General features: G+C 43.8%; 2 protein-coding genes and 1 pseudogene across 10 annotated transcripts; 2 read left to right on the top strand and 1 right to left on the bottom strand.

Moving 5' to 3' along the window:
- Positions 1-6,800: 6,800 nt before the first annotated feature.
- TFB2M (transcription factor B2, mitochondrial) lies at positions 6,801-34,355 on the bottom strand. Of its 3 annotated transcripts, XM_001088795.5 has the most exons (8): positions 33,920-34,355; positions 32,430-32,518; positions 26,374-26,527; positions 25,574-25,722; positions 19,906-19,995; positions 16,798-16,860; positions 12,480-12,640; positions 6,801-7,434 (listed from the first exon to the last, which is right to left on the bottom strand). In XM_001088795.5, the coding sequence occupies exons 1-8, from the start codon at positions 34,230-34,232 to the stop codon at positions 7,263-7,265; spliced, it is 1,191 nt and encodes a 396-aa protein (XP_001088795.4). In that variant the 5' UTR covers positions 34,233-34,355; the 3' UTR covers positions 6,801-7,262. The 3 variants fall into 3 exon arrangements, with proteins under 3 accessions (XP_001088795.4, XP_028704957.2, XP_077854145.1); XM_028849124.2 differs by lacking the exon at positions 19,906-19,995; XM_077998019.1 differs by lacking the exons at positions 25,574-25,722; positions 26,374-26,527.
- A 178-nt stretch (positions 34,356-34,533) lies between these two features.
- Positions 34,534-150,685, top strand: CNST (consortin, connexin sorting protein). 7 transcript variants are annotated; one of them, XR_013415896.1, is made up of 12 exons: positions 34,534-34,756; positions 72,323-72,752; positions 101,244-101,449; positions 111,431-111,461; positions 113,537-113,623; positions 114,386-114,500; positions 123,010-123,031; positions 123,202-123,298; positions 128,007-128,905; positions 138,723-138,904; positions 141,532-141,667; positions 147,788-150,685. XR_013415896.1 is itself a non-coding variant. In XM_077998007.1 (12 exons), the coding sequence occupies exons 3-12, from the start codon at positions 72,374-72,376 to the stop codon at positions 147,991-147,993; spliced, it is 2,178 nt and encodes a 725-aa protein (XP_077854133.1). In that variant the 5' UTR covers positions 34,534-34,756; positions 48,789-48,933; positions 72,323-72,373; the 3' UTR covers positions 147,994-150,685. The 7 variants fall into 7 exon arrangements, 5 of the variants coding, with proteins under 5 accessions (XP_077854133.1, XP_014983228.2, XP_077854125.1 ...); XM_077998007.1 differs by lacking the exon at positions 138,723-138,904 and adding an exon at positions 48,789-48,933; XM_015127742.3 differs by lacking the exon at positions 138,723-138,904 and adding an exon at positions 48,786-48,933.
- A 32,256-nt stretch (positions 150,686-182,941) lies between these two features.
- LOC703049 (molybdopterin synthase sulfur carrier subunit-like) lies at positions 182,942-184,130 on the top strand (annotated as a pseudogene).
- The last annotated feature ends 24,440 nt before the right edge of the window (positions 184,131-208,570 follow it).

The raw sequence follows: 208,570 nt of genomic DNA, 5'->3' as shown, positions 1-208,570 counted from the left end.
GAAGATGTTAAGCTGAAAATCATAAAAGATAAGTAAATGAGTGATGGTTTCTCTTCCTACTCAGTCACACCCCTAACTTACCATATACCTTCAGTCATTTCACTTTTTCTCTCGAGATTTGCCATCAAATATTGAAACTTCTTTTTGACGTGTACTTTCAGAGAGATTTTGATTATCCATGGGATTACATTTGTAACTTCATAGACCCCCAAAGGGAAATTCTGTATCTTGGTGAGTAAAATTTTAGATGGAAATTATCTACTACACCACCCTTGCGGAAATTGTTATACTCACTCTATTTTCAGTAGGACTGTATGCTGTCACACCCCCAGAATGGAGTATCGGATGAAGAATCTCAATCACTGTCGTATTTTGCTTAATTATTCTCCTGATAGCAGGGATAACAGTTACTGACAACAGGTAAACATGAAGGTTTTACTATCACTGAGTCAGCTAGGACTTTTTCTTTTTCTTTCTTTCTTTCTTTCTTTTTTTTTTTGAGATGGAGTCACACTCTGTCACCAGGCTGGAGTGCAGTGGTACGATCTCAGCTCACTGCAACCTCCACCTCCCGGGTTCAAGCAATTCTCCTGCCTCGGCCTCCCAAGTAGCTAGGACTACAGGCATACACCACCACACCTGGCTAATTTTTGTTTTTTTTGTTTTTTGTTTTTTTTTGAGACGGAGTCTCGCTCTGTCACCGGGGCTGGAGCGCAGTGGCCGGATCTCAGCTCACTGCAAGCTCCGCCTCCCAGGTTTACGCCATTCTCCTGCCTCAGCCTCCTGTGTAGCTGGGACTACAGGCGCCCGCCACCTCGCCCGGCTAGTTTTTTGTATTTTTTTAGTAGAGACGGGGTTTCACCGTGTTAGCCAGGATGGTCTCGATCTCCTGACCTCGTGAGCCGCCCGTCTCGGCCTCCCAAAGTGCTGGGATTACAGGCTTGAGCCACCGCGCCCGGCCAATTTTTGTATTTTTAGTAGATACGGGGTTTCACCATGTTGGCCAGGATGAGTCTCGATCTCTTGACCTCGTGATCTGCCCACTTCGGCCTCCCAAAGTGCTGGGATTATGGGTGTGAGCCACCGCGCCTGGCCTCAGCTAGGACTTTTATTGGATTTAGTAATACATCACACCCTCTTGCTTCTACAATATCAGTCATAGGCCCATTTGTACAAAACTAATTGCTGGGTCTGTCCTGAGTGGTGTGTTGAGTTCAGCAACATGGAGGAATCGCTCAATGACCCAGAACTTACAGTCTTAGGATTCCCTTTGTTAGCTTTATCTTTAACCCTTGAAGACTTAGCAGGCATAAATGCACATGGTATGGGAGCACCTTCAACTGGGTAACTAACTCTTCCCAGGAAAACATTCCCCCTGGCGCAGTGCCAGGAAACACTCCCCCCAAAGATAGGCTTCATACCCTCAATTAGGAAAAGATGACTGGGTAATAGCAAATGCCTCCCTCTGCTTTAAAAGCAGGGGAAGGGGCCATATCTGGGAGATGTCAAACATTGTAACACCACACTTGTGACTGCCGAAAGCTCAGAGGTTTGGAAAAGAAAGAGCTACAGAGCTGATCTAAGAAAATTAGCAGCCCTATGCAGGGGTGGCTTTTAGAATCTGGCCTCGGCGGGGCGCGGTGGCTCAAGCCTGTAATCCCAGCACTTTGGGAGGCCGAGACGGGCGGATCACGAGGTCAGGAGATCGAAACCATCCTGGCTAACATGGTGAAACCCCGTCTCTACTAAAAATACAAAAAATTAGCCGGGCGTGGTGGCGGGCACCTGTAGTCCCAGCTACTCGGGAGGCTGAGGCCGGAGAATGGCGTGAACCTGGGAGGCGGAGCTTGCAGTGAGCTGAGATCCCGCCACTGCACTCCAGCCTGGGTGACAGAGCGAGACTCCGTCTCAAAAAAAAAAAAAAAAAAAAAAAAGAATCTGGCCTCTCCCTCTGGTTGGAAGTTCTGATGGGAACAGCAGGCTCTAGGTAACCGCCTTGCCACACGGTACTATGATGTGAAAAACAACAGGGGGCATTCCCAGACAGGCCTCCTCATGGAATTCCAGACCCCCGTATGAGGCTGGCTAACAGGGGTGGCCTGCAAATCTGTGGGTGAACAGGGGTTGTCTGGACCGACAGCCCCTGCCATAAGTATTGTCTAAGATATTGGCCAGGACACACTGTGTCCCTGACCTTTTGAAACTCCAATTGTCAGGTGGACCCTTCTCATTTAGCACGTAAAATTCCAAACGGCATCGTGAATGACTATCCTGAGTATGAATATCCCTATCCCAAAGATGCTCCTATTATAGGTAAAAAGGGAAAGCTTCTAAGATATGAGAAAGATCTTCTTGTGTCTCTCTCACAAGCGACAACTTAGAACCATCCCTTCGAGGGACAGGACTATATTTCCTTGGTGGCTCCTGGACACAGGTAATCCTCCCTAGGCATCAGAAGGCATCCTGCACTATAGCAGCGATGGTCCCTGACCTGTTATTTTAAAATTTCCCTGACACGGCAGCATCATCTGTGGACATCCCTAACCTAGGCTCTTTTCTAGAGAGTGCACTATCTCAGATACGCCGAACGAAGAGATCTATCATCTCCATGCCCTCCTATGGAGACTTAACCAAAAGAGAAGATTGGGGAGGACATGCACATGACAATCCCATCTTAAAAACTCCACGGATGGGGGATTCTACAGTCGAGGCATATTCTGGTTTGCGGGTACTCCTCTTCTTGAAAGATCAGTGTTTAATATTTCCATTATGATGCAATGAGGATGGAAGGCAACAGTAGGGGCCATAGAGGCACAACAACAATCCATAGAGTCTTTAGCCCCAGGAATAGCACAAAATACACAGGACTTAGATGTCCTTATGGCTGAAGTAGGGGGTACCTGTGCACTTTTTTTTTTTTTTTTTTTTTTGAGTTGGAGTCTCGCTTTGTCGCCAGGCTGGAGTGCAGTGGCACGATCTTGGCTCACTGCAAGCTCTGCCTCTCGGATTCAAGCGATTCTTGTACCTCAGCCTCCTGAGTAGCTGGGACTACATGTGCCCGCCACCACGCTCAGCTAATTTTTGTATTTTTAGTAGAGACGGGGTTTCACCGTGTTAGCCAGGCTGGCCTCAAACTCCTGACCTTGTGATCCGCCCGCTTCCCAAAGTGCTGGGATTACAGGTGTGAGCCACCATGCCCGGCCTACCCATGCACTTTTAAATGAAACATGCTTCTGGATCGGCATCTCTAGTCAAGTAGAAGCGAACCTACAGGTGCTTAAAGATCAAGTGAGAGTCATTGACGAGTTCAGAGAAAACGTGGATTCCAGTCTTCTTTCCGGAATCGATTAGTTCCTTTCTTAAGCCCCCTTGCTCGTGGGTTTTGTACTAATATTTGGACCTTGTATACGCAATATGGTAACTTGAATTATTTCCTCTCCCCTAGAAGCTATTAAACCCCAAATGGCACTGCAGATGGAACCTCACATGGACATGCCACTCTTCCGAGGACTCTTAGATCGACTCCAGGAGGAGCTCTAGCTGCTGTCCCCCACTCAATGCCCCGCTCTTCGGAAGGAAGTAACCAGGAAGGGTCATCGCCCAATACCCCTCACCAGCAGTGAGGGTTACCACTCCTGAGAGGGGAAATGTGATACAGGAGCCAGAAGACTTATTTGGCAGATAGTGAGGGTGAAGGAGTCCTCAGCAAAGCTTCCCTTTTAAGAAAAAGCAGCCCCCACATCATTTCTTTTCTAACCAACAGCAGCCTGAAAAATTGAGCTGCAGACATAGGTAAGCCAGTTGGAAGCTTGCACGGGGATGCCGGCACCTGCGCCAACAGAAAAAAGCTACTGAGGGCCAGATATGTTCAACATGGAGCCTCCATCCTCCCTTTTGTCACCACGTGTACAGTAAAAAAGCAGGCAACACGGCACCGGCCAGGTAGAGAATCCATCTGCGTCATAAAAGATTAGGGTGTGGCGGCCAGCTTCTTTGTGCACGAACAGCACACCTAGTCCTAACCAGTTCTTTGCATGCTATGCAAATAGCACACCTGGTCCAACCAATCTTTCGCTCCGTATGCAAATCAGACAACACCTCCTCAAGCTCATCTATCAAACCTCCTGCACTCCACTGCAGACCAGAAGACCCGCTCGGGACCTCCTCTCCCTTCAGGAGAGAGCTTTTTCTTTCACCTAGTAAACCTCCATTTTTAACCTCACTCCTTGTGTGTCTCTGTCCTTGATTTCCTTGGCGTGGGACAAGGAACCTTGGGTTTTACCCCCAGTAGATGGTGCCACTTCACCACTATGTTGCCCAGGCTGGTCTCCAACTCTTGGGCTCAAGCAATGCTCCCACCTCGGCCTCCTCAAGTGTTGGGATTACAGGCCTGAACCGCTGTACCCAGTCTGAAAACTTTTCTTTGGAGATAACAGGCTTTGTCCGTGGTCTACTTGAACAATACACTAAATTCGTCAGGTTTGTGGATTCAAAGGAACTCTCCATTATCCTCAGCCATCAGCAAAAACAAAAGACCTTTTGGTAAATTATTTTTGTGCCCTTAGGTAAATTATTTTGTAAGTGCTTAATCTTCAATTACTTGTTGCTGGGCCTTGTAATCACCAGGAATCATTCCCCGCCTGGTGTCCTTAATGCCAGCATTCACGATTTAAACCTTAGCTTTCTAGCACTTGCTTCATTGTTTCAACCACTCTCTTCCTGGGACTTTCAAATTCTTTGACCCCTGTTTTAGTTCAAGTCTACAGAGAAGCAGATGTCAAGGGCTGCATGTGAAAGAGGTTTATTAGAGAAGGGAACAGAAGGCAAGACAAACCTTCAGACTGATTGCAGGTCTGACTATGGAAGGAGAGAGGGAAGGAAGGAGGATTGGGTAGGACTGGACTGTAGCAAAATTCAGCCAGGCCACAGGGAGTCTTTGAGCCAAAACTGCCTGTTGGAGGTCTGTATGTCAACACAATGGGCCTGCGTTAGTGCCTCTACCATGCTGAGTCGCTGGCTCAGGGCTCCACGCAGGAAGCAGAGCCTTTGCAGAAGCGTGGTGGTGGATTCAGAGGGGCAGTAGCTGCAGACATCTGTCAACGACGCTCCTCAAAACTGGAGATCTGGCAACACCTCCACTGTTCTTAGGCTGTGTCTATCCCCTGTGAAAGACACCGAATGTCAGATTAACTTCTCACTCTACAATTAGTGGAGATCATTCAAATGCAGGCAAAGGCATCCCTTTAACACACTGCTTTATTAGTCTAATCATCCGTGGCCCACATTGTTCTAGTCCTACTGTTGAAAATCAAACGATAGTAGAGAAGAAGCCACCGTTAGAAGGCCCTCCATAGTATCCCTTCTTAATTTCCTGATTGCCCACAGCAGTTACTACAACTCTTTGTCCTTCTCAGCTTCTCTTCTCTTCTGTCTGAAGTAACACTGCTTGCGTTTGCTCAGAGACTATGGCACCTGTAGGTCATTAATGTATCTAACAAGAACACTTGTAGTCAATTTCTTTTATCTAAGCTAAGAGCAAAATGTGCTTTACCAGTCTTAGGACCCCATCCCTTTTCCTAAAACCATGTTGATCCCTCGGAGCTTTATTTAAAATACTCCTCAGCTTACTTCATTCTTACGCTCTAGTTCCTTTTTTTTTTTTTTTTTTTTTGAGACAGTTTCACTCTGTTGCCCAGACTGGAGTGTAGTGGCACGATCACTGCTCACTGCAACCTCCAGCTCCTGGCTTCAAGAGACCCTCCTGCCTCAACCTTCCGAGTAGCTGGGATTACAGGCACGCACCACTGTGCCTGGGTACTTTTCTGTATTTTTAGTTGAGATGGGGTTTAGCCACGTTGGCCAGGCTGGTCTCGAACTTCTGACCTCAGGTGATCTGCCGGTCTCGGCCTCCCAGAATGCTGGGGTTACAGGTGTCAGCCACCATGCCTGGCCCACCCTATTAACTGTTTTTTGTTTAAGTGATGAGTCTTGCTACGTTACCCAGGCTGCAATGCAGGGGTTCTTCACAGGTACAATAAATAATAGCTCACTGCAGCCTCGAACTCTTGGGCTGAAGTGATCCTCTCACCTCAGCCTCCCAAGTTGCTGGGACTACAGGAACCTGCCACCATGCCCAGCTGTTTAAAGTATTTTTAGAAATGGGGGTTTCACCATGTTGCCCCCAGACTAGACCCGTGGGCTCAGATGTCCTCCCTCCTCCACCTCCTGAGTAGCTGGGACTATTAGGTGCATACCACCATTCCTGGCAAGAAAACATTTTTTTTCCCCCCCACCGAGAGTCTTGCTCTGTCACCCAGGCTGGAGTGCAGTGGTACAATCTTGGCTGACTGCAACCTCTGCCTCCCAGGTCCAAGTGATTCTCCTGCCTCAGCCTCCTGAGTAGCTGGGATTACAGGCACCCGCCACCATGCTGGGCTAATTTTTGTACTTTTAGTAGAGACGGGGTTTCACCATGTTGGCCAGGCTGGTCTTGAACTCCTGACCTCGTGATCCACCCGCCTTGGCCTCCCAGTGCTGGGATTACAGGCGTGAGCCTCTGCACCCGGCCAAGAAAACATTCTTAATTCCATTTACGTTCACATAAATTCCATTTAGGTTCACATAATCAACTTCAGATGAATTTTCTTGATAGAACAAATGTGCAGAAGACTTTTTTTAATACACACTGAATTATTCACCAAAACTATAAACTCTACATGACAGAACTAAAATGCAGTAAATTAAGGTCAGTTTAATGTTTCATTAAGTATTTAGAGACCAAAAGAAACCACAAAATCTTATTTAAAATATTTTAATTTCTAAAAAAGTTTAAATCATATTACAATTTAAACAATTTCATTGTACAGTATTTGACAATACATTTCAACAAACTGAAAGGCAAATCAGTGTATCAGTTTTGTTTACTTTCTAAGCTTAATAATGTACAGACTCTTGCTCTTCAAGAAGATGCAAACATCAGCAACAGTAAAAGTGAAATATTTAAAGAGGAATCTGAAAGAAAATGAATTCAATCTGATCAAATCCATAATTAATTGAAGTTTTCATTTTATTCAATTGTGAATAAAATAGCAGCCACTGTTTCATCCAATATGCCAATGGTAACTTAGGAGAAATGATCTGCCTGGCTTGTGCAAAACAAGAACAGTTATCTTCTGCTGAAAGCATGGGAGTTTTCAAGTTTGGTTTTCATGTCATAGTTTCCAAGTAAATAAACTGCTCCACCAAAAATGACAGTCCAGGTGCTACATATCTTCCAGGGTGTCATCATACAGCCATTTATAAGTACAATCTTCGGAAGACTCTATAGTTTCAAAAAGTCTTTTGAAGTCTTCAGGGTACATGTTAACTACTTTCTCATCTTCCTTTTTTCCTATTTGCATCAATATATCCGCTGCATCAAGTGGAGTCAATGAACTGCAAAATAAATATAAAGTAAATGTGCTTAATTCTTTTTCATGCATCTATCCCTTAATGGTGACAGAAATGGCTTCTAAGTCGAAATTAAAATGTCAAACTTAGGCATACAGAGTGCTGTAATGGACACGGGAGAATCAGCAGGGAAGAGGAGAGGAGGAGGGTGAGGGATAAAGCACAACCTACTGCGTACAATGTACACCATTTGGGTGACGGGTACACTAAAAGCCCAGACTTCAACAATCCATCCATGAAACAAAAAAATCACTTGTATTCCTAAGGCTACTGAAATAAGAAGAAAAAAAAAAAGAACCATAACTTACATATGAGCAATCTTATTTAGTTTAAGAACTTCCAATAACTTTATGTTTATTTCTAAAGTTTCATAGCTAACCTATAATGAAAATATTAATAGCAGGTTTAGGCTTTCACATACTCTAATCAATTTTTACACAAAATTCTAGTTTAATCATTACCCTTTCAAAAATTATTATGCCTACCTCTTTCATCCTTTTCCTTTCTGCAAAAAATACTCTTAACTTCTTTTGGTTCATGTCAAAGCTCAGTACTACGAACAGCAGAAGTTGCTGTTTGGCAGTTTACCAAGAGGGAGTCGTTTTTCACATTTTGATGTAACCATCACTGGTAAATAAATTATAAAGCAGCGAACTTCCTTATACAGTCATGCATTGCTTAATGATGGAGGAATGTCCTGAGAAATGCCCTGTTAGGTGACTTCTTTGTTGCTTGAACATCTTACAGAGTACTTAACCCAAACCTATGTGATACAGCCCATTACATACTTAGGATATATGGCATAGCCTAGTTGCTCCAAGGTTACAAACCTGCACAGCATGTTACTGTACTGAACACTGTAGGCAACTGTAACACAATGATGAGTGATAGAAAAGATACAGTAAAAGATACAGCATCATTATAACCTTATGGGACCACTATTGTACATTTGGTCTGCCACTGACTGAAACCAGGTGTGAGGAATCTACCTCATTACGAGGTATTATATATATGAGGTATATTATATAATATATATACAATATAGAATCAATGAGGTGTATCATATACCATAATATGAGGTATATAACTGTATATCAGCTTAGCAAGAAACCATCGATAAGCCTCTCACAGCAACAACTGTAAAAAAATATTTTGGGCTGGGTGTGGTGGCTCATACCTGTTATTCCAGCACTTTGGGAGGCGAGGTGGGAGGATCATTTGAGCCCAAGAGTTCAAGACTCTCCTGAGCAACAGAGAGAGACCCCATCTCTACAAAAAATGTAGAAGGTTAGCTGGGCATAGTGGTGGGCGTAACAGGCCCAGCTACTCAGGGAAGAGGCTGAGGCAGGATCACTTGAGCCCAGAGGTTTGTGGTTGCAGTGAGCTATGATTGTGCCATTGTACTCCAGACTGGGCAACAGAGTGAGACTTTTTTTTTTTTTTTTTTTTTTTTGAGACGGAGTCTCGCTCTGTCGCCCAGGCTGGAGTGCAGTGGCGCGATCTCGGCTCACTGCAAGCTCCGCCTCCCGGGTTCACGCCATTCTCCTGCCTCAGCCTCCGGAGTAGCTGGGACCACAGGCGCCCGCCACCTCGCCCGGCTAGTTTTTTGTATTTTTTAGTAGAGACGGGGTTTCACCGTGGTCTCGATCTCCTGACCTTGTGATCCGCCCGCCTCGGCCTCCCAAAGCGCTGGGATTACAGGCGTGAGCCACCGCGCCCGGCCCAGAGTGAGACTCTTGTCTGTTCAATTCCAAATTTTGATATTGAATAGAATCTCAGTAACATGTTTCTAGTCCATTGAGATTACCAGGAGCATTTTTAATATTTTGCACCATGATTTACAACATTTATTCCTTATTTCCCTATTTTCTTGGTATTTTTATTGAAAATAGCTACCACAAGGTGGCAAGATGAAAAAATAAGAGATTGCCTTTTATTAGTCTATTGCCTTTTACTAGTCTATTACCCCGCCCCCCCACCCTTTTTTTTTTAGAGATAGAGTCTTGTTCTGTCACCCAGGCTCGTCTCAAACTCTTGTTGGCGCTCTCTGCCTCCAATTTTCTTTCTTTCTTTTTTTAAAGGGACAAGGTCAACTTCCTCTGTGTCCACACTGGAGTGCAGCGGTGAGTTTATGGCTCACTACAGCCTCCAACTACCGGCCTCCTCAAGTGATCCTTCCACCTTGGCCTCACAAAAAGTGCTCGGATTACAGGCATGAGCCACTGCACCCAGGCTATTGCCACTTTTAACATTTATTTTTAGATAAATATTGTCTGGTCAACAGCTCAAGAGTTATATGTTAAATGATCAAATTAGTTAAAATAATTATTTTAACATTTTACCCATCCTCTGGCAAGACTGGATGACCATGGGCTGCTGCTGACGAGGCACAAAGCACAACCTACAGGGACGCATGCATCAGCCCTACATACAAATTCCATGGATCTACATACAAATCCCATGGATCCACATACAAATCACACAGATGGCTGGGCACGGTGGCTCCCGCCTGTGACCCCAGCACAACCTACAGGGACGCATGCGTCAGCCCTACATACAAATTCCATGGATCCACATACAAATTCCATGGATCTACATACAAATCACACAGATGGCTGGGCACGGTGGCTCCCGCCTGTGACCCCAGCACAACTTCCAGGGACGTATGCATCAGCCCTACATACAAATTCCATGGATCTACATACAAATCACACAGATGGCTGGGCACGGTGGCTCCCGCCTGTGACCCCAGCACAACTTCCAGGGACGTATGCATCAGCCCTACATACAAATTCCATGGATCTACATACAAATCACACAGATGGCTGGGCACGGTGGCTCCCGCCTGTGACCCCAGCACAACTTCCAGGGACGCATGCATCAGCCCTACATACAAATTCCATGGATCTACGTACAAATTACACAGATGGCTGGGCACGGTGGCTCCCGCCTGTGACCCCAGCACAACTTCCAGGGACGTATGCATCAGCCCTACATACAAATTCCATGGATCTACGTACAAATTACACAGATGGCTGGGCACGGTGGCTCCCGCCTGTGACCCCAGCACAACTTCCAGGGACGTATGCATCAGCCCTACATACAAATTCCATGGATCTACGTACAAATTACACAGATGGCTGGGCACGGTGGCTCCCGCCTGTGACCCCAGCACAACTTCCAGGGACGTATGCATCAGCCCTACATACAAATTCCATGGATCTACGTACAAATTACACAGATGGCTGGGCACGGTGGCTCCCGCCTGTGACCCCAGCACAACTTCCAGGGACGTATGCATCAGCCCTACATACAAATTCCATGGATCTACGTACAAATTACACAGATGGCTGGGCACGGTGGCTCCCGCCTGTGACCCCAGCACAACTTCCAGGGACGTATGCATCAGCCCTACATACAAATTCCATGGATCTACGTACAAATTACACAGATGGCTGGGCACGGTGGCTCCCGCCTGTGACCCCAGCACAACTTCCAGGGACGTATGCATCAGCCCTACATACAAATTCCATGGATCTACGTACAAATTACACAGATGGCTGGGCACGGTGGCTCCCGCCTGTGACCCCAGCACAACTTCCAGGGACGTATGCATCAGCCCTACATACAAATTCCATGGATCTACGTACAAATTACACAGATGGCTGGGCACGGTGGCTCCCGCCTGTGACCCCAGCACAACTTCCAGGGACGCATGCATCAGCCCTACATACAAATTCCATGGATCTACGTACAAATTACACAGATGGCTGGGCACGGTGGCTCCCGCCTGTGACCCCAGCACAACTTCCAGGGACGTATGCATCAGCCCTACATACAAATTCCATGGATCCACATACAAATCACACAGATGGCTGGGCACGGTGGCTCCCGCCTGTGACCCCAGCACTACTGACAGAGATGTGTGCGTCAGCCCTACATGCAAATTACACGGATGGCCAGGCACGGTGGCTCATGCCTGTGACCCCAGCACTTTGGGAGGCCAAGCCAGGTGGATTGCTTGAGGCCAGGATTTTGAGACCAGCCTGGGCAACATGGCAAAACCGGCATCTCTACAAAAAATGGCATACAATTTTTTTTTTTTTTGAGACGGAGTCTTGCTCTGTCGCCGGGGCTGGAGTGCAGTGGCCGGATCTTGGCTCACTGCAAGCTCCGCCTTCCGGGTTCACGCCATTCTCCTGCCTCAGCCTCCCGAGTAGCTGGGACTACAGGCGCCCGCCACCTCGCCCAGCTAGTTTTTTTTTTTGTATTTTTTAGTAGAGACGGGGTTTCACCGTGTTAGCCAGGATGGTCTCGATCTCCTGACCTCGTGATCCGCCCGTCTCGGCCTCCCAAAGTGCTGGGATTACAGGCTGGAGCCACCGCGCCCGGCCAAAAAATGGCATACAATTTATAAACACAAAATATAAATAAAAAATGTTATATTTTTACAAATATAAAAATTAGCCAGGCGTGGTGGTGCATGCTCGTAGTCCCAGCTACTCAGGAGTCTGAGGTGGGAGGATCACTTGAGCCTGGGAAGACAAGGCCTCAGTGAGCTGAGACTGTGCCACTGCACTTCGGCCTGGACAACACAGCGAGACCCTGTCTCTAACAACAACAGCAAACATGTTTTTCACTTTTACACCACTGAAGACAGGCAATGAGGGGTGACCGTGGGCATGCCTCCAGCAACGCTGATTTTTCTCCACCCCACTAGTGGTAAGCTGCTAGTGCTTCCCGTAAGATAAAGCTAGGCCTATACTCTCCAAAAGACAAAACAGCCTGTAGGCATCCCTGGGCATTTTTTCAAAGAAGGAAAAATAAATGAAACTCACTGAGAGATTATGGGAAAAATATATTTTCCTCAAAATGTACACTAGGGAGAACAAATTATCTTGAAGAAATATGAGGGAAAACATGGTACCTCACTCTGTCAATCAAGATATAAAAAATAGACCTCTAAGATGAAAGAAGAATACGTACATCAAATTGCTACTTTCATACTTACTTTTATTCTTTTCACTTACCGTAAGTGATCTATCACAGTAGCACTGCGCTTCCCAAAACAGTGCTTTAACAAGTGAAAAAATATATTATAGTTCATAGGTGTTAAGCTATTGGCAAATAAATTTCGACGAGGAGTCATTTGAATAAGATACAGATTTTGTTGTAATAGTTCTAATACTTCCTGGAGAGAAGAAAAAATGAATTGCATTAGTCACAAAATATTGCCAGAGTAAGACATCGCTCGCTTCTTCCTTCAAGCTACCTGCTGAAAGACACAATCACCACAGGCCGAGTGTCTTCACATTCTCTTTTTTTTTTCCTTTTTTTTTTTGAGATGAAGTCTCACTCTGTCGCCCAGGCTGCAGTACAGTGGCCGGATCTCAGCTCACCGCAAGCTCCGCCTCCTGGGTTTACACCATCCTCCTGCCTCAGCCTCCCGAGTAGCTGGGACTACAGGCGCCCGCCACCGCGCCCGGCTAGTTTTTTGTACTTTTTTTTAGTAAAGACGGGGTTTCACCGTGTTAGCCAGGATGGTCTCGATCTCTTGACCTCGTGATCCGCCCGTCTCGGCCTCCCAAAGTGCTGGGATTACAGGCTTGAGCCACTGCCTTTTTTTTTCTTTTTTGAGACGGAGTCTTGCTCTGTCACCCAGGCTGGAGTGCAGTGGCGTGATCTCAGCTCACTGAAAGCTCTGCGTCCCGGGTTCACGCCATTCTCCTGCCTCAACCTCCCGAGTAGCTGGAACTATAGGCGCCCACCACCCTGCCTGGCTAATTTTTTTTTATTTTTTATTTTTTAGTAGAGATGGGGTTTCACCGTGTTAGCCAGGATGGTCTTGATCTCCTAACCTCATGATCTGCCCACCTCGGCCTCCCAAAGTGCTGGGATTACAGGCGTGAGCCACCGCACCTGGCCCACATTTTCTAACTGTGTACACCAAGCACACAAAGCCCTAATTGGTCTTTACCTGGGCCATTTCTCAGAGTTGTTTGCAATGAGTAACCTTGAGGGAGGAGATAGTGTCTCTCTCCAGGACAAAGAGCAGGCTTATGGCTGGGCGCAGGGCTCATGCCCATAATCCCAGCACTTTGGGAGTCCAAGGCATGGATCACTTCAGGTCAGGAGTTCAAGATCAGCCTGGGCAACATGGCAAAACCCCATCTCTATAAAAAATAAAAAATTAGGTGGGTGTGGCAGTGTGTGCCTGTAGTCCCAGCTACTTGGAAGGCTGAGGTGGGAGGATGGCTTGAACCCAGGAGGTGGAGGCTGAGAGCATGCTACTGCACTCAAGGCTGGTCGACAGAGCCAGGCTCTATCTTAAAAAAACAAAAGGGCAGGTTTGCTTAATGTTTGCTATGAAAGACGGATTCATTGGGAGGCTGAGGTGGGCAGATAGCTTGAGCCCAGGAGTTCAAGACCAGCCTGGGCAACATGGTAAAACCCTATCTCTACAAACAGTACAAAAATTGGCATGGCATGGTGTTGCATGCCCGTAGCCCCAGCTACTTAGGAGGCTCAGAGGGGAGGATGCTTGAGACCGCCAAGTGGAGTTTACAGTGAGCCGAGATTACACCACTGCACTCCAGCCTAGGTGACAGAGCCAGACCCTAACTCAAAAAAAAAAAAAAGACCTGGATCCCCCAGCTCTGTACTTCTCAGCTGTAAAGCAAATCCACTAAATGCAAGTCATCCAACTGAGCCATATCAAATCACTCCACAGGAAGAGACGCACAGAACATCCTTTGTCTGATCCAGGAGTCTTAGGCCAACGTCCGAGAAACAGTAACATCTACTAACATCTAAGTAGGGTAAAATCAAATCCCAGACACGAGGCCGGGTTGCTCACGCCTGCAATCCAATGCTTTGGGAGGCTGAGGCAGGAGGATTGCTGGAGCCCAAGAGTTAGCGACCAGCCTGGGCAACATAGGGAGACACCTTCTTTACAAACAAACAAACAAACAACTAGCTGGGCGAGGTGGTGCATGCCTGTGGTCCCAGCTATTTGGGAGGTTGAAGTGGGAGGATCACTTGAGTGCCGGGAGTTTGAGGCTGCAGTAAGCCATGATCGCGCCACTGCACTCCAGTCTGGGAGAAGAGTGAGTCACTGTCTTTAACAACAACAACAAAAGGCTAGGTGTGGTGGCTCATGCCTGTAATCCCAGCACTTTGGGAGGCCCAGGCAGGCGGATCACCTGAGGTCAGGAGTTCGAAACCAGCCTGGCCAACATGGTTGAAACCCCATCTTTACTAAAAATACAAAAATTAGCCCCACGTGGTGAAGCATGCCTGTAATCCCAGCATTCGGGAGGGTGAGGCAGGAGAAACTCTTGAACTCGGGAGGTGGAGGTGCAGTGAGCCAAGATTGTGCCATCACACTCCAACCTGGGCGACAGAATGAGACTTTGCCTCGAAAAAATAAAAAAATTTAAAAAAATAAAAATAAAAATTAATAGTAAAAAAAAATTCCCAAACATGGCATTAACATATATTGAGTCTTTGCTATATTCGAGATAAAACATCACCATTGGATGCAAAGGATAAAAAAAAGTTATTGACTAACATTTTTAATTTGATATTTAAAAAGTAGAAGTCTCAAACAAAACTTGGATAGAAATGATAGGCTCTAAAAACCCGTTAAATGTCTCAAACTGCTTTTATAACAATATGAGCACCATGACATCAAAGATAGATGTGAAATATCTAAAATAAATTCCGTCATAAAATATGACATTTGCTTATTTCATCTTCAACCCTAAAAGTTTATATATGTATATATATACACAAACACATTTTTTTTTTTTTTTGAGACAGAGTCTTACTCTGTCACCCAGGCTGGAGTGCGATGGCATGGTCTCAGCTCACTGCAAACTCTGCCTCCCAGGTTTAAGTGATTCTCCCACCTCAGCCTCCTGAGTAGCTGGGACTACAGGTGCACGCCACCACACCCAGCTAATTTTTGTATTTTCAGTAGAGACAGCGTTTCAGTATGTTGGCCAGGCTGGTCTCAAACTCTTGACCTTGTGATCCACCCGCCTTGGCCTCCCAAAGTGCTGGGATTACAGGAGTGAGCCACCACGCCAGGCCAAGTTTGTATTTTTAAGCTTGGCCAAAAAACTTAAGCTTTTCATCTTCTTGCTGAAAAACTGAGAAACTTTGTTATACACAGGATTGCGCATTTGTGGAATATTTGGATAAGTCCCCAATAGCATACAAATGTACTGTATTAGACAAAAATGTATTATTCCTATTGTGTTTTTTGAGACCACATAAATATGCTGTATAAATAGTCAAACAGAACTAAAAGCACAATGATGACTGAGCACTCTGAAATCACATCAGTGAAAGAAAACTGATAACTTTCTTTTTCCTTTAGTGGCAAGTGTGAGAAAAAAACATAAGCAAGCAAGCCAACAGGGTCTTCAGACTAAGCTGTTACGCTGAGATTAGGCCATCGTTAGCATTTAATTCTTTTTTTTTTTTACGCTCCAAACCTTAAAGACAGGTATCTAATTCTAAAGTAAAACTTCTGAATTGAGTCAAAAAATTTTGTGAAACTTTAGCTATTTTATTAGAATTTCAAAACTAGCACTGAGATAAACTAAATGGAGAACTATAACGTTGTCCCTTTGGTTCTTACATACAAAGATTTAAAAATGAACAAAAATAAAGGCCTAACTCCTGGGTAAAAATCAAGAAGTACCTATCAGTGAATTCAACCATGTAATAAAAGTAGTAATATCACAATTTTTTTTTTTTTTAAGAGGGAGTCTCACTCTGTCGTCAGGCTAGAGTGCAGTGGCACGATCTTGGCTCACTGCAACCTCTGTCTGCCAGGTTCAAGTGATTCTCCTGCTTCAGCCGCCTGAGTAGCTGGGACTACAGGCGTGCGCCACCACACCAGGCTAATTTTTGTATTTTTAATAGAGGTGGGGTTTCACTATGTTGGCGAGGATGGTCTCGATCTCTTGACCTCGAATATCACAAATTTCTAATCGATTAATAAGTCATAAAATTTTGATTCTAATTAATCAAATTAGATGAATATTAAAATGATTTTATTTTCCAAATTTGAGATGTACCTTCATTTCAAAAGAGATAAGAAGAGAACTTAAATTCTGTTTTTAAGCCTACTACTATGCTAGCATCCATTGTATAACAGCTGATAAAACTCCTCTAAAACACTTCCGATTCATTAAAAGTAGTAAGATATGTTTAAAGAATGTTTCTAGATATTTCAAAATTAGAAAGTTAAATACAGACTACCAAATAGTCCTAAAAAATAAAATAAAAAATATGTCGCGTAGGGAGAAAAAGGAAAAGGCATTATTTTCTTCTTACCTTACGCTTTGTGTTTTCCAGACGCCCACTTCGGGTGTATACATCAAATGATGACCAAGGCTCCTAGGGAAGAAAACCAAAGCAAAACAACATCTTTTATTTCTCCTTGGTCAAAGTGCCCCAAATTATTTCTTCCTTAAAAAACACCTTGCCTAAATAAGAGAATAGTCAGTTTAATTGGATTTAAGAAAAACATGTTATAGTTAAATAATACACATATCTCTCCTTAATTTTTTGAAGGAGGAGGAGGATCAAAAGTCTACCCAAATACTAGTACTTCTTTTCCTTATTAAACATGACTCGCCCTTTATGCAATTATGCAAATAAGTGTTTGTTACAATTTTTACCACTGAACATTTCCATATCATAGTCAGAATCAGCAGTTTAAGGCATATTAGATTAATGCTGAGGATTTCTTTTTGCCCTATTTTAGTGGAAAAGCCTATTAATCAAACTATTTGAATATGTTAGGACATACATGGAAATACACAAATAAAGACGCTAGTGTTGACCGGGTGCTATGGTTCATGCCTATAATCCCAGCCCTTTGGGAGGCCAAAGTGCTTGAGCCTGGGAGCTCGAGTTTGCAGTAAGCCAAGAGTGCACCACTGTACTCCAGCCTGGCAACAGAGTGAGACCCTATCCAAAAACAACAACAAAAACCTAGTGTCAATTTTAAAATGGATCACTATTTTTCGGTATCTATCTTTTGTAATAGAATGTTGTGCATAAGGCAATTAATTTTATTTTATTTTATTTTATTTTTTTTGAGACTGAGTCTGGCTCTGTCACCCAGGCTGGAGTGCAGTGGCCGGATCTCAGCTCACTGCAAGCTCCGCCTCCCGGGTTTACGCCATTCTCCTGCCTCAGCCTCCGGAGTAGCTGGGACCACAGGCGCCCGCCACCTCGCCCGGCTAGTTTTTTTGTATTTTTTAGTAGAGACGGGGTTTCACCGTGTTAGCCAGGATGGTCTCGATCTCCTGACCTTGTGATCCGCCCGTCTCAGCCTCCCAAAGTGCTGGGATTACAGGCTTGAGCCACCGCGCCTGGCTAAGGCAATTAATTTTAAAAGATGATCTGGTTAGGCACAGTGGCTCATGCCTATAATCCCAGCACTTTAGGAGGCTGAGGTAGGAGAACCGCTTGAGCTCGGGAGTTTGAGACCAGCCTGGGCAACAAGGTGAAACCCTGTCTCTTCAAAAAATACAAAAATTAGCCGGGTGTGGTGGCGCATGCCTGTAGATCCAGCCATTTGGGAGGCTGAGGCGGGAGGATTGCTTAAGCCTGGGAGGCAGAGGTTGCCGTGAGCTGGGATTGTGCCGGTGCACTCCAGCCTGGGTTGACAGAATGAGATCATGTCTCAAAATAAAAAACCGATCCACCCGAAAAAGTATTCTCTGTTAAAAAAAACTATACATACCCATAGCCATATTAAATTCCAAATAAGAGTGGGTTAAAATAGATCTGACATAGGCTTAAAAAACTAAACAATATTGAACACAAGGTCTGAAAGGCTACTGTCGAAACAGTAATTTATTATTAACTATAGGGGCAATGAGAGTGGAATAAAACATATAATTGGGGCCAAACTGTGAAATTCCTAGCAGTTCCGGGAACGTCACTTTAAGTGGGGGAAGAAAAGCACCATCAGCCGTGCACAATGGGTATGGCCACTTCCCACACGCCGGGTCGAGCCTCAGCAGCTTTCCCCTCGTCCAGGACGGTGGAAGAAAACCCGCAAGACACTGGGAATGGACTTCAATGACCTCCTCTACAGCTGCAGATACGCAGTGGAGCAAGCGCTGAGAAATGTCAGGGCCAGAGCTGCAGATACGCAGTGGAGCAAGCGCTGAGAAATGTCAGGGCCAGAGCTGCAGATACGCAGTGGAGCAAGCGCTGAGAAATGTTAGGGCCAGAAAGACCTTTCCTCGCTGGAGTTTAGCAAATGGCGAAACCTAACACAGGACCTTTGAAAACAGTATTAAGTATTAAGTATTAAGGGAACAAAAAGACAAAAACATTATTCTGCAAGCTAAAGTCCTCAGAGGGCCTCTCTGAAGAAACCAGCTGAAAGCTACCAGGACAGAAGGCTTGAGATGAAAGTCAACAGAATGAGACAAGATCAGTGGGTGAGGAAGAATTTTAGAGAAACCAAGAACTATAGTACTGAGAGTACAATATACAGTGCGGGCAGAAAGCGGAATCAGTGACGTGAAGACTAAGTGTGAAGAGATTCTGGGAATGGAGAAAAATGACGAGAGCGTCACAGACACTACAGACAAGGATCAGAGATCCCACCCAAGAACCTCCAGTGTTTTTGAGGGAAAAAAAAAGAATCGGAACAAAAGCTAAAAATCAAATGAGGTAACATTCCTGAGCTTAAAAAAAAACAGCAAGGAGCACGGACTGAAGACCTCGGAATATTCTCAGGCAAAAGCAGTGAAGAGAATACGCTAAGATCCACATTGCAACAATCTAAAAATTAGAGCCATGGCCAGACACAGTGGCTCATGCCTGTAATCCCAGCGCTTTAGGAGGTCAAGGTGGGTAGAGCACCTGAGGTCAGGAGTTCAAGGCCAGCCTGGCCAATGTGGTGAAACCCGTCTCTACCAAAAATACAAAAAATTAGGCAGGTATGGTGGCACACGCCTGTAGTCTCAGCTACTCGGGAGGCCGAGGCAGGGGAATCGCTTAAACACAGGATGTAGAGCTTGCAGTGAGCCGAGATCGAACCACTGCACCCCAGCCTGGGTGACTGAGACTCATCTCAAAAAAATAAAAAATTATAAAAAAATAAAAATTAGAGCTACGTGCAGTGGGTCATGCTATAATCCCAGTGATCTGGGAGGCTAAGGCAGAAGGATCACTTGAGGCCAGGAGTTCAAGACCAGGCTGGGCAATATTTAAAACAATTTTAAAACTTAGCCAGGCATGGTGGCGCATGGCTGTAGTCCCAGCTACTCCAGAGGCTAAGGTGAGAGGATCACTTGAGGCCAGTAGTTCAAGGCTGCAGCAAGCTATGATTGCACCACTGCACTCCAATCTGAGCAACAGAATGAGACCCTGTCTCTAAAGAAAAATGTTTTTAAATAGAAAGATTTTACTCACCATGTGCAGAACTTTAATCTCACAAGCTACCTGCCAGACAACACTTAATACATAATACAAGCCTCGATTTCGGGGATCTGCCATTAGTTTCTAGTAAAAGGAAAATAAAAATTGCATGTTATATACATCTTTAATCAATCAAAAACAAACGTTGAATCTTAATAGGACTATCTTGGCCGGGCGCGGTGGCTCACGCCTGTTATCCAGCACTTTGGGAGGCCGAGGTGGGCGGATCATGAGGTCAAGAGATGGAGACCATTGTGGCTAATAAGGTGAAACCCCATCCCTACTAAAAATACAAAAAAAAGTTTAGCCAGGCGTGGTGGCGGGCGCCTGTAGTCCTAGCTACTTGGGAGACTGAGGCAGGAGAATGGCGTGAACCCAGGAGGCGGAGCTTGCAGTGAGCCGAGATCGCACCACTGCACTCCAGCCTGGATGACACAGTGAGACTCTGTCTCAAAAAAAAAAAAAAAAAAAATAGGACTATCTTAATGGCATCTAGACATTTAAGAAAATAAAACTAGAATTAGATGCAAAAAACCGGGTACAGCTACTGGAAAGGCTGAGCCAAGGGGACTGGTTGAGCCCAGGAGTTTGGGCGTTCGGTGTGCGGTGACTGTGCCTGTGAGAGCCACAGCACTCCAGCAGGGGCAACAGTAGGGCATAAGGGGTCTCACTCGTAATTCCAGCACTTTGGGAGGCCAAGGCAGGAGGCCTGCTTGAGCCTAGAAGTTCAAGACCAGCCTGGGCAACACAGTGAGACCCCATCTCTTAAAAAACAACACGAGTGTTAAGGCTGATCCGAAAGGACGAGGTTACCTCAATGAATGGGAAGGCACTCCGGAGAGAAGAAACCACGTGTGAAAAGGTCCATGGCAGAAGAAGCATGGGCCACTGGAATATAATCCTAGCAGCAGGAATCTAACAAAGTAGTTCCTATTTTTCTCCTTGCCATTCCTTTGTTTAATATTGTATGCTATGCACAGCCTCAAGGTCCTGAGGCCCCCGCTGTCTTTCCATGGCTAGTAAATATGTATTTACTAAATGGGTCTGGGGGAGCCAATCGTCCCTTCATTTTTTGCCCCACTATCTTAATCCATAGCAATACAAATATGCATTATACAAATCTTACTGTTATCAGATCTTAATAGTACTATCTTAATAGCATCTAGAAATTTAAGCAGAGAAAACTAGAATTAGATACAAAAAGCTGGGTGCAGTGGTGTGCACCTGTAGTCCCAGCTACTCAAAAGGCCGAGGCAAGGGGACTGCTTGAGTCTAGGAGTTCGGGGGTTCGGTGTGAGAAGACTGTGCCTGTGAAAGCCATCGACAGCACACTCCAGCATGGGCAACAAGAGAGACAAATAAGCATTTCCGTTAAACCGGATTAACAGATTAATAACATGAAACATTCTGGGCACAAAAGAAAGATGACACTCAGCAATATCAAGGTTGTCAGGAAGACCTTCCATGACAGAGAATTAAAACCAGAGTCTCAAATCTGAGGTTTGGTGTGATGGCTCACAACTGGAATCCTAGCACTTGCCTCCCCTAGGCAGCAGAATCACGTGAAGACAGGAGTTCAAGACCACCCTGAACAACACAGCATGACCCTATCACTACAAGAACCAACAACTACCTGGGTGTGGTGGTGCGCACAGGTGGTCGCAGCTACAGGGGAGGCTGAGGCAGGAGGACCACTTGAGCCCAGAAGTTTGAGGCTGCAGTGAGCTATGAACATACCGCTACATTCAAGCCTGGGCAACAGAGCAAGACCCTGTCTCTAAAAAAATTTTTTTTAATGTTTTAAAGTTAAAAAAATTAATTTAAAAAGCCCTTAAATATTAAAAAAATCCTGTTAAAACTAATAAATTCAGCTGAGTGTGACAGCTCACACCTGCAATCCCAGCATTTTGGGAAGCCGAGGCAGGAGGATCACTTGAGCCCAGGAGTTCGAGACCAGCCTGGGCAACAAAGTGAGACACTGTCTCTTTAAAAACAAAGGAAAAAAAAAAAAACCTGGCCAGGTGCTGTGGCTCACACCTGTAATCCCAGCACTTTGGGAGGCCACAGCAGGCGGATCATGAGGTCAGGAGTTTGAGACTAGCCTGACCAACATGGTGAAACCCCATCGCTACTAAAAATATAAAAAAAGTAGCTGGGCATGGTGGTGCGTGCCTGTAATCCCAGCTATTCAGGAGGCTGAGGCAGGAGAAACACTTGAACTGTGAGGCAGAGGTTGCAGTCAGCCGGGATTGTGCCACTGCACTCCAGCCTGGGCCACAGAGCGAGATTCAGTCTAAAACAAACAAACAAACAAAAAAACCTAACAGATTCAGCAAAGCTACAGGATACAAAAACACACAAAAGTCAGTTGCATTTTTATGCACTAGCAACGGACAATTAGAAAAACACTTCCATTTACAATAGCACCAAAAGTAACTTAAAAGCTAGTAATTAAAAACACAAATAAATGGAGGCCAGGCACAGTGGCTCACACCTGCAATCCTAGCACCTCGGGAGACCGAGGCTGAAGGACCACTTGAACCCATAAGTTCAAGACCAGCCTGAGCAACGTGGTAAAACCATCTCTACAAAAACCACAATAATCAGGCAGGCACGGGGGTCCATGCCTGTAGTCCCACCTGCTGGGGAGGTTGAGGTGGGAGCATCACCTGAGCCTGGGAGGTCAAGGCTTCAGTGAGCTGTGATCCTACCACTGCACTCCAGCCCAGGCGACAGAGTGAGACCTTGTGTCAAACAAAAACGAAAACAACAACAACAACAACAAAAGCCACAAATAAACGGAAAGACATTTCATGTTTGCGGATTGGAAGATTTAATATTGAATACTGTTAAGATGCCATTACCACACAAAGCAATCTCAAGATTCAATGCAATCCCTATGAAAATCCTAACATGTTTTGGAGAAACAGAAAAATCCATCCTAAAATCCATATAGAATCTCAAGGAAACTCAAATAGCCTAAACAATCATTAAAAATAATAAATTTGGATGAATCACCCTCTGATTTCAAAACTTACCAAGGCAACAGTGGTAAGACAGTGTTGTACTGGCCTAAGGACAAATATTGAGATCAATGGAATACAATAGAGCCCAGAAATAAACTCTTACACATATGGTCAAATCACTTCTGACACCAACGCCAAAACCATTTGATGGGGGTAAAGAATAGTCTTTTCAACAAATGGCACTGGGAAAACTAGATCAAAGAATGAAGCTGGACGCCGAAACCATAAACAAAATTAACTCAAAATGGATCAAAGACCTAAACAAGAGCCAAAACTGTAAAACTCTCAGAAGGAAACGCAAGGAAACCTTCACAACACAGGATTTGGCAATGATCTACTAGCTACGACACAGGTCCCCAGTCCCTGGGCCACGAACTGATACCAGTCCACATCCTGTTAGAAACTGGGCCACACAGCAGGAAGTGAGCGGCAGGTGACCAGGCGAGGTGTCATCCGTATTTACAGCCGCTCCCTACTGTTCACATCACCGCCTGAGCTCCACCTCCTGTCAGATTAGCAGCCGCCTTAGATTCTCAGGAACGCAATCCCTATTGCGCATGTGAGGGATCTGGGTTGCGAAGGCCTTATGAGAATCTAATGCCTGATGATCTGTCACTATCTCCTATCAGCCCCAAGAAGCACCATCTAGTTTCAGGAAAACTAGCCCAGTGTTCCCACTGATTCTACATTATGGTGTGTTGTATAATTATTTCATTACATATTAGAATGTAATAATAATAGAAATAAAGTGCACAATAAATGTGATGCACTTGAATCATCCCGAAACCATCCCCACCACCGTCCATGCAAAAACCGTCTTCCACAAAACCGGTCCCTGGTGCCAAAGATGTTGGGGACCGCTGAGCTACGTATGACACCAAAGGCACAGGCAACAAAAGAAGAAAGAGACAAAGTTGACTTCATCAAAATTAAAAACTTTCGGCATCAAAGGACACAATTAACAGGGTTAAAAGGCAACCCATAGAACGGGAGAAAATATTTGCAAATCAGGTATGATAAGAGATTAATATCCAGAATATATAAAGGACTCTTAAAACTCAGCAACAAACAAAATAACCCATTAAAAATGGGCAAACGTCTTGAACAGACATTTCTTAAAAGACATACAGTCAGTAAGTACATAAAAATATATTCAACATCACTAATCATTAGGAAAATGCAAATCAAAAGCACAATGAAATACCACTTCACACCATTAGGAGAGGTACTACCAAGGACCCAGAAAACGACTCTCAGTAATGCTGTGGAGAAATCGGAACCCTTGCACACTGCTGGTAGCAATGTCAAATGGTGCATCCACGATGGATAACAAACAGTATGATGGTTCCTCAAAAAACTAAAAACAGACTGGGCACAGTAGCTCGTGCCTGTAGTCTCAACACTTTGGAAGGCTGAGGCAGGAGGACTGCTTGAGTCCCTGAGTTGGAGGCCAGCCTGAGCAACATGGCAAGACCCTATTGCTACAAAAAGCCAGGCCTGGTGGTATGTGGCTGCAGTCACAGCTCGGGGGCTGAGGTGGGAAGATCGCTTGAACCCAGAAGGTCCAGGCTGCAGAGAGCTGTGATCATGTCACTGCACTCCAGCCTGGGCAATAGGGAAAGACTCTATCTCAAACAAACAAACAAACAAACAAACAAACAAAAAACCACAAAAAACTAAAAATAGAATTACTATCTGATCCAGCAATTCTACTTCTAGCTGTACACTCAAAGGACTTGAAGAGATATTTGTAAACTCATGTTCATTGCAGCATTATTCCCAACAGCCAAAAGGTAAAAGCAATTAAACATCATTGATACATGAACACACAAACTGTGGTATACACATACAATGGATTTTTTTTTTTTTCTGAGACAAAGTCTTGCTCTGTTGCCCAGGCTGGAGTGCAGCGGCATAATCTCGGCTTATTGCAACCTCGTCCTCCCAGGTTCAAGTGATTCTCTTGCTTTAGCCTCCCAAGTAGCTGGGATTACAAGCATGCACTACCACGCCTGGCTAATTTTCGTATTTTTAGTAAAGATGGGGTTTTGCCATGTTGGCCAACCTGGTCTCGAACTCCTGACCTCAAATGATCAGCATGCCTCGGCCTCCAAAGTGCTGGGATTACAGGAGTGAGCCACCGTGCCTGGCCAGAATGGAATATTATTCAGCCTTAAAGAGGAATGAAATTCTGACACATGCTGTAACATGGATGAACCCTGAAAACATTATGCTAAGTGAAATATGCCAGACACAAAGAAATATTGTAAACTTACATGAGGTAAAGAGAACAGTTAAATTCACAGAGATAGGAAGTAGAATAACGATAACTAGTGGATGCAGGAAGAGGGAAGCACAGAGTTTGTGTTTAATGAGTACAGAGTTTTGGTATGGGATGATGAAAAGTTTTGGAGACAGATGATGGTATTGGTTGTACAATGGGAATGCACTTAAAACCACTCAACTGTACACTGAAAAAGTAACCTGAGTCTAAAGACTACTCTGCAGAATTTAAAAACAATCTTAGACCCTCAAATGTCATGACCCCTAAATTAAAATTGCACAGATTAAGAATACTCAGAGAAAAATCACAGAACTCTTTCAAAACAAAAAACAGGTGTTTGTTAATAACATACCTGGAATTCTTTTTCACCAATAAACATATTTATTTCTATTCGTCCAAATTTATAGATAGAAGAACAGGAATACAAGTCATATGCGAGTTTCCAAAGTGCCCTTTTTTCACCTCTACTTGGGAACATTCCAAATACTTTTAAAGGGACGCCTGTTAGAAATATAAGCAAAAAGATCTGAATAAAGTTCTTAGCATTTTGTCCTATGCCCATATTTTATTGAGACAAACTAAGTTAACAAACTATATCAATTTCAAGTTTATTTCAATAAAAACTAAGCCTCAATATCTTTCCTTGGCATGGAACTTGACTTTTGGGGAAATAAACTGGTTGTCTGTGTCCAGGTGAGGTAAATGCCATATTCAGAGTTAGAGCATCTGCTCATAAATTATATTAATACAATATAAATTATACACAAATTTGGCCAGGCACAGTGGCTCACACCTGTAATCCCAGCACTTCGGGAAGTCGAGGCAGGGAGATCACTTGAGAGCAGGAGTTGACCAGCCTGGCCAACATGGTGAAACCCCATCTCTACCAAAAATACAAAAAGTTAACAAGGTGTGGTGACACACACTTGTAATCCCAGCTACTCGGGAGGCCGAGGCAGGAGAATCGCATGAACCAGGAGGCAGAGGGTCAGTGAACCAGGATCGCACCAATGCACTCCAGCCTGGGTGACAGAGCGAGACTCCATCTCAGAAAATAAACAAGTAAAACACAAATTTCATCAACAAATCAGCTATACTGCACAGAAACATGGCAAACTCCAGGTATTTGCTTTAGTAGATTCCAAAAATGACCTGCTGTCCAAGGAACTTCTTCTACTCCCAAATTCTTAAAGAGCCCTTCAGAAGACATAGCGGGTGGCTTTATTGCTCCACCACTTCTAGGATCTATTCTAAAGAAGTCACAGTGAATCACTCGTAGTTTTCCATCCAGATTTTTTCCTAAGGACTAAAGAGAGACAAAGATAACATGTTAAAAAATTTCAGCATTAAGCATACTTTGCAACAACTCAAAAAACTCTACTTCAAAAACCCAATGATAAAATGTAAAGATAAAAATAAATCAATTACCTTTTTTTTTTTTTTGGGGGAGACAGAGTCTCGCTCTGTTGCCAGGCTGGAGTGCTGTGGCACCATCTCGGCTCTCTGCAACCTCTGCCTCCCGGGTTCAAGTGATCCTGTGTCAGCCTCCTGACTAGCTGGGACTACAGGTGCACACCACCACACCCAGCCAATTTTTTGTATTTTTAGTAGAGACAGGTTTCACCATGTTGGCCAGGATGGTCTCAATCTCTTGATCTCATGACATGCCTGCCTTGGCCCCACAAAGTGCTGGGATTACAACCACCACACCCAGCTGAATTATCTTTTTACAAAAAATATTTCTACCTCCATGAAGATGTAAAGAAAATATTACTAACACACCCAAAATTTAACAGAGGAAGTAAAAATCAATTAATACCTGAAAAGTGGCAAAAGTACAATAATATTAGCAAGATAAAGCCCCCCAAACAGAAATAACCTATCACAAATTTTTATTTATCCGTTCACTTTTTTTTTTCTTTGAGACAAGCTGTCAACCAGGCAGGAGTGCAGTGGCGCAATCTCAGCTGACTGCAGCCTTGATCTCCTGGGCTTAAGTGATCCTTCCACCTCAGTCCCACAGGTAGCTAGGACTACAGGTGTATACCATCACGCCCACCAATTTTTGGATTTTTTGTAGCAACAGGGTTTCGCCATGTTGCCCAGGTTGGTCTCAAACTACTGAGCTCGAGAGATCTCCTCACCTTGACCTCCCAAAGTGCTGGGATTACAGGTATGAGCCACTGCACCTGGCCCCACTTACTTTATCATAATGGCTTCAGCTATTCAAAAGCTTTTCATGCCACTCTCTGACTGCTTAGTAGTGGCTACCTGAAGCACTGGGCAAAGATTCTGACAGCATGGTTGGCCTCATATAGAGAACTGTGAGCCATCTGCTTTGGTCATGGGAAGAAAAAATGAAAGATGTTTCACAGTAAAGAAAAACAATTAAAATATGAAAGTGAAAGGCAGATGGATTCAAGAGAATATCTTTCTTCTAAGGGAATCTAGTCAGCTATCCACCAAACAAGTGAACTTAGCTCATCTCCATAATTTTCATTTACTTTTTCTAAAGACAGAAGCAACTATATACCTTGTTTGCTAGAAGAGGTCTAATATACCTCAGTCTTCTCACTGCTGTGATTTGCTCACCTTGCAGTAGTACTAGAGACCTTCGTAGTTAGGGCAAGAATCAGTTATAGACTCCATAAACTTAAATTGAAGTTACAAAAAAACAAAACAAAACAAAACAATAAGGCATTATGTTTTTAATGCGTACATTGATGTTTCTGTGCACAGAAAATTCTATTAATATTTATTAAGGTTTAAAATGATGTAACTTAAAGTTATTAATTCAAACACCTAGTTTTTCTTAAGCATTTGCATACAACCTATGAATATTATCCTATTTCTAAATCTAGTAAAATATTTTTTCCTCTTATTTTTTATTGAGATGAGTCTCACTATGTCCGCAGGCTGGTCTCAAACTCGTGGCCTTAAGTGATACTCCTGTCTCAGCCTCCTAAGTGTCTGGGATTACAGGCGTGTGATACCATGCCCAGCTCAAAATCTGGTAAATTTTGGCCAGGTGCGGTGGCTCACATCTGTAATCCCAGCACTTTGGGAGGCCAGAGGGCGGATCACCCAAGGTCAAGAGTTTGAGATGAGCATGACCAACATGGTGAAACCCTGTCTCTACTAAAAATAAAAAAGTAAGCCGGGGTGGTGGCGCACCCCTGTAATTCCAGCTACTGGGAAGGCTGAAGTGGGAGAAATCGCTTGAACCCAGGAGGCAGAGGTTGCAGTGAGCTGAGATTGCGCCACTGCACTCTAGCCAGGGTGACAGAGTGAGACTCCATCTCCAAAGTAAATAAACAAATAAAATAAAAAAAATTTTTAAATCTAGTAAATTTTAACAATCCCTTTCAAGGGGAAGTTTTAAAAAGTCTAGAGGAAGGGAAAGACTGGGGGTGGAAATCATATATATTTGGTCCCAATAATTTCGAGATGCCTACTATGTGATCCAGGTAGAGGTGTCAGGTAGGAAGCTGCAGCCCTGAATAAGCTGTCAGTGGAGTGGTCCAGGCTGACGATATAAATGTGTGGGAATTTGGCTTGTTGAAGGTAATTTAAGTCAGGGGTCCACACTAGGGAGAAACAGAGGACCAGCCCTGAAGGTAGACTATGTCCAAAGTCTAATGACAAGACACTGAGAATACGAGTAAGGAGGAAACCCAGAAGAGGGCGGTGTCATGGAAGCTAAAAGAAAGAGTACCCATCCAATGCATATGATTATCAGTCGACATGCACAGCAAGGCTGTCCAACCTGTGGCCTGCGGGCCGCGTACAGCCCATGACGGCTTTGAATGCGCCCAACACAAATTCGTCATCTTTCTTAAAACATTATGAGATGTATGCATGGACCTTCTGGGTGATAGGAGTGAGACCCTGTCTCAAAAGAGAAAACGAAAATGTATAAACGATGAACACTTTATGGCTTCAACACACTTGTATGTTCTGAGAGGACACCATACATTCTTACTTCAGTACCCGTCAGTTAACACTCAACAATTCAAACATGGTAACAATCAAAGCTCCAGGATAAATAGTTCAATTCATACAACAGAGAGATCACATCTGAAAATTCAACTGGATTGCACTAGGTTTCAAAAACAGGACCGGAAAATAACAGAAAAGGCAAGTAACCCTTGAGGTTCTACTAGTCATTAAGTTAGGTACGTCCCATTAAGTTTGTCTCATTTACCAGGCGCGGTGGGTCAAGCCTGTAATCCTAGCACTTTGGAGGCTGAGGTGGGCGGATCACCTGACGTCAGGAGTTGCAGACTAATCTGGCCAACATGGTGAAACCGTGTCTCTACTAAAAATACAAAGAAATCAGTCGGTCATGGTGGCGGGTGCCTGTAATCCCAGCTATCACCACTGAAACTCCTTTCAGTTTTCAGGAACAAACTTTAGGTGGCCAGAAGCATTATCCTATCTGCTAAGAGCACGACTTTAAGCCCCTGACTTAGAGCCACAAGAGTTCCGTTTACCTATTGTTACTTCTCTTTTCATTCCGGCAAACAGATTCATTCCACAAAATTTTATTTGAATAGCTTTTCAATTTATCATAACAACAGTTACTAAAAAGTGAGAGAATATGTACTAAGGGTTGAGTACAAGTTAGTGCTAGTAGAAAATAAAAGCCTTAAAAGAGAAAAAACTAGTTCTAATCAAAGACTGGATTTAAGCAATGATGTTTATATCTTGAGCTTACATTTATAGCTTCAGAAACATTTTGTTATTGATATTCCTACCACAATTATTGTTTCAAAAATTCTCCTTTTTTCAGTAAAACAACTGTTTTAAAATTAAACTCTTATCTTGAAGACATTTTTTTTCTTTTGAGACTGAGTTTTGTTCTTGTAGCCCAGACTGGAGTGCAATGGCACGATCTCAGCTCATTGCAACCTCCACCTCCCGGGTTCAAGTGATTCTCCTGCCTCAGCCTCCCAAGTAACTAGGATTACAGGCATGAACCACCACGCCCAGCTAATTTTTTGTATTTTTAGTAGAGGTGGGGTATCACCACATTGGCCAGGCTGGTCTTGAACTCCTGACCTCAAGTGATCTGCCCACCTCAGCCTCCCAAAATGCTGGGATTACAGGCATGAGCCTCCGTTGCTCAGTCTTGAGGATCTTACAGAAAACAGCAACTACTGTGTTACAGAATAACAAACTTTAAATAGAAACAAAGACATTTTAATACAATCTTAATTACTTTGTGAACATGTAGATTAACCTTTCAATATAGGCTTTTTTTTTTTTCCTCAAAACAGGATAAAAGTTATCTTCTTGTTTTTATTTTTTTATTTTTATTTTTATTTTTTTTTTTGAGACGGAGTCTCGCTCTGTCGCCCAAGCTGGAGTGCAGTGGCCCGATCTCAGCTCACTGCAAGCTCCGCCGCCCGGGTTCACGCCATTCTCCTGCCTCAGCCTCCCGAGTAGCTGGGACTACAGGCGCCCGCCACCTCGCCCGGCTAGTTTTTTGTATTTTTTAGTAGAGACGGGGTTTCACCGTGTTAGCCAGGATGGTCTTGATCTCCTGACCTCGTGATCCGCCCGTCTCGGCCTCCCAAAGTGCTGGGATTACAGGCTTGAGCCACCGCGCCCGGCCTTATCTTCTTGTTTTTAATTTCCAAGTTGAAACTACAGATGACTGTTTACTGAATCACATTTCAGGATGTTAAATCTTTGGACAATTATGTGTTCTTTTTTTCTTCACATTTTTGGAACTCCTTCAGATTTAAATCAATTAAATAACATAGCTAAAACTTGAACTCTTTTCAAAACAGTAAGTTGTAGAATAACAATAATACTCATAGTTTTAAAAGAATTAAACAACTGGATCTGACAGACATTTTCACAATTTTTTGTTGTCATGCAATTTTGGATACAGGCATTCTGCATGGTTTCACAAAGTTGGCATAGAGAAGTACAAGTTTCGTAAATTGAAGCTGAAGATTATAAAAGAGGGAATGAGAATAAGAGGCTGGCTAAAGATGCAAAGGATTTCCACTTCTTCATTGTTATGTAAATGTGTCTGCTTTTTAAGAAGCACAATCACTGAAAAATCTATTTGGAAAATGCCTTCACTCTATGTAACTGTATCTGATGACAGCATCCATAATTCAAAAATTCTGAAATACTCCAAAATGTGAAACTTTTTGAGTGCCAACATGATGCCAAAAGTGGAAAATTCCACACCCGACCTGTGACAGGTTTGCGGTGAAATCCCGTCTCTACTAAAAATACAAAAATCAGCTGGGCATAGTGGCAGGCGCCTGTAATCCCAGCTACTTGGGAGGCTGAAGCAGGAGAATCGCTTAAACCTGGAAGGCAGTGGTTGCAGTGAGCGCCGAGATCACACCATTGCACTCCAGCCCTGGGTGACAAGAGGGAAACTCTATCTTAAAAAAAAGAAAAAAAAGTTAGGGATGATGACGATGTCAAACAACCAGATTGTTCACATGGGTGGCTGACACAGTGACACCTTTGCTTTCTGATGGCCCAATGTATACAAATTTTGTTTAATGCACAAAATTATTTAAAATATTATACAGAATTGCCTTTAGGCCTTATGAATAAGATGTGTAAGAAACAAAAAAGGAATTTTTAGACTCAGGTCCCATCCCCAAGATATCTCATTAGGTATATGCAAATATTGCAAAATATGAAAAAATTTGAAATCCAAAACACTTGTGTTCCCAAGCATTTCAGATAAAAGATACTTAATTTGCATGCCAACCTTTCTGGCCTTTGAAACCCTAAATCTAGAGGTTACATAGACCCATTAACCTAACATTAGCACTTACTCCAGTTAGATTCCAAGCTCACAGAAGAAAGGAGCACAGCGCAGCTTAGCAGAAATGGGGAAACAAACCTAGGGATGCCAGTTATACACTTTGTTCAAAGTCAGCCAACCAGGCAAACCTAGGGATGCCAGTTATACACTTTGTTCAAAGTCAGCCAACCAGGCTGTAGCCGACCTAGAACTAGCAAACAAGTCTCAGAACCCCTCATGTTTCAGCCACTCAACAGCACCGAATATTAACTGTGTTCTAGTCACTGGGAATAAACAAGATATTTCAGAGACGGCTCCCTAAAAGATATTCTACTTAAAAACCTGTGTGCTTAATTTTATTTCCTTAAACCACTTACAGGTAGTTAACCAAACAATAACATATGTTTAGAAACTAAAAATATACCTCCAAATGTGGAATAAAAGTTTTGTCACTTTCGAGGGCAACCACTGTGGCACCAGCTTCAAGTAATGCCTCAGTCAGGATTCCAGGACCTGGCGCATTAACAGAATGAAAAGTTTATTTGCACAAGAAACAACATAATCTCTTTCAATACCCAACTTTAGATGTTCCACGTTATTATCTGATTTTAAATCTGACAGCATCCCCCAAGTAGATGTCACTCTCCTTTTTACATTTCAGGAAACAGGAGATTATATACAGTTATTTGACTCCAGCATCACAAGCGCTGCAGCTTGGCTTCAACATCATTGTCAGTGACTGCAAAACTTTTTTTTTTTTTGAGACGAAGTCTCACTCTGTCGTCAGGCTGGAGTGCAGTGGGACTATCTCAGCTCACTGCAACCTCTGCCTGCTGGGTTCAAGCGATTCTCTTGTCTCAGCCTCCCGAGTAGCTGAGATTACAGGCGCCCGCCACCACGCCCGGCTAATTTTGTATTTTAAGCAGAGATGGGCTTTCACCATGTTGGCTCCAGGCTGGTCTGGAACTCCTGACCTCAAGGGATCCACTCGCCTCGGCCTCTGAAAGAGCTGGATTACAGGCGTGAGCCACCGCACCCGGCCAAAACTTGCACACTTCATCACTATGATTCACTACCTCTTAGAAGAAGCATACCACAATAAAATAGATTGCCTCTAGCCTCTCACTTACTCATGGACTACACGGATGCTTTAACTATCAGAGATTGTCAAGCCTAAACAGAACTCCCTGTGATACGAAATGGTGCTTTAAAATATTATTATTCAAAAAGCCTATAAATCTTGTGTTCTTAGCATCCTGCTACTGTCTATAGGGAATGCGCGGAAAAATAAGATAACATCATTTTTTCAGCTGGCAGAGGTTTGCAACTCTTTTGGAGAGATGATAAGATCCAAGAGCATGTTTTATCAAAACATTGTGTAAAGTGCAAACTGCTACAGAAATATTTTGTGGTGTCATTAATGATATAGACTCTACGCTTATGTTGTGGGAAATCTCTCCAACTAAGGAACTTCAAAAAAAAGACCCGTATCTGGCCAGGCGCGGTGGCTCACGCCTGTAATTCCAGCACTTTGGGAGGCCTAGGCGGGCGGATCACAAGGTCAAGAGATTACCAGGTCAAGAGATCACAAGGTCACAAGGTCAAGAGACCATCCTGGCCAACATGGCGAAACCCCGTCTCTAATAAAAATAAGAAAATTAGCTGCGCGTGGTGGCGGGCGCCTGTACTTCTTGCTACTCGGGAGGCTGAGGCAGGAGAATCGCTTGAACCCGGGACGCGGAAGTTGCAGTGAGCCGAGATCGCCCCATTGCACTCCAGCCTGGCGACACAGTGAGACTCCGTCTCAAAACAAAACAACAAAAAAACCTAGTATCTTAAATAGCACCCCGACGAGGGTCAATACGTTTGAATAAATGATGAACATCCAAGAAAATGCAATCCAGCTGGACTCACCTGGATTGCACTCCAGCAGTAAGTGTGGAGGTCTATTTGGTTTTCCGCATACGATTTGCGCCAGGGTCGTAGCCAATCTCCGATCGGTTACGTAACGCTTAAAGTCTAAGCTGGACCTAGACGCCTTCCTTGGCGGATTCCTGAAATCCGGTTCGGGCAACAGCTGCGGAGAGGAGTCAGCCAGGCCACGGCGGTTCCTCGCCGGCAAGTGCTTTCGCATCGCCGCTCCAGACCCTAAAATGCAAAAGCGACCAGCGCCCGCCAAGGCGGAGAGCCTCAGCCGCAGAGGAAGCCCGGCTACTGGGATCCACATGTCCTTGTCTCTCAGGCCCGCTCCAAAGACTACCAAGTGTCGCTACTTCAGTGAACCCCAGGCACGGTATCCCACGTGGAACGTTTCCTGGCGTCCGGGCCAGGTCAAGCGGAAGTAAACACTACAGCCCGCGCATGCGAACAGCGGAGCCCTCGGCTTTTCTCCCTCACTTCCGCTTCCGCCTCGGCTCAGCCGCCCAAGGATTGTGAGTGGACCGTTGAGGAGAGCGACAGACCATCCGGTTGGTGTCCGGACTCGCACTCTATGGTTGTCCGCGCTCTGCGCTTCCTCTCTAGCCGCCAGTGCTCTATGCTCCGCGGTCGCGGGCGGCCAGCCTCCAGCCGGCCAGCCGCGAGGGGTGCGCAGAGGGAGGCGGGGCGGAAAGGCGAGAGGTGTCTCCTCCACCGGAGCCACGGGAGACCCGAGCAAGCTCCGTGACAGCACGTCGGCCGCCATGTCGCCGAGTGGGGCTGGAAACAGACCCGGCGCCCAGCGGTAGCCCTCCTTGCGCCTCCGATTCCCAGGTGAGGAGAGGAGGAGCGGGATGCAGGGGCACCCGCCGGCTCCTGGCCGGGATGGAGAGGCTTTCGGAAGCCCCTCGCTGCTCCCCCTGCGCTGTCCTCCTCCAGCCGCGCTGCCTCTGCCCTCCCGGTGAGGTGTAGCCCGGTCCCCTCACCTCCTCCGCCTCTCAGGTCGCCTGTTTTCGTCTCCTTTCTCAGCTGCTGTGGGTCTCCTATTGCTGCGCGTCGCGCCAATTTCTCTCTCCCTGGGGGACTAGCGCCAGAAGTCGTTCCTCGCCCGGCTCCTGGAGGAGCCTGCGGCTTCCACGGTCTCCATTCCTGTCTGTTCCGTGGCCCACAGCCCGCTCTCCCCACCCTGGTGGATGGTTTTCATTCCCTCCCCACACCTGGTCCCCCCATCACCACCACTTTGGTTGTCGAGAACCGCCTGGTGTCTCCCTTCCTTTCCTCTCTCTGGGCCAATATTTTCCTTAGTTTTTTCAGTTTGTGTGTTTGAAAGACTTAAGATTAAAAATGAAGAATTAAAAGCTTACAGTTCCTTTCTCAGCTTAACAAGATTAACACTTTAGGATGCTTATTTTATTCCTTATGTAAACTTAGTCAAACACATCCTACTGTGGAATGCGATTTAAAAGACCCAATTTTGAAGACTAAAAATAGCATGCTGTAATGGAAATTTTGGCAGTCTTTTTTTTTTTTTTTTTTTAACCTATTGGGCAATGTTAGAAGACACGGTTCTTTGAGAGTGTTTTCGGTGTTTCAGGATCAAACTTAGAAAGAGCTTTTACCCATTATCCTTACCACCAAGGCAAGAAACGGCAGCCAATCAACTCCGTGTCTCAAAATACGTACAATCCTTTCTGCTTACTCTACTGAGAGCGTAATTGAGTTTGGCATTTAACTGCACAAGGAAAAGGTTCCTAAGGAATGTATCACCTAGCAAATAGTCTGAAGATTATACTCATGAAGCTCAAACGGATAAGGAATTGACAACCAAGTATGACCTTTTGTGGATTATAAATTCGTTAGGACATCGTAGAAAATATCTCATCAACTGTTTGTTGAACAAACTCTGGGGACTCACTCATTGGTCTTAATTTCCTTACATTCTTTTTTCGTATAGTTTTCTCACTGACAATTTTCTAGAAATGACTTTGCATCCCCTGAACCTGTCCCTATTACTGAGCTGCCTCCCCCTCTCCCCTTAAAAAACATTTTCACAGATTCAGAAATACACTTTTTTTTCCCCCTCCAGGACCTGGAGTCCTAGATATTTTTAAATCATATGAAATAGAGTTATGTCTCTATGGTTCACTCATGGAAATGTGTCGTTGAATTTCTTACTTTTTAAATATACTTTTTAAAAAAATTATGGTGGCTGGGTATGGTAGTTCATGCCTGTAATCCCAGCATTTTGGGAGGCCAAGGTGGGAGGATCACTTGCAGCCGGGAGTTCGAAGCCAGACTGGGCAACATAGACTCTGTCTCTTTAAAAAAAAAAAAAAAAGAAAGAAAAAAAAGAGAAAAAGAAAAATAAACACATTGTGGTTTTTTAAAAAAAACGTATGTTAAAATGCACTGTCTTATTTCATAATGTTTGTGAACCAAAGTTGGCCTACTGAATCCTAGAAAAACTGATGTCATTTTTAATTTTGCTTTTGGGTGTTATTATATTCTTTTGGTTTTGGGAAGGAGAATTACATTGTAATATTTCCTTTTTACAGTGTTGATGGTTCATTTGTTTGTAATTGAAGGTACTTAAATAATAAAAAGACAGATTTTTGTACATCTTATTTTTTTCTGAGGTCCCAGGTGCTGAGAATGTTGATTTCACCTTAAAGATGAACTTTACGATCAGGATTTAGACATACTTTATTAGAAAAACTCAATTGGTGTGCAGTATTTCCCATCTTTTTTCTTAAGAAGTGTGGTTTTCTATCCCATGCTGTTTGTACCTTTTTGAAGTAATTTTTTTTTTTTTTTTTTTTTTTTTTTTTTGAGATGGAGTCTACTTTGTCGCCCAGGCTGGAGTGTAGTGGTGCAATCTCGGCTCACTATATAACCTCCACCTTTCAGGTTCAAGCAGTTTCTCCGGCCTCAGCCTCCCGAGTAGCTGGGATTACAGGCACCTGCCACTATGCCCAGCTAATTTTTGAGTTTTTAGTAGAGACGGGGTTTCACCATGTTGGCCAGGCTGGCCTTGAACTACTGACCTCAGGTGATCCCCCGACCTCGGCCTCCCAAAGTGCTGGGATTACAGGCATGAGCCACCACACCTTTAAAATGGTGCCAAGACAAAGTGATTCTGCTGATGATTTTTTTTATCTCCAAAATTATCTTGTTCTCTCAATTAAGTTGGTAGCAAAGAGAAAATACTTTTGTTCCTGCTCTTTACATTTAAATATATTTATTTATTTGTAAAGGTGGAGTTTCGCTATGTTGCCCAGGCTAGTCTCAAATTCCTGGCCTCAAGCAATCCTCCCGAACCTCAGCCTCCCAAAGCACTGGCATTACAGGCATGAGCCATCACACCCAGCCTCTTTTGGCTTTTAAATGACAGCCGTAATTGGGAAATGCCAAGCGATAGTCCTTGCTTGCTGTCAGAATTGAGGTTGTAGGTCTGTAGCAGCAGTGTTCCATAGAAATACAATGCAAGCCGTATAAGTAATTTGAAATTTTCTAGTAGTGATACTAAGAAAATAAAAAGAAACTGTAAAATTTTAGTAGTATATTTTGTTTAATCTTATGTATGCTATTTTAGCATGAAATCAATTTTAAAAGTTAATGAGCTATTTTACATTATTTCATACTGAATGTTACGTTTCTGAGCAGCACATATGATAGATCCTCACGTGATTTTTAAGCTGTCTTCCTACACGGAGAGTCTGATACTGTGGGGTAAATTAAAAACTCCTCTTCCTGAAGTGCTGTGGTATTCAATTTGAGAAGTTTCTATGCAGGAAGAGAGTTCTAAGTCTCTTCCTCTTAGTGTTTTTGTTTTGTTTTGTTTTGTTTGTTTTGAGACCGATTCTCACTCTGTTGCTCAGACTGGAGTGCAGTGGCAGTCCCTGAGCCCTAAACTCCTGGGCTCAAATGATCCTTCCACCTCAACCTCCCAAAGTGTGGAGATTACAGGCGGAGCCACCATGCCCAGCCTCTTTCTCTTAGCGTTGACTGTGTTAACGCTGAGCCCCATGCTTGTTTCGTGAGGCTCATAAGATGAATAGTGTTCAGTCATTTCCTGGCGTGTCATTGTTATTAGTTATTTACATCTACACGTCAACAGTGTGTGAGGCACAGTGTGAGTTTCTGTCTACTAAATTGTAGGGAGAACTTGAGGACCTACAAGAAGATAGAACTTTATTGTGAACAGATAGAGTACCTGTTGTTGCAGAGTTATTTTCTGAATCAGTTTCAGGTAAGGCTAAGAGTTTTATAAATGTGCTTCTTTTTATCCTGGTGTTTCTTATCAAGGGAAAGATCAAATCTTTGAGCAAAATTTAGAAAGGAAGAGAGTAAGTTTTATGGCTGTAGAATGCTGGGAGCCTGAGTAAAGTAAAAGATTAACTTGCTTGTGGTGGTTTAGGGAAATTTAAAAGAAAAGATGGCAGTTTTTGTATAAAGCAACTGACATACTGTCTCCATACATGCCTTAAGTTGTTTTTGCAACAAGGGTGGTGATTTACATAGAACCGTCTCTGGTTCAGAGCTGCTGTAACAAAGGTAGCTCTAAAGCCAGTTAACCTCCATGGGGATCAGTCAGACCCATCGTTGTTCCTGTCTTGACCTCTGTGCTCTGATAAACTTCCCTAAATACTACTTTAGCTGCAGTGTGTTACGTCGACATCAATAGCAAAATTAGCCTGAAGGCCTAATTAATATTCCGTGTAGTTTAATACAGGAAACATGCCCTCTTCTCAACCTTTATGGTATAAAGAAATTTTAAATTACCTGGTCAGTGAACAAACTCCCTCTGTCAAATATAGTCATGATAGACCTGGCACAATGTAGGGACTGTGGGGAGTGTTAGAGGATCAAAGACAAAATTGGGGAAGGGGTGTAGTTATTGGATGTTGCTTGTTTTGTGAGCGATGTGTGGATGTTCTATAAGAAAATAATAATGTTTTCTTTTAAATTTAAAACTAGATAGCCGTTTATTGGCACCCTTTTAGTTGGATAAAAGAGAAAATACATTGCTTGGTTTCTACAAGTGAGTCTTAGCAAATTTATTGTAGTTATTTTAGGAAGAGTAATTGGTAGTGCAGTAATCTTCAGTTTTTAAAAAACCCTGATAAGGTTTAAATGGGCTTTAAAAGCATTATATGCTTATTGAGAAATTGTAACTTAATATATGTGTGTCTTGATACTATTATGTAACCTTTCCAGTTTAGGGCCTTCCAGATTCACGTGAATACAGGCTTTCCTTTATGTAGCAGTCATTCTCATGGGGGAAATTATATATCCTTTCAGGGAATAATTTTGTTTTTTAAGCATTTGAAATAATTATTTGTAATATTCTTTAAAGAACACATCATTAGCAGAATTCTGAAGTCTTATAATAGCTTGAGATTTCTTAAATTGTTTTTATCCTTTTTGAGACAGTGTCTTGCTCCATTGCCTAGGCTGGAGTGCAGTGGTGCGAGATCTCGACTCACTGCAACCTCCAGCTCCGGGGTTCAAGTGATTCTCCTGCCTCAGCCTCCCGAGTAGCTGGGATTACAGGCGTGTGCCACCACACCCAGCTAATTTTTTGTATTTTTAGTAGTGGCAGAGTTTCACCATGTTGGCCAGGCTGGTTTCAAACTCCTGACCTCAAGTGATCCACCCATCTCGGCCTCCCAAAGTGCTGGGATTAAAGGCATGAGTGAACAAACTCCCTCTGTCAAATATAGTCATGATAGACCTGGCACAATGTAGGGACTGTGGGGAGTGTTAGAGGATCAAAGACAGAATTGGGGAAGCGGTATAGTTATTGGATGTTGCTTGTTTTGTGAGCGATGTGTGGATGTTCTATAAGAAAATAATAATGTTTTCTTTTAAATTTTATTTAAAATTTATCTAAGACTAGATAAACGGCTATCTAGTTTTTATCTTAGTTTTGAGATCCTGCTCTTTAACATTTTGGAGATGGAGACTTTTTGCCATATACCCTCCACCCTTCCATCTCTTAGGACTTCCTGTTTTTCATCATCATTAGCCATGTGGAAAGGAAAGACAGTTTGTGCCTATCAAAATACTGACAAATCAGTATCTTGTCAGTATTTTGTCAAATCTCAAACTAAAATTCCTTTTAGACAGAGAAAAATTCTGAAACAGTAAATGGTAAATTTTGTCACATTTATTTACTTATTTTAGAGATGAGGTCTCACTATGTTGCCCAGATTAGCCTTAAACTCCTGGGCTCAAGTGATCCTGCTGCTGTAGCTTCCTGAGCCGGGACTACAGGCATGTGCCACACTGTCTGGTTAGTCACCCTTCATCGACATTTGGGCATTTGATATTTAAATTGACAGTATCTAGGCAATTATAGAAGTTAACATTATTTTGCAATTGGCATACGTATTAAATTTTCTTATGAGAATAGTTACCCTGTTTTTTTCCTGGAGAGCCACTGCCTGATTAAATAATTACATATTTTTTTCTATCTTAGCTGCATTTTGAAAACTCAGTGAATTAGGTAACTGTGGTTTTCTAATTTGAATGAAGGTAAAGTAACCTTTAAAAAGACTTTTTGGCCAGTCTCAGCCATGCCTGGGACTCGCGCCTGTAGTCCTGGCTACTCTGGAGGCTGAGATGGGAGGATCACCTAAGCACAGGAGGCCAAGGCCGCAGTGAAGCATGACTGCACCACTGTGCTCTGCACTCCAGCCTGGGTGACAGAGTAAGACCCTGTCTCAAAAATGCATAAATACATGAATTAAATAAAGTACTTTTTATGTTACAGAGTTTGAAATAAGTTATTAAAAAATTTGGGAATTTTATAAGATCAAATGCTGCTGTCCTTGAGTATTGGGTAACATACTGCTTATATTTTGATTTTTTGTAAGCATTGTCTTTGTTCATTATTTTTCTCTTTTGCAGCTGTTAGTATACAACTGAATCTTAAAAATAATTTTTTAGATGAACTGAAAAACATTACCTAAGATTTTTCAATGAGGATTTATTTTTGTGAAAATTTGTGTGGTTTATTATTTAAATAGAGATGAGATCTCACTATTTTGCCCAGGCTAGTCCTGAACTCCTCAGCTCAAGTGATCCTCCTGCCTTGGCCTCCCAAGGTACTGGGATTATAGACATGAGCCACCGCTCCCAGCCAAAAATGTATTTTATTTGTTGAATAATAAATAGGGGAGTTATTTAGTTTTGTGTCAGGTATGTGGTTTTTCTAATTATTAATTTTTTAGAAAAATAGAAGCAGGGTTTCGCCATGTTGCCCAAGGTGGTCTTGAACTCCTGAGCTCAAGCAGACTGCCTACTTCAGCCTCTCAAAGTGCTGGGATTACAGGTGTGAGTCACCGCGCCAGGCCTGAGTTAATTGTTTTTACCTCATGAAGCAACGAAGAACATTTTAGATTTTTTTTTCCACTTGTGAAGCATGAAAAAGTTTACTTAGATTGGGTCTTTTAAGAATTCATGTAACCAACATGATTTCCTCCCTCAGAGTCAACTCAGATGAAAAGAGGGGTGGACATTTGTGCAAATTATACTGGTTATAATTATTGTGAAATTTAGTTTCCTGGAAAAGTCATTATTGATACCCATTTGTGGCATCTTAATTCAAATTCAGCCATCAGGCTTTATTTTAAATAATTTACACAGTAATCTCTAGATTATTTTTGCTACAAGTATTTTTCTAATTTTGTTGTTCTTTGCCATGCCAGTTAGAGTTATATCTGTAGCATTGGATAAGCACTGTAAAGAGCCAAAATTAGAAGTAATGCCCTTTGTCTTCCGTATTTTAATCATGTAATATATGTTTTGTGACTCGGAAGAGAGAAGATAGTCTGTCTTATTAGTATTACATTTGAGGCCGGGCGCGGTGGCTCAAGCCTGTAATACCAGCACTTTGGGAGGCCGAGACGGGCGGATCACGAGGTCAGGAGATCGAGACCATCCTGGTGAACATGGTGAAACCCCGTCTCTATTAAAAAGTACAAAAAAAGTAGCTGGGCGAGGTGGCGGGCGCCTGTAGTCCCAGCTACTCGGGAGCCTGAGGCAGGAGAATGGCGTGAACCCGGGAGGCGGAGCTTGCAGTGAGCTGAGATCCGGCCACTGCACTCCAGCCTGGGTGACAGAGCGAGACTCCGTCTCAAAAAAAAAAAAAAAAAAAAAAAAAAAGTATTACATTTGAACTCTCTCTCTTTTTTTTTTTTTTTTATTATACTTTAAGTTCTAGGGTACATGTGCACAACGTGCAGGTTTGTTACATATGTATACATGTGCCATGTTGGTGTGCAGGACCCGTTAACTCGTCATTTACATTAAGTATATCTCCTAATGCTATCCCCCACCAAACTCTTGTTTTAAAATTAGTATAATAGATCATATATTCACCAAAGCTCATCTTTTCTCTAGCCGGAGAAAGATGTATTTCAAAATAACCTAAAGTAAAATAGTATTTAATTCAAGAAGTTAGTTTTTATTATATCAGGTGACCTCTTGGTTGGTTATAGTTTCATGCATTCTGATGCCTATGGGCTTTTTATCCTTCCTTTCTCACTGTATAGCTGGGGAAAACCTAGGGATTGCCCAGTTTCAAATGCCAACAGAGCTTTAACCTATGTGTCCTTGGCTTGCCTTCCCTGAAGCCTCAAAGAGTATAGCTGTGAGTGCAAAAACCTTATGTGCAGAAATTCTGCTCCAGGAACACGTATCTAGGCTGAGGAAACATATTCTAAGAATATCTGTTTTGTAACTGAAGCTTCCATGTACTTGTGTAATGCTTTGTGTAAAACCATGTACTTTGTATAGCCTTTGCCGGAGAGTTTCCATTTTCCTCCAACTCTTCAGTGTAAGTGAAAAACTGGGTCCAGAATGTCTCTATAGATTATTCTGCCTTCCCTCACCTTTTAGTTTTTTCCATGGAAAGCTGACAGGTCAGAATAGGTCATATTTTATTAGAAACTTGAAAGTGGCAGGGGATAGAAGTGCAAATCTTATTCTTTGCCTCTTTTTTCCTTCTTGATTACAAAGTAATGATGCTCCAAATATTTTTTTAAAAGGTTGTAAATTTTAACTTGAGGAAGACATGGTTATTCAAAAATTAGTGTTTTTTCTTTTCCTTTAAAAAAATTTTTTTTAGAGACAGTGTGTTGCACTATCGCCCAGGTTGCCATCCAGTGGCATGATTGTAGCTCCGTGCAGCCTCAAACTCCTGGACTCAAGCAGTCCTCTCACTTCAACCTCCCTAGTAGCTGGGACTGCAGGTGTGCACCACCATGCCCAGCTAACTTTTTTTTTTAAAGCTTTTTGTAGAGATAGGTCCTCCCTGTGTTGCCCCAGCTGGTCTAGAACTCATGGCTTCCTCCAGGAGCGATCCTCCTGCCTTGGCCTCCCAAAGCACAATACGTGTATTTTTCAGAGGGAATTCTCAGGTTTCATCAGATTTTTCAAGGAGTATGTTACTCAATAAAAGGACAAGAGCCACAGCATCAATTTGACTTAGTTGGTTATTGTATGTCTTTCCTAAATTTATCTTATAAGCAGCTATGGTTTTATAAGGATTCCTATGTAAAAGCATCATTTTTAGTAGTATTTTATTTAAAACAAAAATAATTTAATAGATTATGGGCCAGACCCGGTGGCTCACACCTGTAATCCCAGCACTTTGGGAGGCCGAGGCAGGCGGATCACGAGGTCAGGAGACTGAGACCATCCTGGCTAACATGGTGAAACCCTGTCTCTACTAAAAATACAAAAAAATTAGCCAGGCATGGTGGTGGGCGCCTGTGGTCCCAGCTACTTGGGAGGCTGAGGCAGGAGAATGGTGTGAACCTGGGAGGTGGAGCTTGCAGTGAGCCGAGATCGCGCCACTGCACTCGAGCCTGGGTAATGGAGGGAGACTCCATCTCAAAAAAAAAAAAAAAAGATTATGAAGAAAGTCATGGTGAGTCAAAGAACAAATCTGAACAAATCTTCCTCAAGTATTTTATTTATTTATCTATCTATTTATTTATTTTTGAGATGGAGTCTTGCTCTGTTGCCCAGGCTGGAGTGCAATGGCATGATCTTGGCTCACTGCAGCCTCCGCCTCCTGGGTTCAAGTGATTCTCACCTCAGCCTCCCAAGTAGCTGGGATTACAGGTGCCCGCCACCAAGCCTGGCTAATTTTTGTGCTTTCAGTAGAGATGGGGTTTCAGCATGTTGGCCAGTCTGGTCTTGAACTCCTGACCTCAAGTGATCCCCCTGGCTCGGCCTCCCAAAGTGCTGGGATTACAGGTGTGAGCCACCGCGTCTGGCTCCTCAAGTATTTTTTGCCTTGTATCTTTTATACTTTTAGGAATTACTCTTTATATTTTTCTAGTACCTTGTGGGGTATTTTTTTTTTAAATCATTTGTTCTCTGTGCATTTTCTAGAAAAGTGAATAATTATTGTGGTTGAGTTTTTGCTGCAAGTCCAAAGACTTATTCACAGACCTGGGATTAGGGTAAAGGCAACTGCTGTTTTGTGATGATAAGAATGGGTCCATAGAGAGCTTGATTGTACAGACATGTTCCCTGATGAATAAGGAGTGGGTGAGAAACTGGGTACAGGTAGAAAAATTATCCTTGAAGAGTGGATAGAAGCATTCTTCTACTGAGATGGAGGTGGAGCTTCTATTTACTTTTCCAGCTGAGACTCTGTTGAGCCAGGAATGGGTAGGCAGGGGACTGGAGACTGGTGATGAAGGCTGAGAATAGCTCTGGAGGAAGGTCGTCTGTCCAGCATTAAGGTTCCAGCTGAGGTTTCATGGGTACTGCTTTGAGAGAGTTATTCATTTGTGTAGTTGTGATGCTCTTTAGCAATAGATTGCAGATTGACGATAGGAGCAGAAAACGTAGTTAGATTGATCAGGGCTGGTGGTTTATAGGGTGAGTGCAGTAGAAGTGTAAGAAGACTAAGGAGTAGCAAGAGATGATACGTGGATTCGATACTAGATAGGAAAGGAAGTCGTGCCAGGATGGGGCTGACTAACGTGACCAAAACATTGGCAGGAGTTCGGCACTCTTGTGGTTGAACAGCTGGGGTGAGGGCTTGAGAGTAATCAAGGAATAGGAGTTTAGAGCCAGATAAAAGGATATGGATAGTGGGATGTTGTTGAGACTCATCTGAATTGAACAGATTTGTTCTGTTTATTTTGATATTCAGTAACAACATAAGACTGGAGTAACGTTGGCTAAATGACCAGACCATAGGATATTATTATACATTTTTGAGACACAAAAAATTATTCATTCCACAAGTATGTGAGGTCATTGCTTTTATTATGCAAAACAGAAAGATAGTATTTTCTGAAGATTAATCTGCCTCTGATATGCAGGATGGATTGAAAGGGATATGTGAGAAAATGAAAGCCTTAATTAAAAGTAAACATCAGCCTAAACTCTTTGAAATTTTATAACCTCTGAAATGATAGAATTAATGAGTTTTTGCTTTGTGTTCATAAGAAGAGAAGAAATAAGCTAGTGAACTCCTGGCTTAGGTTTTGTAATTTTTAAAATTGTGTTTGCCATATAGATTTTATGTTCTTTATCCTACTCAAATTGATAAATTAATTTTAATTTATTGATAATCCATTTAACCTATACACTATGATATACATATGCAAGAAAATATGTCATGTTAGTGTATAATTTTGAAATATGGTAGATTTTGAATGACTGTTGAAACCCAACATTCCTGTTAGCTTAATGACTAATGTCATGAATGACTTTATATAGATTTAATTTTTTTAAGAAAGAAACAGGAAATATACATGAAAAGTCTTTTGGTTAGTATAATTTATAATTCATTTGGTATATATTGTATAGAATTTTATTTCTTCATTTTACTAGAATTTTAAATGTCACCTCTTTTGACTTAGGGTTCAGTAAACCTATTGTGAAAAGTTGTGAAACAGTTTGGATGAGTTGCTTTTTGAGATCTATACAGTTCCACTATAGAGGTCTCCACTTTGTGCCCTGGAAAACTGGTTTTGTAGGAATTCCTGTTTCTGTAGGTTATTGGCAATTACAGCAAGAGTCTCGGTGGTACTCTAAAATAAGGTCCTAAGCAGTGGATATCTACTGAAACGGTTGATAAATACACTTTCTAAAAGAAAAAAACCCACACATTTATTACATAACACATGTCAAAGTGACTTTCCACAGTGTGTGGCACACAGACAGCACTTAGTAAATGGAGTGTTTTGTTTTTAATTTGCTAAACTTTTGTTATTACTTTGTATTTATTTGGGTTATTTTCTTTCTAAAGAGGGGAATAATATTAATATTTAAATGACCTGCATAACATTCTTAGTGATTAATAATAAACTTTTATGTCCTTGGTTCAATGATTTAAAAAACATGTTTGAGTTTAAAATCTTACATTTAAATGTGCAAAATACAGAAAAGTACAGAAATAAAAACTCATAAGACCTGATTGTTTAAACGTGTGTAGCACATAGTTGAATTCCCATCAACTAAGAGGAAAAAGTGTTAACATTTTGGTATATTTATTTTCAGTCTCTTTGGAGTGTGTGTTTTTACATAGTTGAGGTCATATTTACAATTTGTTTTAGATTCTTCTTCTCTCATTATGGACACATAATGTATATTTTTTGTGGTTTTGTAACAGGATAAACATTTCCCTATTATTGAACATTTGTTTTCAGTTTTTTCCTCACTGCCACAGTAGTCTTATGTATTCTCGTGTTGCTATTTAATAAGAAATACCTGAGACTGGGCAATTTTAAAGGAAAGAGGTTTATTTGGCTCACACTCCTGCAGGCTGTATGGGCATGACATCACTCAGCTTCCGGGGAGGCCTTAGGGAGCTTTTACTCATGGTGGAGGGTGAAATGAGAGCGGGCACATCACATGGCAAGAGCAGGAGCAAGCGCAAGCAGGATGTGCTACACACGTTTAAACAGTCAGGTCTCAGGAGAACTCACTATCATGAGGACAACAGCCAAAGAGATGGTGCTAAACCATTCATCAGAAATCCACCCCTACGGTCCAATCAACAATCAGGTCTCACGAGAACTCACTCACTATCACGAGAACTCACTCGCTATCGCGAGGACAGCAGCCAAAGAGATGGTGCTAAACCATTCATGAGAAATCCACCCCTACAGTCTAATCAACAATCAGGTCTCACGAGAACTCACTCCCTATTGCAAGGACGACAGCCAAAGAGATGGTGCTAAACCATTCATGAGAAATCCATCCCCACGGTCCAGTCACCTGCCACCAGGCCCCACCTCCAATACTGAGGATTACAATTCCATATGAGATTTGGGTGGGGACAAATATATAAACTATATCACCTTGGATAAGCTATTTAGCTTCCTTTCCGCTTAGTTTTCAGGTTTATAAATGTGGGAAATAATACTTCCTAAGAGTTAATGAGGATTAACTGACATAATGTGTATAGGACATGTAGAGCAGTCCTTGAAATAAGCCTGTAAAATATTGCCCCTATGTTCATCTTTGTGCACAGAGGATCTCCTCTTTTTTCCTTTTTATGGCTACTGAAAAATTTTTTAGCATAAATCCCGCAATAATAAAAGGACTTAATTGCTTTAATCTTACTACATATTGTGAAATCATTTTCTGATAAGTTATGGCAGTTTACATTCCTCTTGAGCAGCATGAGACTGTGAATATTTAATCGAACCCTCCCCAGTATTACATATTCTCATTTATTTATTCATTTATTGTAGAATTAGGGTCTTGCTTTGTTATATAGACTAGAGTATAGTGATGTGATCATAGGTCATTGTAGCCTCAAACTCCTGGGCTTAAGCAATCCTCTAGCCTCATCTTCCAGAGTAGCTGGGACTATAGGTATATGCTACCACACCCAGCTAATTTTTTTTTTTTTTTTTTTTTTTTTTTGAGACATGGCCTTGCTCTGTTGCCCTGGCTGGGGTGTAGAGACCACTGCTCACTGCAGCCTCGACCTCTTGGGCTCAAGTGATCCTCTTACTTCAGCCTCACAAGTAGCTGGACCACATGCATGTGCCACGAACGTCTGATTAATTTTTTATTTTTTTGTAGACACAGGGTCTCACCTTGTTACTCAGGCTGGTCTCAAACTCCTGGGCTCAAGTGATCCTGCCACTTCAGCCCCCAAAGTGCAGGTATTACAGGTATGAGCCACTGTGTCTGGCTCATGTTCTCATTTTTTAAAATCCTTGTTTGAGAGGCAAATGAATTGCCCATTTTAGTTAGAGAAGGAGATTTATAGAAGACTAGTAGAGGATAAAGTTAGAGAGCTGGTTTGCTGAGATACTGGAGATACTTAAGAGTTGGGACTGTGTTGGGTGTCGTGACCCTCATAGTTCTCCACAAGGACTTGAACTGGATTAAGGGCACCATGAGTCTAGAGGCAGGTCCAGTAGGCTCCACCTTCCCCATCCAGCCAAACCGGTGGCCTCAGTTTCCTGTAAAAATTTCTTTTTTTTTTTTTTTTTGAGACGGAGTCTCGCTCTGTCATCCGGGCTGGAGTGCAGTGGCCGGACCTCAGCTCACTGCAAGCTCCGCCTCCCGGGTTTACGCCATTCTCCTGCCTCAGCTTCCCGAGTAGCTGGGACTACAGGCGACCGCCACCTCGCCCGGCTAGTTTTTTTTTTTTGTATTTTTTTAGTAGAGACGGGGTTTCACCATGTTAGCCAGGATGGTCTTGATCTCCTGACCTCGTGATCCGCCCGTCTCGGCCTCCCAAAGTGCTGGGATCCTGTAAAAATTTCTTGTCTTTGTATCTGAAATACCGTTACATCCCACTTCTTCTTTTTCATCTGTCTAATCTTTCTTACCGTGATTCACTTTCATTTCCTCTGTGTCTTCACAGAAGGCTGGCCAGCTAACACGGCGTGGCAAAGTAGTGTCGCCTCTGCTGACAGACTCCCTCTAGGGAGAAAGAAGGTGGCCCAGCCAGTAAAGCTTAGGCATTACCAAATTTGCCAATAAGAGAAATAATTCTACCTTCCCAGAAGTGGGTGAGTAAAGGAGTGTGGGAAAGTTTCTACACTAACACAGCCCTCAATATTTATATTAATTTTACTTTTAAACCATATTAGCATATGTCCACTGTTTTTTAAAAAGTCGTTACCTGAGTTTAAAAATCTGCAACTTACAACTCAGTAGGTTGTGCATAGACATTTTGCCACAGAAGATACACAAATGGCCAAAAACACATGAAAAGATGCCCAGCATCATTAGCCGTCAGGGAAATACAAATCAAACACAGTGAAATATACCACATCACACCTGGAGATAGAGAAATCCAAGCCCGACCTTGTACATCTGATGGAAAGAGAATTGGTTGAACCCAGGAGGTGGAACTTGCAGTGAGCCGAGATGGCACCATTACACTCCAGCCTGGGCAACAAGAGCAAGACTCCATCTCAAAAACAAAAGAGATTTCAGTGCTCAGGGTTGTATTTCTGTTTACAACTGTGGGGGTAAAATTAATAAATTTTGCCTTTGGGACAACATCACATCACGTTTTAGAAACAAAGATTTCTTGGTAGTCGATGGTGGGAGAGTTGGATCCTCATGTGTGTATGATAAATAAGAGTGTGAACTTGAAAGAACTGGTGCCATCACAGTTTATACCGTATTCCATTAGTGAACAAAACTTTAATTTTTACAGAGCAGCATTATGTTAAATGACTATTATTTTAACTTTATTGATATTTTTTGCATGTACTAATTTGTAAATTTGTTTTGGTTTAATTGTGTTAGAAGCACATAAAAATTATGTTTTTACATCTTTTTTTTATTTTTTATTTTTGAGATGGAGCCTCACTCTATCACCCAGGCTGGAGTGCAGTGATGTGATCTCGGCTCACTGCAATCTCTGCCTCCCAGGTTCAAGTGATTCTCTTGCCTCAGCCCATTTAGTAGCTGGAACCGCAGGCATGCACCACCACGCCCGGCTAATTTTTGTATTTTTATAGAGACGGGGTTTTTCCATGTTGGCCGGGTTGGTCTCTAACTCCTGACCTCAGGTGATCCATCCACCTCGGCCTTCCAAAGTGCTGGGATTACAGGCGTGAGCCACCGCACCCAGCCACAAATTATATTTCTTAATTCTTTTTATCCTATTACCCCTTCCCCTGGCTACCATCCCCTACCCTCCACCCACATCCACAGTGAAAGATAAAGGAGATTAATTTTGCCTGTAGGAATCCATGGAAACTTGGCCTTCAAACTTCAGGCAAGCACCAGAGTGGAAACGTTTGGAAGTCTTGTTCTAACATGTTTTTACTTTAAAATGTTTTAAAAATTGAATTAGGTTTTTATGTTTTTAGAACCATCTTGCCCTGCCTTTTCTAGCTTTTGATGGGACATTGCCAAATTAATAGACTGTTTTAAAGATTACTAAGATGGGCAGCTTTCATTTCAGTAAAGAAAAGAACCTGTACTAAAGGAATTATTCAGGTGAAAATGCTTTTGTGATTAAAAATGATCTTCAGAAACTGATACTTCTCATGAAGTAAATTTCAACAGTACAAGCAAACCCTGTTTTTCTGCAGTTATGACTTTGTTGTTCTCACCTCTCCTCCGCACCTCCCCACCACAGCGCCACTCCCTTTACAGCCTCTTCCTACTGGTACCTCCTTATCCAGTTCTCTGTCTAGACCCTCTGCTATCCTCTGCGTTTGTTTTTGAACTGAACTTTGGATTAAAGTACTACCTTTTTGTGGCTGTTACCCAAAGTTTGTCTTCACTTTCGCTTGGAATTTGAGGTTACTCTACTGTTGTTCAGACTTTACCTTTAAAATTCCAGGAACATCCTGTTAGTAAAACAATGAGTTTTTAAATTTTTGGTAAAGGTGGTCATAATTCTTACAGGAACCAGTTTTATTCCATTTCGTTCATAGATTTTCATTTTGCCTTTTTAATGGGCATAGAATTATCTTTCATGTTTTTCTGTAGTGGAGAAACCTAGTTGTGAGAAGGTGAACCTTTCAAATAAAATTGTAGTTGAAGAAACAAAAGTGGAAAGACTAGGTTAAAATAAATTTGACCCTGGCCTAATTCCATTTATCTCATATCCACTTTAGAAAAGAACTAAAACAGGCTGTGCATGGTGGCTCACACCTATCATTTCTTTGTGTTTTTACTAATTCATGCTTCTTGTTTGGACTTTGCTGACTTGTCTCTATATGAACTCTGTCACTGACAAAAATATCCTCTGTTCTCAAGTTTCCCTCTTCTGTTTCCTACCAGATAATACTTGTGGTTTTTTTTGTTGTTAAGTACATTTTAAACATCATCTTTAGAGATATAACCATTTTTTTTCTAAATCTGTATCCTTGGGTAAGAGGTAGTGTGAGACTTTAGTATTGTAGTTCAATTGAACAAACATTAATTAAACACCGTTTATATGCCTGGGCTGTGTTTTGGTAAGGATTGTAAAAGAAGTAATGGGCACATTCTCATGCTGCAAACATTCAAGCACTTGAATTCCAGATGGGAAATAATATATATGCATGAAATAACTTGAGAAAAATTCTGAAGCAATAAATAAGCAAATTCAAGACAGTGTCTAGTAAATACCAGAAAAGTTACAGTGTTTTAAAATAAGCTCTAAAATTATTGTGCTTTAAAAAATGGGTCTCTGAAAATGTTTCAGTATGGATTCTGTATTAACCATTGCCTTCGGCTGGGTGCGGTGGCTCACGCCTGTAATCCCAGCACTTTGGAAGGCTGAGGTGGGCAGATCACGAGGTCAGGAGATCAAGACCATCCTGGCTAACACGGTGAAATTCCGTCTCTACTAAACATACAAAAAATTAGCTGGGCGTGGTGGCATGTGCCTGTGGGCCCAGTGGGAGCTGAGGCAGAATTGCTTGAACCCAGGAGGCGGAGGTTGCAGTGAGCCGATATTGTGCCACTGCACTCCAGCCTGGGGACAGAGAGAGAGTCCGTTTCAAAAAAAAAAAAAAAAAAAACTATAGCCTTACAGCCTCAAATTATAATTGGCCTCTTCTAAGGCTAAATAGTATTATTACAATTTCTCTTCCTCCTCCTCCTCCTCCTCCTAACTTATCAAACTCTTCAACCCCCAGCTCAAATTCCATCTTGCTTATGGAATCTGCCCTGTGCACCGCAAGCAGCACAGCATCTGGAGCCAGTCTGCCTAGGTTGAGTCCTAATTCTAAGACTGTTTGACTTTGGATGAGTTGCTTTACCTATTAGTGCCTCAGTTTGCTTGCTATAAAATGGTAGTGCTAATAATAACTACCTCATAGGACTGTTGTGAGGAATTGTTACTATATGAGTGGCAAAGAGCAAGCACATATATAAATGTGTCTTGTTATTCTCATACTCTGTTATTATGGTCACTTCTCACAATACACTTAAACATTTCTATAAAGTGATTTATCTGAGCTTAAATATTTTTTGGAATTATATATTTTGTATATTCTGCTCTATAATAGCTGTTTGTGTTAACATAAAATTAGCATCTCTCTTCCATCCTCACCTTTAGAAGTGAATCGATGTTACCAGAGAATGTGCATTTATCATCCTGTGGCTTTGCAGATCCCTGGTCCGCTTTTTCTCTTTCCTGTTTCTGTTCAGTATTTATTCATTCTGCCTTGTTGCCTATTAGGTTCTGCATATGTGCTCTTCACTAGCTTATTATAAGTTCTTCTTCCCAAGGAGCAATTCTATTTCAGGGATGACAACAAACATGACTATTGAACTCTTAGTGCCGTGCATCTTGTTATCACTAGAAAATTCATGATTCACAAATAGCCAATAGCTGGGCTTGGTGGCTCACACCTGTAATCCCAACACTTTGGGAGGCCAAAACAGGCAGATCACTTGAGCCCAGGAGTTCAAGACCAGCCCAGGTGACACGGTAAAACCCCATCTCTACTAAAAATGCAAAAATGATGAGTGCCTGTAATTCCAGCTACTTGGGAGACTGAGGCAGGAGAATCACTAGAACCTGGGAGGCAGAGGTTGCAGTGAGCCGAGATTGCCCCTCTGCAGTCCAGCCTGGATGACAGAGTGAGACTCTGTCTCAAATAAAAAAATAAAAATAAAAATCACACAGAGTCCTCAGCAGAGTAAATAAAACAAAATTGCTAGCGATTGACATCTAGAGACTGTTTACAAGGATGTTCTTAATGTACCTTTATGGATGACTTTAGCTGTTTCCCATGGATTATCTCATTTTACTCTTACAGCAAAGAAACAAAGGCTCATAAAGTTGAACTAATTTGACTAAGATTACACAGCTGGCAAGTATCAGAAAACTATATTTGCACTGAGAAGGGAATGACTCCAAAATTAGAGCTTCCTTTCTTACTGCTCTGTCTTATCTCTAGTCTTAGTTCTTGTTTGGAAAGGGAACTTCTGGTGCTTACGAATGGTGAGGCTTATCTTCTTGAAAGCGGTAATCAACTGTACTGAATTTCTAAGGTTAAAAAATTAAGATGTACAAGGCCTATTATGGGGAGGGGGGAGGGATTAGGGATTGCATTGGGAGTTATACCTGATGTAAATGACGAGTTAATGGGTGCAGCACACCAATATGGCACAAGTATACATATGTAACAAACCTGCACGTTATGCACATGTACCCTAGAACTTAAAGTATTAAAAAAAAAAAAATTAAGGTGTAACATTACCAGTTTTCTCTTTTATTGATGCTTTCCTTAGATTTTTTTTTTAAATAAATAATCTGTTACCTTTTTGTGAGAACTGTATGTAGATTTCATTCTGAACATATAAATATTAAGGCTTAGGTAGCATTTAAAGTATTTGTGATCCCAGCACTTTGGGAGGCCGAGACGGGCGGATCACGAGGTCAGGAGATCGAGACCATCCTGGCTAACATGGTGAAACCCCGTCTCTACTAAAAAATACAAAAAAAACTAGCCGGGCGAGGTGGCGGGCGCCTGTAATCCCAGCTACTCCGGAGGCTGAGGCAGGAGAATGGCAGGAACCCGGGAGGCGGAGCTTGCAGTGAGCTGAGATCCGGCCACTGCACTCCAGCCTGGGCGACAGAGCGAGACTCCGTCTCAAAAAAAAAAAAAAAAAAAAAAAGTATTTGTGGTCAGAAATTAAATGAATGCATGAAATACTGTACTCTTTTTTGAGTAAATTCTAAAAATAATCCCTAATCATTTTGTTACAATCAGTTGTAGATTACTTTGCCATTTACCCATATACTTTTTTAATATACCTTAAAGACCAGAGAGAAAGGTAGGAGCAGTTGCGAAGTTGCTCTTCTCTGATTATGAAGACTTATTCAGGAGGACTGGAAGCAGAATTTTCAGAGATGTTTCTGTCTTTCTAAATGGATTCTATTAACTTCCATAGTACTTTGTTCATAGCAGACTTTCAAATGTTTGGTTGGCTTCATGCAAAAGGGAGCTGTCTCTTTACTCCCTTCTGTATTGCTGATGCTAATTGAATTATCTTTTAAAGATTCAGCATATTTTATGGGGATTTAATTTTGAGAACATTGGTGTCTTTGTGAAGGTTTCTTTTTTCTTTTGAGACAAAGTCTCACTCCGTTCGTTGCCCAGGCTAGAGTGCAGTATCGTGATCTTAGTTCACTGCAACCTCTGCCCACAGGGTTCAAGCAATTGTCCCGCCTCAGCCTCCTGAGTAGCTGGGATTACAGGTGCGTACCACCACACCTGGCTAATTTTTGCATTTTCAGTAGAGATGGGGTTTCACCATGTTGGCCAGGCTGGTCTTGAACTCCTGACCTCAAGTGATCCCCCCACCTCGGCCTCCCAAAGTGCTGGGATTACAGGCATGAGCCACCGCGCCCAGCCTGAAGGTTTCTTTTGTAGCACGTAAAAAAGATTTAATTCATCAAAATATCCACTCACATTCTGATACTTCCTAGAGTAATAATCTTCTGTCTTTAGCTGCTATTTCTGTCCTGTATTTTCATTGCAATTGTATGCTTTTCTTCTTGAACCATTCCCATACATGGATATGGTAACAGCCACATTGGGTGAAGCTTCATTAGTGTCTCCACACTGTATTTTTTCTACCCATCCCAATCTTTTTTTTTTTTGAGATAGAGTTTTGCTTTTGTTGCCCAGGCTGGAGTGCAATGGCACAATCTTGGCTCACCACAACCTCCGTCTCCTGGGTTGAAGCAATTCTCCTGCCTCAGCCTCCGGAGTAGCTGGGATTACAGGCATGTGCCTCCACGCTGGGCTAATTTTGTATTTTTAGTAGAGACGGGGTTTCTCCATGTTGGTCTGGCTGGTCTCAAACTCCTGAGCTCAGGTGATCTGCCCGCCTTGGCCTCCCAAAGTGCTGGGATTCCAGGCGTGAGCCACCGCGCCCGGCCCATCCCAATCTTTTGGAAACGTAGTCTGGGTCCTCGTAAAGCACATGGTTGCTTAAAAACATTCCATTACAGCCGCAAACTCCTAATGTGTTCAAGAGGACATTGCATTTTACGTTTTCAATTTCTTACAAACTTTCACAAAAACAATATAAGTAAATAGCTGATGAAGTGTTCTTTGTGGCTTTGAAGAAACGTTAGTACCTTAGGAGATACCCTTTACCAGCAGCCCGTTAATACTTGGTTTATTTTATTTATTCATACGTCTGAGCTGGATTCTATAGGGAGAAATGAAAAATGTTTTATAGGCAAAATGTTCTGAGATATCTGCTAATATCATAGGCAAAAGTATTTTTGCAATATGTATTATATATCATTAATTTAATGGTATCCAGTAGAATATAATATCCTTTTACTGGAGGGTTTTAAATAAAAATGTCTTTTCATTACAGTTTAAAAGATGATTGTAAAGTTTCATATAAGTCAAGCACGCAGTTGTTAATATCTTATATGTATGTACTCCTTATGTTTAGCAAGATGAAACTTGTCAGACCCACATGCTAAGAGTGACCAGATTTACTGGCCCTTCACACAAATCAAACACGACTTTGCTGTTGCTGTTTTTCTTTCCTCTGCCTTCTTCCGCTGTATTCTCTCTCTCTCCATCTGTTACTGTGAAGGGGTGGCCTGCCCCTCCACACCTGTGGGCGTTTCTCATTAGGTAGAACGAGAGACTTGAGAAAAGAAATGAGACACAGAGACAAAGTATAGAGAAAGAAAAAGTGGGCCCAGGGGACCGGCGCTCAGCTTACAGAGGACCCATGCTGGCACCGGTCTCTGAGTTCCCTTAGTATTTATTGATAATTATCTTTACCATCTTAAAGATAAGGGAGTGGCAGGACAACAGGATCATTTTAGGGAGAAAATCAGCAGTGAGACTTACGGATAAAGATCTCTGTGACATGAGTAAGTTCAAAGGAAAATGCTGTGCCTTGATATGCATATGCAAACATCTCCATAAACCTCTTAGCAGCATTGCTCCAGCAAGTCCCACCTTATGCCGTAAGGCGGTTTTCTCCTATCTCAGTAAACAGAGCAGAGACAATCGGGTCTCACACCGAGATGTTCCATTGCCCAGGTACCGGCAGGACTTTTAACCAGCAAGCTGCCTTCAGGCACTTGTTTAACAAAGACACACCCTGCACAGCCCAAAATCCATTAAACCTTGAGTCACCACAGCACATGTCTCTTGCAAGGACAAGGTTGGGGGTAGGGTCACAGATTAACAGCCTCTCAAATACAGAACAAAATGGAGTCTCTTATGTCTACTTCTTTCTATACAGACACAGTAAGAGGCTGATCGCTCTCTCTTTTCCCCACAAACTGACAGTTATAAGCATAGAGGAGCCTGTACCTGGAGGTGGATTCGTAACTGTCCTTTACCTTCCACATCTACTCGGGCCTGCAAACCGCGAGCCCCACCTCCATGCTCTTTTTTTTTTTTTTTTTTTTGAGACGGAGTCCCTGTCTCCCAGCCTGGAGTGCAGTGGCTTGATCTTGGCTCACTGCAACCTCCTCCTCCCAGGTTCAAGTGATTTTCCTGCCTCAAGCCTCCCTAGTAGCTAGAATTACAGGCATGAGCCACTTATGTTTTGTATCCTCCTCCCCTTTACCCCCTAGTAATTGGTTCATGGCCCACTAGGGGAAAAAAAGATGGTCTTTCACAAACAGATAGTCTGAAAAGCGCTGGTCTGAATTTCCTGTATTAGGCCCTGGCCCTGCCTCCGTTTATCAGGCTCGTCACTCAGTACTTTCCTTCAGCACTCTTATTCCAAAGTCTACTCGCTCTTCATTCTGTTCTTCCTCACCTTTTCATTTGGTCCTGTTTATTTCTTGAGATTGCCGCTCCATGCACCTCAGGTGTGGGTAGAATGGAGGGAACACACCGTCTCAGAGCTGGGTTACAGCGTTCCCTTCTCCAGGGTTCTCTGCTATAGCGACATTTCCTCCAGACCATGGCTGAAGATGAACACGGCAGCTCAGCAGAGTGAAGACGCCTGAGGCCAGCACTCATTCGCCCTATCCGAGAAACAAGGGACCTGCAGGACCCTGTTGTCCGCCCGTTAGTGTGATGAGCAGCTGTGGATTTCATCTGTGTTTCCTGGGCAGGGGGCATGTAGGTGTGGAAATGGATACTACCAGTTGGATTGGCTGGTTTAATATCTCATGAATATCAGTACCTTCATGAGTATTTTGTGTCTCCTCTGATCTCGTGAATATTTGGTGGTTCTAAGTGCTTTCATTCGTTCCTGTGTTTACCACACAGATGCCCTGTTTGCCTTCTCTGTGTCTAACTTCTCAAGCTGTTTGCTCTGCACTTATTTTCATCTCTCTTATTTGTATCTTTGATTTTCTGTAATGGAATTGGATATTCTTAAATATTCATGCATTACACCTCTCCACAATAAAAGTAACCTTCATTCCTCTGACTCTCAAAGAAATTGCCTGTCGCTGATCACATTCTTCTTTGTAGCAAAGTTTTTCTGAGAGAAGAGGAATGTTAGTTAGGGCAGGGTTTATAGACACGTGTATAATTCATTACCTGCTAGAGTATCAGCTCTTGTATTTTTATTTTCCACTTTTAGAATACATAGTCCTTAGGGCATGTTGTGTCTCATCTGTCTCTCTCTTGCCCCATTGTATTTAGTATATGGATTTTTGTTGTAGACACTCAAAGTTGATTACCCTGAAGGCTGGTTAAGTTTAGTTAAAGTGCTCAACCTCTGAGGTCAGAGTTCAGTGTCATGTGGAGACTTATTTGCTTTGTTTCATGTCCTCATGGTAACCTTGAATGCTGGCCAAATGGCTCTTGGTTACAAAGAGTGTGGTAAGACAAAGCATTAGCACTTGTATCGCATAAGCAGTTTGAAACCAGTGTTCCTCTGAATGTGGGGCAGGAGTATCTTGTTCCCATTCAGAGGACAACATTATATCATAATTTTTCATGATAAGAAAAAGTGGACAGTGAGGATGGCAGAAGAAAATGTATGTGAATTTGCCTGTAACTATACTTTTTTCTTTTTTTCTTTTTTTTTGAGACGGAGTCTGGCCCTGTCGCCCAGGCTGGAGTGCAGTGGCCGGATCTCAGCTCACTGCAAGCTCCGCCTCCCGGGTTTACGCCATTCTCCTGCCTCAGCCTCCCGAGTAGCTGGGACTACAGGCGCCGCCACCTCACCCGGCTAGTTTTTTGTATTTTTTAGTAGAGACGGGGTTTCACCATGTTCACCAGGATGGTCTCGATCTCCTGACCTCGTGATCCACCCGTCTCGGCCTCCCAAAGTGCTGGGATTACAGGCTTGAGTCACCGCGCCTGGCCAACTTTTTTCTTCTTTTTAAGAGGCAAGGTGTTGCTCTGTTTCCCAGACTGGAGTGAAGGGAGAGTCATAGCTCACTGCTGCCTTGAACTCCTGGCCTCAAGCAGTCCTCCCACTGCAGCTTCCAGAGTAGCTAGGACCACGGGCACACGCCACAATGCTCAGCTAATATTTTAGATTGTCTGTAGAGATGGGGTCTCGCTTTAAGGCCCAGGCTGGTCTTAAATCCCTGGTCTCAAGTGATCCTCGCAGAGTGCTGAGCCACCATGCCCAGCCACATATGTTGGCTTTCTTGTATAGGTTTAAGAATTCAAGGCCGGGCGCGGTGGCTCAAGCCTGTAATCCCAGCACTTTGGGAGGCCGAGACGGGTGGATCACGAGGTCAGGAGATCGAGACCATCCTGGCTAACACGGTGAAACTCCGTCTCTACTAAAAAATACAAAAAAACTAGCCGGGCGCGGTGGCGGCGCCTGTAGTCCCAGCTACTCGGGAGGCTGAGGCAGGAGAATGGCCCGAACCCGGGAGGCGGAGCTTGCAGTGAGCCGAGATCGCGCCACAGCACCCCAGCCTGGGCGACAGAGCGAGACTCCGTCTCAAAAAAAAAGAAAAAAAAAAAAAAAAAAGCAGTCATGTATCTATGTTAGAAGAATCTGAAATTGCTAAGAAATAATGTGAAATTTCAAATTAACTTATATAAGTCAACTTTTTTTTTTTTTTTTTGAGCCGGAGTCTTGCTCTGTCGCCCAGGCTGGAGTGCGGTGGCCCGATCTCAGCTCACTGCGAGCTCCGCCTCCCGGGTTCCCGCCATTCTCCGGCCTCAGCCTCCCGAGGAGCTGGGACTACAGGCGCCGCCAACACACCCGGTTAATTGTTTGTATTTTTAGTAGAGACGGGGTTTCACCGTGTTAGCCAGGATGGTCTCCATCTTCTGACCTCGTGATCCGCCCGTCTCGGCCTCCCAAAGTGCTGGGATTACAGGCGTGAGCCACCACGCCCAGCCAAGTCCACATTTTAAGAATTAATTTTCTTTAAGTGAAGTAAACCAGAGGCAAGGGTTTTAAAAACTGCTTTCACATGTCCACATAAAGTGGGAAGAAGAATGGTGGTGCAGTCAAGAATAAAGAAGGAGCACAAATGAAAATTAGTGTTGAGTCTTTCCATTATGATGAAAAAAATTCCAGGATAGGTATCGGTCTTAATGATATTTTGTACTCAAGTAGAAGATTAAGGTATAGGATTCTTTGAGCTAGATTGTGGATGATTTTCATGATGAGATTGATTTGAAGACAGTATATGAAACCAAGTCGAATGGAATGGAATGTGTAGTGGAACTCATCTCAGTAGACCTTCCCGGCAGCCCTGCCGTCCTCCACAGTTGCCAGGTCAGTTACTGTTCCAGTTTCCCACACTGACTCTTTTAAACCTTCTATATGCTCCCACCTCCTTGCTCCCAACATACCACTCCCTCCCTGCCTCCGGTATGTGGGTCTCCTTTGCGTCTGTTTCTGCTGTTTTTTCCCCTAGTTTTCTTTTTTAAATCAAGGTGTGATCTCTTGCGTGCCTGGTTGTTTTGGATTCTATACTGAATATTACATATGAAAAGTTGTGGAAATAATTTGAACCTTTGTTGGATTTTTCTTGCAGCGAGGATTGACTTTAGTTTCTGGCAGGCAACCAGGTTAGAACAGATCACCTTAATTCAAACAGAGATGAGATGATGGATTCTTCTGGGTTAGTCCCTGCGAGCGCTGATCTGTTCCAGCCTTGCCTTTTCTTCTGGGGAGTATCGCTTGTAGGTCCCACCAGAAGGCCTGTGGTCCCCTCTTCTTGGAAGACCTCGAACTCTGGTTTTTCCGCCAGCTCTGTGAACCTACTCAGCACTCTGCTCAGCTTTTTCGGCTTCCCAGCTAAGCTTTCTGCCGGCTTTTCTGGTTATCAGCAGGAGTCTGCCCTTGCCAGAAGTACATTCTTTCTTCATGTTTGTTTTTGCATTTGTTTAAAATGGCCGGGTGCTGGCTCAAGTCTGTAATCCCAGCACTTTGGGAGGCCCAGGCGGGTAGATCACTTGAGGTCAGGAGTTCGAGATCAGCCTGGCCGACGTGGCGAAACCCTACCTCTACTAAAAATACAAAACTTAGCTGGGCATGGTAGTGCGTGCCTGTAATCCCAGCTAATCAGGTGGCTGAAGTGGGAGAATCACTTGAACCGAGAGGCAGAGGTTGCAGTGAGCCAAGATCACACCACTGCATTCCAGCCTGGGCAACTGAGACTCTGTCTCAAAAAAACCCACAAAGAATATATACATATATATGTATACAGCATATGTACATATGGTTTATGAACAGATATACCTACAGTGGGTATATGCATGATCAGTTTCGTTGCCTAGGCTGGGTGTGGCGGCTCACATCTGTAATCGTGGCACTTTGGGAGGCTGAGGTGGCGGGATCACTTGTGGCCAAGAGTTTGAGACCAGAGTGGACAGCATAGTGAGACTCTGTTTCTACAAAAAATTTAAAAATTAGCTGGATGTGATGGCACGCACCTGTAGTCCCAGCTATTTGGGAGGCTAAGGTGGAAGGATTGCTTGAGCCCAGGAGTTCAAGGCTGCCGTGAGCTATGACCTTGCCACTGCACTCCAGCCTGGGGGACAAAGTTAGACCATGTCTCTGGGGGGGAAAAATGTGTGTGTGTGTGTGTGTGTGTGTGTGTGTGTGTGTATGTATATGTATATATATTACTGATAGTGTGCTTATAATAAGCAAAGATATATGGTATATCTTTGATATGTATCTTCATTATATAGTATATATAATATATGCCTTTTATTATATATTTGATATTTATTATATATAAAGCTGTATATCTTTGACATATCTGTATATGATACATATATAAGCTCTATCTTATGTATCTCATCTATATCAACCATATATGAGATATATAAATAAGATATATAGATATATAAATGATATATCAAATATATAACATCTTTTATCTGTATCTATATATGATATATATGCAAGCTATATCTTATGTATCTCACATATATCTTAGCTATATCTGAGATACAGAGATAATATATAAATATTATAAGTACACCACCAAAGTTTGGAGACTCTTGCATGTTAGTCCCTCTTCTTTAACGTGATATTGGTTCGGTAAGTACCTGTGGCCTGCCTGGTAAAAATTTTTCTAAATGCACAAAGATGAATGTCAGATATCTTATGAATGTCAGATAATTTATAATGGGGTGGTTATATAGCCCAACATATAAGCCTGAAGAAATGAACTCATAATATTAAAGGAATGCAGCAAATCAAGAGTCTTATTGGTGGGTTCTATGTATTTGCTGTGTAACCTATTTTTCTACATTTGACATATTTGAAAAACATCTCAAGATATTGGAAGTGTTCATTTTGTGGCCTCCTTAAAGTAGCAATTTGGTATTTACAACATATCTGAAAACAGCTGGTTTTTAAAAGTAATATAAAAATGATTATAGTGGTTAAGGGTACAGGCTCTGGAATCAGATTCTAAATTGAATCCTGACTTTGCCACGTAATAGCAGTGTGACCGAGGCCTATGTGTTTCATCTTTCTATTGTTGTTTACTTCTGTAAAAAATGGAAATAATTTTAGAACTACTATATGGGACTTATAAGGATTAAATTATATATATGTAACAAACTTTAAACACTGACACTTACTAAATCTTCAATAATTGTTAAAGAGATGGAGTCTTGCTGTGTTGCCCAGGCTGGTCTCAAACTCCCCGGCTGAAGCAAGCTTCTCACCCCAGCCTCTTGAGTAGCTGACACTACAGGCACACTACTGTGCCCGACTAGTCTCAGCATTTTATTCAGATAATGCAAGCTATTTTGTCAGACATCTTAAAAGAAGGTTCTAATAATTTGCTTTTGCCATTGTATTTTCAAAAATTGACATTTTAAAACAATGTATAGTTTTATGTGTCTATTTAATGAGTCAAGTGTAAGACAGTTTCCGTGAGGATATATAGCTGATACAGGCAGTAAACATGATTTTTGTTTTAAAAGAGTTGGCTATAATCTGAACCAAAGTATTTTCAAGTCTTAGATTCTGTTGGTTGCGGCTTAAAAGTATGATTGCAGTACATTTTTACAACAAAGAGGTATTTAAAACCGAATAAGCACAATTTGGATGTGTTGACTTCTCTTTTGTTTACTTAAGTAGAACTTGTATATATCTGTGCATAAGAGAGGGGCAAGGGAAGAGAGATGACTATCTTTGTACTGCTTGGGTATTCCCACAGTGAGGCTTTGGACCTGTCATTCCCATTTATGTAATGGATTTTGAACTCAAAAGCCCTGTAAATACATAAGCTATCTTGAACCAAGCCCCATTGTGAAAGGCAGGATTGAGGAATATGAAACAAATTATGCTTCCTTTCATTCACTTTATCTGCCCCAAGGTTTTTTGGGGAATGTGAGTCACATAATTTCATTTAATTTCTTCATATTTTTAACAGTGCTCTCTCTTCATAACTGAAAATCTGTATTTGATGTTGTTTTTCCCTTAGAATCATTACCTTCACATTTATTCTTGTTTTTCCTTTTGTATCTTGTACCTTTGTCACATTTTTATCCTTCCTGCATACCTCATAGCATACATTTTCTCTTCTATGGCCTTTCTTTTTGCTAAATGAAGAACTAAATCTTTATGAAATTATATTTTGTATTCTTATTAAAGAAATATTAAAACAATGTGATTTACTTTTGTACTGTACTATTATGTAGAAATTTAGGTATTTAGAGTGATTACTGAAAGGCTGTTTTACTGATTTTAATTACGATACTATTTAACTTTTATGAAGTACCAGGGATATTTTGAATATGGGGAAGTACGAAAAAAAGGAACAGCATGATCTAGTGATTTACATTGTGAATATGGGAAATGAGGAGGTAAAAATTAATTTTAAATAGTATCTATTTCCTTCAACAAGTATTTGCATTTGTTTAATTACAGTAATAATAATATCTATATCCAGGAAATACCTGTAGCACAACTTGTGTTAGCAAAGGAAGAATCTAAAGTGGAGTGATTCACCATGAGCCATATTTGGCTGCTGTGGCACTGCCAAGGCAATGTCATAGACAGCAGCGTTGTCCAATAGAAATATGTGAGACATATATATAATTTTGTTGTCTAGTAACCACATTAAAAATTTTCAAAGGGAGAAATTAATTTTAGTAATAGTTTATTCAGTATATCTAAAGTATTATTTCAACATGTAATCAATATATAGAATTGATGAATTCTTTTATATTGATTTTATTCATACTAAGTCATTGAAATATGGTATGTATTTTATAAATATAGCACATCTTAATTTGGACACAATTTTCATTGGAAATGCTTGAACTACATTTCAATTTCATAAAGTGTACAGGTGAAAAACATTCACATACCCAAGTTATTCCAAACATACTTAAGTTTTTCAGTAACTGAATTCATGTCCATTTAAAAATTTAAATTTGGCCGGGCCCAGTGACTCACGCCTGTAATCCCAGCACTTTGGGAGGCCGAGGTGGGCGGATCATGAGGTCAGGAGATCGAGACCATCTTGGCTAACACGGTGAAACCCCATCTCTACTAAAAATACAAAAAATTAGCCGGGCGTGGTGGTGGCACCTGTAGTCCCAGCTACTCCGGAGGCTGAGGCAGGAGAATGGCGGGAACCCGGGAGGCGGAGCTTGCAATGAGCCGAGATGGCGCCACTCACTCTAGCCTGGGCGACAGAGCGAGACTCCGTCTCAAAAAAATACATAAATGTATTAAAATTTATAAAAATGAAAAATTGAGTCCCTCAGTGTGTGTTCATGTTTCAGATACTCAGTAGCCGTGTGTGGTTAGTGGCTACCATTTTGAATAGCATAGGTGTAGAATAGAGCTAACAGTTGAAGATGTCAGCTAAGGAGCCCTGAGTCATTATTACTCTATTTGGAGACACAGTCTTGCTCTGTTGCCCAGGTTAGAGTGCAGTGGTGAGATCATAGCTTGCTACATCCCAGGCTCAAGTGATCTTCCCCCTTCAGCCACGTAGCCGGGACTGTAGGCATGCACCACCACACCTGGCTAATTTTTATTTTTAGTGGAGACGTGGGGGTCTCACTGTGTTGCCCAGGCTGGTCTTGAACAAATGAGCTCAGACGATCCACCTGCCTCGGCCTCCCAAAGTGCTAGAATTACAGATGAGCCACCGTGCCTGGCCTAGCATACATTATTACATTGAAATTATGAGAACGACATTTTAAATGAAGTTTGTATCTAAATTCCAAATGATCTGCATTATTTTCAGAAAACAGTTTGGAGATCATCGCTACCCTCTGTGGTCCTCACTCGGGGGTCCTCAGGCTGAGATACTATTAATTCCTAGAAACTGCCTTCTGGCATACTGCTGTGGTCGACACTCATCAGTGGGATATGAAATCCACCTAGTGGATCTTGAACAGCATTTTTTAAACATATGAAATCGTATTGAATGGAATAAAGAGCGTATCAGTGATTCACCTGTGTTAAGTTTTAGCTGCATAAACGTGTGTATTTTGTGGGTTCAGGAGCTCAGTGAAAAATGAATTTTTTATTGTGTGTCACAACGGTTTTCACCGCCATCCCTCTGAGGCATACTTTTGATTGCTGTTGTACTGAATATTGCCTCAGGGTATGTTTGTTTAAACAAAGAGTGTTAATCAGAGAAGAAAAGTATAGATTTAGCAATGAGATGTAAGTGGTATTGGAACCTATCTAATGAGTAAAGAGGTAAAAATAAATGTAAAGTGGTATGGAATGTCAGTGATAAACAGAATCATATGGATGTGGTCACTTTGTTTTTTGAGACAGGGTCTTGCTGTGTCACCCAGGCTGGAGTGCAGTGGTGAGATCTTGGCTCATTGCAACCTCTGCCTCCCAGGTTCAAGCTAGTCTCCTGCCTCAGCCTCCCAAGTACCCAGGATTACAGATGCCCACCACCATGCCCAGCTAATTTTTTTTTTTTTTTTTTTTTTGAGACAGAGTCTCACGCTGTTGCCCAGGCTGGAGTGCAGTGGCGCGATCTCGGCTCACTGCAAGCTCCGCCTCCCGGGTTCCCGCCATTCTGCTGCCTCAGCCTCCTGAGTAGCTGGGACTACAGGCGCCCGCCACCGCGCCCGGCTAATTTTTTTTTGTATTTTTAGTAGAGACGGGGTTTCACTGTGGTCTCGATCTCCTGACCTTGTGATCCGCCCGCCTCGGCCTCCCAAAGTGCTGGGATTACAGGCTTGAGCCACCGCGCCCGGCCTGTATTTTTTTTAAGTAGAGACGAGGTTTCACTTTGTTGGCCAGGCTGGTCTCCAACTCCTGACCTCAAGCAATGCGCTTGCCTCGGCCTCCCAAATCACCAGGATTACAGGCATGAGCCATCACACATGGCCTTGGACGTGGTCACTTTCTTCCTCAGTTCTGAATTGGCTGGGAATAGACAAATTTGAACTTGGTGTTAATAAACTGCGTTATTAGTTTGGTGACTATATTCCTCTAAATGTTGGTTTGGCTATAAATCAAATTTAAATTTGGGCTTGAATCTTTATTCTTCAGAAGGATCTTGGCTTCAAAAGTAAAAGTAGAGTATTTATCTGATTTGTATGAAATACAGAAAAATGGCACCCATAGTCTTAAAGCATTTCAATGTAATACTACATATTTCACTGTGTATTCCCATAAATTATTTTTAAAAATTTTAGTAACACCTAATGTTTAATCTCTTTGGACATCCATTAAGATGTGTAAAAAATGAAGTCAAATCCTATCCAGAATTGAGATATGCTTTTGGTAAAATGGAGATTTTTTTTTTTCTTAGCCTGTTACTTTAAATTGTTCATTTATTTAATGTTCTTCCTTAAAGTTTGGGGGTTCTCGTGTTTTGTATAAGCCTCACTTTAATATGGTTGTTTGAAATTCTTAAGCTGTAGAGAGGCAATGCATCAAATGATTTTTATACAGTGTACATGTTTGGAATGCTTTCTTGCCACAAGAGTCTGGAAACTTGGGCAGCACTCGCTGTTGTGCTTTTAAAAGACAAAATATGCCACAATCAGTGCTGTAGCAGTGATTGTAGCATATCACTGTTTCTTTTGTGAGAATTTGTATAGACTTAGGGATTACTACAAAATAGCTTTACTGTTTAGATACAGCAGATAAGTTTGAATGCAGTCTCAACTAATAATCCTCAGGTCCCACGCACTATTAGCACACATTTTAAAATACTGTGTATTAACTGGGCGTCTTTCTCCTTGTAAATTTTCTCTTGCCCAAGTGCTTTGTAGTGAGATACTAGGTATACCAGAAGATCAGCCTGTTGAAATGCTATTCCTGTAGCATTAAGGGAGAGGAAAGAGGAAGAGACAAAAATAAACGTTTAATTTATAACTGTTTCTAAAAACAGTAAGACTATACGGATTATAAACCCCATTAGGAAGTTTATCCTATTGCTTAAGTTAAGGCATTTGTATTGAAATGTGTTAGGGATGCAGACAGAAGCCAAATATTGTGCAGTAGGTCCCATTGCCTCTCAGAATAGGGGCAGGAATGCAGATGGGATTCCATGTGTCTGACTTACCCCCGTTCAGAGAGAAACAGTAGAAAATTGTTTCCTTACTCTTTCATGAATCTAGTAAGTACAAGGCCCAGGGCTAAACATTGCAAAGAATGAAAATTATCTATGCCTGGGTTCTAAGTATTCAAATGGCTTAAATCTAGTATGACATATATGCAAAAATACAAAGTGCAGAGCCATATTTGGGAAGGACTGAATGACAACAGTGCTGTTGTACATTATGTGTTGGTCTTTGTGATGGAGAAATCAGGGAAGGCAAACTAGGGTAAGTGACTTTTGAGCCAGACCTTGATGCATTGCTAGGAATCCCTTTCCTTTCCCTTTCCTTTCCCTTCCCTTCCCTTCCCTTCTCTTCCCTCCTCTCCCTCCCCTCCCCTCCCCTCCCTTCCCTTCCCCCTCCCCCTCCTTCCTTCCTTCCTTCCTTCCTTCCTTCCTTCCTTCCTTCCTTCCTTCCTTTTCCTTTCATTTCCTTTCCTTTCCCTTTCTCTCTCTCCTTCCTTTCCTTTCCTCTTTTCTTTCTTCCTTTCTTTTCTTCTTTTCTTTCACAAAGTCTCCCTCTGTCACCCAGGCTGGCATGCAATGGTGCAGTCTCAGCTCACTGCAACCTCCACCCCTCAGGTTCAAGCGATTCTTCTGATTCAGCCTCCCTAGTAGCTGGGACTACAGGCGTGCGCCACCACGCCTGGGTAATTTTTGTATTTTTAGTAGAAATGGAGTTTCACCATGTTGGCCAGGGCTGGTCTCGAACTCCTGACCCTCAAGTGATCCACCTGCCTCACATCTCAAAGTGCTCAGGTTACAGGCATGAGCCACTGTGCCTGGCCAGGTATCTTTATTTCTTAAACTACAGCATATTCACACCTTAGAAAGAGCATGAAAGTCAATCTTAGAAAATATTTTATAAAATTATCTTATGAGTTAAATTATGTCATCACAAGAGTTGCAGGCAAAATGTCTTGAGGCCCACAGAAATGGATATGTACCGTACTGGTAATAGCGACTTTACTTAAATGGTATATCCCCCCTGCACACACCCACTTAAGAAAGTTTCCGACGGAAGTTGAGCTACGTAGGAAGTGAGGTACTGTGTGGTAATGGCGACTTTACTTAAATGGTATATCCCCCTGCACCCACTCGCTTAAGAAAGTTTCCGACGGAAGTTGAGCTACGTAGGAAGTGAGGTACTGTGTGGTAATGGCGACTTTACTTAAATGGTATATCCCCCCTGCACCCACCCGCTTAAGAAAGTTTCCGACGGAAGTTGAGCTACGTAGGAAGTGAGGTACTGTGTGGTAATGGCGACTTTACTTAAATGGTATATCCCCCCTGCACCCACCCGCTTAAGAAAGTTTCCGACGGAAGTTGAGCTACGTAGGAAGTGAGGTACTGTGTGGATCTAGTACTTCGCAGGGAAAGAGAAGCCCTTCCAGGAACGTGAACTTGTTGGTCGTTAGATTTGTGTCCTCTGCTGTAGGGTAGATCCCTAATTGGGGCATACCATAGCTGGAATGAAATATAAGTTATTGTCTCCCTATTGTCCATATCAGGATTATAACTGGTCTAAATTCCATTTCTAAACTTACTAGCTGAGGGACTCGATGAGATACAAGTCTTGGCTTCTTATCAGTAAAATGGCACTAAAATTACCTGTCTGCTAAGGTCATTGCAAGAATTGAATAGGAGTGTTAGGCTAAATAGTTTAAGTCAGGGCTTGGCACATGACACTCAACAAAGCTGTAAATATGCTCTGTAACTTCATACTTCCCAAAGAGTCTTTCGATTTTTTTGGTTTTTAGTTTTTCTTAAAGAGACAGGGTCTTGCTATGTTACCCAGGCTGATCTTGAACTCCTGGCCTCAGGCAGTCCTCCGGCCTCAGTCTCCCAAAGTGCTGGAATAACAGACATGAGCCACCAAGTCCAGCCACAGCAAGAAGTCTTAATGACTAATTTCTAAGTTTCTTAGTCGTCTGAAACAGAGTGCTCAGAATGGATATTAAACACTCCAGGGGCCGGGCGCGGTGGCTCAAGCCTGTAATCCCAGCACTTTGGGAGGCCGAGACGGGCGGATCACGAGGTCAGGAGATCGAGACCATCCTGGCTGACACGGTGAAACCCCGTCTCTACTAAAAAATACAAAAAACTAGCCGGGCGAGGTGGCGGGCGCCTGTAATCCCAGCTACTCGGGAGGCTGAGGCAGGAGAATGGCGTGAACCCGGGAGGCGGAGCTTGCAGTGAGCTGAGATCCGGCCACTGCACTCCAGCCTGGGCGACAGAGCGAGACTCCATCTCAAAAAAAAAAAAAAAACACTCCAGGAACTGAATGAGATCTCGCTGTCATAAATTCATCCTTCAGCCTTCTGCAGTGATGCTGCTTAGCATCGGTCTGTTGTTAGGAACCTCATCATTTCTGGGATGTCTGGAAAAGCTGTTACTGAAGCTGCGGTAAGGCTAAGGCCTCAGTCAAGTAAACCTATCAGTGCTTTCTATCAACCTGTGAGATTTGGGAAGTAATAACTTTTATTGAGCTTTTACTGTGGGCCAAATACTCCACTAAATGCTTTACCAGCAGCGTTGACTAAGCTTCAAAAATGACTCCTTGAGGTAGGTGTTACAGTTCTTCAGTTTTACAGATGAGAAAAGTGAGGCTTGTGGATGCTAAGTAACTTTACTAAAGTTGCAAAAACAGCTTGTTAAATGGCAGAGTCAAACTTGAACCCAGGTCTGCCTGCACTCTTACCCATGATGCTGTACCTCCTGGGATCCGATGTCAGGAGGAACTAGTTTCAGGTCCAGTTCCACTTCTTGCCAGGAATATGATCTTAAGTTATTTTGCCTCTTTGAGTTTCAGATTTTTCATCTAAAACCCTGTGAATACCCATGATGTAGGCTTGCTTTGAGTACTAGAAAGAAGGTATAAGGTATGAGGTTCCTGGCATAGTTTCTGTTTTGTTTTGTCTTTTGAGACAGGGTCTGGCTCTGTTGTCCAGGCTGGAGTGCAGTGGCACAATCATGGCTCACTGCACCCTCTACCTCCTGAGCTCAATTGATCCTGCCACCTCAGCCTTCTGAGTAGCTGGGACTGCGGGTGCACATTACCACATCCGACTAATTTATAAAAATGTATATATAGAGAGACAGGGTCTCACACTGTTGCCCACGCTGGTCCCAAACTTCTGGACTCAAATTATCCTCCAACCTTGGCCTCCCAAAGTGTTGGAATTATAGGTGTAAACCACTGTACCTGGTCCCTGGCACAGTTTCTGTTTCATGATAGAGCCTCAGCAAGACGTGACTGTTACCGTTTTGGGCTCTCTATACAATGCTTTCTAGTTCCACCATCCCCCGTGGCCTGTGACCTCCAGGTCTCTTGAAGGTAAAAGTAAAAGCTTATGCTTTCAATTGCAGATATGTGTTAGAATACCTCTTAATTACATAAATGGGAAAACAGCTGAGGATGTTACCAGTTTCACAGATCAGTAGAGATATGTAGTATATATTTTGAGGAAAATAATACCAGCCAGATTTAGATATTTTAGTGTCCGAGTTGCAAAATATGCTGAAAATATATGATGGTGTAACAGGACGAGCTGCAGACAAAACTCCTCCGACACCAGATTAAAGAAGGGAGAGGCTTCATTTGGCCGGGAGCGTCAGCAGACTCGCGTCTTAAGAGCCGAGCTCCCTGAAAAAGAAATTCTTGGCCCATTTAAGGGCTTGCAGCTCTAAGGGGTCCATGTGAAAGGGTCGTGATGGATCGAGCAAGCGTGGGGAACGTGACTGGGGGGGCTACATGCATCAGCTAACAGAACAGAAAGTTTTGCAGGGCTTCCTCGTACAATGTCTGGAATTTACAGATAACACAAGTAGTTTAGGTCAGGGGTTAATATTATTTTTTTAGCCACCAGGGTCGAGTGGGGGTGCCAAGGCCGTCTGGCTATTTATCGTCTGTTTCTTTCTAACTTTTTGCTTTCTCCCTTTTCTCCTGTCTTCTAAACTAGGCAAAAGTGGGGGAAAGGAGGGTAGCAGGAGAAGCGGTGGTCTCCTTCCTTAATGATATAGGGAGAATATTTTATTTTGTACTTCTCATGTTTTTAAAGACTGTACTTTATATACATGTTTCTAAAGATTAAGCGTTTCTACTCATTAAGTTGAAGAATCTTTAGAAGTCCTCTCACTGAGGTTTTTTTCCAGAATTACTGGAATATTTCTTTTATACCTATCATTTTTCTTAAAATGTAATATACTTTTAGATAATAAGAGGAGATAAAAGATGACTGATAAAGGGCTTGCAGTCTGTTTTGTTAATTTTAAAAATATTATTGGTATTCTTCAAGCAGATTTAGCTTTTCTTCTAGTTCTCCACTAAGAGTAGCCTAGAGTTAACCATGGCCTTTTTTTTTTTTTTGTAAGTGTTCAAAAGGATTTTGATGACAACTCTAAGGTACCTTCCAGGGCTTATTTTTAGGAAATAAAAGAGATAATGATAGTATAAATATATGCTACCCAAACTTCCCCTCACATACTTTTTTCTAGGTTTTTTTTTTAGAAAAAAATCTGTAAACATTTTCATTTCCAAATATTGCTGCTGTTTAGCCAGGGAAGAACTTATACAAGTAGCTTTCAGTTGTCTGCTAAGTGTCCAGAGATCAACATAAGAGACCAGTTTCAGCACGTAACCTATTTAACTAGTCATTTCATTAAGGCAGCGGTCCCAACCTGATGCACATTAGACTCACCTAGAGGACTTCAAAAATAGCGGTGCCTAGGTTCCATCCTCAGCGATTCCAATGGAATGGTGTAGAACAGAATTTGGGCATCCTCTCAGGTGGTTATCTTGAGGAACCAGGGTTGACTCCTATGGTATTCACGTGAGAACCAGCTGAGTTTGGGGTTGGGTTGGATATGTTGAAAGGGAATGAACTTAAGTCATTTCCTTCTCTTCCCTATTTACAGTGAAACAACCTAAGAGGAGGGGAAAATCAGAGATCACTGAGAATCTGCAAAGGTTAGAAAATGAAGTAGCTCTTTTCTTTTTGTCATTGTAGACATGGAAGGTCTTTAATATAACTTTAAATGGTTCAGCAAAGGATGCTCTAATGGATGACAGCGATACTCCTACATATAATCTGCAAATAGAACCACAAGATGGATGTCATCCTGGTGACAGCGTGGAAAGGAGTGTGACCTGCCTGCCTTCTGCATCAGATGAAAATGAAAATCAGCTTGATGGGGACGGGCCTGAGCATCTGACCAGCAGCGACAGTGCAATGGGAAAGCCCCAAGTGTCTGAGCAGGACAGTCTCAATAATAATGAAAGCTGCATATTGAGCTGCGAGGTGGCCGCAGGTGAGGACTCAGAAAACACCCTTTGTGAAGGCTCCAGAGACGAACAGGCCTTCTTGGGAAAGGACAAAAAAATACCTGGAAAAAGAAGTCCAAGAAGCAAAAAAGGGACTGCTAAGAAGATACCACCAGGTATTTTTTAAAATAGTATTTATTCTCTTCTTTAATTAATTAAAAATGAACCTCCTTCCCCTCCCATACCGTCTTTACTGTCCTGCATCTTGCTTCTTTCTTAAGCTATTCTGGAGCTAGTTCCACCATAGCACAAGTAGATCCAACTGAGTGATATTCCGTGCGTGTGATACGTCTCCACACTGTTCCACTGTATGGGTGTAACACAATTTTTTAAATCACTTCCTTATGGCCCTTCCCAATCTTTTACTATCATAAACAGTGCTAAGGCCGGGTGCGGTGGCTCACACCTGTAATTACACTTTGGGAGGCTGAGGTGGGCGGATTACCTGAGGTTGGGGATTCAAGACCAGCCTGGCTGACATGGTGAAACCCCATCTCTACTAAAAATACAAAAAATTAGCTGGATGCAGTGGCGGGCGCCTGTAATCCCAGCTACTCTGGAGGCTGAGGCAGGAGAATCGCTTGAACCTGGGAGGCAGAGGTTGCGGTGAGCCGAGATCGTGCCACTGCTCTCCAGCCTGGCTACAGAGTGAGACTTCGTCTCAAAAAAAAAAAAAAAACAGTGCTGAAATTGACATCCTTTGTATATGTTTTCACATTAGGTACTTTAAATATATGCAGCCTCCTCCTTTATAAGTTAGACCATTTTCTACCAATATCAACTTTAAAAATTGCCTTCTGTCGTTCCTGTGGCTTTGACCTCTAACCTGTGAGTTTAGATGCTAGTATGACCTCTTCATAGATCTTTCCATCTCATTCAGCAGGTAAATAAAGTACATGAACATATATTAATATACAATTTAATATGTAGTGTTGAATAAGACATCTGTTCTAATTATCTGTATCACTTTGGTTAAAAAGTAATTCAGAGTATTTCTCATTTGTGTATGCAGTTTGGCAGTTGAAGTTTAGAGCTATGGAATTTTTGGCCTGAATCACAGGGCCCCCTTGGGAAAAGGCAGCCTCTGGTTATTTTTGATCAGAAACACGTGAGCCTAGAAAGTTTTGGTATGCCCTAGACTGGATTCCTTAGTGTAGTATCACTTTACGCAAGCCAACAGATTTTACATCAGACTCTAGTGAACTAAGTGGAATGTCTCTTCATCTTCTGTTCTCTTCTTTGGTTAATTAGAAATATATCTGTCTATATCATATTTTTTATTTGTATTTTTAAAATTTGAAGTAAAATACAAAACTTTTCAGTTTCTTTTTTTTTTTTTTTTTTTTTTTTTGAGACGGAGTCTGGCTCTGTAGCCCAGGCTGGAGTGCAGTGGCCGGATCTCAGCTCACTGCAAGCTCCGCCTCCCGGGTTCACGCCATTCTCCTGCCTCAGCCTCCCAAGTAGCTGGGACTACAGGCGCCCGCCACCTCGCCCGGCTATTTTTTTTGTATTTTTTAGTAGAGACGGGGTTTCACCGTGTTAGCCAGGATGGTCTCGATCTCCTGACCTCGTGATCCGCCCATCTCGGCCTCCCAAAGTGCTGGGATTACAGGCTTGAGCCACCGCGCCCGGCCAAAACTTTTCAGTTTCTACAAATTAATCCATATTTATTCTATAAGGTAATTTGAAAACTTTTTAATATAATTCATAATCTGGCTTTCTGGTTAATGTAACTGATAATTTGGCTTTTCATGTCCCTGTATCCTTTTCTTAGGAGACTTAAAATAATTTGTAACCAGGGATATGAAAGCTTTTTTTTTTTTTTTGAGGCGAGCCACGCTCTCACCCAGTACGGAGTGCAGTGGCGTGATCTCGGCTCACTGCAACCTCCGCCTCCCGGATTCAAGCAATTATCCTGCCTCGGATGATTATCCTGCCTCAACCTCTTGAGTAGCTGGGATTGCAGGCGTGCACCACCACGCCCCGCTTATTTTTTTTGTATTTTTAATAGAGACAGGGTTTCACCATGTTGGCCAGGCTGGTCTCAAACTCCTGACCTAGTGATCCGCCCACCTCTGCCTCCTAAAGTGCTGGGATTAAAGGCGTGAGCCACCACGCCCCGCGAAAGCATTTCTTAAGAGATCTAATAAGCAGAGGATATTTATAGTACTATGTATATATGAATCATTCTATAACTATCATTCAAGGGCAAATTCACCAGGCCTGTCAATCCGATTTTGTGGTTTTCTTTTCTTTTTTTTTTTTTTTTTTTTTTGAGACGGAGTCTCGCTCTGTCGCCCAGGCTGGAGTGCAGTGGCGCGATCTCGGCTCACTGCAAGCTCCGCCTCCCGGGTTCACGCCATTCTCCTGCCTCAGCCTCCTGAGTAGCTGGGACTACAGGCGTCCGCCACCGCGCCCGGCTAATTTTTTGTATTTTTAGTAGAGACGGGGTTTCACCGTGGTCTCGATCTCCTGACCTTGTGATCCGCCCGCCTCGGCCTCCCAAAGTGCTGAGATTACAGGCGTGAGCCACCGCGCCCGGCTGTGGTTTTATTTTCAAGACAGCGTTTCATTCTGTCACCCAAGCTGAAGTACAGTGGCATGACCGTGGCTCTCTGCAGCCTTGACCTCCCAGGCACAAGAGAGTCTCCCACTGCAGCCTCTGGTAGCTGGGACAACAGGCGTGTGCCACCATGCCTGATGAATTTTTCTTTTATTTTTATTTCTGTAGATAAAGGATCTCTCACTGTTGCCCAAGCTGATCTTAAATTCCTGGCCTCAAGCAATCCTCCTGCCTAGGCCTCCCAAAGTGTTGGGATTATAGGCATCTTATGATGTAAGAACTGATGCTTAGTTGCATATCTATGAGTCAGTCATAGCTTTAAGATTATGAGTCCTTTTACTCCTCCCTTCCATGACCTTTATTCCACTTTCCTTAGGTGTGATTATATTATTATTATTTTTATTTTAGAGACAGGATCATGCTACCTTGCCCAGGTTAGTTTCAAACTCCTGGGCTCAAGTGATCCTTTAATCTCAGCTTCTTGAATACCTGGGACTACAGGTGTACACCACTGGGCCTAGCTTATAATTTAAAGTTATTTAGTATTTAGAATACTGTGACTCACTATCTGCTAATGCATTTGAAACATATGATTTATAAAATCTAGGGATAGTCTTTATACAGCTTGCTTTAAACATCATTTTCTATATCTTATATAAAGTGAGTTTAAGAGAGTGAGAAACGCCAGACCTGGTGGCTCACACCTGTAATCCCAGCACTTTAGGAGGCTGACAGGGCGGATCACTTGCAGGAGTGACCAGCCTGGCCAACATGGCGAAACCCCATCTCTAAAAAAATACAAAAATTAGCTGGGCCTGGTGGCATGCACCTGTAGTCCCAGCTACTCAGCAGGCTGAGGTGAGAGAATGGTTTGAGCCTGAGAGGCGGAGGTTGCAGTGAGCCAAGATCCTGCCACTGCACTCCAGTCTAGGCGACAGCACCAGACCTTGTCTCAAAGGAGTAAGAAGACAGAATCAGGAGTTATAAAACCCACGTACAGATCTTACGATTTTAGGTCACTTGGTGAGACTGAAGCAGTCTCTACTTCGTTGTTTTCATCTGTATAATGATGATGTTCATCTACCTAAATCTATGAAATTCCTTCTTAAGCTGTGAGTTTCTTAGATTTCATAGTAGAGGTGGTATACTCTATACTTAAAATTTGGTGATTCGCCTCTAGTGCATCTATAGGGTTTTTATGTTTTAGAGATACATTTTTGTTTGTCTTTTAAGTTTTGTTGATAAATTAAAAGAAAGGAGACTGCTGTCTGCCCGGGCTGGCCGTGGACGAGGCAGGACTGAGTGTCCTGGGGTGAGTTAGCAGGGCATGGGTGTTTGAGATGGGGGGCCCTTAATTTGAAACTGAATAGGATTATTTTGGGTGTGGAATTAATCCTTTCTAGATGTGGAAGAGACCTAGAATGGGAAGAAGCTTTAGTATTGCCTGGAAAGCTTCCCTCAGAGTTTAGTTGCTGGGACCCCATCCTGAGAACTCGCTTCAGCCTGTCCTCTCTCAGTACGTATCCGTCACCTGGTCTAAGTAGTGTTGTCTCCCTGTGACTTCTCTAGTCAGTCTATTTCTCTCCATCTTCACTGCCACAGTTCAGCATCATCTTCAGCCAGAGTACTGCAAAAGCCCCTAAATTTGTTTCCCATCTTGCTTCCATCCTCCATGTCAAAAATAAAGCAAAGAGTTTACACATAGGAGTTTAGACAAGGACGTGTTTACTCTGTTTTTTCGGTTAAATTCTTAGATCCTAAGTAAATAAAGTTTCAAAATTTTCAGACGAGTACTTTTCTAATAATTGAATAGCTTCTCAAATGTGAAATGACATGTAAAACATGACATTCAGTTGCAAACCGGAAATGCAGTTTTTTGTAGGTAGGTGCTCTTGTAACACTTTTTAGACAATATAAAATATAAAAATAAAGAAAAGACAAAAAAATAGAAAATGTAAAATAAAGTAAATTTATTCACTCTTATGCTCCCTTACCTGGTTTAATTTGTAGTAATTTTTCAGTTACTACTGTCCAAAGGCTAGTACTGGAAAAAAAATGATAGTGCAGGAGTCTTGTTACTGAAAGTCGTGTTACTATTAGGAGACATGTCACTATTTATGGGTTTGCTGGAGGCAGTATTTGTGTCAGTGGCGAAAACCTTGATCTTAGCCTCGGGGAAGTCCACTTGTCATTATATAATGAGCTTTTTTTTTTTCCTTAAGAGAATTGAATCCCCTTGATATGGTTAATGAAGCACGGTTTCAAGCTGTGTTACAACAAGTTTTCACTGTCGGGCGGTCGCATTGGCTCATGCCTGTAATCGTAGCACTTTCAGAAGCCACTGCGGGAGGACTGCTTGAGCCAAGGAGTTTGCTACCAGCCTGGGCAACACAGGGAGCCCTCATCTCTACAAAAAGTATAATTAGCTAGGCATGGAGGCACGCACCTGTAGTCCCAGCTACTTGGGAGGCTGAGGTGGGAGGATCACAGCAACACTGCACCCCAGCTTGGGAGACAGAGAGAGATCCTGTCTCAAAAAAGAAAAAGAAAAAATTTTTCACTGTAGTTAAATTGGCGAAGCTTTAGGTAAATATTATCCTAAAAACTAATGGCCATTATTTATTTATTACTATTTTTCACATTACTTCTTACCTGGGGGAGAAAAACAATGGAACTTAATGTTTGGTTTTTTTTTAACAGCTTTATTAAGATGTAATTCATTTACATACAATTCAGCTACTTAAAATATGCAATTCACTGATTTTTGGTCTACTCACAGGGATGTGTAACCATCAGTAGTCAATTTTCGCATGTGTTTTTCACCACACAAAGGAGCCCTTACATATTAGCACCCACTTCTTACTTCCACTTAGACATCACAACCCGAGGCAACCATTAATCTACTTCCTTTTTCTATAGATTTGTCTACTCTGAACATTGCATATCGGTGGAATCATGCAATAGATGGCCTTTGACTGGCTTCTTTTTTTTTTTTTTTTTTTTTTTTTTTTTTTTTTTGAGACGGAGTCTTGCTCTGTAGCCCGGGCTGGAGTGCAGTGGCCGGATCTCAGCTCACTGCAAGCTCCGCCTCCCGGGTTTACGCCATTCTCCTGCCTCAGCCTCCCGAGTAGCTGGGACTACAGGCGCCCGCCACCTCGCCCGGCTAGTTTTTTTGTATTTTTAGTAGAGACCGGGTTTCATCATGTTAGCCAGGATGGTCTCGATCTCCTGACCTTGTGATCCGCCCGTCTCGGCCTCCCAAAGTGGTGGGATTACAGGCTTGAGCCACCGCGCCCGGCCTTGACTGGCTTCTTTCACTTAACATGTTTTCATGGTTGACCCATTTTGTAGCATGTATCAGGACTTTGTTCCTTCTTGTGGTCAAGGAACATTATGTTGCATGGATAGACCGTATTTCATTTAGACATCAGCTGAGGGATGTTTGGGTTGTTTCCGTTTTTGACTGTTCTCCTGTGAACGCTGGCATACAAGTTTTCATAGAGACATATGTTTCCATTTCCCTTCGTTATATATTCTAGGAGTAGAATTGCTGGATCATATGGTCACTTTATGCCAAACAGTTTTCCAAAGCAACTGCACCATTTTACGGTCCTGCCAGCACTGTATGAGGGTTACAGTTTCTCTACATCTTCACCAATACTTGTTAATATCTATTTGATTGTCTCCATGTAGTTTTAAAAAAATTGTAATTCATATACCATAAACTTCACCTTTTTAAAGGGTAAATTTAGTGGTTTTAATATATTCACAAAGTTGTACAATCTAATTCCAGAACATTTGATCCTCCAGGAAGAAATCATGTACCCATTAGCAGTCACTCCTCATTCTTCCCTTCCCCAACCCCTGGCAACCACTGTCCCGTAAATGTTATATATTTGCATGAGACAAGTTTAGATTATGTGTTTTATGGTTGTCATAACAACGTTAGATGTTTACTCAGTACCAGTCACCATAGTATCGAAGCATTTGACAAAACAGTTCAGCAAATGGCGGGAAGCCAGAAATAGGCAGCACATGGAAACTGGGAAGGGAAGACCTTTCTCAGTTGACCTGACACTGTCAGTGCCCTGACTTGTTTCTCGGGAGGCCTTCACAGTGTGGCCAGCTGAAGGATGACAGGGAGGCCAGAACCTTAGGAAGGATCTTAGAGCCTTAGAAAGCCTGCAGTCAGGCTGGTGTAGTGAGAACAAAGACTTTGGATTTGAATCTTGGTTACTTGAGTCTTGGTTCTGCCTGTTTTTACCTGTATGATCTTAGAAAAGGAACTCATTTCCCTGAACCTCTTTTTCTCATCTGTAAGGAAGGCTGATCCTACATGTCTTGCAGGATTGTCCTTAGAATGAACCGCTCTGTATGTAAACCTCTTTATAAAGCACCCAGCATAAAATAGGTTCTTCTATGTGGTGGCAGTTGTGTTTATGTGTGTCACAAGATGATATTTATTTACTTATTTATTTAAGGCAGGGTTTTATTCTGTTACCTAGGCTGGAGTACAGTGGCGTAATCATGGCTCAAAAACATCCTCGAGGCCGGGCGCGGTGGCTCAAGCCTGTAATCCCAGCACTTTGGGAGGCCGAGATGGGCGGATCACGAGGTCAGGAGATCGAGACCATCCTGGCTAACACGGTGAAACCCCGTCTCTACTAAAAGATACAAAAAATTAGCCGGGCGAGGTGGCGGCGCCTGTAGTCCCAGCTACTTGGAGGCTGAGGCAGGAGAATGGCGTGAACCCGGGAGGCGGAGCTTGCAGTGAGCTGAGATCTGGCCACTGCACTCCAGCCTGGACGACAGAGCGAGACTCTGTCTCAAAAAAAAAAAACAAAACAAAACAAAAAACATCCTCGAGTTCCCAGGCTCAGGTGATTCTCCCACCTCAGCCTCCCCAGTAGCTGAGACTACAAGCGCATGCCACTACGCTCAACTAATCTTTTTTTTTTCTTTTCTTTTCTGTTTTTTTTTTTTTTTTTTGTAGAGACGGGCTTTCGCCATGTTGCCCAGGCTGGTCCTGAATTCCTAGGCTCAAGCCACCCACCAGCTGTGGCCTCCTGAAGTGCTAGGATTAGAGGCATGAGCCACTACACCAGCCACACAAGATGATTTTTGAGTGGCATGAGTGGGAGCACCATTAACCAAAATTAAGAAATTAATTTGATTTGACTTTAAGTCCATTTGCCTCTTTTGTCAGTACTTTTTTTATTTCCTAGGAGCTTTTTAATACTGTCTCTTCAGGCGTACCTATCCCTGCCCCACTCCCCTAATATACATTCCTAAAAATATATTTTCAGTTCCATACTGGTTTAATGTCAGATGCAACAGGCTTTTTGGGATGTTAACTGATATCTAAAGTAATAACTAGTAATGCCATAAAATAGGAATCCCCAAAGGCCTATTTGCATTTTTATGTATTGACTTCAGCTATAGTAGAACATTGATAACTGGCCTGTAAGTCAGCTTTATGGAGTCAGTTGGGTAATATCTGTACTGGCCAGAGCTGAGATCCCTGGGATTGGTGGGGACTGTGGTGAACAGGAGTCTACATCATGCCCTACCTGAGTGCATTCAAATTTTTAAAATGTAAGTGCCTGACTGAGCCCCTGTAAGAGGAACCGCAGGGGCTAGGGTTGATGTTTTGTGATTGTAACCCATTCTACTCAGTAGGTAGATGAATGGACAGTTTAACTCCCTTACAGACTACACACCGTACTTTCAGAATTCAGGAGTCCTGGTTCACCTTATTTCTGCTCCCAGTAGATGTTCCACCTCTTTTAAATTAACGTTTCTTTGGACAGTGACATGCAGAAACAGCCTCTCATTTTACTCTCCCTTCATTAAGGGACTGATCGATGAAGGCAGGTCCTGTCTTTTCTGAAGCTCAGCGAGTAAGAATAGAATAAAGAGTTCCTGATTTATACGGAGTCAAATAATTTCACAATCGGGAGAGACTTCAAGGTCGCTAGCCAAAACTGTCTTAGGAAAAAAAAAAAAGGCCCAATATTAAAAGTGTATTCGTTTTCTATTGCTACCGGACCAAGTTACCACAAATTTAGTGGCTTTAAACACACACGACACAAATGTATTATCTTATAGTTCTGTAGATCAAGAATCTGACATGGTTCTTACTGGGCTCACATGAAGTTGTTAGCAGGACTGCGTGTCCCTCTCGGGACGTTCCCTGGGAGAGTCTGTTTCCTTGCCTTTTCCGGATTCTAGAGGCTTCCCACATTCCCCAGCTTCTGTTACCCTTCCTCCGTCTTCAAGGCCAGCAGTGGCTTTGAAGTGAGCCCAAGTCCTCACATTGCATCACTTTGACCAGGTGACGCTTCAGCCTCTCTCTTCCACGTTTAAGGTCCCTTGTGATTACACCGGGTCCTCCCAGATATTGCAGGATAATCTCCCCTTTTCCAGATGAGCTAGGCTGGGCACAGTGGCTCACACCTTTGACCTTTGGGAGGTCAAAGCGGGGAATATATTTACAAGTTCTGGGTATGGGGGCAGGGACGTCTTTGGGAGCTGTTGTTCTGCCTGCCGCAAAAAGATTTTAATTAATATAGACTGGATGTAACACTACATAACAGAATAATTCTCCTGACATTGCTTTGTAGACCCGTATAGGATTACTTAGTCAGCAGCTATTCATTGAGCATTATATGCTGGGCACTATAAAACTGCAGGTGCACCTCCCCTTCAGTTTTGTGTGCTCAAGTGAGGGAGCCACGTAACTAACATGCGCAGTCTAGCAAGATGGGAGTCATAAGTAAGCACATGGTCGTGGAGGTAACCTGTCCTGGAGAGTTAGAGAAGGTTGTCAGGAGGAGTTGGTATCTAAGCTGAGTTAGGACAAATAGGTGCTAGTGAAGTAAAAGCAATGGGGACGAAGAGGAGAGGAAGGACGTCAGCGATGGCAGGCGCACCGTGGACTAGAGCTCACAAGACAAGAAGAGAGTATCCTACGTTTCAGCACCTGCCAATATTCCTGCTTGAGCAGAATAAAAGGAAAGAGTGGATCAAGGGGAAAGAGTAGAGAGTAGAGCGATAAGCCGGGCGCGGTGGCTGAAGCCTGTAATCCCAGCACTTTGGGAGGCCGAGACGGGCGGATCACGAGGTCAGGAGATTGAGACCATCCTGGCTAATACGGTGAAACCCCGTCTCTACTAAAAAATACAAAAAAAAAAAAAAAAAAACTAGCCGGGCGAGGTGGCGGCGCCTGTAGTCCCAGCTACTCGGGAGGCTGAGGCAGGAGAATGGCATAAACCCGGAGGCGGAGCTTGCAGTGAGCTGAGATCCGGCCACTGCACTCCAGCCTGGGTGACAGAGCAAGACTCCGTCTCAAAAAAAAAAAAAAAAAAAGAGAGTAGAGCGATAAAGAGATGGAGGCTTAGAAGATTAGCAAAGTCCAGCTTATAAATGGTTTTTAACATTACCAGTTTGGGCCTTAACAACAGGTTTGAATAAGAGAATGACATGCTATGAATTGCATTTTTTAGAAGATTCCTCGGTCTGCAGTGTGGAGAATTGGTTGGAGCAGTGCGAGATTAGAAACAATACACAGTTAAGGGACTTTTACAATAATCTCTGCAAGAGATGCTGGTGATCTCTAATGAGTAGCTGTACAGCTGGAGAGAAGTCAGTGAATTCAGAGTTACTAAGGAGGTGGAATTAACAGGACTGGATCATTAATTAGATATGAAAAAAAGAGTCCAGGATAATCTAATTCCCAGTTATCTGGTTTAAGCACCAGGATGCTTGATGATGCCATTTATTGATTTATTGAGCATAGGAATACAGGGAGAGAAAGAGCAAGTTTGGAGAGAAGAGAGTAGAAGACAGTGTTGTGCTTTTGGATCAGGTGTCTGGGGTCTCCTCGACGTCTAAGTAGACATGTTAAACAAGCTTCTGGCCTAGAGTCAGGCCCGTGATGTTGGCTAGAGATGCAGACTTGGGAGAGAGCTGCTAGAGAGGGCCTCAAAAGTGACCTCCTCTAACCTCTTAGATTCTATGGATGAGGAAGTTAAAGGTTTAACTGAGAGAATACGTTGTTCATTTTTGCAGGAGAGAGAATTCGAATTAGGATGTGAATCTCAGGCTCCTAATAAGCTAGAATGTGTGTGTGTGTGTGTGTGTGTGTGTGTGTGTGTGTGTGTGTGTGCGCGCGCGCGCGTGCGCACGCGCGCGCGCAGGACTCTGTGTTTTCAGCTGAGTCCTACTTCTCCCACTAAACAATGAGACACCAGCCACGGTGGCTCACACCTGTAATCCCAGCACTTTGGGAGGCCGAGGCAGGAGGACTGCTTGAGTCAAGGAGTTCAAGACCAGCCTGGGCAACACAGTGGGACCTGGTCTTTACAAAAAATAAAAAAATTAGCCGGCATGGTGGCATACATCTGTAGTCCCAGCTACTCAAGAGACTGAGGCAGGAGAATCACTTGAGCCTGGGAGGTCAAGGCCGTAGTGAGCCGTGATCACGCCACTACACTCCACCCTGTGACAGAATGAGACTCTGTCTCAAAAAATTAAAAAACATACAAAACAATGAGGTTCTGTTGGTGGGGTAAAAATGATAATGAGCCACCAACTGTTACTGATTTTTTCTATTGTGGAAATATTTGCCAAGCATTAGGAATACAGTAAGGACAAAGCAGATCTGCGCTTCCCCTCCCAGACCCCTGGTGGAGTCCAGTGGGAAGGCAGGTATTAAATTAACGACCTGGCACAGTGGCTCACGCCTGGAATCCTAGCACTTTGGGAGGCTGAGGTGGGTAAATCACCTGAGGTCAGGAGTTCGAGACCAGCCTGACCAACATAGAGAAACCCCGTCTCTACTAAAAATACAAAATTAGCCGGGCGTGGTGGCGCATGCCTGTAATCCCAGCTACTCAGGAGGCTGAGGCGGGAGAATCACTTCAACCTGGGAGACGGAGGTTGCAGTGAGCCGAGATCATGCCATTGCACTCCAGCCTGAGCAAGAGCGAAACTCCATCTCAAAAACAAAATAAAATAATAAATTTAATACAATTATTGCAAGGATGTATAGTCTGCTTGCTTCTAGAACTGATGCATGTTCACTGTGTGTGGAATGGAATGGAGAGAGCAGTTTGGAAGATGGTAGGAGATGGGTTTTGAAGTATTACCTCTTGGGTATTCTGAATGCTAATGAGAGAAAACCCTTTAGTGGAAAGCCTAGTTAAGGGTTGAGAGTTGGGAGTAACATACCACCTACTTATAAGAGGACCCTAAACTGATGGTTAGAAGGATAGAAATGCATTCCCAGCTGTTATGTAGCTCTTTCCGATAGACTGCACCGTTTCCAGGAGTGTTGGGAAAGTACAAACGTCAGAGAAAGGAACAACAGAATATACTAAAAAAGCAGAAAATCAAAGAATTATGCATGGTCTGCATATTAGCTTTCTCTTGCAGCATAACAAAACTCAGCAGCTGAAAGCAGCAAACATGTATCATCTCATGGTTTTTGTAGGTCAGAATCTGTGTGGCTTAGCTTGGCGCTTCTCACTTAAATCTCTTATGAGGTTGCAGTCAAGGGTTGGCCAGGGCTATAGTCATCTCAAGGTTTGATAGAGGTTGGATAATCTGCTTCCAAGGTCACATGGTTCTTGGCAGGCCTCAGACCCCTGCCATGTGGCCTACTCCACAGGGCTGCCTTACACCATGACAGCTGGCTTCCTCCAGGGCTAGCAGTCAGAGAGAGAGAGAGAGAGCACTCAACCTGGGAGTCATACCTTTTTAATGACCTAATTTTGGAAGTGATATTCCATCACTTCTGCATATTCCTTTCATTAAAAGCAGGTTACTGGGTCAAACTTGTGCTTACAGTAGGGGGTTGTATAAGGGCACAAATACCAAGAGGCAGGGATCACAGGGGCCCATCTTAAAGGAGGTCTGCTGCAGTCTGCCAGGAGAAAGTCGATGCCTCAGATTGTGGCAAGAGCCCCGTGAGAATATGTAATGGCAATTCTATTCACAGTTCCTTTTTTCCTCTGAACACCTTTCCTGAGATTGCGGGTGGAACCCAGGATATATGATGGTACAGACAGCCCAGTTAGATAGTTTTCTTTTTGTCTATTTTTTTAAATCATTTTAGTCATGCTGTTAAAATGCAACATCTCTGCAGAGAAAAGGTGAAAAAGAAGAGAATTACAATCAATCAGACCTTTCAAATTCTGTCCAAAAAAACAGCATTCTCTAAGTCTCAGTAATGAGTTAGGTATTTTTTAAGTAATGTGATATTTTATGTGCAGAAAAATTAAGAAATTAAAATTAAGAAATTTACCTCCAGATGCATGTATTTATGCAGTGACATACATATTAACCTAGACAAATGAAGACTTTGTAAAAGTTTTTAGATATAAGAATATTTTATAGGCTATATTTTAAAATATGGTTTTTTAAATTGATTTTATAGGACTCAGATTAGTGGAAGCTTAATGGAAACGTAACCTTAGGTGGGAGTTTACTGACTCTTGGCTTCTCAGTTTTTTACTGTGAAAGTCAAACTTCCCAATGTTTAATAGTTTTTTAAATAGTCACCTTTTGTTTTTCTATTTACTCCTTTTGTTTTTAGTGGATCACGATCCCTACAAAGAGTGACTGTTTTATCTTCATTTGTTTAAAATAATAGTTTCTAGGCATCACTGATAGGGTCAGAACTACAATTGATTAAGAGATTTTTTGTTGACTTGTTTTTTAAACGAAGTTGTATGCACCTGCCTCTTAATTTGTAAAAGGCACACAAGTGAACATTTGAAAATGTCACACAAGTGAAAAGCAGGCAGAGGTTATATGCATGCAATAGAGCACTATTTGGCAATGAAAATGAATGAAATCCTAATACATGCTGTAACACAGATGCATGTTGAAAAGGTGCTACGTGAAAGAAGCTGTACGTGTGAAATGTCCAGAACCGTCAAATCTACACGGACAGGAAGTAGATTAGTTGGCTGCATAGGGCTAGGGAGGCGGAGGGGGCGGGGTGACAGCTGAAGAATGTGAGATTTCTCTTTCGGGTAATAAACGTTCCAAAATGTAACAATGGTGATGGTCGTGCAACACAACATATTAAAGTAAAGCCCCTGAATTATGTATTATGAGAATTATATCTCAGTAAAGCTGTTAAAAGAAAAAAAGGCCGGGCGCGGTGGCTCACACTGTAATCCCAGCACTTTGGGAGGCCTAGGCAGGTGGATCACTTGAGGTTAGGAGTTCAAGACCAGCCTGGAAACGTGGTGAAACCCCATGTCTACTGAAAACACAAAAATTAGCTGAGGATGGTGGCGCGTGCCTGTACCATTATAGGCGTGAGCCACCCCGCCCGGCTACTGGAGAGGCTGAGGCAGGAGAATTGCTTGAACCTGGGAGGCAGAGGTTGCAGTGAGCTGAGATCACACCATTGCACTCCAGCCTGGGCCAAGAAGCAAGACTCCATCTCAAAAAAAAATAAAAAATAAAGGCAAGGCTTGGTGGTAGTTGGTTTGGTGATATGCAGAAATGGTATAGTTATTTGTCTCCACAAAATTTAAAAATTACTAGTGTAATGGAAATTGATGTAACAATTTTCTATAAACTATAATAAAATGCCATTAAATGTGTTTCTCTGTGCCTTTCTTTTGACCTGTTGAAAGTTCAGAGTTAACCCCTGGGCTTCTAATGCTTCCGTTCTTACATGATTTCATTAATTGCAAAGAGAATCTCTGATGTCAGTAGCTTTTAGAGAATTACAGAATATTAAAGGAGGGGGCTTTTAAGGAAAATTTCACTGTTTGGTTTGCTTTGGCTATTACTTTCCCCCTTCTCCCACAAACATATATTTATTATTATTATTATTATTATTATTATTTTGAGATGGACTCTTGCTCTGTTGCCCAGACTGGAGTGCAATGACACGATCTCCACTCACTGCAACCTCCGCCTCCTGGGTTCAAGTGATTCTCTTGCCTCAGCCTCCTGAGTAGCTGGGATTACGGGCATACACCACCATGCCTGGCTAATTTTTTGTATTTTTAGTAGAGACGGGGTTTTACCATATTGGCCAGGTTGGTCTCGGACTCCTGACCTCGTGATCCGCCCGCCTCGGCCTTCCAAAGTGCTGGGATTACAGGTGTGAGCCACCGCGCCCGTACCATTATTTTTGTTTTGAATTTAAATACGTGCCTTTATGTTTGTTAGAGAAACAAAATATGTGTATTTTCAGGCATACAGGAAAATCATATACTTCTAGTAAGAAAATCATGTGCTCTCTTATAAGGTCATGTAAATTTTGAGAATTTTTTTATTATAGAGAACCAAGGAATATTTTCTCTTTGATAGTTGATGAATTCAGTGTGCTTGGAATGAACAGGGAAAATACGGTAAAATTTAACCATTTTGATGTTAGCAAAAGTCAGTGTACTTCCAATGGATAAACAATGTATTTAATCGGATTTGAAAAATCCAAATACGGTGCTTGAGTTGTTTGTGGACCTGGATAAGTCGTTTTGAGGATTTGGCTAGGCATGGTGACTCACACCAGCATTTTGGGAGGCCAAAATAAAGAGTGGCTTGAGTCCATGAGTTAAAGAACAGCCTGGGCCGGGTGCGGTGGCTCATGCCTGCAAGGCTCTAACATGGGCTGGAACCCCGGAGCGCACTAGAAGACGGCCCAAGGCCGTGTGGAGCAACACGGCTGTTTTAATGAGCACGTGGGTGCAGACGGACTGAGGCCTAAAATGGCGTCAGCCCCACGTGAGGATGGGGCCGGAGTTTTACAGTCTCCTGTAAACAGGAAGTGTCCCTGTCTGATGTAACTGCTACGTGGTACCCGGATGGCCTCTCTCCATCCTCTGGGATAGGTGTCTTCCGGCCAGCCCTCTTCCTGCTTCCGCTGTCTCACTGAGGCACGCTGCTGGCGGAAGTGGCCTTGCGCCTCGGGACGGGGCCTGAGAAGGGAGGAGTTACTCATCCCCCCAAGCTTTCAGGCCCCGCGGAGAATCGTTCATTCCTGTCTGTCTTCTATAGAAGAGGGAAGAGGGACGACTTTCTCAATAACTACTTAAGGCATAACATAGGGGGTGGCGTGGGCACCTCGGAAACAAAAGAGAAAACTTAATTTTGGGGATTCTTGAGAGACAAGTTGGCATCCACCGTGCCGTTGTAGCAGGAGCATCGTCTGGATTGTCTGGTGGTTTACTGTGGTTTCAACAAGAGCTTTAATGGCTTTATCACTGGGATAACACAGGGGAGAAACAGGAGGACCCCAGTGGTGAAGATGTCCGTCCCTACCAGCGTTTTACATTCTCCTAAATTAGAGAACCACCCCCTAGAAGGTTTTCCGAGTCCCATCCCTTCCAGGTTTGGACTGGTCCATGGGCTACTTTTCCGATGTTTGAGGCGATTTCTAGAACCACTTTTCCGTTATCGTCTATATTAAGACAGCAATTGGAGATATTAAACTTACCACAGACTCCACCCTCTTCTGCTAGTAAGTGTCTAGTGCCAGCCTGTGTTGATAAATTGCCGCACGCATTTGGTTTTATTGTTGCGCGAGCATTTCCAGGGCTGAGGCGGTTTGGTTGGTGATGGTCTCTAGAGCAGCCTGTGGTCTGATTATTCTATTTAGCATGTATATGGGATGACCCTGTGAACCATCCTCCGCCCAGGTGGCAGGACTGTAATATTCGATGATCCATTGCGGAGGCCACTCGTCCTCTTGCCATCTTTGGCTTCCTCCTACCTTTAAGGACTGTTTTTCTCTGGTTATCATACACAGGGACTCTGAGGGTGTTGCCCGCCTGCTTTGGAAGTAAAAGGAATCCGGGTTTAATTGTGGCTAGGCAGCAAGTACCTTGCCAGTGATAAGGTAGCCATGAGTAAGCCTGGGTTCCACATAGCCACAGAATCCATCAGGGGCAGTCCATCGTAGGCTGGTGTTCATGGTATTGTCGCATAGTGCACTTAGGCGGGGGTGTGCGGCCGAAGGGTTAGTGGTGTTCGTACAGTTCCAGGCCTTTGTCGAGGAGACACAATTGAGGTAGCTTAAGTTAGAAGGAGACCAGGCTCCGGGGGGTAACCTTGGCCACCACTCAGCTGTGGAGGTGTTGACTGTTAGGGTTTGGTGACAGGGGTTTCGCCTAGGGCGCGGTGAGTTTTCTCAGTCCACTTGTGGGATGTTCTCGCCCTCCCTCTTACTGGGTTGGTAGGTGTCCAGGACTGCGGGCGTTCCTGAGGAGTGAAAGTGAGGCTGGGGTTTTGAAATGCTAGTAATTAAGGGGGATGTCTGTGCCGTGCCACGGCCACTGTTCACTCGTACGAGCTCCCCCGCACACCCAGCGATTGGACACATTCGTGATGAGCCAGATGTGCTTTCCAACACCTACAGACCGGTTTTTTTCCTGGCTTGGGAAGGGATACATCTGCTTGTAGTTTTTATATAGAGGGATGGATGTACCACGGGTGATTTTCTGATTTTCAGGGGAGTTAACCCCGGGAGGGCGCCAACAGACAACACAAGGCCATGTGGAGCAACACGCTGTTTTAATGAGCCCCTGGCTGCAGGCGGGCTGAGGCCTAAAATGGCGTCAGCCCTACGGGAGGACGGGCCAGGGGTTTTACAGTCTCCTGTAAACAGGAAGTGTCCCTGTGTGATGTAACTGCTATGTGGTACCCGGATGGCCTCTCTCTCCATCCTCAGGGGTAGGTGTCTTCCGGCCAGCCCTCCTCCTGCTTCTGCTGTCTCACTGTCGCACGCTGCTGGTGCAAGTGGCCTTGTACCTTGGGCCTGGGCCTGAGAAGGGAGGAGTTATTCATCCCCCCACGCTTTCAGGCCCCCGGGAGAATCTTTCAAAGCTCATAATCCCAGCACTTTGGGAGGCAGAGGAGGGGGATCATGAGGTCAAGAGATTGAGACCATCCTGGCCAAGATGGTGAAACCCCGTCTCTACTAAAAATACAAAACTTAGCTGGGTGTGGTGGCGGGCGCCTGTAATCCCAGCTACCCAGGAGGCTGAGGCAGGAGAATCCCCTGAACCGGGGAGGCGGAGGTTGCAGTGAGCTGAGATTGCGCCACTGCACTCCAGCCTGGCAACAGAGCAAGACTCTGTCTCAGAAAACAAAACAACAACAAACAGAACAGAACAAAACAAAACAAATAAAACCCAGCCTGGACAACATGGAGAACCTGTCTCTACAGAAAAAGAATTTTTTTTTTTTTATTAGCTGGGCATGGTGGAGGTCCCAGTTACTCAAGAGGCTGAGGTAGCAGCATCATCACTAGACCCAAGGAGTTGGAGTTTGTATGATCCTGCCACTCTGCTGTAACTTGGGCAACAGAGACTCTGTCTTTAACATTTTTTAAGAAAAGAAGAGGTTTAAGAATTAGCATAACAAATTGCATGCTTGGGCTAATGTCTTACATATTTTTCGTTTTTCATAAAAACATAAAATGTCTAATCAAAGTTCTGAGAGGAAAAATAGAGAATCCAAACATTGGTGCTAATTGACATGTTCTACGTAATTTAGATTCTAAATCCCAGAAATATTTATGTGTACTAATTGTGCCTTGATTAGAAAGCCTGAAGCAAGCTCTAGGAAGTGGTGGCATCACTGTAAATGCTGTGATAGACAGAGCCCATGGGTTTTCCCTGCTGTTACAACCTAAGCACTAAGGGATGGGGAGCCTTGGGCCTTAACAGCCTCTTGTTGGCATGCATTTGTCAAATTCCACTGGAGTTTCTTGAAGTTCATTTTAAGACTGCCACCTGAAGTCAAGTCCAGTGGCTGTTCCTGTCTTCCCATCCCTGTATTGACATTGAAACCACCTACCCGACACTGAGGTGCGAGAATAGTGCTGCCACGTTGTGTGCCTGGTAAATTCTGGCTGTACTTTGTGTGTCACCTTATTTAATCCTTTGCCATTAGTTTACGAGAAGACAGGTTGACTGAGTCAGGTCGTCGCTTACTTTAGGTTAACAGGGCGGCTGGACTCCAGCCTAAGCTCTTAACCGAAGTCCTGCCTCACTCCCTCTGAAGGCAGAGGATGCAGCCCAGGGGCGTGGGAGGGAACGTGGCACATGGAGCACGTGGTAATTATGTCCTAAGTACATAATACATTCTTTCGGCCCGAGGTCAGGTCAGAAGGAAGTTGACTAATTCCAGATTTATTGCAGTCATAATACCTGTGTCTGGTGTTGAGAAAAAGGAAGGGATGTTTCCTGTTTGCTGCTTCGGTATGGTTAGCCAGTGAGTGGAAGTATTTAAAAGGTGAGCACTGGCCGGGAATAGTGGCTCACGCCTTTAATGCCAGCACTTTGGGAGGCCGAGGCAGGCGGATCACCTGAGGCCGGGGGTTTGAGACCAGCCTGACCAACATGGCGAAACCCCGTCTCTACTAAAACTACAAAAAATTATATGGGCATGGTGGCGGGCACCTGTAATCCCAGCTACTTGGTAGGCTGAAGCAGGAGAATCACTTGAACCTGGGAGGCAGAGGCTGCAGTGAGCCGAGATCATGCCATTGCACTCCAGCCTGGGCAACAGAAACGAACGGTTTGAGGAATTCGGTTGTACAATGACTCAAAGACTTATAACGTGAAATCACAGAACTGAAGGCATTTTTTTCTGTACATAAATTTGCCATTTTAACCATTTCACTCTATAGTTCAGTGGCATTAATTACATTCATAATGTTATACAACCATCATTTGTATCTATTTCTAAAACTTTTATCTCCCCAAACAGAATCTCTGTGCCGTTAAACAATAACTCCCAGCCGGGTGCAGTGGCTCAGGCCTGTAAGCCCAGCACTTTGGGAGGCCGAGGTGGGTGGATCATGAGGTCAGGAGTTCAAGACTGGCCTGGTCAAGGTGGTAAAACCCTGTCTCTACTAAAAATACAAAAAATTAGGCAGGCGTGGTAGCAAGCACCCATAATCCCAGCTACTTGGGAGGCTGAGGCAAAGAATTGCTTGAACCCGGGAGGTGGAGGTTGCAGTGAGCTGAGATCGTGCCACTGCACTCCAGCCTGGGCGACAGAGTGAGATTCCATCTCAAAAAAAAAAAAAAAAAAACTCCCCATTCTTTTTTTTTATTTTCTGTTTCTTTATTAATATTCTCATTTTTTCCTACATTGTCTTCCTGATTTCCTTTAGTTCTTCATCTATGGTTTCTTTTAAGACAGTTAATTTAAATCCTTTGCCCAGGAAATTCAATGTCTGTGCTTCTTCCGGAATGTTTTCTGTCCATGTATTGCTAAACTGGACATTGATGTATTATAATGTGGTAACTCTGGAAATCAGGGTCTCCCCTTTGCTCAGGGTTGGCAGTTCTTGATTGCTGAAGCCTTAGCTTGTGTTTCTTTTCCAGTCTCTGAGATCGGCTCTGTGCTCGGGTACTCCTTTAACACCTCGCTAGGTCGTTTATAACTCTGCCCCAGCCCTCACTTCTGCTCGCACGAAGTTTATGGGTCTTCTCTGGCTCTTTCTAAGCACGTGTCATGTCCTGAGCTGTCGCGTGTAGCTTTCTGAATTCTACAGTATACACAAACATTTTTGAATGCCCTGATTTCCCAAGGAAGCAATCTTCCTGACTTTTGTCCCTGGCTTTAGATTGTCTAGTTTATGTCTCAACCATAATTTTTTTGCCCCCACCTTGGCTGTGGGTTTTTGATCACCTGACAGTATTTTCCAGCAACACCTGCTGCTTTTGTGCTCTGAATGTGTTCTGAGTTTTGCAACAGAGAGGTGAGTGCCTTGTTTCAGTCTTTAGGTAGCCCCAGGCAGATTAGAGCAAACATAGTGATTTGCAAGTAAGATCTACTCTGCTCCCTTCAAAAGCAAGTACGGGAGTTCCACACTGGGAATGAGGGCTGCTGTTGAGCTGGGGAAAGGGGTGAGGTAAGGGCAAGTAAAAACACCCAAAGCTTTGCTACTCTTTTGACGTTGCCTTTCTCTTGATTCGGTGGTCACTGTCTTGTTCAGGTATACCTTTGTTTTCCAGAGTTCTAAGAAAGTTACTTCTTACAGTTCTGGATGTTGTTGTTGGGTTTTTTTTATTTAATATTTCTGTGAAGGCCTCAGAGTTTGAAACTGCCCGTTCTGCCGTTTTACTTATGACACTCAAGCCCTTTTCATTTTAGGGCTTCCAGTAGCAAGAACTATGTCCAGAGGGATGGAATTAGATCAGACTGCTCTGAAAGAGTACTGTTATTTCATATTTTTATACAAAAGCATATTTTAGATAAGGATGTCATTGATTTAGAAACTTGAACCAGTTAATCTTTGGGAAGTAATATTATCTCTGTTTTAGAGATGGAGAAAAACAGCACAGATATTAAAGTCTCAAGACAGTGGTTGAGATAGAGTTAAAATAATAGAGCTGTAGGAAAACAGTTAAACATAGAATTACCATTTAATCCAGCCATTAACTTCTAGGTATGTACCCAAAAGAATAGAGAGCAAGGACCCAAGCAGATACTTGTACACTAAGGTTCATAGCAGCGTTATTCACAGTAGCAAAAAAGGTAGAAACAATCCAGGTGTTCGTCAACCGATGAATGGATAAACAAGATGTAGTATGTACATATTAATAAATTTCAGATTTTAGAAGGAATGCTAATCTGATACATGCTACATATGGATGGATGGATGCCACAGCACAGATAAACCTGGAAGACACTGTGCTAAGTGAAAGAAACCAGACACAAAAGGACAAATATTTTATGATTTTACTTACATAAGGTACGTAGACTAGGCAAATTCATAGAGACAGGAGGTAGAATAGAGGTTTCCAGAGCTGGAGTGAAGGGGAATGAAGAATTAGTATTTTATGGGCACTGACTTTCTCTTGGGGATGATGAAAAGTTTTGGAAATGGACAGTGGTGATGATTGAACAACGTCGTGAATGTATTTTATTTATTTATTTATTTATTTATTTGAGACAGAGTTTTGCCCTTGTTGCCCAGGCTAGAGTGCAGTGGCGCGATCTCGACTCAGTGCAACCTCCGCCTCCCGGGTTCAAGCGATTCTTCTGCCTCAGCCTCCCAAGTAGCTGGGATTACAGGTGCACACCACCACGCCCAGCTAATTTTTTGTATTTTTAGTAGAGACAGGGTTTCGCCACATTAAGCAGGCTGGTCTTGAACTCCTGACCTCAGGTGATCCACCCGTCTCAGCCTCTCAAAGTGCTGGGATTACAGGCATGAGCCACCGCGGGTGGCCGTGAATGTGTTTAATGCCACTGAATTGTGTACCTTAAAATGATTAAAATGTTAAATTTTGTTAGGTTTTTAAAAAAAATAGCCCCCCAAATCATAACAGGTCAGGCACAGTGGTTCAAGCCAATAACCCTAGCACTTTGGGAGGCTAAGGTGGGCGGATTGCTTAAGCCCAGGAATTGGACACCAGCCTGAGCAACATGGCGAAACCCCATCTCTACAAAAAATACATACGAAAATTAGCCAGGGGGTGTGCACTTGTCCCAGCTACTTCATAGGCTGAGGTGGGAGGATCACTTGAACTGGGGAGGTCGAGGCTGCAGTGAGCCATGATTGCACCACTGTACTCCAGCCTGGGTGACAGAGCGAGACCCTGTCTCCAAAAATATATATGTAACACTCCAAACTCAGTGTTAGGGACATACAGAGCTTAACTGATTGAAACTTGCTGAGTTTGAAAACATAGGTCCCGAGCATTTTTTATTTAGTATATGCCAGCCACTGTGTGGTACATGCTTGATGTGGAGTATCTCATTTACTCCGTACCACAGTCTTATTGAGCGTAATACAGTCGGCTCCGATTTATGGATGGGATCTGAAGCACAGAGAGATTAAGTAACTTGCCCAATGTCATTGCTAAGAAGTATATCACTGGGATAAAGTACATCCCAGGCCTTCATTCCGGGTAGTCTGACTTCAGACTTCGTGTCTAATGGTTAAACTGTACTATCTCACTTTTGCTGAACTTTAAAAGTGTACTTAAAGCAATACATGACTTTCCACAATTTGCCACAGAACAATTATTGCACATTCCTTTCCTCTGGGTGTGTTGGTGGCTGATTCCTGCCTGCCAGCCTCAGCAAGACAAAACACAATCAGAGAAAAGGTGGATGGTTCACTCTTAGGGGAAGTCGTGGATTTGGGTTTGTTTCAGTAATTGTCTCTGAATAATGGCGTAACCTTCTCTCAGAGTTTTAATTTGATCTAGTTTCATTGCAGTGAAAGGAAGCTTTAACACTTGGATCAAAGAAAGTATTTTTATAAAAGCAGCAAAGGTAATTTTGAATGATACGGTACTTGTACTCTGAATAGTAGTATACAGTATTTGATCTGTATGAGGCATTTTTTTAAATTCTTTCTTTCTTTCTTTCTCTCCCTCTCCCTCTCCCCCTCCTCTTCCCCCGTCCCTCTCCTCCTCTCCCTCTCTCCCTCTCCCCTGTCTGTCCTTCTTCTCCTCTGCCCCTCTCCCCTTCTCCCTCTGCTGAGTCTAGCTTTGTCTCCCAGGCTGGAGTGCAGTGGCCTGATCTCGGCTCCCTGCAACCTCCACCTCCCAGGTTCAAGCAATTCTCCTGCCTCAGCCTCCCAAGTAGCTGGAACTACAGGTGCGCACCACCATGCCCAGCTAATTTTTTGTATTTTTAGTACAAATAGGTTTTACCATGTTGGCCAGGCTGGTCTCGAACTCCTGACCTCAGGTGATCCACCCACGTCGGCCTCCCAAAGTGCTGGGCTTACAGACATGAGCCACCGTACCTGGCAGGTATGAGGCCTTTAAATAACCCTTCCCTATCCTCAAAAATGCCCGTCAGCTTAGTTTATGTCATCAGTAACACTGCAGGTTGAATATCCCTTATCCAAAATGCTTGAGATTGGAAGTGTTTCAGATTGCAGAATTTTTCTTTGGATTATGGAATATTTGCATGTATATAATGAGATATTTTGAGGATATGACCCAAGTCTAAACACAACTTTATTTATGTTTCATATACCCACCCTGTATATAGAGACTAAAGGTAGTTTTATGCAATATTTTAAAATAATTTTATGCATGAAATCAAGCCTTGACTGTAACCTCTCATGTGAAGTTAGGTATAGAATTTTCTCCACATGACATCTTGTCAGCACTAAAGAAGTTTTAGGTTTTGGAGCATGTCGGATTTCAGATTTACAGATAAGGGATGCTTAATCTGTATCATCATAAATATAATACTTGCCACTCTTTACCTAGGCCTTGGTGTTTTCTGTGTGACATCTTTCCAGTCCCCGTTTTGACTGCAATAATTTTTTCAGTCAAATTGAATAAGACCTAATTTAAGACCTGTCAACTTCATTAAGCTCTAACATGGAGATGACAGTTTACGTGTACCTACTGAGGTTTTCAGAGGTGGGGTTTCTTTTTTTTTTTTTTTTGAGACAGAGTTTCTGCTCTTGTTGCCCAGTCTGGAGTGCAGTGGCACGAGCTCGGCTCACCGCAATCTCCACCTCCCGGGTTCAATCTATTCTCCTGCCTCAGCCTCCCAAGTAGCTGGGATTACAGGCATGGGCCACCGTGACAGGCTAATTTTGTATTTTTAGTAGAGACGGGAGTCTCTCTCTCTCTCTGCAACCTCCACTTCCCGGATTCTAGCGATTCTCCTGCCTCAGCCTTCTTAGTAGCTGGGATTACAGGCATGCGCCACCACGCCCAGCTAATTTTTGTATTTTTAGTAGAGACGGGATTTCACCATGTTGGTCACACTGGTCTCGAACTCCTGATCTCGTGATCCGCCCACCTCGACCTCCCGAAGTGCTGGGATTGCAGGTGTGAGCCACCGTGCCCAGCTGACTGCAATAATTTTTTATTCTCTTAATTGCTTACTAACTAGAGTACCAGCTGTGAGATTTTGCCCTTCAGCATCCAGTCACATCATTTTCCCTGTAATGCAGAGAAATGGTTATATCCCTTAGTTATGTTCACAGATGGCAGATCAGTGCTAGATTATTAAAAGGAACATGAATGTCAGGGTGCATTCCTAGTGTTTTAAGGTAAAAGTCATTAAAGGATACTACTGTATTGTTTCACAAAATGCCTCTTGACCACTATCAGAGATAGATTCTAAGCTAAGTGGAGCAGTTACATGTTAGAACTGACACAGAATTTGGGTGGTGTGATCAATTGAATAAAATTTCTCAAGGTAATTTCCCCAGTCTTTGGCCCATGGTTATTATAAATAATTTTTAAAAACAAATAAAACCTCTTCACAGCTACTCGGGAGGCTAGGCAGGAGAACAGCTTGAACCCGGGAGGTGGAGGTTGTGGTGAGCTGAGATCGTGCCATTGCACTCCAGACTGGGCAACAAGAGCAGAAACTCTGTCTCAAAAAAAAAGAAACCCCACCTCTGAAAACCTCAGTAGGTACACGTAAACTGTCATCTCCATGTTAGAGCTTAATGAAGTCGACAGGCCTTAAATTAGGTCTTATAAATGTGCCTGTTACTGTCTTTAAATATTTATAAAATAGCATCATCAAGTTATTTAATGGGTAGTTTTAACTATAAGTCACTTGGCTTCCACAGATGACAATAAATAGAATTTTTTGTTCTTGTTAGCCGTATGGATTCATGTGGCAACAGAAAGCTTCATTTATATTGAGTGAGATTTTGTAGGGAATTACATGGAGGCGGTATGTTTTCATTTGGTTCTTCTCCTTAACTGTAAATATATCTTGAAAACTTTTTGTGTATTAGAAGGAATTTTAGGTCAGACATGGTGGCTGGCGCCTGTAATCCCAGCATTTTGAGAGGCCAAGATGGGAGGACCAATTGAGGCCAGAAGTTGAAGACAAGCCTGGGCAACATAACAAGACACGGCCCTCGCCCCCCAGAAAATTTAAAAATCATCCGGGCTTGGTGGTGTGTGCCTGAGGTTCCAGCTACTCGGGAGGCTGAGGTGGGAGGGTCAATCTGAAAAGACCACATATTATATGATAAAGTGTGAAAAAATATATACAAGCTCAATGATGTTCAAACCTACAGTATTGGTGAATAATAACCTAAGCAACTTAATACTCCAACCTAGTTCTTATAACTCAATTATTCACTGTGACATGAGTAATGTAAACTTTATTCGCTTTAACTACCCTTTCCTCTGAATCTTTGTCCTCAAATTGGACTTGTCTCAGAACTGCTTTACCCATCTTGCGACCTTTTTCATTTAAGTGACAATAAAGCTGTTTTTCAGGCTGAGACTTAGGAGCGCTCCTGCTTTTTGCATGCACTGTCTCATTTAATCCTCACAATACTATTATAAGGTAGATGCAATAGCCCCATGTTACAGAGGAAAAAATAGAGGATCAAAGAGATTAACTTGCCAAAAGTACAGCTAATAAGTAGGTGGAGCAAGCTGGGAACTTAGGGCTGCCTTAATATCCATGTCCTTCTTCCAACTCTGGGCAACAGTTTTCTAATATGAGTTCTTTACCCCATTAATGTTGTGAAACTAAAAACACCATAATTTAAGTGGCTTAAAATTGCTAGTAACCAGAATATGGCTAAATGTTACTTTCCTATGTGCCTAAAGTAAAGTATATCCTTGGTCATTTCATAACATGTATAACAATTCGTGTGATTATTTGAGTCACGATGGAATTCTAAAAGCTTGGCAGAACTAGAAACAAGAACCTACTCGTGGGTAGGGAGTATTGCAGCCTGCTCCTTGCAAGGACGTTCAGTTTTCTTGCCTGAAAAGCAAACACGCCACTATTTATATAGTCTACAGTCTAGGCAAGGGAGGAACAGTAGTTTTAAAAATATATCGAGAAAGGAATTAGAGGATACTTGTATTAGGTGGGTAACCTTACCTTCCATTGTCGTAAATAGGTGCTCAAGCTTCTTCACAGTAATGGTCTGCATTTCTCATATAGCAACATCTCTGGAGATTCTGAATGCTTTTGATGGTCAGAACTAGGAGGGATGGACCTGAGAACTTCTCTATGCAATCTCTTTGTTTTAGATAAGGAAACTACATAGGTCAGTGAGTAAAATGTCTAATCCAAGGTCTCTTGGAAAAATAATAGCAGAAAAGAGCTAGTCTCTTGCTCCTTTTCCAATGCTCTCTGATTTTATATTACTGTGTCCCAGCAAGGAATGTCATCTCGAGGTAAGATGGTTTTGTCTAGTAACAGTTATCTCTGAAGCTCATGTTGTTTAAGGCCTGACAGATAATCCTTTTGTAGTATGAGTCTTGTAAGTTTTGCTAATGTCTTCAATGATTTAGTGTGACCCATCTGAGCCTAGATCATATTTTCCTTCCCCTCCCTACACTTGGTGATTAAAGGACGATATTCTTTCTAATTGCCCGTTAGTCCCCTGCTGCTCTTGGAATCCTTAGACTTCTGTGGGCTTTTGGAACTTCTGCTGTTATGTTTCATGAATAATAGTCCCCCTTCTGTTAAAGTTTCTCTGGTTACATCATTTTATTTACCAATATATTGCTTTTTAATAAACTGTACATATCGGTAACATTGAATATTAAAGTAAGTGATCAAATGGATCAAGCAGGAAACTTGACCATTATAAACTGATGCTAACTAAATAACTGAGATAATCACAATGCAGGTTACCATTTTCATTATCCAGGACCCTTTTTTGATCTCCTTTAGGAAAGGGAGTCATCAATTCTGTCCTTTTTCCTTACCTTTGAAAGTCCATCCTTCTTTGGCAATAGTCCTCAAGGGTTTTATTTAGCTCCCTTTTACTAAAAACAAGCATTACAATATCTCATCTGTTTTTTACAAAGAAGCCTGGAGTAATACCCTGATAACTATAGGGGAATAATGTCATCAACAAAAGAATAGAATTTGGGAAGCTGACCTTATCACAGTCTGTATGAGATTAAATGTCTTGGGCATAGTAGTGTGGCTGGAGAAAAGGGAAAGAAAACACTAATTCTCTTAGTTTCTTTGTAGTTCTCCGTGGAAAACTCCTTTACCCACATTGGCACCCTTTTAGTCTTGCTGCTATGGTGGTTAGAAAATTAGAAAGCAGAAGAATCACCTATGTTTTTAGAAATACCCTAAAAAATGGCAGGCCATCACTGGGCCTTGTACTTCTAATGGCCAAAATGTATAGCGACATAAAGTATCTAGAAGACAATTCTCTAAAATCCAAGTAATCACTGTAGGTGATTTTTTAAAGAAGCACAGCACGTGGAATTGTAGTGTTGAAGACACCATGCTGGATGTCACTGGAATAACCCCTGTACTGCCAGAGTTGATCTGAAGTAGAAGATGACATCTTATACCAATTACTGTCCTGCAACCTAGCATAATACGAGGCCGAATATCAGGTTCAGAGGAAAGTAACTTGACTTCAAGCTCATGTTATAGGGAAAGATACGGATTTTATTAGAGTAGGATGGGCTCTGGGCACGCTCTGCGGGGAGGACGGCTTCAGTCGTGGTGTATACACACAATGGACTCTGGGCACACTCTACAGGGAGGACGGCTTGAGTCGTGGTATATACACATGATGGACTCTGGGCACACTCTGCAGGGAAGGCGGCTTCAGTCATGGTCATACACATGGTATTTCTGAAGAAGATCCTTTCCAAGGCAAACTAGCTAAAGGTACGCACATAGGCAGATAGTCTGTTAAATTTGAACATGAAAATTTAAACTGACACAGATTTCAGTGAAGGGTGAGGTTATAGTTTATAACAATGTTTAAGATTTGGTGTATTTCAGTAACTGTTAAGTATTTATTTATTAGTGATTTTTGAGAAGTTTGTGTTACTTCTTTTTATTAGGAAAAACATTTCACTAGCCATTAGGTCTGGCGTCTGAATTCCTGCTACTCTCCTAGCATCTAGAAGTATTTCTGATGTTATCAGAGTTTAATCAGAAAGGCTCAACTTCTTTAGCAGTTCCATGTGATTAACACATTTACCTTCCTGTTCAGGTCTCTTTTAGTTTGGGCAAGCCAGGGCATCAAACTATATGTAATCGTTTTAATGTGTTACACCATCATGGGAATTGATCCTAACGTAGGCATTTTCTTTACTTCTTAAAGGACTGTTTTCAGGAGATATTGCACCTTTAATGCAAGAAAAAATACTAAGTGCAGTCACACATGCTGTTGGTGTTGAAGAAGCTGCTGAAGTCAATGCTAATGAGCAGCCAGAGGCTCCGAAGCTTGTTCTGCAGTCTCTGTTTTCACTTATACGAGGTGAAGTTGAGCAGTTGGATTCAAGAGCACTTCCCCTTTGCCTTCATCAGGTACTCTGGTAAAGCCTTCACTTTCAGCCTCACAAAAATTCTCCTAGCAGCGTTTGGAATGATCTAAAATGCTGTCTTGGCTGGGCACGGTGGCTCACACCTGTAATCCCGAGGTGGGTGGATGGCTTGAGCTCGGGAGTTCGAGACCAGCCTGAGCAACATGGCGAAACCCCGTCTCTACAAAATATGCAAAAATTAGCCGGACATGGTGGTGCACACCTCTAGTCCCAGCTACTTGGGAGGCCTAGGTGGGTGGATGGCTTGAGCTCGGGAGTTTGAGACCAGCCTGAGCAACATGGCGAAACCCCATCTCTACAGAATATACAAAAATTAGCCGGACATGGTGGTGTGCACCTGTAGTCCCAGCTACTTGGGAGGCCAAGGTGGGACGATCGCTCAAGCCTGGGAGACAGAGGTTGCATTGAGCTGACATTGCACCACTGCTCTCAGCCTGGGAGACAGAGTGAGAGAACCTGTCTCTAAATAAATAAATATAAAAATAAAAAATAAAATGCAATCTCTGTAATTGATTGTGTCCCACTCATCACTGGTGAGCCCAGGGGAAGGTGACCCTAGTGGGATATTTGGCATATTGCTAATTGATGGCCATCCCTTGGCCTTGGATAATCCATAGTTTAAACAATGGCTCACTTTTTAAGTCAGTAATTAAGCTGTGTACAGATAAATGTCAACATAGCAAGAGTTTGATAAGCATCTACCAGGTGCCAAAGACCCTGCTAGACACTGGGTGGACGAAGATTACTTAGCAGAATATGCCCTTCAGAGAGCCCCTGCGGAACAGGAGCAACAGTTATATAGATAAGTAGTTGTGGAATTTTGTATTCAGTGTTAGAGTAAACATAGTTAAAGATTCAGCAGCACAAAATGAGTGATTAATTCTGCCCTGTGGACACTTGGGAACAGAAGGTGACTCTTGAGCTGGGTTTTCCAGGCTTATTAGGTACTCAGTGGATTAACAGAATGAGCTGGTCCAGGAAGAGATCAGCCTGTGAGAGCTGTAGCTGGGATATTATTGGAGATGAAGATGGAAAACGAGGAGGTGAGATTGAAGAGCTGGTTTGACATTAAGGCTTTATTTTTAGGGACTGGGAACTTTTAATTATAAGAGTTCCTGAATCAAATTTGAATTTTAGAGAAAGAACTCTTCTGAGGATTAGGAGGGTACATATGTTAGAGGATGGAGAGCCTGGAGACTGGGGAACCTTTAGGCTAGTGATGAGGAAACTTTTTTTTTTACATAAGAGCTAATTCAGAAGAAATTAAGATATTTGAGCTGCATTTTATTCTATTTTTTATTGTATTTATTTATTTTTTTTTGAGACAGAGTCTCACTCTGTTGCCCAGGTTGGAGTGCAGTGGCATGATCTCAGCTCACTGCAGTCTCCACCTCCCGGGTTCAAGCCATTCTCCTGCCTCAGCCTCCTGAGTAGCTGAGATTACAGGTGCCCACCACCATGACTGGCTAATTTTTGTATTTTAATAGAGATGGGATTTCACCACGTAGGCCAGGCTGGTCTCAAACTCCTGACCTCAGGTGATCCACCTGCCTCGGCCTTCCAAAGTGCTAGGATTACTGGCGCAAGCCACTGCACCCAGCCTGCATTTTATTTTTACATAAAATGAAAATAACTGGTACATGGGAATGGCGAAAGTGATTGACTTTTATAATGAGAAATGAATACTTTTTAATTTTTAACCCATTTCCCATTTAGAAAAACAAAAGTGCAGCTGGCTGCAAGTGCCCAGTTTCACATAAACATGTTCTTCCAGGCTGAAGCAAATCTGACTCATTGTCAATGTGAAAGTAAAATAGAAAGACTGTTATTGGAGTTATTTCTAAACAGAATCTGTGTCTAATACTAATGTAACAAAAATGGATATGATGTTACATTAGGATTGGAGACAAGAGTATTCTCAGGGCAAACAGAAAATGGGATAAAAAGTAAAGTAGGCTGGGCACGGTGGCTCATGCCTATAATCCCAGCACTTTGGGAGGCCAAGGTGGGTGGATCACGTGAGATCAGGAGTTCGAGACCAGCCTGGCCAACGCAGTGAAACCTCATCTCTTTAAAAACACACACACACACACACACACACACACACACACACAAATTAGCCAGTCATGGTGGCACGTGCCTGTAGTCCCAGCTACTCAAGAGGCTGAGGCAGGAGAATCACTTGAACCCAGGAGGTGGAGGTTGGAGTGAGCCGAGATTGCACCACTGCACTCCAGCCTGGGTGACACTGTCTCAAAAAAATAAAAAGGAAAATAGGACCAGGCACAGTGGCTCATACCTGTAATGCAGCACTCTGGGAGGCCAAGGCAGGCAGATTGCTTGAGCCCAGGAGTTCAAGACTAGCCTAGGCAACATGGAAACCTTGTCTCTACAAAAAAATAAAAAAAATTTAGCCAGGCACGGTGGTGTGCATCTGTAATCCCAGCTACTGAGGAGGCTAAGGTGGGAGGATTGCATGAGCCCAGGAGTTTGAGGCTGCAATGAGCCGTGATTCCACCACTGCACTCCAGCCTGGGTAACAGAGTAAGATCCTGTCTAAAAACAAACAACAACAACAAAGTAAAATGGGTTTTGTCCCAATTCAGGAAAATGTATACTCTTACAAATTTGTATTACCTCCTTTATGAACGTGAAGAATGCCTTTGAGGAGATGTATACTCCTTCTGGCCTCTAAGCTGTCACGAACTCACCATTGTTGGGCAGCACCAACAGCAAGGCAGCTTTCTAATCACTCAGCTTTCCTTTTTTTTTTTTTTTTTTTTTTTTTTTTTTTTTTTGAGACGGAGTCTGGCTCTGTCGCCCAGGCTGGAGTGCAGTGGCCGGATCTCAGCTCACTGCAAGCTCCCCCTCCCGGGTTTACGCCATTCTCCTGCCTCAGCCTCCCGAGTAGCTGGGACTACAGGCGCCGCCACCTCGCCCGGCTAGTTTTTTTGTATTTTTTAGTAGAGACGGGGTTTCACGGTGTTAGCCAGGATGGTCTCGATCTCCTGACCTCGTGATCCGCCCGTCTCGGCCTCCCAAAGTGCTGGGATTACAGGCTTGAGCCACCGCGCCCGGCCTAATCACTCAGCTTTCATTGCATTTGAACAGTGGATTGCACGGCGATCTTTTCTCTCCTGAGAAAGATGAGAGAATACAGTGGTGGTTTAAAAGTATGGGCTTTGGCCCTACCACAAGCTAAGTGGCTTTTGGTTTCCTTTTGTAAAGTAATAAAGGATTAAAAGAGATAATGCATGTAAAAGCACTTAACATATGTGTGACGTACAGTAAAAGCCAAAGAAATATTAAACATTTAAACTCTATTCTTACTGTCACTAATTCAGAGATTGCTCATTGGAAATCAAGGCTGGGGATCAGCAAAGAAATACTGATGCCATTAGAAAGCTGAGGCATCAGGGTGACAAGGTTCGGTTGATGGTTGCCTCCTCAGCCCAAGAAGACAGAATACCCTGTCACCTCCCAAGGGACACACACATCAGGGAGGGATGGAGGCATACTTCATTCATTTTAGTGATTCCCAGCACGTCACACGATAGATTTCACCTAGATTTGCCAGTTGTTAACATTTTTATCAAATTTTTGCTGTTTTTTTCACCTGAGACTATAGGCACTCACCACTGTGCCCAGGTAATTTTTGTATTTTTAGTAGAGACGGGGTTTCTTCATGTTGGCCAGGCTGGTCTTGAACTCCTGACCTCAGGTGATCCACCCGCCTCGGCCTCCCGAAGTGCTGGGATTACAGGTGTGAGCCACGGCACCCAGCCTAATTATTTCTTTAAGATTTGATTGAGGTTAAACATTCTGGGCAAGAATTTACTTAGGTAACATTCCATACCCAATTCTCTCTTGAAGTGATTCTAATCTGGCTTTTGTTCCCACCACTCCCCCAAAATTGCATTGTAAAAGTCACCAGTGATCTCCATGTTGTTAAATCCAGTGGTCAGACCTCAGTTTTCATCTTACTGGAGCTATTGGAAACATCGAGTTGATCACATACTCTGTTTTGAAGCGTTTTGCTTATTTGCCTTTTGGGAGCTCTTTTCTTGGCTTTTACCTGTTACATCACTGGCCATGCCTTCTGTGGCTCATTTGCTGAGTTCCCATATTTTCCTTTTTTTTTTTTCCCACTCTGTCACGGCTCACTGCAGCCTCCATCTCACGGGTTCAAGCAGTCTTCCTGCCTCCGCTTCCCAAGTGGTGGGGACTACAGGCACACGCCACCATGCCCAGCTAATTTTTTTGTAGAGACAGGAGACAGGGTTTCACCGTGTTGTCCAGGCTGGTCTCGAATTTCTGGCCTCACGTGATCCTCCCACCTTGGCCTCCCAAAGTGCTGGAATTTCAGGCATGAGCCACAGCGCCCAGCCCTAATTTTTAAACACTGGGATGCATCAGAGTTCAGTTCTTGACTCTCTTCTCATTCTGAGTTTACTTGCTGGGTGTTTTCATCCAACCCTGTAGGTTTGTCTTTTTTTTTTTTTTTTTTTTTTTTTTTTAAAGACGGTGTCTCACTGTGTCGCCCAGGCTGGAGTGGCACAATTTTGGCTCCCTACAACCTCCGCCTCCCGAGTTCAAGTGATTCTCCTGTCTCAGCCCCCCAGCTAGCTGGGATTATAGGCACGTGCCACCACACCTGGCTAATTTTTGTATTTTTAGCAGAGACGGGGTTTCACAATGTTGGCCAGGCTGGTCTCAAACTCCTGACCTCAGGTGATCTGCCCGCCTCGGCCTCCCAAAGTGCTGGGATTACAGGTGTGAGCCACTGTGCCCGACCTGTCCTATTTCTTTTCTGAACTCCAGACTTAACTATCCAGCTACCCAAGATGTCGCATGGGCATTTCAAACTTAAGATTTACAAAATCAAACTTTGATTTTCTCCCATATCTACTGCTTTCCTGGTCTTACCTCTCTTGTTAAATGCCAACTTCATCCCTCTAGTTGCAGAGACCAGATGCCTTGAAGTCGTACTTTATTTACTTTTCCCTGCATCCAAATCCAATCCAACAGCAAATCCTGCAGATCTACTTCAAAATATACCCAGAACTACTTCTTCCCTCTTTCACTACTACCATTTCAGTACAGGACACCATTAAATCTCATCCAGATTCTTGCAGTAAATTTCTCACTATAGAGACCTTTCTGCCTTCACTCTCCCTTCCACTTAGTGCTTTCCCTCTCCATGACAGTCACTGTGATGCAGATGAAACATAAGTCAGATCTTGTCACTCCACTGTTGAAAGCCCTCCAATGGCTTCCCTTCTCATTTAGAATAAAAACCAAAATCCTTACCATGGCCTACAAGGCCCTACATGATCTGGTCCTGTTAGCCTCCTCGATCTTCATTACTAAGATTCTCCTTAACTCACTCCTTTCCGGGTTCACTGGCCTTCTGACAGCTCCTCAGATATACCAAGGATTTCCTACGTCAGGTCCTCTGGTATCTCCTATCTACTCTTTCTCAGGAAGCCACTAGATGATGTGCTCCAGCAAAACAAGGGAGTAAACCAAGAAACAGGAAGGTGTGAGATACAGGAAACTGGGAATCCTACTCAGGAAGGAGGTGAAGGGAATCTAAGTGAAGGGAGATTTTAAGATGACAGCTGTATGCCAGGAAGGAGAGGGTCACCGGTCCTGTTTAGAGTGGATCACAAGAGTCTGGGGAGAGGCTTTTCTGTCATTTTCCTGTTTGTAGAACTGTTGGACTCCTTAAAGCATAGACATGTAAAATTTGGATGAAAAGAAGAACTAAAAGAAGACATAATTCCGGCATAAGGTAATAAAAGCATCTAGGCTAAAGTGGTGACAGTGGAAATAGAGAGGGATGGATTTGAGATCTTTGGAAGGAAAGATAACTGGGACTTAGTGTAGATTGTTGTATTAGGGTTCTCTTAGAGGGACAGAGCTCATAGGATATTTATATATGTCCTATATATATTTATATATATAAATGGGAGTTTATTAAGTATTAACTGGCATGATCACAAAGTCCCACAATAGGCTGTCTGCAAGCTGAGGAGGACAGAGAGAGCCAGTCTAAGTCCCAAAACTGAAGAACTTGGAGTCCGATGGTCGAGGGCAGGAAGCATCCAGCACGGGAGAAAGATATAGGCTGGGAGGCCAGGCCCGTCTCTCTTTTTCACCTTTTTCTGCCTGCTTTATATTCCCTGGCAGCTGATTAGATTGTGCCCACCAGATTAAGGGGGATCTGCTTTTCCCAGCCCACTGACTCAAATATTCATCTCTTTTGGCAGCACCCTCACAGACACACCCAGGATCAATACTTGGTATCCTTCAATCCAATCACGTTGACACTCAGTATTAACCATCACAATTGTAAAACAGGAATAAAGGAGAAATCAGAGATGACTGTAGGATATCCAGTTTCGGGAGAATAGTAGTACCATTAACAGAAATAAGGTATTCGAGTGTGAGAACTAATTTTAGGAAAATTGTGGTTTAAAAAGTGGTATATAATATATAGAATAATATGTGCTAAAGGCCAATGGAAATACGACGACATATACTTATATTTTGAGCTCGTGGAACTCTTAAAAATTCTGTTTTAAAGTTCTTGTTCTTAGGTACGAGTGGTCTTTTTTACACTGACTTAGTTAATATGACTACAGATTAGCTTTAAATGTTTAACTGAAGTCATATGCTTGGGAGATGTTCGTATAGAAACGCAGGCCCTCCCTTGAGCCTCTTTTGTAAGTGAACGTGGGCAGAGCCCCCATGACCTAATCACCTCCCGGAGACCCCCTTCTTCACACTATCCCCTGGGAACTTGGTTTCAAAATATGAATTTGTGAGGGGGACACAAACATTGAGGCTATGGCCCTTCACAGTGTCTTTTTTTAGCGGGTTCCTGATTGGTAAAAGAAGGAAAACCAGGATCACCTTACAACTGTTGCCTTCCCAGCAGTTTTCAACTTTGTCACATGATTATACTCTGCACCTTGCAATTCATTCCGAATCAGACTCAAAAACCATTTTAAGCACTTACTGCAGTGTGCTGGGCATTATGCTAGATATACATTCTCTCTTTCTTTCTTTTTTTTTTTTTAATTTGTATTTAGTTATTTATTTTAATTTGCTTCCTGTACCTGGGCAGCAAACACAATCTCTGTTTCAATCCTTATGGCAGCCTTGTTTTATACACCTCTGCAGCTGTAAAAACTGCATTACTGTCCCTGTTTTAAGATAAGAAAGTTGAGGCTTGAGATGCAAAATGACATGTCCGGGATCACACAGCTGGTAAGTGACAGGGCTTGGACTAAAACACAGGCCATTCACCTCCAACCCCATGTTCTTTCTGCTCTACTGGGCTAGCTTTCAGATTTAGAAATATGCTTCAAAAAAAGTACATCTTCTCTTCCTGCTAGACTTGCAAGGGGGAGATTTTTAAAGGGGAAATACTTTGTGTATTTATTTCTCAGGATGACTTTTTACCTGGAAATGTCTTTTACTTTTACTTTTTTACTTTTGAGGCACTGGTTTCATAACCTTCTCTGCAGTTACTTTATGGTATTAGAACTGCTACAGAAGCCTGCAAGCTAATTGAACATTGTATCTCTGCAGCGCCAAGAAATCTGGTTACATAATAGTTATGGACCCCATCAAAACTCCTCAAATAAGAGCTATTTATAAATAACCATGTGCCAATTGTGTGCAGATGCAAAAAGACAAGAAAAATGGCTTTGAAGGGCCAGACATTTTATTTTAATGGGCAACCTGAAACTATATCTCATACCATGTATAGAAAGGAAACTGTGTAATACCATAGATGTTTTCATTGGGAGTTTGTACTTGAAATGTTTTTTTCTTTGTTTTTTTGAGACAGAGTTTCACAGTGTCACCCAGGCTGGAGTGCAGTGGCGCAATTTTGCCTCACTGCAACCTCTACCTCCCAGGTTCAAGTGATTCTTCTGCCTCAACCTCCCAAGTAGCTGGGAATACAGGTGCACGCCACCACACCCAGCTAATTTTCATGTTTTTAGAAGAGACAGGGTTTCACTGTGTCGGCCAAGTTGATGTCAAACTTCTGACCTCAAGTGATCTGCCTGCTTCAGCCTCAAAGTGCTGGGATTATAGGCATGAGCCGCCATGCCCGGCTCTGTAATTGCAGTGTCATCATTGATTTCAGTTAGGTGTAACGCACTGGTATGCTGGAACCTGCTAGTACTGACATATGAGAACCATGTTTAGTGACGCCCATCACATTGGTAGCTTGACATCGGCCATGGTGGGAGTATTGACACCACTGAGATGAGCAAACACTGCAAGCCGGGGCTCTCCCCAGCACTCTGGAGACTGTTAAACATTAGCACACTGCTGGTTACACCATTATATGAAATTCTCATTTTGTAAGCTAAAGGAATGATTGAAGATTGGCAGTTTGACTTGGTTCATACTACTTTTAAAATGTATTATTAAAAAAATAAGCTGGTAAAAGATAACCAGGTTCTTAAAAATCAGTTTGTCCCTTTCAAAATCCTTAATATAACATAAATATGGAATCAAACTTTGTATTAACTGAAAACTAAACATTTATAGAGATGATTGAGTCAGTCATCTACATTGCTGATGGAAAAAATGTCACATTTGTAGGATTTAAACTAGGCAAATATTTTCCTTTAAAAGTGTGCTGTTTCCCCTGGGGGATTTGGGAAAAACCATTCCTTTTTATTGCTAGCTTATAGCTTTGACAAGTACTTTATTACTCTTTGCCTTGGCAGTTTACCTGGAAAATGGAGATCGTGATGTATAAAGGTTATACCTTTTTTTTACTAGAGACAATCTGTGGAAACTGTTTTTTGGTTGTTTTGGTTTTTTTTTGGGGGGGGGTTCTTTTTTTGAGATGGAGTTTTGCTCTTGTTGCTCAGGCTGGAGTGCAATGGCACGATATCAGCTCACTGCAACCTCCGCCTCCCGGGTTCAAGCAATTCTTCCGCCTTAGCCTCCAGACTAACTGGGATTATAGGCATGAGCCACCACGCCTGGCTAATTTTTGTATTTTTAGTAGAGATGGGGTTTTACTGTGTTGGTCAGGCTGGTCTTGAACCCTTGACCTCAGATGATCCACCCGCCTCGGCCTCCCAAAGTGCTGGGATTACAGGCATGAGCCACCGTGCCCGGCTAGAAACTGTTTTAAAAATACAGAGTTTATGCAATATTTCAGTGAATATTTTTAGTTTTAGTGATCTGTTCATAAATGTCATATCTAAATAAAGATCTAAAAATATCCCTAAGTTTTTAGAATCAAAGAATCTTTAAGTGTAAAGATATCTTAGAATGAATCTGGTAACTGACAAGCCTGAACTGAGACCAGCTCCTGAGTCTCGGAACTCTTTATCTAGTGTTCTTTACCATGTGCAGCACTGTTAGCGCTTGGCCTGGCCTTTTCTTAAATATCAGACCAGACCAAAAAGTCAGTGTCCTGTGACATCCTCAGCCAGTAGTTTGTGAAATAGGAATGAAATAAATAGGATGTTGAGGTCTCACGTGACTTGACATATTTCTACTTTTTATTTATTTATTTATTTGCTTCACAGCATTTGAAAGGAATATTTCTCCTTTTATTTACAATAAACAATCGTTTTTTCATTTGTGTTATATTTTTGTAAGTCTGTAACATTTTTCTCATTCTTTAGAGTTCTAAACGCTAATGAATCAGGGAAATTTGCTTTGACTTGAAGTAGAGTAGGAAGAATGATATGTAAACACCAAAGAACGTCTCTGCTTTGCGTGAGATGAGTAACTTAAGAATTGCATCCTGTGCCTACAGTCAGATTTCTTCTGAACTGGTGAATGTAGTTTAAAAAAAGAGTTTTCTTAGTTTGATATCAAAAACATTTAGAATTTCAAGATCTTAATTTGTTTCAAATTTGTCTTCTCATCCAAGTGTTCATTTAATTTTCTCTGTTTTTTTCTTTGTTTTTAACAGATAGCAGAGTCCTATTTCCAGGAGGAGGACTGTATCCTTTTCTTAATTACATGAAGAAATTTTTAGAACTCTTAGAGAACCATTCATTTTTTTTCATTGAAGTATATTTTACATGTAATAGAATATACAGATCATATGGTTTCAGTGGTTTTGACGGTTGTATGTGCCCACATAACCACGTCAGAAAGCAACGTGTAGGAAATTTCTGTCACTCCACAAAATTTCCTAGAACCATCCAAAGTTTACCTTCATAAATGGGCCTTAATTTTACTAAAGTAAGTATTTGTATTTATTTTTTGAAAGAAAAGTTGTATTATTTTAATTATTTTTATGTACAGAACACTCAACAGTGTACATTTAACCCAGTTTAGTGGCAAGTTCTTTAGCCTTTGCCTTTTCGAGCTTGGCGATGCAAGCCACAGACTTGGGACCGGGGACATTGCCGCCCCAGTGACGGCGGATCTCATAGTATCTGTCGTTGTCATTGGTTCTGATAGCTTCCACCAGCTTAGCCACAGCGCCTTTGCCTTCTGAGTTCACCTGTGTGACGGCGACAGTGGTACAGGTCTTCCTGTGGCCTAGACGGCCCAGTCTTGCCTTCTCCCTGATAGTGCTGTAAGAGACCCCCATTTTACAACACAGAGCAGGCAAGAAGACAGCCAGCTGGAAGAAGGCATTAGCTGAAGAGTGTATTTTGACCAAAAGCAGTAGATTTCAAAGCTAGCTTGGTAGCAAGCGAGAGAGAGAGGACTTCTGAGTGATCATGAAGACAAAAAGCGAAACAGTGAGTTTTTCTCTTCCTTTTTTCTGGGTCGGCATTTAGAGCATTGCCCAGGGGAAGGTAGGCAGTTGGACAGCGTATCCTGACCTGACAAGAGGCAGATCTGTGTGACACAAATGCGAAGGCGAAAGCTCACAGGATCATTTACAAAGAAGTAGAATCACATGATGATGAGGGAAATCACTGTGGCAAGTTAATTCAATGTTTACAAAAGACCATGTAAGTTTTTGCTCTGTCATTGTTTAGGCCTGTGATCCTTTGGTCTTGCGGGAGAAAAGCATTCAGTGGGAAATAATAAGGATCAAGGTGACTTGGAACAGAAACACTGGACCAGAGAGTCACATAGGTGCTTGACAGAAAGTAAGGAGAGAAATAAAAAAGGAAACATGTAGATTCCAGGATTCCATGTGGTCCTGTTTCCTTAAATTACTTTTGGTTGACTCTGCAAGCAGACCTTCCTTGAGCATTAAAACCTTCTTTTAGTTTCTGTTTGCTGATAGTGTGGAATCCAAGTAGCTATTGCATAATATGCCACATTAAAATTTACCTGCTTCAAAACCGAGAAACATTACTAGGCTGGGCGAGGTGGCTCATACCTGTAATCCCAGCACTTTGGGAGGCTGAGGCAGGCGGATTGCTTGAGGTCAGGAGTTCAGAACCAGCCTGACCAGCATGGTGAAACCCCATCTTGACTAAAAATACAAAAATTAGCTGGGCATGATGGTGCACGCCTGTAATCCCAGCTATTCTGGAGGCTGAGGCAGGAGAATCACTTGAATCCAGGAGGGGGAGGTTGCAGTACACCAAGATCGCACCACTGCACTCCAGCCTGGGTGACAGAGGGAGACTCTGTCTCAAAAAAAAAAAAAAGCTGGACGCAGTGGCTCATGCCTGTAATCGCAGCACTTTGGGAGGCTGAGGCAGGCAGATCAGGAGGTCAGGAGTTCGAGACTAGCCTGGCGAATATGGTGAAACCCTGTCTCTACTAAAAATACAAACAAATTAGCCAGGCGCCGTGGTGAGCACCTGTAGTTTCAGTTACCCGGGAGGTGGAGGCAGGAGAATCACTTGAACCTGGGAGGTGGAGGTTGTAGTGAACTGAGATTGCGCCACTGCACTCTAGCCTGGGCGACAGAGCAAGACTCCATCTTGAGAAAAAAAAAATGAGAAACATTATTATAGACATGTTTAAATTTAAAAGTATTTAGAGTCCTCTCATGTTTTAGTAAGCTGCAAATTTCTCAACATCTATAGGACATTGTTCTTCAAATAGGGGAATAATGTAAATAGTCTGGATTTCTCTTTTCCTTAAATGTTCTATTCAGATGAGAAAGCAATGAAATTCATTCAGCTAGAACGATTGTATCATGAGCAATTGCTTGCAAATCTTTCTGCCATTCAAGAACAGTGGGGTAAGTACAGACCAACATGGCATGTGGAATTAGCAGTAATCCAACAAGTCACTGTCTACAAAATTAACATATTTGACCTGATTTTATAAATCAGAAAATAGATGTTTCCATAGACAAGTTAATGTTGCAAAGAAAATAGCTTTTTTTTTTTTTTTTTTTTGAGACGGAGTCTCCCTCTGTCCCCCAGGCTGGAGTACAGTGGCGCGATCTCAGCTCACTGCAAGCTCTGCTTCCCGGGTTTACACCATTCTCCTGCCTCAGCCTCCCGAGTAGCTGGGACTACAGGTGCCCACGACTGCGCCTGGTTAATTTTTTGTATTTTTAGTAGAAACAGGGTTTCACACATGGTCTCGATCTCTTGACCTCGTGATCCGCCCGCCTCGGCCCCCCAAAGTCCTGGGATTACAGGCGTGAGCCACCGTGCCCGGCCAAGAAAATAGCATTTTTACCACAAGTCTGTTCTATTGTGAGAAGATTTTTTTCTTTGTATTTTGCTCTTCATATCAATGCCAAGAAAAGAAGACTTGCAACTATTTGCATTTTTCCTAATCACATTTCATGCCCTACTGGCTCATTTCGTCTCTAGGATGATATTTACTTATACTGAAAAGTAATAAGTTAGCTATTTCTAACTGTTGGGTTGTTAGAGAAGATAATTTTGCAGGCAAATCTTTATGAGTGGTGCTAGTTAACTGTTTTTGTTTTTTTTGCTCCTAAATATGTTTTGTAAGAGCCAGTGACTAACAAATACTTTAAATTTAGAAACAAAATGGAAAACTGTGCAACCACAGACAGTCACGCCTCTAAGGAATTCAGAAAAGGGATTTAATGGTGAAGATTTTGAACGGCTTACTAAAATTTGTGCAACACATCAAGAGTAAGTATATCAGAATTTCGTTAGAGTGAGTTGGAGTAGAATATTGAAGAAGCATTATAGCATTGAGTATCCATTTCTTTAATGTTTTCAACTGGAGACATTAAGATGGGCATAATATAATTATTGCAAGGCTCTGGTATTGGTTCAAACCCGGGGAACGCGTCAACAGACGACACAAGGCCATGTGGAGCAACACGCTGTTTTAATGAGCACCTGGGTGCAGGCGGGCTGAGGCCTAAGATGGCGTCAGCACCACGTGAGGATGGGGCCGGAGTTTTACAGTCTCCTGTAAACAGGAAGTGTCCCTGTCTGATGTAACTGCTACGTGGTACCCGGATGGCCTCTCTCCATCCTCAGGGATACGTGTCTTCCGGCCAGCCCTCTTCCTGCTTCCGCTGTCTCACTGACGCACACTGCTGGCGCAAGTGGCCTTGTGCCTTGGGACTGGGCCTAACTACTTCAGGCATGACATAGGGATGGCATGGGCACCTCAGAAACAAAAGAGAAAACTTAATTTTGGGGATTCTTGAGAGACGGGTGGGCATCCACCGTGCCGTTGTAGCAGGAGCATCGTCTGGATCGTCTGGTGGTTTACTGTGGTTTCAACAAGAGCTTTAATGGCTTTATCACTGGGATAACACAGGGGAGAAACAGGAGGACCCCAGTGGTGAAGGTGTCCGTCCCTACCAGCGTTTTACATCCTCCTAAATTAGAGAACCACCCCCTAGAAGGTTTTCCGAGTCCCATCTCTTCCAGGTTTGGACTGGTCCATGGGCTACTTTTCCGGTGTTTGAGGCGATTTCTAGAACCACTTTTCCGTTATCATCTGTTAAGACAGCAATTGGAGATATTAAACTCACCACAGACCCCACCCTCTTCTGCTAGTAAGTGTCTAGTGCCAGCCTGTGTTGATAAATTGCCGCACGCATTTGGTTTTGTTGTTGCGCGAGCATTTCCAGGGCTGAGGCGGTTTGGTTGGTGATGGTCTCTAGAGCAGCCTGTGGTCTGATTATTCTATTTAGCGTGTATATGGGATGACCCTGTGAACCATCCTCCGCCCAGGTGGCAGGACTGTAATATTCGATGATCCGTTGCGGAGGCCGCTCGTCCTCTTGCCATCTTTGGCTTCCTCCTACCTTTAAGGACTGTTTTTCTCTGGTTATCATACACAGGGACTCTGAGGGTGTTGCCCGCCTGCTTTGGAGGTAAAAGGAATCCGGGTTTAATTGTGGCTAGGCAGCAAGTACCTTGCCAGTGATAAGGTAGCCATGAGTAAGCCTGGGTTCCACATAGCCACAGAATCCATCAGGGGCAGTCCATCGTAGGCTGGTGTTCATGGTATTGTCGCATAGTGCACTTAGGCGGGGGTGTGCGGCCGAAGGGTTAGTGGTGTTCGTACAGTTCCAGGCCTTTGTCGAGGAGACACAATTGAGGTAGCTTAAGTTAGAAGGAGACCAGGCTCCGGGGGGTAACCTTGGCCACCACTCAGCTGTGGAGGTGTTGACTGTTAGGGTTTGGTGACAGGGGTTTCGCCTAGGGCGCGGTGGGTTTTCTCAGTCCACTTTTGGGATGTTCTCGCCATCCCTCTTTTTTTTTTTTTTTTTTTTTGGCACGGAGTCTCGCTCTGTTGCCCAGGCTGGAGTGCAGTGTCACGATCTCGGCTCACTGCAAGCTCCGCCCCCGGGTTCATGCCATTCTCTTGCCTCAGCCTCCCGAATAGCTGGGACTACAGGTGCCCGCCACCATGCCCGGCTAATTTTTTTTGTATTTTTAGTAGAGACGGGGTTTCACCGTGTTAGCCAAGATGGTCTTGATCTCCTGACCTCGTGATCCACCCGTCTCAGCCTCCCAAAGTGCTGAGATTACAGGCGCAGGCCACTGCGCCCGGCCCTCGCCATCCTTCTTACTGGGTTGGTAGGTGTCCAGGACTGCGGGCGTTCCTGAGGAGTGAAAGTGAGGCTGGGGTTTTGAAATGCTAGTAATTAAGGGGGAATGTCTGTGCCGTGCCACAGCCACTGTTCACTCGTACGAGCTCCCCCACACACCCAGCGATTGGACACATTCGTGATGAGCCAGATGCGCTTTCCTAGATCTACAGACAGGTTTTTTTCTGGCTTGAGAAGGGATACGTCTGCTTGTAGTTTTTATATAGAGGGATGGAAGTACCACGGGTGATTTTCAGGGGTAGTTGTTGGTTTTGAGGCTTTTGCTTTGGCTGTAGTCTGTTCTCTCTTTATGTCCTCGAGCACTTGAGTGTTTATTCCCCATTGTCCAATTTTGGTGAAACAAAGCCAGTGCTTCCCTTTTGGACATATAGCCCCATTACAACTGCGAGATACTCCTAGATTTTTTACTTTATAATAACTCTTTCCTGATTCAACACATTCCTCGACTAAGGTTCCCCAACAGGATCTTTCTGTATGAGTATGGTGATGAAGGACTGTTGACGTGAGTATGCTGAGTGAAGAGTGTGGTGATGAAGGACTGTTGATGTGAGTATGCTGAGTGAAGAGTGTGGTGATGAAGGACTGTTGACGTGAGTATGCTGAGTGAAGAGTGTGGTGATGAAGGACTGTTGACGTGAGTATGCTGAGTGAACAGTGTGGTGATGAAGGACTGTTGACATGAGTGTGGTGATGAAGGACTGTTGACATGAGTATGCTGAGTGAAGAGTGTGGTGATGAAGGACTGTTGATGTGAGTATGCTGAGTGAAGAGTGTGGTGATGAAGGACTGTTGACATGAGTATGCTGAGTGAAGAGTGTGGTGATGAAGGACTGTTGACGTGAGTATGCTGAGTGAAGAGTGTGGTGATGAAGGACTGTTGACGTGAGTATGCTGAGTGAAGAGTGTGGTGATGAAGGACTGTTGACGTGAGTATGCTGAGTGAAGAGTGTGGTGATGAAGGACTGTTGACGTGAGTATGCTGAGTGAAGAGTGTGGTGATGAAGGACTGTTGACGTGAGTATGCTGAGTGAACAGTGTGGTGATGAAGGACTGTTGACGTGAGTATGCTGAGTGAAGAGTGTGGTGATGAAGGACTGTTGACGTGAGTATGCTGAGTGAAGAGTGTGGTGATGAAGGACTGTTGACGTGAGTGTGCTGAGTGAAGAGTGTGGTGATGAAGGACTGTTGACGTGAGTATGCTGAGTGAAGAGTGTGGTGATGAAGGACTGTTGACATGAGTATGCTGAGTGAAGAGTGTGGTGATGAAGGACTTGACATGAGTATGGTGATGAAGGACTGTTGACGTGAGTATGCTGAGTGAAGAGTGTGGTGATGAAGGACTGTTGACGTGAGTATGCTGAGTGAAGAGTGTGGTGATGAAGGACTGTTGACGTGAATATGCTGAGTGAAGAGTGTGGTGATGAAGGACTGTTGACGTGAGTATGCTGAGTGAAGAGTGTGGTGATGAAGGACTGTTGACATGAGTGTGGTGATGAAGGACTGTTGACATGAGTATGGTGATGAAGGACTTGACGTGAGTATGCTGAGTGAAGAGTGTGGTGATGAAGGACTGTTGATGTGAGTATGCTGAGTGAAGAGTGTGGTGATGAAGGACTGTTGACGTGAGTATGCTGAGTGAAGAGTGTGGTGATGAAGGACTGTTGACGTGAGTATGCTGAGTGAAGGATTGTCGCATCTTTCCTCCGTGGTGGAAAGACCGATAGCGCCCACAGCAGCTCTGAAGGGCTGTTGTGGACAGCAGGGCGGCTGCTGATGGTGTAAGGATCATGGTGAGGGATATTCCTGAATGAAGACTTCTGGTTGAAAGTGAGGCACAGCATCCGGCTGGGTAGATATAGGCCATATCTGGAAGCAGGTGTTTAGTCTTCCTTGTGTTTTGGTTTTAAGAAGAAGAAAATGTTTTGGTTAATTTCAGCTTGGTAGGAGAAATTGGCCTGGACAACCACTTATCTGTTAATGTTTTGGAGGAAGAAGTAGCCTTGGGGGTGAATTTGACCCTGGTACGATGGACTCAGTCGGGGAGTCCTTGGACTCTCACTGCTGTTGGCGTGCTGAGTATTACTGTGTAGGGGCCTGTCCACTTCGGTTGTAGCTTTTTGTGAGGGTCGGGTTGGCTGATAAACACGTCGGTGCCTGCAAGACAGTTATGCTGAGAGGACAAGAGGTGTCGGCAGGGAGAGGCGTGGCCTCGTTGGCTGCTTCATGAATGAAAGTCTGTCTGGATTAAGGAGGGGAGGTAATTCCCGAGTGGCTTAGAGTCTGGTAAGGGTGGAGGCCCTGAGACAAAAGCTCGTCCATACATGATTCCAAAGGAACTATAAAAAGAGGGTGCTTTTGGTGTTGCACGAAGTCTCATGAGGGCGAAAGGGAGATTTCTCGGCCACGACTGGCGGGTTTCTAGAGCCAGCTTGGTGAGTTGGGCTTTAAGGACAGAGCTGACCTTTTCAACTTTGCCTGAAGATGGAGGCCTGTAAGGGGTATGGAGAACCCGTTTCATTCCTAAGGATGTAGAGACGCCTTGGGTAATTTGGCTGATGAAGGCAGGCCCATCATCCGACTCGATGGATATTGGGAGTCCGAAACAGGGAATTATATGCACCATGAGAGTTTGTATGACGACATTTGCAGCTTCTGAAGTTGTTGGGAACGCTTCTACCCACCCGGAGAAAGTACAGACAAAGACTAGAAGGTAGCGGAGCCGTTTATCAGGCGGCATGTGAGTGCATCTACCTGCCAATCTTGCCCAGGTTCTTCACCCTGGGCTTGGTGGTTAGAGAAAGACGGCGGCCAGAGGGAGCCCTGGGGTGACACTGAGTGGCAGATAGAGCAGGACTGGGTGATCTCTCAAACACGGCTGGAAAGGTGAGGACAAGTGAGAATAGGGCGGAGACGTTGCAAGAGAGATTTGTAGCTGACCTGGAAAGAGTTGTGGAGGCTTTGGAGGATCGGCGTTGTTGGAGCGTGAGGAAGAATGAAGCGCCCCTCCTTGATGTACCACGGTCCTTGCTGTTGGCGGTTCTGGGCCGGGAAGTACTCCTTTTCTTCTGAGGAGTAAGAGGAAAGAACAAGGACAGGCACAGAAACTGGCCTTGCACGGTTGTGGGGCTCCTTGTTTGGCCACCGGATCTGCTAGCGCATTTCCAGCCGATACAGGATTGCCTGGGGTTTGGGGGCCTCTGCAGCGAATGATGGCAGCTTTCTGCGGGCACCTGGCAGCCCGAAGGAGCTTGCTGATGGGAGAGCCGTGTATGACAGGAGTGTTGTTTGCAGTTAGGAAACCTCTTTCTTTCCAGATGGACCAGTGTGAGTGCGCTGTGTGGAACACATAACGAGAATCTGAATATATATTGATCTGTTGCCCGGCTGCTAGAGTGAGAGCTCGAGTGAGGACGATGAGTTCAGCCTTTTGGGAGGTGGTGCCTAGGGGAGCGGATTGGCTTCACTAGTGTGGGTGGGTGACACTATAGCGTAGCCGGCATGTCGGCGTCCTTGGTGTAGGAAGGAGCTGCCAGCTGCAAACCAAGTAAAGGAGGCGTCTGGAAGGGGTTGATCTGTGAGGTTTGGGAAAGGTGTAAGAAAGGTTTGAACAGTGTCCACAGAAGTGTGCAGGGTCTTGGGAGGTAGTGGCTTCAGGCAAGAGCGTGGCCGGGTTTAGATGGGAGCTGGTTAGCCCGATGATTTGGGGGTTTCTATGAATAGAGCGTACAGTCGGAGGAGCCGTGGGGCAGACATGAGACAGTACACTGCGGTGAGCTAGCACATCTTGATGTTATGGGTTGAATAAACTGTTAGGTTGGCATGAAGGATAGTTTTAGACTTTCACAGGTGAGGACAGCAGCTGCCACCAGTGCTTGGAGACAGGCAAGCCGTCCGAGAACTGTGGTTTCGAGCTGTTTAGAGAGGTAGGCAGCAATCGGAGGGCGAGTCCCTTAGACTGGGTTAGAACACGTAGTGTAACTCCACGCCGTTCATTGAGATAGAGGGAGAAAGGTTTGGTGAGGTCTGAGAGAGTGAGGACGGGGGCTGAGGTGAGAGCCTTCTGGAGTAGATGGAAGGGTTGGGTAGTAGGCTGTGCAGGGTTTAAAGGCTCATGGAGAGGGCCTTTAGCAGCTTAGTGTAACAGTTTGGCAAGTAGAGCGAAGGAGGGAACCCAGAGCCTGAAATACCCCACTAGTCCTAGAAAAGAGAGAATTTCTTGCTTAGTTTGCGGAGGTAGGAGGGACTGGAGGAGGGATATGCGGTCGGTGTGAGCCCTCAGGTTTGCAGGGTAAGAGCTAGGCCAAAGGAGGTGACTGAGGGGTGCATATTTGTGCTTTCTTAGGGGAGACCCAATACCCCCACTCTGCCAGGAAATTGAAAAGAGAGATAGTATGGCCGTTGCAGTCTTTTTGAGAGAGGCTACACAGGAGCGTATCATCAACATACTGAAGGAAAGTGGACAGTTCTAGGAATAAGGTACAGAGGTTGTGAGCAAGGGCCCGGGTTTCAGCATCAGGTGCAAGGCTCTAGTATTGGTTCGAATCCCGAGACTGCACCAACAAACAGCACAAGGCCGTGTGGAGCAACACGCTGTTTTGATGAGCCCCTGGGTGCAGACGGGCTGAGGCCTAAAATGGCATCAGCCCCATGTGAGGAAGGGGCCGGGGTTTTATGGTCTCCTGTAAACAGGAAGTGTCCCTGTCTGATGTAACTGCTACGTAGTACCCGGATGGCCTCTCTCCGTCCTCAGGGGTAGGTGTCTTCCGACCAGCCCTCTCCCTGCTTCTGTTATCTTGCTGACGCTGAGGAGCACTTGTCACACAAGTGGCCTTGGCCTTGGGACTGGGCCTGAGAAGGGAGGAGTTATTCATCCCCCCCCAAGGCTTTCAGGCCCCGGGGAGAATCTTTCATTTATAGGTTCCTTTCTCAGTTTTTGTTGAGTTTCTTACCCTGAACTCAATAAAAGGTCAACTTTATGTAGGTTCAAAAGATTCTTCTGATTAGATATTTTAAAATATAACTTCTGATTTTGATCTCTTTTTGATTAAGAGATGAGCAGTTCAGATGGACAGAACTGTGTATTAGGGCTTTTGATTCTACTCGCTAATGTTTCTGTGTTGCAGTAAAAACATGACATTTTTAAGAGTAGTCTGATGCTGGAAAGCTAATAGAATATAGTATCTAACCAAAATCTTGCGAAAGGAAAACTGCGTTTACCAGGTAATTTTCAGTTGCTTGAATTGTATCAAGGAGCTGGATTTTTTAAACTAAAGAATAATAATAATAAGGCACTTACTTTTTAAAAAAACATCCTTATTCAGAGATCCAGATTTCTGAGGACAAAGGGACACAGTAGTGTTTAAACTAGTGCAAATTTCTGGAATTTAGAACATGAATTCTCCATACAAAGGCTAAAAGACTTTCCATTCTATGGATAACTTTTTCTCCTTTTCTCTCAGAATCAATGAGAGTAAACTAAAGCTCTGTTTGTTAATAGTGAGGCAGTGCCAGGTAATTGTCACGTAGTTCATGCAGCAGGTAAAGAACTCACAAATATTTATTGAACATGACATCAGCATGGTGTCTTTATGCTTCAAAATTTAGATAATTCCCCCCATATCATTACTCTTAAATTTTTGAATATTTAAAAATATTTTCAAGTTATACATCAAGTGTACAAGCTTGATGAGTTTTTGCATAAACATATGTCTATGTGACTACCAGTCTGAGCAAGGTACAAGATACAGAACATTCCAGCCCCTCAGAAGGCTCCCTCATGCACCTGCCAACTTCGTACCCACCCCCAATAGTGACCACTGTCTGGACTCTATATAACAATATATTTGCCTGTCCTGTAATTGTATATAAATGGGATCATGCAGAATATAGATTTTTATGTCTAGATTCTTGCACCCATCAGTATGTCTTGTTCCATGTTGTTGCATGTAACAGTGGTTTGCTCTGTTTTATTGCAGTACAGATTTCTTGGATGACTATGCAGCAATTTATTCATTCTATCATTAGTAGACGTTTGGGATGTTTCTTGTTTTGTGAATATTATGAATAAAGTGGCGATGAGCATTTTTGTGTGTGCCTTTAATGGATATGTACATTCTGTTATCTTGGGTATTCCCTAACGTTTAATATTTATACTTTTTATCTGTTTCCATGGAGAATTCCAACAAAATTATCTTCAACCATAATCTATTTTAGACTAAAATGACATAAACTGAAATTTTTTAAATATGTGTATGTGAAATTGTCTTTATTTATTAGCAAAAGGTTAGCATTCTTTTTTTTTTTTTTCTTTTGGAGTGCAGCGTTGGTAGCTTCTTTGGGGGTTTCCAGTTTAATTGGCCATCTAAGGAGATTAACACATGATATAGCTGCACTTTGAACTATGTGAGCCAGTGGTAATGTTTCAGCCGTGGAAATGTTCTGTGCTAATATTAGAATCCAGAGAAGCTGTATTTTTTTATAGCCATTTCAGTGACATTTGTTTGGAAGCGTATTGCTGCTGTAATTTTTTTTTTTAATTCTTTTTTCTTTCTTTTTTTCTACAGTCCTCTTTTATCCAAACATAAGGTAAGAAATTGTTTCTTTTGAAAATATTTCTAGGAAAAATGTTTGTGTCATATGTCTGTTGTATGGACTGTTTTGGAAAATAAAGAAACCTTTCCCAAGTTATTTTCAGCTTCCTAGTTTAACACAACAGTTTTCCCAAAAGTTGGGTTTTCTCGTTTTAAACTTTTTAGATAGCAGCTGTGGAGAAGTCCCAGGAAGGGAAATGCTCTACGCAGTTACGAGTGTCTGAAGATCCAAAGGAAAGAGGAGCTGCCACCAAAGAGTCAGGTATGTTTTAACTTAAGCTAGGGAGCAACGGGAAAGATACCTGTCTCCTCTGATATTTTACAAGTGTTACCTCTGATTTGCTGTGAAGGATCTTTTCTTTTTTTTTTTTTTTTGCACTTACATTTTTGTACCTATACCTCTCCTAGAAAAATAGCAAAACAAGAATTTTTATATTGTTTAGCTCCACATTTTAGACTTCTGGTAGTAGATACCATAAAATCTAAGTTCTTATAAAAACATAAAATTCTTATGTTTTCAGTAGGTGGTTTTATATATATATCTAACAGAATAAGCAAAGATGGTACAAAATGCTCTGAAATAGAACTGGCGTTGGTACATTCATACATTGTTTTCTGTTTAAAAACCAACAGTTATTGTATGCACTTTACCAGAAATTTGTTCTGTCAATTTAGATATTTAAAACTCTGTATCTTGATAATTCATAGCAATTTAATTTCTCCCCTTTTCTGTTTACTAACATATGATATACTTTAGTTTGTGTATGTATTTCTAAAGCATTGATGATGATTTCCTACCACCTTGTGCCCTTATATCAGAAGATTTTAAGAGGCTTTCTTCTAAATGTTTGGCATGTTGCTCATTATAAAAGCTTTAGAAAATAAAAATAAATGAATATGTTTTAGGGTTTTTTCCCCTTGACATCTAATTTTACTATTAATGTATATTTCCAGGTTTTATGTTACTGGGCCTGAGAGCCCTGATACTGAAGAGGAAGTGTCAGGTGTTTTGGACGAGTTGCCCTGACGTGATGTGATGATGATGATGATGATGATGATGATGATGATGATGATGTCATGATTAGCCTTTTGTCCTCCCCCCCCTTTTTTTGAGACAGGGTCTCACACTGTTGCCCAGGCTGGAGTGCAGTGGCACCATCACGGCTCACTGCAGCGAGCTCCTGGGCTCAAGTAATCCTCCTGCCTCAGCCTCCCCAGTACCTGAGATTATAGGCACACACCACGGCATCCAGTTAATTTTTAAACATTTTTGTGGATATGGAGGTCTCACTGTGTTACTCAGGCTGGTCTGGAAGTCCTGAGCTCAAGCGGTCCTCTCACCGCGGTCCCACAAAGTCCTGGAATTACAGGCGTGAGCCACCGCGCCCGGCCAGCCTTTTACTCTTTACAAAGTATGTTTTTATTCTTTCAAATCTTACTTCACCTCCTTTTCACTTCTGAGACAAGCTAGGGATGTTGCCTTGGGTCAGTCCTGCTAGACTCTGTTCTTCCTGTCTTTCCTTTTCTAGTCATTTTTATATCAGAAATCACCGTAAAATGAGCTTCATAACAATCTTAAAGGAGGAAAAATACCACAAAGCTGCCCAGTGCGGGTGTGAGCGTGTGTCTGTGTTGGGCACATTGAGAAAAGTGCTGTTACAGGCTGACTGACTTAGCATGGTTGCTGCCCAGCACCTCCTTCAACTGGGCCTCTGCTTTGATTCATGTGGTACAGATGGGGAAACTGAGGTACCAAGTTTAGTCACTTGCTTGGTGCTTTGATTCACAGCTAGAACCTGGGTCTTCCCATTTCTTTTTTTTTTTTTTTTTGAGACGGAGTCTTGCTCTGTCGCCCAGGCTGGAGTGCAGTGGGGCGATCTCAGCTCACTGCAAGCTCCGCCTCCCGGGTTCACGCCATTCTCCTGCCTCAGCCTCCCAAGTAGCTGGGACTACAGGCGCCGCCACCACGCCCGGCTAATTTTTTGTATTTTTAGTAGAGATGGGGTTTCACCGTGCTAGCCAGGATGGTCTCGATCTCCTGACCTCATGATCCACCCACCTCAGCCTCCCAAAGTGCTGGGATTACAGGCGTGAGCCACCACGCCTGGCCGGGTCTTCCCATTTCTAATTGAATGCAGCCTGCTTCTGCTAAGTGCATTGTATGGCTTATCAAAGGCTTCAACAATCCAGATGTCCCAGGAATAACCCTGTGAGGGAGTATGGACTGAATTCTCGGGAAAGAAATGTTGCCCAAGTTTCACCAAACAATGTTTTAAAGAGAAATGTTGACAATGTGGGTGACTCTCCGAATGTAGTTTGGAAATCTTGGCTTTTCCAAAATTATGGTGGAGTTTTTTTCCCCATATTTTCTGTAGTATTTCTAAATAATGGGATGAAGCAACCATTTTCAGGTTATTTTGTAAATAATACATTGTACCCATAGATTGTCTTTATTGCTTATCACTTAAGTGATATCTCAGTTCATTAGATACGATACTTTAAGCGGTTGTACTTCGTGACATAGCGGCCGTCCACCACCTCACCTCCAACTCATAAAATGGCACCTCAGACTGATTCTGTACCTTTTCAGTCACTTACTAATAAGCTATTAAATAGTCTCATTTTGATTATTTAGAGCTTAGCCCTATTCAATCCTGAACTTGATTTTCACACTTAAATCTCATTGTACTCAAAGCTCTTCTCCGCCCTCCAGTTGCCAGGGCTGGGAACACAGTCTGCTCCTGGTTGGAGTTCACTGGATTGGTGTTTATGACTGAACCCAGGTCGTGTGGTGGCTCCAGCAGGAGCAGCTACGGAGGAGGTTACCCCCAAGCTGCTCCCCTAGATATTTGCAGCCTTTAGGTAACTGACCCTCAGCTGGAAGCAACGCACCCCATTCCTCTGATGTGGGGGTTCTCTCTGCCCTGTGCTTTCACAGTGCCTGTGGGACTGTGGTTCCCAGTCTCATTTAGTCTCTGAATCCTGTGGACATGTTTCGAGGGACATCTTCTGAACCTTTGGGTACCTGGAATCGTGGAGGAGCGGCTTGGCCCCCTTTCCCCTTGGCTGTGGCCCTCACTGCTCTAACCTTCCCCCATTTAACAGAGGGAGGGGCAGACCAGCAAGCCCAGTGGCAAAGCAGACAACCAAAGGAAAGTGAAATGTGCCTGGGTTTTCTTGCAGCCTCACAAACTTAGAGTGATTCTTTGGGGTGGGGAGAGAGAAGGAAGGCTGTGTTCTCCCAAAGGTGACCACTTCTTCCTTCTGCTGATCCGCATCTGATAATTTGAGTCAGGGTGTCAGGGGAGGTGCTATGAACTCTACTGAATAGCTGCCTCTCAGCAACCCGGAGTTGAGGTGGCAGCCTCAGCACCAGATGCTCTGAAATCTGAAGCCGACGTTTCAGGAATGCCTTTTGCTTGACATGGTGTGGGCCTCAATTGTCAGTTGGTAATTAGTAGTAAAGTATCAATATGTTTTTGGAGTCCAGGGTGAAAAGGAAAGAAAAAAAAAAAAGAAAAAGTATCAGTAAATAAAAAAACAAATGGAATAAAATTATCATCATGTTTTCTCTTTTATTTTCACATTTGGCTCATTTATTTAAGTTAAACAGCATATTAGTATAAAAAGGATAAAACTTCTAAAATAGTTACGAATGCTAAGTGTACCAATAAAGCGAGAATGAGCAAGCTTCTCTGTTTTCTAGCCATCCGTGCACTGCTCCTTCATTATTCACACGGAGGCTTTTAACTGTTTCATTTTAAAGTGAAAGAAAAATAAGTTGGTTTTACTTAAAGTAGAAATTGAAAGAGATGTCAAAATTCAAACCCATTTCTACTTGTTGCAAAAACGTATCCTTTTTATTGCTACCCTTTGCTACCTCCCTTTAAGAAGTTGCAAGTAGGCCGGGCGCGGTGGCTCAGGCCTGTAATCCCAGCACTTTGGGAGGCCGAGGCGGGTGGATCAGGAGGTCAGGAGGTTGAAACCATCCTGGCCAACACGGTGAAACCCCATCTCTACTAAAAATACCAAAAATTAGCCAGGCGTAGTGGCGGGCACCTGTGGTCCCAGCTACTGGGGAGGCTGAGGCAGGAGAATGGCGTGAACCCGGGAGGCGGAGCTTGCAGTGAGCCGAGATCGCATCACTGCACTCCAGCCTGGGAGAGTGAGACTCTGTCTCAAACAAACAAACAAACAAAAGTTGCAAGTAATTTGCAAACACATTTATTAGTGGTATTATGGTCAAATTGTAAATTTTAACAGAACTGAGTTTTGTTCCTTTTATCTTAGTAAACCAGACCAATACTACTTTTCTTTGTTTGGTTGTTTTTTAAGACAGTTTTGCTCTTGTTGCCCAGGCTGGAGTGCAATGGCGCGATCTCGGCTCACCGCAACCTCCGCCTCCCGGGTTCAAGCAATTTTCCTGCCTCAGCCTCCTGAGTAGCTGGGATTACAGGCATATGCCGCCACGCCCAGCTAATTTTGTATTTTTAGTAGAGACGGGGTTTCTCCATGTTGGTCAGTCTGGTTTCAAACTCCCGACCTCAGGTGATCCGCCCACCTCAGCCTCCCAAAGTGCTGGGATTACAGGCGTGAACCACAGCACCCGGCCCAATACACCATGTCTTAAATGTGCTGAAAATAATTTTTCTAACTTCATTTTAATGTAAAAGGCTAATAAAGTTCAGAATAGCTTTTAAACCTTTGAAAATGACTTTTTTGATTATAATGAGGACTAAATGATTTAGTCATATTCACATGCTTTTGAATAATCCCTGTTCTGTATAAGGATTATTTACTAAATATTTTAGGTATTTCCTATACCTAAAGACACTATAATGCAACAGATAGAATTTCCATTTGAAAGGGTTAGAATATTGTTGTATTACACATATTCATAAGTCCCTTCTTTTCCTTCCCATACAAAGTGGTTTTTGAATTTTTAACAATTTATTTTTCTTCATCTTTAGAGAGTAAAACTTGTCTTGGCACAGAGCCAGATAAAGACAGCCAACGTAAAGAGGAGCCCGTGGGGAGCAGTCCCTGCTGTGGTCAGATGGACCAGCAGGCGGATGCCCCAAGCCTTTCGGTAACTGCAGGAAAGGACCACACGGAGGAGCTGCTCTGCCGCACTGAAGCCACGTTACCGCTCCACACCCAGTCCTCCGAGACAGCAGGGAGCCCGTCTGGGCCAGACTCTTCTGAGGATGCTTGTGAGGATGACAGTGGCTTGCAGCTGGCTCAGACGGAGGCCTGCCAGGATGTGGCCAGAATAGAGGGCATTGCTGAAGACCCTAAAGTGTTGCCTTCCAGCGAGTCAGCGACGGAGACATTGATTTTACCAGGCTGTGACCGTATACCTCCTGCATTGATTTCTGAGGGTAAATATTCACAGGCTCAGAGAAAAGAACTCCGTTTGCCACTTCGGGATGCTTCTGAGGCGTTGCCCACAGACCAACTTGCGAACAATGAATTAAATGAGCTGCAGCAGCCTGATCTTACCGACAGTGATGGAAAATCACCACAGGCACTGGCTGACTCACACGGCTCTGAGAATGTGCTCTGTGGAAATAATCAAATATCTGACCTAGGCACACTGCTTCCAGAGGTGTGTATGGCCCCAGAGGAAAAGGGAGAGAAAGATGAGCAACTCAGCAGAGAAACAGAAGACTATTTGAACAGCCTTTTAGAAGGATGTTTAAAAGATACTGAAGATTCCCTTTCCTACGAAGATAACCAAGACGACGACTCTGATCTCCTTCAAGATCTCTCTCCTGAAGAAGCATCCTATAGTTTGCAGGAGAATCTGCCTTCTGATGAGAGCTGTCTTTCTCTCGATGATCTTGCCAAAAGGATAGAGATTGCAGAGGTAAATCAGAGATGAAGTACAATTAAAAGTAAAATGGCATTTAAAAAACATATATGTATTAAATATTGCCTTGTTTTTGTAAGTTTTCTCTTGTCTCAAACATGAGGGAAAATTCTGGTTCACATAGGCTTTTAATTATTAGTAGTTTTTACATTTGTGTGTATTGAATAAAATGACTTTTAATCATTATAATGTTCATACTACAAGATGTTCTATTGCATGCTTCCAGCTAGAGTGAGCCTTATCGTATATATCCATTTTTTATAGTCCTGACTGATACGTGGCAGTTCCAGAAATTGGAATCAAGACAAGAATAGTCACATTCTAATAAGGAAGTCTCATTTTTCTTCTCATACATCTAGCAGATAAAATATGATATGTACTTACTGTTTCCTCCTCTTGTTAATATATTTTTAAAATCTTTTAAAACAGTCTAAAGAATGGACGGAACGTTTTAAAATGGAAGAGATACTGGATTAATTTTTAACCTTATATTAAGTTGAAAAAAAAGATTAAGGAAAAATGACCATTTTTCAAAGTTTGGAAAAAGAAAAGATAAAAGCCATATCCAAACTACAGCACCCTCACCAAGGTGGCCTGGATGGTAGAGCAGAATTTGATTGCCTTAGTTCCAGTACAATCCCACCAGTTAGTTAACAGCTTCTTGGAGTTACTTTTTACCTCTGTAAGCCTGTTTTCTTCTCTGAAAATTTGAATACGAGCTGCCTTTCCTTTTCTTCACCATTTTTACCCCCAAGTTCACTTTTAAGTCCCATTTCTACTCATTGTATTCTGAATCAGCATTATCATTGGAAAAAAAAATAAGGGGGGAAATGAAAAAGTAACAAAGCCAAAGTAGACAATAAAATATATGTGAAAATAGAAGACTGTGAAAAGCTTTCTAAGGTAATTATAACTGTTATATTACTAGCTCCCTTTATTGCCATTTATAGTCAATTCTCTATAAACAATGACTTTTCTTTTTAATTTTTTTCTTGCTAAAATTAGATAGAATAGTAAAGCACTTGGCTTACTGTTCATTCTCTTATTTTAACCAGACAGCTTGGTTGCCATTTGCGGTTAATTCTCTACAGACTATTGGTTTTTTTTTTTTTATTTTTTGCTTAACGAAATTATTTAATATTGCTTCATGGGCACAGAGTTTCCATTTGGGGCAATGAAAAATGTTGGCAATAGATGGTGGTGATGGTGCACGTTTTGATTGTAATGAATGCTGCTGAATTGTATACTCACCAAGAGTTAAGGGCAGTTTCATGTGATACATATTTTTCCACAATGTTAAAAATAGTTTCTTTAAAAATTAGGGCTAATGGTACAGCACTTAATCCGGTATTCATTCTCCTGTATATTTTAACTAAATCTCTGGTACAGGAAGTTAACAACACAAAGCTTATACCCATATTCAGATCTTAGCTGTAATGCCAAAAAAGTTACCATTATCTGCCTTTTTTCATGCTAATAATCAAGTCGACCGTAAAGGGAGAACCCCTGTGGTCTAATTTTACCTTTTTAGGTCTAAATTGTGAAGAAGGAGCAGAGTGCTCCTGTTGTCTTGCCCACCTTATAAAACGTTTTCCTCCATTTTAACATTTGACTAGTTACACACTGATAATCACGTGGCCTTTTTAGAACTGTCTTTCCCCAGTAACTCGTATTTGAGGGGATAATAGGAACTTTTGGAATTTCAGTTTTTGCTTCTGCCTGAAAGCTGTTCGGCTGGATAAATTTCTGTTGTCTAGTTTGCCAGATGTCTCCTCCAGAGCAGCTCTTTGAGTTTTGGTAAAACCTTTATCTTCAGCCTCCTCCCTACTCAGCTGTGTTGAAGATGCACAAGGGTCTTGTCAGGATGTGTCAAAGGTCTGTAGCATTTCTCCTGTATATTTCAGTCATCTATTGACAAGTATTTCCAAAGCCTGCAATTGATCAACATCCTTAGGCCGGGCGCGGTGGCTCAAGCCTGTAATCCTAGCACTTTGGGAGGCCGAGATGGGTGGATCACAAGGTCAGGAGATCGAGACCATCCTGTCTAACCTGGTGAAACCCCGTCTCTACTAAAAAATACAAAAAACTAGCCGGGTGAGGTGGCAGGCGCCTGTAGTCCCAGCTACTCGGGAGGCTGAGGCAGGAGAATGGCGTGAACCCAAAAGGCGGAGCTTGCAGTGAGCTGAGATCCGGCCACTGCACTCCAGCCTGGGCGACAGAGCGAGACTCCGTCTCAAAAAAAAAAAAAAAAAAAAACCATCCTTTTCCCAAATTATTTTTCCCCACATCACTAAATTTAAAATTGTACTCAACTGAGTCATCCTATTTCTAAGAAATAAAAGAATTGTTTATATTGGGAAAAAAATATTTTAAGGTGGCAGATTGTTAAATTAATGTTGTGTATTACAACTAAATGGAATATTCCCTCCTCAGACTCAAAACACAATGTCACTTCTACTGGGTAACAGCTAACAGTGGAAATTATATGTGTTTAACGTTGTATTTTCTATTAAGTTAATACATAATGGTCTCCTTTCCTAAGATTATATTGATCTATTAAGTTAAGCCATTTTAAGGACCCCAAAAGCTACATATGCATGACTTACAAAGCTAATTTACTTTCCTATGACAATGCTAAGCAGATTGTTAAACATTTGCTTTCCGAATACTTACTACCCTCTCTATTCTGAGAAGCATAGTTTAACAAAGTCTGCCTAATTCCTTAAGAATGAGGTTTTGGACTAAGTAAAATATCCAGGCAATTGTGGGTTTGCTTATAAGTGCAAACTTAGGATTTTTATTTTAAAATTTTCTTTTAATTTTAGATTTGAACCTACAACATTTTAATTCAAACCTTTTTTTTTTTTTTTTTTTTTTTTTTTTTTTTGATACAAAGTCTCACTCTGTCGCCCACGCTGGAGTACAGCAGCATGATCTCAGCTCTCTGCAACCTCCATCTCCAGGGTTCAAGCAATTCTCGTGCCTCAGTCTGTTGAGTAGCTGGGACTACAGGCATGCACCACCATGCCCCGCTAATTTTTGTATTTTTAGTAGAGACGGGGTTTCACCATGTTGGCCAGGTTGGTCTTCAACTCCTGGCCTCCAATAATCCACCTGCCTCGGCCTCCCAAAGTGCTGGGATTACAGGCGTCAGCTACCACACCTGGCCATCAAACACTGTCTGTTTGTGCTTTCAGTCGGATTTTATTAAGAGTCTTCCCTGTGTTTGGTGCTGAGGATACAATGAAAAATCAGATGATGTTCTTGGCCTTTTGGGGGCTCTCTGCTGTCACACTTGGCTAATTTTACTGGAATTGTTTTTGAAATTTTTTTTATGCTTCCTTCCTTTTGTGATTAGAGGATATAGAACATGATCTCTTAATAACCAAGTAATTTTGAACAGCATTTTTCATGCACTTAGGAACCCCGAGACAATGAGCCTGTCCCCTCCACCCCCGACGCTGCTGTGCAGGTGGTCCTAGGTGGTCCTTCTCTGTTCGCTTTCCCGGATCTCCCTGTGACCTCTCCCGCCTCAGGTTCTCTTACTTCCCTCTTTCTACCATTGTGTTTGTGGTAGAACATGCTGGTTTGTTCTTTCTTTGCCAGCTTTCCCCTTTTCTTTTGTCTGCCTGCTTTCGTTTTCTTGCCACTTTTGTGTTGCCCAGCCTTGGCTCCAGTGGACCTTGGTTTTGATCATCATTGCCAGCCCAGTGCAAGCACTTGTTTTGCTGTGTTACTTTGAACAATTGGATTCATCACATCAAATGAAATAATTTATAGAGAACTAAAATGTCTATGCTATTTATATAGTGACATGTATAAAGGGAACTTGTCTAGGTTTGGAAAGCTTTTTCAAACCCAGTAATTTGCTATGTAAAGTGATAGCTTAATATCTGAAGTATTGCTATTCTTTCTTACGTAAAAAATAGCATGACACATTATCAAAAGTATAGTTTATACTGTATACTGTTTTTAAAAGGCATCAAAAATTTTATCCTCCTTTCATAGATTTTTAAGAAAAAAAAGTATCACATGTGCAGTGTCAGACAACACATTGGAAAGATTTACTCGTTTATTGTCATTCAGTAATTTTTTTTTTTTTTTTTTTTGAGACGGAGTCTCACGCTGTTGCCCAGGCTGGAGTGCAGTGGCGCGATCTCGGCTCACTGCAAGCTCCGCCTCCTGGGTTCACGCCATTCTCCTGCCTCAGCCTCCTGAGTAGCTGGGACTACAGGCGCCCGCCACCGCGCCCGGCTAATTTTTTTGTATTTTTAGTAGAGACGGGGTTTCACTGTGGTCTCGATCTCCTGACCTTGTGATCTGCCCGCCTCGGCCTCCCAAAGTGCTGGGATTACAGGCTTGAGCCACCGCGCCCGGCCTCCATTCAGTAATTTTTATTGTGACTTCTCTGTGAGGGCCGCATTACAGATGCAGTGACTAAAGTACAGGTAAGGATTTTTATGCAGATGAAGCCTGCAACCTAACAGTCATCTGGCACCAAGTGTTTTTGCTGCATTTGATTATCCCACAGTTTTTGGCAAGGGATGAAATTGCATTGTAATACCCATAATACACCAACGTGGTGGTTTTAATGTCAGAACCCAAACCCCTCTACTCCGGAGCCTGATCCTGCAAATAAATCTGTGTTTGCTTGGTTCTGGAACCTGGAAGAGTGGCATTATCTTCTCTTCAAACTCTTCAGCTGTTCCTCCTGTAGCCTGAGACTCAGAGGGAGCTCCTAGCATCAAAACTTGAACGAAATGTGCCATACGAACTCAAAGTGGCGGGATGACCCACCGGGCACACTCAGCCTCTATAGACTGTTAGACGCGTAGAGATGAGGTAGCTGTTTTCTGAACAAGTGAGGTTGAAATTAAAGTTAACCTATTTTTGAACATAATGAAACCTATTTTTTAACATAATGAAAGTTAACCTATTTTTGAACATTGAAAATAATCTTAGTATGTAATTCAGAGGTCCCCTTGTGAGCAGATTTTAGCAACATAATATGCCATGTGGAGACTAACCATTCCTTTTTCTTCATTAACATCTACATTTATAATCTGCTTGCAGAGATGTCATATGTTCAGAAAACTATATTAAGTGTTTCAGATTCCAGTGATTTTTGTTTTTAGAAATAATTTCATTATTTTTAAAATCTGAGGAAGAGGCCCTGTGTTACTGCTTGGGTCTTTAGAAAGCTTTTACCCTGGGAGAGAGCAACTCATGTTCCTTTTCCTCTGTCTAGATTAGCAACATTCACTTAAATGTTTTCAGACGGCCGGGCGCGGTGGCTCAAGCCTGTAATCCCAGCACTTTGGGAGGCGGAGATGGGTGGATCACGAGGTCAGGAGATCAAGACCATCCTGGCTAACACGGTGAAACCCCGTCTCTACTAAGAAATACAAAAAACTAGCCGGGCGCGGTGGCGGCGCCTGTAGTCCCAGCTACTCGGGAGGCTGAGGCAGGAGAATGGCGGGAACCCGGGAGGCGGAGCTTGCAGTGAGCTGAGATCTGGCCACTGCACTCCAGCCTGGGCGACAGAGCGAGACTCCGTCTCAAAAAAAAAAAAAAAAAAAAAAAGTTTTCAGACCTGCTTGTATCACACAAAGCAAAACACAGGGGAGGACATAAGGTCACACTGTCTAGTGGGGACAAAAACGACAACCCAGATGGCTCCTGGGTTTGCCTTTAGAGAAGCTGTCTAATCGAAGCTGTGAGTTTTCTTCCCCGTTGCCTATTAAGGGAGGTAGTTACTTCTTGGCTAGATCACTGGGATCAGGGAAGTTTCTTTACGACTAGCTGCTGTGGGATTCTCTTGCCAAGTGAAGATGGGAGGCTAGCACTAAGCAGTAGTTGTTTATGAAATCACATTGGTGGCTGCTCTATGGATCCAGAACAAAAGAGGGTCTTAGAAACAGCAGTCATGGTTGTTCTGCCCAGAATGGCTCTTTTGAGAGGAGCAGGGGAAGTCCAGCCTCCTTACAACAGAAGAAATGCAGTCTTCCAATAATGTAAGAGGTTTTAGGAACAATGGTTGGCCCAGAATTTATGTAGGTATCTAAAGAGCCCCCAAAGGAAAACCCAGGAATTACCTGTTTTCCAAATGGTCTCGTCCTTGCCTTTTGTTTTTATCATGACCTCTACATTTTCTAATTAATTAATGCTTCTCTTGATTGCCGTGTCTCTTGCACAAAGCTCTTTTTCTTTTCCATTTTAATCACTCTTTTAATTATATTTGTACGGCCTCTTCCTGGATTTTTGCAGTAGTTACTTAATAAGTTTCCCTGTTCCTTGTTTCATCTTCTCCCCTCCAAATGGCTCTTAACGTTAGCCCTCTATAAACTTGGGGTCTCAAACTGGTACCCAAGGAGCCAGTCAGGTATTAGAGTCAATGAAATGACTTAGCTGTAGTGATAGGAAGAAGGTTTCCACGCCTTTTCCAGAAGCATTCAGCTTTTTTAAACTCTACGGATTAAAACCAACCTCAGCTGAGGGTTCTTGATCGAACACCCAGACTGTGAGTTTAAACTCCTCCTGCTGTGAAACCCTTTCTACACCGTCATTCCTTTCCCACAGCTCTCTTTAGCTGCAGGATAAAGGCTGTACTACTCGACATTCAGGACTCCCGTCATCCGGCCCACCTGCCTCTCCAACATCATCTTCTGTGCTGGGGTATCAGATGGTGCTGTAGTCAGACTGGCCGCCTCACCACCTCCCAGCTACACCCTGCACGTTGTCACCTTTGCTCTTTTCCCTCTGCGTATGTCAGCTCCACCCTGAGGCGAGCAACCTTCTTTCCACATAACCTTTTCTTCCCAGCCCTCAACATCTAGGTCATGGCTTTTTAGCATGGAGAGTACCAAGCAGTGCCTAGCTCATGGCCAGTACTCAGTAAGTGCTAGCTGATGCCATGATTCCCTGATCACTGGAGTCCAGAAGTTTGTTTCTTTCAAACAATTCCTCAGAACTTCAAATGAGGGCGAGGCTGGAACATCACTCTTCCCAAAGTCCGGCCTAAATGTAATCTCCCTCTGTTATCATAAGATGCACACATGCTGTCTTCTACACCAAACTGCAAACTCCTTAAAGATAGGGATTCTGTTAAGTATATCTTTATATTCTCTGCAAAGCTAATACAGGCTGTTGTAAATAACAGCCACTATACACAGTAAGGCTTTTTTTTTCTTAGTTCACTTATAAAAATAAATATCCTTTAATAATAGATTTGGTTTTGATTATTTTCAATGAAAAAGCTACAGTATGTTTAAGTATTTCCTAGGTGCTATCTATGTGTAAATTGCTTATCCGTATATTTTTTCTTCTTTGGCATATTTAGTGAGCACCTACTTTATTATAGAAACTAGGAAGACAGCGCTGAACACAGAGCAAGTCCCTGCTCTCATAAAGCTTCCTTTCTAGAGGGAGAGACACATAATAAATTAACATAAAAACAAAAATACAGTTTTGGATACTGGAAGAACTATTAAAGAATTTCAACAAGGTGAGGGGATTTAAAGTAACTGAACTGGCAGCTATTTAAACAATTTTCTGGGACTTAAAAATGGGATCATATCTTGACATTCTCTTCTTTTTCTATTTTCAACTTATTAAATTGTCCCTTTAAGCAAGCAAAACAAATTACAAAAACATGAGGTAATGCCTAACCTAGAAACTTAGACACGTGATAAAACTCCTGTTATTTTTTAAAGGCTTTTTCCTTTTTAAGTGAATCTTTTAAAGAGTCGACATTAATGTACTTCATCATAGTCCGTTTTTTCCCTTGTTTGCTTTCTCCCCGTATTGCAGTGTTCTAAGAAGCAGTGCTGTGGGTCTGAGGTGACCGCCGTGTTCTTTCTGGAAAATGGCAGCACTTACAGCTGGCACTCCCTGGCCCAGCTGTGACATGTTTTTATCAATTGGCCATGGAAGGAGCCATGACATTAGTCTACTTCCAGATTAATCAAATGACACAAAGATCTTTCATCTAATCTCCTCTCCCCTTATGTCTCTAGATGGACAACTTTGGCCATTAGTTTAAGTATCTCATAAATGAGGTGATGTGTAAGATAAGAATTTTTGCTTGAGTCTTATTTGAAAGTTCTATTAATCTCGTTTTAATTATAATATATAGTATAGCATATGGCATAAAGCAGCATTTTAGTAGTCATAGAGAATAAGATATTTCACATTAAGGAACTGGCAAGAGGTTTGGTATCGAGTTTGTTTTCAAACTCTACCAGCTTCGGGCACTGCGAGCTGAAGCAAGTTACTCAGGCTCTGGAAGCTTGGCTTCTTCATCTGCAAAGTGGGGCTAAGGCTTCTAAAAGAGAGTTGTGAAAATTAAATATGATGTATTATGTAAATGTCTTTACATAAAATGTACACATTTACTAAATTACAGTTGTTATTATGGAACCCAACACTGAAGAAGCAGGCAGAGAATATCACTTGTTTCTGTCGTTAGGAATAGTAGTGGTAAATTTGACATGTGCCACAATAGTGAAATTGCTGGCGTTTAAGGTATTTATGATATACTCTAATAGTATGATTTATGAATGTTAATTCTCAAATCAGTTGGAAGCCAACTGTGTGTTCTTGTTCAGAACTGACCAGCCTAGAGCTTCTGAATGGAGTAAAACCTGTATCATTAAAAGAATGTGACTTGGTATCTATTTTCTTCTTCAATTTAGTGAGGAGGCACTTCCAACAGCAGTGTGTCCCTGAATGTTTTCCTTGTCACATCAGGATTTGCTATTCCGGAAGAGTTGCAGAATAATTTTGTTTTCACAACTAGTTCATTCTGAAAATGCTATTTAAGATGGTCACTGATATCTGAGGGGAAGTGTGGGAAGAACTATTTATTTGCAAATACAGAAGCCTGGCCAGATGGAATATTTTTTAATTCCGTATTTATTCATAGAGCATCACCAGTAGCAATTACATTAATTATAGCTCAGACATTCTTTTTGGTCTCAATAGAAGGGCTTGGCATATTTGGGTAACAATTTGGCAATTGAAGTGGGAAACTAAATTTAGTTTTAAGGCTTTATTTTTTGAGATTTAAAAATTCTTCACCTTTTAATACTGGCACTATAGTTAAAAAAAAAAAACATGGAAATATTTTTAAGAATAGTTTGGGGCCAGGCACAGTGGCACATACCTGTAATCCTGGCACTTTGGGAGGCCAGGCACTTTGGATTGCTTGAGCCCAGGAGTCCGAGACCAGCCTGGGCAACATAGCAAAACCCTGTCTCCACAAAAGAATGCAAAAAAAATTAGCCAGGCATGGTGGCGTGTGACTGTCGTCCCACCTACAGGAGGCTAAGGTGGGAGGATTGCTTGAGCCTAGGAGGTTGAGGCTACAGCAAGCTGTCAGCATGCCACTGCGCTCCAGCCTGGGCAACAGAGTGCGACCCTCTCTCAAAAAAAACAGACAAAAACAAAACAAAATAATGGTTTGGAGGGAACACACTGCTCTCTGCCCTAAGTCGGCAGCCCGATCTGTTTTAGAAACACTTGCCAGTCTTTTGAGTGAGGCCCCGAACCAAGACCATGACTTTGTTTTGTCTTACTTGCCCTTCAAGCATGAAATTAAGGCAAACCCCACCAAACTTGTTTCTTAAGATATTTTAGTTGGACTGCCCTGATGTGGTAAGAAAAACTTCTGTTACAGGTAAGCCTGAATGTACCCAAAACTCTTGCAAAAATAGAAAGGCTAGATGCTGTCTGCCACTCCCACCTGAGAGTTCCTCCTTGGCCTGCATCTCTTACGCCTAAGCTTGGCCCACCATCCCTTGTTCTCCATCTGTAGGCTGTAGAACCAGAAGACAGTCACAACAGAAAGACCTAGAGAAGATCACTGAGCAAGCCTGAAAGGAAATAACGGAAAAGAGCAGACTGCTTCACTTCAGACTCTGGGGCAGGCCCTGCTGAAACAAAAGGGTTTTGGTGGCAGAAAAAAAAGGCATGGTTCGATTTTTAGCAAGAATTAAGGTATTGTGAGGGAGGGGGTGTCAAAATGTTAGCCCATCCCACACAATTGTAATTTCTCTTACTCTGTTTCTCCCATCTTTGGAAAGAGTTTGGAAAAGGTTGCCAGAGTTTGTTGCCACCCATAGTAAATAAGGTGGGACCACCTGACAAGGCGTATATCCCTTAGCAGAGTGACTTCAGAGCCAAACACCACCCTGGATGAGGCCGAGCAGGAGCTGAGGTGGGGACCTCACAGCCGCTGCACGAGGACCAGCTCTAGGTTCAGTTGGCACATTCTGTGCCTTCCCAGATGATTTCAGGAGCTTCTCTTCCTCCGTCAACATGTTTGTTCATATTTGCAGTGTCTTTTAATTTATGGCTTTATTGTTTCTTGAATTTATAGATGCAGAATTTATATCATAAATATATACAATTAACAGTAACACAACTCTGGGGCTCATCTTTAAAACTATTCTGAATAGGATTGTTTTTTCTAAGTAGTTAAAACGGCACCTTGAAAATCCCCATGGCAGGTGAATTCACCATTGGTAAGTGTATGACAGTATTTTATGGAGAAAATAGATAGTGAAGGAATCAATAAACTTCCTCCCTCCTTTTAAAATTTTTGAACAGCCAGATTCAAGATCCTCTCCTTTGTTTACATGTACTAAAAATTAAAAGAATATCAGTGATACATCCTTAGTAGTAATGTATTCATGAAAATTAATTTTCGTTTTCCATCTTTTGCTCTTTACAAACGTATTAAGACTGTTTCCCTCTCAGTTTCAGCAAGGTGCTTGTAAAACCTATTTTCTTTGTTGTTTGAAGGAGTTCTTTAATGGTGATGTTGCTTTCTTTACATATTTGTACTTACCATTGCAAGGCTGCTAAAGTACTTTTGTTTTCTCAGAACACGGACTTCTGAAATACATATTTCCTATAAAAAGAAAAGAATGTATTGTTGGCTTATTGGTTTTTTTTTTTTTTGAGATATGGTTTCGATAGACCCACATTCAGGGAAGCGTAGTCAAAGACCATCTTGAGCTATTTGGCCCTAAAAGCCCTAAGATATAAAAAGAACTAATGGAATCTGTAATATTTATGCATAGCGCATTATCAAAGATTGCTGGCTGGACCTGCAAGTCATACTTAGTGTTCTATGCTATTGATTACATAAATGACACTACAGGCAGTCCTCAGCTTAGAGTTACCTGATGCCAGCAAGCCACTGGCATCTTCAGGGTTAGGCCCACGATGCCTGCCTGTGTCATCACCTGCAGCTTGTAGCAATCAGGCAACTAACAAGTTAACTTCTGTGACTGGCCCTGCTGTTCAGGGGCCTTTGGTAAGGCCTCCTGCTTCCCAGCCTGGCTCTTCCACCTGATCCTGTTCCTTCTCCCTGCACCTTGGAGTCTTTTAGCTTCTAAATGGCGAAGGTTTTTGGTTTTATTTCTAAGTAGGGGGTGGAACATAGGCAGGAGAGAGGCAGCCCAAATGAAAGCTAGAAGGCAGCATATAAAGGGGTAGGAGTGGGTGTCTGAAGAGATATTAGACAGCAGACTTTTTCTAGGAAAGGCCAAATTATTAATATTTTAGGCTTTATGATCTCAGAACCACACAGTGCCATTGTAACCCAAAAGCAGCCATGTACAATATTTAAATGAATTGGCTTGGCTGTGTTCCAATTAAATTATATTCACAAAATCAGGCAGCACAGGCCTTTGGCCTGCGGGCCATAGTTTGCCAACCTCTGCATACTAGAAAGTAATTAGGTCCCAGGCCGAGTGCAGCACTTTGGGAGGCCAAGGCGGGTGGATCACGAGGTCAGGAGATCAAGACCATCCTGGCTAACTTGGTGAAACCCCATCTCTACTAAAAATACAAAAAAAAATTAGCCGGGCTTGCTGGCGGCGCCTGTAGTCCCAGCTGAGGGACTGAGGCTGAGGCAGGAGAATGGCGTGAACTCGGGAGGTGGAGCTTGCAGTGAGCCGAGATCGCGCCACTGCACTCCAGCTGGGCAACAGAGCAAGACTCTGTCCCCCCCAAAAAAAAAATCCCTAGTAAATTGGCTCTGAGAGAAATTCTAGAAGTCCTTAAACTATTTTGAGCAGTAGAGCATTATTTAGTAAATGCACAGTTTCTCAGAGAAACTGAGGACAACACTTTGATGTTAAAAGCTTGGTATCCAAATGAAGATTTTAAGTTCCATATGTTCATTTGTTTAAAATTGCTGTTGAATGAAAAAAGCAGTGGAGGATTATAAGCTTCCATTATAAAGCAAAACCCAGTGCTAGTGACGAAGCAAAGAGGGGACTGTGAGTGATCATTTTACCGGTAACAGGGAAGTCAAGCTACAAAGCAAGGTGCTCTGATTCCCAGTCGACTGAACACTTCACACTGCCTGTCCCTGGAATCAGTTCAAGGGCTAACAAAGGAAACCAGGGTTTTAGACTTTTGTGTTTCTCAGTCATCTGCAGAGAAGTGAAAGTTTTATTCTTTTAGACTTTGATGATTGATACTTTTTTCTGTAGGAATTGGATACCCCTGTAATAAAAATTCAAATATCTGTTGAATTAGCCTTTTTATAGATACATGTAGAGATGTCCCACCTTAATAAAACAATGATAGGTTCTTATAATTTCTGACAGGTTGTTCCTACTGAAGGACTGGTCTCAATATTAAAGAAGAGGAATGATACTGTAGGAGATCATCCTGCCCAAATGCAACACAAACCATCTAAGCGAAGAGTGAGATTCCAAGAAATAGACGATAACTTGGATCAAGGTAAACTGCTTGGCACTATGGCTAGCAGCATAGATGGTCAGTGTTTGCTGAAAGAATGAGTTCGTGTAGCATGTGATGTTTACTAACAGGGTTTGTAAAAGACTGTCCGCTGGGCACAGTGACTCACCGCTGTAATCCCAGCACTTTAGGAGGCTCCGGCGGGCAGATCACTTGAAGTCAGGAGTTTGAGACAAGCCTGACCAACATGACAAAACCCTGTCTCCACTAAAAATAGAAAAATCAGCGAGTGTGGGGGTACGCGGCTGTAATCCCAGCTGCTCGGGAGACTGAAGCGGGAGAATCGCTTGAACCCGGGAGACAGGTTACAGTGAGCCGAGATCGCGCCACTGCACTCCAGCCTAAGCAACAGAGCGAGACTCCATCTCAAAAAATAAATATAAATAAATAAATAAAAGAATATGTCAATCTAGTTGCTTTATCTTCTAAGGGAAAAACATATAAAATCAAACTATCATCTTAAATCATTTCTAAATCTTGCTTAAATAAGTGAGCAAGTTGCAAATGCAACCTCTGTCCTTCCTGTTCCATAGTCAATGTTGAGAGCTTATTTCAGTTTCCTCCTTTAGCACTTTTTGTGTGAGTCTGCTGTGTTTGTCTTTTTTTTTTTTAAGACAGTCTTGCTCTGTCACCCAGGCTGGAGTGCAGTGGCACAATCTTGGCTCAGTGAAACCTCTGCCTCCCAGGTTCAAGCAATTCTAGTGCCTTAGCCTCCTGAGTAGCTGGGATTACAGGTGAGCACCACTATGCCCAGCTAGTTTTTTGTTTGTGTTTGTGTTTGTGGTTTTTTTTAGACGGAGTGTCACTCTGTCACCCAGGCTGGAGTGCAGTGGTGCAAATCACTGCAACCTCAACCTCCACCTCCCAGGTTCAAGCAGTTCTCCTGCCTCAGCCTCCTGAATAGCTGGGCTTACAGGCGCGTGCCACCACGCCCAGCTAATTTTTATATTTTTAGTAGAGACGGGGTTTCGCTGTGTTGGTCAGGCTGGTCTCAAACTCCTAACCTCATGATCTGCCTGCCTCAGCCTCCCAGAGTGCTGGGATTACAGGCGTGAGCCACTGCACCCGGCCCCAGCTAGTTTTTTGTATTTTTATTAAGATGAGGTTTTGCCATGGTGGCCAGGCTAGTCTCGAACTCCTGGCTTCAAGTGATCCACCCACCTTGGCCTCCCAAAGTACTGGGATTGCAGGCATGAGCCACCATGCCTGGCTTGTCTTCTTTTCAGTGGACAATTAAATTACTCCTCCTTTATTGTGGAAAATATTTATGAATATTCTCTCCAGTGAGTTCCTCTTCATTGATAGAAAAGAGTGTCTCTCAGGAGCAACAATTTAATACCATTGCTGCTGTTTGGCTTTTTCTCCTGGGCCTGTTATACTTAAGGCCCTGACTTGGTCTAACATGAGGTGGTGAGTTTTGTAGCAAACAGTGCTGCCTTTTGTGGTTGCAGATATATTTATCTAAGGTGTAAGTAAATAAGAGTAAATGGAAAGGTAACCCAGAACCTGTCAGTAGGCTTCTCATGTTTATAAAACAACTGCGTTGTTAAAATAACAGTGTAAGTATTTAGGTGTGCTTTCTAGGTGTGACGTGAGTGATAACAGTAGAAGTTTCTGCATTTTTACAATTATAAAGCTGCTTAGGGGGCCTTCGAAATAATGTCCTAACCCCTGATTTTACTTCTGCACCCTGCTTGTAACTCTCACAGTCTTCTGCAGATAAGGTGCTCACTTCCATTTGCACTAATTTGACCAAATCATTGCTTAATAGGAGGAACCTGGATTTGGAACTCGCAGTCTGCATTTCACTTTGTAGCCACCTCATCTTAAACTGAGTCACTTACTTGGAGGAGACTCAGTTCCATCATCTTTAAAATAAGGAGAATAACATCTGCCTGTCCCTATTGAAAAGCGTGTCAGATAATGTGTATAAATTGATTTTGAGGATTATAAAATGAAATGTAAATGTTGATTGTGTTGGTTGGTTCCTAAGCTCTGTGACTTACACAGTGTTTTCATGAACCTCACCTTCTGCCAGAATCTTCCTAAAAGGGCCGATTCTTCCTCCTCTAAACCAAGGCATCCACTGGAAATATAATGTGAGGCACATATATGATTTTCAATTTTGTAGTAGCCATGTCAAAGTGAAAAGAAACAGGTGAGGTGAATTTTATTTTTCATTTGATTTCTTTTTTTTTTTTTTTTTTTTTTTTTTTTTGAGACGGAGTCTCGCTCTGTCGCCCAGGCTGGAGTGAGTGGCGCGTGTTCAGCTCACTGCAAGCTCCGCCTCCCGGGTTCACGCCATTCTCCTGCCTCAGCCTCCCGAGTAGCTGGGACTACAGGCGCCCGCCACCTCGCCCGGCTAGTTTTTTTGTATTTTTAGTAGAGACGGGGTTTCGCCATGTGAGCCAGGATGGTCTCGATCTCCTGACCTCGTGATCCACCCATCTCAGCCTCCCAAAGTGCTGGGATTACAGGCTTGAGCCACCGCGCCCGGCCGATTTCTTTTTTTTTTTTTTTTGAGATGGAGTCTCACTCCGTCACCCAGGCTGGAGTGCAGTTGTGCGATCTCGCTGCAACCTCTGCCTCCCGGGTTAAAATGGCAAATTTTATGTTACCTATATTTTAACACACACAGACTGACACTACCAAGTGTTGGTGAGGATATGAAATAATCAAATTTTCATAGACAGCTAGTGGGAATATGAAATGATTCGCCCACTTTGGAAAACAGTTGGGCAGTTTCTTTTCTGCAGGGTGAGGGGTTGGGGGTGGCAGAGTCTCACTCGCTTGCCAGGCTGTGATCTCAGCTCACTGCAACCTCTGCCTCCCAGGTTCAAGCGATTCTTGTGCCTTAGCCTCCCAAGTAGCTGGGATTACAGGCATGCGCCACCACACCCAGCTAATTTTTGTACTTTTAGTAGAGACGGCGGTGGGGGGGTTCACCATGTTGGCCAGGCTGGTCTCGAACTCCTGACCTCAGGTGATCTGCCTGCCTCGGCCTCCCAAAGTGCTGGGATTACAGGCGTGAGCCACCGCACCTGGCCAGAATTTTAAGAATGTATTTTATTTAACCCAGTACATCAAAAATATCATTTCAAAATGTGATCTATATGAAAAAATTACTGGTGAGATATTTTACATCCTTTTTTTCACACTAAGTATTCAAAGTCTATGTTTATCGCCACTCAGTTTGGACCAGCTGCATGTCAAGTGCCCAACAGCCACCGTGACTCACGTCGGACCGTGGAGCTCCAACGGTTCTGGGACATACAAATAAAACACACAGCATATGTGTTTTTACATATTTAAGCTACATTTAAATGCTTGGATTTGAACATATGATAATGAAGAAAAATACTTTAGGTTGTTAACATAGATAAGGTGAGGGAAGGAATCATGTTAAGAAAAGCAGGTAAGGCTGGGGGCAGCGGCTCACACCTGTAATCCCAGCACTTGGGGGAGCCTCCTCCCAAGTCTTCCTCCTGGATCACTTGAGGCCAGGAGTTGGAGACCAGCCTGGGCAACATGGCAAGACCCCATCTCTACAAAAAATACAGAAATTAGCGGGACATAGTGGTATGTGCACCTGTGGTCCCAGCTACTTGGGAGGCTGAGATGGGAGGATTGCTTGAGCCTGGGAGGTTGAGGCTGCAGTGAGTGTGGCCTGGTGACAGAGCACAACCCTATCTTTGAAAAAAAAAAAGAAAAGGAGGCGAAAAGACTGAACTGTCCAAAAACGACAAATACAATGTGATTAGTATGATCCTATTTCTTCATTTATATAAAAGACACATTTTCACACATAGGTATAAACTATATACTATTTTATATGCTATTATAAAATAGTATAAACTATTTTAGACTGGGCATGGTGGCTCACGCCTGTAATCCCAGCACTTTGGGAAGCCAAGGCGGGCAGATCACCTGAGTTCAGGAGTTCAAGACCAGCCTGGCCAATATGGTGAAACCCCATCTGTACGCCAATACAAAAATTAGCTGGGCATGATAGCAGGTGACTGTAATCTCAGCTACTCAGGAGGCTGAGGCAGGAGAATTGCTTGAACCCAGGAGGTAGAGGTTGCAGTAAGCCAAGATCACACCATTGCACTCCAGCCTGGGCAACAAGAGCAAGACTCTGTCTCAAAAAAAAAAAAAAAAAAAAAAAAGCTATTTTAAAATGTAAATTTCAGAGCAAACGATTGTTTAATCCTATTTTCATGTAAGTCCTGAAATCTACATATTTGATCTGAAAGGACACACACCAAATTGAACAGCGTTTACCTCTGGGATGGGAAGGGAATGTGATTGGGCAGCAGAAAAATGGGTAGTCCCTTAGACTCTAAGATGCTTTTGGGTTTGCATTTTTACAGGGAGAATTTATTCATATATTACTGTACAATGTTCTAAATAAAGTCTATTTGGTATGCATTAGGTTTTATAAAATTTGTTTCTTGTAAAAATATATGGTAATTATGAAAAAATCACAGTTTAATAAAGTAAAAATTAAATCATGAGTCTTAGACATCCTTCAATGAAAGAATATATCAAATTTACTTCATCGTATTAAATACTTACATCCTGTTTCATTATATAAATGTCTCATAATGGTTTAACTGTTCCATTGTAACCAGAACAACTAAGTTACTCCCAACCTTTTGTTATAACAAACTCTGCGGCAGCCAACAAGCTTGTATATATGATGTTTGTTGTGCACATCTGTGGCCAAATTCTTAAAGGTGGATTTGCTGGGATATGTTGAAACTCTGTGTCCCAGGTGGCCTGAGGCTGTCCTGGTTTACACCTGTTGTCCTGGAATTGCATTCGGTTAACACTGTCTTTTTTATTTTTTATTTTTGAGACGGAGTCTCGCTCTGTCACCCAGGCTCAAGTGCAGTGGCCGGATCTCAGCTCACTGCAAGCTCCGCCTCCCGGGTTCACGCCATTCTCCTGCCTCAGCCTCCCGAGTAGCTGGAACTACAGGCACCTGCCACCATGCGCAGCTAATTTTTTATATTTTTAGTAGAGATGGGGTTTCACCGTGTTAAACCAGGATGGTCTCGATCTCCTGACCTCGTGATCCGCCCGCCTCGGCCTCCCAAAGTGCTGGGATGACAGGCATGAGCCACCGCGCCTGGCCTTAATACTGTCTTTTACTCTCAAAATTGTCCAGTCTGGAGGATAAATTAATTTTAAATTTTAATAGATGCTGCCAAATTACTTCCAGAAACGCATCCCTGCACCTTAATCATGCTGCACATCAGAAGACTTTTTGGTCTTTTTGAAATTTTTTTTTTAAATTTTTAATTATGAATAATTAAGATTTTTTCAACCAAAGAATAATCATTTTCTTCAATATAGAAAGATGCAAAAGAGATCCCACCCAAAGACATTTTTGTTGTTTAATGTTAAGTGGACTTTGCTCTAAGGTAGTCCCATAGTGTGAACTCCAAGGGTATTTGAACAGCAAGGCTGTAATGTGTACTGTCAAATGCTGCTGTTAGGGCGGGCATGCTGGCTCACACCTGTAATCCCAGGACTTGGAGAGGCCATGACACGAAGATTACTTGAGGCCCGGAGTTCAAGATCAGCCTCTGCAGCATGGTGAGACTCCATCTCTACCAAAAAATAAAAAATAGCCAGGCACGGTGGCACAGGCCTGTCGTCCTAGCTGCGCAGGAGGCTGAAGCAGGAGGACTACTTGAGCCCGGTGTCGAGGCTGCAGTGAGCCAAGATTTTGCCGCTGCACTTCAGCCAGGGTGACAAAGTGAGACCCTGTCTCTAGAAAACAAACAAAATTTAATTAATCCTTGCTATGAGCACAGCAGCTGTTTTTCTTCTTCTCATGGAGTGATTCTATCCATTGTATAAATGAGCACGTTTTAATTTTAGCATGTACAAGCTCCACAAGTCGGAATCTTCTTGGTAATTAACAGGTAGGTCTTTGTAGAGTCATTAGGAGCATGAGTTTTCTGTCAATAGTTCCTATCCATAGAGGACCAACAGTAGAAATGTCCAGTTACCTTAATTAATGAAAAGACAGCAGATGCTAAGATTTCCATTTTGGTGACAATGTAACCTCACTCTTTCTCATGTTTGCAGATGAAGTTGGAGGTGGCTCCTGTATTTTGCTGATCTTGCTGTGCATAGCAACGGTTTTCCTTAGTGTTGGAGGAACTGCATTATACTGCACTTTTGGTGACATGGAGTCACCTGTTTGTACAGACTTTGCAGACAACATGGACTTCTATTACACTAAGTTACTGCAGGGAATGGCGGAACTGAAGCACTGGATCTACCTCTCCTAGCAGCATTCCAGAGACAGACATGCTGGCAGTGAGAATGAAAGGCGTGAAACTTTCTAAACAGTTTTTATTTCAGGAATTGTATAACATTCCCCTTTCCCCTCTGTTAGGAACCAAGGACATCAGAAATAGCAACTTCAAGTGGCAATCCGGAGGAACTCTGTTAGAATAACCCACACAGTGAGGCAAATATCGATCTAAGCATTGTGGATGGAAGGCGTGATCTTTGAGGAACACACCCATCTCCTCCTCACTGCCTCCTAATGCAGTGAGTTACACTGAGCAGAATCAAACAGGGTAGTCTCGGAACACACTCTTTTTAGCTACTTCTCAAGCTAATGGTTAAAGAACACTTTTGGCTTACACTTGTTGGTCCATAGAAATTGCTTTCAGCCATCATGCAATAAGTTTGTGTGTAACCAAAAGGAGTTACCTTATGGTTTCAGTGTCGTTTTTTAGTTAACCTTGGGAGCTGTGTAATTTAGGCTTTGCGCATTATTTCTGTTCTGTTCTCCACTTATGAAATGATTGGGTGTGTGTGCGTGCGTGTGCATGTGCTTCCGGCAGTTACCATAAGCAAATACCCAGCACCGCAAAGATGATCTTTCTTCTTTTCACTTGATGAGGTGCAGGCACAGATCTTTGGAGAAGGCTTCACTGTGGAATAGATGAATTTGAGACCTCTTGACCCTGAAACAAGAAACTGTGACAGATCTGTGTCAATTAACTTGATTAGCCAGAAATTCATCACAGGCCTAGAGACAAAAGGAGAAGCGCCCCTGAGTCTCAGTCAACAGTTCTGTCACGGATGCAAAGCTTCCTGAAATCACGAATGCTGGACTCAGTTCGGCAAATGCTTACCCCTATTGTGTTCTGAGATTCTGAGAACGAGAATGCAAACTTAAGTAAGATACAGTTCCTGTTGTAGATGTTTTAATCCTGGTCGTATGTAAAATAAACCAGTACTTTGGTGAGTGAAATCACCACATAGAATTCAGTACTAACAGATCATGCGTTCAGATGCGTGAATGTGCATTCTTCTTGTGGGCTTGATTTAGATCCTACTGTGGGGTCATTACGCGAAAATTCAATCATACCTTCCATAGACAGATGTCTGATTTTTGTTTAAATCTGTCCGTTAGGTGGCCTTTCCTTATCTAAGGTATAGTGGTCTAACATTTAGGAAGCCTTGCTTTGACTTTATCAGGCAGCATTTAAGAAAAAACAAAAACAAAAAAAAACCAAACCAAACATGAATTATAGTTTTTTAGCAAGTGATCATTATTTCCTGTTTTCTGTTAGGATCATTTGAAAGAAAAAGGGAGCACTTCCTTTCTAGTTGTTACTGGCTGGCACAGTACCTCCCTTTGTGTTTCCGCTTGTTTATTTAGATTATGTGAATTTTAAAGGGCTTTTTATGTAAGTTGAAAGTGTGTTACTGCGCATGCATTTGGTTATTCCAATGCTAGATATTTAATTACTGTGTACTTAGTGTTTTGATTTTCTATAATTTCAGTTCAGCGTGTTTTAACACTTGTATTTTAAATTGATGTTTCATTTTCACTTATAATACTGTTTGACTTGTCTCTATCATGTCACCATAAACTGTAATATTTTCAAGGGTTATAGATCAAAGCTATTTATTTAGAAATGTACAAGATAATGAAATTTAGATTCCTTATACTTAAGGCTGATTTTATTAGAAGATTATTTTAATGTTCTATTATAAATTTTAAGAATTTGTATTCAAATTGTATGTAAAATATGTAAAATGTTGACGGTACTATATTAAGTGGTTCTATAAAAGCTGTTCACAAGTTCTACTGTGCGGACATCCTCATCATAGACAAAGCTCTTCTGTTTTATCCTCAATTTCTAGTTACAGAAATTTGGTGATGCTTATTTTTGCCAATTTTATGTCAAAATAAGTTAAAACTTCCCTCCTGTTCACCTCTTAGGTTGCTGTCCTCTGTGACCTCTGGTGTAATATTTGCCCGTCGGCAGCCAGAGCCACTTCCTCTGAAACCCGAGATCTCCTGGGGACCTTCTCACCCAGAGGAAAGCATTGAGACAGTACCTTGCCAATCAGGGAACCAGGGGTGTCTCAGAGAAGCCATGGGTGTCCTCACCCCTTCCCAGGGAGGGTGAGGTGAGCTCAGGAGCATAGCGATGTTTTGACTTAAAATAGGCATGAAATCGCAACTAGAAAAATTAGGGCACTTCTTACAAATGTGATAGTCAAAGTATTGCATGACCTGGAGTAGCTTCACCTGGTGGTGAAACGATTGTTATTTCGCACAAGAAACATTCATCCAGTTTTACTAAAATGTAATTTTTTCTGTCATTTGAAAGTACTGACAACTATTTGTAACTAATCTTCCTTAAGAACTGTATTTGAGGGTATCAAATCAAGCTTGTAATTTAAAATCTATACCCACAAAGTGTCTCAGAGAGTTTATTGGAACCCTTGGGTGCTGAGGAAAAACTGCTTTAAGGTGAAAATGTGATTTCAGAAGTCGGTCTGGCCCTACAGGTAGGTAGTCATCTGTTCTGGGAAGACTAATAGGTCCTTCAGTACAGGCTCTCCTGCTTTCAAATACCTCCCCCATCTGCCTGACGGTAACTGAAAATTGTCCCAAAAATTCATTCTTTTAGATTTAAAAATAAAAATCTTCTGGAGGATTTAAGATTTGAAGGGGGCCTTATTTTGTTTTTTGTTTTGTTTTGTGTTTTGTTTTTTCGCCCTGTCGCCCAGGCTGGAGTGCAGTGATGCAGTCTGACGTCCGCCTCGCAGGTTCAAGCAATTCTCGTTCCTCAACCTCCCAAGTAGCCAGGATGACAGACATGCGCCGCCACCACGCCCGGCTAATTTTTGTATTTTTAGTAGAGACGGGGGTTTCACCATGTTGGCCAGGCTGGTCTCAACTCCCAACCTCGGGTGATCCGACCGCCTCAGCCTCCCAAAGTGCTGGGATTGCAGGCGTGAGCCACCGCACGGTCCAGAGGCCTTATTTTGAAGGACTTCTGTGAATTGGGTTTTGCTGCAGTGCCGGGAGGATATGGGGTGGGAGTGGCAGGGATGGAGACAGGTGGGAAAGGACATCCTTTAGCTCTTCCCCTGCTTTGCTGAAGGTGGCCTTGTGGCGTTTACTCCCAATGCAAAGAGAGGCCGCATTGTTCCCTTTCTCCTGACATGACCTGCATGACTGTCCATTTCTTCGGGCTCGCTGTTGTGTACAGTTTTGTGCAGTGTGTGTAGTGTTTTCACAGTTTTTTCATTTGATGCTGAGATTAGTAAATACACATTCCTCAAATCCAGATCTTAAACTCCCAAATCCATTTTAGTTTCTATGCTGCCATGTTGCCTCTATCTTCAAAAAGAGGAAGAGTGATTTGAGGATTTATGGCACAAATTCTAGTGCCATCTGCTGTTTTAACAACCCCGAAGGTAAACATTCATTGAGCCTCATGTCCTAACTCTATACAGCTACAATTAGTTAAAATGTTCCTTCAGGAATTTTTGTACTATTTAAATCTCCCTGGGTTTAGGCTACTGAGAGGAAAGCTACGGTAACCTACAGGCACCTCTTCTCTTCTCCCTGGTGAAAGAAGAGTTGCTCCCAGACTCGCCTTTTTGTCTGTTCCCCTGAGATCAGTGCAGAACCACGAGCAACAGTGTTTCTCACTGTCTGTACCTTGGCAAACATTTGAATGCCTGCAGTGTGCACTGAGCTGGCTGCTGGGGCTCCAGTACAAGAAATGGTACCAGCTTCAGGAATTAGCATCTGCTGAGGGATACATTTGTGCAGAGGGAATAAAAATGGTGAACCTGGGAACATGCCACTTGCGGGGGTGGAAACCAGAGCTTCCCTAGTGTGTCACACACTATTAGATGTTACTCGGGGTGGGGACCAGAGCTTCCCTAGTGTGTCACACACTATTAGATGTTACAGGGGTGGAAACCAGAGCTTCCCTGTTGTGTCACACACTATTAGATGTTACGGGGGTGGAAACCAGAGCTTCCCTGGTGTGTCACACACTATTAGATGTTACGGGGGTGGAAACCAGAGCTTCCCTGGTGTGTCACACGCTATTAGATGTTACGGGGGTGGAAACCAGAGCTTCCCTGGTGTGTCACACACTATTAGATGTTACAGGGGTGGAAACCAGAGGTTCCCTAGTGTGTCACGCTATTAGATGTTGCAGGGGTGGGGACCAGAGCTTCCCTAGTGTGTCACACACTATTAGATGTTACGGGGATGGAAACCAGAGCTTCCCTGGTGTGTCACACACTATTAGATGTTACAGGGGTGGAAACCAGAGGTTCCCTAGTGTGTCACACGCTATTAGATGTTACAGGGGTGGGGACCAGAGCTTCCCTAGTGTGTCACACACTATTAGAAATCCAAGTAAAATTCGATCTGGGCCACCTGCATCGCAACTTGATAGGAATCTTGATGGATCTTTTCTCACAGCCAAGGTCAAGTAATTATTATCTAGTAATGATTGCTTTTCATGTCTAGTTAGCACACGTGACGTGAATGGCTGGCAGGTTTTCCAACAGTGGAAAGCTTCTCTGCAAGAGAATTCCTCAAAATTGAAAAGCTCAATTTCCCTGAATTGAAAACTTTCTCGCAAAGAAAACTCCGGTCCCAGATGGCATCACCCGTAAATTCTGTCTGTCATTTGAGCAAGAAATAATACCCATCCTACAAAATACTCTTTTAGAAAGAGAGAGAGAATATTTGCAAATTCACTTTGTGAGGCCAGAATTACGCTGATACCAAAATCAGATGAAGACAGTAAGAAAAAAGCCTAACACCAGTGTGACTCATGAATTTAAACACAAAAGTCCTTACCAAAATAGTCCGTCATATCTAAAGGTATATAAAAAGGGTAATGCACTGTCATGGCCAAGTGAGATTTAACCCAGGAATACGGTGTTGGTTTAATATTCAAAAATCACCCTATGTCATTCATTCACCATTTTAACCACCTAAAAAAAACCATATGATCATATCAAAAAGCACATTAAATCCATACACCATCTATGATGAAAAACTCAGCAAACTAGAACTCTACGTGAACTTCCTCCACTTGATGAAGTGTATTTAGAAAACTCACAGCTAATACGAAATATTTAATGGAGAAAGACCAAACACTTTTCTTCCCATGATCGGGAACAAGGAAAGGGCACTTTTTTTTTTTTTTTTTTTTTTTTTTTTTGAGATTCAATCTCACTCTGTCGCCCAGGCTGGAGTGCAGTGGTGCGATCTCGGCTCACTGCAAGCTCCACCTCCCAGGTTCAAGCAATTCTCCTGCCTCAGCCTCCCGAGTAACTGGGACTACAGACACCCGCCACCACGCCCAGCTAATTTTTGTGTTTTTAGTAGAGATGGGGTTTCACCGTGTTGGCCAAGCTGGTCTCGAAGTCCTCACCTTGTGATCTACCTGCCTCGGCCTCCCAAAGTGAGCCACTGTGCCCAGCCAGAAAGGGCACTATATTCACCTTTGTACTGGAGGTCCTATAGCAAGAAAAAGAAATAAAAGTCATTCCAATTAGAAAAAAAAAAAAAAAAGTTTTGCAAATTGACTTGTTTATAAATAAAGAGAATCCGAAGGAATCTACCAAATGCTACTAGAACTAGTGAGTTTAGCAAGGTCACAGGATACAAGGTCAGTATACAAAAAACAGCATTTGTGAATACTAGCAATGGATAATTGGAAAATGAAATTTCAAATTCATGAACAAATGAAATTTATTTCACTTACAATAGCTTATAAATTGGAATGCTTATACATTTAACAAAATATGTGCAAACCTGTACACTGAAATCTATAAAATATTACTGAAATAATGGAGAACTAAATAACTGAGAGATATAGTCTGTTCATGGATTGGAAGATGGAATATTGTTAAGATGTTAGTTCTCCCCAAATTGATCCATAGATCTAACACAATTCCAATTGTAATTTTAGTACTTTTTTAAAGAAGTTAACAGGTTCTGTTCCCAGCTACTCTGGAGGCTAAGGCAAGAGGATCCCTTGAGCCCAGGAGTTCAAGGCTGGCCTATACTACATAGCAAGATCCTGTCTAAGAAACGCAGAGATAAATAAATTGACAGGTTAAAAATTTTAAATTTGTGGCTGGGTGCGGTAGCTCACATCTGTAATCCCAGCACTTTGGGAGGCCAAGGAAGGCAGATCATGAGGTCAGGAGACCGAGACCATCCTGGCTAACATGGTGAAACCCCGTCTCTACTAAAAAAACAAAAAATTAGCCGGGTGTGGTGGCAGCACGCACCTGTAGTCCCAGCTACTCGGGAGGCTGAGGCAGGAGAATGGCGTGAACCTGGGAGGTGGAGCTTGCAGTGAGCCAAGATCATGACACTGCACTCCAGCCTGGGTGACAGAGCGAGACTCTGTCTCAAAAAAAAAATTAAATTAAAATTTAAAATGTAAAATTTGTATGGAGATGCAAGTGACCGAGAAGAAAGCCAATGAAATTGTTAGAAAGAACAAAACTGGAGGACTTACACTTCCTGATTTTAAGACTGAATTAATGCCACAGGCCAAGTATGGTGGATTATGCCTATAATCCAAGCACTTCGGGAGGCTGTGGCAGGAGGATCACTGGAGCCCAGGAGTACAAGGTTATAGTGAGCTATGATTGTGCCACTGCACTCCAGCCTGGGTGACAGAAAGACACCTGTCTCAAAAGAAACAAAAAGAGACATTGAATTACCAATAATTAGTTGAGACACTGAAATTTTTCTAAATTTTCAATGATAAAATACACATTTGAGTCAACCATGTTAGGGGAATTATCTTTTCATTATCCCAATAGAAAGTGATATTGTATAATCATTGTCTTATGAAACAGTGATCAAAGTATGCAGCTGAAACAATGTATCATTGAGCTCTCAGTATGGATACTAGTAAGTAATTTTTCTGGATTTTGGGATATTTATGGGTTTTATTTTTCAGCTTTTAAAAAATTGTAATTTGAGGCTGGATGCGATGGCTCACGCTTGTAATTCCAGCACTTTGGGAGGTTGAGGCAGAAGGATCACTTGAGCTCGCGAGTTCCAGACTGCCGTGAGCTGTGGTCACACCCCTACACTCCAGCCTGTGTAACAGCGAGGCCCTGTCTCAAAGGAAAAGGAAAGAAAAAAGGGAAGAAATAACATGATTATCTCAATAGACACAGAAAAGGCCTTTAGCATTCTTTCATGGATAAAAGCAAAACTCGCAGTAAACTAGGAATAGAAGGACTTCCTCCACATAATAAAAGGCATTGATGACAAAGCTGCAGCTAACGTCATAGTGGTAAAAAGACTAAAAGCTTCACCCTTAAATCAGCAACAAGACAAGGATGCTTACCTTCCCACTGCTATTCAACACAGTACTGGAAGTTCTAACCAGAGAAATTAGACAAGAAAAACATAAAAGGCATCTGCTGTCGTTTTAATGTGTCCCCCAAAAAGCTTGTGTTAGAAATTTCATCTCCAATGTGGTCGTGTTGGGAGATGTTTAGGTCTTAAGGGCCCCAACTCCATGAATGAATTCAGGCCAGTTATAAAAGGTCTTGAGTCTGCAAAATCGAACTCGCTCTTGCTCACCTTTTCTTTGCCCTTCCACCGTGGGATGATGCAGCAAGAAGCCAGATGCCAGCCCCCAAGTCACGGACTTACCAGGCTCCAACACTATGAGCCAATAAATTTCTGTTCATTATAAAACACCCAGTTTGTGGTATACGTTACAGCAGCACAAAACAGACTAAGACGGCATCCAAACTGGAGAGAAAGAAGTAACACGATTCACAGATGACATGTTCCTATATCTAGAAAGACCGAAAAGTTCACAAGAAAGCTACTCTAGCTGGTAAATGAATTCAGCAAAGTTGCAGGGTACAAGGTACAAGATAAATACACAAAAAAACAGTTGTTTCTATATACCAGCAATTAACAATCCAAAAAGGATATTAAGAAGTCAATTCCAATTACCATCATATCTAAAGTAATAAAATACCTAGGAATAGATGTAGCCAAGGAGATGAAAGACTTGTACATTAAAAACTACAAGGCCGAGTGTGGTGGCTCACACTTGTAATCCCAGCACTTTGTGAGGCCAAGGTGGGCGGATCACGTGAGGTTGGGAGTTCAAGACCAGCCTGGCCAACATGGAGAAACCCCATGTCTACTAAAAAAAAAAAAAAGAATACAAAATTAGCTGGGTGTGGTGGCGCATGCCTGTAATCCCAGCTACTCAGGTGACTGAGGCAGGAGAATCCCTTGAACCTGGGAGGCAGAGGTTGCAGTGAGCCAAGATCGTGCTGTTGCACTCCAGCCTGGACAACAAGAGCAAAACTCTGTCTCAAAACAAAAACAAAACTACAAAACTTTTGTTGACGACTGATGTGATACCTTGGTTCTTGTCTTCTTGGTTTAAAAGAATTTAAACAGACACACAACAAAAGAGGTGCAGTGTAATGTATTGCAAGAAAGAAAAAATAATATTTTGGAAGTTAGGTGCAGAATAGACAGTGCACCCTGAGAAAGAGAGAAAATTCAGGGCGGGCTGCTCCTAAGGGCGAGACAGCAAAGACTGGCACTAGGGAGGCTCCTTGATGGGTCTTCCTGGATTATTCCTAAGGAGATGGGAAGAGGTGTTGCTAGGAAGCGTGTTCCGGGTGGTCCTCTAGGTGCACAGCAGCTGCACACGCTTGTTCGTACGTCGCATGTCTCATTAGCATCTCAATCTCCACTCAGGAGTGTGTGTTTTACTATTATAATGGCCAAAGGGTCGGTTTGAGGACGGGTAACATCAAAACGCACCTGCCCTCTAGAAGGGAAAGCCCCACTGAAGAGAGCTCTGCTCGAATGAGCTCAATTGCAGCGCGAATGCTGAGGCTTCTTGGATTGACTGTGTGGTCACCAGGGCTGCTGCGCCCGAAGAACGTGGCCACTTCCTTGACTACCTGCCTCTCCTGCCTCACTTAGGTGGAAGGAGACTTGAATCAGTGGAAAGCTAACCCACGTTTATGCACAGAATGACAGTATTGTACCATCCAAATTACAGGTTCAATGTGATCCCATCAAAATTTCAACAGCCTTTCAGCGCAAGAATGGAAAAGTCAGTTTTCAAATTTATATGGCATTACAAGAGGACCCGAATAGCCAAAACCACCTTGAAAAAGTTGGAGGACTCACACTTCCCAATTTCAAAACTTTCTGCAGAGATGCAGTAGCCAAATCAGTGTGGTACCGCTATAAGGATAGACATATAGACCAGTGGAATATAATTAACACTCCGGAAATAAACCCACACATCTTTGGCTAGTTTATTTTTTGCGGGTATGTCAAGTCTGATCAACGACCTAAATACCGGCTAAATCCATAAAACTCTGAAGAAAACATAAAAATAAATCTCCGTAAATGTGGATTTGGCAATGGATTCTTAGATATGACATCAAAAGCATAAATAATAATACATAGGTAAATTGCATGTCATCCAGGTTTTTTAACTGTGCATTAAAGAACATTATCAAGAAAATGAAAAAACCCAAAGAATGGGAAGGAGTATTTGCAAATTGCATAATAATAAGGGTTGTGAAGAGCTTACTCAACAAAAAGGTAGACATATACAGAGTCATGAAGAGTATATGAAGAGCTTACTCAACAAAAAGCCAAACAAATAATGGGCAAAGGACTTAAATACACGTTTATTCCAAGAAGATACACAAACGGCCAATAACACATGAAAAGATGCTCACCATCATTGGTCATGAGGAAAATACAAACCCAAACCACAATGAGAATAATGACATGAGGCCGGGCGCGGTGGCTCAAGCCTATAATCCCAGAACTTTGGGAGGCCGAGACGGGCGGATCACGAGGTCAGGAGATCGAGACCATCCTGGCTAACACGGTGAAACCCCGTCTCTACTAAAAAAATACAAAAACTAGCCGGGCGAGGTGGCGGGCGCCTGTAGTCCCAACTACTCGGGAGGCTGAGGCAGGAGAATGGCGTGAACCCGGGAGGCGGAGCTTGCAGTGAGCTGAGATTGTGCCACTGCACTCCAGCCTGGGCGGCAGAGCGAGACTCCGTCTCAAAAAAAAAAAAAAAAGAGAATAATGACATGATACATGCTACTCTGCATGAGTGAATCTTGAAACGATGTTATGCTAACTGAAACAAGCCAGATACAAATATTGTATGATTTCACTTACAGGAAATATCTATAATAGGCAAAATCAAAGAAACAAAATGTAAATTAGAAGTTACCAGAGGCTGGAGGAACAAGGAAATGGGGAGTTACCACTCACTAGAGTGTTTCTGTTTGGGATGATAAAAAATTTTAGAAAACAGATGGTGGTGACGGAGAGTTGCATGACGTTGAATGTACTTAATGCCACTGAGTTGTACACTTAAAAATGGTCAAAATGGCAAATTTTATGTTACCTATATTTTAACACACACACAGACTGGCACTACCAAGTGTTGGTGAGGATATGAAACACTCAAATTATCATAGACAACTAGTGGGAATATGAAATGATTTGCCCACTTTGGAAAACAGTTGGTGGGGAGATGGGGATGGCAGAGTCTCACTCTGTTGCCAGGCTGGAGTGAGTGGCATGATCTCAGCTCACTGCAACCTCTGCCTCCCGGGTTCAAGCGATTCTCGTGCCTCAGACTCCCGAGTAGCTGGAATTATAGGCACCCACGACGCCCAGCTAATTTTTGTATTTTTAGTAGAGACAGGGTTTCACCATGTTGGTCAGGCTGGTCTCGAACTCCTGACCTCAGATGATTCGCCAGCCTTAGCCTCACAGAGTGCTGGGATTACAGGCGTGAGCCACCGTGCCCAGATGACTTCCTTCCTCCCTCCCTCCCTCCCTCCCTTCCTCCCTCCCTCCCTCCCTTCCTTCCTTCCTTCTTGAGCCGGAGTCTCGCTCTGTCGCCCAGGCTGCAGTGCAGTGGCCGGATCTCAGCTCACTGCAAGCTCTGCCTCCCAGGTTCCCGCCATTCTCCTGCCTCAGCCTCCCGAGTAGCTGGGACTACAGGCGCTGCCACCTCGCCCGGCTAGTTTTTTGTATTTTTTTAGTAGAGACGGGGTTTCACCGTGTTAGCCAGGATGGTCTCGATCTCCTGACCTCGTGATCCGCCCACCTCGGCCTCCCAAAGTGCTGGGATGACAGGCGTGAGCCACCTCGCCCGGCCAGTTTCTTTCTTTTCTTTTTTCTTTTTTTTTTTTTTTGAGACAGAGTCCTGCTCTGTCGCCCAGGCTGGAGTTAAGTGGTGCAATCTCGGTTCACTGCAACCTCCGTCTCCCAGGTTCAAGTGATTCTCCTGCCTCAACCTCCTGAGTAGCTGGGACTACAGGTGCACACCACCACGCCCAGCTAATTTTTGTGTTTTTAGTAGAGACAGGGTTTCACCATGTTGGTCAGGCTGATCTCGAACTCCTGACCTTGTGATCCGCCCGCCTCGGCCTCCCAAAGTGCTGGGATTACAGGCTTGAGCCACCGGGCCCAGCTGACAGTTTCTTATAAAGCTAAATATGCATCTATTGCATGACCCAGCAATTCCACAGCTGGGTTTTTACCTAAGAGAGACGACAACGTGTCCACACAAATGTTCATAGTAGCTTTATCCATAACGGCCAAAAACTGGAAACACTCCAACATCCATCACCGATACAAGAGACTACTTACTATCCAGCAATAAAAAAGAACAATCTATGGATACATAAGCGACATAGATGGACCTCGAAGTAATTATCCTGGGTGAAAGAAGCCAGAAGCAACAGAGTGCACATCACCATCACATGTTTCCGTTTATCTAAAGTTTTAGGAAATGCAAGATAATCCGTAGCAACAGAAACAAATCGGTGTTTCTCTGAGGGGCGAAGGATGGAGGGAGGATGAATATACATCGTTCAAAACTCATTGAGTTACATACTTTATTTTTTATTTTTCTTTCTTTCAGAGTCACTTGGAGAGTTGCATACTTTAAATGAATGCAGTTATGTACATAACTCATACCTCAATAAAGTTGTTAAAAATATGTTCAGGCCAGGCGCAGTGGCTCATGCCTGTAATCCCAGCACTTTGGGAGGCTGAGCCAGGTGGCTTATCTGAGGTCAGGAGTTCCAGACCAGCCTGACCAACATAATGAAGCCCCGTCTCTACTAAAAATACAAAAAAAGTTAGCCGGGTGTGGTGGTGCATGCCGGTAATCCCAGCTACTCGGGAGGCTGAGGCAGGAGAATCGTATGAACCCGGAAGGGGGAGGTTGCAGTGAGTCGAGATCACACCATTGCATTCCAGCCTGGGCTACAAGAGCAAAACTCAGTCTCCAAAAAAAGAAAAAACATATATATATATACACACACACACACACACTTGGAATATATGCATATATACTTGAAATATATATATATTTGGAATTTTATATATGTGGAATATATATATGTTCAGTTTGTAGCCTTCTGGGATCTCAAAATAATATGATGGCCAAGGGAACCCCTACTATATGACAGAATACCTTATTTCCTTTCACTGTTTTTGCTTACTTGGGTCAGAAAAAAAATTCTGGCGACCTCCAAGTACCAGCCCTCACTTGTGGAAGACCTAACTCCTCAACTAGCTACTTACACAGTGTTGCAATCATCTTATTTTTATTTCAGTCTGAATTCTCTCCACTGCTTTCAGAACCCTCTAGTTTCTTCCGAAATGTTGAGATGGCGATTTAAAACCATGCTTGTTTTCTACTTGATGTGGCAGTCCAAATTCCAAATCCAATCTAATTATAGATATTCTGTAAGGACAACCTGATCTCCTTCTGGCCGGAATGCATTGATCAAAAGTGAGGTTTCATGATGTTATTGCTTTTCTTAATTGCCTTGGATCAAGGGTCAGGAAGAAGAAAGGCACTTAGGGAGTGGAGGCAGCCGACAGCATCCATCAGAATGACGGCAGCCTGTAAATGGCTGGTTCTTATTTTCCAAGTACAAGGTTGGGGGTTGACAAAATCTCTACTAAACAAAGAGGAAAAAAACCTTTGCCTAAGCTTCCAATCAGCATAGGGACTTGGTCCTAAAGGGACTGTAAATGTAAACAACCTTTTCCCCACCTCTCCTCCCCACCCCACCCCCAACCATTTCTTTTTCTTTTTTTCTTTCTCTTAAGTGGGAAAACCTAAATTATGGGGATAGGAATAGTAGTTGAGTCAACTCTGGAAGGGAGACTTCTGTCATATAGGATGGTTTTGTGGTACATAAGGGCCGGACAGGGAAGCAGTCCTAGGGTTGGAATCTTGATGATTCCACATTAACTAGGTGTGTAGTCTCCACTCTGGACTTCAGTTTCCTCATCTGTGCAATTTCTTTTTTTCTTTTTTTTGAGACGGAGTCTCACTCTGTTGCCCAGGCTGGCATGCAGTGGCGTGATCTCGGCTCACTGCAACCTCCACCTCCTGGGTTCAAGCAATTCTCCTGCCTCAGCCTCCTGAGTAGCTGGGACTACAGGCACCTGCCACCACACCTGGCTAATTTTTGTATTTTTAGTAGAGACGGGATTTCACCGTCTTGGTCAGGCTGGTGTCAAACTCCTGACCTTGTGATCTACCCGCCTCGGCCTCCCAAAGTGCTGGGATTACAGGCATGAGCCACTGCGCCCGGCCCCTCAGCTGTACAATTTCTAAGATAACTCCGAACTTTCAAATCCTGTTATTCTTTGACTCTGCAGCAGTGTTTGACTTTCCACCATTGAGAAAAGACAGCTTGGATGTCTGTACTTGGTGGGTGAGTGTAATCACTGGGTTGGGTAGGATGGGAGTTCTTTGAAGCTGTACATGGAGGTCAGAGGTGGAATAAATGAAACGATCTGTAGTGTTTGAAGCACTCACTGTGCCCGTAGCCCCCTTGTAAAGAAGAGCCTGCCACAGATCGCTCCTTCTCAAGAAGGTTTGATGCTTTTCATTACATTATCCTACAAAGCTGGTCACAGCCGATTAGATTGGGGCACTGGTGCCTTAGCCTGACGCAGGCCTTGAAGCTTGAACCTGAAGAAGGCTAGTGACTTGGATGAGAATGGGTTCTCTGGGGGCAGTTTTTGTGTCCAGAACAACATAGAATCAGGAACTTGTGTGGAGAGTATCTTCCCAGGCAGGTCACATCTCAGATGATTTCAGTTTGGAGCACAGAGTGTGTATCCAGCCCCGGCAGTCGGAGGGAGCAGACGCTGGGGCCGCTGTCAGGGAAACAGCATGAGGCTGGAGTCCAGAAGCAGCAGAACCACTGGACAGGCAGAAAGGCTTTCCCTTGAGAGTCGTCAAGAGCTAGAACGCAACCCACGTTCCAGTTGTGGAAGACTTGAGCCTGGGAGAATAATACCCCTTATTATATGTGCTCCTTACACAAGGGACCTGGGAAAGAGTCTATTCGCTGCACACTGAGGCCGGCTGCACGCAGAGGTCGTATGTAAGCCTTGTCTGCCTCTTTAAAGTTGTGTTATTTGGGAGCTACTAGGCAGTGTTAATTTGCTCTGTTGTATCAGAGATGAAGCTGGGCTTCCAGGAGTTTCAGTGACTTCCTCGAGACCAAGAGCAGCACAGCTAACGGAGGATCTTCCACTTCTAATTTGAGAAGCTGAAAATACCTATAGGGCATTTCTCCTGGGATTACCACTGCATCCTTCTCCTCCTGCTCTTCTGTGACCCAGAACGTGGTGATCACTGTTACTCTGGGTCTTACACATGGAAAAAGACAACAGAGGCGGTTACTCAGTATCTGCAGGCCACGGGCAGTGAGGCAGTTGGCATGGAGCTGTCCTGTCTTTGTGTGAGTTTCTCTGGGGGGGTCCTAGTAAGAAGGCGAGGGTTTCCCTGGCAGACCTGTGTCTGTTCTGTGCCTAGGGCCGCCAGATGAAATACGGGATGCTCAGTGATTGCACGAGACATTCTTGGACTAAAAATCATGTATTTATCTTAAACTCAAACTTAATGGGGCATCCTATATTTTTTGTCTGCTAAATCTGGCAATTCTGTCAGTGCCACAATGTGTTATAGACGCCGAAGACCTCAGGAGACAGGGCCATCAGGGCCAGAGAAGCAGAGGGGATCAGTCTCCGGAAGCAGCCTTCAGCCCCCGTCGTATTTCCTAAGCATCCCAGGGTCTTGGGTCTGCAAACAGAATGCACGGCATCGGCACAGCTGTGACAGCAGCATGTCTGCAAAGGGCAGGATGCGATCACAATGTGTTGGTATTTGTAGAATTCAAAACTCTGAGTCTGCAGAATTTAAACTGTTTTTAATCTTTCACAAAGGTGGCAATGTAATCATAGCTTAGAATATGATGAAAAAAGGGCCGGGCGCGGTGGCTCAAGCCTGTAATCCCAGCACTTTGGGAGGCCGAGACGGGCGGATCACGAGGTCAGGAGATCGAGACCATCCTGGCTAACACGGTGAAACCCCGTCTCTACTAAAAAATACAAAAAACTAGCCGGGCGAGGTGGCGGGCGCCTGTAGTCCCAGCTGCGCGGGGGGCTGAGGCAGGAGAATGGCGTAGACCCAGGAGGCGGAGCTTGCAGTGAGCTGAGATCCGGCCATAGCACTCCAGCCTGGGCGACAGAGTGAGACTCCGTCTCCAAAAAAAAAAAAAAAGAATATGATGGAAAAAAAAATGAGTACTCTACCTGAAGTGAAAAACCTTCCGAATGTGACTGTGTGTGCTGTTTGTCCTATGGTGGCATCACAGTGGCCCAAATTCACAGAATTGTGTGTGTCACTCCTGGTCTGCAGATAGCAGCAGCTAAAGACACGGTTATGAAATATGGCCTATCATTGCCATTTTGTTTTGGCTCTTAGGTCATCTTATTTTTATTCTGGTCTTGTTCCAGAGATGAGATTGCTGGCTTCGCCTAGCTGACAGTCAATGATTCACTGTGAAAAAAGATGGCATTTTCGCTTGCCGTGTTCCTAGGCTTAGCTTCCATTGCCTCTGCTTTTCACCAACAGCTGCTGGCCCCTCTGCCCTTGTGCGACCAGCTCCTCTGGATGAGCGCTTCCGTCTTTGTCCAACCCTCTTTCAGGACAGCAGCTCCCACTTGGTGTTAAACATCGTTATTCATAAATAGAAGAGCATTCGGATTAGCTGTGGCCAAGGTCCATCTGGTCTCTTCCCTTCTGCATAGAGTGATGAATTGGCTAAAGGACAAGAAGGGAAGGGCAGGGCAGCTGGCCAGACGGTCAGTGCAGAACCACAGCCCTGTGTGTGAGCGATGCATGGTTCCTTGTGCAGAATGAGCTTGAGTGACCTCGGGGGCACCCTCCCGTACAGCCCCTTGGCCACTGTGGGAGGGAAAAGCAGATTCTAATACAGGGCACAGCAAACATCATGTTTGCCTTCATGTCTCCAAAGCACGCTGGATTTACCCAAGGAAAAAGCAAGTAAGAATAGAGAAAAAGAAAATGAGGACTCATTTCAGAATTTTTTTTTTTTTTTTTTTAGACAAGGTCTCTCTCTGTTGCCAAGGTCTGACTGCAGTAGTGTGACCATGGCTCACTGCTCTCTCCACCTCCCACTGCACCCAGCGAGACAATGGCTTTTTTTTTTTTTTTTTTTTTGAGACGGTCTCACTCTGTCGCTCAGGCTGGAGTGCACTGGCGTGATCTTGGCTCACTGCAACCTCCACCTCCTGGGTTCAAGCAATTCTCCTGCCTCAGCCTCCCGAGTAGCTGGGATTACAGGCATGTGCCACCACGCCCAGCTAATATTTGTATTTTTAGTAAAGACGGGGTTTCACCATGTTGGCCAGGCTGGTCTCAAACTCCTGACCTCAAGTGATCTGCCCCCCTGGACTTTCCAAAGTGCTGGGATTCCAGGTGTGAGACGCTGCGCCCGGCCGGGATAATGCATATTGATGAGTATGTACACGTGTGTGCATTTTTTCTTTTAGCTAGTGACTAGTCTGGCAGGTCATAAACACTTAAGGGATCAATAATTTAATAATAAACACAAATGGAAATGTTGCAAGCATAAAAGAACAAAAATCCGCAAATGGAGGCCTGGGAGAGGGCGGGGTCTGGGGGAGATGGGAGCTAGCTGTCAGTAAAAGCCTTCACCAACAGGCCTTTGCTCTGTGGCTGCAGTTTCCCTCCCCAGCAGCCCGAGGCGGATCTCCAGGAACCCTCCCCAGCAGCCCTTCTGCGACCTCACGCGCTGGTCGGCGTCTCAGCTGCCGGAGTGGAAGGCACAGCCAGCAGCCGGGATTTCTGCGATGCCTATGGGCTGGGGTCCCTCCTGTCCTTCTCTCCTACACGGTCCCCGGTCTGATTTCTAAGGGTGTGGTATCTTCTCCCTAAATGATGTTTCAATAGTATTTTTTATTCTTCTGTGGGATACAGAAGAATTTTTTTTTTCTTATTCCAATAAGGACAAGTAAACAAGTCAGAAACCTCAGAAGACCTCAAGGGAGAAACCTCAGCCTTCGATTCCCGGTCCCTTTCTGTGACCTCAGCTCTTGATTTACTAACGTTCAGGGAAGATTGTTTTATGACTACACCAAGCTGACCCGAAGACCCGTGGGAAGCACGGGGCCTGCCAGAGGGAAGGGCTGGGCCCTGGGGCTGCAAAGGGCGCAGAGCCTGTTTTCAACAATTACGTCTAGTCTACGTTTTCCAAGAGATTATACCGATTGGAAGCCAGGCGTTGCAGAAGAGAGCTTTTGTCTTGCTTGGCAACATTCCTGAAATCTACAGACATGATGAGGAAGTGAGGCACATTTTTCATCTGTTTCAACAAATTGCCAATGGAATGGCTGACGTGCCATTTTAGCGTATGTCACCTCTCCTGTGTTCCCTGAGCTGCCTGGGGCGGGCTGCAGCTAATCACTGAGGGTCAGCTGGGCCCTGTCCCTGAATACGGCACAGGGCTGGCGTCACGGAACCGGCCCTCCTTACGCTAATGAACCCCAGGAGCCTCCCCTTGTCCCTTGCCTGGGGGGATCTAATGGCATTGCAGGCAAAGGCTCAGCAGGGACCCTGTAAGACAGAGGATAGACTGGCACCCAGGCGTCTTACAGGGTAGACCCCATGCTGGGGGGGGGGGCAGCCAGAGAAAAGAGGCTTGGAAGAAGCAAAGGGAACCCTCAAGGGGGTGCAGAGATGAACCTGGCTTGCACCTGGAGAATTCCCAACCAGTCTGAGCTCGACTCCCCTCTCCTGTCCCCCAATCAGATTGCACTACCATCTCCTTCTAATTCCCTACCAGTCAGAACCAGGTTTCCTTACCCTATCCACCAATCAGGGCTGTGGACAAAGAAGAATCTCATCAAACCCCCATGGATTCGCACACATCTGGTAGCTTGGTGGTTGGTAAGTCTCTGCATGGCAAGCTGGGTATCCAAGTCTTTATTGTTATGCTTCTATTGTTGCAGGCAGAAGGGGAGATGGGAGAGCTAAAAGCCCAGGCTCCTTTCTTCCCTGAAAACCCTGAAAAAAGCTTCTGCATATGTGAAAAAGAAGGGGTTCAGTGGACAGTCATCACAAGCCAATGGTGATATGTGGTCGACATGCCAATGACATGGCTTAGGCTGCACTGATACCCATTTATCAAACCCATACATTGCCAACGGAATGGCTGACGTGCCATTTTAATGTATGTCATCTCTGTATTCAGTGAGCACAGTGATGTCCTTCAAGGAAGGCCGTGTTGCCTCGGCTGCTGGGGTGCCAGGGGCGCTGCTCTGACTGTAGTGAGATTAGCTGGTGACCTAGCACCAGTTGGACCAGTTGGGCTGTAATGATTGCCAGAGACAATTGCTCAAGATAGATCTGTGTATTTGTTCCATAAATAAGCTCCATGGCAAATTCTCGTTTTCTTCCCCAAATAAGCAATTCCGAAGGCTGGGCCTTCACTGAGGGCTTGCATCTCTGCATAAACTGCCTCTAGGCTTTGGGAACTGCTTTAGCTTCCAGGAGCTGCTCTTCAAGACCACATTCCGCCCCAGAGCAGCCCTGTCAACATCCAGGGACAGATGAAAGCCGGGTATGACGACCTGGCCATCTCGGCCCAAATCAGGAAACTCTGAAGAGCACTCTAGCTCCAAAGACTCCTGTGGATTGCCTGGGGCTGTCCTTGGGCCTGTAGCGCAGCCCAACTCCTCCCACTGCCCGCACCCCCTCCTGCCTCCTCTCTGTCACAGGTGTCGGTCTGAGGGCACTCCTGTACGCTAAACTCCATTGGAGTCTGCTTTCCAGTTAAACCAGCCTGCAGGGAAACCGTGCCAGCTCTCTGTGGCACCTGTATCTCCCTTGCAGAGCTGCCTTCAGAATCTGGGCAAAGATTTGGGTCAATTTAGAAAGTTTACTTTATTTATTTATGTATTTTTTGAAATGGAATCTCACTCTGTCGTCCAGGCTGGAGTACCGTGACGCGATCTTGGCTTTCTGTAGCCTGCGCCTCCTGAGTTCAGGTGATTCTCGTGCCTCAGCCTCCCCAGTAGCTGGGACTACAGGCATGTGCCACCACACCCAGCTAATTTTTTTTCTTTTTGTATTTTTAGTAGGGATGGGGTTTCACCATGTTGGCCAGGCTGGTCTCTAACTCCTGACCTCAAGTGACCCGCCCGCTTTGGTCTCCCAAAGTGCTGGGATTACAGGCGTGAGCCACGGTGCCCGGCCTAATTTATAAAGTTTCTGTTTGTGAAAGCTGGCTGAAATGTGATAGACATCCTCCGAAGGTGAGGTCATCTTCTAAGGAAGATGTTCAAAGGAAAACTGACCATTGGAAAGATAAGGGATGGGTGAAGGGGTGAAATCAGGAATCGTATGGGCAGATGGGCCGCATGCCCTCTGTCAGGCCTCTGAGCCCAAGCTAAGCCGTCACATCCCCTGGAGGCCTCACTATCCATCCAGATGGCCTGAAGCAACTGAAGATCCACCAAAGAAGTGTAAATAGCCAATTCCTGCCTTAACTGTCACATCCCCTGGAGGCCTCACTATCCATCCAGATGGCCTGAAGCAACTGAAGATCCACCAAAGAAGTGTAAATAGCCAATTCCTGCCTTAACTGATGACGTCCCACCATTGTGATTTGTTCCTGCCCCACACTAACTGATCCATTGACCTTGTGACATTCCTTTTCCTGGACAACGAATCTCAGGAGCTCCCCACCGAGCACCTATGACCCCCGCCTCTGCCCGCAAGAGGAAACTCCCTTTAACTGTAATTTTCCACCACCTTCCCCAATCCTATAAAACTGCCTCACCCCCATCTCCCTTTGCTGACTCCTTTTACAGATTCAGTCCGCCTGTACCCAGGTGATTAAAAAGCTTTATTGCTCACACAAAACCTGTTTGGTGGTCTCTTCTCAAGGAAGCACGTGACACCCTCCAGGGTCCAATCCTACATCAAGATCTTAATATCCCAAGATTAACTGTACCCCAGATATCTACTACCCTTCAGCATACATCCAGCCGAATGTTCTAAAATATCACATTTATAATTTAACTACATAAGACAGGGTTGGCCAAGATATTTTTGTTTTTGTTTTTTGTTTTATTTATTTATTTTTTTGAGACAGGGCCTCACTCTGTCACCCAGGCTGGAGTTCGGTGCTGCCATCATGGCTCACTGCAGCCTCAACCTCCTGAGTTCCAGCAATCCTCCCGCCTCAGCCTCCTGAGTAGCTGTTATTACACACATGCAACACCATGCCTAATTTTTATATTTTTTGTAGAGACAGAGTTTCACCATGTTGCCCAGGCTAGTCTCAAATGCCTGGGCTCAAGTGATCCAGCCACCTCAGCCTCCCAAAATAAATAAATTTAAAAAAAAGAAAAAGAAAAGGAACAATCATACAGTTATAGCATTGTAACTGCTGAAGAGGCAAGCTAGTCGCCTGTTAAAATAACGCTGCCTTCCTAAATCTAACAACTATGAATATATAAATTCTATTGTATTCACTCTACTTAATCTAGGTAACCTTAACATTGGCCAGAAGTAGACAGAGCACACACATGTGTATGTTCACACATAATGTATGTTCACATACCCAAGAGGCCTCACTATCCATCCAGATGGCCTGAAGCAACTGAAGATCCACCAAAGAAGTGTAAATAGCCAATTCCTGCCTTAACTGATGACGTCCCACCATTTGTCAAGAGACAAAGAGAGTCACTAGAATTAATAGGATAACTGTATTTTCTGGGGATAGTGTCAGGCCTCTGAGCCCAAGCCAAGCCATGGCATCCCCTGTGATTTGCACGTATAGGGCCAGATGGCCTGAAGTAACTGAAGAATCACAAAAGAAGTGCAAATGCCCTGCCTCCCCTTAACTGATGACATTCCACCACAAAAAAAGTGAAAATGGCCGGTCCTTGCCTTAAGCGATGATATTATCTTGTGAAATTCCTTTTCCTGGCTCATCCTGGCTCCAAAACCTCCCTCACTGAGCACCTTGTGACCCCCCCACCCCCCCACCCCTCTCACCCCCCCACCCCCCTCACCCACTCCTGCGCACCAGAGAACACCCCTCTTTGACTGTAATGTTCCTTTACCATCCCAAATCCTATAAAACGGCCCCACCCTTCTCTCCCTTCGCTGACTCTCTTTTCAGACTCAGCCCGCCTGCACCCAGGTGATTAAAAAGCTTTATTGCTCACACAAAGCCTGTTTGGTGGTCTCTTCACACGGACGCGCATGACAGATAGTATTTAAGTATCCCCAGAAAATACATTTTTTTAAAAGACTACTGTGATGGCTTTGCCTCTTTTATTTACTTGATGTTCATTTATTCATCCATTCAAACAATATTCACTGGTTTCTAATTACATGAGAAGTGTTAAGTGTTGTGCTCCTTGGTCTGGGAAGAATGTGTCCTTGTCCAAGTCACAGCCCCACCTCCTAAAGAGGAAGCATTTTGGGAAGACATGTAAGCTGTTCTGCAGCAATGCTGATGCCACAAAGCACAGGCTCCATCATCCCAAGGGCTAAGCTCATGCCCAGCTCCATCTCGGGCCAGCTGTGTGACCTTGGACAAGTCACTCAACCTCTCTAAGCTCCATTTCCTCATGTATTGTCAGGCCTCTGAGCCCAAGCTAAGCCATCGTACCCCCTGTAACCTGCACCGCACGTATCCATCCAGATGGCCCAAAGCAACTGAAGATCCACAAAAGAAGCGAAAATAGCCTTAACTGATGACATTCCACCATTGTGATTTGTTCCCGCCCCACCAGAACTAATGCGATATATTCTCCCCCGCCCTTCAGAAAGCACTTTGTACACCTGTCCCAAACCTATAAGAACTAATGATAACCCCACCATCCTTTGCTGACTCCTTTTTCGGACTCAGCCTGCCTGCACCCAGGTGACATAAACAGCCTTGTTGCTCACACAACGCCTGTTTGGTGGTACGAAATGCAGAAGATAGTCATGACATTTACCTTATTTGGCTGGTATCACCATGTATTGGCTTGTGGAAGCTTTTGCCCCATCTTCATAACTGTCACCGGCACTCTCCAAAGCCGCCTGGAATAAATATGCCATCTAAGTAAAAGCACCGTGTTTTCCTGGCACTTGCATCGCCCCCGTCCAATTCGACTGCAGCCCTTGAGCCCCCTGTATACAGAACCCTGACTGCTGAGTCCTCAGAGCCAGGCTGAGGCTCTGCACATGTGCACTCCAGAGGCCTCACCGTCCCCGACGGACAGTTCCCTGCAGGAAACGAACCCTCGCGGTCAGAAGCACCGTTGCCCCTCAGAGTCCCTGACACTTCCCGCCAGTGGGATCGCGGCTCGGTGTTTGCAGCCTGACCTCTCACTCATGGGAGTAGAAGACCCCTTAGAAGCAGAGTGAGCGGTCGGGCGCGGGGCTCACGCCCGTAATTCCAGCACTTTGGGAAGCTGAGGTGGGCGAATCCTGAGGTCAGGAGTTCGAGACCAGCCTGGCCAATATGGTGAGACCCCATCTTTAGTAAAAATACGAAAATTAGCCGAGCGTGGTGGCGGGCGCCTGTAGTTCCAGCTGCTGGGGAAACTGAGCCAGAAGAATCGCTTGAACCCGGGAGGCAGAGGCTACAGTGAGCCCAGATCACGCCACTGCCCTCCATCCTGGGAGACAGAGCAGGATCCATCTCAAAAAAAGAAAAAAAAAGTAGAGTGAGCCCATTGAGGGCTGTGTGGTGAGGGAACAGCTTAGGCCTACTACAAAAAAGCAGGACAGAGACTGCAGAATCAAACTTTTAACTGAAAACTTCAGATTTAAACAACTTTGGAAGAATACATAAGCAACACATCGCCTTCCTTTACCACAGAAATGTTTACTTGTCCCCGAGGCCTCACGTAGTCTTTTTTTTTTTTTTTTTTTAACATTTGAGATATAATTCATATACCATAAAATTCAAACACCTAGTGTACAATTCTGTGGTTTTTAGTATATTCATGTAACCTGTGTATAAAGTTTCTTCCCCATAGTTATAATCATAGTATGTAAACTTTCTTTTTTTTTTTTTTCTTTTTTGGTGCTATTTTCTTCACTTTGCCTAATTTCATCCTCATATTCCTTTTTTCTTTTTTTAAGAGAGCATCTCACTCTGTGGCCCGGGCTGAAGAGCAGTGATGATTTCATGGCTTACTGCAGCCTCGACCTCCTGGGCTGAGGCCATCCCCCCACCTCAGCCTCTTGAGTAGCTGGGACTATAGGCGCCTGTCACTATGCCTGGCTCATTTTTGTAGTTTTTGTAAAGACAGGGTTTCTCCCTGTTTCCCAGACTGGTCTCAAACTCCTAGGCTCAAGCCATTCGCCCGCCTCGGCCTCCCAAAGCGCTGGGATTCTGGGATTACAAATGTGAGCCACTGAGCCTGGCTGTAACCTTTCTTTATTCATTAGACATTTGGGTTTTCTACCTTTCTTTCTATAATAAATTAATACTACTATTGTTATGCCCAGACCGTTTGTTCCCCAAAGAAGACCACCAGAGTCCAGAGTCAAAGCCAAGCGGCAAGGATCTTTTACTGCAAGTTCGAACTTGGTCCCTCCATTCCACAGCATACAAGAGGGCCCCGAACAATGCGAGTGCTTGCTCTTTATAGCCCGAGGTAAACAGGATATGTAAAGTTACAGGGGAACAAGGGAATTCTTTTGGTTACAACATTACAATTGGTTAACATTATACATTTAGCATTTTTTATTGGTTCCTGCTGTGCCCTTATCGGAGATTTCCCAGGTGTTGTTTTTCTAAAGTTGAGAGACATATGGAGGAATGTGTTTGTGCTGGGCTCAGGGAGTTGGGAGATATATGGAGGAATGTGCCTGGTTTCTTTCATTCCCCCCTTTTCTTAGGTACCTCTAGAGCCAATCTTGGGTCTTATAAGTCTGATTCTGTTTCAGCGTTTACAGGTTGGTATTGGGCTCTGAGGACCATGAGCTGTACGGTGTCAAATCTTTCCCTGACAAATTGTAAAATTCTGTTAACAACACAAGGTCTTACGGTAAACAGAAATAGTAGACTTAGCAGGGGTCCAAGGAAGGGGGCTAACAGGGAAAACACAGAGGAATTCCACCATTGGTCTGCAGCTGAAGCAAACTGCCGTTTTTTTACTTCTGTGCTTAGCTTGCGTAACTGTTGGACCCAGTCCTCTACAAGCCCTGATTCATTTATGTAGAAACAACAGTCTTCTTTTAGAAACATACATGTACCACCTTTTTCAGCAGTGAGTAGGTCTAGGGCCCTCTGGTTCTGCAAGGTTACCTGAGCTAGGGACGTGAGCTGCCGCTGAAGGGAGGCAAGGGACTCAGCTGACTCCTCCATAGCAATGGCAAATTGTTGGTACAACTTGTTGCTTTCTATGAGGGTGTGACCTAGGGCTCTCCCCGCCAGTCCGGCCGCAATGAGGGACGAGGTGAGGGAGATTCCCGCAATGAGGGGGAGAAATATGGCTCGTGCAGGTCTCGGTCTAGGGACTGGGTGAATAGCAGTACTAGTCCAGTTACCGGTGTACCCTAGGAACTCGCCGGCAGTTAGTAGAGTCAACCGGAGAACTAATGTGACAGGAAGACACAGTAGGTTGGTAACAGAGGGACTAGATAGGTTCTTAGATAATGTTCCATTACACCAGAAGAATATGCCTGGCGGAGCCCTTAGGGTGATATTAGGGGGCATTGCAGTGATGCTGCAGAGGCTGGAATTGGTTCCTGAGAAACAGTAGGGAAACTTCTCCTGACTGGGGTTTAGGTATAGGGGCACGTTAAGGATAGGGGCATATGAGAGGTTTCGGAGGTTGTTAGCTTGGGCAGAGGTAGAGGATCCCCATGGCAGAGGGACAGCGGTTAGCGGTGGACGCCCTAGGGTGGCACACAGAAAGCAGCCAGACAGGCTGTGAAGTCCTGTAAGGTTAGCAAGTTCTAGTCCTTCTTGTAATAATTTTAACCAGGAGAAAGGACATAAGTCTTGTGTTAGTCTGTTTTCTTGTCGTTGGATATTTCCATGGACCAGAGGCAGTACCTGCACTAGACCTCGCCACAGATAGAGGTGACTGCTAGGCCATGTGGAGGAGGGGGAGTAGTATACAGCCCCATGTTGAGGCGTGGTCCAGCGGGAGTTCCAGGGGTCTCTAACTATCCATGTATATGAAAAGTCTCCATCCCGTCTACGATGGAAGGCCCACTTAGGGTCTAACTGTTCTTCCTCTCCCCAATAACGGAATCTATGAATGTTACAATAGTTATAAGGACAGCTGGCATTTTGGTGCCACCAATAGTGCTTACAATTGTATTTAGTCTGATCAAACTCAAAGCATATTATTGGTGCCATAGGTTTGGCTATTTGAAAACTAGTAAAATTTAGTAGAATTGGGCTATTGCACCCTGAGGAGGGGCAATCAGCACTGGCCAATAATTTCCCGGGCTTATGAGGTTGCCCAGGGTGGGTTCAGTTTTCATAAAGCCAGAATCTCCAGACAAAGGGATTAGGAGCTGGTTTTGTGTTTTCCCTGGCGGCCACTAGGGCGACTAACGTTAGGGTTAGACTACCTAACTGCATGTGTGCAGTGAGCTATGCTGCCGGCGCAGGGTGAGTTTTAAGGGGTTGTTCTTAGCTCTGTTGACAGTTCAGGTGGCCGGTGCTTCAGCCGCCGCCGTGATTGGTCCCAGAAGGTCGGAGGTTGGGTCCACTGGCTTGACGTGGGTGTAGTGGATCCACGATGCGATGCCTTCTACCTTCAGGGCGGTGGGTGTGGTTAGGAGTACCTGGAGCGGTCCTTTCCACCTGGGTTCTAGGGTCTCTTGTCGGTGTCGCTTAACCAGGACCCAGTCTCCCGGCTGGTACGGATGGGGTGTCGGTGGGGGACCGGTCTCATATAGTTCCTTCAGCTTGGGCCAGATTTCTTGATGAATTTTCTGCAAGGCTTGTAAGGAAAATAAGAGTTCAGAGACATTTTCTGTTTCAGACTTGAGCAGATCATCTTTTAGGCTGGGGACCAGGACTGGGGGTCTGCCATACATGATTTCATAAGGGGTAAGGCCCAGTCTGTAAGGGGTATTACGGGCCCGGAACAGAGCGTAGGGGAGAAGGACCACCCAATTAGCGCCAGTCTCCATAGTCAATTTAGTTAAGGTCTCCTTTAAGGTCCAATTCATCCTTTCTACCTGTCCTGAACTCTGGGGCCTGTAAGCGCAATGTAGTTTCCAATTTGCCCCAAGGTTGGAAGCCAAATCCTGACTTACCTTAGCAACGAAGGCCAGCCCATTATCTGACCCTATCTGGACGGGGAAGCCATACCTGGGGAGGATATCTTCCAGGATTTTCTTTGCTACAACCTGAGCAATTTCCCTTTTGGTTGGGAATGCTTCAGTCCACCCTGAAAAAGTATCTACAAAGACAAGTAAGTACCGATACCCGTATTTTCCTGGCTTTATCTCAGTAAAATCTACTTCCCAGTAGATACCGGGCCTGGTTCCCCTGAGCCTTGTTCCCGTTGCAGCCTGGGATTGGGGGTAGGCGTTGTTAAGCTGGCAGACTTTGCAACTTGTCACAATGCTGCTGGCCATCTCGGCTATATGTCTGATTTTGAGCTTGGAGCATCTGATTAGGTCTACCATCCGCTGGACACCCAGGTGGGTGGTTCGGTGGATGTGTACTAACACTTGTTGTCCTAATTTTTCTGGTAGGATGGTTTGGTCATTTGTATCAGTCCACCACCCATTCTGGATCTGTTTCAGGGGAAGTTTATCGATCCACTGTGTCCGGAGCTGCATGCCCCGGCCATAGCGAATAATAATTAAAGATTAAATGCCTGAGCTATATTCATTTCCACCCCACACCTTCTCCCTAGATTTACCTTCTTCCCTGTATTAATACCACCATTAAAAGATGGCGCTCTTCCTGCTTCTTCTTCATTCATTTTTCCCGCGCCCGCGAAAAGACTACCTGACAGCGCAGGCACAACATGACGTCCGACCGGAGAAACCGAAGCCTATCTGGCCACGCCTTCCGCAATGAGGTCATTTCCGCCTTAGCCCAACCCCTTCCCCTCCAAATGTATATAAGGCATTGCATTACCACCATTAAACGAGACTTGATCAGAGCACTGTCTTGTCTCCATTTCTCGTGTCTCTTGTTCCCCAAATTCCCACCCCCTCCTCCAGGGCCTACACTGACTATCCCGCGGGCCGGGATACCACTGGAGATCTTGTTCTGAATAATCAGGGAGATATAGCAAGTCCCAGGGGCCCGGATCAGGGAGCTGGAGTGCAAGGAGTTGGCTGGGAGCCTTTGCCACACTCCTTGCAGTTTGGTCTGCCAGAAAGTTGCCTTGAGCAATTGGAGTGGTTGATTTCTGATGCCCTGGGCAATGTACAATAGCCAATTTTTCTGGTCTCCACAGGGCTGTTAACAGGGCTAGGATCTCTTGCTTGTTCTTTATTTCTTTTCCTTCAGCCGTTAGTAACCCTCGCTCCCTGTAAATGACCCCATGTATGTGCACCGTAGCAAAAGCATATCGGCTGTCTGTGTATACTGTCAGTTTCTTCCTTGCCCCTAAGGTAAGAGCTTGGGTGAGCGCTATCAGTTCGGCCTTCTGGGCCGATGTTCCCGGGGACAGGGGTTCCGCCCAGATTACCTCAGTCTCTGAAGTCACTGCCACTCCAGCGTACCTCTGGCCTTGGTATACGAAGCTGCTCCCATCAGTGAACCAGACGAGGTCGGCATCAGGAAGTGGGCGGTCCTGCAGGTCCTCTCGAACTCCGTGCACCTGAGCTAGTATCTCGGTGCAATCATGGAGCAGGGCGTCCAGGTCCGGGTTGGGCAGCAGCAAGGCAGGGTTTAAGGTTGTTGGGGGCAGGAAAGTTATCCTGAGAGGATTCAGTAGTAGTCCTTGGTAGTGGGTGAGCCGGGCGTTACTTATCCATCGATTAGGTGGCTGTTTGAGTACACCCTCAATGGCATGTGGGGTAACGACCCGTAATTCTTGACCCATGACAAGTTTATCAGCATCTCGTACCATCAGGGCCGTGGCCGCAATCATTCGGAGACAAGGGGGCCACCCGGCAGCCACTGGGTCTAATTTCTTTGACAGGTAGGCAACCGGCCTCCACCAGGGGCCTAAGTTCTGAGTTATTACCGCCTTGGCGACACCCTTGCTCTCGTCCACGTATAAGTGGAAGGGCTTGGTGACATCAGGTAGTCTCAATGCAGGCGCAGAGAGTAGGGCGGTTTTGATCTGTTGGAAAGCTGACTCGGCTTCCTCTGTCCAATTAAATGGCTGCTGCCCCCGTGTTGCCTGATATAAGGGTTTAGCCAGTTCTGCGAACCCAGGTATCCATAGTCTACAAAATCCTGCCGACCCCAGGAATTCCCTTACTTCTTGGGTGGATTGTGGCCTGGGGATCTGCAGGACAGTTTGCTTCCTGGCGTCTGTTAACCAGCGCTGCCCTCCTTTTAGCAGGTACCCCAGATATGTTACTTCTGATTTACAGATTTGAGTTTTCTTTGCTGAGGCTCGGTAGCCTAGGTTCCCTAGAGTTTGTAAGAGACTCTTGGTCCCTTGAATACAAGCTTCCTGGGTCTCAGCAGCAATCAGGAGATCATCAACATACTGTAGTAAGGTTATTTCAGGGTGTTTGCGTTGGTACTCACCCAGGTCTTCATGGAGGGCCTCGTCGAACAGGGTAGGAGAGTTTTTGAATCCCTGCGGCAGTCTGGTCCATATCAGTTGGCCACTTATGCCCCTCCCAGGGTCAGTCCACTCGAAGGCAAAGAGCTTTTGGCTCTGAGGGGCTAAAGGCAAACTGAAGAAAGCATCTTTCAAATCTAAAACAGTGTACCATTGATGTTTAGGGTTTAGGGTACTCAGGAGGGTGTACGGGTTAGGCACAGTTGGATGTATGTCCATAACCCTGTTATTGACTTCTCTGAAGTCTTGTACAGGTCTGTATTCTCCGCTATTAGGTTTTCATACCGGCAACAATGGAGTGTTCCAGGGCGAGTGACATGGGCGAAGGACCCCTTAGTCAAGGAGCCGGCGGATATGCGGGGCAATTCCTTCTTTGGCCTCTAGGGACATTGGGTATTGGCGTACCCGCACGGGGTCTGTCCCAGGCTTAAGTTCAACAAACAAGGCAGGACGGTGTTTTGCTAGTCCTAAGCCCCCCGTTTCCGCCCAAGCTCCTGGATATTACTGGAGCCAGGTTGCTATGTCCTGGTCAGGGGCTGCTCGCTCCTGGTGGAGCCGGTACTCATCTTCAAGGGTTATAGTCAGGACGGACACGGGCTGATTTTGGGAGTTGGTCATGACAGGCCCCTCGGGCAGGAAATGGATCTGTGCTCCCATTTTAGTTAGCAGGTCCCTCCCTAATAGGGGACAGGGGCTCTCAGGGATGACCAGGAAGGAATGGGTTACATTCCTGGCTCCGAGGTTTACTGTTCTTTGTGTTGTCCAGGGGTATTTCTTAATTCCTGTGGCCCCTTGTACCCACGAGGACTTGGAGGATAATTTTCCCTTAGTTTTAACTAGGACTGAGTGCTGTGCTCTTGTATCGACCAAGAACTGGACCGGGGACCCCTCTACTTTCAAAGTTACCCTAGGTTCGGGGAGGGGGTCCGAGCCCCGTCTTGCCTAGTCTTCGTCTTGAGTGACTAGTATGGGTGTAGACCTAGGGGGTCCCTGTCCTCGTTGTTTCTTTTTGGGGCAGTCTCTTACCCAGTGGCCAGCTTCCTTACAGTATGCGCATTGGTCTTTGCTCAGATTATCATGTCTGGGGGACCACCTAGGTTGGGTGTTCTCTGGCTGTAGGTGCTCTTTCTGTACTACTGCTGCCAGGACCTTGGTCATTTTTTCAGTGGCCTTAAATTGCCTTTCTTCTGGAGTATCTCTGTTATTGTAAACCCCCTGAGCTATCTGAAGGAGGTCCTGAATCTTCTTTCCCTCTAAGTCTTCTAATTTCTGGAGTTTCCTTTTAATGTCTAGGGCTGCCTGATTTACAAAAGACATTATGACAGCTGCCTGACTTCCTGGAGCCTCTGGGTCTATGGGGGTGTACTGTCTAAAAGCTTCCATTAATCTTTCTAAGTAGGTGGCTGGGCTTTCTGTCTTTCCCTGCAGAATAGAGTATACTTTAGCCAAATTAGTGGGCTTGCGAGCAGCTGCCTGGAGACCCGCCATTAGAGTCTGGCGATAAAGGTGTAGCCGTCCCCTACCTTCTGCCGTGTTGTAGTCCCACGCCGGCCTGGTCAGAGGAAAAGTCACATTTATGAGGTCGGAGTTGGCAGTCGGTTGACCGTCGTCCCCCGGGACCAGCTTTCTAGCTTTTACCTGTATTCTCTCTTGCTCCTCCGTTGTGAACAAGATTCGGAGGAGCTGCTGGCAATCATCCCAAGTGGGCTGGTGGGTGAACATGACACTATCCAGTAAAGCCATTAAATCTTTGGGGTTGTCTGAGAACCGAGCACTCTGGGTCTTCCAGTTATACAGATCACTGGTGGAGAATGGCCAATACTGGAGCCTGGGGATTCCCGTGTCATCTGGGGGTCCTATTTCCCGAAGGGGTAGAGCCACTGTGGAGTCAGGCGGCTGGGGGGGGCTAGCCCGCAAAGTGCACCCTCGCGTCCGCCCCGCCGGCCCTTCAAAGTTACTTTCACTTTCAGCGGGTCCGGGTGCGTCGGCTGCCTCCCGTCCGCCTGCTCCTTCCCGCGGCTCAGCCCGGGGGGCTGGGGCCTGGGGCACGGGGCCCGGAAGGGTATGGAGGGGGTTCTGTGGACAGTGGGTCCCTGCTATCAGGTAGAACAGGATGGGGGGGCAGTCGGTTGCTTGGGTTTTAGCGGCTGAGCAACCAGCGCCTTACAGGGTTCAGGGGGGGCTAATTGGAAAGGGGACAGCCAAGGAGGCGGGTTCTCAACAAGGTCCTGCCATATGAGGATATATGGAATTTGATCCAAGTGGCCCGCACGCCCAGGTAGCAAAATCTTGGACTTTACTCTAGTGATGACAGGAAGTCCGAACGTCCCTTCGGGTGGCCACCCCACATCAAAGGCAGGCCATTCGGAGTGACACAGAGTAATTAGCTTTCCCTTCCTGATTTCCATACTAAGATCATGGCCCCTTGCTCTAACATCCTTGAAATTACTTATAAGGAGAGATAGGGGAGTGCTCTGGGTATTACCCATCCTGTAATAATCTGTAGTCTCTCCCTGTAAAAGAATATGGGTTAGAATTCCTGTAAAGGAAATCTGGCGTATTAATAATTTCTAGCCACAAGCGTGCTCCGGGAGCCTGGGTCAGAATCAGTTCAGATAAAAATCTAAATCAGACGAGAGCCAGGGGACGTCTCCCACCGGTCTCCGCTGGTTGTCCTATAGCGCGTCCGCCAGGACTGCGTCAGCCTCAGTTTCAGACCTCGCGAGTTACAGACACAGGTTCAGAACAGACACAGACAGACAAACAGAGACGAGCCGGCTCACCTATCAGCAGATCGATCCTGGTAGATCCGTTGACCAGGGGTCTGGTGGGCTTGGGGAATCCCGGACGAGCCCCCAGATGTTATGCCCAGACCGTTTGTTCCCCAAAGAAGACCACCAGAGTCCAGAGTCAAAGCCAAGCGGCAAGGATCTTTTACTGCAAGTTCGAACTTGGTCCCTCCATTCCACAGCATACAAGAGGGCCTCGAACAATGCGAGTGCTTGCTTTTTATAGCCCGATGTAAACAGGATATGTAAAGTTACAGGGGAACAAGGGAATTCTTTTGGTTACAACATTACAATTGGTTAACATTATACATTTAGCATTTTTTATTGGTTCCCGCTGTGCCCTTATTGGAGATTTCCCAGGTGTTGTTTTTCTAAAGTTGAGAGACATATAGAGGAATGTGTTTGTGCTGGGCTCAGGGAGTTGGGAGATATATGGAGGAATGTGTTTGTGCTGGGCTCAGGGAGTTGGGAGATATATGGAGGAATGTGCCTGGTTTCTTTCACTATAAATATTATTGTACAGATAGACCTTTATTTTGAACTAGTATTATCATTTTAGACACAAAGTCTTGTTCTGTTGCCCAGGTTGGAGGGCAGTGGTGTGATCATAGCTCACCGCAGCCTCAAACCACACTGAAGTGAGTCTCCCACCTCAGCCTACCAAGTAGCTGGGACCTTAGCTGCACGCCCCCACACCTGGCTAATTTTTTTTTTTTTTTTTGAGACGGAGTCTCGCTCTGTTGCCCAGGCTGGAGTGCAGTGGCCGGATCTCAGCTCACTGCAAGCTCCGCCTCCCGGGTTCACGCCATTCTCCTGCCTCAGCCTCCCGAGTAGCTGGGACTACAGGCGCCCGCCACCTCGCCCGGCTAGTTTTTTGTATTTTTTAGTAGAGACGGAGTTTCACCGGGTTAGCCAGGATGGTCTCGATCTCCTGACCTCATGATCCGCCCGTCTCGGCCTCCCAAAGTGCTGGAATTACAGGCTTGAGCCACCACGCCTGGCCCACCTGGCTAATTTTTAAAAATTATTGTAGAGACAGGATCTCCCTATGTTACTCAGGCTGATCTCAAACTCCTGGGCTCAAGTGATCCTTCCACCTCTGCCTCCCAAAGTGCTGGGATTTACAGGCATGAGTCACTGCACCTGGCCTTGAACTTTTAACTTAGAAATACATTCAGAGGGCCGGGCATGGCAGCTCACGCCTGTAATCCCAGCACTTTGGGAGGCGGAGGCAGGCGGATCATGAGGTCAGGAGATCGAGACCATCCTGGCTAACGCGGTAAAACCCCATCTCTACTAAAAATACAAAAAAATTAGCCGGGCATGGTGGCGGGCACCTGTAGTCCCAGCTACTCGGGAGGCTGAGACAGGAGAATGGTGTGAACCCTGGGAGTCGGCACTTGCACTGAGCCGAGATTGCACCACTGCACTCCGGCCTGGGCGACAGAGTGAGACTCTGTCTCAAAAAAAAAAAAAAAAAAAAAGCAATACATTCAGAGGTTTTTGATTACTGAGTAAGAGTAATATTATTTTAAGGCTCCTGCTTTATTATTTTCCTTCAAAAAGACTGAACCCCTGTAATAAACTGGTGACACCAGTGATGTTTACACATGTCTGTATCCAGTACTTGACCAGCACTGCGTTCATTATCATCTTTATTTATTTTTATTTTTATTTTTTTTTTTTGAGACGGAGTCTCACTCTGTCACCCAGGCTGGAGTGCAGTGGCCGGATCTCAGCTCACTGCAAGCTCCGCCTCCCGGGTTCACGCCATTCTCCTGCCTCAGCCTCCCGAGTAGCTGGGACTACAGGCGCCTGCCACCTCGCCCGGCTAAGTTTTTGTATTTTTAGCAGAGACGGGGTTTCACTGTGTTAGCCAGGATGGTCTCGATCTCCTGACCTCGTGATCCGCCCGTCTCGGCCTCCCAAAGAGCTGGGATTACAGGCTTGAGCCACCTCGCCCGGCCTATCATCTTTATTTATGCCAGTAGGTATAAAATGATACATTGATATAATTTTAAATTTAATTTCTTTAGTAACTGGAGAGGAAGCAAGCCTTCCCACCCTGTGATTTGAAGTATCCACAAGGAGGCTTCATGTGGTAGACTCGCTCTCATTATATCAGGCTGCTAAACAATGATCTATAGTGCCTAATTTCTGTTAGATTCAAATCTAAATGGAACACATAGTTGATGCTAAATATCTACTTCATTGCTTTATGGCTTCTAAAATCTGGATATTTCCCCGACAGAGAGTAATTATCTTCGGTATTATGCATTATATATATATAATTGTTTTGCAACAGGGTCTTGCTCTGTTGCCCAGGTGCTGGCATGCAATGGTGCTACCACAGCTCACTGCAGCCCCCAACCCCTAGGCCGAAGCTATTCTCTTGCCTCAGCCTCTTAAGTAGCTGAGACTACAGGCATGTACCACCAGGACTGGCAATTTTCTTAATTTTTATCTTTTGTAGAGACATCTCACTATATTGTCCAGGCTGGTCTCTAACTCTGGGTGCAAGTGATTCTCCTGCCTTGGCCTCCCAAACTGCTGGGATTACAGGCATGAGCCGCCACGCCTAGCCCAGTTTATGCATTTTGGACTCTCAGCTCCAAATTCCCCCTTTTGGACTACTCTGTGAAATGGATCTGGACCTTTAACTATTTTTTCCTGGGCTAGCTAGCACTGAAATCTTGCCAGTAGAGGGTGTTAGACACTGGAGAAGGAAAAGAGGTTGACTTGCCTCTGGGTTCCAGGGTGCTCACTGGGTGGTTCCTCCAGTGCCCAGCTCCTACAGTGACTGCAGCCAGCAGCACCCAGGAGACTGAACCTCCCTGCCCAGCCCGGCGCCCGCCAGCCCTGGCGCCGTTTTATAGCAGCATGCCTCTAGCAGTCAAGACACCTGGCACCTCAGAGGGCAGACTTCCAGAAGGATTTGCCACAGGGCACCACAACAACTTCTCTGCCATTCAGAGTCACAGCTGCACAGGTCTGGATCTCCGCCTGGGGCGCGGGTGGAGGCTCTCTCAGTCCTGGGGCTGGTTCACTAGAGTCTCCTTTCTTCATTACTAGCCAACCCCTCATTGCTGTAATCCCTCGCTATGTAAATAATTCTTTATATTGAATTTTCTCTGTTCAAATTACTATGTGATTTATCTCTCCGGATTGGACTCAGACTGATACAAGTATGGACCCCCTAGAAGGAACAACAAATGTAGCTGCCGTCTGTATACAGACGTGAGACGGAATTCGTGTTTTACAGCCTTTCCAACACCTGGCTATCTCAGAGGGCGGAGGACTTGAGTGAGCAGGGCACGGCCCTTCCCCAGTCCCCTCGCATGACTGCTGTGGGCTGCTGGCTCCCACCTCAGGACTCCAGTCCCACCTCACACGTGGCAGCTGGCCCAGGCGCGAGCACCTGTTCCCAGCTGAGGCAATCAGAACCCACCTGGGATTTTTTTCATCCTCGAAGCCAACTTCTCTCCCTTAAACTAAAGCGGAAAGAGCGTGAGGATGTAACTTCAGAGCTGCCTGCTCCATCCCTTGCCAAGGGGGAGCCCCAGAGTCTGATGGGGCTGGGCACCGTGGCTCATGCCTGTACTCCTAGCACGTTGGAAGGCTGAGGCAGGCAGATTGTTTGAGTCCAGGTGTTTGGGACCACCCTGGGCAACATGGTGAAGTCCTATCTCTACAAAATATATGAAAAATTGGCCAAGCGTGGTAGTGCGTGCCTGTAGTCCCAGCTACTCAGGAGGTTGAGGTGGACTGATGACCTGAACCCGAGAGGCGGAGGTTGCAGTGAGCATGGCACAGCACTCCACCTGGGCGACAGAGCAAGAGTGTGATGGACTCGAAGATGAGAGATGGCAAAACAGAGAGAGACGGATTCGGTCCAGCTGTCCCCGGCGGGATGGTGCCACTGTGCCAGGCTGAAGTATTGTATTTTGCAAAAAGTGCTGAAATAACAGGAGTTCGTTCAGAGACCATTTCTGTGCCACGAGAAATAAAAGCACTGCAGCCGTGGAAGGAGATAGAAACTCGACATCCTGGATTGGCTGATGTTAGAAATCAGATACTATTTGCTGTTCATCAAGAATATGACAAGCTTGGAGATCAGCTCCTCCGCTTCAACCAGGAGACGAAATTGCTGTTATTCCCCATTAGTGGAGGATAGTGCTTTTGAGCCATCTAGGAAAGACATGGATGAAGGTGAAGAGAAATCTAAAGAGGTTATAAACGTTACTACCGAGAAACTTCCAGTAGATGAAGTCCCACAGTTGGTGATTTCTCCGCTCTGTGGTGCAGTATCCCTATTTGTAGGGACTACAAGAAATAACTTTGAAGGGAAAAAAGTCATTAGCTTAGAATATGAAGCGTATCTACCCATGGCGGAAAATGAAGTCAAAAACATTTGTAGTGACATCAGGCAGAAATGGCCAGTCAAACACATAGCAGTGTTCCATGGACTTGGCCTGGTTCCAGGGTCAGAAGCAAGCATAATCAGTGCTGTGTCCTCAGCCCACAGAGCTGCATCTCTTGAAGCTGTGAGCTATGCCACTGATACTTTAAAAGCCAAGATGCCCATATGCCAAAGGAAATATACGAAGAGTCATCATCTTGGAAAGGAAACATAGAGTGCTTTGGGGCATTCAACAATGAATCACTTAGTTTTTAGAGCCTGCAATCTTAACTTTGTTCAACTATTATCATTGATCACATTTTGATTTTTTTTCTCCCCACATGAGGATAGTTTACTGAAGCACAATCTCTTATGTTATACTAGTGGGACAAAAGGGAGAAAAAGGAAGCAAGATAAATGGGTATGTAGGATGAAGGGTTATTTAAAATGGAACTAAAGATAGAAGGAGGACTGTAGGAAAGAAATGGAATAATTTAAATGTGAGGAAAGATGTCCGTGGTAGACATGTCCTTCCATGACTAATTTCTAATTGTAACTCAAACTCACATTGAGGTATGGGCCCTCCTCAGTGACTTTAACTGACTCAGAAAGATACTCCGCCAGCAACCCCACCTCACCACCCCCGTCCCGGTTCAGGGATAGCATTGTTATCAAGGATGCATGACAGCAATGTTGGCGGAACTGGAAAGTATTAAAAAATCATTGTCAGACCGTCTTGATATTATATATTTTCAGAAATATATTAAAAATAATAAACTAAAACCCATGATTTCAAAAGTTAAAAAAAAAACCAAAAAACAGAGAGAGACTCCTAATGTCATCTCCCACCCTTTTATTGAGACAGGGTCTGCCTTTGTCACCCAGGCTGGAGTGCAGTGGCACAATCACAGCTCACTGCAGCCTCGACCTCCTGGGCCGAGTCATCCTCCTGCCTCAGCCTCCCAAGTAGCTGGGACTACAGGCAAATGCCACCATGCCCAGCTAATTTAAAAAATTTTTTAGAGATGGGTCTCACTCTGTCACTCAGACTGGAGTGTCGTGGTGTGATCATAGTTTACTGCAACCTCAACTTCCTGGACTCAAGTGATCCTCCCACCTCAGCCTCCTGAGTAGCTGGGACTATAGGTGTGAGCCACGGCACCTGGCTCATTTTTTAATTTTTGGTGGAGAAGGAGTCTCCCTTTGTTACCCAGGCTGGTGTCCAACTCCTGGGCTCAAGTGATCCTCCTGCCTCAGCCTCCCAAAGTGCTGGGATTACAGGCATGAGCCACCACGCCCAGCCCAAGGCCATCTTTGGGTTTCCAAATATTTTAAGGCCAGTTTCGGTCGTTCCACCTACATTGTGGGAAAAAATAAATAAATAAAATGAAAAAATAAATTTTAAAATTAGAATTAAATAAAAAATTTAAAAAGTAAAAAAAAGGTATTCAATATCACTTTGATAATTTACTCAATAATGAATCTTTTTTTTTTTCTCACCTAACCTAGGTCGATTTAGGTCTCCGTCTGTGGTAACTGAAAAGAGACCGAACGAAAGGTCTTACAGAGCACCAGGGCCAATTCTTGATGCGGTGTTAGATTCTGTGTAGCCAGAAAACGGAAACAGAAACATATCCAAGCCGGGCGGAGGAAGAACTTTGGGGCCTGTTTATCCAGGTTCAAGACAGTTTCTATTTAAAAAAAAAAGAAAAGAAAAGAAAAAGAAAAAGAGAAAGAAAAAACAGTTCATAACAGAATAAGTTCAGATTCTCCTGTGACTGTCAGAGCTCAGATCTGACACCTCTGCTGGTTTCCATGACAACCACCAGCAGCTACAATCGTGCCGAACCCAGAACCAGAGGATTCGGTGACTTTACCTTGATTCTGTGGCCGGATTATTGCCGATTTTAAAAGGAAATGCATAGCGAGCCCCTGCCTCTGTTGTGTCTTCAGCTGTCCTTTGAAACGTGGATGTCTTGACAAGCGGCCAGGGCAGGGCTCCTCTCTCGTCTCCCCGCGCTGGTGGCCTTCCCAGATGAATTTCTTCTGGTGCCGGTGAGATGACTTGGTGACCTAGTTCCAGCTGCACAAGTTATGCTGTCGTGATTGCTGGAGGTGATTGCTCAAAATAGCTCTTTGATTTGTTTCAAAAACAGGCTCTGTGGCAGGTTCATGTCATTTTGTCCCCAAAGAAGGGATTCCAGAGACCAGGACTTCACGGAGAGCTTGCTCCTCTACCTCTGGGTCAAAGGCTGCGGGTTTCAGGGCTGGGACGGGGGACCAGAGAATCTCTCTGTCTCTCGGGAATGCCAAGTCGAGATCCAAGACTGGCTAGGGACTCTTGCATTCCCCTTGCCAAGCTGTAGCCCCCCCTGGAAACAGATCTTCCAGGAGTGTCGCACTGAGTGATGACACCTTTGCCTGAGGCTCTGCAGTGCTTGGACACGGAACTGCACTGCAGCCTTCCAGATGCTCAGCTGGAAACCCCCCGAGAACCTGAGGCTTTTCTACAGCACATTAGAGCTTGTGACTGGAGAGTGTCTACCGCCTGAGGGCAGGGATGAGGTTTTTACCCACCCTATTCACCTGTTTAGGTGCCCACTTCATCCTAGACTCCCTTCTTTTCCCCCCCTCCCTCCCTCCCTCCCTACTTCCCTCCCTCCCTCCCTCCCTCCCTTCATTCCTTCCTTCCTTCCTTCCATCCTTCCTTCCATCCTTCCTTCCTTCCTTCCTTCCTTCCATCCTTCCTTCCATCCTTCCTTCCTTCCTTCCTTCCTTCCATCCTTCCTTCCTTCCTTCCTTCCTTCCTTCCTTCCTTCCTTCTCTTTCTTGCTTGTCTACTTGCTTGCTTGCTCACTTGCTTGCTTGGGGGTCTCACTCTGTCACTCAGGCTGGAGTACAGTGGTGCAAACACAGCTCACTGCAACCTCCACCTCCTGGGCTCAGGTGATCCTCCTACCTCAGCCTCCCAAGTAGCTAGGACTACAGGTGTGTGCCACCAACACTTGGCTAATTTTTTCTATGTTTTGTAGAGATGGCATCTCACTATATTGTCCAGCTGTTTTCAGACTTCTGGGCTCAAACAATCCTTCCTCCTTGGCCTTCCAAAGTGTTAGGATTACAGGTGTGAGCCACCATGCCCAGCCTTTGATACACTTCTTGATTGAAGGAAGAGAGCCAACTTTTACTGAGTACCTATGATGTGCCCGGTGCTTGCATGCATGCCATTATTTTGGAGGCAGTATAGCAGAGTGCTCACGGACAAGAACTCCAGTATCAGAAAGACCTGGACTTAAATCTCAGTTCTCTCACTTACAGTACTAGCTGTGGAAAGTTCACTTGTTACTTAACTTTCCTCAGCCTCAGTTTTCTCATCTGTAAAGTGGAAATAATAATAAATTACCTCATCAGGTTGTTATGAAGATTAAATGAGGTGATGTAGATAAAGCACACAGTAAACATTCAATAAAGTTAGCTATTATTATTCTAGTTATTAGTAGCCACAAGATACAGGACATTGTTATACAGGAAGTTTAAATCATGAAAAGGAAAAGTTCCAGAACATATAAGCCTGAATATAGCACCTCCTCAAATTGTGTTTAAATCATTGAAAATGCTATTGCCCATGGTGGCTCACACCTGTAATCCCAGCACTTTGGGAGGCCGAGGCAAAAGGATCACTTGAGGCCAGGAATTGGAGACTAGTCTGGGCAATATAGTGAGACCCTGCCTCTACCAAAAATTTAAAAATTAGCCAGGTGCCATGGTGCACATCTGTAGTCCTAGCTACTTGGGAGGCTGAGGTGGAAAGATCGCTTGAGCCTGGGAAGCCAAGGCTTCAGGGAGCCGTGATCATACCACTGCACTCCAGCCTGAGAGACAGAGCAAGACCCTGTCTCTAAAAGAAAACTAGGAAGTGCCACAGTCTGAGTTGTTGTGGGAAGTCAGGGACCCTGAACGGAGGGACTGGCTGGAGCCACAGCAGAGGAACATGAATTGTGAAGATTTCATGGACATTTATCAGTTCCCAAATAATTTTTTTTTTTTTTTTGAGACGGAGTCTCACTCTGTCGCCCGGGCTGGAGTGCAGTGGCCGGATCTTGGCTCACTGCAAGCTCCGCCTCCCGGGTTTACGCCATTCTCCTGCCTCAGCCTCCCGAGTAGCTGGGACTACAGGCGCCCGCCACCTCGCCCGGCTAGTTTTTTTTGTATTTTTTAGTAGAGACGGGGTTTCACCGTGTTAACCAGGATGGTCTTGATCTGCTGACCTCGTGATCCACCCGTCTCGGCCTCCCAAAGTGCTGGGATTACAGGCTTGAGCCACCGCGCCCGGCCCCAAATAATATTTTTATCATTTCTTATGCCTGTCTTTGCTTTAATCTCTTAATCCTATTATCTTCATAAGCTGAGGATGTATGTCACCTCAGGACCACTGTGATAATTGTGTTAACTGTACAAATTGATTGTAAAATGTGTGTTTGAACAATGTGAGATCAGTGCACCCTGAAAAAGAACAAAATAACAGCAATTTTTAGGGAACAAGGGACGACAACCCTAAGGTCTGACTGCCTTCGGGGTTGGGAAAAAGAGCCATTTTTTCCTTCTTGCGGAGCCTATAAGTGGACTTGCAGGAGAGATGTTGCTAAATTCTTTTCCTAGCAAGGAATGTTAATATTAATACCCTGGGAAAGGAACGCATTCCTGGGGAGAGGTCTATAAACGACCGCTCTGGGAATGTCTGTCTTGTGCAGTTGAGATAAGGACTGAGATACGCCCTGGTCTCCTGCAGAGCCCTCAGGCTCACTAGGGTGGGGAAACTCCGCCCTGGTACATTTGTGGTCAGACCGGTTCTCTGCTCTCGAACCCTGTTTTCTGTTGTTTAAGAAGTTTATCAAGACAATACGTGCACCACTGAACATAGACCCTTATCAGTGGTTCTGCTTTTACCCTTTGCCTTGGGATCTTTGTTGGACCCTTATCAGTAGTTCTGCTTTGCCTTTTGCCCTGTGTCCTCAGAAGCATGTGATCTTTGTTCTGCTTTTTGCCCTTCGAAGCGTGTGATCTTTGTACCTACTCTCTGCTTTTACACCCCTCCCCCTTTTGAAACCCTTAATTAAAAACTTGCTGGTTTGAGGCTCAGGTGGGCATCACAGTCCTACCAATATATGATGTCACCCCCAGCGGCCCAGCCGTAAATTTCCTCTCTTTGTACTCTTTCTCTTTATTTCTCAGCCGGCCGACACTTATGGAAAACAGAACCTACATTGAAATATTGGGGGTGGGTTCCCCTGATACCAGTGAATCGCCCTTGGTGCTTGGCATGGAGACTATATTCCATGCTTACTGTGCGCGGGGCACAGTGCGTGGCCTGGAGACTGTTTACTCCATGCCTACCATGTGCGGGGCATGGTGCTCGGCAACATGGCCCATGATCTTATGAAGTCTAAAATCTTGTTGTGGAGACATGGCCAACAAACATAACATTAATCAGCAAATCAAGGCAGGACGCGTTGCTGAACTCTACTTCTGGTAGCAAGTGCTACGTGAGTTAAAAGGGAAAAGTAGTAACTCAGCACCCATTATGCTCTAGCTCCTGGATTGAAAACACCACCTTATTTAAGTTTTCATTAATTCTATAAGGTAGGCTGGGGGTACTCATGTAAGGCATGAAGAAACTCTGACTCAGCGAGGCTCAGTGACTTCCCAAGGACACACAATTACTAAGTGGCTGAGCCGGAACTTGAGCACAGCCTCCTGGCTCTGAAACTCTGCCAGAATACGTTCTCCCAAATCAAGCAAGTATCATCAATTCTGTTTTGTTTTCTTTCTTGTTTTTGTTTTGTTTTGTTTTGTGTTTTGTTTTTTTTGAGACAGGGTCTTTCTCTGTTGCCCAGACTGGAGTGCAGTGGTGCAATCATAGCTCACTGCAGCCTTGAACTCCTGGGCTTAAGCAATCCTCCCACCTCAGCCTCCTGAGTACTTGGGACCACAGGTGTGCACCACCACGCCTGGCTATTTTTCAAAATTTTTTCGTAGAGATGGGGTCTCACTGTGTTGCCCAAGCTGGTCTCAGACTCCTGGCATCCAGGGATTCTCCTGCCTCAGTGTCTCAAAGTGCTGGGATGACAGGCAAAAGCCACCACGCCCATCCCATCAATCTCATTTTCTACAAGAGGAAGCAGGAGGTCAGTGAGGTAAGGGACTTGTCGGAGGCATGGAAATAGCAGCGGGCGGAGCTGGGGTTGGGCGCAGGCCTGTCTATCTCGTGATCTCATGATTGAGGATGCCTCTTAGAGCCTCTTAGAACCTTTCCTTCTACCAGGCGAGGGACCTGGTGGAGCTGCATTGGGCCTCTGGAGCTCATTTGACAAATAAAGAAACTGAGGCCTCCAGAGAGGCTTTTTCTAGTCCAGCCTCCTCACTGTCAGTCACACCCATTTGCCTTGGCTTGGCCGCCCCACACCTGCCAGGCTCCCACTGCATCCCCGCCCCCTATATTCAAGCTCACCTAAAAGACCCCCCTGTTCCTCAAGACCCGGGCCGTGGGAGCCTCTCCAGCTCCACTTGGAGGCCTGGGAGCTACTGAGAGCGTGTTTTCTTGGTTTCGTTTTTGTCTTATTTTGTTTGCTTTGAGACAGAGTCTCGCTCTGTCGCCCAGGCTGGAGTGCGGTGGCGCGATCTCGGCTCACTGCAGCCTCCACCCCCGGGTTCAAGCGATTCTTCTGCCTCAGCCTCCGGAGTCGCTGGGACTACAGGCACCTGCACCACGCCCGGGAGTGTGTTTTTAAGTGTTCAGGTACTATAGCAATGAACATGGATCATTTTCCATTGCTTGGCTCCTGGTAGCACTCAGTCAATGTTTGTTGAAGCGAAGGGAAAATCCATGAAGAAGCCACAGCGCCGGCAGCCAGAACAGGATCCAGCTGAGGACTCAGCCCGGGGCGTCACCTGTCGCTCACAGCGTGGGGAACCCGCCTCGCCTTTGCCTTGGCTCGCCAGCGCCACCTCGTGGTTTCCACGAGGAATAGCATCATGCGGGGCGCAGGGGCCCTACCCCGGGGTGACTGACAGGCGTGTGTGCGATGGCCAGGGCCCTGCACCTTGCCTGTCAGCTTTTGGAGGTGCACAAGCTCGCTGGAGGAAAAGGATGCTGACCCGTGGCCCCAGAGGATTTTCCGCCTCCACTGGAAATGGGAAGGATCCTGTCAAAAATCCAAAGGGAAATGATACAACCAGGAAGCCTTGGTGCCCTTCCGGAAACATGAGCCCCTTTCCCACGCTGTCATCTGGCAGGAGGACACTCTGACAACCACGGTCACTCACCCGGAGCCCTGCGTGGCCTCACCTGCCCGACCTCCCTCGGGAGTCAGAGCAGAGGCGCAGGGGAGGGCTCCGGCCTCCAGAGCGTGGCGCTGCAGCCGCAGGGGAAGGGAAGAAATCAGCCACCTTCTCTGCAGAAGGCTGAGCAGCCCAGGAAGCCTCCCGGGAAAGCAGCTTCTGATCCAGCCCCGAAGTCAGTGCCTTCTTCTGCCCCTGCTGAGTCAGGCTTTTCTCAGCCGCACCCTCATCCGATCGGTATTCACAATCCCACTATCACATGTTTATTAGGGGTTTTTTGTTGTTGGTTTTAAGGTTTCTTTCTTGTTGTTGTTGTTGTTTAAGAGATGAGGTCGGCCGAGCGCGGTGGCTCACGCCTGTAATCCCTGCACTTTGGGAGGCTGAGGTGGGCAGATCACGAGGTCAGGAGTTGGAGACCAGCCTGGCCAACATGGTGAAACCCCGTCTCGACTAAAAATTCAAAAATTAGCCGGGCGTGGTGGCGCACGCCTGTAGTCCCAGCTACTCAGGAGGCTGAGGCAGAATTGCTTGAACCCAGGAGGCAGAGGTTGCAGTGAGTCGAGATCGTGCCACTGCACTCCAGACTGGGGGACAAAGAGACTCTGTCTAAAAAACAAAACAAAAAAAAAAGAGAGAGAGAGAGAGATGAGGTCTCGCTCTGTCCCCCAGGCTGCAGTGCAGTGGTACAATCAATTACAAGCGTGTGCCACCACGCCCAGCTAAGTTTTGTATTTTTGGTAGAGATGGGGTTTCACCATGTTGGCCAGGCTGGTCTCAAACTCCTTGCCTCAAGTGATCCCCCTGCCTCGGCCTCCCAATGTGCTGCTATTACAGGCGTGAGCCACCGTGTCGGCCACAAATATTTCTTTACTGATTTCTTAGGTAACCCTTCATCTGTGCTTAGACCACCAAGGGTGGGCACCAGGAAGCCCCATCTTCCTTTCCTACTAATTCAGCCTCCACTCTCCCAGCTTCCCTCCCCAGCCTTCTGCGTTCCATTTGCTTTGGACCCGCAGATACCTCAGGGAGGAGCACCACGAAGGCAAACCCACCTCTTTCATATCAACGTCCATTGCTACCTGCCAGTAAGTGTCACACGATGTTCTGCCTGCTGGAGACCCCTTCCCACGGGGTGCCTGTGCGCCTCCTGCTACAGCACACAAAATTCTGTATGGCCCATCCAGGGAGAAGTAACTGAAGCAAAAACAGCAACTGTGGTTCTCCGAGCCACACTGGGCCACAATATGGGAACTACTGGATTAGGTCTCATAGATGTCCCTTACGGCTTCTAATGAGGGAATGGCTAGTGGGGCTCATATTTGCTAAATGTTTCTGCTGAGCTAAAAACTGCTTAGGTGCCCAGGGGCTGTGGCTCACACCTGTAATCTCAGCACTTTGGGAGCCGAAGTGGGAGGATTACTTGAGTCTAGGAGTTTGAGACCAGCCTGGGCAACACAGTGAGACCCCATCTCTATAAAATAAATAAGTAGAGTTTAAATAAAAAAAAAGAAAAAGAAACATGCTTAGTCTACTTCTGAGAATGATCTCAGGAAGAGAGTGAAACAGATGGGCTCGGTCTCCTGAGGGAGACAAGCAGGGCTGAGGCTGGGGACGCTGTGTGGAACAGAGTCACTGGCTATTCATAGCCCAAACAGTAGAAAGAGTTATTATGAAAATGCCCAGAGGCACTTTGATCTGGGAAGTACACAAGCCAATCAAAATACGCCGCCTTCGGGCAAGAGGAACGAAGAGTGCTGTCTAGTGACCCACAAGTTCTCTTCCTGAAGGAAGTGTTCGGTCAGGAGAAACCAAGAGCCACCTCACAGTGAGGACCAGAAAAACACCTCAGGCAGAGGCCCTGGAAACGAAACCCAAAGCGAGGAAGGAGAGTGCACGGGCCTCAGACGTGAAAAACAGGGGTCGGAGTGCCCATCCTATAGGTCGTTTGATGATTAAATGAGATATTTCCTTTTTATATGAAATGTTTTATGTTCATAAACAAAGATGACAACTAAATAGCTTCATTAACTTAGGAATCCAGCCGTTATTATGTGACACATTGTGTGCCAATATATTTATCACTTTGTTTTATAAGTTGTTTTTTTTTTTTTTTTTTTTTTGAGACAGGGTCTCACTTTGTCCCCCAGGCTGGAGTGCAGTGACGCGATCTCGGCTCACTGCAACCTCTACTTCCCAGGCTCAAGTGATTCTCCTGCCTCAGCCTCCTGAGTAGCTGAGACTACAAGCGCATGCCACCACGCCCAGTTGATTTTTTGTATTTGTTTTGTTTTAGTAGATATGGGGTTTCACCATGTTGGTCAGGCTGGTCTCGAACTCCTGAGCTCAAGTGATCTGCCTGCCTCGGCCTCCCAAAGTGCTGGGATTACAGATGTGAGCCACCGCACCCGGCCAACTTGTATCATTTTTGTTATTATAGAATATTTATTTGGAATGTTCTAGTTTGCAGTAATTTGTGGGAGTTTTGTTCTTGCTAGGATTTAGGAAAGATATTGTATAATCCACTGCTATTGGGTTCACAGAAAATATAGGAAAAAAAGACTAAGAACTAGTTTGGGGTTTTTTTGGTGGTGGGTGGTTTGAGACAGGGTCTCACCATCACCCAGGCTGGAGTGCCGTGGCGCCATCACGGCACTCAAACTCCTGGGCTCAATCAATCTTCCCACCTCAGCCTCCCAAGTAGCCGGGAACCACAGGTTCATGCCACCACGTCCAGCTAATTTATTTATTTTTGTAGAGATGGGGTTTCACCATGTTGCCCAGGCTGGTCTCAAACTCCAGGGCTCAAGTAATTCTCCCACCTTGGCCTCTCAAAGTGCTGGGATTACAGGCATAAACCACTGCACCTGAATCAATAAGAACTATTTTGGAAATGACGTTTACATTTGTGTATGTGCAAGATGTGTATGAAATAGGATGAAGAAAGGCCCAAACCCAGCATAACACACCATTTCCTGGAATATTAATACACTCTAGGCAGCCTAAAGGTATGTCTCATGGCAAGCCTGGTTCCGGATGAAACCGAACCTGGATTCCTCACAGCTCTGCATAGATTGTTGGAAGGCAGAGATGAGAGTCAGTATCGGGCAACCAAAATATCGTTTCTCTTATGACTCTGAGTCACCTCACATACGGAATTTGGAAACTTACATATGCAGGTGACAGTTGGCAACAGCGGAGTGTGTCTCACAGCTGGATGTGGGTGTGTACTTAGCTGGAGGCAATACATCATTAAATCAGTATGTTTCATTAGATGTCACGTATTAATCCTCCTTACTCGTCTTGAGAATATTTTAATTTTCATAACGAAATTATTCAGATTATAATTAGGTTGGTGCAAAAATAATTGCAGTTTTCACCATTGAAAATAATTGTGAAAGCTGTAATTACTTTTGCACCAATATATAGAAATGTTATATTTGTAATGCAAAGAAATTTTAATTTTTTGAAGTTCTTTTGAAGTAATCTTAGACATTACATCATTTCATCTTTTAAAAAATTCACTACATATCTCTAAAAGAAAATAATTTTAAAAATTTTACCTAATAAAATTACCACACCTAAAAAAATAACATTAATACTTTAATAGCATCAATATTCAGTGTTCAAATTTTTCTATTTGGCCCATCAATTTTTTTCAGATGTCACATTTTTATAAATTAAAAAAGATCTATGTGTTTCAATAAATGGTATTAGAATAATTGAATATTTGTATGGGGAAAATGAATCTTGACACCTTACCTCACACCATAAAAAAATTTCAAGAGGAATCATGGACCTAAATTTTGGAAGGTAAATCAATAAACTTTTTAGAAGAACACAGATTTGTGTTCTTCCAAACTCAGCTACTTGGGAGGTTGATGTGGGAGGTCGAGTAAGCCCCGGAGTTTGAGGCTGCAGTGAACTACGTTGGTGCCATGGCACTCACTCCAGCCTGGGTGACAGTGAGACCCTGTCTCAAACCACCCACCCCCCAAAAAAAACCCAAAATAGTTTTTATTATTTCTTCCTATATTTTATCTGAACCCAGCAGCAGTTGAACAGATTTGGGTAGGCAAATGTTAAGCAGAAAACAAAAAGCACAAACCTTAAAAATAAAATAAGTTGAGCTTCATTAATTAAGAAAGTTGTTTCAATAAAAGATAGCATTAAGATATTAATACTTAAAACAGGGCCAGGCATGGTGACTCATGCCTGTATTCCCAGCACTTTGGGAGACTGAGGCAGGTGGATCCCTTGAGCCCAGGAGTCTGAGACCAGCTTGGGCAAAGTGGTAAGACCCCCATCTCTACTAAAAATATAAAAATTAGCCAGGTGTAGTCATGCATACCTGTGGTCCCAGCTACTCAGGAGGCCGAGATGGGAGGATCACCTCAGCCCGGGAGGTTGAGGCTGCAGTGAACAAGATTGTGCCATGGTACTCCAGCCTGAGTGACAGCAGGACCCTGTCTCAAAAAAAAAAAAAAAAAAAGAAAAAGAAAAAGAAAAAAAAGAAAGAAAAGAAAAGAAAAAGGAAGAAAAAAAAAATAGTGAAAACAGAAGTCACAGACCAGAAGACTTTTGGTGTCCATATCTCTGACAAATGACTCAATGACTCATATCAAGAATATATGAAGAACTACAGCAAGTCACTAAGAAAAAGACAAACAACTCAATTAAAAATTGGCAAAAATGGGGTCAGGCGTGGTGGCTCATGCCCGTAATCCAAGCACTTTGGAAGGACAAGGCAGGAAGATGGCTTGAGCCCAGGAGTTTGAGACCAGCCTGGGCAACATAGGGAGACCCTGTCTCCACAAAAAAAGAAGAGAAAAAAAATTAGCCAGGTGTGGTGGCATGTACCTGTGTCCTAGCTACTCAAGGAGGCTGATTGGTTTGGCTGTGCCCCAACCCAAATCTCATCCTGAATTCCCACATGTTGTGAGAGGAACCTGGTGGGAGGTAATTGAATCATGGGGGCAGGTCTTTCCCTGCTGTTCTTGTGACAGTGAATGAGTCTCATGATTTCTGATGGCTTTAAAAAGGGGAGTTTCCCTGCACAAGCTCCCTTCTCTTGTCTGCCACCATGTGAGACGTGCCCTTCACCTTCCGCCATGATTGCAAGGCCTTGTCAACCATGTGGATGTAAGTCCATTAAACCTCTTTATTTTGTAAATTGCCCAGTGTTGGGCATGTCTTTATCAGCAGCATGAAAACAGACTAATGCAGTAAATTGGTACCAGTAGAGTGGGGCACTGCTGAAAAGATACCCCAAAATGTGGAAGCAACTTTGAAACTGGGTAACAGGCAGACGTTGGAACAGTTTGGCGGGCTCAGAAGAAGACAGGAAAATGTGGGAAAGTTTGGAACTCCCTAGACACTTGTTGAACAGCTTTGACCAAAATGCTGAGAGTGATATGGACAATGAAATCCAGGCTGAGGTGGTCTCAGATAAAGATGAGGAACTTGCTGGGAACTGGAGCAAAGGTGACTCTTGTTATGTTTTAGCAGAGACTGGTGGCATTTTGCCGCTTCCCTAGAGATTTGTGGAACTTTGAACTTGAGAGAGATGATTTAAGGTATCTGGTGGAAGAAATTTCTGAGTAGCAAAGCATTCAAGAGGTGACTTGGGTGCTGTTAAAGACATTCAGTTTTAAAAGGGAAACAGAGCATAAAAGTTGGGAAAACTTGCAGCCTGACAATGCAATAGAAAAGCAAATCCAATTTTCTGAGGAGAAATTCAAGCTGGCTGCAGAAATTTGCATAAGTAAGGAGAAGCTGAATGTTAATCACCAAGACAATGGGGAAAATGTCTCCAGGGCATGTCAGAGACCTTTGTGGCAGCCCCTCCCATCACCGGCCTGGAGGTTTAGAAGGAAAAGATGGTTTTGTGGGCCAGGCCCAGGGCTCCTCTGCTGTGTGCAGTCTAGGGACTTGGTGCCCTGCATCCCAGCTGCTCCAGCCATGACTAAAATGGGCCAAAGTACAGTTTGGGCTGTTGCTTGAGAGGGTGAAAACCCCAAGCCTTGGCAGCTTCCACATGGTATTGAGCCTGCTGGTACACAGAAGTCAAGAATTGGGGTTTGGGAACATCTGCCTAGATTTCTGAGGATGTATGGAAATGCCTGGATGCCCAGACAGAAGTTTGCTGCAGGGGTGGGGCCCTCATGGAGAACCTCTGCTAGGGTAAGGCAGAAAAGAAATGTGGGGTTGGAGCCCCCACACAGAGTCCCTAATGGGGGCACTGCCTAATGGAGCTGTGAAAAGAGGGCCATCGTCCTCCAGACCCCACATGGTAGATCCACCAACAGCTTACACCATGTGCCTGGAAAAGCCGCAGACACTCACTGCCAGCCTGTGAAAGCAGCTGGGAGTGAGGCTGTACCCTACAAAGCTACAGGGGCAGAGCTGCCCAAGACCATGGGAGCCCACCTCTTGCATCAGCATGACCTGAATGTGAGACATGGAGTCAAAGGAGATTATTTTGGAGCTTTAAAATTTGACTGCCCTGGGCTGGGCATGGTGGCTCAAGCCTGTAATCCCAGCACTTTGGGAGGCTGAGATGGGCGGATCACAAGGTCAGGAGATTGAGACCATCCTGGCTAACAACATGAAACCCTGTCTCTACTAAAAAATACAAAAAACTAGCCAGGCGAGGTGGCGGGCATCTGTAGTCCCAGCTACTCAGGAGGCTGAGGCAGGAGAATGTTCTAAACCTGGGAGGCGGAGCTTGCAGTAAGCTGAGATCCAGCCACTGCACTCCAGCCTGGGTGACAGAGTGAGACTCTGTCTCAAAAATATATATATATTTTGACTGCCCTGCTGGATTTTGGACTTGCATGGGGCCTGTAGCTTCTTTGTATGGGCCAATTTCTCCCATTTAGAACGGCTGTATTTATGCAACATCTGTATTTACCCAGTGCCCGTACCCCCATTGTATCTAGAAAGTAACTAACTTGCTTTTGATTTTACAGGCTCATAGGCAGAAGGGACTTGCTTTGTCTCAGATGAGACTTTGGACTGTGGACTTTTGCGTTAATGCTGAAATGAGTTAAGACTTTGGGGGACTGTTGGGAAGGCATGATTGGTTTTGAAATGTAAGGACATGAGATTTGGAAGGGGCCAGGGGATAAATGATATGGTTTGGCTGTGTCCCCACCCAAATCTCACCTTGAATCCCCACATATTGTGGGAGAGACCTGGTGGGAGTAACTGAATCATGGGGACAGGCCTTTCCCAGCCATTCTTGTGATAGTGAATGAGTCTCATGAGATCTGATGGTTTTAAAAAGGGGAGTTTCCCTGCACAAGCTCTCTTCTCTTGTCTGCCACCATATGAGATGTGCCTTTCACCTTCCACCATGATTGTGAGGCCTCCTTAGCCATGTGGACTGTAAGTCCATTAAACTTTTTCTTTTTTTTTTTTTTTTGTAAACTGCCCAGTCTCAGGTATGTCTTTATTGGCAGTGTGAAAACAGACTAATACAGAGGCTGAGGTAGGAGGATCACTTGAGTGCAGGAAGTTGAGGCTGCAGTGAGCTATGATTGCACCGTTACACTCCAGCCTAGGTGACAGACTGAGACCTCATCTCAAAAAAAAAAAGAAAGGCAAAAACACTAAAATTACTTGGAGGCCTTTAAAAGATATTGATGCCCATTGTACAGCCTTTGTTATAATTTGTCTAGGCAAAGATCATCAATGGATGCTAAAACCATTGAACCAGATATTCAAACAGCCTCCAAGTATCTCCCCACAGATCACTTATCCATTACAAAGGAAAAAAGAACCTTCGAGGTGGATAAATATAGCAGACATCACCTTAATCAAATGATTACATTTAACATCACCAATAAAACCAAAAAAGCTAAGGGGAAAGAGAAGACTTGAACAGGTACCTCACAAAAGAGTATACCCAGGCCGGGCGCGGTGGCTCATGCCTGTAATCCCAGCACTTTGGGAGGCCAAGGCAGGTGGATCACGAGGTCAGGAGATCAAGACCATCCTGGTTAACATGGTGAAACACTGTCTCTACTAAAAATACAAAAAATAAGCTGGGCGTGGTGGCAGGCACCTGTAGTCCCAGCTACTTGGGAGGCTGAGGCAGGAGAATGGTGTGAACCTGGGAGGCAGAGTTTGCAGTGAGCCAAGATCACACCACTGCACTCCAGCCTGGGAGACAGAGCGAGACTCCATCTCAAAAAAAAAACAGGATATCCAAATGACCAAAAGACTTAAGAAAATGTGATCTGTATCATTAATTACCAGGTAAACACAAATTAAAAGTGCAATGAAATATCATTACCTAACAACCTAGAACAACTCAAAAATTAAAAGGATGGGGAATAAGAAGGGTTGCTGATGTTAGGGAGCAACTGGAACTTTCTCTCATCAGTTACTAGTTGAAGTGTTAACTGAAGCAGCCACTTTTGAAAACTGCTTAGCAGGATCTACTAGAGCTAAACATACACCTACCTTTTACTCTGGCAATTTCACTCCTAGGTGTAAATCCAAGAGAAATGAGTACACTTGAGTAGGAAGCCTTGTATGTGAGAAAGCTGAGAGCAGCCTTATTCATAAAAGTAAAACTAGAAGTGTCCCAAATAGTTATCAGCAGCATAATAAAAACTAAACTGCTCACGCCTGTAATCCCAGCACTTTGGGAGGCTGAGGTGGGCGCATCAGAGGTCAGGAGATCGAGACCAGCCTGGCTAACATGGTGGAACCCCGTCTCTACTAAAAATACAAAAAATTAGCCAGGCATGGCAGTGTACACCTGTAATCCCAGCTACATGGGAGGCTGAGGCAGGAGGATGGCATTAACCCAGGAGGTGGAGCTTGCAGTGAGCCGAGATTGTGCCACTGCACTCCAGCCTGGGTGACAGAGCGAGACTCTTTCTCAAAAAAAAAGAAAAAGAAAAAGAAAAACTAAACTGGCCAGGCACAGTGGCTCACGCCTATAATCCCAGCATTTTGGGATACCAAAGTGTGTTGATCACTTGAGGTCAGGAGTTCGAGACCCACCTGGCCATCATGGTGAAACCCCATCCCTACCAAAAATACAAAAATTAGTTGGGTGTGGTGGTGCATGCCTGTAATCCCAGCTACTCAGGAGGCTGAGGCAGGAAAATCGCTTGAACCCTGGAGGTGGAGGTTGCAGTGAGCTAAGATTGTGCCACTGCACTCCAGCCTGGGAGACAGAGTAAGACTCTATCTCACAAAGAAAAAAAGAAAAAAGTAAAAAAGAATAAAAATTAAACTAAAAACTATAGTTTATTCATATGGCATAGTGTTATACAGCAATAAAAATAAGGAATTACTGATATATGTGCAATATGGATGAATCTTATAGACATTATGCTGAATGAAAGAAACCAGATACAAAAGAGTGCATACTGAATGATTCCTTTCTTTTTCTGAGACAGAGTCTCACTCTGTCACCCAGGATGGAGTGCAGTGGCGTGATCTCGGCTCACTGCAATCTCCACCTCCCGGGTTCAAGTGATTCTCCTGCCTCAGCCTCCCGAGTAGCTGGGATTACAGGAATGTGCCACCTTACCTGGCTAATTTTTGTATATTTAGTAGAGACGGGGTTTCACCACGTTGGCCAGGCTGATCTCAAACTCTCAACTTTTGGTGATCCACCCACCTCGGCCTCCCAAAGTGCTGGGATTACAGGTGTGAGCCTCTGCGCCTGGCTGAATAATTCCTTTTATATGAAGTTCAATAAATCAGAACAGTGGTTACCCCTGGAGAGGATGGTGCTGAATGAAAAGGAGTACAGGGAAATCCTCTGAGGTGCTAACATCCTGTATCTTGATCTGAGTGGTGGTTACAGGGTGCGTATATATATTAAAATTAAATAATATCTACATTTCAGGGTAATGTATTTTAAAACTTTATTATATTTATTTTATACCTCAATAAAGAAGAAAAAAAGAATACAGATGGTAACTTGAAGGGAATACTAGTGGCCAAAGATGGGACAATTTGAATATCAAGAAAAATTTTGACTGTGATGTCTTGAAACATATTAAACAAATAAAAGCCCATTAGTTTGTAATAATTCTAAAAATAATACTTTATCTGTTATTATCTTGAAAATTGGTAAAAAGAAAAAATCAGATATTTTTCCCGTTTTTCCTTAGCAGTAATGTTTCAGAGTAAACAAATAGTTGATGAGGAAATTATTTTTCCTATATGAAACTTCCAGCTGATAAATACAGAAGGAACAATAGAATTAGAAAACTGCTGGCCAGGTGCAGTAGCTCACACCTATAATCCCAGCACTTTGGGAGGCTGAGGCGGGTGGATCACCTGAGGTCAGGCATTCAACACCAGCCTGGTCAACATGGTGAAACCCTATCTCTACTGAAAATACAAAAATTAGCCGGGCATGGTGGCATGTGCCTGTAATCCCAGCTACTCGGGAGGCTGAGGCAGGAGAATTGTTTGAACCCGGGAGGCATAGGTTGTAGTGAGCTGAGATCATGCCACTGCACTCCAGCCTGGGCAACAGAGCAAGTCTCCTTCTCTAAATAAATAAATAAAAAAGAAGCCTGGCACAGCACGTCTGGGCTGAAATCAAGGTGCAGACCAGGCTGAGTTCCCATCTGGAGACTCTGGGCAAAATCTGCTTTAAAACTCATTCTTGTCGTTGGCAGAATTCAGTTCCTTGTGGTTGCAGGACCCAGGTTTCCCGGTTTCCTCGCTGGCTGTCAGCCAGGAGCTGCTTTCAGCTCCTAGAGGCTCCCTGTCCTCCCGGCCCTGGGTTCCTGTATCTTTAAGCCATCAAAGACACACTGAGCCCTTCTTGAAATTCAAATTTCCGGCTTCCTCTGTCTTGACCTCTAGACCAGGATTTAAATGCCTAGGCCCATTTAAGTAATCTCTGAAATGTAAGATAAATTTATTTGAGACCTTAACTACACCTGCGAAATTCCTCTTGTCATTGAAGGTCACACAGCCACAGGAATGGCAGCTCTTCATATTCACAGGCTCTGCCTACATTCAAGGGAAGGAAGTGACACAAGGACAAGGGTCATTTGGGGATCACCTTAGAATAGCTCCTACTAAAATCACCAATGTAGGCCGGGTGCGGTGTCTCACACCTGTGATCCCAGCACTTTGGGAGGCCAAGGTGGGCGGATTGCTTGAGGTCAGGAGTTTGAGGTCAGCCTGGCTAACATGGTGAAACCCCATCTCTGCTAAAAATACAAAAATTAGCCAGGCATGGTGGCGCACACCTGTAGTCCCACCTACACGGGAGGTTGAGGCAGGAGAATCGCTTGAACCCGGGAGACGGAGGTTGCAGTGAGCCAAGATTACACCACTGCTCGAGCCTGGGCGACAAGAGCAAGACTGTTAAAAAAAAAAAAAAAAAATCACCAATGTAGTATTCTTGCCAAATTTTTAAAACCTGGATCCAATTCTGAGGATACAATCAGACAAATCCAGTTGACATGACATTCTGCATGTCAACTGGCCTGAACACTTCAAAAATGTCAGTCATAAAAGATTTTTTTTTAAAGAGGTGACTCTTCCAGATTCGAGGAGGTTAAAGAGAAATGACAACCAAATGTATAATCCTCGATTGAAGCCTGGATTTAAAAAAATATTATGAGACATTTTCAAGACAATTTGAAAAGTGAATATATTCCAGCTATTAGCTCACATTATTGTAACAATGTTAAATTTCTTCAGTATGATAATGGTGCCATGATTATGTAGGAGAATGTCTTTGTTCTCAAGAAATAAGTGAATGCTAGAAAATTTTAGGGGTGAAGTTCAGTATATTTGCAACTTTTAAATGGTTCAGAAAAAAATATATATGGAGATAGAGAAAAACGGTGGCAAAATGTTAACAACTAGTGAATTAAGAAGAGTATATGGGTATTTATTGTATTATTATCAGTCTTTAATCTTTCTGTGGACTTGAAGATTTTTTTTGTTTTGTTTTGTTTTTTTTGAGATGGGGTCTTGCTCTGTCACCCAGGCTGGAGTGCAGTGGCATGATCATAGCTTACTGCAGCCTTGAACTCCTGGGCTCAAGTGATCCTCCCCTGTCAGTCTTCTGAGTAGCTGGGACTACAGGTGTGCACCACCACTCCTGGCTAATTTTCCTATTTTTCTGTAGAATCAGGATCTCATTATGTTGCCCAGGCTGGTTTCAAATTCCTGGGCTCAGGTGATCCTCCCACCTCAGCCTCCCAAAGTGTTGAGATTACAGGCGTGAGTGTGCCTGACCCGACTCGAAGATTTTTAAAAAATAAACCTCAGAAAGAAAAAGAATGTGGTGTAAAACCATCTTAATGGTAAACCTATTTTCCCTTTCTCTGGTTTTTTCTATAGTGAGGCAGTACTGAAATAATGTGATGTAAAACCATCTTGGTGGTAAACTTATTTTCCCTTTCTCTGGTTTTTTCTATAGGGAAGCAGTACTGAAAGAATGTAGCAAGTGAGTTGAGCAATTTCAGACATTCAGACAACGCCCGAATATCTTGTGGGAAATCTTTTCTGCCCATAAACATAAGTCAGAATCTGTTTTCTGGAAGGCTAAATAACCAATTACTTATTGCTGTGATTCGTAAGTAAAGAAAGACACTAATTTCCCTCCCCCATTATCAAAACATGATCCAGTAAGAAAGTTTGGACCATGTTTTGTTCACTGAGATTTTGCTTCGGCAGACCTTTATGTTTGCAATGGCCATAAAAGTAGTTCAGATTTGTGTACTGATATGTATAGACAAGCCCAAGCCATACCTCAATAAAGGTACCATAGATATGAAATATAGAATAGATATCAAGAGCTTTTGACATGGTAGTCTCAGATGTGGAAATTTACTCTAATATGATTATTAAGAAGGAAAAGTTATATAAGAATGTGCATAGTAGGCCAGGCGCGGTGGCTCACGCCTCTAATCCCAGCACTTTGGGAGGCCGAGGCGGGCAGATCACAAGGTCAGGAGATCGAGACCGTTCTGTTCAACATGGTGAAACCCTGTCTCTACTAAAATACAAGAGATTAGCCAGGCATGGTGGCACGCACCTGTAATCCCTGCTACTCGAGAGGCTAAGGCAGGAGAATCACTTGAACCTGGGAGGCAGAGATTATAGGAGGTTGCAGTGAGACGAGATCACATCACTGCACTCCAGCCTGGCGACAGAGCAAGAGTCTGTCTCCAAAAAAACCAAAAAAGTGACAAATTGGAAAAGCTCTAAATGTACATCTGTAGGGAAGTACTTAAATTATGTCTACAAGTACTATGTGGATTTTTTTTCATAAATTTGAATATAATGTGAAATCAGAAAAAAAATGGTCATCAAATAATGTTAAGGACATTTATTAAGTGCACCAAAACATTATGTTGTAAACCTTAAACATACACAATTTAAACATGTTAAGGGCCTAGCCAGAGCAATTGGCAAGAGAAAGAAATAAAGAGTATCGAGCCGGGCGCGGTGGCTCAAGCCTGTAATCCCAGCACTTTGGGAGGCCGAGGCGGGCGGATCACAAGGTCAGGAGATCGAGACCACAGTGAAACCCCGTCTCTACTAAAGATACAAAAAATTAGCCGGGCGCGGTGGCGGGCGCCTGTAGTCCCAGCTACTCAGGAGGCTGAGGCAGGAGAATGGCGTGAACCCAGGAGGCGGAGCTTGCAGTGAGCCGAGATTGCGCCACTGCACTCCAGCCTGGGCAACAGAGCGAGACTCCGTCTCAAAAAAAAAAAAAAAAAAAGAGTATCGAGATTGGGAATGAGGATCAAATGGCCTATTTGCAGACAATATGATCTTAGCAGTTGACCCTTAAACAACACAGGTTTGAACTTCACAGATCTACTTATATGTAAATTTTCTTCCATCTCCATCTCTGCTACCCTTGAGCCAGCAAGACCAACCCCTGCTGTTCCTCCTCAGCCTGCTCAGTGTGAAGATAAGTGTGACTTCATGATGATCCACTTCCACTTAATGAGTAGTAAATATATTTTCTCTTCCTTATGGTTATAAATAACATTTCCTTTTCTCTACTTTATTTTAAGAGGAGAGTATATGATACATATAATGTATAAAATATGTGTTAATTGATTGTTTATGTTATTGGTAATGGTTCTGGTCAACAGTAGGTTATTAGTAGCTATGTTTTAGGAGAGTCAAAAGTTATACATGGGCTGGGCACAGTAGCTCACGCCTGTAATCCCAGCACTTTGGGAGGCCGAGGCGGGCAGATGGCTTGTGTTCAGGAGTTCAAGACCAGCCTGGGCAACATGACAAAACTCTGTCTCTACCATACAAAAAATTAATTGGGTGTGGTGGTGCGCCTGTGGTCCCAGGTACTTGGGAGGTTGAGGTGGGAGGATCACTTGAGCTTGGGGAGGTGGAGGTTAAAGTGAGCTGAGTTTGCACCACCATTTAAAATAGCTATAAAAATAAAAATACCTAGAAATAAATTTAACCAAGTCAGTGAAAGATATCTACCAGGAGAACTATAACACAGAGATGAAAGAAATTGAAGGAGACACACACACACACACACACACACACACAAAGAAAGAAAAGAAGAAAAGGGAAAGAAATAGAAATGGAAAAAAAAAATTCTAAAATTCATATGGAATCACAAAAGACTCCAAATAGACAAAGTGATCCTGAGCAAAAAGAACAAAATTAAACACTACTTGACTTCAAAATATACTAAAAAACTATTGTAACCAAAACAGCATGGTACTGACATAAAAATAGAAACTCAGACCAATGGAACAGAATTGAAAACCCAGAAATAAATCCACATTTGCAGTCAACTGATTTTTGAGAAAGGCACAAGAGGAAAGAAAAATCTTTCCAGCAAACGGTGCTGGAAAACTGGATATCCATATGCAGAAGAATGAAACTAGTCATCAGGGAAAGGCAAATCAAAACTACAATGAAATTTCATTTCACCCCAGTTAGAATGGCTATTATCAAAAAACACAAAAAATAATAAACACCACCAGGTGCGGTGGCTCACACCTGTAATCCCAGCACTTTGGGAGGCCGAGCAGGTGGGTCACAAGGTCAGGAGATCGAGACCATGCTGGTTAACATGGTGAAACCCTGTCTCTACTAAAAATACAAAAAATTAGCTGGGCTTGGTGGCGGGCACCTGTAGTCCCAGCTACTCAGGACGCTGAGGCAGGAGAATGGCGTGAACCCAGGAGGCGGAGGTTGCAGTGAGCCAAGATCGTGCCACTGCACTCCATCCAGCCTGGGTGACAGAGCGAGACTCTGTCTCAAAAAATAAAATTAAATAAATAAATAAACACCAGCAAGGGTACAGAGAAAATGGAACTCTTATGCACTGTTGGTGGAAATGTAAATTAGTACAGCCATTATAGAGAATAGTATGGAGGTCTCTCAAAAAACTACAAATAGAACTGCCATGTGATCCAGCAATCTTGCTACTAGGTGTATATTCAAACGAAAGGAAATCAGTATATTGAAGTGATAGCTGCACCCCCATGTTTATTGCAGCAGTATTCACAATAGCCAAGATATGGAATCAACCTAAGTGTCCATCAACAAATGAATGTATAGATAAAGAAAATGTGGTACATATACATAACAAAATACTGTTTAGTTGTTAAGAAAAAATGAAATTCAGTCATTCCCAGCAACATGAATGAGTCTGGAGGACACTATGTTAAGTGAAATAAGCCAGGCACAGGATGGTAAATACTACATGTTCTCATTCAGATGAGAAAGTTAAATAAGTTGATCTCATAGAAGCAGAATAGTGGTCACTAGAGGATGAGAAGGGTAGGGGGGAGGAAGAGATTGGGAGAGGTTAATTAAAGAATACAACCAGGCCGGGCGCGGTGGCTCAAGCCTGTAATCCCAGCACTTTGGGAGGCCGAGACGGGCGGATCACGAGGTCAGGAGATCGAGACCATCCTGGCTAACACGGTGAAACCCCGTCTCTACTAAAAAATACAAAAAACTAGCCGGGCGAGGTGGCGGGCGCCTGTAGTCCCAGCTACTCGGGAGGCTGAGGCAGGAGAATGGCGGGAACCCGGGAGGCGGAGCTTGCAGTGAGCTGAGATCCGGCCACTGCACTCCAGCCTGGGCGACAGAGCGGGACTCCGTCTCAAAAAAAAAAAAAAAAAAAAAAGAATACAACCAGCTTGATAGGAACAAGTTGAGGTGTTCTATAGTGCTCTAAGCTGACTATCGTGAACGATACTTTATTATATATTTTCAAGTAGTTGGAAAAGAGGATTTTGAATATTCCCAACACAAAGAAATGATAAACGTTTGAGGTGACAGATATGCTAATTATCCTGATTTGCTACTGCACATTGAATGTATCAAAATATCACTATGTAGCCCATAAATATGTACAATTTTTGTGTGTCAATTTTTAAAACTTAAAAAAAGCTTTCCTAGTCCAAGGCCAGCATTTCCTAAGTGAGCCTTTCCTGTTTAGCTGCAGTCAGAAGGTAGCAGAGTCACCTAGCAGCAGCTTGCAAATGTGCAAATTGCCCTCAGGGATGTGGTAGACACTAGTCCTCCTCCCCCTGCATGCAGAATGTACAGGGATGGGGCGGGTTAGGGAGGATTTCATTCCAGGGCTTTAACCCTCCACTTCTCCAGTCTTTCTCCCTCCACCCAAAAAAGATTTAAAAAGCTAAGAATAAAAGGTAGAACACCAAATTGTGTTCACACTATACTTTTAAATATGTATAAACGATGAGCACGTGTGAATAAAGATCAGAAAGACCCAAAAATAATTGTTGTAAATCTTTGGTGGGATTGTGGACATAAATCTTTCGATAATTACGAGTTTTACTATTACCGTTTCCTCCGCCACACTAAAAATCCACGAGATCACGAACTATCTTGTTCATCTTTGGAAT

Source organism: Macaca mulatta, chromosome 1, assembly GCF_049350105.2.
Source record: "Macaca mulatta isolate MMU2019108-1 chromosome 1, T2T-MMU8v2.0, whole genome shotgun sequence".
In the NCBI taxonomy this organism is placed as follows: Eukaryota; Metazoa; Chordata; class Mammalia; order Primates; family Cercopithecidae; genus Macaca; species Macaca mulatta.
This window is presented reverse-complemented; position numbering and strand designations above follow the sequence as displayed.

Bases quoted from the DNA above. Each gene is read 5' to 3' on its own strand.
- TFB2M (XM_001088795.5), bottom strand. From the start codon at position 34,232: ATGTGGATCCCAGTAGCCGGGCTTCCTCTGCGGCTGAGGCTCTCCGCC. The intron at 32,519-33,919 runs GTGAGTCCAGCT...TTAATGCGCCAG, and splicing joins ACTGCTGGAGTGCAATCCAG to GTCCTGGAATCCTGACTGAG. The intron at 16,861-19,905 runs GTGAGTAAAATC...TTTCTTCCCTAG, and splicing joins AGATTAAAGTTCTGCACATG to GAGCCTTGGTCATCATTTGA.
- CNST (XM_077998007.1), top strand. From the start codon at position 72,374: ATGGATGACAGCGATACTCCTACATATAATCTGCAAATAGAACCACAA. The intron at 111,462-113,536 runs GTATCCTTTTCT...TGTTCTATTCAG, and splicing joins CTATTTCCAGGAGGAGGACT to ATGAGAAAGCAATGAAATTC. The intron at 113,624-114,385 runs GTAAGTACAGAC...CTTTAAATTTAG, and splicing joins TGCCATTCAAGAACAGTGGG to AAACAAAATGGAAAACTGTG.